The sequence below is a fragment of the Cricetulus griseus genome, chromosome 4, assembly GCF_003668045.3.
Source record: "Cricetulus griseus strain 17A/GY chromosome 4, alternate assembly CriGri-PICRH-1.0, whole genome shotgun sequence".
Taxonomy (NCBI): Eukaryota; Metazoa; Chordata; class Mammalia; order Rodentia; family Cricetidae; genus Cricetulus; species Cricetulus griseus.
In genome coordinates this window covers 4063914-4352271 of record NC_048597.1, presented here as the reverse complement: position 1 = coordinate 4352271, position 288358 = coordinate 4063914, and the positions used below count along the sequence as shown (strand labels likewise).

At 46.8% G+C, this 288358-nt stretch overlaps 8 protein-coding genes and 1 pseudogene across 19 annotated transcripts in view; 8 read left to right on the top strand and 1 right to left on the bottom strand.

The window, feature by feature from the left end:
- Nucleotides 1–132345: 132345 nt before the first annotated feature.
- Nucleotides 132346–269230, bottom strand: Setd4 (SET domain containing 4). Of its 7 annotated transcripts, XM_035444296.1 has the most exons (14): nt 268156–269230; nt 218685–218781; nt 209991–210087; nt 201486–201582; nt 175323–175419; nt 174592–174687; nt 156450–156487; nt 152371–152459; nt 149581–150010; nt 147151–147325; nt 145147–145228; nt 144071–144151; nt 140537–140660; nt 138185–139199 (listed from the first exon to the last, which is right to left on the bottom strand). In XM_035444296.1, the coding sequence occupies exons 5-14, from the start codon at nt 175387–175389 to the stop codon at nt 139065–139067; spliced, it is 1317 nt and encodes a 438-aa protein (XP_035300187.1). In that variant the 5' UTR covers nt 175390–175419; nt 201486–201582; nt 209991–210087; nt 218685–218781; nt 268156–269230; the 3' UTR covers nt 138185–139064. The 7 variants fall into 7 exon arrangements, 6 of the variants coding, with proteins under 6 accessions (XP_035300187.1, XP_035300188.1, XP_027271428.1 ...); XR_004769822.1 differs by lacking the exons at nt 201486–201582; nt 209991–210087; nt 218685–218781; nt 268156–269230 and adding exons at nt 132346–135336; nt 176899–177029 and having other exon boundaries at nt 138581–139199; XM_035444297.1 differs by lacking the exons at nt 218685–218781; nt 268156–269230 and having other exon boundaries at nt 209991–210286.
- On the top strand, nt 181823–185282 carry LOC100752869 (annotated as a pseudogene).
- Nucleotides 188544–197805, top strand: LOC113835641 (carbonyl reductase [NADPH] 1-like). The gene is made up of 3 exons (XM_027415629.2): nt 188544–188875; nt 189375–189482; nt 197130–197805. Exons 1-3 carry the CDS (start codon nt 188587–188589, stop codon nt 197564–197566), a joined length of 834 nt encoding a protein of 277 aa, XP_027271430.1. The 5' UTR covers nt 188544–188586; the 3' UTR covers nt 197567–197805.
- LOC100752270 (carbonyl reductase [NADPH] 1) lies at nt 201973–204684 on the top strand. The gene is made up of 3 exons (XM_027415630.2): nt 201973–202282; nt 202782–202889; nt 204248–204684. Exons 1-3 carry the CDS (start codon nt 201994–201996, stop codon nt 204682–204684), a joined length of 834 nt encoding a protein of 277 aa, XP_027271431.1. The 5' UTR covers nt 201973–201993.
- Nucleotides 210394–213401, top strand: Chcr2 (carbonyl reductase 2). Its single transcript, NM_001244006.1, is given in 3 exon segments — nt 210394–210778; nt 211278–211385; nt 212739–213401. Coding segments are annotated over 3 exon segments (834 nt in total). The 5' UTR covers nt 210394–210489; the 3' UTR covers nt 213176–213401.
- Chcr1 (carbonyl reductase 1) lies at nt 219095–221620 on the top strand. Its single transcript, NM_001244005.2, is given in 3 exon segments — nt 219095–219479; nt 219979–220086; nt 220967–221620. Coding segments are annotated over 3 exon segments (834 nt in total). The 5' UTR covers nt 219095–219190; the 3' UTR covers nt 221404–221620.
- Nucleotides 245805–250126, top strand: LOC100753466 (carbonyl reductase [NADPH] 1). Its single transcript, XM_027415631.2, has 3 exons — nt 245805–246315; nt 248042–248149; nt 249519–250126. The coding sequence occupies exons 1-3, from the start codon at nt 245970–245972 to the stop codon at nt 249953–249955; spliced, it is 891 nt and encodes a 296-aa protein (XP_027271432.1). The 5' UTR covers nt 245805–245969; the 3' UTR covers nt 249956–250126.
- Nucleotides 269231–269323: 93 nt separating the features above from the next.
- On the top strand, nt 269324–274498 carry Cbr3 (carbonyl reductase 3). The gene is given in 3 exon segments (NM_001244007.1): nt 269324–269729; nt 271027–271134; nt 273832–274498. Coding segments are annotated over 3 exon segments (834 nt in total). The 5' UTR covers nt 269324–269440; the 3' UTR covers nt 274269–274498.
- A 6020-nt stretch (nt 274499–280518) lies between these two features.
- The window catches only part of Dop1b (DOP1 leucine zipper like protein B), an 89537-nt gene continuing 81697 nt past the window's right edge, over nt 280519–288358 (top strand). For 5 of the 6 annotated variants that reach the window (XR_003485329.1, XM_027415635.2, XM_027415634.2 and 2 more), the window contains exons 1-2: nt 280519–280627; nt 283334–283498. Coding sequence is in view for 5 of the 6 variants with exons in the window: in XM_027415635.2 (XP_027271436.1) it covers nt 283361–283498 (138 nt within the window). In the remaining variant the exon portion in view is untranslated. The other variant, XM_027415633.2, reaches the window with a different exon arrangement.

The following is a 288358-nucleotide window of genomic DNA, read 5'->3' as shown; positions in this document are numbered from 1 at the left end:
AACGTGTTTGCAGTCTAAATTAAACATCTGCCTGTGTCTGTGAAGGACTGGACAATGTGAAAGACGGAGCCAAGGTTTGGAGGGAAAGCCGAGTGACTAAAATAAATGAGGAGTGAGAAGACATAAGGGTGCCCAGAGGCAACACCATGAATTCCTGAGGAGAAGCCCACCCTAGAGAAGCTCAACCAAAGCTTTGATATGGAGCAATTAGTGAAAACTTTAGAGGAATTCCATCACCAACAGATACGTGAAGGAGAAAGTCTATGCACCAGGGTCCAGACTTGAGTGGTGAGGGAAGCCCCCACTGAGCCTTGCTCTAAGAACTCCTCAAGACAAGAGGAATAGACAAGGTCTGCTCTCCCACCAGACAATGGAGCTGCAGCATTGGCTGTCCCTGAAGTCACACTGAAAACCAAGAGAAAGTTGTCCTCTGACCTCCAGGCATGGCACCCATGCACACACACATACACACACATACACACACACACACACACACACACACACACACACACACACACCACCACCACCACCACCACCACCTATAGGGGACACTGTAGCCATGCCTCCTAAGAACTGGCTATAGGTGTGCCCAACCACGCCCATCAGGGCGTGGTCAATGTGATGTCAGGGTGACTCGGGATAGGGTTTAAAGGGACAGACAAGGCAGATGGCGGCTCTCTCTCTGGCCTCCCTTGCCTTGCTGTCTCTGGGACGCTCTGGCTTGCTTTAACTGGCGTTTATCTATTAAAAAATATCCTAACCTCACAGATTACGTATCTTTCTTTAATAACCACCACTAAATAAAACAAGATTTTTTAAGAGATTAGCCTCTTCCATTGACACTTGAAATTCTTATAGCCATTAGGTAGAAAAAAAAGATATAGTAATAATAATAATAATAATAATAATAATAATAATAATAATAATAAAAGCTTTGTTATCCAAAGGGACAGGCTATAAACACCGAACAGTCTATAACAATAACATGAAACCCATTGTATGGGCTGGGGTTACCTCAGCAGCAGGGCACTTGCCAAGCAAACCCAAGGCCTCAGCCCAAAGAAAAAAATTGCAGGCCAAGAAAATCATCTAAAAAATACTGACCAAAATCTCCATTTTATGTTTTTAAATCTCAAAAGTGAGAGTAGGGAAGTAAAAATATATCTTACTTCTTTCTTGCTATAGAAAAGCTTGTTAAGATGACTTCATTCTTACTTTTGACTATATACAATGTAAGTTTTAGGATTTCTTTTTTTTTTTTTTTTTTTGGTTGTTTGAGACAGGGTTTCTCTGTGTAGCTTTGGAGCCTATCCTGGCACTTGCTCTGGAGACCAGGCTGGCCTCGGACTCACAGAGATCCACCTGCCTCTGCCTCCTGAGTGCTGGCACTAAAGGAGTGCGCCACCAATGCCCGGTGAGTTTTAGGATATTTACATTTATAAATGTAAAGAGCTACTGGATAGTCAAACTAGAATATGTGAACTTAACCAGCTAAGAACGTAGAAGCACAAAAAATAATTTAAAAAATTAGACAGAAGCAAAACCCTTAAAAAAAAAGACAAGTATCCTTTAAAACACAAACATTAAAGGAGATGGGATGAGTGTCTAAAAATTAAACAGTGTTGTATTTACAAGGTAATTGAAAATAAAAGATCAGGAAAATATTTTAGTAAGCAAATTAAAATTTTAATTTTTAATATTAATATTTTCTATTTTATTAAATGGAGACGTTTTAATTTTAAAAGTAGTTGGAAAGTGTAGCTGTATTTATTTCTAACCAATTTTAGTGCTGGATGGAATATTAAACAGGACAAAGATCAAAATTTTGCATCAAAATAAATGTAGAATCAAAAAGGAAGACACAATATTTCTAAGTGTCACCACATCAAATAAACAATGTTATTTCAAATGGTTAATATTTAGAGAATTAGAACCATTATACAGAAGTTGATATATTCTTCAATATATAGAGAGGATGGGGAGAAGTGATTCTGGGGACCTTCCTGGCACAGATGTGTGGGTGTCTCCTTGTCCTACTGGACACAATGTGTTATATTAATATAATATTTCATATCAAATGGACCCCTTATATAAAGCTAATTGTGGTGGCTAGTTCTCCCAAAATAATATGAAAAGCATTTTGTAGATTTTATGATCCTAAATAGCACCTGTAAAAAAAAAGCTAACAAATTTAATACATTTTTAATGTGCAAACTGTTAAAGCTGTTACTTTCAAATCTTTGGGATAGACCAAGATGGTTCTTGTTGGAATAATTACATTTTAGTTCCTTTAGGATAAAAAAGAATGAATAAAGTTGACTGAGCCCTCAATCTTAAAAGCAAGCAAATTTAAGAGAGGTTAAAAATAATACCTTAAGAAGTAAATGCTATTAAACTAGAGAGTGCATCTGAGCCCTGGAGAGAGCTCGGAGACCAAAACTCACATTCTAGTCACCTGAATTAAAGACATAAAAGCAGACTTGCACACACGCAGAAGCAGAAAAGCTGGGAACAAAAGGTTAAAGGGTGTGACTCTTTGATGTGACAGCTCCTGAAAAGTGAGTTTACACTGAGCTGGCCTGTGAACATGTCTAGGAAGGATTGTCTTAGTTAAGTCAGCTAAAATGGGAAGACCCAGCCCACTGTTGATGGCACCATTCCCTAGGCAGAGAGTCCTGCTCTGTTAAGAGCTGAGCTGAGTGCGAGCAAGACAGCAAGCACTCTTATCTCTCTGCTCTTGATTGTGCATGTGGATAGATATTCTAAATTCCAGACACACTGTTTTAAGTTGACTCCCACACACACAATGTTGGATTGTAACCTGTAACTATAAGCTAAGAATCATCTTTCTCCCTTGAAGCTGCTTTTTCTCGGGGTAACTCATTGCAGCAAGAGAAATGAAATGAGGAAAAAAGCTATAAAGGCATGTTATTTTTAATTTCTTCCAAAAAATGTTTGCTATCCAAGTAAACACAAGAGCATATCATAGGCATTAGCCAAAACCTATGGAGAAAGTTGACGAGTTACCAAAATCCACCTCCTAGAGGCAACAGACTTTAGTGGTCTTTAGATACACAGTTTTAAGTAAGGAATAGATTGTTTTTGCAAATGACATCAGAACACAGAATACATGAAAGCCTGCCAACCCTGTTTATGTAACCGATCTAATCTTGAAACCAAACCCAGACCAGAGAAAGGGAAGCCAAGAGAAGAAGGAAAATTGTCAATCTAGAGACCAATCCTGTAACTATGGAAAGCAACATTCTAAATAAACCCACAGAATGCTTTTCATATTATCTTAGAATCACCTACCATAGGAAGATTTATACTAAGGACCCATCAACCATTTAATATGAAGCACGGTATTAATATCAGCATATCACTCAACCATGTAGGAGAATCACTTCCTCGTGTCCTATCTAGATACTGAAGAGAAAAAAATAAATGCCCAGATATCTAGATAATTCTTTAAGACAAAAAAATAACTAATAAACTAAGATACTCATTAATTCAAAAATGATTAGCATCTGGGGGAGATGCTAATGTGTGCCACAAACCATTACCTCATCATCATGATCGACAGAAAATTCCTCCTCTACCCACAAATACCCCAAAGCCCCTGTCTGCACTCAGGGCACAGGCCATTGCCCCTCAGATAGGCCAGTCCCAAGTCACTGCCTCAGGAAGTCCCTGCAAGCACCCTTCTCTCTTCCCTGCCTAGAGACCCCACACACACTGCTCAGAACACCCACTTCTGATCATTTTCTTGCCTTTCTCCCCAAGACCACAAGCTCCTGCAGCCATGGTTTGTGTTACACAATTTCATTATCCTACCCTGTGACACCAAGAAAGTACTCAATTAGTGTTGATTCCTTATTTAATTAATCAATACACCAAAAGTTTGCAAGGATGTGTGTGTATTGATTTCTTCACAGGGAAGCAATTCTAAATTAATAACTCAGTCATCAAATCACTTGCTCCATCAGACCAGCCCAGGCTCTCACACCCTGGGGCACGTGTTTATGTAGAACATGCTTGGAGAGATTTCCAGATTTCCGTTTGTAAGTCTGGGTCTAAAGAGCAAAAGCTAAAATGCATCCCACGGCCATGTTTCTTCCTGGTGTGGTTTCTTCTATGGAGAGAAGATGCTAGCCCAGGTGTCACTTCAGTTACCCGTTGGTAAGGGACCCAAACCCAAAGAATTTACCTAACTCAGCTAATGGTCTCAAAGTCTCGTTTGACCAAACCTAAGTAAATTCCCTCCTCTTCTAAGACACAGCTTTCTCGTTCATCACATTTTCTGGGCCAAGTGCTATGAAAGGAGACCACACCAACAGGGCCCCCTTCCACCCACCAACTTTACTAGACTTAATGGTTATAAAAATACATCCAAGAATTCTAAATACATCACATATTAACTGAGGACAAGGACGGTGTTCTGCTTCGTTATCCCCACAGAAATTGTAGCATGGACAAAGCCCCTGGGATCCACCAAGCAACTGACTATTAAAAAAAAAAAAAAAAAAACACCTGACTCCAGGAAATGTGGACATAAAACAGCTGGGTTGGGGCATCACTGGGGGGGGGGGACCTTGGTGCATCTGGACATACCACCATTTGAAAGCCTTCCTTACTTGGTTCTCCAGTTGGTGTTTTGAGAGAGATTTGAGTTTTCTTCTTACAAATTCAGGAGCAGTCCTAAGAGTTTAGGTGAACAGAAGTGGACTTGGAGAAGAAGGGAATGTCTGGGGAAGCAAAGACAGACAAGATTAGCCTTAACAGCTACAGGACTCCTGCATAGAGAGAAAGCAGGGGAGACTGGCATCGCTCCAGGAAGCCTGAGCTACGAAGTCAGCAAATCCGAATTATTCAGTGCAAATCCCCACTTGCAAAGGATGAACCAGCTCCATAAGCACGTCCCCATCCCTGCCGCCTACATTCGCAGATGCTCGCCTAAATATTCAGACCCGAGACTAGAACATCACTGACTTAAAAAGCCATTTTTACCCATCGTTTTCTATCACGAAGCAATTATTGCTCGGTCACCACTTTAATTTGTCCTGACAACCCACTGTCAGATGCCACCAAAGAAAACAAATGAAAAATAAAAGCAATAGTTAGTCTCTGGATGATATATGTTTATGCCAAAAAAGATTACTTAAAAATCCATCTTCCTCCACCTGGGCTGAGAGTCTGTTTGAGGGAACTGTCAGTAAAATCATTACTAATGAAGTACCAGACTACGTGAAGCAAGGGTTAGGAAGGAAGTTGGAAAGATAAATGCAATTTCAGATGCCACACGGTTTTCATTAGGCAGGAAGCCGCTGGGAAACAGCGTGCTTTTGGAGCAGCCCGTGGGATTACAAGTAACAAATCGTCAGCTCTTATCCAGTCCCATGTATCCATCCAATTCTCAACCGTAAACTCCTCCTACCATGTCCTGGCACCAGCCCATTGCAATAAAGATGGGAAGGGCTTGGGCTGGGGAGATGGCTCTGTAGGTGAAGCACTGGTCACGCAAACATGAGGTCCTGAGTTCAGATCCCCAGAACCTACAAAAAGCACACATCTGTAATCCCAGTACTCTTATATTGAGTTTGGAGAGACGGTCAGAGATGGGGATGGTTTGAATAAGAATGCCCCCATAGCCTCCTATATTTGAATGCTCAGTCATCAGGAAATGGCACTATTTGAGAAGGATAGGAGGTGTGGCCATGTTGGAGTAAGTGTGTCACTGGGGATGGACTTTGGGGTTTCAAAAGTCCATGACAAACCCAGTGTCTCTCTCTTGGCCTGTAGGTGAGGATGTAACTCTCCGCCACTGCCCCAGTGCCCGTGTGCTGCCATGTTCCAAGCCAGGGTGATAATGGCCTAAAGGAACTGAAATGCTTTCTTTCTAAGAGTTGCCTTAATCACGGTGTCTCTTCGTAGCAATACAACAGTCACTAAAACAGCCTGCAAGCTCATGGGCCACCTAGCCTGGTACACACAGTAGCAGAAAAAGAGACCCTGCCTAAAGAAGGTGGAAGATAAGAACTGATAGCCAAGGCTGTCTTCTGAACTGCACATTCACAACATGGCATGCTCACACCTGCACTCACACACATGACCATCCATAAATATGTACACAAAAAATATTAAAAGACAATCATTGTGATCTCTATCCCCCACCAAAAGAGAAAAAAAATGGCTACAACTGTCTGAGGTATTAGTAGTAATCCAACCATTTGTGAATCACTCAAAGTCACCCTAGTTCACCTTCTTCCCTAAGGCACCCTGTATTCCACCATGGAATCCACAGAGGATGCTTGCTTGTGAGAGGGATGTGATGGGAATGTACTGTGTATGTTTATCTTATTGATTGTTAAATAAAATACTGTTTGGCCAATGAGACAGCAAGTAGACAGGATTAGGAGTCAAAGAGGATTCTGGGAAATGTAGTAGAGAAGTGCTGATCCAGGCAGGAAGTGACATAGCAAGGAGACTCATATTTAAGCGAAGGAGAAACAGGAAGGGCCCTCTTTACGCCCCCTTTCCCCATTGTTGTCCCTTAGGATAGTGTATATACCTAGTTAGCGATAGCTTCCTATTGTTTATGGTTGGGATTGGAAGGAGGTGTTCAGGCTTGGACACCTCTTTCAGTTGACTTTAGGGTTTAGTTAAAATAGATAGTTAGGATGTGACATAAGCAGATTGTTGTATTTTCTTATATTTTACCTTTATGATTGTTAATTTTGGATACTTTACACTGTTAAGTTTTAATCCTCTTTTAGACTAAATGGGGAATTGTAGGGGAACCTGTAGCCACGCCTGCTTAGGGGCTGGCTACAGGTCTGCCTGACCACGCCTGCAAGGGCGTGGTCAAGGTGATGTAGAGTGAGAGGCGGTCAGTGGCTGGTCAATTTCAGTTTCAGTTTCCCTTTCGGCTTGCGTACAGGCTGCTGCCACGCCAGGTGGCTAGGTTGCTCTGTAAGTAAGGCTTTTCCCTATTAAATACCCTTATATTTCCACTTGGCTCTGTATTGGTAATTTCCCACTATAGGGATGGTCTAAGGATATCCACCCAACTGAATCTCTGGCCACTGGGTTCTGGATTGGGCGCTGGGGGTCCGTGAACATTTAAAAAGGGCACACAAGAAAAGGAGTGAGATGGGAACCAGAGGGCAATGGTTTGTTTACTGTCCATGCATCCGCATCCCTACTGTGCCCCTCCTCTAGCAACTTAATCTTTTTCTTTAATATTTATTAGTTCTTTGATAATGTCCAGCATGTTTTGATCATATTCACCCCCAGCTGTTCCCAGATTGATCCCCACTTTCCTACCCACCCAACTTTGTGTCTTACTTTTTAAACCCAGAAACCAGAAGTTATGCTGCTCAAATATTTCTAGATATATGGTCTTCCAGTGGAGTGTGGTCAACTTACTAGAGACTACAATCTTAGAGAAAACTGTCTTTCCCTTTCTCAGCAGCTAACAAACGCCAACAGTCCCACCAGGGCAGCACTTCATACCTGGCTCCCAGCTGCAGCTGGGATATGGTCTGGCTTAGCTTGTGTTTTCTTCCAAAGAATGATGGAACAATCTCGGTGAGAAGAAAAGACTAAGAATTCACTTACCCTCACACTATTTCCAGAATTTTCAATCACCATTTCCTTTAACTTCTGCATCAACCTGAAGAGTGTCCCTCCCCTCCCCCCCCCACTTTCTCATCTCAGGAAGCTAAAGCATTGGAATCGTTGCCTTCTCTACACACTAGGCATGAATGAGGAGAGCAGCTATGTCACTCGTTAAGACTGACAAATGCATGAGAATTTGAAATTGGTTGTCTCCTTTTCCATCATTTATGCAAAATATCCTTTGGAGGGAGAAAAAATACACTCAACAAAGGTTACTGATGGAACTCCTGGTGAGAGACTGTACATCTACATAACCAGCAGAAGGCTTTTGAGCACAAAATGCCTAGAGTCAAAACCACCACAGCTGTGAGAATACATAGTAAGACCCCAAAGCCAGGCCGTCCTGAGAGAGTGGACGTCACCTCTAAATGCACAAGGAAAATATTCTTCTTGGATTGAGTGTAACTTTCCTTAGAAGTAATACTTGTCTTATTTCATTGTTGGGAAATTCGGATTTTTTTTCTTTGAGTAAAACGTTTAAAGCTGAATGGCCAGCTCACCTGTGTGGAGGGTGCAAGAACTCCGCCACATACAGAGAGCTGAGGACTGTTCGGAAAGTAAAAAGAAAACCACATCTCCTGACTTGGTACTGCTCCCAGAATCCAGCCAGTGACAGGATCCGAGAGTCAATGGGGACAGAAGGGTTCAAGACTCAAGGCCACAGTCCCTTTGGAAAAACTGGTATATAAACCAGGACCAAGGAAGGGTCACTGTTATAGCCCCACATTGAGGGGCATCTGCTGTTGCCCATGTTCACGCCTGAGAGGGAGAGTGTGGATTAAGAAATGGCAGGTCAAAAAATTATAGACACTAAAGAAAAGACAAAGGCATAGGACAAAGACATAGGATAGAATTGGGAGGGCACTTCAATGAATACTGAGAAAAAAAATTCCCGAGTTTATTATACACAGTCTTTATATACCCCAATCAAAAGTAGGGGAAGGCAAAGAGACTTCCTTACCAAGATACAAAGAACAAGCAAGCATAATTACCTTCTCAATACCCAAAACATCAAGTAACCACACCTTAAACCCAGTATCCTGTTGTCAAGGCAAGATTGACAGTAGCCACACCTTAGGCTAGATATCTCTGTTGTTAAAGTAAGACATCCATTAGTTACTTCTTAGTCCAAATACCCTGTTGTTTCACTTTGAGAGAGCAATAGTGGGTTTGAACTCTCTGACCTTTAGTCAAGATGAAGTGGAGCCATCTCTCTGGGCCCTGAGAAGTTGCCTCAATGAACTCCAGACTCACCCACAGTCTCAGGAGAGATGAGGATGAAATGATGTCGAAGACAAGTTGGGTAAGCTGGGCAGTGAGGCTCTACAGAGGAGGGACAGCAAGTCACTGGCCCCAGGACACTGTGAGGACAGGCTGAAGTGTTTTACTTAATTAACTCTTGGTGCCTTTTCTTTGGGGCTGGCATAGGAGTTATAAATGAACTGTAATGGCCACTCCATACTTCCTCTTGTGGATGCTATGAGGCTGAGTCTCAGAGCATGACTCTTTCCTAAGGAAATTGTTCTTACCCAGTGCTGTTCATGGGTAGACCCTACCTACATCCATGGCCTCTGTGCTGTGATATGGGTGTTTCACACGTCTGTGAGTCACACCCATTAAACAAAATCTCTTGTGTGTCTGTATCAGTAGACTGTGGAGCTAGGTTGCCTTCCCAGTGCATGTAAGCATAGTCTAATCTCTTGAGGACATGAATGAATCAAAAGGTACCTTGCTACCTCCCTGTCTGCTTGAGTAGGAAAATTCACCTCAACCATTTCCACTGTTGGCTGAGTTAACCCACTCTCCCTTTGGGCTCTCGGGCCTTTGAGCTTGGACTTAGCTACATCACCAGTTTCTCCAGGTTTTCGGCTTACAGACCTGTCATGGAGTTCTCTTTCTTTGTGCAAGAGGAACCCATTTCCTCAATATACATCTATATACATATGTGGACAGACTTGCCTTTCATGTATATAAAATCATATACCTGGGCACTGGAGAGATGGCTCGGTGGTTAAGAGCCCTTGCTGTTCTTCCAGAGGACCTGAGTTCAGTTCCAGCACCCACACCAAGTGACTCACCGATCTGTATGTAACTCCAGTTGTAGGTGTCTCACACCTCTGGCCTCCAAGGACACCTTCAGGCACATGCAGATGGCGCATACATTAACACATAAGCTAAACTCATAATGTGGAGCTTAGGTTCCAAAGTAAAAATTCCTATGTGATTCCACGAGTTTCACTGAAGTGCTAACAAGCTGGGGATGCCTGGGCCATCTACACAGTCCTCACAGGAAGTACACACTTGTAGTCTCAGTGGTGGAGAGAAGGGGTATGAAAGCAGGTAGACCCCGGAAGCCTGTTGATCAGCTCATCTAGACAATGCAGGCAAGTTCGAGGCCAATGAGAGTCTTCCTCTCAAACAAAAAGTGGAAGGCACCTAAAGAACAGCACCCTAGGCTGTCCTCTGCCCTATACACATGTGTACAGCCACAGGCACACACACACAAATGCATGAACAAGTACACACACACACACACACACACACACACACACACACACACACAGGAAATGAAATGAAATAAAACTTCTGATGGGGGATGTTTCTCTTATTTGTAGGCGAATAAAACACTGATTTCCAATAGCCAGGCAGGAAGTATAGGCAGGGCTACCAGACAAGGAGAATTCTGGGTAGAAAGGGAGGAGGGAAGGAGAGCGAGGCCTCCAGGAAGAGATGCCATGTAGAGACCTGGAAGATAGGATGCACCAGGCCTTCTCTGGTAAGATAAGGCCATGTAGAAATACATAGATTAGTAGTTGTGGGTTAATAATAAAGAGAGAGCTAGCAGGTAAGAAGCCCTAGACATTGGCCAACAGTTTTATAATTAATATAGCATCCATGTGTTTATTTGGGGCTGAAGGGTGGCAGGACCAGGTGGGACAAGAAACTCCAGCAACAAACTTCATTCCTTGAAATACTGATTTTCCTTGTCAACATTTCTTTAGTGCTTACCCTAGATAGTCTTACTATTTCCATCTACTTACCTGCCAGTCTGCCTCTAAAAAACCATTGCATACTACTCCCAGACCCCAGGGGGAAAAAAGAGTGGTGTTATGATTTAAGTGTAAAATGTGCCCCCTGTAGACTCTCGTGTTTGAACACTTGAGCCGTATACTGGGGAGGGATGTTTGAGGTAAGGCCTTGCTGGGTGAAGTGAGTCCCTGGGAACAAGTCCTATGAGTTTTAGCCTGGGTTCCCTCCCATCCCCCTTCTGCCTCAGGACCTGCACAGATGTAAGGAGAGCCAGCCACACCCTGCTGATGCCATGAACTCCACCCTGTCTCCTCCATCAAGATGGATCCTTTCCTTCCGATCCAGATGCCAAATATAAGCCCCCCCTTGAAGGCTTCCTGCTTCATGGAGAAGGGTGCCAGCCACACTGTGGCCTATGGGCTGAAGATGGATGCCCCAACGTTACAGAGGAACTTTGTCCAGGTAGCGAGATGTTCTGTCAATTCTAGAGTTTATATATTATCCTTCTGTGGTCTTTGATAGAGTTGAAGACAGATAGTTATGGTTATACTTTTCTTTGGTTATTATAAAAAATGTTATCCTTTTTATTTAGACAGAAAAGAGAAGATGATGGGGAAAGTACTTCTGTGTATGTTTATCTTATTGATTATTTAATAAAGTTCTGTTTGGCCAATGAGACAGCAAGTTAGACAGAACTAGGAGTCAAAGAGGATTCTGGGAAATGTAGTAGAGAAGTGCTGATCCAGGCAGGAAGTGACATAGCAAGGAGACTCATATTTAAGAAAGGAGAAAAATGAAGTGTCCCCTTTTCCCCTTCTCCTCCAGCGGCAAGATGTGAGCCACTGGCAAGAGAGGGTGCCAGCAGAAGGCATACTCTATAAAGATAAGTCTTATAACATATATAGATTTATGATAATTAAGACTGAGCTAGCAGATGAGAATCCTAGTCATTGGCCAAGCAGCTTTGAACCTAATACAAGTCTCTCTGTGCATTAATTGGGGCCCTAACTCGGGCGGGTGGCTGGCGTAAAGCACACACACGTGGTGGTGGGGCTCGGCAGCTTTTGGCGGAAAGATTTATCGTAACACTTTCTCCCCTAAGTTCCTTTTGCATGGTATTTAGTAGCAGGAGGTAACATGTGCAACTGAGTCGCTCTCTACTGAGCTTCTGCAGTGAAATTATTCGATGCCCCTGCCCAGGGATGGGAATGATATCTCAGTCTTGTGTTCTCTAACCATGCAGCTTTGGCTTTGGTCACATAAGATGCTGAGATGGTCATGGAGGCCAGATCTCATCCCCAGCCATCCTTTCCAAAACCGTAGCATCTCAGTCTATGGCTGAGAACCTTTCTGGAGGGGGGGGGGATCTGCCTCTGTCAGGGGCCAACACAACCTTGGAAACCAGAGCCCAGGGATCTCTGTGCAAAGCCAGCAGGTGCCCCTCCCCTGAGGAGCCAGGTTGTGTCATAAAACCTTGACTTCAGAAAGGTACAAACTGGAATTTATTTCTCATACCAATAACATTTTAATGTTTTCCCAATGGTTCCCAAAAATACCCCTACTGTTTCACTTTAAATGTCTCCAAGCTCTTTTGAAACTTGTAGTGATTGATACAGGTTTTTAAGTCAGTTTATGGCTCTCCGTGTCACGTTTTCTCCTGATTCTCAGTCTCGTCTGGCACCGTTGATCGGTAAGTCATTTGATTTTTGTCTTTTATTGAGGCCCTTTGAATTTATCAGAACGTTGAAATGATTCATCAATCAAAATAAAAGACTTCAAAGGGATCCAAGTTAGACTTCAGGATCCTGAAATGCATACCCAGGAGCCAGCTTCTTGCATTTCAACTGCAGGACAATGAGCCTAGTGGGGAATTTTGCTAAAAAGATCTAATGAGTATGTAAGTCACATTTGAAAATCATCTGCTGTCCATATGTTCTCATTGGTGTGTGTGTGTGTGTGTGTGTGTGTGTGCACACGAGCGCGTGTACTTGTGCATTTTACCCAACGGCCATTTATTATGTAGCCAGATATGTTTTAGGCCATTCATTTCCACCCAGATATTCCCTGAGTCTCAGAGGTCACTGTAAAAGAAACACAGTGAATTCCTTGGGAGGGGAGGGCGTGGGGGTGCCTGAACAAATCTTGAAAAACCAGTTGATTCCAGTTTTGTCTGTACCCGCTGCAGCAGAGGCACAGAACCTAAGTCCTTGTGGTCATTGTTGTGACATGAACATTTCAGAAACATGTTAAGCAAGGTGGTATGATTGTGTGTTTCCTAAGTAGCTGAATGTTAGCACTAATTTTTTAAAGAAGATTGTGCATTCAAAACGTTCATCCAGATTTTTTTTAAAGTAATAAGCAAGGAAGAAGGGGGTAGGGGAGAAAGACAACGATGACACAGTCCAAACAGAAGAGCCCACTTTACTGAAACATGTAAATGGAAAATTCATTTTCTACTGGTGACAGTGGATTACACATGCAGCCGCTGAACAAAAGCACTGAGAAACACACATATCAACACATCCCTAGAGATATTTTGAAGAAAAGGCTGTCTAAGTGTCTCCAAAGCTATGACAAACTGGCAAGCCTGGTGGATGGAGCATGGACACTGCACGTCAACGGCTACCTGTGGGGTCTGGAGACACTACTGTGAAGAACAAAAAGGATGTAAGATTTCAACAAAGTATGGACTCTGTCCAGAACAGCATGGCATGGGCATGAAATCTGGTGACTCGCTCTCAGGCAGCCAGCAGCCTGGGACAGCACGGAAGCTGAAATGGCAGTTTGGGATCAGACTGTTGAGGGCTCCAAATGCCACACTCAGAGGGGAGGACACACCTCTGCAGGAAATGAATCCATGGAAGGTTTTGCAAGACAATGAATCAGGTAAATGCATCTCATTGAGATCAGGTTATAGACTGTTCTAAGTTACTCCATATTGTGTACGTCAGCTTCAATCTTTCTCCACCTTATTTTTTGAGGCAGGGTCTCTCATTGAACCTGGAACATGCTGATAAGGCTAAGCCGGCTGGCCAGAGAATGTCAAGGACCCACCAGCCTCCATCTCCAAAGCCCCGAGATTAGAAGGGGTTCCAAGCACGAGGCCTGAGTTCTTAATGTGACTTTTGGGAATTTAACTCAGGAGTTCATGCTTGCTAAGCAAGCATTTCTCAGACCGAGCTGTCTCCCCAGTCAACTTAAAACCTTTACAAAAACAGGGAAATGGGACCAGACTAAGGTCTTGCTGGCAGGACTCCTCCACAGAGGCTGTGTGGGTCTGCTTAAGTGAGGCATGGGGTTCTCACTCAGAGACTTGCATAAATGGAGGCTGACACCATGCTTCATGGTGGAGCAATTCAGCTCGGTCTATCAGCACAGCTAGCCTGAAAGATCTGTCCCCACAAAGCTCCCTGTGGCAATGAATGTCCTCAGTCCCTAGACAGAGCAACTAACATATGGTACCCAAGTAACTCCCCGGGCTTGCTGGTCACTGTGGAAGCAGAAGCCCATGGTCCAGAGATGCACAGCCATGGGGACTCAGGATGGAGAGAGGAAGGCGAGATTAGCCCTTAATTGGCTTGTTCACAGCTTCCCACCTGAGTCTTCTCTCTCTCTTTCCCTCCCCCACCTGCCTCCCCCCTCCCCTCTCTGCCACTGGGCCCCCAGGGAGGTTGTGTCCTTCTTTCATTTCTTGTGTCAGATTTCAGGCTGACACGTGGTAATTGATTCCGCTGCTGGTTAGACGGCTGTTAAGTGCGAGAGATGAAGTTTCAATGAAAACAAATAGCACTTGGAGGGCCTGGCCTTTCAGAGAGGAGCTTCTGCTGTGGTTGAGGCCGGGGGTGTGCAGTTCAAACCTGTGTGAGCTGGTTGTGTCTATGTCTGCATGTCCCTCACTCACCTTCACCAGCTCCCAAAGCCCAATCACAGCTAGATTGTCTCAGGGTCCCTTCTGGCTCAATGACAGCCCTACAGCAGGTGGAGGCTCTGATTCAAACCTGAGAACTTGTGTCCGAGAGGGAGCGATGGTGATGTGTGCTCTAAGTTCCTAGGATAGAAAAAGACTTCCCTTCTGGAAAGAAAAAAGTGCTTCCAGGAGACAGGAGTGCCTCAGCACAACCCCTGCTGTGTGGCAGTGTTGACATTCTGTTCCACCATGGGCCAATAGGGGCATTAGCACTGACCTTGGTCCATATGAAGTTCAAAGCTCTCCTAGTAACTCTTTGGGTTATAGCCATGGCTACCTTCTGCATTCCCCAGACCCACCTTTAGTACTGAAGGATGCTAGGATATGGATGTCTGGGGATGACTCTCCTAAGGTAAGGCTGCCTGCAGGATCCACTTTGCCTGAGACCACAACTCTCCTGTGACAACTGACAGGGGCTGATTGGCAGGTCAGGTACTTGACAGCCTGGGTCTCAAGCTCCAGCTCATGGAGACAATGAAGCAATGAAGGTTACTCCGGTTTCCCGCCATATGGCAAAAGCACCTTCCGGCAACTTCTCTGTCCCTTTCTGCTGAATTCTTTTCTGAACCACAGAGATTTACGCTACGAACACCCAGGGATCTAAGTCACCGAAGAATCCACCTTCTGGGAACAGGAGTGGTATTTGAGAGTTAAATCACCAAAAATAGCTCAGGTACTGCAGGGACCCCATCACAAAGCCATCTCCCCAGAACAAGCTACGGTGGTCTCTCAGAGACAAAACTACACAGGCCTCTGCTCCACATCAGCTGTTTGATAAAAACATGTAGAAAAGAACGACAACATTGTTGGAATTGCCTGGGACTTGCTGCAGGCAACTCATATCTGGGAAGAGAAGCAAAGAAAGGTGAAGCCATCCGCCACTGATCTAACACTACATGTCAGATCCAGAGGCCCCCTGGTCACCGTAGGGAAGACTTTCATCCAGAGGCAGGAAGGGGCGAGGATGGGGCCCACTGCCGTGGTTTGAAGGCATCGCCTAGAGTTCCTGTTCTAGAGACTTAATCCTTCAGACAACAGCATCAGGAAGTTGACCAGCTGAAGGTATTTGTCCCAGGCCTCTGCCTTCATGTGTATGATAATGACACCCTCATAGGGGTGGGACCTTCATGAAGGAAGTAGGCTTGCAATGAAAGAGGGCTCAGCCATCTCTTCTCACTCAAGCTCACTCTCTTCCTCTTTAATCTTTCCCCATGAGATAATGAAGTACAAAGACCCCTCATCAGATGTAAGCCCCTGATCTTAGACACCTCAACCTCTGGGGATATGAAAATACCTCTATTCTTTATAAACCAAACAGTCTCAGGTTTTCTGTGATAGGAGCACAAAACAGACTAAGACACACCAGAAAAGAATGTTGGCAGGGTGACATCATCTGGGCTAACAGGCCATGTGTTGCCATAATGAAATAACAAACTAAGTAATTTAATCATCCCATGGTCCTGAAGGCTACAAGCCGAAGGTCAAGTGTGTTGACCAGGGTTCTCTACTAGGTAGAGTCTACATAGAGAGATGTGCACAAGCTTAGCTATGAAGACTAGCTACACAAGCCAGCTGCCTACAGACTTGAGACCCAGAAAAGCATATAGCATAATTCAAACCAAGGCTGAAGGGCTGAGAACCACGTGGTGGTGGACTGGAGTTGGCTGCTGCAATACAGTCTACAGTGCAAAGACTCAAGATACAGAAGATCCGATGTCTGAGAGAAGCAGTCGAAGGCAGATGTCCCTGTCACAGACATCTGGGATGAATTCACCATTTCTCCCACATTTCATCTGTCTGACCCTCAGTGGACTCGGTGGTGCCTGTGGGAATTGATGTGAGCTATTCTCTGCTGCCCTCCCACAGACATAGCTTGAAAGGTTTTACAAGCTACATGCTCATGCCTTAATCCAATTAAATGGGCACAAAATTAACCATCTCACAAGTTGTCAGTAGGGCTGGTTCCCCTTAAGACCTATTACAATCTCCTTGGTTTCCAGGTGTCATGGTTTCCCTGTCACATGTCCATCTCTGTGTGTCTGTGCTGTAGTCTCTTCTAAAGATAATGTTCATGTCACATAAGGGTCTACCCTAATGGCCTCACTTGAATGTAATTATCTTTTTAAAGACTCTATAAATAAGAGTCACATTTTGAAGGTCCTTAGTCCAATTTCTAGACCTAAATAAGTTTTCAGACTCAAAATGATTGGCACCAGCTCTAGAAACCTGACATATTGTCTTCAAACCATGCCAGCGCCTCCTTGGTCAACACTGGCATCCAAGACCAGGCCTGGCGCCTGCTCGGTTCACAGTTAAATACCCCACCTGCTTCCAATTGTCTGTTTGGTAGCAATATGCGTATTTGTTAGTGGCAAACACCCACACTGGGACCCATCAGTGAGATTTCAGAGAGTGCTCCTAGCCCATAACAATCTCCCAGCCTGGGCCAGGGGTGAGGGCAGTGACTGGGACTTAAAGCTTGGAATAATTCCTGGCATCAAGGCTGCAGACATGCAGTCCCTATGGAGTCACTTCCTGATTAAGCAAGGCACTCCCTGTAGAGAGCAGATGGGCGCTGGGGGATCCTAAACTGTCCACCCCAGACTGCCAGCTGCTGGGAGGCCTCCTGCCAGGTGCTGAATCATCACTAAATCACAGGCTCAGGTACCTGGTGTGCAGCCTTTGATCTGCAAAGTGAGTTCTTTTCATCTCTGCCAAAACACAAGGCTCAGGGACCAACCATGTTTGCCCAAAAGAGACAATAGTATTCCCTTACAGTGTTGACCCAGGGCCCTGCCAGCACTCCCCTCTCTGTCATAATACAGTCTGAGGAGACAAGGCCCAGCTGGACCACTGAAGGATGTCAGCCTGGTGACAACATCCTGTGAGTCAGGCCTGAGGAGTAAGAAGTGGAAAAATGCTAGGGGCCTCGGAAGTCGAACTCTTGCAATTTACAGAGTGGGAAGTAATGTCACCGGGGATTTGAGTCCAGCCTATCACTGGCAAAGGTCTAGATCTGGGGCATTCCAGGGCAACCTAGCCAAGGAAAAAAACAAATTCCTGTGTCTTATCCCTCCTAAACAGAGAACGTGCCACACCTAGTCAATTCCTTTGGGGTCTGAGAAATATTACTTCCCAGGAGGGAACACGTTTCATACCCTATAACCAGCAATACAAAGGATGCAGTTTGGGCGGGAGACAAAAAGTTAGATAGGTTCTACCAAAGTCCCAGGCTCCTGGGCCTTCTGACTCAGCAGCCCTCATGATCAGGAAAGAATCCCAGTGAAACCAAAGCAAGAACTGCGGAGTTTAGGAGTTTAGGATTCCACAACCAAGAAACGTGATTCTGGTGCAGCAGAGTGGGAGAGGAAAGGATGAGGGGCCCTGGTGCTACCCAGAGGACTGCAGGCGATTTCCCACACATGTATGTTCAAACAAACACAGACAGAGACAGTGCTTCCTTTCTTTCTAAAATCAATAGGCATGAGAGAAGCAAATGTGGGGAGTGGGTGGGCTGGTGGAAGATTATAGAAACTGCAAAGTTGTGTCAAACAACTATAGAGCATTAAAAAGAAAGGCCCCCAGCATGCTGGTGGGCCCTGGAAAACATGGAACACCTAGCCATAGCCACTGAGGAACCAGTTGTCTGCGCACCACTTTTCATCAAAGCCACAGGGTTCGGCAGCTCTGCCACCATCCACTGTCTGGTGGAGGATGAGGCAGCTCGCATTCGTCTGTGGCTACCACTAAATACCGGAAAGCAGTACTATGAAGAGCAGAGCCTGGGAAGTCTCCAGATCAACAATCAACCCACCCCTGCCCCGCCAGCATCCCGTCCCTGAGTGCACACCAAAAGGGCAGAAGCAGAAACTCTGTATCGAGAGCGCAAAGATCCTTGGGCAGCTTGGGTAATGCAGGTCCTTGAACTGGCATCTAGGAGATCTGGGAAGCCGTAACAAGTAACAAAACAGCGAACACATGACACTTTGTGTTTGAACACAGAGCTACTCACAGGACACTTTGTGTTTGAACACAGATACTCACTCTCACAGCCACCCTACTAGACTGGAGTACACTATTGATCTTGTGTTATGGCTGTGAAAACTGAAGCTAAGTGACTTACCCAAAGCCATGGAGCAGCCAATGAAGAAATAGTATTTGCACTTGACCTAACCCTAGAGCTTTTGCTTAGCCAGGAGGCCAAAGTCAAAAAAAAAAAAAAAAAAAAAAAAAAAAAAAAACAAACAACAAACAAAAACAGCACTTTAAAAAAAATAGTTAAAGAAAGAGAAGGGGGCTGAAATAATCTATATCCCAAGAGGCACATGCCGCTCACGGGACCAGTCTCTGAGCTTACACACAAGGAAGGCAATTTCGTTTGCCAAACACTTTTGCGCATTAGAGCCTCTTGCAGTAGCACATGAGCGCCACCTAGTGTCAACATAGAATTGCTGCCACAGTACTTCTGGGACGGCCTAGGAGCTGCTCAGTGTTCTAGTTCCTGGAGAAATTCCCTCACTTTCAAAAGATGGTCATAAAATACAGCATGGTAAAGAATGGAAATGATACAACCAGCAAAGCAATGGGAATGATAACCTTAGTAAATGAAGACAACTGTAAAAGGGAAAGCCATAGCAAACCATTGATGTGTGTGTGTGCTTATAGCAAATTTAGTGCAGCTATACACTAAAAGCATGTCCTGACTAACCACTCTTTTCCCACCTGAGTCTTTAGGATACCACTGCTCCCACTGTTACCCCAGGAGACCTCTGGACCCCTCACTGGTGGAAGGCGCTGGAGATTTAGAAACCCGTTTTTGTGAGATTCACTTCCTTCCAAGATCTACTGAGCTCAGATGAACACGAGAGGTGGAGGGAAACTTGCTTGGGTATGACTGACAGGTGGATGAGGCAATGCTAAGTGAAGGAAGAAGGATACAACTAGATTGTGGAGTGTTCCATTCATACAAAATACCCAGAACAGGTCGATTGGTTGAGTTTTAAATACACCTACTGTGTATATGGTATATACATACATATCATACAGTATACATTCTACTGCATAAATGCATATACTATGATATATATATACATATATATATATATGTATATATATATCCTCCTATGAAGAATCAAACAATTACACTTACTATCTTAGGCTTTCAGATGGGGTATTTTAAGCTGGGAATAGCGTTATGAAGGCCTAGATTATCAGCTTAGCTGGATCCAGGGAGTCTGACAATGATAAAGACTGAATTCATCTTCATTTTCCAGCAGTGCTAGGTCCTTGGGCTTACTAGGCAAAGAGCTCTACCACTGGTCTATAGCCCCGTCCTGGTTTTGTGGGCGGGCTCTGAGCCTGTGCTGAAGGAAGGCCCAGGTGACCTGTTGTCTGCTGGGAATCAGTGAGCTGCCCACAGTGTCTGTGGAGAGATGAAGCTCTCTCTGAGTCTGCAGACTGAGTTCATGTGGATAGACACCATCCAGTCACTTGGGTTCCAAATGGCAATAAAAGGTGGGGAAAGTGCAGTTCAGGCTGTGTTCTGCCCTGGGTCAGTTTCTGCAGACTTCGAACTCCAGGACTCACACCAGTGGCCCCAAGGATCAAGGGCTCACAGCGCCAGGCTGACAGTTACACCATCAACTCACATTGTGCCACACAAATGACTTCCCTGCTTCTCTACCTGTGTGTTATGGCATCTCCCGGCCTCCCTGAGTGAGTGAGCCAATTGTGCTAGGTGCCTTCTCATAATTCTCTCTCTCTCTCTCTCTCTCTCTCTCTCTCTCTCTCTCTCTCTCTCTCGTAAACATGGATGGATAATAGATACAGATAGATACATAGATAGATAGATGATAGGTGATAAGATAGAGGATGATAATAGACAGACTGACAGACAGATAGGTAGAGACAGAGAGACAGATGATACACACAGGTAACACAGACAAAAGGAGGCTCTGTGGAGAGGGTGAGAAACGTGTTTCCTAACACCTCCATCCCCTACGCAGACCTGGGCTGAGATGCCTACTGAAGGAGAATTATTCTCAGCATCATTTAGGAAGCCCAGGCTGCTCTGGCTTTCCCTTCAAACAGGGCTGATAGAGAGATGAGGGGAAAATGAACAACGCCTTTGCTGCTGAGAGCTGAGAGAGAACACGTCTTCAGCAGTGAATTGACTTAGAGAAGCAGTTAGAAAACAAACCATTCAGACTTGAAGTTGCTGTGAAGCGAAGCAGGCTTCCGGCCATGCGTGGAGAAGTTCTGACCCCTCTGGGATGCTTCCAGTCTCGGGATCCCTGGCACCAGAAACCCAGTCTGGGAGCATCCAGGGCCTCATCTATGGACCTTTCTCTCCACCATCAGAAGGATCCCGGCAGAAGGCCAACAAGCCCGCATTCCAGACACACACCCAGCTAATGAAAACCACACACAGGCGAGGAAGAGATGCACTTTACCTGTGCGACAATCTGGAGTGAGCAAGGCAGATGGAAAATCGCCTCAGGACATCATTCAAAATCTGCTACATCTAAGGGGGAATTGAGTTTCTCAAAAATAAAACCGCTCTGTTTACAAACATACTGTTTTTGCCAAAGAGAATTCTTTATTTTAGGTGCTTTGGGAAAACTGCAGAGTCCTCAAGTTTAGGGCCAAAGACGCCCAAATGTTGCAATCCTAAACCTTTGGCCGTGACAAAAACATGTTTGCAAGTGGAAACTTTTTGGTGTGGGACTTCTCGTGCTGTTTTGTTTGGGTGTGTGTTTGCTTACTTGATTGGTGCCAAAGGATTTCCTCCAAGGCTTCCCAGAACTGGGGAGCTGGGGTCAACATGTGTGTTGTGTTGGTGTGTTGGCCCAAGGCCACCTGTGCCCCTCCTCAGACACCCTGAACAATTTGGGAAGGGAAAAAAAAGTCAGCTTGGGGAACCATCATTCCCCTACCTTCAAATCATTTTTTGTTTGTTTTATCAAGACAGAGTTTCTCTGTGTGGCCCTAACTGCCCTGAAACTCCCTCTGTAGACCAGGCCGGCCTCCAACTCAGAAATCCACCTGCCTCTGGCTCCTAAGTGCTTGGATTAAAGGTGTGCACCATCACCACCACCCTAGCTCAAATCGTTTTTTAATGTGGTGTGTGTGTGTGTGTCTGTCTTTGGACATGTGTGTTTACATATATGTTTGTGTTTGCACATTTGTGGACATGTACGTAGAGGCCAGAGGTCATTTTGAGTGTTCTTCTTCAGGAACCGCCCAGCTTGTTTTTCAAGACAAGTTCTCTCATTTTACCTGGAACTGGTCAACATGGTGAGGCTGGCTGGCCAGATAGCTGCCCCCACCAGCACAGTGATTACATACACATAAAACCATGTGCAAATGTTTCTTGCCATGGGTTCTGGAGATCAAGATCCAGGTCCTCGTGGCTGCATAGCAAACTTCTTCCTGGTTGAGCCGTCACCCCACCCCTGCCTAGGACAGCAGGACTTTACAGGGCAAAACAGTTCTCCACAATTTAGTCTGAACCTAGGGCTGGTACACTCCTGTAGAGGGCCCTTCACTTCCCTCCTCCCTTGGCTACACTCTCTCCATGAGTAACTGTTCAATATATTTACAGTGGCCTCTGGCCTATCAAAAGCAGGCACCGTGGGAGGCCCAGCCCTGCCACACACACACACAGATTGATCTTTATGAGGCACAGGGACAACGGTGCCAGACACAGGTGCTGGAAGTCACTGTCACACTGTCATTGGGTCTAAATTTTTAGCTGTGTGAGAACAAAAGAGTCCAAACATTCCACCAACACTAGGCTAAGACAAACTGAAGCAGGGGACATCGCGGCTGGGGGTCTGGACCTGGTGGTCCCGAGAAGGAAAACACAGAGGTGGAGGCAGGAAGTGGGAGGGAAGAGAACTCCACCCAATTCAGTCATGAGAGCCAAGGGCCACCTCGGTTACCTGGATAGCGCAGGGTCACCCACCAACAATGGCTGCATTCTACCAGCCTCTGTCTTACCTCGAGTGACACCCAAACTCCCTGAGTTTAGAGAGGACCTCAGCCCCTCACTGAGCCCCTCACTGAGCCCCTCACTAAGCCAATGGCCATCACAGCTGACCTCTTCCACCCTGCAGCCCCAGGATGTCTTCCATCCTCATGGACTAGTTACAGTGAGCCCATCTTGAGAGTCAAAGAGGAGTTTGTTCCCTGCCTCCCTCCGATCTTCGTGATCTGTGCCATGGCCAGCTGAGTCGGGACACGCCCTACACCTCTGACAATTCTCAGACCCTCCGCAGAACATTCTGCTCTCACCATCTCTTATCTACTCAGTTTTAGACAGCCTGTGGGTCACCTCCTCCAGGAAGCCCCGTGATTTCAGTACCAGGCTGAAATAACAAGAAAATAAATGGGACCTCGAGGGTAAGGTGAAGGGCAGTGTCAGCAAGGAGCCTGCCTTGTTGCCTTTTTTCTGCCCCTTGTGACATCTTCATCCTCTGGATAGTAACAAGACGTCTTTTGCTGTTGTACACAATTTCTAGAGAAGACAGTTTTCCTTCCTGTCTCTCCTGTCAGGCATTCTCTGCTTTCACCAGAAATCCTCTTGCACTGTGTAAATGTTGGGTGGACGGGTGGAATACTCATGTGCAGACACCAGAGCAGGGCATGGGTGTCTTCCTCTGTCACTCTCAGGCCAGAAGCTACTGTTTGGAGCAGGCTGGCGTGCCTGCAAGCTCTCTGCGATGGCCCAACTCTGCCTCCAGTGCTGGGGTTGCAAGCACTGCAGCATTTTATGTAGATGCTAGGATCCAGGCTCAAGTTCTCCTGCCTGCAGAAAGAGGATCTCTCCCACTGAGCCTTCTCCTCGGGCCCTTCCCTTACAGTCTATTTGCCAAATTTGACAACACCCACATATCTGTCCCTCTGCCAAAGGGTGTGGCACAAGTGGCATTATCACTGGGCCACCCTGGGACTCGGCATGGGTGCTCTTTCTCTCTCTGAGGTGTTGGCTAAGAAGACTATGGTTCTCTGATTAAAATTTTCATCTGCATAGAATTAGAAGCCACAGGCAATTGACAGCATTCGTGGGTTCTATGATCCTGGGAGAATCTGTGGCACTTTAAGAGTCCTTGCCAGAAGCATCAACCCAACATGAAGGTGGAAACCCAGCCCCCTCCCCACTCCCCGTATGTGACTCCTCTCCTCTCCACTCTCTCTGCTTCCTGAAACTCCATCTCTCAGAGCCCAACACAGGGAGGCTTTTCTAAGCCCTTCAACCCTCACTGTGATGTATAGATAACATTCTAATGCCATCTCGAGTGCCCTTCCTGTCATGTTTGGACTGTATAGCTCTCTGAAAGCCCCAGAATGGTAAATGGGATATGTTTTACCCTGGAGGTCTGGCTGCCATCTGTCTCCATGCTTGGCACACCTGAGAGTGCTCTACAAACAATTGTGAGTGAGTAAGTAAACAGAAGCCTGAAGTCAATATCCATGACGGAACATCTCCCCCAAGGGCCACCGTGACCCTGCTGTGTGTGCCTGGACAAGTCCTGGGCCCCTCATAAATAAAATTAATACTCCTGGGTGTTTCCAAGAACCTCGCCAGGACTTCTTCTGAACAAATGACCACAAACTAGGTGATGTAACAAAGCTCTACTCTTCCACCATTCTGAAGTGTAGAAACCAAGGTCCTAGCAGGTTTTGCTCCTTTTGATGGCCCAATGGGGGAATCTGCCCCATGCTACTCCCCAAATTCTGGTGGCCACTGGCAACCAATGGCATTCCTCGGCTTTCGGCAATGTCGTTCCATTATCTGCCTACATCTTTACATTGGTGTCTTTCCTGCTCCTTCTCTTTACCCTTGAGGACACCAGTCAACAGACTGAAGCTCCATGCTAGATCTCACCCTTGGACCCTATTTCCAGATAGGATCACATTCTCAGTGCATCGGTCACCTTCCCACTGCAGTGACAAAACACTCAGTTAAGAAACTCAGCAGGGAAGATGCCTTTGGGCTCATGGTTTCAGGGAGTTCGGTCCATGGTCACTTGGCAGTGTTGTAGTTAGGACTAGGGTGGGTAGAGCGAAGCAATTTACCTCATAGCCACCAAGAAGCAAAGAGAATGAGAGAAAGGGCTGGGGATGAGCCATACCCACAGAGGACTCCTGAAGGACCTTCTCCTGGCAAGGGACCTCTTCCCAAAGTTTGTACCACCTTCAATTGCCTACCAAGCTGCTAAGCCATTGTGGATTAACCCATGGATGACATCTGAGGCCTCATTATCCAATCAGTCCCTAATGGCTTCGTCTAGAAATGCTCTGTAACAAGGAGCAAGCATCAGGGGGCATTTTGGACCTAAACCATTGTCTTCAGGTACAGAGAACCATAGACTTTGCAAGGTTTGATGGTATGGAAACACCCCTACACCTACTGTCACCTGCATGATCCTATTAGTTATGTAAGCCATGCTGTAGCCGTCATAGAAAACACTCAATGCAGGAATGCCCCTTCCTGGTTCTTACTTTCAGTGACCCTTGGCTCTGTACTGTGGATTATCCAAGGCTGGAAGGTTTTTAAGTTTATCTTTATTTTATTTCTTACTATGCCAGCAGTGAGTCAACCACCAGGATTCACACCCCATTCTCAAACCCACCTCAGCGCTACACAGGGGCATTTATTTTGGCTCCCACTACTGACTCACAGCCTACAAGCCCCCAAAAGTTCCATCTCAATGGCACATTCGTTCCAACGCTTCTGAGCCCTCTCAGAGGACACTGGCCACCAAGCCTGATAATCTGGGTTTGGACACCAGAGCCCAGGCGGTAGCAGGAAAGAACCAATTCCTGGAAGCTGGCCTCCGACCCCCATATGCACCCCCATACACACAGATGAAGTTCTCCCGTGAAGACCAAAGACCCTTGGAAGAAATCAGTGGGTGATTTCTGTGTTTACTAAGCCCTCCTTAAAGAGAACCATGTCAGTCTCACACTGGCCACAAGGAGACTAGACACACTGGCTGCGGTGGCGCACAGTAACATGTTATAAAGTGTCCCCCGTTGTAATGTGTCCCCCAGAAGGGAAACGTGTTCCTCAAAGTTCTCCACCATGTTGCATGGTGTGATGCCATTGATGGATGGGGTGGTGTGTTCATTTTTCTTTCTTGAGGAACGCGGGCCGCAGGCTCCCTGGCTGGCAAAGCAGCCCTCTGGAAGCCAAGCCCTCAGAGACACAGCTTCACCAGGAACCAAGTTCAAGCTGCGTGAGGCTCTTACGTTATGTCTATTTTAAAAGTTGACTTTGGCAGGGACAGTGACCACTCACACAATATATCTACTCCACAGAAAGATAAGGAGGAAGGGGGAAGTCAAATACACTGGGCTTTTCTTTAAATTCTCACTTGGAAGCAAATACCTTGGCTTCCAAGGAGGAATATGAAACCTGCCTCCCTGATGATGATCTCATTGGAACACAGTATAAAGAAAAGAGTGAAACTATAAATAATTTGTTTTTAAAGGTTCTGTGTGCACACATGCCTCCTGGCTGGTGAACTGTAAAGAGTTGGAGTCTCCGGGCCAGGTTCTATCTGCAGGGTTGTTTTCCAGAAGCACAGGAGTGTGCCTAAACAATGAAGTAAATTGAATAATCTCATAAGGAGTCACTGGGAAGAGTTGCTGGGGGCTGCACTTCAGACAGGGAAGCTGAAACAACTAAATCATCCAGAATGAGTCAGCTAGGCTGCCGGATGCCTAAATAATTAGGAACAGGCTGGGAAGATGGTTTCTGGTGGGGGGCTTGCCATCACAGGTGACCACCGAGTTCAGTTCCCATCCCCAGAATCTATGTGGTGGAAGGGAAGAACCAACGCTTGCAAGTTGTTCTCTGAGCTACACACACACACACACACACACACACACACACACACACACAGACCCCTTTCATCAAATCCCTTTGAACAAAACAACAAAAGCTTTACAAAAGTTTGTGAAACAAACCCTGATGTTGAGATTCAGCAGTACGTGCTTGTGAGTCTTAGCCTTTAATAGCAAACCGTCTTTCCAGTCCCCAGCTGGGCGTGGGGTAATTTTAAAAGGTGTAACATGAATTTGCCAGGATGAAAAGTCACATGTAATTGGGTCACCAAACAAAAGGTTAGAGTCATTTTTAGCAGAGGAAAAAAAAGTAGTAAAAGAAAAACCAGAGGGAGACGGTCGGAACTAAGCTTAAAGTGATACAAATTTGAAAGGAAATACTGTGTTTTCTCAGTCAGATGTTTGGAAATGCCCTGGATTTCTCTATTTCCCGCTGCTCAGAGCAAAAGGGGTTCAGATGCCATAATAAAACAAAGAACAAACTTCAGCCCTTTCTTGTACGTATTCTTAATTCCATCTGCTCCTTCCAGCTGCAATGGGAGGATCGACTATGAAGTAAGATGCTGGCTGGGCTGCAATAGGATGCCAGACTGTAAAGTAAGATGTTTGCTGCGCTGCCACTGGAATTATTTTTGCAAAAATTTCTGAGACCTTCAAAGGAGAGGGCTGGGATAAAGGAGGTGGGGATGGACTTAGCACATTTTCAGTTTGTTTTCTCACAGCCTAAGTGAGGACCCAGACACTCAGGAACTCCAGGAGGAATCTCCACATGGCATCACTCCAGGGAGCTTGGCGGTCGGGGCCAGGTCCACAAGCCTTCGGTAAGCTGGCCCCTGGAAGGAAGGCAGTGACAGCTATAGCTGGTTACATGGTGTGGACAACTTGAGGGCATGCTCTGGGGCCACCTGAGCATATCTCATGTGAGCTTTTCTTCAAGACTGACTTTGGAGACATCTGGTCAACCGTAGGTAAGGGTGAGCCTGTGAACCATCAACTGTGATGAGGACCAGACACCCAGAAGTATATGCAGAGTCAGCTGCTCAGCGTGACCATGAGGAACTGAGCTGGCTTGTCTCACACCACACCAGGAACAGCTACACAGGGCTGTTCGGCCATCCGGCTGGGGAGGGCACAAGTGTCCTCTGGAACTCCCTAGGTGACATGATTCAGAAGAGACGCAAATTGAGTGCAGGCTGAAGGGGCTGCTGCCAGCTCCTACCCTGGGTCACTGCTCTGGGTATCCATCTGTCTCTGTCCCTTCAGCACTAAGGTCACACTCACAGTCCTGTTCAGGTTCCACATGAGTGCTGGGCCCAAGCCAGGTCACGATGGCACGGGAAGTGTTTGACTCGCAAGCCTCTCCCCAGCCTGAAAGTGGTTTCCCTGTAACAGAATTAATTTTTTTTCTTTCTTTACATGAAGCTTTCTCAGATTCCGATGTTTCTGTGGAGGTTGTGTGACTGTAGGGAGACCCAGCCTCTAGAAACTCCACCTCCTGGTTCAGGATAAGCTTATACCCCACTCTCCACCTTTCCAGGACCACTCCTGATACTCACCTTAACTCAGAACAGCCAAAGTCCTTTCCTCACCCAGAACCCACACTGGCAAAGAGAAATAAAATAAAATACCAGGTTCTCCCTCCTACAGCCGCATGCAATTTCTACAGTTTCTTAGAAAGAAACATCTTGTTGAACACGGGAGGAAATTATAGCATGGCTGCAAAGACAAGACTTCTAAATGTCTAACGGTGAATCGTGAATTCTAGAGTATTCACCCAGATGGGATGCTACAGGCATCATAGGCGTGAAAGGCTCTAAAGACAGAAGTTTGGGAGACGGGACTTAAAGGGTTAAGGCAGTTTCCTTTTTTTAATGTCAAAATAAAATACAATAAGATGAGGCAAAAACTTTCATATCAAAGTTGGATGCGGCAATCCAACAGGAGAAAAAGAGTCCCAAGAGCAGGCACAGGAGTCAGAGACCCACTGGTTCTCAGAGTCAGCAGCCCCCTAAAAACACGAAGCTAAAAGTTGTGACATATGCACAGAGGACTGGGTGCAGACCCATGTAACCCTCCGCTTGCTGTTTCAGTCTCTATGAGATCATATGCTTCTTGCTTAGCTAATTCAGAGGGCCTTGTTCTCCTGGGGCCCTCCATCCCCTCTGGCTTTTACCATCTTTCTGCCTCTTTTCCTGCCAGATTCTCTGAGCTCTGAGGGGAGGGTTTTGCTGGAGACCTCCCATTTAGACTCTCTCTCCACTAACGTCTGGCTGTGGGTCTCTGCATCTGCTGCTGAAGGAAGCCTCTCTGATGATTGAGTGAACAAGGCAATGATAAGTATAGCAGAATATCATTAGGAATCATTTTATTCATTTTTTGTTTTGCTTTTTTTTTTTTCTATTTTGACCAGTTGTGTTTGGTTTTACCCTAAGTCTTCAGGCTATCTAGTCTCTGGTTCTTGGTTTCCCAAGCAGTGTCAGGTATGGGTTACAGCTCTGAGGACATATTTGGGAGACAGAGTTTAAGGGTTAAGCCAGTTTCTATAATGCCCTAACTCCTCAGTGTAAGCAAGTACCATGATCTCCACAAGATAGACAGGAAGCCGGGCATTGCGGCTCACACCTGTCATCCCAGAACTTGGGAGACTGAAGCAGGAGGAGTATCAGCATGGGTTACACTGTGCAATCATATCTCAAACATGCGCGCGCGCGCGCGCGCGCGCGCACACACACACACTTATGCAGAGGCATACACACATGTATACATATGCACACAAGTGTGCACACACACACGAGACATTCCATAGTGGTATAGTTTAAGAAATACATGTTTATGGGAACTGCTAGTGTAGGGGTTTGAAGGAGAAACCCTTTACATAAGTACTGGCCCCACAGCGGACTGATATTGTTGAAGCAGTCCTAAAAATAGTGTGATTTGTATGAGAGCTCAGATCACCCCTAACGAGCCCTGTCCTTGAGAAAGGGAAGAAAAGTGTGTTTGCCTGGGAAAGTGAACTCCAGCATAGGAAAGGATTTACAAGCTGTGTTTTGAAGAGCACCAGATGGCTGCTGGGAAGGTGTTCTGTGGATGGCCAGAAGACCTCTTAGGAGTGAGAGACGTGGGCAGGAAGGTGAAGGAGCGCCCGCCCTGTGGGATGCGTGAGAGCTGGGACGGCAATTTCTAGGCAAAGGTTCAGAAGCAAATACTTGAAGGACGTAACTAAGTCAGACTCTAATCATTAAAGGCATTGCCCCTGTCCACTTAGCATGAAGGGAAGGGCTTCAACAGGCAGGGCTGTGCCACCAGGCACATGACAGAACTTCTATAATGTTAGGAGACTCAGACTCCACACCCCACACCAACTTTGGGCATGCAATTCAAGCCCTCAGGGAGTCAATGTTCCCATCGGTAAAATAAGGTCTTCCCATAGTGCCACCCTAATTGGGCATTGGGGTGTGAGACTGAGAGTCCTGTTTCCATAAAGAGCCAGGCAAGGCTCAAGGGTGAAAAGTTTCACACTCTATTCACCCTCTGTGAGCTTAAACGGACAGTATGGTTGGCACTGTAAAGCCTGTCTCCAAAAGGAGAGCGGCTGTCTCAGCCTGCACAGCCAAGGAACCACATGCAAGCTCTTGCTAATGTGGGCAAGGAGTGGGGTCTCCTCTGCACCCCTGGGGCACAAATCTGAGTGAGCCACGGGAGCACTGAGGAGGGGAGCAGGAGGGCAGAGAGACCTTGGGGAGCTTGTCTTCCCTTTGGAGATTAAGCCAGAGAGTCACCATGTTGCCCTGCATCTTAAATCATGGACCCAATTCACGTCCTACTCCCTAGTTCCCCAGCCACATGCCAAACTGCCAAGAGTTAACTAGCTGTTCCTGAGTCTGTAAAAAAAATTTTAAACTATTCATAGCGTTCCAGAGTTGACTGAATGGCACAGGAAAGAGAGCATAGGAACCCTCGTGGTTGGACAGGGGGAACAAGTTGACCAACATTCTCCATGCTCGGCTACATCTGTGTTGCAGTCAAACCAAGTATCTCTCAGGATGCATCACTAATCTGTTGGTCCCTCCATCGGCATCCGCTGACTCGCACCTAACACACCTCCCTGCCTGTCTGTGGAGTTTAGCTAGAGCCATTCATGGCTTCCTTGACCCCAGTGACACAATCGACAAAAGAGGACCAAGAAGACAAAAGACACCCACTTGGGTATCTCGAATTTGATCACACTGACAGCTGACGCTAAGATTTCAGCTAACATGTTGGAGTTACTCACTTTCCTAGTATTAGCATAACTGCTTGCTGGGATGAAATACGATGTCCTTCACGTCCTTCAGTTTAAAGGGGAAAAAGCCTCTGACCTGTCATAAAAGATGAAGTAATGTACCCAATAACCATGGTGGTTTGTTGAATTGCCTTTCTATCTATCAGAGGGCAAGCTTCCAATGCTGATCCTTACCACAGAATCCACTCCACTTCCTGCTTCTGACTGACCCTTTAGTAAGAAAATTAATCAGGTAACACAAGTCAATTAATCAGAATACATAGCAGCTTTTATAAACTCGGCTGCCAATGCATTAATTTATGGTATGGGTTTCAAAAATTGGAAGAACAGCTAAAATCTTAGTATAGACTGTTTCTGTGATATATGATTTTTGTAAGTCAAGTACTGAATAATTCATTCAATTGGGGGGTGACAATTAAGTACCTACTAAGAGCCAGTCAGGTTTGTAAACACTAGAGGTCACAGACAAGGGCATGCCACCGCCTTGTTTTACGAAGCGTGCCTCATGTTTGTGAAGGACAGACTGGGCAATGCACAGGCCGGAGTCACAAGTCAGCCCAGGTATAGGGAGCCAAGGAAGCCCTTGGTGAGTGGGGTCCCGAGTGAATGTGCATTGTTGACGTGAGAACAAGCCATGACAAGAAGCAAGGTCTCAGACCCATGGGAAACCCGCACAGCCTTCCCTTGTGTGGGCCAAGCTTAGAACTGGGAAAGCCTTCTCCCTTCGTCCATTTGTGGATGACTGATCAGTACGAACAAACGCCTACTGCGCTTCCTCCTCCCTGATGTTCACAGCCTGAGACAGCTTGCCCACAGGGACCTTCCACCTACACCAGCCCAGCTGGCCCTCCCCCTGCTGTGCATGGTAAATACCCGGTTGCAGCTGTAGTGGTCATGGCTTGCACAGATCGCCTCACCCCAGCTTCCCTGTAGGTGTGTCTGTGTGTCTGTCCTTTCTTCATTCCCTCATTGACCCAGTGAGGGTCCCAGGACCAAGCCTCATGGAGCATGGCGCCCAGGTTTCAGTGGGAAGTACTGCTGCTAAAAGGAGTGAGCACTCCCGCCCCCATGAGAAACAAACGGAGGTATAATAAAGTCTGGACAGCAGACTGAGATCGTGGGAAATGCAGAATTTATGAGTTCCTGACATTGCAGAGCTAAGCAGGAGGCTTGCTATAGTCACGTGGTGAAATGATCACTGCATATGTTCATTTTTCCATTATGAAGGCAAAATGCCCAAAGCTAAGTACTACATAAAGAAAACAGGTTTACTTAGCTCACAGTCTCAAGGGCTATCAGTCCTAACAGCAGGTGCTCACTGGCTCTCATGGAGCCCTCTGGCGGCATTATATTTCTGGAGATGGCAGCATGGCTAGGGTACGCAAAACAGAAAGATACCAGGCAGGAAGCCAGAGAGAAGGGAGGGAGGGACCATATCCATCGCTATATAATGACCATCTTGCAAAAACCAATCACGATCCACACGAGCTGTATTAATCCCTTCAGAAAGCAGTATTCAGTGGCCCACTATCCACTAAGCACAACCTCATAAAAATGCCAAATAACTTCCCAATAATCTCATACTCCAGACCAGGATTCCAACACATGGAGCCTTGAGGGGAAAACTACATCCAGACCAAACCCATCACTCTTCAGAGTCTATCAATACCAGAAAGGCAGAAAGCCCAGTACCGGATGCCTACTAGGTTCAGTGGTCTGTGAAGCTAGAGGGCTCAGCAGTCCTGACACGCTGCTGAAAGCCCAGAAAGTCCCTTGAGAGTCATTGGCATTGAGTCTGCAATGAAGGCTGAAGATGCTGCAGTCTGGTTTCAGTGGACACACGAACACAGCCACGTGTTTTTCAGCCACGGACACACTCAGTGCTCTCACAAAGATGGGAAGGCAGGCCCAATCATGCTGCATTTCCTCTCTTATCTGGGCTCTCCATTGCAAGGTGCTGCCTGCCACCCATACTGAAAGTGGGCCTTCTTCACTCTCAGGTCAGTCTTTCCTGGAAACAGCCTGGTAGACACGCACAGAAGCCTATGTTCCGGGTGATTCTAAATTCAGTCAAGCTGATGCTCAAGATCAGGAGGGTCTGGGGTGAGGCAGCGACACCTGGGAAAGGAAACAAAAGCAGATGACGCGTCCCTTCAATGGCATGAGCCAGCAGGGGTTTTCTCATAAACAGAGCTGAAATTCCAAGAGCAGGATGGGAACCGAACCGCAGCTCAGAAAGGACAAGCCATCCAAATGCCAGGGAGTGACTGAGAGCCCTGTTCAAACAGGAAGACGTGAGGGTCCATGCTTCATCCAGAGTACCCAGAGTACGGGTTCTCCACAAACTCTTCCAAACCAGGTCCAGAACTCAGGAAATAAGGGTGAATTGGTGTCAGGCATTCGGAAGCCATTCCCACCATGATGGGAAACAAGACTAGCCATGCAGTTGAGTCCCCAGAAGAGCCAGGTAGAGGAGGAAGAGCTAGCAAGGAGATGAGGAACAGTTCAGGAGTGTCAGGGAGAGGCTAAGGCTGTTGAAGAGAAAGCAGTTTGTGCACTGAAATCACCAGAATAAAAAAATCTCAATAATGTGTAATCAGCACTAGTCGATGGAGCAGAGAGGAACGAGCTGGAATGAGCAGATGTTTGCTATTTTCAACTCCAATAAATTCAGCAAATGGCATGGAGTATCTATGTCTTAGTTCCCTGTTGCTATGACAAAATACCCTGACAAAAGCTGCCCAAGGGAGAAAGGACCCACGTGGCTCACAATTCTAGGTGACAGTCCATTGTTGTGGGGAATCCAAAGCTATCAGAACCTGAAGCAGATGGTGGCACTATATCCACAGCTAAAAGCAGAGCACAGTGAATTGATGCTTACACACTAATGCTCAGCTCGATTTTTCAGTCTTCATGCAGTCCAGGATCGCCTACACCACCCACAGTGGGCCGGTATTCTAAAGAGAAAAAAATAACCCCCCCAGACATGTGCACCAGCCCACCTAATCAAAGCCTCTCCCAAGTGACTCCACATTGTACTAAGTTGCCAATTAAAACAGATCTATAAGAATTAAAGAAGCACCAAATGATAAAATATAAAAGTCAGTGACTGTCAGACTCCCATGTGTATAAATTTCAAGTAGAAATTGGTGGCCCATTCTTGGAGCCTTGGAGAGAGCCCAGGATTTTGCATATTTAACCAGCATCAAATACCTTTAGGAGCACAGTCAGTCCAAAAATCTGCTCTTGGAAATTCTGTGAAAGAGTCTCACTTTAAGTCAAAATGGGGAACAACGTAAGAAACGTTATTTTCTTAAAAATTATTTTCTTAAAAGTTATTTTCCCACTACAAGTTTTCTCCCGCCCCCCCCAAAATCAAACCAAAAAAAAAAAAAAATCAAAAGGCTTCATTTACGACTGGATTACTCCCCATGAGATGTGAAATTCATGGCATCCAGGGTCCTCAAAATAAGATCAACGGTTCTTACAAGCATGAGACTAACCAGAGCACTTAAGAAAACATGTCTTTGACTCTCTGCTTCTACCCTTACTGCCTACTGAATTAGATTCCCGACACACTGAAAAAAAAGTGAAGTCCACAAAGTATCAGGACTCCTCGGCAGATTCGGTGCCTCATCCAGGTGTGGAAGCAACAGAAAAGCTTACCTATAATCCAACTTCAAGTCCTTAATAGCCCTGAATCCGACAAACATCTGCTGGAGGAATTGTGTTGGGGCTGCCAAAAAAAAGGCCCCATAAGCCTGCCCGCCAAAGAGGAAGTTTAAGATTCCTGGATGTCAGCGGAGCCTGAAGTAGAGACCTTGGTCCAACTGTGAGTTTTCAAAGTAAATATTATTACAATGATGTACAGTTGTAGCTGCCTGATTAACCAGGCAGCTGACGCACTTGGCTGGATCACAGGGCATCCTAATGTAAGCATGGAGATCTGTAATTGTCACTATCGACTCCAACAGCCTCCTCAAATCAGTCAGCAAGGATTTGCCACTGTTGTTACGGCAACAAGAGGAAGCCCAGGAAGAATTAGTCCTGAGCTCTGAAACTGAAAAATTCTGCAAGCCTGTATTTAAGGCTGATGGAGCTTATTAAGGGAAAGGACATGCTAAATGAACAACAGCAAGAGCTGGAAGTCATTGTCACACTCAAAAGCCTCGTAGCCTCAGAGGTAACGGTGACCAGGACTTGACAGTGAGCAAGGTTACACCCACTTCTAACCCTTTTTCCTCTTCTGCTGTGGCAGCTTCTGGCCCAGGTGAGCAATGGCTGGTATGCCAAGAGGAGGGTTGCTGAAATAAAATGACATGCATCTCTAGGGAGAACATGGCAAGGACTACAGAGTTTCCTTTCCTGGCTTTTCATTTTATTTCTTTTTATTCATTTATTTTTATAACCAAAGTAGTAATGGGTTTCATAACACCATTTCCATACATACTTCATACAATAGTTGGCATTCGTTTTTAGTTTAACAGAGCCTAGGATCACCTGGGTGTCGGGGCTTTAGGCATGGCTGTAGGAGGTGATCTTGATGACATTGGCTGAGGTGGGAAGACCCACCACTGTGGGTGGCACCACTCCCTTGGCTGAGATCCTAACTATGTAAGCAGAAAGGGGAGTCGTTGAGCAGCATGTGTTTGTTGCCTTCTGCTTCCTGGCTGCAAATGTGATGTTCCCACCTGCTTCAGCCCCCTGCTGCCTTGGTTGCCTTAGGGTGTGGACTCTACCTTGATGTTGTGTATAAACAATCATTTACAGTTTCGTGCCCATGCTTATTGCTACACTACTCACAAATATGAAAGAAGCAGAATCAGACTGGGTGCTGAGCAACAGATGAACAGACACTGGAAATGTGATACGTGTTCACAGGGGAGGAATATTCAGCCAAGGGGAAAATAAGATTGACAGGGAAACTGGAGAACGTATTCCATGAGATAACCTAGGCTCCCATGACACCACATGCTCTCCCTCATACGAGGATCCTAGCTCCTAACTTTCGGGTGTGTTTCAAGGATAAGAAACTAGAGAGGGGACCATTGTGGGGAGAGGCTTTGGGGGAGGGTTGGTGACGGAAATAAAACCAGTGTGTTCTGAAACTGGAGGGGGATCCTGGTGGTGGAAGCAGACAGTCAGAGAAATGAAGGAGTAGAATGGGTGATGAAAGCCGACCAATCCAAGCTAAGCGTAATGAAGACACCACTATGAAACCAGTTACTTTGGGTGCTGATTAAAAACCACCAAGTGTGATAGGAGAGTTTATCTAATTGTTCAAAACTCCAGCGGAGATTCTGAAAGACACCCTAAGAGGCACAGAGGCAGCTCTCGCTGGGGAACATGAATTCACACCAAGCTCCACAATGTAGCTCAACAGGACAGAAGCCTGGCGCCTCGCCTTCCTTTTGTCTGCCTCCTTGACTGCAGCTTGGACTCCTGCTTAGACTGCACAGCCACGAGAAGTGCTGAGGAGTTTCTGTCTATCTAACCCAGCTCATCCCAGCAAGGGGCTGGGATCTGTCACTGTCCTAAATCTGTAGACACTTTGGATTCCAATCAGAGGACAGACTGCCCCTAGATGATTATCCGTGAGGGCCAGGCTGTACCTGGGGCAGAAATGGTCAGTCTCGTAGGAACCAGATTAGTTCCCTTGAGCAATGTCATTGATACAGACTTCAGACTCCTGCAGAACCAGAACAGAGAAAATATGATCAACCACACCGTGTCTTGACCAAAACTGCTCGGTTACGCACACCTCTGGCCAGGCTCTCCCTCGACGTAAACCTAAAGCTGAAGGTGAGCTCACGGCCACTGCATCTCTTCATTTGTTCTTCCCAGGGGGCTGATCGCTCTCCCCTCTCGGCTCTTCATCGTTCATCTCCCTCATTGGCACATTGCAGTGGGAGCCTTAGAGGGCAGGGAGAGAATCTGATTGCATCTGAGGGGATTGAATAAAAGAATGAATGATGGGAACTGGGAAATGGTTCAGTGGTTAAGAGCACCAGCTGCTCTTCCGCAGCCATGCGGTGGCTCACAATTGCATCTAACTCCAGTTCCAGGGGATCGGACACCCTCTTCTGGCTTCCATGTGTACCAAGCACGTCCATATGCACAAGTGGATGGATGGAAAGACAAGTGGATGGATGGATGGATGGATGGATGGATGGATGGATGGATGGACGACTGATGGATAGAGAAATGAAGCTGATGGAGGAATAAAGACAAGAGAATGAAGGAGGAAAGAAGAGGTTTGTCTGGGAGGAAGATATATCTAAGCCTCCACGTGCTGATGTTAAAAGTGACTACTGAGTTCTAGGTACCTAGGAAGGCTGAGACAAAAAAACAACACTGACCCTGTTAAACACCACAAGGAACAAGTTAGATGCATAAATAGACACAAAATGGCATCAAATTCCGTAGAGTCCCACGGAGGTGCAGCTACCAGACAACATTGCAAAATCAACAGCCTAGAGAGATCAAACAGGAAGCTGAATCCCACATCACGAATGGGTCAAAGGGCAGCCGTCATGACAGAGGGCAGTCTGTGTAACGCAGGAAGACAGAAAGCATCTGAAGAATGCACTTTAAGTGTATGTTTTCCAGCAGTCAGGAGGGTGAGGCTGGAACTGAGCAGGGTGTACACACCAGCAGATGTCTAGACTGTGTGTGCATGAGGTCAGTGTAACACAGTGTACACACCAGCAGATGTCTACACTGTGTGTGTGAGGTCAGTGTAACACAGTGTAGACACCAGCAGATGTCTACACTGTGTGTGTGAGGTCAGTGTAACACAGTGTAGACACCAGCAGATGTCTACACTGTGTGTGTGAGGTCAGTGTAACACAGTGTTGACACCAGCAGATGTCTAGACTGTGTGCATGAGGTCAGTGTAACACAGTATAGACACCAGCAGATATCTAGATTATGTGCACGAGGTCAGTGAACCGTGACCCTGCTGAATCCCCGTTCTCTGGTGCTCTCCATGTCACTTGGGATTTATTTGCCCCAATCCTCCCTTGCTCCCCTTCAGCCAGGGATCCCAGACACCTCGCATCTTCCCTTTGTATTGCTCATCAAAATTAATTACACAGTTCTGTTATCTGGCAGTTCCAGTGACCTAGAGGATCCATCGGGACAGGCCTCATATTGTCTTGTTTGCCACCATCTGTCAAACACCTCACAATCCCCTGAGCTAGAGCAAGCCCTCCTCGGCCACTGTGAAGTGAAAACTGTATGCACCCCCTAACCAAATCTCTCATCATAGAAACTAGAACAGTAAGCAGGGTCGCCCCCAGCCTGCCTGCACGCCTTACCAAGCAGAGCTATCACACTAGATGCATTCTCACTCATAGGGCTGATGGGTTTCATATGGCAGCCCCAGAGTCACAGTCCCATGAGGGTCCTTGTTTGCTAAGAGAATGAAAGAAAAACTCAAAACTGCCCACTCACAGTACTGTGGTCCTACTGAATTTGTCCCAGGAAAAGTAGGCATCAAGTCCCTACAGGACTCCATCAGCTGCCAACATACAGTTTTGCTGTCTTCTCATCTTTCTATAGTATCTGCAGTAGACTGTGACTAACACAGAGACCCACAATTAGCCAAGCTACAGAGAGTACTGGACTGCAGGGTGCTCAGCCTAAAATGGAATCGATATACTAGGCCCTTCCTCCAAAGGCTCACAGATCACTGAGGAAGAGGAGATGGAAAGAGCGTAACAACCAGAGGCCATGATAGGTACAAGGAAAGAGTGTCTTCAGGCCACAGCATGGCGGGTGCAGGTGTGAACTTACAGTGGTTGCACCAGCATGCACAAGACCTGTGCAAGCCCAAGCCAGACCATGGAGACCGAAGCTGAGCATGGACCCTCGCCCCTGGCCATGGAGCTATAGGCAACTGTTTGTTACTTGGAGAAGGAGAGGTAGTTTTCTCTAAGAATGTAGTCCCTGGGGAGTCAACCACACTCCAGGAAAACCACTTGCTTGGTTAGGGTCACGATTGCTGCAATGGGACACCATGACCAAAAAGCCTGGAGGGGTTTCACTTACTTACACTTCCACACTATAGCCCGTCACTGAAGGAAATCAGAGCTGGAACTCAAGAAGGGCAGGAACCAGGAGGCAGGAGCTGATGCAGAGGCCATGGAGGGGAGCTGCTTACTGGCTTGTTCTTCATGGCTTGCTCAACCTGCTCTCTTATAGAACCCAGGACCACCAGCCCAGGGATAGACCCACCCACAATGGGTTGGGCCCTCCCCATCAATCACTAATTAAGAAAATGCCATATTTCTGGATCTTATAGAGACATTTTCTCAATTGACGTTCCCTCCTTGACTCTAGCTTGTGTCAAGTTAGCATAAGACTAGCCAGGACAAGCACACACCTAAGACTATCTGCACAGCACAAACTAGTCATATTGGGTTTTTTAAAAGACACGATGTAGCATGGGTAGGGAAGTGGGGTGAATCTGAGAAGATCTGGGAGGTGAACACAACACAAACAGGTTGTACAAAACTCTCGAATGACTAATAAAAATTAAAGAATACACAGTCTGAGAGTAAAGGAGAGACTAGCCCTTCCTGGACAAGTAAGCTTGCCCTCGGTGATTCTCCAGGATATGGCGAGAGAGCCTGAAATTGCATACTTCCAGGTTTCAAATACCCGGCAAGATCCACTATTCCTAAAGCCAAGCCCTTGAGAATGGCTGGAGGTGCCTCCCATGGCAAGGAGCCAAGCGTCTATTCAAAGCCCGGCAGCTTCAGGAGGCTGGAGGGAGAGGAAAGCCACGATTAGAGTGATTTCATCTATGTGTTTCCAAAGATTCATTACACTTATTGCTTCTGACACCAGACAGGAGGAGCAAACATCTTCTGTGAGCCTCACAACACAAGTTGAAAAGCATGACTCCTAATGGCTCGTTTTGTTTTATTATATCTGACTAGAAGCCAGAGGGAGACAGCACTTAGGGCTGTCTGTAGACGTTAATGTTTGAAAGGGCACCTGCTCATGCTCCCCACCCCACCCCCTCCATTTACATGTGAGTCCAGGGGGACCAGGGGAGCCCAGCACCTCCGGAGTTCCTGATGCAGCTGACACATCTGAGACATGCTACTGGTATTTCAGGGTCCTCTCAGCCCCCCAGGGATGCACGAAGATGAATGAGAGTCTGCCAGACATTGTCCCTAAAGTTGGCCTTGTGTGCCATGGGACACATAAGACCATCATGGAACGAGACTACACCCATCAGGAAGAAAACTGTGAGCTCTAGCTGAGGTGTCGTACAAGGCGGGGCATGTGAGGTGGACAGCATGTATCTCTTAGGCAAGTGTGAATGGGAATTAGATTCTGGCTGCCAATACTAGGAAGCAAAAAAAAAAAAAAAAAAAGGAAGGTGTGGAAGGGTGAGGAATATTTGTTCCCACAAGCTTCGGACAGCACGTGTCGCTGTGGGAAGATGCCGAGATATGACTCATGCACTGAAGACCTTGGATGCGACCGGAAGCTCAGACACATATCTAGTTCACAGTCAGTAAGAGGCATCCATGACCTTGGACACAGGAGTGAGGTAATCAGGTCTACACTGAGTAGGGATGAATATAGAGGTGGCATCAGGTATCGTGGCCATTAGAGCCTTTGGAATTGTCTTTCGTGAGCCAGTAATGAAGGGGATAGAGCCAACTATGGTGCAGAGCTCAGAAATCGTGTTTCAGAGCTACAGAAATTGCCTTTCCAGCCTTGGTATGTCTAACTTGGCTGGCCTGGGAACCTAACAATCATGGTACCATACGAAAGTGCAATTCTTCATTTCAAGCAGGTGTCTTAGACACGCCCTAGGTCGCTAACCTACTGGTGATAAATGATTTCCCTCCAGATGAGGACTCGCTTTGTATTTGCAAAGGCTCTGCTACTTTAAGGGAAACTGGTGATCTTATGGAGAGTTGAAGGATCCAGGATCTCAAATCATGGAGACATTTATAGTTGTTCCCATAGCATCGAACAAAAGCAGAGCCCACCAGGAGGTCCTCACTAGCTACAGACTGGACTGTCTGTATGCTCCCTAAAGACACACACACACACACACACACAGAGAAAATACCACACACACACATCACTCAACATACAGAATACACAACATATACACATACCACATATACACACACTATATACACATATGCCATATATACACACCATACACACACACACTCACACAAAACAAATACTCAACATACAGCACACACAACATATACACAGACACTACATGCAAATCACTCATACATCATACTACAAACACACATACAGCATACAACATACACATATATACACAAGCTATACAATACATACACATCATGTATACACAAACAATACACACAATAATAAAGCAAACATACCATAACACACATGCACATATACACACATCACTCAACATACAGCATACACAACATACATATGCACCACATATTCACACACCATACACACACACACCACATACACACATACTCACACACCACAAATGCCCAACATACAGCATACACACATACCACATGTAAATCACACACACGATACTACAAACACACATACAGCACACACATATACACCCAAAGCTGTACTACACATATACATCATGCATACACAAACAATACACACAACACATAAAGCAAATACACCATGCTACACACACACACACACACACACACACACACCATGAGGAGTATATCTTTAAAATCTATAAAAATCCTCACAGAGTTAATTTTACTGGAAAATTGTTCTCAGTTCGCCCAATGTAAGTCCCTGAGGACAGAGAAAAAGGAGGGAAATCTTTTTGTGAAGTTGCCTAAGGAAATGGTTATACCCTGAGGTCCACTGCACTGTTGAAATTCCAAACACACCTGTCTCTTTTGCTTCACTGTGAAAGCACCACTCGAATGCCACTTGAAAAATCTCATGAAAGTAACAATGATTTCATGGTTTTTGTTTGGTTTTATAGGACAGGAAAGGTGGGGGAAGGGGCCAAGGTTCCTGTCAATTATGCAGATCAATCTCATGGCAGATGTGCACATGGGCAGGAGTGAGTCCACATCTCCTGATCTCCGTGATTTCAGAGTGTGCTTTCTGTTCCTCGCACAAGACATTGTGTCTTCTTCCTCCTGCATGTTTTCAGGGTCCTACTCAGCATCCCATACTTCATGGTGCCAAGTCTAAACCTTTAACTATCAAAAAGGTTCCTACTGCTTATTTGAAAAAAAATACAACTCAAAATATGTAATAAAAGTATGCCGTAAAACTACAGATGTTGCCATAAATATGCCCAGTGAGAACATTAATAGCTATGCAAATATTTTAACAGTTTATTTGAATAGAATTTTACACCTTGAAATGAAAAGAATTCAGAATTCCTTTCCACCTCCCATTTCCCAAACATTACCATTTATCATGTACAGAAGTTGGAGACTAAACACTCCCAAAGAATTCTCTTGTAGAACCACACACAGTTTCATCATCAAAGTAGGACAATCAACAATGCTGCTGTTCCTCCTCACACAGGCTTCCTTCAAGCTTCACCAATTGTCCAGTGCTCAATTAAAGAAAGAAAGAAATCCCAGATCACCATGAGACCCATTTCAACTGGGAGCTCACACCACACCCCACACCCGGACTCAGCTTCCCAGGTGCTAGGATTGCAGGCAGACACCATCATGCCCAGCACTGTTGTTGACCCGCTGAGGCTTATATTGGTACTTCATCTCTTGTGTGGCTAGATGGCCTTTTATCATGTGTGTGCATGCGTGTGTATGTTTGTACATGCATGTGTGTGTACAATCATGTGTGTGCATGTATGTGTGCATTCGTGTATGTGTGTGTGCGTGCGTGTGTGTGTGTGTGTGTGTGTGTGTGTGTGTGTGTGTGTGTGTGTGTGATATACATGTGTATACATACACCGATGGATGTTTGGAAAGCATGCTACCCTGAATGTATCTTTGAATACTTACCTCCAATCACTACTTTCAAATGCCTAGGAATCAACTGTCTGGGTCATGTGGTAACTCTAAATTTCTCTTTCTGAGGAGCCACCAAACAACCACTATATACTTAGTAGTGCCTGATAAGTCCCAGCACTCTTTCACATGGGAGAGCATAAGTATCATGACGTGGTAGCCTTGCACAATCAGCTCACTGACTGTGAGAACCATTTCCCAAAATGTAAGGCACAGTTATATTTTCTATAGGTATTTGGCTTTACTGATACTGAGTACTGGAACAAGTTATAATGGATCTCCAAATTTCAAAAAGCCTTTTCCCTCTAAGTATTCATAACTTAAATGCCTATCGATGAATAAACATATTTTCTCAATTAATGCTGCTAACTTCCAATTAAGTCAAACCTCACTGTCTCAGCACCAAATGAATAAAGTGCATTTCTAGATCATATGCATTTTCTGTGCAGTCATGCAAAGGGCAGAAAGCCTGTGCTCGGCGAAATCACTGCGATGGATGCAGAACTAAGTGAAGCCAGGTTAGAGAAACAAAGACGAGCAGGCTGAAAGCAGCGCGACTAGCTGAGTTCATGGGTGGAAAGAAAACAGAATCAGCTTTGAAGCATGAGGCCAGAGCACAGCCCAGGAGATCAGAACAGAGCAGACTCGAGGAGAGACTTGCCAGTTACGGGAGGAGATGGTTAGGACAGGGAGGCACGTGAGGCTCCTGCCTTGCAAATGTCTTCCATGGTTAATTACACGCTGACAGCCAGTAAATTCCTCTAATAGTTTGCAGTGGAGAAACTATTCTACCCACCCTTACAAATATGAAGCAGTGTGACTGGTTTAGACTAGCTTCTAGAATCACCCAAGTGGCCCTGATTATCAATTGTGGGTGTAAACTAGGAGAAAGGCAAGAATGTCCCGTTCTGAGCCTTCTGGGACATCACCATGTATGGTAAATGCCACATTCCAAACCTCAAATGTCCCTACTTATCAAGTAAAACAAATGTCTAAAGTCACTGTCTCTCCCTCTCTCTAGCGCTCTTTCTCTCCTTCTTTCCTCTCTCCCTGTCCCTCTCACCATTTCTCTCTCTCTCTCTCTCTCTCTCTCTCTCTCTCTCTCTCTCTCTCTCGTGCTTTCTCTTCTCTTTCTCACTCTTTCTGCCTCCTCTCCCTCCTTTCTCTCTTTGCTCCCTCTCTACACCCCTCACTGGCTCTGTCTCCTCTCTATGTGTTCTCTCTCTCTCTCTCTCTCTCTCTCACTCACTCACTCTCACTCTCTCCTCCCTCTCCCCCTCTTGCTCTCTCCTCTCTCTCTCTCTCTCTCTCTCTCTCTCTCTCTCTCACTCACTCTCACTCTCTCCTCCCTCTCCCCCTCTTGCTCTCTCCTCTCTCTCTCTCTCTCTCTCTCTCTCTCTCTCTCTCACTCACTCTCACTCTCTCCTCCCTCTCCCTATCCCTCTCTCGGTGGCTCTGTCTCCTCTCTATGTGTTCTCTCTCTCTCTCTCTCTCTCTCTCTCTCACTCACTCTCTCTCCTCTTTCTTCTTTCTCTCTCCTCTCCCTCTCTCTCTTCTTTCTCTCTCCTCTCCCTCTCTCTCCTCTCTCTCTCCTCTCTCTCTTCTCTCTCTTTCCTCTCTCCTCTCCCTCTCTCTCTCTCTCTCTCTTTCTCTCTCTCTCCTCTCTCTTCACTCTCTCTCCTCTCTCTCTCTCCTCTCTCTCATCTCCCTATCCCTCTCTCGGAGGCTCTGTCTCCTCTATGTATGTATATCTCACTCTCTTGCTCACTCTCCATCTCTCTGTCTCTCTCTTTGTCTCTGTCTCTCTCTTTTCTCTTTCTCTCTCTCTCGCTCTTTTTCTTACTCTTGTTCACATTCTTTCTCTCTCTGTTCAGATGAAGCAAAAACTATCCCAAGGATCAAGCTCTAAAACATGACTCAACTTTGAGAAGAAACAAAGACCCATCAAGTCCCTGAAATCTGGATGACTTTGGAGTCAGGCACATGCCACTTCAGGTCTTAACCAGTCACCCCTCACTCTGTGTCCTCTGAAAATATCCATATGGGGGAAGGTGTTAAATGGTAGAGACAATACCACCTACCTAATAGGTCTAAGGAAGCTCACTTTTAGCCTAATGATCAGCAATGGTAGGAACACTAACTTGGCCTATCAATGACCCAATTTAGAGTTTAATGCAATAGGACTAAATATTTTCCATGTGTCAAATAGTTTTGAAATCCTTGAAAATATTTTTTAAATAATATTTCACATTCTATAGCAACTTCGGGGTTAATTTTATGGTGGTTTTTAAATACCCTGCACTTGACGGTAGAGTGTTGTTGATGTTGTGTCAGAAAGAACACCAGGCCTCTCTAGCTGGATTATGTCTTCCTGTGGACAAAGGCTTCGGGGCTCTTTCTTGAACTTCCCACCACCATCCACCTCTTCTTTTATTGCGCACTTGAAGGTTGTGTCCTTTATGGATAGAATTTCTCCAAATATCAAAAGACACTAAAAAATGCTAAGGAGACTTGATTTGGGGCTAAAAGTAGTTTCATGGCTTTGTGTGTGAAGACCATTGGAGCTTATAGTTGGTCTCTCACCAGCAGTAGACAGTGATGAATTGTCCCCTTATAGACTTAGGACAAAATCCCTGCAATCAATCAAACTGTGCCTTCCCACCAAAAAAAAAAAAAGTTTAAGGCCTAACTGGATAGTAATTGTTTACTTCAAAACCTGTATTCCCAGCCCATATCTTGACTGAAGTTTCCACACTATAAATTTCACATGAGCAAATATAGAAGGCTCTCCTCTGGGCATGACATGGCAGTCGCCCTCTTGAACTATGATAACCCTCGGGGTTCCCATGGAAGACTGGGCTCACTGGTGCTCTGTTGGGGACCAAGGAAGGTCACATCTGGCCATGTACTGCCTAGGGGTACCCTTGGGGAGAGACCAGCCCCTCCCCAACGATATCAAGCACTTAACAGCTTCCAGAAGCATGGAGACTTTTGTTTAGTGGTATAACTGTCTTCAAGTTGCCTCACTCATATAAGAAACTATAACCAAAAATAAACGTACTAGCACACCAACCTAGACATAGGTGGAACATAGATGTGACTTAGGCTTGTCCCCTATCTGAGGTGAATAGGTGTCTAGTCACATCTCACCAAGAAAAGTTCACAGGACAGTATCTCAGATTTTATATTCAAATCGTATTGTGAGTTTTTTCAGAATTACCCTTTCCTACTGCCTCTGGATCTCAGTGTCACTCCTCCCTCAGGTTAGCTGGTGTCCTCCCAAGTCACATGGTCCCTGTCACATCTCAAAAGCTGTTGGCCATTTCCCCCAGCTTTGCCTTGAGATATCCAAGGAAGTGAACCTGGGGTGTGTGACATGTTCCAGAAGTCATGTGATGTTTCAGAAGGAAAACTGAGTAGCCATGGGATCCCCCTGCTCCCCTCACTCCCCCCTACCCCGTCCCCGGCAGCTTAGCATCACTCCACTGGGCAATGTGTCCAGATATGTTTGTTCCAGGACCTACTTCCTGCCTGAGACAGCGGAAGTACCTCTGCCAGGATCAAAGGAACGGCAGCACATCTGCCGGGTTCTGGAAGGACCCCACTGGAGGGCCTTTTCCGTTTGGATAATTACTTCTTCACTGACAATGAAAACAAAAGGCACGAAGATGAACCTTTCTCCCACACAAATGCCCGTGTTTAAAATAAATCTCTCAGGAGGCATCTTGACAGAGTCAAAACTCAACCATGTGAGAGGATCATCGGCAGAGAGTTTGGCCCTCTCCCAAAAAGCTATCATCTAGTTCCTGCCCGCACTGAGGGAACGTTTATCTTCAAAGTTCTGCTTTCAGCAGTGTGTACAACAGCCCAACACGACACTTCAAGTCGACCTCCGGCAGTCTAAACTACAGGCCCACATAAAAGTGAAAATCGCTTGTGTGTGACCCCTCTCACCCAGCTCACCAGACTGAGAATGAGTTCAAAACCCAAATCCCATGAAACCTACATGGCAGTGCCATGCAGCCAAAGTTCCCCCACCCTTTAGGAACGGCTGGAATGGCTCGCCTGTATTCCTCCCGAGACACATGAACCAGCCACCTCCACGCTGGCACAGAGCCCTGGTATTCCTGGTGTCCTAAAACTGTAACCTTTAATCCTCTGATGCTTTCCAACCCAAAGGCTTCCAGGGTGGCTAATACACAGTAGGTGTCGACCTAAGGGTTAAGAATTCACACTCCCAGATGATAACCATCAGTATATTGTTCTGGAAAATTAAATACAACTGGGCCAAGTTCCTTAAGGCTGTACTTTTTGGAGACAATTCAAATTTAAAAAAAAAAAAAAAAGTAAAAGGAGAAACAGTCCAAGAATGTGAACTTTATTTCTCACATATATTTTCCTAGACACCTTTCTTTCTTTTTCTTTCTCTTTCTTTCTTTCTTTCTAGCATTTCACTATATATTTTGGGTTTTCTCTACTTTTTGACCATCCCTGTCCTCTTTGACACACGGACAGTCTTCCTGCATGCTACACCCTTCTTCTTGCTTCTTAGAAGGGCATCACATGACAATGTAAGATGTCTTAGATGTACTACATTATCAGTCTTGAACGAATCTGGCTGCCCAGAGTTCCAGAGGCAAGAATGAACAGCACATGGCAAACACAGAAGGTGGGCACATCCATTTGAAAATGGTCATTTCACTCTCACTCTGTGCTGGACACAGTGTTCCCATCAGGGCTCTAAGAAACTAATCAGAACAATCTTATTGAAGAGGATTTTGCATCCCTTGGGAATTGAGGGCTAGAATAGAAATGGACACGGGTGCTGCCGATAGAATGGGCATATGTTTAACAAGGAAAACCAGATGGCAAAGGACATGTCAGACCCTTCATGAGGAGATGTGCAGAGGCCAAAAAACATGCAAACAGAAAAAGCCACAGAGCCATGGAGCACACAGGTCTCAAGGAGGCCACACTGAGCCATGAAGACAAGGAGCAAAAATGAAGTACAGACACATCTACTCAGAGTCAGTTGTAAATGTTTGGCATGCTCTGCCAACATGGCTGTGTTTGTGATACCTTAGAAGGAGGACAAAGCACACTGTGTTCTCTCTATGCCTAAAGAGGCTCAATGAGGAGCAATGTATGTATGTATATATATATATATATATATATATATATATATATATATATATTTGCTGTGGCTAAAGAGGCATGGAGAGGGTGCGTGAATCATTTTCAATTGAAGCTAACTAGTAGGACACTTCCAGAAGTGAACCATGGGGGTTATGGGAAAGGATGTCCTTGGCCAGAGCACAGGTTCCAGTCAGAGAGCACGAGTGTCACATTCTAGGAGACACGTAAGATCTGATGTTGTTGACCCAAAGTGACTGGAGACATACAGCTTGATTTGGTCTAGTACAAGGCTATAGCATCAAAATCAGAATGAAACTGTGATAAAATTAAATGGATCAATGGGACAGAGCACAGAACCTGGACGTGAACCCTGACTTCTACAGCCAACTGAGCACCACACACAGCTAAGACCATTCACTAGAGAAGGGAAAACTAGATAGGACAGGCAGAAAGAATGGTAGATCCCTAACGTTCAGCACACACAAAAGTCAAGTCAAAATGGCTAAAGACTAAAATGTTAGACCAGAAGCTATCAAACTTAAACAAGGAAATAGACAACATATTTCAAGATGATGGGATAGGCAAGGAGTCTGTATATGACCCCCAAAACATGGAAAGAAAAGCAAAGATAGGTATGGAATTTAGCTGTAATGGAAGGTTTCTAGATAGAGGTGTAACACTCCATAGTATAGAATAAAAACCTACCGAATGAGAGAAAATGTTTGAAAAGTACATGACTAACAAGGGGCTAATTCCCATAGTAGACAAGGACCTCAATTCAACAGCAAGAGAAGAATAATCTGATTGGAATGGACAACAGACATTTCCCAAAAGATGGCATGAAAAATGCCACCAGACATGAAAAAAGCAACATCACTAAACGTCAGAGAAAGGTCTACAAAAAGCACAAAAATGCATCATCTCACTCCAGTTAGGATGACTATGAAAAACATCAAAAGCAGGTGAGTGCTGGCAAGGGTGTGGAGAGAATGGAGACCGTACATGCATGCTGACCCAGGTCAGTCTTCATGGCCATATTGGAAACCGGGGTGGCAAGTCTGTGACAGAGGAGCTTTATGGTCAAGCAGCCTACCACAGGATCCACAGCCAACAGAAATGGAATAGCTACACTAAACGACCTCTGCAGTCTCATTTTCTTCATGGCACTATTCACAACAGCCAAAATCTGGAAATGACTGTCAACTGGCCAGTGAGTGAATAAAGAAAACGTGGTACATGTACAAAATTAAATATTATTCAGCCAGGAAAGATGACTGGTCCTCATCATTTATGACAACATAGATGGAACAGGAAGACTTTATCCTAAAAAAAATAATAATCCAGGCAAACAAAGACAAATACCATTGATCTCTTCATATGTGGAACCCAGAAAAGCTGATTTCATAGGAATGTGAGCAGTGGTGACCAGAGGCTGGAGAGAGTAGGTTAGGGGGCAGTAGAGAGAAGTCGGTAAGGTTACACTGAGATAGTGAAGTTCTCGTGATGGACCACAGGGAAGGGTGATTTGGAGGATCATACCTTCACCTCCGGGAAATGATTGACGCTTGGGAACGTACACACGTGTGCCCTGACTTGAACATGATGCAGTGCATATGAACACATGTCAAAGTATCACTCGGCATTCCAGAAATATGTACGCATTTCTTTGTAAATAAAAGTTCAAGAAGAGCCAGGCAGTGGTGGCACACGCCTTTAATGCCAGCACTCAGGAGGCAGAGGCAGGTGGATCTCTGTGAGTTTGAGGCCAGCCTGGTCTATAAGAACGAGTTCCAGGACAGCCTCCAAAGCTACAGAGAAACCCTGTCTTGAAAGACCCAAAAACAAAACAAAATAAAAAAAAGCTCTGGGCTTTATAGCAAGACCCTTCCTCTCTTGGGATCTCTCACTCCCTTGTATAAAATGATTACTCTGCCTTGTAATGTGCCCTAAGAAGCAAATGGGACAATGTGTTCATGGCTACCAGACTCTCCCGTGACACTCAGTGCCTATATGACAACTCTAAGTCATTATATATAAAAATATAGCCTGCTCAGTCCTCATAATGGTATCTGTATGTATGCTTTCAGGCTGGCCATTTGGTATTGGGTAGCCAGTTGGTAGGCTCTTCCCTGGGGAGTGACTATCTCTCCTGTTCTCAGCATTCCTTGGTTGCCTGTAGTCCTTTTTTATTTCCAAGACAGGGTTTCTCTGTGTAGCTTTGGAGCCTGTCCTAGAACTTGCTCTGCAGACCAGGCTGGCCTTGAATTCACAGAGATCCACCTGCCTCTGCCTCCTGAGTGCTGGGATTAAAGGCGTGTGCCACCACCGCCCTGCTGCCTGTAGTTCTTTATCTAGCGCTGAGGCCTTAAGAGCTCTTCCATTCCCCGAGCACATGTACTGGCATCACCCTTGCTCACATCAAGCTTAAGCAGTTATATGGGTATAGCTGCTCTGATATTTCTAGGAGACAAATCTCACAGAAAGCTCCCTGGTCCTCTGGCTCTTATACTCTTTCTTCCCCTTCTCCCTCAGTGACCCCAGAGCCATAGGTGCTGGAGCTGTGCTGTGGATATGTCAGCTGGGGTTGGAGCCACACCTCTGCATTTTGATTGGTTTGGTTGGTTGTGGTTCTCTGTGATGGTCTCTGTCTGTTGCACAGAGACGTTTCCTTGACAAGGGACATTCACAGTAATCAAGAAAGTGAAGCATGGCAGGAAATTAGTGCCAGTTAAGAAAGAAAACCTCTCTGGGCTTTTATGACATTTCTCATCTCTCAAAGCATGTCACTTCCACTGAAGGACTTGGGACACTGTCTGTCGATAGGTTCAGGGGCCTAGAGAGTGCTGACACAGAGCTAATCACCCTCTTAGAAAGGTCCTCACTGCCCCTGTCACTAGCCTTCCTCTGCACCATCTTCACAAGCCTGAGGACACATGTGATAGAGACAGGGCAAAGGTGGGCTCTTAGTCACGTGACTATGTGACCTGCTCCTCCGAGGAATGCCCTGCTTGGGGGAAGGAGTCTCCCAGGAGGCAGCAGACACGATCCTAATGCCTCTTCTATTCACAGGAACAAGGACTAAGGGAAGTGTCAACCCTGCTGAGTATTACAATACCCAAAGGCCAACAACCATGGCTAGAAAGCCTCCAGGGAAGCTCAGACTCTACAAGTCTCTTTGGCGGAGAGAAAAGTCCAACTAAAGAACCCAGGAGGTTGAGTTCAATGCATTCAATCAAGGGTTAAAAAATCAGAGCGTGGTAGACTTGAGGAGAAAGTTGGTGGGAGGGTATTTGAGGCTTCCAAGAAGCCCAGTCTGTGGTCTTTGGGGCTAAGAGCAAAGTAGCTGCTTGGGTTTGAACCCCACCTGTGTCCCTTTGTGACTGGGACACCTGAACACAGTAACTTGCCTGCCTGAGCCCCAGCTCCCCCCTTGTAAAATGGGGGTAAATACCATAGCTGGTAGGACTAAAGGGGTTCATCTCAGTTAAGGATCTTAGACATGATCCACGTTTACCAGTACTGGTCTTTACTTTTTATCACTTTTCATTTGGGCATGACAGTGCCTGTGAACATGGCTGTATGCAAGTATGCAGGAGGTGTGTGTGCGCACATGTGTGAAGGCTGGGGGTCCACATCACATCTCATTCCTCAGGAGCTATCTGCCACGGACCACCCCAGGCAGGGGATCTACCGTGGCTTTTGAAACAGAGCTTCTTGCTGGGACTCAGGGCTTGCCAATTATACCGGGCTCTCTGAGCATCAAGCCTCAGGGTCACAAGTGCAGAACACCACACTCAGCTTACTCACAGGGCTTCTGGGAATCAAACACAGGTCCTCATGCTTCCGAGGGCGGCACTTTACCCACGGAGTCGTCTCCCCAGCCCACTAACTCCAACACTTCACCTTTCCCTGCTTACCATCACACAATTAGATGCCACAGTAGATGACATGGACAGCGATGACACCACAAAAGACATCCTTCCAAGTCCAGGCTGGAGCAAGATAAGGTTCCTATGACTAGTTCCTTCCTGTGACTCACTGCTTTTCTTTCTCCCCCTGACTCCCAAAAAAGGAAGAAAGACCCAAGAATGCAGAAACACAGATTTTTAAATTGATAGCCTTAGCTTAGAGGAGCCAGTTGACTCCATTCGTGCCAAGTGTTATTGTTTTGTTTAAAAAGAAGAAAAGAGAAATTGCTGAGACAGACATATTGACTATAAGTTTATTATAAGGGCCGGCAGAATGGGGAGACTAAGAAGAGGAACAGGGTAATGGCTGACCGCCATGGCCGGTCGCCATAGAGAGACAGAGCGGGGAAACTGAGAGACGGGAGAGCACACACGAGAGAGAGAGAGAGAGAGAGAGAGAGAGAGAGAGAGAGAGAGAGAGAGAGAGAGAGACAGAGAGAGAGACAGGGGGAGAGAGAGAGAGTGTGTAAAGGTGCAGAGAGAGCGTAAAGGTGCAGGGGCCTATCTTTTAAAGGGGTCCTCTGCACCTGCGTGCAGACTTCTTTCCCATGGAACCTTGGGCTGACCAGGGTATTGCCTGAGTGGATTCCACCAGGTAACAGGGGCAGGCCAGCATAATGCCTGAACCTTTCACCAAGCACAGAAGGGCAAGGACCTCCTGTGTACCCATCTTATTAGGACTCGAGTGTGTTTCCACGCTGGGCAGTGTGCAAGGCACTCCAGCTAGAGCAAGCTGGACCTGTGGGCAGGAGCCCTTTGTACGTCTCCGCCCTGGTGTTGCATTTTTTTTTCCTACGGGAGTTTGTCGTGACTTTCCCTGTCCCTCCTTCCACTCCCTGCAAATTTATACAGAGGACACCTTTGTGAAGCCAGGCCTGGGACAGGGGCAGAGCACAGAGAGGTCTTGTCGAGTAGAGCAAGTTGATTCCTGCACAAAAATCCCCAGATGGCAGTGACAGATTGAACTGGAAAAATGCAGCTGCCTCTGGCTGACAACCCTCCTGTAACACCTCACCTAGAACCCTGCTTTGCACATATGGAGGTCCAGGTTGCACGCTGGTCCACACACACGGGCATGCTGCTCAGCGGTTCACGGATGGCGCATGGCTTCAAGGTGCCTGTGGCTATCCATGTCTGGTGGGTTCCCATCCATTTGCAGCGCGAGAGCTTCCCGGCCCTGTGATGTGCCCACAAAGCTTAATACGTTTCACACAGCCGCGCGCTGGGCCTTCCGACAGAGGCAAGTTCACTAGCTTGTCGACTGGTCCTCACCAGCCAGATAAACAGATCACAGTGAGCAGCAGAGACTTATTACAGTTAGACATGTTAGGAGGAGGAGAGACCCAGTAACCCCTCCTCCAAGTCCATCTTCCGGGTCCTGACAGGATGCTTAGGTGTAAATAAAGGGCAGGAGGGTGCATAGCTAAGCAGACTTGGCCCCGCCCACCACTGGCCCTTCACTGCCTGGGCTCCAGTCTCTCCCACAGGTGATCAGAGCAGTGTGAAGCCTCCATCTGGGAGCCTAGTCCCTTCTCCTGCAGCAAGGCCCCAGTCTCTCACTTCTCCCAGCACAGACTCCTGAAAACATTCTCATTTCCTGAGGGTCATCGTCTCAATCTTCTGATAGCCAAAGGTGTGAGTGTCTCTCCTCAGGGTGGCTTCATTCCTGTCAGGAAGGTTACAGAGCTTGGTCACCAGGAATCTGCAAAAATGGCCAGGGAAGCATGTTCTCAAAGATGGTCCAGTATGCTTGCCCAAACACGGAGATAGACGAGTCTCTGAACACTGCTGTGGCTGCCTGACTGGCTGTGCACAAGTGAGGCACAGTACAGCAGCTACCTTGCAGGAAACCAGGACCAGACAAAAAGAGGGCATCTCCACAGAAGACCACATGCTGTGGCCTCTCAGGGGTTCCGTGGAGAAGACAGAAGGAGGCCTCTGGAAGCTCTGAGGTGAGACATCCTCTCCTCCAAGAGACTAGATGATGATGCAGGGGTCCATTCCGGCCACTTCTTGGGCACCAGAGAGTAAAATGGCCCCCACAAATGGTGACTAAGCCCATTGGTAAGGAGAATGGATCTGAAGGCAGTCTCCCAAATGAGAAGAGTGGAGACTTCTTAAATCTCCACATTGTGAACCCTTTTTACCCAAAGAAATTTATATACAACCCCAAGTATTAATCACTTATAAAACAGGTACACAAATGTAACATGTAATGATAATAAATTATGAAGTAATTTTTTTTCTTACTAGAATGAAATTCAACTAATAGGAGCTGGGTAGCCTAACAATGGCTTTCTGCATACTACAGAGGCTAAGAACCTGGGAGTTGTTCAGACCTTGACACTTGGCAGTCCCAACTTGGTGCTAACAGCCTGGAGGAGTCCTTGAGAGTTGCTGATCCTTGGTCCATGCTGGAATCCAGAGAAGCTGGAGTTCAACATCAGCGGAGGGTGCAGCAGCAGAAACTACAAGACAGACGTGCTCCTCAGCAGAGGGTGGACGCGCTCCTCAGCAGAGGGTGGACGCGCTCCTCAGCAGGGGGGGGACGCGCTCCTCAGCAGAGGGTGGACGCGCTCCTCAGCAGGGGGTGGACGCGCTCCTCAGCAGAGGGTGGACGCGCTCCTCAGCAGAGGGTGGACGCGCTCCTCAGCAGGGGGTGGACGTGCTCCTCAGCAGGGGGTGGACGCGCTCCTCAGCAGGGGGTGGACGCGCTCCTCAGCAGAGGGTGGACGGCTCCTCAGCAGGGTGGACGCTCCTCAGCAGGGGGTGGACGCGCTCCTCAGCAGAGGGTGGACGCGCTCCTCAGCAGGGGGTGGACGCGCTCCTCAGCAGAGGGTGGACGCGCTCCTCAGCAGAGGGTGGACGCGCTCCTCAGCAGGGGGTGGACGTGCTCCTCAGCAGGGGGTGGACGCGCTCCTCAGCAGGGGGTGGACAGAGGGTGGACGCTCCTCAGCAGGGGGTGGACGCGCTCCTCAGCAGAGGGTGGACGCGCTCCTCAGCAGGGGGTGGACGCGCTCCTCAGCAGAGGGTGGACGCGCTCCTCAGCAGAGGGTGGACGCGCTCCTCAGCAGGGGGTGGACGTGCTCCTCAGCAGGGGGTGGACGCGCTCCTCAGCAGGGGGTGGACGCGCTCCTCAGCAGAGGGTGGACGCGCTCCTCAGCAGAGGGTGGACGCGCTCCTCAGCAGGGGGTGGACGCGCTCCTCAGCAGGGGGTGGACGCGCTCCTCAGCAGGGGGTGGACGCGCTCCTCAGCAGAGGGTGGACGTGCTCCTCAGCAGGGGGTGGACACGCTCCTCAGCAGGGGTGGACGCGCTCCTCAGCAGCAGGGGTGGAGCGCGCTCCTCAGCTCCTCAGGGGGTGGACGCGCTCCTCAGCAGAGGGTGGACGCGCTCCTCAGCAGGGGGTGGACGCGCTCCTCAGCAGGGGTGGACGCGCTCCTCAGCAGGGGGTGGACGCGCTCCTCAGCAGAGGGTGGACGCGCTCCTCAGCAGGGTGGACGCGCTCCTCAGCAGAGGGTGGACGCGCTCCTCAGCAGGGGGTGGACGCGCTCCTCAGCAGGGAGTGGACGCGCTCCTCAGCAGGGGGTGGACGCGCTCCTCAGCAGAGGGTGGACGCGCTCCTCAGCAGGGGGTGGACGCGCTCCTCAGCAGAGGGTGGACGCGCTCCTCAGCAGAGGGTGGACGCGCTCCTCAGCAGGGGGTGGACGCGCTCCTCAGCAGGGGGTGGACGCGCTCCTCAGCAGGGGGTGGACGCGCTCCTCAGCAGAGGGTGGACGTGCTCCTCAGCAGGGGGTGGACACGCTCCTCAGCAGGGGTGGACGCGCTCCTCAGCAGAGGGTGGCTCCTCAGCGCGCTCCTCAGCAGGGGGTGGACGCGCTCCTCAGCAGGGGTGGACGCGCTCCTCAGCAGGGGGTGGACGCGCTCCTCAGCAGAGGGTGGACGTGCTCCTCAGCAGAGAGTGGACGTGCTCCTCAGCAGAGAGTGGATGTGCTCCTCAGCAGGGAGTGGACGCGCTCCTCAGCAGAGGGTGGACGCGCTCCTCAGCAGAGAGTGGATGTGCTCCTCAGCAGAGAGTGGATGTGCTCCTCAGCAGGGAAGGGCCCTCCCTAGAAATGCCCTCAGAGAGTTTTCAGAGTCTTGTTTCTTGGTTGAATCCAGATCCAATTAACCTGACACCCCAGATTAACCAGTGACAGAACACACTGTGGAGTGTGCGCTGTTTGCCCTTGGGAATGGAGGCCTGCTGGGAGCCGCGGTTCATGGCCACTGCCCAGCGTCACCATCAGGTCCCAGACTCCGCACCACTGGTGTGGGAAAGAGCCAGCCTGAAAGCCATTTCTACTCCACGTGCACACTGTTAATGCAACACTGTAAAGTAAAAGCAGTGACTCCAAGCTGAACCACCGTAAGTGGCAGCCATGGGTTCCAGCACTACTTCTCGTAGAGAGCCGCCACCACTTAGTCACTTTGCTATCCAATGGCACCAAGGGCCCCAAGCTGATGCGCTAGCAACAGTTCAATAAGCAGTTCTCATAAAGAAGATATGATGTCATGTAACCATTACTCTTTCCGCCAGCTGCCTGGGTTCCGCCACCACTTTAGGGTCCTCAAATAACACACAGAGTCTTATATTAGTTACAATGCTGCTGGCCAATGACTAGGATTTATTTTGCTAGCTCAGTCTTCATTATCAACCATAACTACTAATCTATATGTTTTTGTAAGGACTTATCTTACCGAGGACGCCAGCCGCATGTGTCCTCTCTTCCTGGGATCACATGGCGACTCTGCTTTACTACATTTCCCAGAATCCTCCTTCTCTCCTAGTCCCGCCTAACTTGCTTCCCTATTGGCCAACAGTGCTCTATTTATCAGCCAATAAGACAAACATATACACAGAAGGACCTCCCCATCGATGCCATACCTACCAATTTCCCTAGTGCAAATATTGCCATCGCAGTCAATCTCAAGCTATACCAGTGTGTTGTCAAGAGCATGGATGTCACAGAAGATGAAGATCATTGGAGCATCTCAGGTAGGGACCTAGTTACATAACAGAGCACAGATAGTGTGCTGAGAGAACGGTCTCAGTGGGCATGGAAAGGCCAAGGTGCCTGCTTAGATTTCTACTACCCCAAGAGTGACCCGCCCAGCTCTCAAACCACTGTGGACTGAGCGCCCAAGCACACCAAACGTGATTATCATGGGCAATATATTATGACCATCTCTGACAACTCCAATTAGCAGCAAATGTGAGTGGTGACGGCACATGAGCTGAAACGTGCATAGAGAAAAACGCTGTATTTTGATAAATAGCCAAGACCTGTCAACACTCAAAGGCACAGCCAGAAATAACTCAGGGCTGCATTATTGCCACATCTTCCTCTCTTTTCACCCAGCGCTCATAAAAAAAAAAAAAGCACAATTGACAAATAAAGTCTTGTAATTATTCCATTTTTTTCCACCCTAAATTTACATAGGAAGAAAGTTAAATACTAAAATAATTCCTTTTACAAACTATATAGTGTTAAATTTTGTGTTGCTGAGATGGGGGAAGTACTTCTGTGTATGTTTATCTTATTGATTGTTAAATAAAATACTGTTTAGCCAATGGCAAGCAAGGACTAGGAGTCAAAGAGGATTCTGGGAAATGTAGTAGAGAAGTGATGATCCAGGCAGGAAGTGACATGACAAGGAGACTCATATCTAAGTGAGGAAACAGGAAGTGGGTCTCTTTTCCCCTCGGCTCCTGCTCCAGCCGCACGATGTGATCCACAGCAAGGAGGGACGCCAATAAGGTGTCTGATAAGATAAGTCTTATAAAATATATAGGTTTATGATAGTTAAGACTGAGCTAACAGATGAGAATCCTAGTCATTGGCCAAGCAGCATTGTACCTAATACAAGTTTCTGTGTATTCATTTGGGCCTAACTCAGGCGGGCAGCTGGCGTAAAGCTCACATGTGGCAGTGGGGCTCAGGCAGCTTTTGGCGGAAAGATTTATTGTAACATTGCTGTGCCAGGCCTGGTGACATATTCTGGCTATTCTAACATTCAGAAGATGGAGGCAGGGGGATTGTGAGTTTGAAATGGTCTTTTTACTTTCCCTGTTGCCCTGGTGAAAACTACCAGGTTTCTCTTTAATGGCACTTATCTCTTTAATAATTAAAGCTGCTCTGTCATATGCACTCACCTCATATGAAATGTCAAACAAGCTCATCATATTCACAAAAGTTCCTATTTTTTATGTTCTACTTTTTGCTCTTTCTTGGTGTATCCCTGGATAAAAGTGATGAGCAATAGCCATGGCACAGCCTGAATGCTATGCTGACTTGACGTTTCCTCTTCCAAAGACATCAGTCCCTTACTCTCTATTGCTGGTCACTCGTGTGCTGTGGTATGCATACAGAGGTTAGATGACAATGTGAAGGCTATCTGCTACTATTTGGCTCAATCTCATACAAGTTGTCAGGACATACACAGAATGCTGGCAAGTTCCTTGACAAAATGCATCAATAATGTTCTCTAGCCCCATTCTCAACACAATCCTTGCTCTCCTCTGAAATTCTTGAGCCAGGCCTATACTGGTCACATTTCTCTGTGCCCTTTGTCTCCTAACCCCCCACTAGAACATCCCATTAAGCTCTACTTAGAGTAATCAAGGGCTTTTCTAACCCAAAGTTCCAGACTCTTCCACATTTCACCTGTAAACTAGTTCCAAAGCCCAAAACCATGTGATTGTCAACAGGAGCAACAACCGCACTCCTGGTACCAATTTTGACTTTGTTGCTTTCCCTGTTGCTATTGTATAATGGCTTGGTAAAGCCAGCTTAAGGGAAGATACGGTCAGTCTGTCATTATGACAAGGAAGCCATGATGCCTGGAGCTAAGGAAGATGGTCACTGTCTTGAGGAAGATGTGTCTGCTGTCGGACAGCAGGGAGTGATGAATATTGGAGGTCAGCCTCCTTTGCCCTTTTTACTCAGTCCAGGACCTCAGCCCGTGGAATGGCGCCACCCCAATTAAATCTGATACTTCCACCTCCACTGACCTAATCTAGATAATCTCAAGGGCATGTCAGAGGTTTGTCTCATTGATGATTCTAGATCCTGTCAAGCCTGACAATCACATAAATATAAACTACCACAGAGACAGTGGCTCCCAAAAACAGCCATGCTGATGGAGATAAGTAACACGAGAAAATGACTGCAGACAAGTGAAATTTCCTTTAATAATGTACTGGGAACTGATAGAAGCATCTGTAATAGAAAATACATCTACGTGAGTAGGGATTGCACACATCAATTGTATTTAATGTCAGAACTAGCTGGATATGTTTTCACGTTTTTCTTTTTTTATACTTACATTTTTGTCATGGTGTCAACAGTATAATTTTATAGGAAAACGTTTATTAACATTGTACAGTTAAGTAGGATAAGTGGCAAATTGTCACAGTAGGAAAGCATTGGTATGGGAATGAGAATTCCTGAGGACAGGTAGCAGATCTGTTGCTAATGAGCAAGGTCATGTCCTTTCATTTCCAAAACTAACAGTCTGCAAAAGCGAAGAATAAGAAATGCCAACTCGGCCAGGCATTGGTGGCGCACACCTTTAATCCCAGCACTCGGGAGGCAGAGGCAGGAGTTCGAGGCCAGCCTGGTCTCCAAAGCTAGTGCCAGGATGGGCTCCAAAGCCACACAGAGAAACTCTATCTCGAAAAACCAAAAAAAAAAAAAAAAAAAAAAGAAAAAAAAGAAAAGAAAAGAAAAGAAAAAAGAAAAAAAAAAGAAATGACAACACTGGGGCTGGAATGATGGCTCAGAGGTTGAGGTTAAGAGCACTGGCTGCTCTTCCAGAGAACCTGAGTTCAATTCCCAGCACCCACATGGTTGCTCACAACCATCTGGTGTGCAAGGATACATGCAGGCAGAACACTGTAAACATAATAAATAAATACATTTTTTTAAAAAAAAGAAATCCCAGCAACCATACAGGAATATGATCAAATGTGATGCTGACATACAGGCCATGTTAACATTCTTCTTGACACTGGCTTCTCCGTTAACAGTGATTTAGATGAAAATCTATGTAAATGACCAATGTGAGACAAATCCTCAGGTAAATATTCCAAATAGATAATCTATTCTCACTCAGCCACAGATAAACAACTCAACTAAAACTAGACAATGAGCTTGAACAGGATCTTCTTTGGAATAGTCTACAGATTACAAATAGTCAATAGATAGACGAGAAGAAGATGCCAAACACCCTCAATCACCTAGGAGAGGACATCAAAACTACAAGGAGATGCTTCCTCTCACCTGTCAGGGAGCTGTTATCAAGAAGACAAATGGTAACAAATATGCGAAAAGCTGTGGGGGACAGGAGCCCTGTCCACTGTTGACAAGGATGTACAGTGATTATGACAGATGAGAAGAACCTCAATGGGGGGCCTCCAAACTATTGAAACAGATGCTATCTCCATCTCTCAAGTGATACAGCAATTATAAAGGTATGTTAATTATAGCAGGAAAGTCAAAATACTAGAACAACCCAAAGGTCCATTGACAGAAAAACAAGATACAATATGTACATACAGTAAGTATTATTTTGCATTTATCTGCATAAGATAAACACAAGGGCATTCTACAATGTAAAATACTCTAGTCATAGAAAGCTGAATGCTATGTGGTCCTGTGACTATGAGGTGTGAACAGTAGAAGGTGACTGGAGAGTGAGGCTGAAGCTATGGCAATGATTTCCAGCTCCTGGGAGATGGGGAGCTTTTGTTTGATGGTATAAAGTTATGCTAAATAAATAAGTTATAAAGATCTGTACCATGATATGCCTCTAATTAGCAACACTATGTTACTTACATATTTCAACACAGGTTAAGAGGGTAAATCACCTGTTAGACTTCCTCACCACAAAAACAAGCAAGCAAAGAGATGCCAGGAGCTGTAGGATTTGGTGGATGTGTCTAGTATGGTGAAATTTGCATATTCCCAACTCATCAAGTTGTCCACATCAAATATGTATGGTTCCTCGTGTATCAGTTATCCTAAAATGAAGCTGGCAGAAAACCAGGAGGTGGATCTTAGAGTTTCTGAGTTGCTTCCACTGTCAAAACCAAACTGACCAAAGAATTCCAAAGCACTCAGCATTTTTGTTGGCTTTGGTAAATTGGAGTCTGATCATTTCCCTTTTTTTTTTAATTAAATATTTTCTTGATGATTTCTCTGTCACTTGTGTTTCAGGCACACCCTCACTAGGTCTGTGTCTTACTTTGTGTGAGAAAACACTGTGGCTAAAAACACAGAAGGAGGAAGAGGCTTTCTTTCAGCTTTCAGTCCCACAGCACGGTTGTGGTGGCTTGAATGAAAATGGCTCCTATATCCCCATGAAGAGTGGAACAATTAGGAGGGGTGCCCTGTCGGAGTGGTTGCAGTGTTGTTGGAGGAAGCATGTCATTGAGGGCGGGCTCTGAGGTCTCAGAAGCTCAAGCCAAGCCTAGAGGTTCACTGTCTGTTCCTGCTGCCTGCAGATGCAGACATAGGACTCTCAGCTACCTCTCCAGCACCATGTCTGCCACCATAACAATAATGGATTAACCCTCTAACCTGTAAGCCAGCCCCAATTAAATGTTTTCCTCAGCCAAGGCAGTGGTGGTGCACGCCTTTAATCCCAGCACTCAGGAACCAGAGGCAGGTGGATCTCTGAGTTCAAGGGCAGCCTGGTCTACACAATGTGTTCCAGGACAGCCAAGGCTACACACCCTGTCTCAAAAAGTCGGAAAAAAAAAAAAACTTTTCCTTTATAAGAGTTGCCTTGGCTCATCACTGGAGCAAGTCAAGCAGGGCAGGAACCTGGAGGCAGGAGCTGATGCAGAGCCACACAGGAACACTGCTTACTGGGTTTCCCCCCATGCCTTTTCAGCCTGCTTTCTTTCAGCATCCAGCACCACCAGCCCAGGGGTGGCACTGTCCGGTTAGCTGGGCCCCTCCTACATCAATCACCAATTAAGAAAATGTACAGAAGGTACTCTGTAGGCTACTAAAAGAAACATGGACACCAACCCAGTCACAAAACCTTTGACCTACAATCTGTCCCACCTGAAAAATAGGGCAATGGTGCCACAGAACTTGTGGGAGTGGCCAAGCAGCATCTGATTTGATTAAAAGCCCACTCCACAAAAAGGAATGCATACCCAACACTGCTTGGGTAACAAGAACCAGAGACTAGATAGTTCAGAGACCTAGGGGAAAAACAAAACACTACTGGCAAGGGAGAAAAGGAGGGAGGGAAGCAGAGAGGGGAGAGAGAGAGAGAGAGAGAGAGAGAGAGAGAGAGAAGCTTCCTCTGGCAGAAGATGGGAAGAGATGCAGAGACCCATAGTAGAGAAAGAGGCTAAATTGGAGGTCTCCATCAAATCCCTCCCCTCAGAGCTCACAGGGTCCCTTGGAAGGAGAGGCTGGAGGACACCTGGAGAACAAGGCCCTCTGAATCAGCTAAGCAAAGTACATATGAGCTCACAGAGACTGAGGCAGCAGTCACAGGGCCGACAGGGGTCTGCACCAGGTCCTCTGCATCTGTACCACAGCTGTCAGCTTACTGTTTTTATGGGACTCCTAACTGTGAGAACGAGTGATGTCTGACTCCTGTGCCTGCTCTGGGGACTCTTCCTCCTACTGGGCTGCCATGTCGGACTGCAGTATCTCATGTTTTACTTCATTGTATTATTTTGCTTTGCCATGTTTGGTTGCTAATCTCTTAGAAGCCTGTTCTTTTCTACCGAGAGACAGAAGGCGAGTGGATCCAGAGGAAAGAGGAAGTGGGGAGGAAGTCGGAGGAGAAGAGGTAGGGCCAACTGCAATCAAGGGATGTTGTATGAGAAAAGAATATATTTTCAATAAAAATATAGAAAAAGACAATGTTCTATACAGACTTGGCCACATGCCAGTCTCAAGGAGGCATTTTCTCAGTTGAGTCCCCCTTCCCAAATGGCTCTAGCTTGTGTCAAGGTGACATAAAACTAGCCAGCACAGTTTGGCACGTTTGTCTTTGCCGATATATCATGGCCACCATCATATGCTAGCCTTCCGTAGTAGACTAGAACATAGGATCCATGGAAATAGACCAAAATGGAGAAAAATCCAACAATTGGGGCTCATCTCTTTCTTCCATTTGTTGCACGTGTACACACACACACACACACACACACACACACACACACACTTCTGCCAACTTACCTCAAGAAAACTGGATCATTCACAGCTGGGCAGACTGAACATCTTTCTCCGGGTCAGTTTTCTTCATTTTCCTAGGAAGAAAGAATAGAGGGGTTGAAAAGCTGGTTGGGCTCTGGGATGTGCCCACAGGACACTGTTATTTTACCTTGGAAGAAGAAAAGGGGATCAAATAAAAGCATCCAAGCCTCACTTTGGGGGAGAGCCGAACAAGAGGGAAGTGATGGTAGAAAGAAAAGCATGGGCTCAAGGAAGCCCTCACAGCCCTCGACTGTTCTACAAATCACAACTACAACATCACAGTGGCACTGAGACGGGGGGATGGCTTTGCCAGTTGCATGCTTAGAGCCACCTCATCAACAGTGTTAAGGACAAAATCCTAGAGCCCTCGGGTGTGGAAAGAGAGAAAACTCAGACAGAAAAACAGCAATGACAAATACCAAGGAGGAGATGAGGAACTCAAGACCCCTGCAAAGGTAAGATTGTGTGGTAAGATAGCGCGGACAGCCAGATGTGCCAAGTGTTGAAAAGAGAAGAAGGAAAAGATGGCTGAGATATGCCCAAGAGTTTTGTCAATATGTGGCCACCGGTACCACCTGTAATTCTGTGTTTGCCTCTGAAGCACATTCCTGAAAGGAAACACGGGTGAAGAGACATATTAGCAAAACTAAGACAGAGAAATCTCTTGCTGGGTAGAAGAGTTGAATCTGAAAAGTGTGAGCCATGAAGACAACTAAACAATGTCCAGATCACTGCAACAGGATGGAGAGATGTGGAGGACACTAGCCTCAAACTTGGCGCAGAGACAAGACAGAGCCAGCCTTGGAATTCAATTCTGTAAGCTGGGCCTGCTGTTGAGGAGGGCAGATGGCAAGAGGAGGACTGGCCAAGGAGGACAAATGCTGTCACAATGGGCCATGAAGTCTTCACCAAGTAGAGAGAGCGTGAAAGAGAACATGGCCAATTCTAGGAAATGAGTCAAGGGCATCCAAACAGCATCGGAGAATTGGAGATCACTGGGATCCTGCCAGTGGAGTGTGGCTCACGGACAAGACTCCAGTCCTCAGGCCCCTTCTTTTCTTACTCCTGTATCCTCTCTTCCCAGATTTCTCCTCCTATATATTCTCTCTGCCTTCCAGCCCGTTCTCTCTCCTGCTTAGCTATTGGCCATTCAGCTCTTTATTAGACCAATCAGATGTTTTAGACAGGTAAAGTAAATGCAACCTCACGGAGTTAAGCCTCACGGAGTTAAGCAAATGCAACCTTAACAAATATAACCCATCTTTGCATCATTAAACAATACTCCACAGAACAAGCAAATGTAACACATCTTCAGCTAATATTCCACACAAGGTAGGTGCCAGGTAATGACACATGTCTTTAAATCCTCTTTATTCTGTCAGCACCACATACAATGACATACTTTACTAAGTTCTCATTCAAACATACACATGCATGTAATGATAAGTGTTTCTGCCAAGCTGCTCAGGCCCTGCTTCCATATGGGCGCTTTCCGCCAGGCCGCTCAAGTTCTACCCGACACCACGTTAAGGTCCCAAATAACACAGAGAGACTTCTATTAGGTACAAATGCTGTTTGGCCAATGACTAGGATTTCTCACCTGCTAGCTCAGTCTTAATTATCATAAATATATATTTTATAAGACTTATACAGGACGCCTTCCGGTGGTTCCCTCTCTTGCCGGCAGATCACATGGCAACTCCAGAGCAGAGACCAGGAGGAAGAGAGAAGGGGACAACTTCCTTCTTACCCTTGCTTATATATGAGTCTCTCTGTTATGTCACTTCCTGCCTGGATCACCACTTTTTTACTACATTTCCCAGAATCCTCCTTGACTCCTAGTCCCACCTAACTTGCTGCCTCATTGGCCAAATAGTACTTTATATATCATCCAATAAGACAATCATATACACAGAAGGACCTCCCCCATCACATGCACACACACAGAGTGAGCAGAAATAAAATCATCCCTGTCCATAGCAGGTCAGGAATCGGTCTCCTCTTTCTTCTCCATGCATCACAAGGGCAGAGGATGAAAGCTTGGGACATTCATCAATGAGCACACTGGTTCTCCTTCATAACATGGCAGAAGACATCACACAGTGTCATGTGGTGACAGGGTGGCTTCTGTTCTCTAATCTATCATAACTTTTCCCACTGTGATTGTCCTGTTCCCTCAATTACCTTAATCTATCAGAAGGGCAGACTTGTGGTGACCTTAAACACTTCCTAAAGGCTCTGTCTCCAGTCTCACCACAGTAACAAATTTCAGAGGGCTCCTCTGTGTCAGTCTCTCAGTACGTGGGGGCCACAATGATAACAAGGGAGAGGACATCTAATGAACATCGAGGACTAAATATAAGGTGTGTTCTGTGGTGATATTTTGTTTGTGATCTAACAAATAAAGCTTGAAGATTAGAGTGCAGAGCTAGCCACACTAGTTAGCCATAGAGGCCAGGCAGTGGTGGTACACACCTTTAATCCCAGCACTCAGGAGACAGAGGCAAGCGGATCTCTGTGAGTTCAAGGCCACCCTGGACTACACGAAATTGATCCAGTCAAAAAGAGAAACAGCCAAGTGGTGGTGGCTCACACATTTAATCCCAGTACTTGGGAGTCACATGTGTTTAATCCCAACACAAGGGAGGTGGAGGCAGGAGAAATGTGGCTGGGTAAAGAGAAGAATATAAGGTGGGATAGTTCCTATCAAAACACAGCAATGCAAAGATGCTCAGTAGAAGACAACCTTGGGAAGTTGGAGCTTTAGGAGAATTTAGTATTCCCTTGTAATATTCATACCTGATGTACTCTCTACCAGACACCGCCCCCCTCTCCCCAGGTCCCTGTAACCTCTCTCTCTCTCTCTCTCTCTCTCTCTCTCTCTCTCTCTCTCTCTCTCTCTGTGTGTGTGTGTGTGTGTGTGTGTGTGTGTGTGTGTGTGTGTGTGAGCATGTGCACCAAGGCACATGTATGGAGGTCAGAGGACAACCTTGTGTGTCATCCCTCACCTTCTACCTTGGTTGAGATGGGAACTCTTGTTTGTTACTGGGCACAGCAGCCTAAGCAGCTCACAGACTTCTGGAGATTTTTCCATTGTGCCTTCGTCTTACTGCAGGATGCTGGCACTACAGCGGCTGTGGCTGGCTTTACTTGAGCTTAGAGGCTCCAGACTCAGGTCCTCATGCTTGCACAAGTGCTTCACTCACTAAACCACTTTTCTAGTTCTCTCCTGATTTCGTTCATCACTCTTATACACACATATACACACACACACACATATACACATACACGCACAGCCTCACACAAACATACACATATATACACACACATATTCACACACATGCACACACACATATATAAACACAAGCATGCACACACCCACTTGCATAAACACATGCATAATCACATGAGCATACACACACAGGCACACACACACACACACACACACATATATATATATATATACACACACACATGAGCACACACACACACATATACACACACATGTGAGCACATACACACATATATAAACACACATGCACACATCCACTTGCATAAACACATGCATAATCACATGAGCACACAAGCGTGTACACACACACACACACACACACACACACACACACACACGAGCTATACCCAAGCCTTCTACCTCTTAAGACTCTTGGCCTTGTGAATTAAAACTAGCCGAGGCACTCAGCATTTCCCTGATGAAATGGACTGGCCTCTAAGCTCCCCTTTCCCAACGTCTGTCATCTGTGCCACTTCCTCTCCCACACTCTGCTTCTTACGACCGAGCCGCCAAAAAGTATATTGCGTCTACAGGCATGAAGGAGAAGCCAGAGGCCTCACACACTCCTTGGGGATTTATTTGGTTTCATTGATGCATGAAACTGTGCACAGTGGGGAATTTAGCAAACACAAGAAAAAGGTTTCTTTGATCCTAAACCTGGGAGTAAAATGTATTTATGTAAAGCAATAGATGCCAGAAATGGCAAATGAGAAACCATAGTTTGACTCTCAAAACTAAACATCATTATCAATTTTTTGTGTACCCCTGCTGGCCCCTAAGTTGGGTAAGTTCCTAGAATTAGGGAGTTGTCGGTCTGGGAGAGATCTTCCTCACCACCCCCTCTCCCAGCGGCACTAACACATGTAGGCCCCACACTCCCCACACCCCCCCACACCTCAGCCCATCACTTAGCATCTTGGCAGTCATTGCAATCCCCTCGCCAAAGTTCTGGGCTCTTTCTGCCAGTGGACACAGCCCACATCATCTCACTAATCACTATTTCGCCTGTAGTCAGCCCTGAAACATCTGTTTGATCTGCCTGACATGTTACACGCTTGTGCTTCCAAATACAGCCCCTCCTGAGGCCAGCATGGAAAGGGCAAACCTGGTAGACAGCACACAGGCAACCACGGGTTTCCTTCAGAGATTAGCAAGGGAACTCTACCGGGAAACCGACAGCCATGGGCAGAGAACTTGTTTCCGTTCCTCCCCTGAGGACTGACTGGCTGACTGATGGATTGATTGATTGATTGATTACTAATTGTTTGATTGATTGCCTATCAGTATATGTGAAAGGTCAAATTAACAGTAGCTGTCATAGATGCCTTACGTCTTCTCCAATCAGAGGAACCATGACTTATTTGGTTCAAGACCGAGATTCTAAAGACGGAATACTCTGATAAGCTAAATTGGGTTTCTTAACTGAGGTCTGTGTGTGAGCTTCCTGGCAGCTTCCATTAATTTCAAGAAGATGTTGAGGTATCCATGGACCCCGGGCAGTCAGAATGACTGGCATGATGACATGTTAGAATTGTGGGTGGGATAAGGGGCCGAGTATAGACCCCATCATCTACATCCACCTAGTGTGATCCCTGGACGACTCTCTGGAAACGCAGCCCTGGCCTGGCACGACTTCACACCTGCACAGCCAGAGCATCTTCAGGGACTTCCCACTCTAATGCATATCTCCCTTCAGGCTGATATATTTCTAGGGATATCTGAAGACAAACACATACTGTATCTAACCAAAATGGTTGGACTTTGACCATCCACCCAAATCTCAAAAAAGGAAACAGCAATTCTACCCTCAAGCTGGCCCTCAAACATGCAATCATACGTGAACGAGATTGACCTGACTAAAAAATTCAATCACAAGTGATGGGCCTCATTTGCCTCATTAAGCATTCAAAGTATTTCTATTTCAGTGGGGGAGGGAAATGAACCCTTGTTACTGCACCACTTCAGATGCAGGTCAAATAAAATTCTCCAGGACTCGCTGGCTAAGCACCTGCCCATGCTTGTCAGTGGTGTTCAGCCTACTGGGGGGGGGGGGGGACTAAAAACCCTTCATCAGCCCTGCTGAAGTTGAAGCTGCTATCTGGAAAGATCAAAGGGGCCATTCCCCAGCAGACTTGGTGTCTACAGTCCCCTGGCCTGCCCGTGTGGTCTCAGCCACTCCCACTTGTGTCCCCGCTCAGCAATGGGGGTATATAATGACAGTAATTGTCAGCTTGTTAAGTCACCTTCAACAAGGGAGGGAAATGCCCTACAGGCAGCATGCTTCTCAGACTCCTGTGAAAACATAGCAAGGAATTCATAAGAGAAAACTCCCAGGGCCTGTTTTGTGAAGGCCCAGGGGCTCTTTCTTTATACTGATAGCATTCCACGGCTGTGCCACCAAGAGGAGCAAAGGACTTGTGGCTGCTTCTGTGACTTGCTTCAGTCACCGGAGCCTCTCCAGGAGACTTGAGAGTTGGCATGAATCCATCTCTCCCCACAGCTGGGGGTTCTTGGGCAGCTACACTGCCTTAGGACTCCACCTGTGGAGGGTTAGATCTTTCCTGGAATGGGAGACTCATAAACTTTAAGACGAATGTTAAATCCCATCCCCTCAAGATACCTTTTCTGCTCAAGTTTATTCTACTCAAAATTAGAGTGACCGTGTGGGATGATGAATAGGTAGTATTCAGATGGCTTTGGTCCTGATTTACCAAGAAAGTCATTTGAATAATTAGAGTAAGCACTACCGTGAACATTTTTTAATTTATACCACTAGCATAATGTTTTCTGTTAGATTTTAATTTTAAATGGTTTCTCAGAGATAAAGAGCTGATTATCCAGCAAAAGATTCATCCATCTGTTCAGTCAGGCAGCAAGTATAACCTCTAAGTTTCTTTAATGTATATTTTTTAGAAGGACTGGAAGGCTGAGTTTCTCAGTTATCAGTTTCACCTTCTCCATTTTGTAATCTTTCTGACCCAGGGGCAAAATGTCTAAGAACTACATTCCCCAGAAGTCTTTGCAATCACCCTTATTCTACCGTCCACTATGGGTGGTGCTAGCAGCAGACTGAAAGGCAGAGGTTATCAATGGTTTGCTTTTCTACTCTGCAAATGGTGGCTTCGGGACTTGTGTTTGCTCAGCAGCCCAGATTTACCAGCATCCTTAGTGGTTCAACGGGACCCACCACGTTCTCACTAATTTCTTCAACCTAAGGGGGTAGTGTTTTATCAGTTACTCAGCTCAAGCAAACATGCCTTCCCTTCCATCCTGTACTTCAGATCCCTCTTAGAAATTCCTTCTTAGAAATGCATGGTGGTTGGGTATCATGGTTTGCTTCAGACAGGGAGGCTGATGTGGGGGGATCAAGAGTTCAAAGCAAGCCTAGACTATATGGCGAGTTCCAGGGTAGCCTGAGATAATAGTGAAATTATGTCTCAGTAAATAAATGGAGACTGGTGATTGTCAACAAAACCAATTGAGACACTGGCTGAGACTCGTCACACAAGTAACACAGCATGAGGAACTGCAGAAGCAATGAGGCAAATTTTATCATATTGTTTAAAGAAGCTGTTGCAGTCATTTCCTGCAGCCTGAAAATTTACAGTACAACTAGGAGAGTGATTTTAGTTATATAGAGTCTGCTCCTAAGACTCTATACAGTGGTCATATGAGTGGCCCAGTCCCTCTCCATACAGCTTAGGTTTCAAAGTCATATTCACTCTTTGGGGCATCGTTCAAGTGGCAGTTTGGTTACGTGCAGGATGTTAAATGCCATCGTCAGACTTGCAGGACTGAGCTCATGGGGCAGGTATTGGATGCCTGTGCTGTGATCCATGCCCATCACAGGATATAGACAGAGGAGATTCCCAGATCAACTGCTGAGCCCCAAGGGGAAGACTCCATGATACATTCATCAAAGTCAAATGGCAGAGCACATTGAACTGCTTCATTAATTATGAAAATTCTCTCCCACAGTGACATCTTGTTAGCTGCGTGGAGGCTCAGCACATTCTCATGTGGTCCTTTCTGTCGACTTAGTGCCATGTTTAGTACAGAATTGAAGGCTTGTTTGTTTTTTCTTTTTCCTCCTTTATAAGAAAAAGCTACTTTGTGCCTAACCCACACCTAAATATATACTTGTATGTTTATGTGTGCTCACCATGTGGATAGAGGTAGCCTTGTCCTTGGAAGGAAGTGGACCACACCAGGGTTTGTTTTACAAAGATACATAGATGGAGCTAAGAAAATAAAGCTTGGTTCTTCTGAGAAGGTTGAGTTCATGCTAGGAGCTTACACACCCCGAGTGCTCTGCGCAGATCTAGCTGCTAGGTGGAAACTTGGCCTTACTCTCCTCGTCTGTTAAGGAGGGGAAGTGATAAGAATGTGTGCCTCTCTCCACCCTCTTTGAAAACAATTTTGGCTTTTGGGGTCTTTTATTTCCCAACACCTGGGGATGAAAGCTTAAGAAACTCACAGAGTGTTCCGTTTCTACAGTCAGGCCCATTACACAAGCTGAGAGGTCATTTTGTGCTGATTGGCTTAAAGACAAGCTGGTGAGGCCCCGCCCACCCAGTGTACCAGCCATACTTGATCACTGGATCCTTCCCAGATGAAGAGGCCACTGTTTGAGTAGCTGTGACTTTATGGTTCTGGGCTGGTTTCTTTGGCATTTCATCATATATACACATAGGCTGTTATGATACTCAGGTTCCAAGGGTTTTTGTTTCCTGCCATCCAGACCACATGGCTACCATATTGAGAGCCATGGACATAAGCATAGAGGCCAAATACCAGCTTTGTACATGGCCCTCAGGACCCCATCCCACTGGCCAGATCTTAGACACATGACTCTCTTCAAGTAGGTTGGGGACAATTGTTGCTCAGTGTCAAGAGCTGGTACAATCAGCAAAGGAAGGATCAGTGTCCAGGCACCCATGACACACTCCCCTTTGTGGTAAGACACAGCATCCCCTAAATACTGACACAGAGAAGGCATCAAGCAGACACTTGTTAAATGAACAGCTAAAGAGACGAGTGGCTCAAACCCTTAAGGGGATGCTAGATACTCTAAAAACAGATGCAGAGGCAGATGGTGAGACTGCCCCATTTGTTTGTTTTCATCAATTTCTCAGAAGTGAAGTTTACTTTTAATTAGACAAACGTCAGTTTAAGGAAACATGTTGTTGGTCAAAATCCAGGCTGTGAATATCTCACTACTGACTCCACCATATGCTTTGGAGGCTGTCCTGGAATTCTCTGTGGAGACCAGGCTGGCTTCAAACTCACAGAGACCTGCCTGCCTCTGCCTCCCGAGTGTTGGGGTTAAAGGCGTGCACCACCACTGCCCGGCTAATGGGACCCTTTTGTCTTTTGTCAGAAAACACCTATAACTTAGGGACATTCGTGGAAGATGTTTTTCTTCCTAAAATATTGGAACTTAAGACCAGGACTTAGAGTCAATGTAAATACTGGTGACACATAGTTCTGATGAATTAATAGCAGGCTGGGAAGGTGATTCAGCCATAAGTGTTTGCTGTATAAACATGAGGGCCTGAGTTCAGGTCCTGACACCCACATACAAATCCCCAGATGGCAGCATGTACCCATAATCCCAGTGCTAGGATAGAGACAGGCAGATCCCTGGACCTTGTAACTACCCTGTCTAGCCAAATCAGTGAGGGCTAGGTTTGATGAGAGAGCTCGTCTCAAAAAGTAAGGTAGAAAAGCAATTTAGGAAACACTGACATCAATCTCTGGCCTCCACACACACATGCATACACACCCAAGCATACACTCTCACACGTACACACACACACACACACACACACACACACACACACACACACACAAATAATGGATGGATGGATGAACAGACATGAAAATGAAATGATGAAGTCTTCTCAGAGTATGTCAATACAGCTCTGCTGTATGTTCCCATGACTGTGAAGAGCTCACATGTTGAGTGGTCCCTTTCCGTGGAAGCCTCATTTCCTTTAGTCATTTCCCAGAAATCATGGAAGACTAGAAATGGCAGATGCCTTACAGTGTCATCAAAGACATCCATCTGCCTTCTGATCCTGATGTCACCTCGTGACTGAAGGAAAGCATCAGGACGAAACCTCATGACATGATTTCATTTCTACCCGGGGTCTGGACAGCATCACTTCCTCTTTAAGTAAACACTAAAATGGAAGACTATCCAGACAGAAGATCTTAGATGATGGGGCTGTAACCACCCTCCCCTGGAAATCTGGCATTTGTTCTGAAAACAGGTCTGGATTTTGAAAGAACTCTGACTAACAGAGTCATTCAACGTCCTGAGGTCCCTGGGGAAATAACTCATAAAGACAACGTAATGCCGATATCATGGTGGACGCTGCATTCATTCATCCCTCAGCCCTCAGCCCTTGAAGCATGAGTAAGGACAGGTCCCGTCTCTCATCAACAGGTGGCTGTGACCACTTGAAAACTAAGTACATGATACATGGGCCTTGAGATCCTACTATTTTGTAGTGGTTTTTCCTTTATCTGTTAGAGGTACAATAGGGAGGGTGGAGAATGTACTTTCTCTATAGTAACTGGTCATTATAAACTCTATAGTTACAGAGATATGGCATTGTCTGTTTTATTTTTAAAGAAATGAAATGCCACAAAACATTGGTGGATGGCTCAGTGTTGGAGACCATATGTAAGTGGCTTGGTCTGAAGAGAGAGAGTTGAGGAGAAAGTCAATCAGAAATAGCACTGAGGGCTAGGGTTGGAGCTCAGGGGAACGGCACTGGAATAGCATATGAGACGCTCTATATTCCACCCCACCATTCAGAATAGACAGACAGGTCGATCGCTGACTGACTGAAAGGTGCCCCTGTCAAATAATCTATCAGCTAACTATCTACTGTTTCACTATCACAGCTTTCATTCATCTCTGAATATGCACTGGGTCTCCGGGATATAAACCTCTACACAGGAATCCAATACCATGCAGTCAGATTTAGAGCCATTTGGAAGCTGGCTACTGAAAAATAGTTTGGCTAATTCGAAAAAGAAAGAAAAAGCATGGGCAATTTAATAGCAGTAAATATTCATGAACAGTTGATGTTTATTGACGTGGTCACTGACAGGATGGAGATCTTTCCCAATCTGACTCGCTGTCCTTCAAAGAGGAAAGGGATGGACAGCCAAAGGGTGTAACACTCATGAGCTCACACCGTGAGGAAGAGGTTGCCCTCCCCACATCAAGGCTGGTCCAGCTCGCTCCAGTCTGGCTCCTGGGAAGACAACCCCTGGAGCACAAGCACACCCTCACATGTAACACTCACACACTAAGCACAGCACCAAACCCTAGAGGACCAAGAAAGACAGATGTTTCTCTAGAAGGAAGCAGGACAGGTGTGACTTTTCCTTGGGAGTCTATTTCTACTCACCCCAGAGAAAGGACAACAACAGACATGTTTCCATGCAAGTCCTGTTTGGTGAACCAATTATTATGGCTGCTGATATATATACGGTGACCATCACTGATAGGCACAAGGGCAGCTTCACAGCTACACCACCAAAAACCCCCTCCTCCCTTGAATCGTTTGCTGGTATAAGTCTTCAGAGAGGGGGTGGGTTTCTTAAGCTTCGATAGTCCTGCTCCTTCCATGAAGGACATTAATGGTTCCCCATTGTGTGAGGGTCTTGCAGGAGTGATCATGGCTGGTTTGACTCGGCGACCACATCCAATCTGGAAAGAAAAACCACACAGCACTCCACCCCTTTTAAGCCAAGACGCCACCATCACCTCTTAGCGCTTTACTGCCTGTGAGTCTTACAATGACTTCCACTCGTTGTAAAGAGACATTCCCTTCCACTCGGGTCAACAGCAAAAACAATCCATGGCACCAATATGAGTGTTTAAAAGACAATTTGACAGGCACAACATAGCTATTTAACAGAACAATGGTGACTTCCCCACGAGACCTTATGAGCACCCAGCCACAAAGTTTTATCCTTGTTTTCAACATCAAACATAGGTGTCCTTCTGCTGTGTGGACCTTAAATTCAACTGTAAAGTATCTGTTTTCACCCATAGCAGCCATACACCTGCATGGTACGCCAATGGCATTAGCATTCAGGCTCCATAACCAAGCAGGATCATTGGCAACCATACTCTCCCAGGAGCTCGCATAGCACCTTCCGGTCTTATGAATGCTAGCATTCATGGAGGGAACTTCCAGCCTGGCCCAACTTGGTTTCTCCATGTCCTGAAACCAAAGTCTCTCGTCAGTGTAACCTTATGGTACAGTGCCAGCATGTAACCAACAGCAGTGACAGCAGCCGGTAGTGTGTGCCCTGGGACACTGCTACTGTCTTCAGTAACCTTAGGACTTCTGGACATGTCTCTGCCTCCATGCAGACACTTCCGAATTAAGGCTGTTGTGTGATTTTTCTGTTACCTTGTCGTGTATCATCTGCACTGAACCAGAAAGCTCCCGAACATTTAACAGCTGTACCTCATCCTTGCACCTTGTGAGGGGTGGTTTCCCACCCTTGCCCCCTTAGGTCTCCGTGCACACCCTTCTGGAACACAACTTAGGACTGTGTAACAGAACCTTTTATAGTAATTCGGGTAGGGCTGAGAACCCAACACTGTCTGTTCTAAGCAAAATGCGGGTTGACCTCAGAATTCAGCAGCCAAAAGATGAAAGAAGATAGGTAAGATACCATACAGCATCCAATGATCCCATTGTTTTTATTAAATCATTTCCTCACAAGAGAAATGTTTGGTTCTGTGGCGTGATGGGAAGCACTGAGCCCTCGATAATCCACATTCATTCTGCATGAGCCACGCTGCCTCCTCTTTCTGTGTCATCTCCTAGCTGGGCGGGGCTAGTTCATGCTCCCTGTTGCTCAACCCAGTCTAGAGCTAAGGGGTCGCAAGCGTGTGTCCTCACCTGCTGCACCCTCCAGTCAAGCTGACTCTCTAGTGACAGGCCTCTCCATCCCTGATGGGCCATGCCTGACTCCTAGAAGGGTCCTGAGCCAGGTGAACAATCCCTATGACCACAATATACTTTTTTTGCAAGGGAGAAATGTACAACAAATACTAGGGCGTGTGGATAACTGCCCACCACTGGGACAAGCTTAATTTTTCACCCATGCAACTATTATTTCTCCCTTCCAACCATGTGGGGAACCACTTGTCAGGACATAATGCCTTCCAGAGACTAACAGGGAATGAGTGTGGTTTCTTGTCAGTTTTCTCCCTGGGAGTCCAATTTGGCACAGATACCCCACATTTGCTCTTAAACCTAAACAAATACTTTGTCTGTTTTTTTTTCTCCTCTTGAACATGATGAAATATAAAGGGAGATTGGGAATAGGATGTAGAACTCAGAGGGGAAGGACCTGAAGAAATTCTGCAGCAAACATCCATAGCTGAGAGCAGACGACTGGAGAGCAACATCAGCCAGAAACGACTGCACAGACCTTCCGACCAGCTCTGTGTGTGTGCCTGAGGCCCAGGGCTGGTGAGGTGCCAGGCCAGGAGCACTAGGCAGCTCGCATGGAGGCAGTTAGACACACCAATGGACTTAGAAAAACTGTTGGAGTTGACATTGTGGGCACAGACCAGATTGACAGGAAAAGAATATCACCAGAACCTTCGTGCTCCACCTTGTCCTGTGTCTCAGCTGTGACTTCCATACATGGGGAATGGCGAGGCAGCACCAAAACATTAAAAGGCTGCTGAGTACACAGGCCCAGAATGGCTCTCAGCAAACATCCAAAGCAGAGCAGCCTGTGGGGTTCCCGCTACCTGAAAGCATCAGGGGCAGTTCTCAAGTTAAATTGGTTCCCTTTTCTTTCAATGTCAACCATCTAAAGACAAGTTTTGAGAATTTCACAGGTGAGTAACGAATTTATATTGTTATAAATTATATTCCCCCTTCCCTTCCACTCTCCAATTCCTTTCATGTTGTCCCCATCCCCATTCAAACCCATGGCATTTTTCTTTCATTATTATTGTTACATACATTCATGCATACATACATACATACATACATACATACTTACATACATATCTGTGTATATGTGCATATATACTTGCCGACTTGGATAGCCAATCATGGGGCCCATCCCTGGGGAGCACGGATTGTTCCTCTCTCAGCAGCTGTTAAACGCCCCTAGCTCTTCATCTAGGGATAGAGCCTAGTCAGGTTTCTCCCACCCACACTGGCTGATTGCTAACTTAGACTGATCAGCAGGAGGGAGTTCATGCCTAGCACTGTAAACCTAGCCAACCACCTGTGACTTGTGAGGCCAGGAACCTACAAGAGAACCTAGTACTGTCTCTTCCCCCAAATAATATAATCTCCACATAACTCTAAATACTCATCCACGCAAACAGTTCAAGGCCTTCTCTGGATGGTGGGGGCAGTGACACAAAATACAACCATCAAAATATGGCATTGCCACTGCAACTGCGCACACACAGCAGCTAAGGACACCTGCACAAAGTTGGGCCCTCCGATGTTACGATAACTCTTTCCGTCATAAGCAGCCGAGCCCCACCGCCACGTGTGAGCTTTACACCAGCCGCCCGCCTGAGTTAGGCCCAAATGAATGCACAGAAACTTGTATTAGGTACAATGCTGCTTGGCCAATGACTAGGATTCTCATCTGTTAGCTCAGTCTTAACTATCATAAATCTATATATTTTATAAGACTTACCTTATCGGACGCCTTATTGGCGTCCCTCCTTGCTGTGGATCACATTGTGCCGCTGGAGCAGGAGCAGAGGGGAAAAGAGGGCCCTTCCTGTTTTCCCTTCGCTTAAATAAGAGTCTCCTTGCTATGTCACTTCCTGCCTGGATCAGCACTTCTCTACTACATTTCCCAGAATCCTCTTTGACTCCTAGTCCCGTCTACTTGCTGTCTCATCGGCCAAACAGTATTTTATTTAACAATCAATAAGATAAACAAACACAGTGCATTCCCCATCACTCCGACATTCCATTGTGGATAGAGGAAGGAGGCTCCCACCAGCCCCACTCCTTTCTGAGGAGATGATAGCTGTGAATGTTTGCTGGGGTCGTGATGTCTATTTCTCTAGTGATATAGTCACTGTGGGGTGAAGAAGAACAAAGAGGGGCTGACTGGCAATGAGTGTGACACTTTATAAATGTATAGAACTGTCAAATGTAAAGAAAAATAAGAAAAGCAAATTGCCATCCATAAATAAAAAGTGTGAGTGCACACACACACACACACACACACACACACACACACACTGCTGCACATTTGTGGAATCGTGATGATGGCTTTACACAGTCACTTCTCTCCTTCTACCTTTACTAGAGCTCCAGAAATTGAACTTGGGTTGCCAGACTCACAGTCAATTTTGCCAGCCCTCAATGTAGTTTTTTATTGTTGTTGTTTTGAGACAGGGTCTCTCTATGTACCCCTGGCTGTCCTAGAACTCAGTATGCAAGACAGGCTGACCTAGAACTCAGAGATCCACCTGCCTCTACCTTGAGAGTGCTGGGATAAAGGCATTTGATTTGCCATTTTTGTCTATTTATTGGATATTTATCTCCCTTGCAAAGTGTCTATTCGGCATGTTTTGTTCATTGTTGTTGTGTTAATTGGCTTGTTAGTGCTTTGGGGCTTGAGGGATTTCAATACTCTGGATATTAATGTCCAGTGAGACGGAGAGCTGGAGATTTTCTTCTCCCACTCTTCAGGCTGTGTCTTCTTCTGTCCATCGTTTCCTTTGTGATGCAGAAGCTATAGGCTTTAATGAACTTCTATTAGATTCCTGCTGTGACCCCCTGAACTGTTAGACTCAGAACCACCGCCTGTGCCTGTAGCTTTCAGTGTTTCCTTACTGCAGAGTCTGCTCTCACATGAAGGCTGTGGATCCAGGCTGAGCTGCCTTTGGTGGTTAGGAGTAAGGGATCTGCTCTCATCCTACATGTGAGTGTTCAGTCCCAGCAGCACTTGTTGAGGAGACTACAGAGCTTAGGCTTCTTGGTTACATGGATGGGCCATGTTTGTTCCCAAGCTGTACTGGCATGGTGGGCTCTGTCTACTCGACATGATCACATGCACACAGCAGGCAAACAGCCGTCAGTTCAACAACCCTTAGAAAGTCCCAGGACTCTATATGATGGACATCAGTGCAAATCACTGAGGTCTACACCAGCTAATATAAATTCTTCCAGAATGTAAGTTCTCCCTAGGATTTCCACACAGAGAGGAATGCCTGTCTAACTCCAAATAAAGGAGATGAGCCCTCTGTTTCTTCTGCCTGTGAAATCACCAGCTTTGCCTAGACCTCTGGGTAGACCAGTAATCCAGACTACTTAAAATTGATGCCAAGTGCAAAGGGAAGCATCTATGGCCTGAAGGATTCCACCAGAGAGCTGTAAGCACTGTGTTAGCAAAGGATAGCATGGATTTGGAGAGACACCTAGTGATCAGCCGAGTAAAACACACAGCAGCTTGGACAAAGTGGCAAAACACCAGACACTAAAGTGTGGGATTGTTTGTATTAAGTAAATTTAAGAAGCCACACATTTAAAATAGAATATGCATCAAAAGAAAATTAAATTATTTCCTTTCCAATTTAAGATGATAACCTTCCAAAACTTCTAGAACAAGAATAGTGTTGTGTGTCAGTAACTGTAAGTTTGCAGCACTTGTAATAGGTTGTTTCCTTTCTTGGTTTTTCACAATCACCAATGGGCTGGGTGACAAAAACAGTGTTTTAATTTTTCTGGATTATTATTATTAATCAGAATGATTATTTCCATTCACCCACTCACCTGTGAATTTCATAATTTTGTTTTTCTTAACAGGTTAATAATCTATTGTTTACATGTACCATTTTTATTTTATATTTTTAATTAAAATAGAATTACTACATCACTTTACCTCTTTCAACCTCTTTACCTCTTTCAACCTCTCCCAGGTCTCTTCCCACTAACCCCTTCATCCCCCGTCATCTCAAATTGATAGCCTTTTTCTGTGATTATTACTGTTAAGTACATATGTGTGTATGGATATGTATGCACAGATAGGTAACTCCAATCCGCCGAGTGCATGGTTTTAGGGCTGACCACTCGTGAGATAGCCAGTACTGGGGCTCCTCTCGGGGAGAGGCTAATTCGCCTGTAAATGTCTAGGAGTGGGGCCCTGTGAATTTCTCCTTTCCTTCATTAGCATATCATTGATACTGCCATTGTTCTGGTTCTGCTTACGCAGCCATTTCTAGGAGAGACTTTCACAGAGGACTTCCTGGTATTCTGGCTCTTACAGTCTTTCCTCCCCCTCTTCTTTGATGCTCCCTAAGCCAGGAGATGTGCTGTAGAAATGTCCGTTGAGGCTGGATTCCCCACAGACCATTGGTCTCCCTATTGTGCCCAGTGGTGTAACTAAAATAAACACTTCTGAAACTTTTAGAAACTGATGTAACTCTCCCTGTTAATCAGCTTGAACAATAGACTCACCAGCTAAACAATGTTACAATGTTGAATATAAAGCCACACATTCGGAAGCAAGACTTTGAAATACCATCAAGCAGCTTGAAGCTTGGCAACCTTTTCTCTATCAACAATGGAAAGAAATCTGTGTGTGTGTGTGTGTGTGTGTGTGTGTGTGTGTGTGTGTGTGTGTGTGTGTGTGTGTGTGTGTGTGATCAGAAGTACCAGGATGTAAAGCTGTTGGGGCATATTTTATTTTGATCTGCATCCTAATTCATTGCATATGTAAAGCTATAATAACCAGATGACACCAGCATATCTCCCTTCTCAATTATAAGGAAAGAAAAGCAGTACTAATTTTTTAATTATTCTTTTTGTCCTTTTGACAATTTTATTTGTATATATTACATCTGGCTACTGTCACCCTCAGTCTCTCTTATTTGCCTCTAACCTCTCTCTCTCTCTCTCTCTCTCTCTCTCTCTCTCTCTCTCTCTCTCTCTCTCTCACACACACACACACACACACACACACACACACACACACACTCAAGTGTTTCTGTTTGGCTTTGTGAGCCACTGGACCATCTGTGTGTCTGCAGGTTTGCACAGGAGCATGGTGAGCATGTCAGGGGGTACGACACTGATACAATGTCTGCTCCTCCCCCAGAACCGATCCCTGCTCACAGTTCAGCAAGTAAAGCACATGGTTCCTGCCTGGTCTGTGATTGATTGTTGACAGTTCTCCCCACGCTAGCAGCCACCGCTGTGGTGAGCTCATGGCACCGGCTGTGCCATGCCCACAAGAGAACAAACCACAGCTCTCCTCCCTCTCTCAGCTCCTATGCTTTTCCTGAGCCTTCCATAAATGTTCATTAGGGCTGAACATGCCACCATGCCTGCTTGAGGAAACTCGTTCATATTGCCAGACAGAAGCCTTGGAGAAGCCTGTGAGCCGCCACCCAGAGGGAGCCCCCTGCCCTCCAGGAGGGGCTGTTGACAGTTCAGTCACTGGATCCACCATCTTTGATAATAATAATCATCTAAGACAAACAACTGATGATTGTGTCCCCCAAACCAAGACTGTTCATCCCTGAACTAGGAGGTGTCAGCTGCCCAAAGAGGAGGCCAGGTTGGCACTGCTCTGCCACAGGAAAAGCCTTAATGTTTCAAAACAAAAACACTCTGATAAACTTCAAAGAGAGTAATGTGGCTAGCCAGTTTGATGATTTTTTATTTTAATTCAGTAAAATTTAAAAACTAACTTCCCTGAATGCTGCTCATTACAATACCTTCTGACATGATAAAAAACAAACAAACAAACAAAAAAAAAACATGGAAAAATGAATGCAACAGTGTAAGACCTGAAGCAACATCATTTTTTTTTTCAAAATGAATAAGCTTCAGAGGAACCTTAAGCTTTCATCTTCAAAAGGGACCAAAAACTGGACTGGAGAGATGGTTGGACCCTTGAGAGAGCTCAATGCTCTTTGAGGAGACCTGGTTCAATTCTCAGCATCCACATGGGGCTCACAACCACTTCCAACTCCAGTTCCAGGGGATCTGATGCCTCTTCTGGCCTCTGAGGACACTGCACGCACGTGGTACACAGACATGAAGATAAAACACTCATAGAAATTTTAAACATACATAAGACAAACTTTCTTGTGGTGATATATAGTATTAGTATAGTATATATTATATTATATTATAATATAGTTGTTATATATTGGTTTTTTCGAACAGGGTATCTCTGTGTACTTTGGAGCCTTCCTTCAACTGCTCTAAGAAGACCATGGTTCTCTATTCCGCCTCGCCTCGCCCTCTCGAGTGCTGGATTACAAGTGCTGCGGCCACCAACGCCAGTTTGGTGATATATTTTTTAACATTTCTTTATTAATTTATTTTTTACATTCCAATTCCAGTTCCCCTGCCCTCCCACTCCCCCCCCCTAATTTCCCCAACCCCAATCTCCCATCTGCTCCTTGGAAAGGGTGAGGCCTCCCCTAGGAGGAGTCTGTCCCATCATCTCATTCAGGCAGAACAAAGGCACCTTTCCACCCTCACACCCCTGTGTTCAGGCTGAGCAAGGTATCTTGCAGAGATATATCCTGTTCTAAACCATAACTTACTGAAGCATGATAGACTCCTTAGCTCATGAGAAAGAGCAAGGGTGAATAGGGTTGCATACATCTGTGAACTGACCTTTCCCCTAATAAATACTGCTCAGAAGACCAGCTCCAGGCTCTGCAGCATTGGCCTTATCTGAAAAGAGGGTCTTTGCAAGTGATCAAGTTAAAAGGCAAGAGTTGGCTCTGATCCAATACCACCGGTGTCCTCGGCAGAAAGACAGTGAGACAAGCTACAAAGTAGATGCACCTAGAAATACTAGCTAAGCCAAGTCATGCAGGCGGGGCAAAGCCATGTGAGTGAGACACACATGGAATTAGAATAGGCTGGGGGGGGTAGGGAGGGGCTGCCACGGGGGGTGGGGGGGGCAGCCTCCCACGTGTGAAGTTTACAGTGAGGAAAAAAGTTTGAAGCTGACTGCAGGATGGTTCTGAATGATGCGAACACATTTCCTGTCGCTCAACTGCGCACTTAAAATTAGTTAAATTGGCAAACTGTATTTATGGATTTTATTGCAAGAAAAGTGCAAAAGGGAGCAGTTGAGGGCACGGGATGCTCCTCCAAAGGACCTGGGCTCAGTCCCAGCACCCACACAGTTCCAAGGGATCCATCCAATTCCCTCTTCTGACTTACTGCACACACAGTATACATACATACATACACGAAGGTAAGATACCCACACACATAAAATTTACAAAATGAGTGTTCCAAAATGCAAATGCATAACCTTCTAAAAAAGATAAGCAGGGAAATTTGAACCTAGACAGAGACCGATAGAAATTACATGAAGAGACCAAGATGGCTGTACACAGCCGAGTACAGGCCTGGAACAGACCCTCCCCAGGGGGTCCTCCTACCTAGACCTGTATCCTCAGTCTTCTGGCATCTAGAACCATGAGAAAAATAGTTTCTTGATGCTCAAGCCACCCTCCTGTGGTTCTTTGTTACAGTATCCCTAGATAGTTAATGTAGATTTTGGTACCAAGAGATCCTAATTGCTTTCAATGTCTCTCACCCTGTAGCTAAAACACAAATGTTTTTATCTGTAATAAACAATGAGAAAATGTTCCTTTAGGAAACGTTTGTCTGGAAGCATCAAATATGTAGCCAGACCAAGGTCTAGAATTAGCCAGATAAGGTCTTAACCGCTGTATGTTGGGGAAGGGGGGAAGCTCTCGTGTGAAGGGTGGGAGGGTGGTACATGTATGTACAAGGAGAAACCAGCCTTTGATGCCAAGTGTCTCCTGCAATGGCTCTCCACCTCGTATACCAAAGCAGAGTCTCTCATTTCAAGCCAGAGCTTACAGCTCCTTCGAGTACACTGGGCCAGAATTACAGGAAGGTCGCTATAATCGTTGCCTTTTACCAGAGTGCTGGGATCTGAACTCTGCTCCTCGACATGCACAGCCAGGTCTTCACCCAGCAAGCATCTCCCCTGCCCAGGCATTTCTACTGAGGTGGAAGAAAATTCAGTAGCTCAAGGTAAGATGTGTCCAGCAATGCTCAGGAAAGGAAGCAGTGGGGATCAGAATTATACATTACACAGTGTGTAATCATCTCTCTCAGCACACCTTTAATCCCAGCACTCGGGAGGCAGAGGCAGGCAGATCTCTGTGAGTTCAAGGCCAGCCTGGTCTACAGAACGAGTTCCAGGACAGGCTCCAAAGCTACACAGAGAATCCTGTCTCAAAAAAAATATATATCTAATTATTTATGTATATAAAGCTGCTAGCCCATCTGATAAAAATTTATGATCAGACTCAAAAGTCACTGTAAATTCTACAGTGGAACCCACAAAGGCTTGGGATAACCCCCTGCAAACAAAACTAAACATAATACATAGGCTGTTATCTATAACTTGAGCAAGGATAGCTTTTGGCACCCAGTTCTGTTTCCATTTGCCACTAGAAATATAACCTCTCCGTTCGTGTTCTCCATTGCTTTTCGCCGGGTGGATAAAATGACAACGTATATGGAAATCAAGCTGAGGTCAGATTACCCATACTGTGTGAGCGGCTAGAGGTCACACTTACCTTCACAGAAAACCCCAGAGCCCAGGATGCATTTCCACACATTCAGCACTCAGCATTCTCCTCCCCAATTTCTACTAACAAAGGAAAAAGCACGAAGCTGAAGCTGAGACTTAAGCCTGTGTTTCAGTGACAGGGCAAGCAGGCACGGGCAGTCACAACCAGCCACTTAGGGTGGCGAGCTCACTGCATTTTGTGAATGTCCCAAAAAAAAAAAAAAAAAAAAAAAAATGGGCTTGATCAAACTTGAGTACTTCCAGTTACATGACACTGGACAGAAAATCCAATTCCATACTAAAGGTGGGAAAAAGTCCTCAGTGTGCTGTGTGGGCTCCCAGCATTCATTACTTTTAATTTAGTGACCATGCAGGTCCCTGGAAGAGTGAGTCCACTTCTCTCTATTTGCTGGCTGTGTTTTCCTGCTGGGTGTGGCCTATCCCATTCTTGTCCATTCCTCTTGCTCCTACTCCTAGCTGCCTCTTGGTGGTTTCCTCTGGTTTGTCCAAGGCAGTGGAACCCCGTTCTCGATGAGACCCTGGCAGCCTGCCTGTTCTCACTCCTCACTGCTTTTTTCTCATTTCTACTTCACATTATGTTTGAGTTATAGGTGAGGAAAATGTGGCCGATGACACACGCCTGTAAATCCAGCAATCAGGCAGCTGAGACAGAAAGACAACAACTGTGTTTAAAGCAAGACTTTATGTTAGCAATCAATTTGCTCTCAAGCACAGTTGAGCACTTACAGTGCCGGTTTCAAGATGGTTTGTTCCAGCAAAACTCCAACATCACAGCATTGAGAAGAGATACATGGCTCCTACCAATGGGCATATATGGGCTGCACTGATTGCACAGTGATAGATAGATAGATAAATAGATAGATGATAGATAGATAGATAGATAGATAGATAGATAGATAGATAGATATGGTGATGATAGTGATGATAGATAGATAGATAGATATGGTGATAATAGATAGATAGATAGATAGATAGATAGATAGATAGATAGATATAGATGGTGATGATAGTGATGATAGATAGATAGATAGATAGATATAGATGGTGATGATAGTGATGATAGATAGATGATAGATAGACAGATAGATGATAGATAGGGTTGATGGATGGATGGATGGATGGATGGACGGATGGACAGATAGATGATAGTGATGATAGATGGGTGATGGATAGATATGTACATACATACGTACGCATATACATACATAGATAACATACATAGTGATGATAGATAGATAGATAGATAGATAGATAGATAGATAACATGAAGCTGAGAAAGACATACAGTGGGGAAGCTGGAGGGAAGGCAAGGCAGTTAGAATCAAGATACACTGTATGCAGCATGAAATTTTCAAAGACTAGGAAAAATATGCAGGTCATGAAAAGCCCTCGGGAAAAGAGCAATGCTGCTGCCTTGGGACTGGGTGACTTCTTGCCTGGTTGGATTCTCACTCTTACAGAACTGGGTCAGTAACTGTGACAAGAGTGTGTGGCACCCTACGCCCCTGGCACATACCTGCCCACCCTTCCCTTTGCCACCGAGTTAGGACGCAGCATGAGATCTTCCTCAGAACCTCCCTTCTAGAGAATGATGAGTGGAACCAGTCAAGGTGGCAGAAGTGACTGACATGACTGTAGCAGATATCCTTACTCCCATTGCAGTGTCCCGGTGAACAATGGCCACCGTCTAAAGACAAGCATAATCTATGGCCTCCAGTGTGGAAGTGGTTTCAGTTAAGATGAAGGGTTCTGGACACTCTCATCTGTGAGTTTCCCACAAGCCTGTGTGTCAGGCAACTGTAGGCATTCTCAGAATGGAGAGGCACTCATTGTCAGAATGACAGACTGAAGAGAGGGAAGAAAGATCCCGTGTGAGCGGACAGAAGAGGAGACAAGTTTGTGGAGCCAGAGCTGGTGACTGGGAACTTCCTTTTCCTTTTGTTTTCCAAATAAAAAACTTACTAGAATATAATAATTGCATAAAACAATTGATTTTGTTGTGACATTTTTATAATCGTGATGCATTTTTCTTTACGTATGATATATGTGGTCCTGTATGGAATGTCTTAGCTGGCTTCTTTTTGTGTTTAGTCTAAGTGTTGAGTCTACCAAGTGCCTCATTAATTTTGATCCTTAAGGTGGAAATGCACAAGCTAGGAGTTCCAACATGTTCCAGTTCAGTTTCTTCCCAGACCTCCCTCCCATCAAAATCAACAAAGAGTTGCCCTGAGTCAGTCATAATCTCTGGAGGAAGAAATGACTTAGCCTGGGAAGAGCCCAGGGACAGAGCTCTGCACATGTGTTAAGTTTCCTTTCCACAACCACCAACTCCCAACCCAGCAAAGAGTGCAATATTCCGAGGACCATGAGCAAGGACACCCTTACCTACATGCTCCTGGGGAGAGCGATCCACAGACTGGGAGTAGAGTGTCACCTCAGGAAACACCAGTGGGTGCCATGGGCAGCCTGCCTTGTGAAGAAGGAGTAGAGGGAAGAGATCCTGTCTGGCTCAAACCAGAATCAGGTAAGTCTTCTTCCTTCTCCAAAGACTCCAAACATCCATCCACCATGAAAAGGGACCTTGCTGACGGAGATGGCTGTAGTTGTCAACATTCTTAAGTCAAAGTGACCCCTCCAAATGCCACCTAGGATTTTAGGATGCATCACATAAGCCAATGACTTCCATGGTAGGGAATTTTGTTAGACTGAAGGAGTTTCCAACCTAAGGTGAGGATTATAAAAGACCTTAGCAGATAATTTCCTAAAACCTTGTAACTTGTCTTTACATGGGAATTTTTTTTCTTTCTCAAAGGTACAATAGGTTGTTTTCAACAATAAAAGCAAAACCCTGAGTAGAATTACCTACGTGTTGTTCTTGGAACTCGGCTCAGATCACAAGAGAAGTGTCAACTGTCTTTAATTCCATTTTCCAGGAAAGCTCAGTCCATGTTCAACCAGAGCTCGTTAATTACAAGACAGCCAATCAGTAGAGGGGCCACTGTCACCAGGAAATATGTAATGCCATCTGGGTCAACAACATGAAGAAATTCATTATCAACGTGTAAACACAAGGAGTCCCAGGAAACAGACCTTAGCATTCCTGCCTTTTGTTTGGTTGGAGCCAGGACATGGAGCTCACACATCTAAACAGGTCAAGCCCATTCTGACCCTTGCTTCTAACAAGTGCCCTGATGTGTCAGGAAGTCACCCGACTGAAACCAAAGACTCTGCTGGCAACCCCTAAAGGTGCCTGTGGCAGTGGCCTAGGCACAGATAGAAATATAACATCTTAGGAACAAACCTGGAAAACAGTAATTCTATATTCACTGGGACAGCGTCCTACTGGGGATTATCCTGGTGTCAGAACCCTGAAGCTTCCTAGCCTTCCACAATCACCACCCTCTCCAACATTAACCGGAGGCGCCATTCTTCATCCCAGCACAGTTGCATCCTGGTCCTTTGAAACTCATCAAGTCCTTTATATCATCAACACTTCCTCCCAGCAGGGCCTGGAGGCTAGCCACCCCCATGAGAGCCTGTCAAACGTCCCTGTGTCTCCTCTGAGTCTCAGCTGTGCCCTGACCTTGGGGAGGAAGGACAGCATGAAGGAGGCTGTCTGATTAACTTTCCACTTATAAGCCAATTACTCTACTATTGGCACCTTCGTTCTGCAATCATCTGACATAAAATCTTTTACAAAACAAAATGTAATAAATGAGAAATCGATTGGAGTTTTTAAAAGTTTGCTTTGAAGGCAGCTGTGACTATGAGGTGCCCTCTCAGAAGAACTTTCTGTCTGTAGAAAGTGCCGGATCTCAGAACAAAGCTATGAGGCATGAGGAAACAAGGCCGCACCCAGGCAGCTGTAGAACCATTTCTCGGTTGTATTGTACGGACCCATGAATACTATTTTTCTATCTCCTGGGAGGGAAAAGACATTCTCATGTACCTGATAAAATGATGCTGAAAACTCCTGTAAGGTCAATGAAGTTTTCTGTATTGTGACACATGCTCTCAAGATCAGCACAGCCGTCTAGTTCATCTTCTTCAGCTAGTCACTCGAATGTCACTATCTAGTGAAACCTTCTCCAGTGGATCACTGCAGCCACCAGCTGCCCAGCCTCCTCTCCTCATGTTCTGCCCAGTACTCCTGTGGTCCATCTTCCCCGGCTCTTAAATGCCTTGTCAAATGCCTCCCCCACAAGAGTGCCAGTTATGTGAGGACACGAGGCTTTTGGGAGCACCTATAAGACAGGCCAGCAAAGAGCAGGCACTCGGTAGGTGACGCCACGACTTAAGGTGTTTAGATCAGAAAATCCAAATGATGTCACACACTAATCACCTTTCTCTCCACAATGACAGACAGTGGTAAAGTCGCTTTCCGGGGAAGCCAAGGGCAACAATGCAGGGAGCAGAACTGACTGACTCACTGTGTATACTAGTCACAAAGGCAGAAGCAGGACTCGGATACCATGATCTGTCAACACACACCGAAACTCCAGAGATGGGTGGGAAAACACCCTTACCAGCTGCTATGGCTCATCAGTGAGTCAGATGACACGATCTGTTTATTTACAGGGGACCCTGCATTCAGAAGGGCCCAAACCTCATCTCATATCCCACTGCTCTTTTCTGGAAATTTTTAATAATTTTGACTTTGAATTTGTGTTTTTGGGAAGTCCGATGAGACAATGGTGCATGCATACATGCGGAAGAGACAGCTAACTATTGTAGTCTACTATCCTTAGAAGCCTGCTTTCATGTTTGTTTGTTTAAGACGAAGTCTCATGTAGCCCAGGCTGGACTCAGTCTCACTATGTAGCCGAGGATGAATGTCTAGTCCTCCTGCCTCTACCTCCTGGGTGCTGGGATTACACGACTGCTTTGGGGAGTGCTAGGGAGTAGCCAGGGCTTCCAGCATGCTTTGGAAGACCACAGCACATGCTTTTTCATTATAGATCTTTAAGTTAGCAGACCAAGTCTCAACACAGCATCTCACACTGTGTTCTGGCTCCTCCTCCCTGTGGTGCCTTTACAGCGAACAGTCTAAAAAGTGTCCGTGTCCTTTCAAAAGGCTGATGAGGACTGAGCGAGGTGGAGAAGAGTCCATTCTGTCTTATAGGTCTCTTGACCCAACATATCCGTTGGGATATGGCTGGCTTCTTAGCCAGCAGCAAAAACCCAGCAACACCCTGACTCAATTAAATCTGAAATTAAAGTGAGTGATGGAAGCGGCAAGTTGCTTCAGAGGAAAGAAATTAGTTTATAAAAATAATTACCAGAAGCAGTAATAAGAGAAACTGGGAAACCATTTTGTTATTCAGAAACAATTTCAGCTTTCTGCCTGGGCCCTGGTTAGTGCTGGGCCCTTCATTCTCCTGCCAGCACTCTTTCCTCAGCCACTGTGCTCTCTATACAGCTATGTGATGCTATGGACCCCTGCAGCACACAGTAGGTCAGTTTGAAAATGGACCTGGTCCTGCTAGAGGCAGAAACATTTCCCAAATAGCCTGTCCTCATCCATCTGAAGTCAATCTCCAGAGTGGCTACAAAGTTGGGATGCCACACTCCAGGTGTTTGTGTCCCCACAAGGGCAGCCTTTGGCTGAATTTGATTCTGTAGCCGGATGAGTTCAGTAGGAACAGAAATTATTTTTAAACTAATCAGTTGCATGAACTTCAGCAACACAAAGGAATCTCCTACCCTGTCCCTCTATAGAGAAATGTGTCCTTTTAGGAAGCAACTAACAATACACTCCATAGCTTGCGGAAATGTCACTTTGACAGGCAGGAGGACTGAATGTTCACATCTATAAGCCCAGAACATTTTGAGCACCTGGACAGTGGCTGTGTGGCAGTGCAGCCAAGCTGGAATGACCACACCGATTCTCCCGGGGACTCTCGAGTTACAGAGCTCATTCTGTGGAGGGCGGAAAGTAAATAAAGCAGGATTCCTGTAAATACAGAACCGAAGAGAGAGCAACAGAAGGGCAGCATCTCAGAAGCACAAGCGAAGTGTGAAACCAGAGGCAGATCAACAGCCAAGCCTTTGCAGGGGGCCGGTGGAGGAAGACAACTACCAGGAAGCCCCAGATGCCTCGGAGCGCGTCCCCACCGAGCACCCCACCCTAGTGTTTTCCTGCAGGAAGTGCCAGCCCTATGTAGTCAACCATTCTTGACAGCTTGTCCCCATGGTCTCTAGTCAAGCCATCATCTATCTAGTCTTCTCATTTAGTTTCCTCTTGGAGCATCCCTGTCTCTTAAATGCAGCTTCTAAACAAATGAAAAGTCAGGTTCTGCTTGCTCTGTACAACATCCACCCACTGGGTACCCTTTATTCAACTCTTGACACCATCCTCCAGTACTCTCCGAAAGTGAGTTCGACTCTCACACCTGTACAAACGTAACAGACTTTGCACAATGTCCGACCATGTCTGCTGTTGATGCTGTTGGCAACATTATACCCTAGAGATCTTCAGAATCGCCTCCCAACTGAGAGACGGCCTCCTGGTTTCTACAGCTACAAGACCATCGACCGGGTGTCCACACCGCCGTTTATATAACCCTTCCTCTCTGTCTCCTGCTGTTTCAAATGAGGCACCAATGAGTGGCATTGCCCATGTCCCCAGTCTGACTATAACATCAATTCCTATAAAATTAGGATAATGGGGTCTTGCTCAGTGGATAAAAGCGCTTGTGTCACAAGTCTGAAAACCTGAGTTCTATTCCCACAACCCATGGTAGAAGACTGGCTTCCATATGCACACTGTAACATATACACTCCTGCACATGTGTGCGTACATGCGCGCACGCGCGCGCGCGCGCACACACACACACACACACACACACACACACGTGCATACATGCACAATAATCATGAAGATAAGAGAAAAAATTGAGATGACTAAGTCAAAGTGCAAAGGCATTGATAATTTTGATAAATCGCCATTCGCAGACATTGTAACGTAAAAATCTCATTTTGAAAATCTAAAATCTAAAATATGTTTGGAGATGGTGGGTCAAGCCTGAGAAGCAGAAATAACTGGGTTCTGTCTGTTTTCAGGCACATGGATGAAAGGCCTTTCCCCCTTGTGTAAACACAGTATTTTATTAATTCTTTTGAAAAAATCATACATGCATATATTTTCATCATATTCATTCACCACCCATCCCCCTAACTCCTCCCAGATCCATGACCCCTGGTTCCCTCTAATGACACTTTTTTTTTTTTCTAAATAACCCACCAAATCCAGTTTGCGATGCCAACGCATGGGTGTGGAGCCATCCACAGGCCTACAGTCAACCTTAAAGAAAGCTGACTCTCAGCAGCCCCTTTCTACCCATAGCCCCTCAGCTAGTGCGGGACATGGTCCGTGAGTCCCTCCCCCATCCAACACGAGGCTCTTTGAGCCCCATTTTCTTCATACGGAAGTACTGCTTGTGGCCCAAGCAGATCTGAGGAAAATAAAATAGTTATACATACAGCATTTGACTTCTTTGCTTGACAACTTCACTAATGCAATTCCTGTCATTGGGGGGCCCCGGGGCTCCATCCTCAGCTGACTCTGCTGTCTTCTGGATGGCTGTAACCCCACACCTTTAATATCTGGTATGATATTTATAAACTTGTCCCGCATTCTGCTCCTGAATTCTGCAGACCTTCAGACCTGGGGCCCTGTGTATCCCCTCTCTCTGCTCCCGTTCAGTTACTGGGAGGTGTCCCCCAGATCCTCCCAAACCTGTGTCCACTTTTACTCTCTTTCTATTCTATCCCAGGGGAGAATCCCATCTCTTCTCAAATGTCCATCTCAGAAAGATGGCAAACTAGTTTACCTGACCCAGTAGCCCTCATCCTTCAGAGCCACCTCCCTAACCAGCCAGCCCTCCTGTGATCTTCTAGAACACAAACCCAGCCTTGTTTCTCTCATGGTGAAAGCGGCTTGTTTGCCCTCCACCTTCTGTGGCTGAGTGTCTAAATGAATAGCATATAACCATACAAACCACAGCCTTCTCGAAGACACACCTCCGGCCCTCTCCTGGCCTCTGCTTTCCCCTGGGGGCCTGGCTCTCCAGAGGCCTTCGCTTGGCACCAGGAACTTAGCTATATGCTTCTCATTTGTTACTTACTCAGCGAGTTCTTACTATGTACAATTTATTATTTAACCAGAAGGGATATTCTGGATATCCCAAACCTTAGACACCCTCAGAAATTCCCTTGATGTGAACCTCACAGGATTAATCCCCACCTCTGGCACACAGTTCTTGGGGACAGTGTTTCTTTTTTCTTTTTTTAAGTTTTTATTGATTCTTTGTAAACTCCACATCATGCATCCCCATCTCACTCATCTCCCCTGCCCCCTCCTTTCCATCCCCATTTTACCAAGATCCCCCCTTAAAAAAATTAAGAGTAAAAACAAAAGAACAACAACAACAAAAATAAGTAAACGAAATCTCCTCGTGGAAGCTGCAGTGTGGCCATCAAATCACACAGTATGGGCCCTGCAGTCCATACCGCTTTACTTGTAAGTGTTCACCGCAATGAGTCATTGGTCTAGTCCAGGCTTCTGGCTTCTGTCACACTGTCAATACTGGGACCTCACCGGAACTCTTCTTGGATATCCTGCTGTTGCCCCATGTCATGGAGATCCTGTAGTTTTGGATCTGCAGGTCTGGTTCCTTTACATGCTCTAGCACATTTACAATGAGGTAGGTGTTGGGGTGGGCAACCTTCTAGTCCTGCTTCTAGGCCTGGATGGTAGTGGGGTTGTTCAGCCTGACAGCTTTCTCTCATCATCAATACCTGGGCAAGCTCTCCAGCACAGGGCGGTGTTTTTTAACCTTGACAATAGTCACACTTTGAGTAGTTTATCATTAGGGTGGAGAGCCATTCTTTGGCCTCCAGGATGTATGGTAGCACCTCAGGATTTTACTACCCCTCATGCCAGTTACATACAGTCCCACAATAGTGTCAGCCCCCTGCCTCAAAGTCTTCAAATATTCTCACATGTCCTCTGGGTTTAAGTTATTCCAGGTTGAGAATCATTGTATCAGGGCATCAGTTATTCTCATCCCTCCGTGATCAACATAATGTCACTACTAGACTAGACAGCACCACTCTGCAGACCATCAAGATGGCCTGGATTGCTGCAGACCTGCAGAGAGTGGGTGTGCATGGCGGCCCTTGCCATGTAAAGACCAGTAGCCAATGCCCCAACCCGTACTGATGAAGAAAACATTTGCCAGTTCATTAGCCACACAGGGTCTGAGCATGTGTGTTGATCTCCACCCATAAATACAACACATCCATCACCACAGCGTCATAGGGAACTCTTGCAAAATCAGTTCATAGTGTCCTAGTGGCTGCCACAACCATCTGGTTTCTACAGGGACCGTAGATCTACAGATAGAATGGAGACACCAGCACTGACACTGTGAAGCTTTTATGCCCTTAAAGGTGGCAAGAATGCCTGAAATTACTCAAATTACATTTCTTCTGATTTATCTTCTTTGATGATAGTGGTTGAGATGTTTCAGCTGTTGTTTGTCCTTCTTACCGTGATGTCCCTTATTCTACACACCAAGAACCCTGCTGGGAGCCTCCCACCCACTCGATTATATGAACTAGGACCTGGGATATAATTACAGGGGGTGTTTGGCGGGCTTAGAGGACTCAGGGGGCATGGGGTAAAACTTCATTTATAACCTGGCACCCTAACACTGGCTACACACTGAGAGAGATTTGTGAGTTCATATCCCGGGTGTCAGGAACAGCTCCCATCTTAACGCCGCGCCTTCAGAACCATTGGCTAGTCTCCATTCTCTATCATTAGTTGCTTCATAAAATGGCTGTAATTCCAAACAAAAGTTTAGAAGAATAAAGGGATGTGGAAACAGAAGGATTCTTCTCCCCCAGACTAGAACTCCCTTCTAGGCCATTGACCACTTGCCCTTGAAAACTAGCTTAAGTCAGGAGTTTCCTTTCCAGTGACTGGAGCGAACTTTCTATCCTTCAGCTCTCCGCTTCTCTTCTCATTGTTAAATGACCTTGATGACCCCTTGAGCAGCTGTGCAGCTGTCCCCTTTCTGGGAGCACAGTGAGCCACAGTCAGTGCTGTAATCCTTGGAGGACTGAAGTACCAGGCTGAGGTGCTTCTGGTGAGGGCCGCTTGAAGGCTTTTCCTTCAGGGGGTCAAGGGCTGACACCCAGCTTGTAATGCTGGACTCTCTTCTTCTCCTTTGACATAAAAGTCCATGGTGATGTTGTGCCATCATTGACCCTGAAGACAAGAAAAGGTCCCTAATCCCACTTTGATGATGTCATGAAGAAGGGGTCTTCCAATCAATAAACACAGGCAGTAAATTATCAGTTATTTTGACTTTCCCAGCCTCTTGAACTTTAATCTCTCCTTCTAAACTATACCACATACCCTCCATCACCTCCCCCTATCAATTGCAGACCACTGCCCTATCTAAATGTCAAAGAGACATCCTTTAAAAATCACTAAGATGGGCTCTAGGTGACTGTGACATCTGCCACCCTCAGTGTCCACTCTACATGCTGCCTGCTAATACGCATTTCCCAGTCCTCTGTCACAAGTGGATTTCCTCTTGAAGCAGGAATTTGATTTCCTTCTGGAAGCTGTGCTCAAACCGGATTCCAGTTATTACCTGGAAAACATGGAGGAAAGCACCTCACAAAGCCTAGATACCAGCATCACTTTGGATATAAGTAAGACCACCATGCAGGATGTCAATAAGGTTGTTTTGGTCCAGTCAAAAGAAAGATGAAACCTGAAAACCCATGTGCAATCCTTCCTCGGCCTTTTCAAATCCACATCCTTAGACATGTGTAATAAGAAAGTTACATGGTAGCTATAATGTTTACAAACCCTTATTAGAGTAATTGGACCTGAGATTAACCATAGGCTCTCCGGGAATTACGTGTACTCAGCCAATAAAATTAATACAGAAAACCCAGTTGAGTCAAATGATTAAGTCTATCCATGTGGGCACATTCCTACAGCTCACGACGGCTATTCTGTCCTCTGGAGTTTTGCTCTAATTAGCCAGCAGATTGCATACATTCTGCACTTTTATTTTTTGCCAAAAGAGCCAAGGCTCCTTTTTCAGTTTCCTTTAACCTCCCACTGTTTGACTGATAGACACCTGTAATGATAAGTCTTTCTGCCAAGCCGCCCGAGTTCTGCCCACCATGTTAGGGCCCCAAATAATACACAGAGACTTATATTAGGTACAATGCTGTTGGCCAATGACTAGGATTTCTCATCTGCTAGCTCAGTCTTAATTATCAACCATAATCATAAGATTTATTTTATGGAGGACACCAACGGAATGTGTCCTGTCTTCCTGGGATCACATGGCAGCTCCAGAGCAGAGAACAGGAGGAAGAGGAAGAGCAAGAGAGCAATTTCCTGCTTATATTCTGAGTCTGCCTACTATGTCACTTCCTGCCTGGATTACAAGACTTATCTTTACTACATTTCCCAGAATCCTCCTTGACTCCTTGTCCAGACTAACTTGCTTCTTCATTGGCCAACAGTACTTTATTCAACAACCAATAAGATAAACATATACACAGAAGGACCTCCCCCATCAGACTGTCTAAAACTACAACTTAATACAAATACAAACAGAAACAGAAAGGGCAGGGAAAGAGTGAGAGAGCCCTATCCATAAGAGAACTCAATATGAGCCATATTGGAGAGACTTGGGGTTAATTTATTTGTGAAACATAACAGATCTAATTGTGTAAAATTACATCCGAGGCTGGAGAGATGGCTCAGTGGTTAGGACCATTTGCTGCTCTTGTAGAGGACGCAGGTTCAGTTCTCAGCATCCACATGTGACAACCACCTGTAACTCCAGTTCCAGGGGACATAATACCTTCTTCTGACCTCCACTTCTACACAAATGAGGTGCACATAAACTCACACAGGTACACATTAAATTGAGAAGTATTATCTTTAAAATCACATTTTATGAGAACTAAGCAAAGTTCTTTAAAGAAACTGCAATGAATTTTCCATACTAAGTGTAATTTTGTGTTATTAACAATAAGTTAGGCTGGAAACACAGCTCATTAGCAAAGTGTTTGTTTAACAAGCCTATAGACCTAGGTTCAATCCTCAGCACTATATAAACAGACTACAGTGGTATAGACCTGTAATCTCAGGAGGCAGAGACAGGAGAATCAGATCTTCAAGGCCTTCCTTGGCTTTATAGTAAGTTGCAGATGAGCATGGGCTACAGAAGACCCTGTCTGGATGAGATCAACAGTTATAAGACATGTGTTACAGGTGCCCAATGGTGTCTGAGAAGATCTTTCAAAAGAGGACCCCTCCACCTCACATATCTGGATTTAGATCCACATCTCCAACGCTCTGTGCGTAGGTACATCCCAAGTTCTCTGGGGCCTGCTTTCCTTTTCTGAAAGCTGAGCCTATGACGGTTATTGAGCACCTTACATAGAGTAGTGCAGATAGCATCTGTGAAGTTCCTAGCTCAGGGCCTGGCACAACCAGGCCTGAATGCCAGGCTCGGTCTGCTCAAGGCAAGGACACATGCACCGGCCACTGGTCCAGGAGAATGCCTGAGGTCCTGCTCATGTATTTCAAAGGTCACACTTGACCTCACATTCAATGCTAGGCATATGCCCAATACAACTTTACCAAGGCAGATCTTCACGCCAGCATCAAGAACACAAAAGGCATTCCTAGAACACACCAGGAGCCCCCTAAGAACTTGAGTCATGTCTTTGTCACTGTGGCAAAATCCTTGAGATACACAGTTTATGGGGAGGGGCATTTCTGTTCACATTTTTAGAGGGCTCAGCCCAGTTGCTTGGCCATGTGACAACAGAGGACTCTGCAGCAGGAGTCTGTGGTAGAGGAAGCCTACTCACCTCAAGACAGTCAGGAGACAAGAAAAGGACAGAGTAAGGAGTGACCAGGATCCCAACAGCCTCCTCAAGGTGACACCTGCAATCATTTAACTTCTTCCACTGGGTTCCGGATCCTAAATTCCCACTACCCCATTCCACAGCACCACAAGTTCAAGACTTCTTGGGATTTTTGTGGGGAAACCTTACCAGAACTACAGCATCCAGGATCGGTCAGCACTAGCAAGGTGTCCTTTGCTTCTGTGTCAGGTGTCCTACACTTCTGTGGCAGATGTCCTACACTTCAGTGGCAGATGTCCTATACTTCAGTGGCAGGTACCCTACACTTCTGTGGCAGGTGCCCTACACTTCTGTGGCAGGTGTCCTCCACTTCTGTGGCAGGTGTCCTCCACTTCTGTGGCAGGTGTCCTCCACTTCTGTGGCAGATGTCCTCCACTTCTGTGGCAGGTGTCCTCCACTTCTGTGGCAGGTGCCCTCCACTTCTGTGGCAGGTGTCCTCCACTTCTGTGGCAGGTGTCCTCCACTTCTGTGGCAGGTGCCCTACACTTCTGTGGCAGGTGTCCTACTTCTGTGGCAGGTGTCCTCCACTTCTGTGGCAGGTGTCCTCCACTTCTGTGGCAGGTGCCCTCCACTTCTGTGGCAGGTGTCCTCACTTCTGTGGCAGGTGTCCTCCACTTCTGTGGCAGGTGCCCTACACTTCTGTGGCAGGTGCCCTAACTTCTGTGGCAGGTGTCCTCCACTTCTGTGGCAGGTGTCCTCCACTTCTGTGGCAGGTGTCCTCCACTTCTGTGGCAGGTGCCCTACACTTCTGTGGCAGGTGTCCTCCACTTCTGTGGCAGGTGTCCTCCACTTCTGTGGCAGGTGCCCTACACTTCTGTGGCAGGTGTCCCACACTTCTGTGGCAGATGTCCTACACTTTTGTGGCAAGTGTTCTACACTTCTGTGTCAGGTGTCCTTTGCTTCTGTGGCAGGTGTCCTACACTTCTGTGTCAGGTGTCCTTTGCTTCTGTGCCAGGTGTCCTACACTTCTGTGTCAGGTGTCCTTTGCTTCTGTGGCAGGTGTCCTACGCTTCTGTGGCAGGTGTCCTACATTTCTGTGGCAGGTGCCCGCCACTTCTGTGGCAGGTGTCCTCCACTTCTGTGGCAAGTGTAATTGCTTGTTAGGATGACAGTTCTGCGGCCAAATAGCACATGTGTCTACAGTTCTGCCAGACATTGTCAAAGGTCAACAGTGCTCCAGCCACCACTACAATGTCGAATGTGGCTTTCAGTGAGATCTTCTCACATGGAACCTGAAGACTCTGTCCAAGATTCTGATATCAAAAAATGCTGCAGAGGCCTTGACTAAAGTGACTGAGTTAGTAGTGACTCTCTAATCCCTTGGGTACCCAGGAATTTAGGAGGACAGTGTCTCATTGCTCATTGGATTCCAAGGTAAGCAGAAGTCAAGAGTTGACACACAGGTCTTAAGATGGATTAATAGAGATGATGTCAAGGCAATAGAGATAAGCATCCAAAGTTCTCTATGTATGGACAATATAGCAACCCAGACCTGGGACAGCCCTACAGGGAAACTCTGCCTTAGCTTAGACGACAGGGAGACAGTAAGATACCCCAAATACTGGGGCCATTATCCAGTATGGACATTCAGTGTTCAAGGCACAGCCCTAGGCCAGTAAGAGAAGCCTTCCAGTATGCAAAGCAGCTCATAAGCTGCCCAGTCTGGTGAGGCCAGGGGCTCCTGCTTCCCTGCTGCCAAGCTTTCTGTAGTGTTCTCACTACATGGACATTTACAAATGTCAGATTCTCTAGGCTTTCAGGGGCTGGAAGCTGGTTCATCTGGTACAGTGTCAGGGTGGCAGAGAATGGGGTGGGGGAAGGACACACAGGTGGGCCTAGGTTCAGTGAGTGTCTCAAATATAAGGTAGAGAAAAAATATGAGGAAGACACTCGGACACCTCTGACTTTCACATGCACGTGAACACACACGAACACACACACACACACACACACACACACACATACACACTCACTCACACACAAACATACACACACACAAACACAATACCCACACACACACACATACACACATATACACACATACACACACACACACACAAACACACATACACACACACACACACACACACACACATACACACACACTCATACGATTCTTTGGGCACCAAGTTTCATAAAAACTTTCATCCACAGACAGAGAAGGTAGGTTAGAGGCCTTCAGCTGACAGCTGACACAAAGCCTGAGCTTCTGACAGCTTCCTCTACTACAAAAGGCAAGAATGTCTCCAGTCAGATTTCCAGGCACCTTAATCACATCCAGAATGTTTCTCTTCTTTTCCTGACTGACTTCCACTGTGCTGTGACTTTCTCTCCTTTGGGATGTTCACCCTGAACTGCTTTTGAACTGCTCTCAGTCCCTTTCATGCATGTTCTTTTACACATAGTCCTCATGGGGTTTGTTCTGAAGTGACACTTGTGGGGTTGGATCACAAGCATTCTGACGTCATCAATGAAGGACTCCAATGGTGCACTCACGTTTGATGGGCTCTTAGTAAGTGATGGGAACTCAGATGGTGGGACCTCATTAAAAGGAGGAAATCCTTGTAGTATTCTATCTATCTATCATCTATCTATCATCTATATCTATCTAACTATCATCTATCTATCTATCATCTATCTATCTATCATCTATCTATCTATCTATCATCTATCTATCTATCTCTATCTCTATCTCTGCTAGCCATGACCTGTCTGTGAGCTTCAAAATATTAGAAACAAGTTGCCAGGAAAAGCTGTTTCTCAGTTTGGATCCATCAAAGAGAAGGTTCTGGAAGCATCGTGACAGTGAACATTTGATACCAGCTCTCCAAAACATGTTTCCCTTTACATGTCCATGAAAACTCCTAAGCTTTTTCCTGATTTGTTAAGGGAAAATAGATAAATGCAATGTTTAGTCCTAAAGGGGATCTAACACACCACACCACACACACATATTCACACACACACACACACACACACACACACACACACCACACTCTCACACATACACACACACTCTCACACATACACACACACATATTCACACACACACTCATACACACACACACACACCACACACTCTCACACATACACATATTCACACACACATACACATATTCACACACATACACACTCTCATACACACACACACACCAACACTCTCACAACACCACACACACATATTCACACACACACACACACACACACACACACACACACACATACACTCACCACACACATATATTGGTGTTTGCAAAGTGGAGTCAGAGATGGGTTGATAACTGGTAGTTTATTGGGAAAAAGTACTCATGAAAGGAACCAGTGACCAGGTTTGCACCTGAGCAGGATGGACCCTGAAATGTATCCGGGTCAGCCCAGCCAGGCGAAAAAGAGCCACATGAACACCTCCCTCCTTCTTAAACCCTTGTTACATAACTCTGACCACACCATTTGGGCGTGGTCAGCGGTACCTCTTAATCAGGGTTTCTCCTTACACACACACACACACACACACACACACACACACACACACACACACGCTCTAAAGCTCAGAGAACATTGTAGAAGAGGCAGCAGAAAGAATGTAAGGGGGGATGTCCTGGAGCATCGTCTAGTTGGACAGAGGGAGGGAATAAGCAGGGATGAGAGACGGGCAAGAGAGGGCATGGGATGAATATGATCAAATTATGTTCTATGGTTGAACAAAGTGTCATAATAAAAACCATTATTACATGCAATGAATATATTTTAATAAAAGCTGGAGAGATGTCTCAGCAGTTAATAGCTCTTGCTGGTCTTGCAGAGGACCTAAGTTGGGTTCACACTACCCATGTTGAGGCTCACAACCGCCTGCCACCCCAGCTCTGGGGGATCTGACACCTTCTGGCCTTGGAGGACTGCTGTAGAATAATCATTCTGTATACTGTGAAGATGTATTGTTCTCATTATTAGTAAAAGCTGATTGACCAATGGCTAGGCATGATTTTCAGGGCAGAGAGAATGCTGGAAAGAAAGGGAAGAGTCTGAGGAGACACCATGAGAAGCAGAGGGAACGGGATAGGAAGTATGTACATGAGGTAAGTGAGCCTCAGGGTAGCATGTAGATTAATAGAAATGGGTTAATTTAAGTTATAAGAGCTAGCTAAAAACAAGGCTAAGCTATCAACCAAGCATCTACAGTTAATATTAAGTCTCCATGTGGTTATTTGGGGAGTGGCTAGCAGGACAGAGCTGATCAGTGGTCTAGATGGAAAAGTCTGACTACAGAGGGCACTACATTCATGTGAGCATACACACAGACACACACATAAATAAAAATAAATGTTTTCTAAATTGTAATCAAATGCCTTTGCAATATAGCAGTGACCACTCTGCTGAATGAGAACCACGGTCCTGTCTGTCTGCATGGGTCAGTCTTAGAACCACGGCCCTGTCTGTGTGCATGGGTCATTCTCAGATACAACAGTGCATGTTTCTCCTGAACACCACATTGTGGTTTATGCTTTCACACCGGTTGCACATTAGGTTCTTGCTCCTAGAGATATCTTTCCACCCTATCCATCCTCTGAGTCAGGTTGATGTGTTCCACCTCTGAGAAGAACAGCCACCTCCCCCAGTCTCACTCAACTGACTACCATGGACTCAGCCCATACCAAGGACTGGGTAGGAGCAGGGAAGGGCAGGCAAAGAGTACCATAAACGATAATCTATTGATTTAGAGAGAGATGAAATACTGCACTCACTTTTCAACCAAGGACAGTGTGTGATGAGTAAGTACGCATTGCTATTGACAGTGAACTTGCTCCTGTGAGTGCCAGAGATTCCAGGCAGGAGCCACAGCTTCACTGCCTCATCCATGCCCAAGCCATCCTGTGAGGTGGGTATCTTCACTCTCCAGCAGCAATCTGAGGTAGTGGGTGTGTCATGTGCTCACTTAAGTGGCATGGCCTGTGAACACAGGGCAGTTGGTCTCTGACACTCTAAAACTTTGCTGTTAACTCACTGTGATAATCTCATTAAGAATGGGGTGGAGTGAATTAGAAAAAGAAGGGAAAGTTGGGATGTAGGAAAGTGAAGTTCATTTTAAAGGGAAAAGTCAAATATATATGTCAATATTAAGCCCTTTAGAGGTCTGGGGAGAAGGCTTGGCTGGTAAAATGCTTGCCACACAAGAGTCCAACATGGTGGATTGTATCTGCAATCCCAGAACTAGGGAGACAGAGACAGGGCCCTGGGGACTTGCTGCCTGGCCAGTTCAACAGAATCAGTGAGCTCCAGGTTCAGTGAGAGTGCCTGTCTCAAAAATAAGAAAGAAGGCTGGTCAGGTGACTGGGCAGGTAAGGGTCAGGTGACTGGGCAGGTAAGGATGCTTGCCACCAAGTCTGATGACTTGAGTTGAACCTATAAATAATAAGGTTAAAAACATAAGGTTGAGAACAATCAAGGAAGACACCCAACATGAACCTCTGATCTCCTCATCCAAAAGCACCTAACACACACACACACACACACACACACACACACACACACACACACACACACAACACACACATACATACACATACACACACATACACACACACACCTACACACACCTACACACACACACACATACACACACATACACACACACACACACACACAAACACACATACATACACATACACATACATACACATACACACACATACACACACACACACACACACACACACACACACACACACACACACTCCCTTTAGGAGTTTTAACGCCACACAGAGTAATAGAAACTGTAACCAGACTGCTAACATGTACATACCATGTGAAAAGCAAGCCCTGTGGCGTTCCTCTTCTACACCCAGGGGAAGGGGAAGGTGGCCATTCTGCCCAGAGCACTTCCACACAGGCAGAGCCCTTCCTTCCACACAGGCAGAGCCCTTCCATACATGCAGAGCCCTTCCTTCCACACAGGCAGAGCCCTTCCTTCCACACAGGCAGCCCAGAACTTCGATGGAGCATCTTCACCATCTAGTGGTGAATTGGAGAATTGTCCCAAAATGCAAACCCATTGGGTACATAAAGTATTAGACCTCCAAACAGACTCTCAGCTGGAGCCAGATTTTTGTAATCATAAAGGAAGGAAAGATAGTATATCATTTAAATGCTGAGTAATTTCTTTAAAAGATTTTTTCATCTTTAAATTTTTCCCAGACAAGTTAATAGCACTAAGTCTCAGAAATATTTTAAGTTCATTATAGTGTTTTGTCTCAGAGATGGAACACAACAGGAAAATGGAAGTTGGGAGGACAAAGAAGGAGCAAAAGTCACTGTCACATCTTACGGGGAGTCAGAAAGCTTGTGTGTGCGTGTGTGTGTGTGTGTGTGTGTGTGTGTGTGTGTGTGTGTGTGTAATACATACTAATCAATACTGATTAAAATGAACACAATGTTTTTCTTCGGATACCTTGAAAAATATTATCTTAGATGAAATGTTAAATTGACCTAAAGATAGAGGCAGCAAATTCAGATATAACTGGATACATGTGTCAGTAAAATCTTCCTTTAGTATCTGCAGAGGTTGCCCTGAGTTTAAAAGTACTTGCCATTCTTGCACAGAAGCCAAGCTTGAGTCTCTGCCCCACAAGGTGATTACAATCCAACACCCTCTTCTGGACACTGCAGTCACTCCAAGCACACACACACACACACACACACACACACACACACACACACACACGTGAAAGACACTTGTACATATAAAATAAAAATACATCTTTTAAAAGGCTTTCTTCAGTAACAGTCTTTGTATCTTTTTTGAGACAGTCTCTGTGTATCCTGGCTGGGTTAGAACTCTCTATGCAGACCAGGCTGGCTCAAACTCTCAGAGCTCTGCCTGCCTCTGCCTTCTGAGTGCTGGGACTAAAAGCATGCTACACAAGGCCTTACCTTTTTCCATAATTTTACTTTTCCAATGTAATTGTTTCATGTCTTTATTTCTCAAGTACTTGAGCCATTCACTTTCTCTTTGCACTATATCCTGGGGAAATGCCTAGTACATTTCTATGAATTAATCTGACAGATGTTTGCTGAGCTGGTCCTGTGTGCCAGGCATGGAAATTTAGCAGGATCTGAAAAGTGCCCTGTCCTCATGGGACATTCTGTAACTGGGGGTGACAGGTGGTCCAGAGCAAACATGTCCTGCGTACCACACAGGGGGCAGAGCAGCATTTCACCTGTCTATTTCCCAACCCCCACTATTCAGTGAATCTCACTCCATCTCACAGACGATGAGGCAGCTCAGCCTAAGAACCCAGATGGGAGTCAAAGTCAAGTCCTGTAAATGGAGGTCTTAATTGGTCTAGATAATAAAAAGCCGGAGTAAGATATAGAGGGAAATGCTGAGAGATCAGAGAGAAGGAGCAGCCACAGCACACCTTACCTCCCTAGTGTCTCAGCAGACAAGAGAGCCATTTCCTGTTTCCCCCTGGTTATATCCTGTTTCTGCCAGCTAACTCACTTCCTGCCTGTCTGTGCAGACCTCCAGACCTCCATGGTTAGCTAGTGGCTAGCCCCATTCTCTGACCCCCAGACAGGCTTCATTTGTACAAGCAAGATGCCACCATAAGATCTGGCTTCTCCAGGTCCACCCCAACTACACTTTCCACTCAAGCTTTCTACAGGAAATGTCACCAGTGTGTACTTGTGCTCCGATATGGGACAGGGTATAACGCCAGGCCTGGAGGTACAGGTGTCAGTCAGGTCTTACCTCCAACAGAGAATGCGGCCTGCTCTCATTGGATTGTGCCTTCCAGTGCCCAAGAGCACACACATGTACTCACAGAGATTAGAAAGCACATTCTCCCAAATCCAGCATTAACACTCTGGAAAAACATTAATTATAATTTAAACTTGGGAGGATGCAGAATTAGCACTTATTGCTCTTCCAGAGGACCCAAGTTTGGTTCCCAGCACCCACAAGACAGCTCACAATCGTCTGTAACTCCAGTTACAGGGGATCCGATGCTTCTAGCCTCTGGACTTCCTGCACACATGTAATATGCATACATGCACTCAAGCACAGACATACACATAAGACAATTTTTTTACTTTTATAGGTGCTTAATTTGTTAAAAAAAGTTACCTATTGATTCTGTGGTTTGCTTGTACAAAAGGAAAACTAAGCTTAGGTCAATTTGGATTCTGTGGGGTTTTTCTTCCCCGTTTCATGTAGAGACAGTTGCTGGGATTTGGGGTCATCAAACAGCAACCGAGGTGGAGCTTCTGCCTCTGCAAAAAGGCTCAGCGGCTCAGAGCGCCACATAAGCAATGAAAGATGGCAAAGACATCGAACTTCAACAAACCCTGCAAGCTTCCAGACAGTTCATGCTCCTAATCCAAGACTGCCTCTCATAAACACCAATGACCATGGGTAACCACGCTGCGCAGTCACCAAAACCGATGGCCATGGGTAACCAGGCTGCGCAGTCACCAAAACTGATGACCATGGGTAACCATGCTGTGCAGTCACCAAAACCGAGCCATGGGTAACCAGGCTGCGCAGTCACCAAAACTGATGACCATGGGTAACCATGCTGTGCAGTCACCAGTAAAGACAACCACTTCCAGGCAGCTCCTGCAAAGCTTCCACTTCTGGCCTGAAATGCATTGTTTGCTTGGCGAAATCCAGAGACATGAGAACTTCCTACGGTAAATGTTGATACAAGAAACATGTCCTAAGTGACCAGCCATATTTATCAAGGTATTATATCCACCACCTGCACGACGTTTACCAAGTAGGCGGGGTGGGGTCGCTATCTTGTGTGTGTTCAGCTTGAGTTGCCTGGATACTACATAAATCCAGTTGTGCCTCTCCATTTCAGCCACAGGGATTCCAGATTAGATCATATCTGTGGGTCACATGAGCAAGCTCTATGCATTCTAACTCTCTGTGTAGCTTGCCCAAGTTGCCCTCTGCAACCAAAGGCAGGAAGCTTCCAATTAAAAAGATATCTTAGCATCTCATCAAACATGGCCAGCTTTCAAGACTCCCTCCCTTCCCAGGCCTCGATTTGGGGCTAGTCACTTCTAATTGCTGGTGATATTAGGAGCAGATTGCTGATTCCCTTTCTGCAGCTAAATTGCTGGTGTGCATTAATGACATGCTCAGAGAGTGCCATTTGTGGTCAGTCACCAATGCCCATTAACTCTGGGATATGTTTGCTTCCATAAACCAAAGCAGAGAGGAAATTTGGAAGAAGGATCAGCCTAGAAAAGGGCATGGTAAATACATTTCGTAGTAGAGATCAACTTTAAAGCTATCACTACTGAAAAATCTTAAAATACAGTTATGAAAAGCCATGAAGAAAGAGTGTGAGTGTGTGTGTGTGTGTGTGTGTGTGTGTGTGTGTGTGTGTGTGCACATATGTGAGTGTGTGTGTACAGGTGAGCATGTGTGTGCATGTGCACCTGTGTGTGCATTCATTTGGATCCCCTTTCTTGCCTGTTTACAATCTTTATGGGCAGAGTGGGCTAAGAGGGTAAGAGAAGAAGCAGAGACGGCAGCAGTGTGTTAGCAAGCTCAGCAGCAGACAGCATCTGGAGCAGCAACCACATGAGCAGAGCCTGCCGCCACAGAAAAGGCTGGCAAGGAAGTTGAGACAATGCAGACAGCAAGAATGCAGAAGGCAGAAATCTGGGGAGACTCAAGGGCAAGAGACAGCTGTCTCTGGCCGTTGGAAGAGTTCTGCACTGCCCAGTCCCAAAGCTGGAGGTCCAAATGCTAGACAGCCATAATGCCAGTTGCTGCTATGAGCTGAGGGTCCCAACACCCAGAGATTGAGAGCTATGACACCATCTACTGAACACTGTGGGAGCCATCCATGAGGGTGGGACCCCTGCCAGGCCCCAAGCACGGAACTTTTCCACCTAAGCGCCCAGAACCCCTAAAACTGGGGGGCTCTCTGCCCCCATCCTCAGAGCCCTAAGCCTCTGTGTCTGCTAGTCCAGCCCCACGTGTGGGACATGGAGACTCAGAAACTGCCACCCCTGCTTATAATTTTATAATTTTATAATTTTAATCCGTTAAGAGCAAAGGAACCCAGGCAGCCCATTGATGGCAAAAGGAAAAAGTTCATTCACCCCTGTAATCTTTTTGTAATTTCTTATGAATCTATGATTATTTCCAAACAAAAGGTTGAAGACAAAAAAAAAGCATGAGCTGCCTGGAGCCAGCTTCGTGGCTCACTGAGATGGTGGCGACGATTTGCACTTCCAACCTTTCATACCCATGTATGAAAGGAAAACTAAGCTTGGGTCAATTGGGATTCTGATCTCTCTACTGTCCACCCAGAGCCACCTCAGGGATCTAATTACAACTAGATGAAGCTCTGTGCTTCCTTCTAGCCTGCCGCAAACCAGATCTACCTCCTCTCCACAGCTGGTCAAAATGCCAAGTATGGTGGCAGTTTTCAAGTTTTTCCGTCTCCCACACGCAGAGCCCCCTGCCCCAAGCTGGAACACTGGCCAAGGAGAAATGCTGTGTTGACAGCCAGCTATCCCCTCAGACCTCCGGTCGGCAGCAAAGCCCAGGGCATGTGCACCCAAGTTCACTGGCAAAGGACCACATGCCAGAGTTTTCTTTCTGTGACACAAAGAGCCAGGCCGCCACTACACTGCCAGAAAGTGCACTAAATCAACAGAGAGGCTTCCTGTAATAACCCTGGGATCGTGTTCACACTGTCTCCACCCCCTGAGAAACTCTGACAGGGCTAATTTGAGTCAAACAACCAGATTCAGATTTTGCAAACAAACCACTGAGAAACTCCCTACCCCACTGGGAAAGCAAATCTTAAAGGAGAAAAAAAAAAAAAAAAAAAAAAAAGAGCCCTCAGTTTCCCACAATTCCATACTTAGCACACTCAAGAGGAGCAGCCTGGGGCACAGCATCTCCAAATGCCTGTAAGGGCCGGGAAGAGAGAAGTGGAAACCAGTTTTCATTGCCTCCTAGACAGGACTGGAAGACAGGGGACGGAGGAGGGGAGATTCTTGTCACATGTCTTAAATGTGACACGATCAGACCCTCTATTGTCACTGGGCAGCCATGAGAGGGGGGGAGAAAGGAAAGAAGGAAGGGGGAGAGTGGGGGCCACCCCACCCTAGCTCCATGTTTTGTTTGCTTTGCTTCGGTTCGGTTTGGTTTATTAGCAGGGACATCGGCGTGTTGGCAGAGCAGTTTCAAATCGATACAGTCCTTTCACGAGCAGAAATTCAAGCAGATGCTCAGGTAAGTGAGTCCTGAGTTACTAGAGCCAATTTACGAGTAGGGGCACTGAGACTCCTACACTCCAGGCTAGTGACTGGGTAACGGTGAGATGGTCAGGTCTGCGGTAGGATGGAGACGCAGGTGAGAGACTTTGTTCTTTTGGAAAAAGAAATCAAAGTCCCCTGGCTGGCCGGATGGGAGGACACACCTCCATCTTTGATGCAGACCCAGGACAACAGAAACAGGACTTCAGACAACTACATTTATCCTGACAATTCAAAGAGAATGGATGCTAAGCTGATAAATTCTCATTTCAAAGGTGACTCATAGAACATGGTCTCCAAAAATAAATTCACTGAGAAACGTGAGCCAATCATAAACAGAGGGCCCAGCTGGCACTTGAATGGGTCGGTGCCTCAAATGGGATGTAGGCTTTAGTCAAAACATCAAAGGACTTTAAAGCAAGCAGCTCACCTTGAAGTGGCTGTGGCTATGACCTGAGTCCCAGATGGAGAGGGCGGGCCTCTGAGACAGTGGGAGGGCAGGTCCACCATGAAAGCTCAGCACCCTCTCTTCACTCCCTCAAACTTCAGCCAGGAAGAAAGGAGAGTGAGGGTTACCTCCTCACTGAATTCAAGGTCCCTTGTCCTCAGGATTCTGAAAACACGCACTAGACACGCGTATGCGCGCGCACACACTCAAACACACACGCACATGTAGACACACACACAGAGACACACACAGGCACACAGGAACACATGAAGACACACACACACACACACACACACACACACACACACACACACACACACACACACACAGAATTTCCAAAACACAAATGTTAGCCTTGGGGCACAAAGTAGGAAGATGAGCACAGTAAACCAGGGCCATGGGGGCCATGCAAGGTGCTGCCCCTGCTGGTCCCATCTTTCCACACCATTGGGAATAAAAGCAGGAGGCCTCATGGCCTCAGGGAACCACTGTGCAAAGCCAGCTTTCACCATGACTCTTGGAATGCAGAAAGGAAGTAAACTGAGTCCATGGCCTGAGGAAGAAGTTTGTCGTCTAACTCAGCCTGCCTGTGGTTTCTTTTTCTTGTTTTTTCTTTGTTTGTTTTTGATTTCTCAAGACAGGGTTTCTCTGTATTGCTTTGGAGGTTGTCCTGGAACTCTGTAGACCAGGCTGGCCTCAAACTCACAGAGATCCACCTGTCTCTGTCTCCCGAGTGCTGGGATTAAAGGCGTGTGCCACCACCATCTGGCTTTTTCTTGTTTTAAGAGATCATCTGGCTTATGCAGCCCCAGCTGGCCGTGAACTCTCAATCCTCCTCTTCATCCTCTTGAGAGATGAGATTCCAAGCATGGACCTTAGGCTGGAGAGACCTTAGGCTCTGCATTTAGGAGCCCTGGTTGCTCTTCCCAGCACCACCATCAAGTGGCTCACAACCATCTGTAGCACCAACTCCAGTGATTCCACGTCTCTGGTCATGGGCACCGGCCCTCACACCACCGGCAGACACACACCTCCAGATAACTAAAAACACTTAAGTGAACCTTCATGCCAAGCTAGCAGAGCACTTCTCAGTGTGCCCTTCAGTAGTATTGGGTACATGCCATTATTGTGGGACCATTGGCACACGCCATACCCACGGCTCTTCTGTTTTTGCAAAACTGAAATTGTGATCCATCAAACATCCCCCTGTCCCTCAGACAAGGACAGCTGCCACTCTCTCCACCCCTATGAATCCGGATGCTCTTAAGACCCTCGTATGTGTGGACCACGCAGTGTTTGTCCTTCTGTGTCTCCCTGAGCTGAGCATAATGTCTCAAGGTTCATCAGCACCACAGAACCTGTCAGAATTCTCAGCCTTTTAACAGACTATGACGTCACTGTACAGATGGACTGCACAGTGAACATAGGAGCAACACATCCATTAGATTCTGGGTAGAGAGGGATGGACTGTTTCTGTGCACCCCAGAAGACTAGTGTTGCACTGCTTTAGCAGTACTGCCCAGGTCGGCCTGCAAATAAGAGGGGATGGGTCTTTCTAATACAAGTCTCCTCAGATGCCTCTTCCTGTTCAACACCACACACACACACACACACACACACACACACACACACACACCACTCTGATCCCACCATAACACCCTAACATGCATACACAGAATACACTAAAATGCACACATGCCCCAACATTCACAACACAACACCCCAATTCATGTGGTCTCCACAACTCTTGTTAGACCCCCGAAAACTCAAGTATCCGGGGTCCCAGGCCATGTTCGTGGTCACCCCAATCACCAGGCGGATTCGAGAGCTTGCTGCAAACTGCACGAGGCTTTATTGTAATTTAACGAGCTAACCCCATGTTAGCTCGGGTCTTTCACCCACCCGCCATGGCGGACAGCTAGAAAAGACGGCTCCTAGGGCTCCCAAAAGATCTTATAGGGCAGCGTAAGGGGAGTGTCTAGGGGTACGCACAGGCTCACGATTGGTGTGCTTCCAGGCTTGGAGGGCTTGCCCTGTGTTGATTGGTCAACTGGTTGTTATGGCCCATAGGCCCTCCCAGGGTGGTTGCTATGCTCTCTACATCATTGCTGTGCTTGTCCGTAAAGCACACCCAGGGTCGTAAAGCATAGCGCCACCAGCTAACTTCCGATTGGTTCCTTGTCACGAGACAGGCATCTGACCTCTAAGTGACCAAGGCAGGTTTATGGCAAGCACGTGTTCGGCTGTTATGGCTGCCGAAAGGGAAGCTGGTTCCTTCACTCTCAAGTCCTCAATGTTCACACAACCCAACTCTCACATCGCAACATGCTCACACACATGACATCATATGTGCCTGGTGCCCCAATTCCCACACTACCCCAGCTCCCAAACATTCCAGTGCCCATGGACCAACTGCCACATGTCCCAGCCCATACATGCCTCATGAGTCTCTAGCAGTCAGAGCTTATACCATGTCTGAGGACTCCTCATAGAGCAGCTTCCCAGCCTCACACCAGAACTCCCAGCCCCTTCCAGTCTCCAGGCATGACCTGTGGGGCTCCAGCATCCCCTGTTCCTGCCCCTCTGTGCTCTTGAAAACAGAGGGCTTCCTGACTCTGCCGTGCAGGCAAGGGAAGCTCCAGGCCGTCTGAATGCTGTTCCTCCCTTAGACATGGAAAATGGGGGTGGAAAAGGTGACTCAAAAGCTAGCCGGTACCATAAGATGTGTTGTTTACTCTAAATCCTGCTATTTATTTATTTATTTATTGGTCCCATTTTTACTACAATCATGTTCACTGTGTTCAAAATGGGGAATCAGTTCAAAACATGTTTAAGCATCCTTGTCAAGTCACCCTGTGACAAAAGTTCTTGGAGAATAAGAATTATCAAGAGAGTAGGACGGGAAGAAAGTGTGTCTACGGATGCCCTGCAGTTTGGAAGAGAATACGACGGGATGAAAGTGTGTCTACAGATGTCCTGCAGTTTGGAGAAAGCCCTTTGTCTGGACTAGCCAAATCAGTGAAGTCTGTGCCTATAAGAGACCCTGTCAAAAAATAATATGTACAGCACCTGACAAACAACACTTAAGGCTGATTATCTGGCCTCTACAAGCACGTTTACACACACACACACACACACACACACACACACACACACACCACGCATCCATGCATACACACAACTATAGAAATACCAACAAGCACCAAGCACACTGCTCCCCACTTCAAGCCATCTCTCCACAGCAACCAAGACCAGGAAAGTCTATTATTAAGGTCCACAAAGAAAAGTGTGTCAACACTGAGGGTTTTGTGGTAAGCCAGGACGAGGTCTCCCTGGAGTCGGTGCTGTCCTGCTGAGCTATTCAGTCTCAATGTGGCTGTGGTTTGGTCCTCAAACAAGTTAAAGATAAGCAAATCCTCTGCCTCCCAGGGTTCGCTTGCCTAACCACCCTCAGCACTGAGCCTGTGGATGCAGCAGTGGAACAGAGAGCCTCGGGGTACCAACCTCAACCACAGAGCCCCCACTACCAGAAGCCAGAGTTGGGGCATAGTTTCCCAGCCAAAAGAACAAAGGGGGACTTGGTTAAAAGAGAGACAGCCAGACCCAACCACTGGTCTTTTTGAAACGGGAAAGGTGATGGGTAACTCAAACCATTCTAAAACCGCCACACATCATTAATGGCATCTTAACAATGTCAGCATCAAAAGTTACAGAGTGTTTTATAGTCTGGTTCTGACTGTCCGGTTGAGTAGTCAGCAACCGCATGTAGCCACTGACATTTAAATCTAAGTCATCAAAGGGGCACAGAGTTTAAAATTCAGCTCTTCAATCACACAAAGCATACATTCCAGGAGGTACCTTGTCACACGTGGGCAGTAAGTGCCCTGGTGGGAGCAGAAGTCCTAGAAACGCTCTGTCCTCACAGACAGTTCCATTCTGCAAGGCAAGATAGACGACTCCCAGGTGTTCGTTCCTGGTCCTGGCCTTTGGCTACCCAGTGTGTAGTATGGCTATTGACTTGCCTGGATTAAGAAATGCCTGAGAGTGGTGAAGCATCTAAGCACGGATGTTTCCACGGAAACTAGCCTGTGGGGTGGTGATGAGGAAGGGAAAGAACCACCTCAGATGTGAGCAGCATTATCCAGTGGACTGGTCTCAGGAAGGAAGTCATCATGCAGTGCACAGTGATATTAACCAAGGGGGTGGAGGGAATGTAGGTTTAAGAAATAAAAGGTCACCCAGCATCTAATCCAAATTACAGTTCTGAGTGCCTGTAAAATTAAAACACACCTGATATTAATTTCTAGATTGACAATGTCCCCCAGATGGATATACTTGTCTGCCTGTTTCCAACCTTCGTGGGCACCTGTACTTGGCATGCTCATCCTAAAAGCTGAGCCTCACACTACACTCATAAGTGTTTCTGAAGAAGAAAGTTCTAGCAGCCGAGTTTCTCCCAGTGTCCAAGAGAAGCTGGGGTCAATCTTACACCTACATTCCAAAATATGTATTATTTCTTTAAAATGAAATTAAACTATTTGAGGGAAACCATGGTTCTCTTTCACATTTCCAAGTTCGGGTTTCTGTAACTACCTTTATTTTAAAATTTCTCCAGGGAATGAATCCAGCTGGGGCTTCAAGCATGCTAGGCAAGCACTCTACCATTAACACATCAGGCCCATAGCTATTCAGTCAAGATGATTTTGTTATAAAGTGTTTCTCTGTTTTATCTTTCAAATATTAAATATTGACATTCTTTGAAGGAGTTGGAAACAAAATAATGAAAGCAAAATTATCATCTTTATATTCTTCCCACCCCACATGAAAACACTGTGCACAGTTTATAACACACAGTGTGTGCACAGTTTGTAACACATAGTGTGTGTACAGTTTATAACACATAGACAGTGTGTGCACAGTTTATAACACACGAACACTGTGTGCACAGTTTATAACACACAGACAGTGTGTGCACCATTTATAACACACAGTGTGTGCACAGTTTATAATGCACAAACAGTTTGCACACAGTTTATAACACACAGACACTGTGTGCACAGTTTATAACACATGGACAGTATATGCACCATTTATAACACACGGACACTGTGTGCACCATTTCTGATAAGCAGAAACACATAGTGACATCCTTGGGCGCTTACCCAGGCAGAGGTGAAGAAGGGCCCACTCCAGAGACAGGGGCTTGGAAAGAACCAAGGGACCTAAGACTCCAGCACAGATGGGGACCAGACAGCAGCAGACAGTGCCCTCATTCCATTCCCAAGCCCCAGCCCTAGAGAAGACAACAAGAATTACAACCTGCAAGGCCTGGTGTTTCTGGAGCCGCGTCAGGCTCTGGCTTTATACATCTAGCATGGGAAACTATAGAAAACCACTAATTGGCTTTGCTTTTGATGTGTGACAGCTTCTTTGGGACAATCTGCCTGCCAAAAAGGATATGGCACCAAATCAATCCACCTGAGTTGTGTCCATTAGGCTCACCCAGCCCTGAATGCCAAAACAAGATACCCACCACAGACACTCAGCCCGAGAAAGGTCAAGAACAAAAGGCTTCGATGTGCCGGTTCCATTTTAAAGAGGAGTATCTGAAAATAAAAATGGCAAGGTTACCCAAGGAGATGCTGAGGAGAAAGATAAGGAGCAAACAGGACAGAGACAGAAACCAAAGGTAAAGAAAAAGGAAGGACCGTGCTGGAGAGGCTCCTCGCTGTGCGCCTGTGACTCACTGTCTCCCTGCCACCAGCAGCAGCACTGTCTGATAGACTGTCACCCCAGCCAGACACAAAGGTCAAATACTTCACCCAAGGTCAGCCAGCTGCTTTAATGGCAGAATTGAAATCCAAACTAGGTGCAACTCGCCTCCGTCTCCCCCATGCTCTACACTGTCAAAGAAAATTAGGAATGTATAGCTTGCCAACATTTGAGGGGGCGTATGGCTGTGAGCATGAGTGTAAACACAGGTGTGTCACGGCATCAATTAGGACACCAAAGGACAACCTTGGATGTCAGTTCTCGCCTGCTGTCTTGGCTGAAATAGCACCGGCTGCTTGCTGCTGGCCATCCTGGACCATGAACTCTATCTCTGCCCTGCTTCTCGCTGTGTTTTACCCCGTTCTGGGGATCCAGACTCAGATCCTCACACGTGCACCCCAAGTACACTACCCACTGAGATGCGTGCTCAGCCCGGCTGGGGAAACGATAACAGTGAACTGGAAGAAAACACTTCAGGTTAAGTGGGATGGAGACAGAGCTGCAAACCAGGAAGCTGGGAGCCAAGGCTCCTCAGGCCCATGCCTCTCTGGGTGCTAGTTAAAACTGCACCTTCTACGACCTACTCTCCAGAGTGCAAGTCTCACAGCTCCGACCGCACCAGTTGTGAGGCAGGTGCTCAGAAACCGTGGTGGCAAAGCCGGGCACAAACAATAAGAAGATGTGGAAGGGGCAGGGGAGAAGTTTGTGTCATAATGCCTCCGGAGCTCAAATGAAGAAAAATAAACATGTCCCGGCCAAATGCTCGACTCACTTCTCTGCTTTTGAAGCGTCTTTGTCTCAGGAAGGGGAATATTCTGGAAGAGCTGGGCAAAGGAGGAGAGAAGGAGGAGAGGTCTCAAGCACCGCTAAGTGCCAAACCTAAGCCAAGGCTTAAAGTAATTATTAATACTTGATCTAAGGTTATGGACGGATAAGGAATGAAAATAAGAGGAAAGAGTGCACAAAGTCAATGTTATTGATTTACACTCTGAGAGAAATGCCAGAACTATTATTTAGATGTCAAAATAACTCCAAGAAGAGTACGAGGCTGTTTTGATAATTTGAAACCGAATACCTGCCTGGTCTGAGACGGGGCTTTCAGACACCCAGCCTCCGTAAATCCTGCTGTGACACTCTGAGCAGGTCACCTTTCCTCTTCAAAGGTTATACCGTGTTAAATTATATGCAATTTCAAAAAGAGCAAACCCTTGTCCCAAGTTGAGTCCCCTTCTCTTAAAAGCATGTTTGGGATCAAATTAATTTATAGCCCAAGGGGATTTGGGGAGAAGAGAAAGCTTGAAATTCCAAGGGAAAATAGCCCAGAATCCAGTTGCTTCTTAAATGTCAAGAGCTGTTGTTTGGGGGCTTTGCAGAGTTACAGGTAAGTGGACCAACCGTGGTGCTGTCGGGGTCTAGCAGATACTGCAAGGGGAAAAGGTCCAGCTGGATGTCAGAGAGCATGAAGTAGGAGCCCAGCAACCAGCAAAATGCTAAGCAGCACCCGGGCCTGAAACAGGAGAAACGAGGGCAGGGGAGCCGTGTGAGGCTAGTGGGCACCTGTTCCTGAAGCCCTCCCTGGAGAGGTCAGCGGGTGGCTCAGGCTTTCGCTGCGGGCCTGCCACTGTCTATTCAGAGAAAAACCTGACTGCCTACTGCCTCCCTCCCCACACCCACTCTCCTTCTGCTTCAGATGCAGTTTAATTGGAGAGCCTGTGGTTAAAGTCTCAATAGTAAGTTCACAATAATCTTCTCAGTGAGTAACTTCCTTGCCCCTGAGTCTTAGTTTTCTGTGTTTCCACCACAGAAAAGCAAATGCAGCTATTCCCACTCTTCAAAAAAAAAAAAAAAAAAAGAACCACCCAGTCCTAGGAGCTGAGGTCGCCTGTATACTACTGGGTTTTTTCCCCCATTTTTTATTTAAATCAGAAACAATTTTGTTTTTCATGTCAATCCTAGTTTCCCCTCCCTCCCCTCCTCCCCTGCCCCCCACAAACACCCTACCTATCCCACCCCCTTTCTGCTCCCCCAGGAGGGTGAGGCCTTCCTTCCATGAGGGTCTTCAGAGTCTGTCATTTCCTTTGGGATAGGGCCTAGGCCCTCCCCCCAATGTGTCTTATACTGTTTTGAAGCAACCCCTCTTGTTCTTTGTTGGTAAGTTTACAAAGGTCCTTTGAAATATAAGATAGTTAAGGGTCCCCAAAGGGAGGGTCTGGAGCAATCTCGTGAGGAGTAACAAAACGCATTCATCAATGTGTGCTGTGTGCGATTACCGAGCCTTGTGCGACCTCAGAGTTGGGGAGAGAGGCAGATTAAAGTCTGCTCTCTAGCATAAAAAGCAATAACTATGAGCTTCCATTACAATCACGACCAGGACAATGGAGCCCTGAGGCAGCAAAGGTTCTGGCACAGCCCTGACTTCAAGCCTCATGTATGTGGCATGTTAGGTTTCATTAGCCCTTGCTGGTAGGTTTTTCTAAACTCCCAGCTTTTCTCAGGCAATCACAGTACCCCTTCACCTGCCCCACGGCTGACACTCTCCTAATGAGTGTGCCAGTGCCCTCCTAACTTAACCAGTCCCTTTAGTTTGGTGTCCCCACATATCTTTCCAGTCTTTGTTATTCTCTCCTTGTTTCTAATACTGGGCTCTGTCCCTTGAATCTATATTTCCACACACTAGACATTTGATGTGTACCTCCATCCAGTGGAAGTTTTCTCTTTAAAATGCCCTTACCTTCTGGTCACAAAGACCTGCAGGCAATTATAAGGCAAAGAGGACAATGAGGGAAGGACACAGCTGTGGTGGAAATATGAAAGGAATAGCCTGTAGGTAAGACTTCCTTAAGGAAAGTGCTCCTGCACTTGTGGTGTGTTTCATGATGTCATCTGATTCAAGGCAACTATGTCAGACAACGCCTCTGTTCTGAGAAAGCGCTCACTGCTAACACTGTTGGCAGGTGGGGCCCAGTCAAGGTCTTCCTGTCACCAATGCCAAGACCCCAGGGAACTGCAAGAACCTTGGCCTCCTCTTTCCTGGCGACTAATCGGCATGGCCAATGAACAAAACAAAATGAACATTCTTACCCCATTACTAGTTCAAGGGTACTTTACTTCACTGCAGAGTGAATATTATAAAACACTGTATTCTCACTGCATTCCCAAGGAAATCATCTGACCCTTGCCTTATAGTTCCCCCAGCTTGACTCAAAACCATCATATGCCTAACTGTGGCCCCAATCTTTGTTTCTTACAATATTTTCTCTAGAAAAATCTATCAGAGTTCATTCTTTCTCAGGAACTTCAAAGTATATAAAGATGTGCCTGGTGCGTTGGTATAGACCTGTAATCAAGCACTTGGGAGGCAGAGCAGGAGGATCATGAGTTTGAGGCCAGCCTGGGATACATAATAAAGTGTACTTCAATAATGGAGCAAAAGGGTTACATGACATGTGACCTTCTTTTAAGGCTCTTTCCAGTTGGACAGCTCACAAATGTCTTTCTGAAGGACCAGGGATCCATCCCTTTGAAATGAAATCCCTAAGATAGCCCCTTCTCTCTCAGTCTGACGGAGAGTAGCAGCCTACTTTGATAGGGGTCAACAGTGCCCAGTTCCATGCTCAGGGCATCAACCCTTGACCTCTGATCTTTCTTCTTCACCACAGTGCCCTGAATAACAGCTCCCCTACATGTTTAGCTTTGTTCAGTATGGTTTTTGCTTTGACAAGAGTTCATCTTCCTATAATATTGTGCTCTGTGGAGAATAGGGAAAGCTTTCTCTTGCTGCTTCGGGGGTTACCTAACAGTGAGCATAGGATTCTTAAGCTCTCCATGGCAAAGTGTCATGTCGGTTGTGAACTACCAAGAAGCTGTCTGGGAAATACAGTCAAGTGTCATTTCGTGATGTTGGAGATGAGAACGATGACATCAGACAACTCCATTGTTGCATGAACATGACAGAGGAGACTTAGAGAGACTGAAGACTACAGTGTCACCAGGGGATGTGACCTTGTGAAGAGAAGCGAGGAGATGTATCCCATGTGACCACTGTGGGAAGAACGAGTAAGAGGTCTCATGACCTCCAAGTTCATCATGGGGCACTGACGTGAGGTTCAGGTTTACAGAGGGCAAGAAGCATTATGTCTAAGTGGTCTTGGTCACAGTGTGGACCTGCCCAGCACTGACTCCCTTTCTCAGCTCTGGCTGGTCCTGCAAGATGGTCCAGTGAGTTACCAGAATGGTGCAAAATCTCTTCCTGGGGAGTAAGTTCTCTGTGGCTGGCACCAGGCCTCAGCCTGTTTCTTATTTCTCCAGGAATTCTTAGGTGAATTCCAATTTCCTGGGAACCTCGTTTCTTGTCTCAAGAGCTTGACAGCCAAATGGACAGGTACAAGTGTCTCTCTTCAGAACAAGAAAGACTTCAGGACAGTTACATGACTGTAATGTTCATTTATAGGTAACTATTCATCAGTATTGTGCTTCTTTGAAACAAAATGGCCCCCAAAAGGAGTGGCACTATTAAGAGGTGTAGCCTTTAAACTGAAAGTGACAGGAGTCACATGTCAGCCAGTAACCCGGGAGACCAAAATAAAGGAATTACATCTTCTCTATAGTGTGAGTTCAGTTGATGGTTCCACACAGCTATCGGCCCAGGTCCTGCCATTCCTACTGCAGGGCTCCAGCATCAGCGCTTGGAGGGTCACCGTTTACACATGAGAAAGGGACACGGGACAGATACAGACTTGCAACAGAACTAGTGTCCAGGCACTCAGAGTCAGGCCCAGAGGCGCCATCAGGGCTTATAATCAAACCTCACTCATCTTGAACAGAGCTCAGCTAAGACTAGAAATGCTCAAGCCACTGAGCCCCCAGTTCACCAAACGAAGACGCCCTATGGAGTATAAGGAAGACACCCTATGGAATATTTGTAGGAAGACACCCTATGGAGTGTTTATAGGAAGACACCCTATGGAGTGTTTATAGGAAGACACCCTATGGAGTGTTTATAGAAAGATGACACCCTATGGAGTGTTTATAGGAAGACACCCTATGGAGTGTTTATAGGAAGACACCCTATGGAGTGTTTATAGGAAGACACCCTATGGAGTGTTTATAGGAAGACACCCTATGGAGTGTTTATAGGAAGACACCCTATGGAGTGTTTATAGGAAGACAGACACCCTATGGAGTGTTTATAGGAAGACAGACACCCTATGGAGTGTTTATAGGAAGACACCCTATGGAGTGTTTATAGGAAGACACCCTATGGAGTGTTTATAGGAAGACACCCTATGGAGTGTTTATAGGAAGACACCCTATGGAGTGTTTATAGGAAGACACCCTATGGAGTGTTTATAGGAAGACAGACACCCTATGGAGTGTTTATAGGAAGACACCCTATGGAGTGTTTATAGGAAGACACCCTATGGAGTGTTTATAGAAAGATGACACCCTATGGAGTGTTTATAGGAAGACACCCTATGGAGTGTTTATAGGAAGACAGACACCCTATGGAGTGTTTATAGGAAGACAGACACCCTATGGAGTGTTTATAGGAAGACACCCTATGGAGTGTTTATAGGAAGACAGACACCCTATGGAGTGTTTATAGGAAGACAGACACCCTATGGAGTGTTTATAGGAAGACACCCTATGGAGTGTTTATAGGAAGACACCCTATGGAGTGTTTATAGGAAGACACCCTATGGAGTGTTTATAGGAAGACACCCTATGGAGTGTTTATAGGAAGACAGACACCCTATGGAGTGTTTATAGGAAGACACCCTATGGAGTGTTTATAGGAAGACACCCTATGGAGTGTTTATAGGAAGACACCCTATGGAGTGTTTATAGGAAGACACCCTATGGAGTGTTTATAGGAAGACAGACACCCTATGGAGTGTTTATAGGAAGACACCCTATGGAGTGTTTATAGGAAGACACCCTATGGAGTGTTTATAGGAAGACACCCTATGGAGTGTTTATAGGAAGACACCCTATGGAGTGTTAGGAAGACACCCTATGGAGTGTTTATAGGAAGACAGACACCCTATGGAGTGTTTATAGGAAGACACCCTATGGAGTGTTAGGAAGACACCCTATGGAGTGTTCAGACACCAAGCAGAAGTCTCCCACTGGTAAATAAGATACATGATTTCTACATACCATGGACCCATTGACACAATCTGACCTCACAACAAAACAAAACAAAAAGTGTAAGGCAGTAATTAAAGATGGGATGAAGGAAGAGAAAGGAAAAGTCGGATGAGGTCCCCTGTGAGAGGAGTATGTGACAGAAAGAAAAATGAGAACTATTTTTTCTAATGACTGTATCCATCTTTGAAGTTTGATTAAAGAAATATCCTGGACTGCAGCAGGGAGCACTCAAAGATGGCGTCCGGTAATTACGCCCTCTCTGGTGAGTGGTTTAGACTTCATTCTTAAACTGAATTCAGGAGAGACCTACATGCATTATGTTAAGATGATTAACATTTGAAGTTTGACCTTGAAATAATCTTTATATTGTAAATTCTTAATGATTAAAACTGCGTTCTCAGTGATTAAAACATATTAGCAATTAATTATTAAAGAAGAGTAATTACAAATACATATTCTTAAAATCTTGAGGCTTTTAAGCCATTTGTAGAAGTGACAACACATTTTCCCAAATTTTCAGGGAAAAAAAACAAACAACTTCCATCTGATTCTCATGGTCACTGACAATGCATCAACATCTAAAGATGGTATCTCTCTACCTCTTAGTTTTCATTGTCTCACAAGCTGGAAATGAGCAGCAACTGATCCCATCGAAGCCAAAGAAAGAAAATGGTTCTACAGAAACCCATGACATTAAAAAGTAATCCTGGATTGAGAAAAAAAAACAAGGAAAAATGTCATATACGTTTGAAAATGCCATAATGAAACGTGCTACTTTATATACTAACTTAATAAAAATAAATAAACAAATTCAAACAGTGGCTGGGAGATGGCTCAGTCAGTAAAGCAAGTGCAAGGATCTTAGTTCAGTTCCCAGCACCGAAATACAAAGGAAGGTGCAGCAACCAGCACCTGCTGGAGAGGCAGAGACAGGATTCCTGGGGCAGCCAGCTGTGTGAGCTGCAGGCTCAGTGAGAAACCCATCACAAAGATAAGGTGGTGAGTAACTGAGGAAGGCATGTGACATCATCCTCTGGCCTCCACATGTCTCTTCACAAATGTACACTCACACCAAACATACCTGCGCGCATGTGCCCAGGTACACACATGAACTATATGCATAAAAAACAATAAAATAAAAAGTAGCCCTCTCCCCAACTTACAAAGTACAGTAACTAAAAGGCCAGCAGTCTTGACCATATTTTCTTTAAAAAATATATATATATTGTGAAAAGTTTAGTAACAGATGGGCAGAATGTGGTCTTGGTACTGCAACTCTTCAGACAACACAAACATGACTGTACTAATGAGCATTCCCACCAATGTATCAAGTGTGATTTTTCTCCATCACTTTGTCAATCCTCGGTATCTCCTGATGTTGACAATGGCTACTGAGCCAGTGTGACTTGATCTCTCATTATGGTTTTGCTATGCATTTCCCTTGTGGTGACACTGAGGACTTTTTAATATGTCTATTGGCCATTGGTAAGACATATCTACTCAGTCCTTTGCCCATTTTCAACCAGATTATTTCTTGTTTTGGTTCTGCTCTGGTCTCACATCTGTTGCTGGAAACAAATAGACTGACAAAAAAGCAACCTGGGGAATAAAGGGCCCATTTCATCTGGCAATTTCCAGTCAGAGTACAACACTGTATAGAGAGAGATCAAGCAGGAACTTCAAACACCTCGTCACATCACCTCCACAGTCAAGAGCAGAGAGAGATGGATGCATTCTTGCTCACTGGCTTGCTGATGCTCAGCTAGTTTATCTTTTTACAGCATTAGAAGCCCCGCCTAGTGTGATTTTTTACACACTAGCCTGGGTCTTCCCACATCAGCATCATTTAAGGTACTCAAGACAGCCCCCACCCACAGACATGACCAAAGGCCAGCCTCACTGAGTAACAAATCCCTCACTCAGGCTCTCTTCCCAAGTAATCCCCAGTTACGTCAAATTGACCATCAGAACTAACCATCATGGGCTCCTTGTGTGTTCTGGATATAAACTCCATCCAGATGTATGTTTGCTTGGAAATGCTTTCTCCTGATCCATAGCCCACACCCCCCATATACACACACATTTTTGGTGTGTGGATATGTGTGTGGTGCTCCAGATCAAACCCCAGGCTTCATCGACACTACACACGCAGTGACCCTGAGGTATACCTTCTCGGCCTTCAGCCACCCACAGACTGTCTCTTCCCTCTGCTGTCTCCTCTGCAGAAAAGCACAGTCTTTCTTATTTGATGCCATCCTGTGCATCCCTTTTGTCTCGTTGTTACCTAAGTTACTGGGATCAAACAGAAAAATATCTCCCAGACCAATGGCATGGAGTTGGACTCTGGTTTCACACCATATTCAAATAGGTGAAGGTCCTCAATGCAGGAGCTAAAGCCGTGACATGCTTAGAAGAAATTAAACTCTAGTGACCTTTGATTCGGTTTCTTGAATATGTCAGTAAAAGTACAAGCAACTGAAGACAAAAGAGATGAACTGAACTTCATCGCAATTAAACCTCTCATGCTTCAAAGAACACTGCCAACAAAATGCAAAGAAAGTTCACCACAAAATGGGAGAAGGCATTTGCAAATACAGTACACACGTGTGCTAAATGCCTACCTAGCACAGCAGACTCTCACAGCTCAAAACAAAATGCAAAGAACCCGTTTATAACATATAACTAACTTCAATGTGTATTTCTCTAGAAAAGACACAATACACAAATGAAAATATTCCCAATATCGTTATTCATTGAGGAAATGAAGGTCAAGCCCACAGTGAGATGCTATTCACACCTAGATGACTACAGTCAAGCTGGCAGGCAAAAAGCAAGCGCGGACGAGCATGCAGAGTAACCAGAACACCTGTACATCACTAAAGAGAATGTGTGACGGTGCCAGGTGCAGCCACTTTCAATACACGTGTTGGTCCCTCAACACAACACCCCTGGTTATGTAACCAAGAGAACTGAAAACAGGTGGGCACAAAAAGCTTGTGCAGAAGTGTTCAGCATCGTTCATAAAGGCTAAGCAGAAACAACACAAAGGACCATCAGTTCATGGGCTGAATATATGGTGTGTGTGTATGAAGGAATATTGTACCATATAAAAATTAACAAAGTTCTGAAATAGACTAAAACATAGTAAACTTGGAAACACCACACCAAGTCCAAGAGTCAGTCAGGAAAGACACACAGTACTCCTTCTGTTCATGTGAACCATCAAGCAGAAAAGGCCATGGGGACAAGCTGGCCACCACCGGGCCTGAGGGGATGGCACAATGGGTTGTGATTCCTAATGGTAAGAGTGGGGGTAGTCTAGTTTCATTTCGACTTCCACGGTAAATACCCTGACAAAAAACAACATATGGGAAGCCGGAGACAAGGCTCACTGGCTGCTCATGACAGAACCTGGGTTTGGTTCCCAGCACCCACGTGGTGGCCGCTCACAATCATCTATGACTCCAGTTGCAAGAAATCAGATGCCCTCTTGTGACCTCTGTAGGCTCCAGGCACACACACGGTACACACGCGCACACACAAAATAAAAACAAATGAATACTTTTAAACAACAGAAAGGGAGCAGGGAGAGCTTCCTTGGCTTACAAGGCCAAGGCCACAGTCCATCATTGGGGCAAGGCGAGGCAGCCAGTCATACCACAGCCACAGTCAAGAGCAGAGAAACACACACAGCCACGCTGTCTGTGTGCTCACCCTGGACCAGCTGTCTTCACTGGGTTTAGGATAACAGGACCGCCCCCATTCAGCAGGGTAACAATACCGCCCCCATTCAGCAGGGTAACAGTACCGCCCCCATTCAGGGTGGGACTTCCCACCCTCCATTACGGATCAGTGTCCCAAAGATGTGCACTCAGGCCTAACCGATGTAGATAATTCCTCGGCAAGACTCTACCCATGTGATTCTAGGTCGTGTCAAGTAGACAGCCGGAACTCACCAGCATGGGGAGTGATGAAAATATTTGGGAAGAGATAGTTGTACGGCCTCCTAAATGTACTGGAAATGGAGTTATCTACTTTAAACGGTAATGCCTATGAGATGTGGGTTGTCCCTCAACATCTGAACACCTCGGAGAAGCTGGGCTTCCCAGGACTATTCTCAAACAGATATGGAGGAGAACCAACTGGGAGTGACATGTATGAAGCACAGACCCTGGGCTGCGGCAGTGAACGAGAGTCGGTGTCACAAAGACCAAGAGGACTCGAAGCCAGAGCTATATAAGGGGCAGCTTCAAGGTACATGTAGCAATACCCTCAGCTGGGAGCCTTTAGCCATCGGGTTTCAGGAGAAGAAAGCATGGTCTCCTGGTGCTGTACATGTTAGAGTGACACTAAGAGTCTAGTGTCTATTGACAGTATGAAAAAAATCTTTCTAATGTGTATTTGTGTGGTGATGTGTGTATACGTCCACGTCAGGGGTACATGAGCACATGGAGGTCGGAGGTCGATGTCAGTGTCTTCTTCAATCACCCCACCTTATTTTTTGTGACACGATGTCTCGCTGAACCTGGAGCTCATTGACTTTGCTACGGTGGGTATCCAGAGAGCCCAGAGCTCCCCCTGTCTCTGCTTCCACAGACACCACAGCCCTTCAGGGCCATTTACGTGGGTACTGGTTATCTAAAAGTTGGGTCTTCGTGCCTGTGCAGAAAGTGCTTTGCTGACTGAACCATCTCCCCTGCCCAGAAATGTGAAAGAAGAAAGAAAGAAAGAAAGAAAGAAAGGAAGAAAAGAAAGAAAGAAGGAAGGAAGGAAGGAAGGAAGACAGACAGACAGAAGACAGAAAGACAGAAAGACAGAAAGACAGAAAGACAGAAAGACTTAGTGACGCGGGCTCATCTCACCCCATGAGCAGGCCAGGGGACCGACTCTTACGTCTGCCTCACCACTACCTACGTGAGTCTTACCTTCCTTCCAACTCTGTAGTTGTTGTGAAGACTGAGAATAGGGAGGTGGGGTGTGTGGGAAAACTCAAGGAAAAGATGGAGCTAAGAATCAGCAGGGAAGGGAGGCCTCCAGGAACAGAGGGAGAGGAAACCTGAAATAGGAAACCTGGGTGAGGGAGAAGGCACATTTAGGACAGAGCTCTTTGGGGGCAAAAGTACAGGGAAAACATTTGTATCAGTTGTCTAACACCACACACACACACACACACTACACACACACATACACAACACACACACACACAACACACACACACTCACAGACATACACACACACACACATACACACACACACACACACACACACACACACACACACACACATACACACACACACACATACACACACACACACACATACACACACACATACACACACACACACACACACACACACACACACACACACACACACACATACACACACACATACACACACACACAACACACACACATACACACACACACACATACATACACACACACACATACACACACACACACACACACACACACACACACATACACACACACACATACACACACACACATACACACACACACACACATACACACACACACACACACACACACACACACACACCACACACACATACATACACACACATACATACATACACACATACACATGAGGGCACAGGGCTGTGGCTCAGTGATAAGGCACTTGCTCAGCATGCAAAAGGCCCTGGGTTCCAAACACATTACCTTGAGATGGGGGTAGGGGACAAGTGAAAGGAATTCCTAACAAGCCTGGATGAAAATGAATCAATGTCCTAAATGCAATTTGTTTAGATCTACTATTTCTTTAATATTGCTCAGTAAATGGAATGGAGAGAGGGCTCGATGGTTAGAGAGCATCCATCGTCTTGTGGAGAAGTGCAAGTCAGTTTCCAGCATCCACATCAACCTGCAACCCCAGCTCTAGGAAACCTGGCACCCTCTTCTTGCTGTGTAGGAACCTGAAAATGTGTTCAAAGACACACAGAAAGACAGAGAGACAGAGAGAGACAAAGAGACAGAGGAAGACAGGGAGAGAGACAGAGAGATGGAGACAGAAAGACAGAGACAGGGAGACAGAGAGAGACAGGGAGAGAGACAGAGGGATAGAGACAGAAAGACAGAGACAGAGAGAGGGAGAGAGACAGAGGGATGGAGACAGAAAGACAGGGGATAGAGACAGAGAGAATGAGAGAGACAGAGAGATAGAGACAGAGGGAGAGAGGCAGAGAGAGGGAGAGAGACACAGGAAGAGAGACAGAGAGGGGAGGGAGAAATACATAAAGAAATCTTGTTTGTAGTTACTGAGTAAAGTATTGGCTATGACTCCTGGGTGTTTAAAAAAATTCAGAGCCCTTCCTGTTCAACACTGTTTTACAGATGATCTTGAACTTTTTTGCCTGTGGTCAAAATATGAGTCTTTATTGTTAAAATGTGAGTGTGGAAAGGCAGGGGCATTATTTTGTAATCATGGAATCTGTGATGAGAATTCACAAGATTTGTGTGCAGGAGCCTTTCATAATTGATGAATGACTTCATTATTATGTGTCACTGATTGCTTTTCAAAAACATTGCAACTGTGGGAAACATCAATTAGTCAGTATTTACCAACATTTTAGGGACAGATTAAAGTGTACCAGTGTTTGGGGAGCAAAGAGAAATACGGGATATGATCTCAAACATTAGAACATCAATAGATTCCTGGGAAAGAGTGCAGTAAGCAAAAGCTGTGGACCATCAAGTTACTTTGGGAAGTCAGCGTTTACTTTGGGCAGGTTGACCAGTTAGCTTTCATTGTCACCTAGAAATATCTTTAAAATTTTTTTAAGTGGTAAAGCAGTGGTGGGGAACTCAAATACAATCTAATGTCACACAAGATCATGTTTACACTGTGTTGATGACATCATTTAGATTGCATCCATAGTTCACAGTTTACTTTTCGCCTCCATCTCTCTTTGTAAGGGCACTGAGACCTGAACCCAGGGCCATATCGTACTGGGCAAGTGCTCTGTCATAAGCTATATCCCCATCACGCTTTGTAGTTCTTATATTTGAAACAGGATCTCATTAAGTTTCCCAGGCTGTCCTGGAACACAGTCTACCCCAGACAAGACTTGAACTGTGATCCTTCTGCCTCAGTGTTCCAAATAGCTGAGATTACAAGCTTGTAACACCAAGCCAGGCTTCATCTGGGTTTCTGGGTTTCTTTTGAGAGGGGGGATAATTCTTTTTTTATTTCTTTCATTCAAAATGTGTTTTGTAAAAATATCCACTCAGGGTGTGTGGCAGTCCAGACTGTCTGTGTATCAGACACTCCTAGCTACCTTTGTGAAAACAAGCCAACAATGTACAAATGTGCTCCCATCTAACTCTGTTCACAAGGGGAGCCTAGACCCAACCCATGAGCACAGCTCATCTTGCTTATACAAAATGAATACAGTGCGGCTCACATTTTACACCTGTAAGCCTTTTGCCATACATGGGTTTTGTATTTGCCTGATATGCATTGAGGCAAATCATCTCTTGTCTTTGTACACTGGCAACTTGTACAGTGGGAGCATTACCAATTTGGCATGTTTCAATGAGACACAAATCGACATCCATCCCCAAGAATCTCTGGGGCTGAGCTTCACAAAAATGAATAGACTGGAAGTCAGCAAAGAAAGAACACTGAGGTGGAAACAATAAAATAAACAATAAAGGTCTCTGCTCCATATGGTCCTTCCTTCCCATGTGGATTGTGATTTTTTTTTTTTGTAAGATAATGTCTGAGGCTTTGAAACGTGATGTGCTTGAGATTGGGGCTGTATTAGTTTCCTTTCTTGTTGTGTAAGCAGCCACCTGACAAGAAGCAACTGAGGGAAGGGATCGTTCATCCTGGCTTACTGTTCAACCGTGTGTGAGCACTGATCACTCTGGACCTGAATCAAGAAGCAGGGAGCATACAGGAAGTCAGGGCACACCAAACCCACCCCTGTGACCTAACTTCTCCCAGGAAGCTCTGCCTCCTAAAGGTTCCATAACCTTCCAAAACAGTGCCACTGGCTGGGGGACCAAGTGTTCAAACACATAGTCTCCTATGGGAGACTATGCTTAATAGTTTTATGTCAACTTGACACAAGCTGAAGACATCTGAGAGGAGAGAGCCTCAACTAGGACAATGCCTTCATAATGTCAGGATGCAGGCAGGCCTGCTGGGCATTTTCTTAATTAGTGATTTATGGGGCAGGGCCCAGTCTATTCTGGGTGCCATACCTGGGCTGATGGTCCTGGGTTCTATAAGAAAGCAGGTTGAACAAGCCGTAAAGAACAAGCCAGTAAGCAGCTCCCCTCCATGGCTTCTGCATCAGCTCCTGCCACCAGGATCCTGCCCTGTTTGAGTTCCTGTCCTGACTTCCTTAGATGATGGACTATGATCTAGAAGTATGAGCCAAATAAACCCTTTCATCCCCAACCTTTTTTTTTAGCCATGGTGTTTCATCATAGCAAGAGAAACCCTAAGACAGAGGCATTTCACAACAGATGCCAAGACAGGTAATAGGTCATGGGCCACTCCTTGCCCGAGGACACCCTTGTCATGGTCCCACTCCTCTCTCAGCCTCCATTTATCAATCAACTACTCCAGAAAGCCCAGCTCAAAGTACCGGGTGATGTCAGCTCCCTTGCCTTGCTCTGGGCACCTCCTCCACAGCTCAAAAAAATCCCAGAACTGATACCAGATCTGTGACCTGCCACAGGGGAAAGACTCCGTCTCCTTTATCTTCTTCCCAGATCCCTTCCCATGAAACAGCTGCGGCTCCTACTTCCTCTGCTGTGGGTCACCACCATGCAGCTGAAGCTCGTCTGCTACTCTGAAACCAACCACATCACCCCAAGCAGGCAAACAAACAAACTGGGGAGTGAAAACAGTGTTTGCTCTGGGTTTTAAGAGAGCTGATGGATGTCAACTCTCTCTAGGGACAAGAGTTTGCCAGTGGCTGGAGCATTCTCCAGTAGGATCATCTGGTAGGTACTGAATGCCAGGTAACAAAAAAACAAGGCCTGGCTCAAACCCAGGAACCAAAAGAAGAAATCTTCAATGAAGCCGTGCAAGAGAGTCCATAGCGTCCTAACTCTAGCAGACACCAGCGATCTTGCCCTGTGAAGATCCAGAGGAAAATACTCAGGTTTTGCGAGCCACCCTATCTCTCTGCCACAACTACTCAACTGTATGCAAGATGAAAGCAACAGCTGGCAAGCCAACAGGCATGCACCGCCTTTCATGGTCTGTCCTGGGCATGCACCGCCTTTCATGATCCTGGGCATGGGACAATTTACAAGGACCCCCACACCAGCATTGCTATGTTTGTGGCAGTGTTGTCACAGCAGCCAAGGGGAGAAGCCACCCCGCTGTCTGTCAGCCTGTGACCAAACACTGTGTGTGCCCATACGCTTGGCTATTACTCAGCTTCCCTGAAGTTCTGCCGTGGAGGTGAGCCTTACCGTCATCTGCTAAAGCCATAGCATCCAGAAAGGAGTCCATACAAAGGGACAAAGTATGTAACAGGCATGGAAATGAGTGTGCCCGAAAGACGCGTTTGTGTTCCTCAGACTGACTGCCAGAGTACTGAAACAATCGACCCCAAGAAAATGGAATCCTTCGCTGTAACTTGGAAGGGAAGGGCTGAAGCTGGCTGCCAGCTTGGGGGGGGGGGGGGACTCCGGTGTGCTGGCGAAAGGCCTGGCCATTTTGCCAGAGACATTGGAATCCAGACAGTGATGGGCCCAAAAATGGACACAACTGCTCCTTGGCCAGAAACCCTTAGAAGTGCCTCCTATTTAAACTTTATTCCCACCTCAGGACCCCCAAAGATAGACTGGAGGAAGCCATTGGATCTCTTTGCTTCTCCTCCAGAAGTGGCCACAGTGAGAGAATCTCCTGTCTCTGCTTTTTACTATTAGTTTGGCTTTCAGCTGGCTTCTCAATCATAGCGTTTGAACCTGGCTTCTTGGGGTGCAGACTCTGACCCAAACCTCAGTAACAACTGCATAGTTGGTATAAACTGTGGTTTATAGATGGTATAATGGAGGGCACCAGCGGCTGTGGGAACAGGGGCTGTGGAGTTAGAGGTGAGTGGTGCGGAGCTTCTGCTTGGAGACTGCAAACCGTTTGGAAGCAGACAGATGGTGGCCCAACATTGTGAAAGCACTCATTGCACCAACTGTACAGCTTCAAACGGTTCAGAAAGTGGATCTGATACTATGCATACTCTGTCATAATAAAATATCTTTGCATTAGGGTGGTTTTATTTAAAAAAAGAAACAAACAAAAAGCAAGGAGTAGCCATAGTTTGACAAATCCCTGAACTAGACTTTCCATAATATCAAACAATAGGAAACACAAAGAGACAAGGGCTGGCCTCTATTATACTCAGTCATTGGACTGTGTTTCAACTTTAGGCAAACATACACACACACACACACACACCTGGAGTGTGGAGGATGACACATTTACACTGGCTTGTGTGAGCTTACGCCTCCAGATTTGTGAACTAACCATACTCCGGTCCTGAGCAGAGGAAATACACTACCCAGTGAATCATGGTGACCTCGGAGTCAGAGGCCCGGTACCCTCCCACCCTGTGGTCTCAGTCACTGACTGAGTCTGCTTTCAATCACTGTGATAGAAACGGGGACCACAGGCAACTTGTGGAGGAAAGGGTTTATTTCATCTTACAGCTCACAGTCCATCATGGAGGGAAGTCAGGGCATGAACTCAACCAGGAACTGAAGCGGAAGCCATGGAGGTACGCTAATTATTGGCCTACTCCCCCTGGCTTGATGGGCTACCTTTCTTATACAACCAAAGACCACCTGTTGGGGGGGGGGGGACGCCCACAGTGAATCAAGAAAATGCTCCACAAACTTGCCTATAGGCCAATCTGATGGATCCAACTCTTCGATGTAGATTCTTTCTTCCAAAATGACTCTGCCTTGTTTCAAGTTGACAAAAACAAAAAAATCCCAGCCCTAAGCAGCACCATCCCTCTTTGCTCAGTTGCATCAGGTGAGTCACCCTGGCTCCCTGTATTACGCCCTGAGCAGACATGTGCATAGCCTACGTGGTAGACCATATGTAGGCATTATGCCATCTCATGAATGGCGGCCACCATCCTTAGGCCCAGCCGCATCCAGGAGAACAGACGTCCTTGGAGAGACGTGTAAAGTGTGAGCCCATGGCCCAACATCTAACGGGTTCATTAGCTAGCTAATAAAAATAACCCTGGGTCGTGTTCCAGATGGCTTTTCACTGCCGTGGTTTCTGCCGAACATATTGTAAAATCAACTGTGAAGTGCTGTTTCCGGAGGCCCCACCACCACCCCAGGTAGAAAGGGATTAGAAGGCTAAAGGATGCAGACACACATAGTGTCTGCAGAAGTCATTTTCAGGAGAGATCGAATGTAATGTTTTCTTTCAACATGGACAACTGCTTTGAACTGTTCCATCCAAGCAACCTTGAACACAGCCTCTGGGGCTGGCCGAGTGCCCTTGACAAGTACCATTCGGGCTTGAGTGACGTCGTAAATGAAGTCAAATCGTGGGAGGAGGGAGCAGAACATGATGAAAGGGGTTTGGGGATTTTTTTTTTTTTTTTTTTTGTCAGCTGAGAACTTACTGTATGTTACACATTCATAAGTAGGCCCTGCTTCCTGCTGGGGACAGGCCCCCATGTGCTCTGCAGTTCTGAGCTGACTTTTGTTTGACAGTTTTCATGTCTCTTAAAAGGGAGTCTGCTCTTTCTTCCCCTCTCACAAAGCAAAAGAGTGGACATGAGCAAAGGAAGGGCCACTGAGCCCTACTCACTGAGCTAATAAGTGAAAACAGTGCCATGGAGCTGGCCAGCCAGCAAGTCTGCAGCCGCCAGCAGCTCCCTTACCACCGTGTGTGAGCCACAGGCATGTCAGAACCCGCAGAAGTAACCAAAGCCCAGAGAAAGAAGAGGTCCAGCAGTGTTCAAGGTGAGCTTCTCTGGTTCCTCAGGGTGCTCAGGCCCTCCCTCTCATCCTGCCTCCTTCCCTCCCTCCCACAAGTCAAGGTGCCTAAGACAGAACAAAGACAAAGCCAGCCCACCCCGGATATTGTCACCATCTCTCTGCCCCTCACACATAAATACTCTGGTAAAACTTGACCACAAGCATGAGAGCATCTGAGGGCAGCCATGGAAAACACGGGATGAGCGTGAAGAAGCATGTGTATCTCCTTCCAGCCAGTGGCCTTGGGAAAGACAGGCCTTCCCTGTGGGGTGGTGGAAGGGAAACTCCAAATGCTGTGTTAGGCCTTCTGGGGATCCACAGCCTGACTTCCCAGAGACCCTGAGCACAGGGTCCGGGATGGTCCAGAGGCCTCACCCCAAACCCCGGTAGTGTTTTGGATCAGTCATGCCCCCAAGCAAGGTTATCCCCTCCCCCATTTAGAGTGTGATCCCTGCTGGTCCCTTGTGTTGAGAGCAGGTGTCCCCACAGAGTGAATGGTCACATGGAACCACCCAGAAGACCCGTATAGCTATTCTTCAGCATTCACAGGATAGCTTTGCAAATGCCAAGCCCCTCCCACAAAATGGCATACATGCTATGTGTGCTTCAAATCGCCCTTACTGTTTAAAGCTATATCCAGTATAAGCACTGGTACATGGTTGACCTAGTTCATGTTCACTGTAGACACAGCTTCCAGTCATTCTGAGAGGAAAACAACTGATTGAGGTGCTGCCCAGAGCAGACTGACTTGAGAGCATGTGTGTGCGGACAGATTATTAATCGGTGTAGGAAGGCCCGGGCCACCCGGGGCTATACCATCCCCAGACAGATAGCTGTGAGTTATACAGTTCAGCCGAGAGGCAGCCATCAAGCAGCACACCCCCCTGGCTTCTGCGGGACTCCCTCTGCTGAGTGAGTCCCCTGTTTGGAGGTGATACTTTATGGAACAGCAAACCCTGACATGATGTCCCTGATGTCCCTGATGTCCTCGGTGACAGGCTATGACCTGAAAGTATGACATGAAGTAAACCCTTGCCTTCCATAAGTTGCTTTTGGTCAGTGTCTTTTTACCACAGCAACAGAAAGCAAACCAGGACCAATTTCAATGCCAGGATGATTGACTCTGAGACACAGAACCCATAGCTACAGAAGGGCACTGCATACAACACACTAGCAAACAGACTCGTCCCTGGAGCCAGCCACACCCCTGAAGCACAGACATTTTAGCCTTCCTTCGAGTGGTAGATTGTTTAGATGCAGATTTTGTCTTAGTGGGTCAAGGAGGGCCAGCATCCTGCGTCTCCGACAGGCTGCTGCGGTTCCTGTCTGCAGGAAGCCGTTTGGAGAATGGGGCTAGAAAGCAAATGGCCCCAATTAAAGGCATTGCCTTCACTTCCCAGGAACACTTTTTGGGTTTTATTTGGTTTTTTGTTTGTTTTGTTTTGCTTTGTTTTTGGTTTGGTTTGGTTTTGGTTTGTTTTTTGAGACAGGGTTTCTGAATGTAGCATTGGAGCATTTTTGACAACAGGGTTGGTCGGCCTTCCTTGGTACACTCGACTAGAGCAATCAAACTCAGCTGTTTCACCATCCTGAATGCCGTTGAAGCAACAACTCAGTCCCAAATGCAACCAGCTGCTCCCATCAGGTAAGAGGTAATATATGCCTCTCTAGTTGGATTTTCTGTTTTGTTTTGTTTTGTTTTTTTAAGTAAAATTCCAATGTTGTGATAAGGGCCTGGTCCAGATAAATGGGCTGAAACAAACCACACCCAAGGACCAAAATCATTAAGAGTCAGGGAGGGGAGAGGACAGAGGGAAATGCCTTGACAGTAGCTCTCTGGTCTGCAGACTAAGCCCTGCAGGCTAAAGGTTTTCTTTCCATGGCCACCGGCGTGAAGTGGTGTGTGCTGGGACTAAGTCGGCCTGCACGGTGGTCTGCAGTCTGTCAGCTGCCTATACACAGAGGAGCCAAGAGCGCCTTGAAGCTCTGCCCTCAGATCTGGCAGCACCCCTAACTAAGGCTGGGCCATCTGTCCGCAGAAACAGATGCTTTCCAGCCCTCCACAAAACGGACCTTTCTAGAAACATCCCTGGCCCGGAGGACTTTGTGTGGGTGGTCCTTCCCGCTCCTTACAGGCGGCTCTGGTCTTTGCCTCTCCATCAGGGAGCAGCTAAGTTCTGCCTGGACGGAAGTTAGCATCTGCTGCCTGGTCCTCCTCTGCGGTGCTGCTGAAGACATCACCGCTCATCTGTAGAGATGGCCCCTCCTCCACCCTGAACTCAGCCACCCCGGCCCCCTCACCCTCACCATTGATGACCTTGAATTCACGTGCACCTGCTCACTGCTCCCACCTCGCATAGATACTGCTTCCCAAAAGGACTGTCGTTTTTGCCTTACAGGGATCCGCTCATGAGGAGCGACACCTTTGATTGCTCAATTTGATGGAGCCCTAAGGCCCAAATCAGCATCCTCGGCGCAACAGTCCTCTGGCGCCACCTAGTGTAGGAAGGTGGAAATGGCGCAAGACTGCAAAGTCCCTGGAACATTCAGAGGTCCAAGCTGCAAGGCTTCCGGCATCAGCCTGTTTTAAGGGAGCCTGGTGAGAAAACATAAAGCATGTTACTTATCAGGCACTGGGCGCTTATATCTAACTGTGTTCTTTAGACCAAACAATAAAGCCTTGGATGCCTCTTTACACCAAACGCTACCACTTCAAAGATTATTTATATAGCAATAACCTCTCTTCTCCGTACCAAACTATCATAACTGAAGGTCTTTGAAACCAGAATGTTCCAGTTGGGAACAGTTACAGCAGGTTTCTCCTGTATCCCACAGGTTACTACAGACAGCTGTGCCTGGGGAGCCTAAAGGACCCCATTGGCCTGACACACTCCAGAGTGATTAAGTCGGCCTCGCCACAGGGCCAATCTGCACCTGCCTTCAGATTTGCTTAAAGTCACTTAACAAGAGTTAAAGGGCCAGGCGGTGGCTCACGCCTTTAATCCAGCACTCTTGGAGGCAGAGGCAGGTGGATCTCTATGAGTTGGAAGCCAGCCTGGTCTCCAGAGGGAGTTCCAGGGCAGGCTCCAAAGCTACACACAGAGAAACCCTGTGTGGAAACACACACACACAAGAAAAAAAAAAAAAAAAACAGGGTTCCTGCAGAATTATACATAGCTGGTCTTCAGGAACCCCCAGGGGCTTCTTTGAACTGTGCATTCCTGAGCCAACACTGACTCGGGTGCCAGGGTCTGCGGAGGACATGACCAGAGTAGACCCCAGCAGCCTTCCGGGAGCCTCCACACCAGCCCTGCTGCTCTCCGCTTAAATGCGGTCCCTGGCTGTGTGTCCTCACTCTGAGCTGTGTCCTCTGCAATGCCGCTGACTAGGCAGGCAGCAGATGCCATGGGTGTGGAAGGAGGCCTGGGGATGATGATGGCAGGCCGTGTAGGCTGCACCGTGCCATGTGAGAACACTGCAGTGCCGAATGTGTTAGGAGGGCTGCAGTAAGGCCCCATGCAGCTGCCATGCGTGTGGTGCATGCCTGCCGTGCATGCACTCCAGAGGGTGAGGCAGAAGGATCGGCAGTTCAAGGCCACCTGGACACATAGCCAGGCCTTGTCACAAAAGGAAAGCAGAGGCAGCTAAGTGGCGAAAGTCTTGCCAGGGTGTGATGACCAGAGTGTGGGTCCCCCAGAATCTACAGGAGTGCCAGGTGGGCACAGCAGCCTGCCTATGACTCCAGTGTTTGAGCAGAGACGGGAACCTGGAGCAAGGTGGTTACCCAGGCCAGCTCTGGAGTTACGTGAGAGGCCTTCCCTCAGCACAAGGGGGAGAGTAACCAAGACTCCCAGCATCAACCGTGAGTCTCGGCATGCATACCCTCACACAGGCACACACAGGTACCCATGAGGAAACAGACACACATGTACCCTCACACATGCAAACACACACTCGTGCGGGCACACACACACACACATGCAAGGAAACACACACACACACGTGCTCACTGGGCCACCTCTTCCCTCCCACAGTTCATGTTCCCTTCCGCCCTCACGAGACTTTCTGGCTCTGTAAAAGCATGTTTATTCCCGAGTGACCCAACTCGCAGCATTCCTGACAAAGGTCCCAGGTGCAGCTGCCAGCCAAGAAATCAGTGTGTTTGTTCTACTTTCCCTCTCGGGACACAGTGATCAAACATTAACCCTCCACGTAAGACAGGGGGCTAAAAGAAACTCAAGATCTTCTCACCCCACAGCTTGAGGTCCGCATCTGCTTCCTTGGCTTCCATGAGGTCAGAGGTCACTTTCTGACTCAGAACCACAGCTTCTAAAAGGTCACTGCTAGCTTCAACCCTGGAGCAAAAGCACTTACAGCCCAATGTAAACGCCCAACCCTGAAGGGTGATAGATGTTACATCACTTAACTCCTGGGTGTCTATCCCCTGAGGCCAAGGCCACAGTGGGAGGCTTACCACCCACAAACTCAGTAACCAGATGGGGGGGAGGGGGAATAGAAACCTCAGGTGAGTTGAAGCCACCAGCTGAGAAAAGCAGAAGGTGGGGCTATGTGTGAGTGAGGCGCGGAGCACAGTGGTATGGGTGCTGGGTATGCAAAACGATGAAGGAACCCGTACTTGGGCTGGGCCTTCCTGAGGTTGAGGTGGGGAGAGACAGGTCTGAGGCTATGACTGTTGGCTGTTTAAGAACACATCATGATGGGGGTGGCCTAGAAACAATGGTCTTACCTGGAGGCCACAGACTGCCCCTACCTGGACCCAGACTTTCTGCCAGGGTCCATGGTTTCTCAGTCATTCATTGTCGTGACCTGGCATGTCTCGGCCTGAAGCCATGAGGTTCGGCCTGAGTGTGTGTGTGGGGGGGGTGGACCTGGAAACTCTTAGCAACCCAACGGCGATAAAGACCAAACACAGGCATCTTGTCATCTTTGGAGAGCTCTCAGTTCCATGTTGTAAAACTAGAGTCTCTTCTTTATTTACCATCTTTTCGGCTGTTTCTTAACCATGCTTCCATGGCCATGAGGAGGCCATTTCTGTCTTTCTGTTCTCCTCTCTGCTAGATGGCTCCTCACTCTCCAGTCCTCACTTTACTTACACTCCTCTTACCTATAACTCAGGTGCAGGCCTATTCAGATGCTTAGGCCCATAGAGATGCAAACTAGGAGGCCTTCTATACTGAGGCTATGGTAAACCTAGCCTTAGCAATACAATAGTGGGCCAGAGCTTTCAGGTGCTCCTGTTTAGTGAAACCAGAGGCTGGACATTCCATAACGGAATTATTTTGGTCCCCTACAATTCGTACAGGTATTTTTGCTAACATCTGCAAACCAGTCCTATACAACCATCTATCAAACTCAGATCCATTGTGGCTATAAAATACCACGGATGTCTATGGAACTGTGGTGGATGGCTGTGTTACTGTGTCTTTTTTTTTTTTTTTCCTCTAATCACTGGACAAATAAAACAATGATAACCATGTCTGTGAAAGTTTCAATTTTCGAGGGGATTTTTGTTTTTAATAGTATAAAGGAATTATCACCGCCTATCCTTGTAAACAAAGTTTAACTGAAACAAAGGTACTCTACAGAGGGGAGGTCTGAGCAGTCCAGTGTGGTCCAACACTGCCAACCCTCTGCCACAACGCCACCAGAGCCACCCGGCCCCAACTTCTCCCTCAAGCCAAGAATACCTCAGAGTCTTAGAAGTTCACTTCTTGACCATTAACAGCCAGTGAGGGAACTAAAATGGAAGACACTGGGGAAACAGATCACAGTGGCTGCCTGACCCACACAGCTTCCCACTCTGTGGCTCATCACCTCACCTTCCATGCTGTGCTTACTTCTGTAGATGGCAAGTGTAACTCGGCCATATGTCTGTCCATGACAAGTGTAACTCGGCCGTATGTCTGTCCATGACAAGTGTAACTCGGCAGTATGTCTGTCCATGACAAGGGTAACTCGGCCGTATGTCTGTCCATGACAAGGGTAACTCAGCCGTATGTCTGTCCATGACAAGGGTAACTCGGCCGTATGTCTGTCCTCAGCTACCCAATGCCTAGCACCCTCCACTGCTCCCTGTGGACATCCTTCCCGGTGCTGGGAGCAGGCGCCGCGCCATCCCGTGGAGCAGCTCTTCAAGTCCACTATTTATAGAGGAGCAGAGGGAGGAATATTCACACATTACTCTTTAACAGAAACCATCCAAAGACTTCAAATAACTTCATATAAAAGTCTGTTTATTCCCAGCTTGGTGAAAATGCCGGAAGTCCACCCTCCACAGGAGGGAGTCACAGGCCTCCGGTGATGTCAGGGACAGCGGGCGCGGGAACTGCTCACAATCTCAGCGGAAGCCTGGAGGATTCTCAGCTCTTCCATCCGAAGTGCCTCCACCAGACTGAGCTGATGTGTCGGCAACGTCTTCCCCTCCTTCAAGTCAGAAACCTGCAAGTTATTTTCAACTTTTGATTACAATGGAGGGGCATCATCAAATTTACCGTTCTAACTGCTAGAGGCAGTCAGTCAGTGGCCTTAGGTCCTCACATCGCTTCCTCCCCTAAGGATGACTGAGTGAGCCGGCTCCTTCCACCAGCCCTGGGAATCTCCCGACCTGGGGTCCCCTGTAAGTGGACCATACTTGTCCTTTTGTGGTTTTCTTTTCATTTAACATAAAATCTTCAAAATGCACTAAAAATTTTCAATTTTCATATAGTCAAGTTTCTTATGAACTGGTTTCTCATTAAAACAAAAAAATTATGAAATTAAGACACGTATAGGAAAAAATATTTGAGACACTATCACCAAGAAATCAGGCAATGATAAAACATGAGGCAAAAATTAAGACTCAACCTAAGTGCCCCACGATGAATGAACAAAGATAATATTAATATCCTTACACAATGGTATAGTCTTAAACAAAAATGAGAGCAGTGGCAGGGCTCGGGTTTAGAGTGTGTGCCTAGCAGGACCTGGGTCCCATTCCCAATGTCACAAAAAAGGGAGGAGAATAGGAGCCCCTATTTGTGATACCAGGAGTGAGCCTCCGGGACATGAGTTAGATGAAGTAAGTCAGGCATAAAAGCCACAGCCTTCCTCTTCTCACTTAACATCTGTAGAAAGAACAGTGGCCGCCAGGGAAATGCCAGCGAGACTGTGATGATGACAGTCAACAAACACAGAGATTATCTAGAGACAAGGAACAGATCCTAGAGTTCCCCATATAACGCATGACCTCAGTTAGGAACAAGACTCAGTGCATGTCGAGAAACAGACTGTAAGAGCTCTAGCGTGGATGACACTGTCACACAGTCTGACTAAGCAATCCCACAAGGTGAGCATGCATCACACACTGTGTAAACCCTCCAGACTGCCCCATGCTTGCACATGTACAGGCCCGAGGCTGATACTGAGTGCCAGTTTCTATTGCTGTCCACCTGTGGTTTGCTTGAGTCGACGTCTCTCAATCTGGGCTAGGCTGGCTGGCCAGTGAGCCTTCATGATTCTCCCGTTTCCACTGAAATCAACCTAACCCCCTAAACCCAGCACTGAGTGACAGGCACACCTGACACCTGTGTGATGCGGATCTGAACCCAGGTCCTCACAGCAAGCACTTCCCCCGTTGGGCCATCTCCCCACACCATAGTCATAACTTTAAAGTGTAACTCTGTCAACACAGTCGGATACATACATGACAAGACATTTGCTCACTGGATATTCTCAAGGTTTTCCTAACAGCACGCACGACAAGGAGCCTCGTGTCCAAGCAGCCTCAGGAAACATACCTTGCGAAGCACAGCCTGAGTCTCCTCGATGAAGTCAGAGCATATCCTCTGGGCCATGCCCAAGCTTGTCTTCTCATTTGTATCTGAGATTACTTCACCAAGGAGTACTTTTTTCCAGGACATACTAGAACCAGAATGGCCAATAAGATCATTTCAGCAGGTCCCCAGTTACTGGAGACGGCGTTCACACAATCCCTGTCCCTGCTGTTCCTGAGCACAGTGAGGCTGGTCCCCAAACCTGTAATGTCACTGCAGTTCCTGTGGTGTTTTGAATGCAACTGGCCCCCATAAGCTCACAGAGAGTGGCACTATGAGGAGGCGTGGCCTTGTTAGAGGAAGTGTGTCACTGTGAGGGTGGACTTTGAAGTCTCTTTTGCTCAAGCTTCACTCTGTGTGACAGACAGTCCACTTTCTGTTGCTTTCTGATCAAGATGTAATCAGCACCAAGTCTGCCCCCATGCTGCCATGCTCCCCGCCATGACAATAAAGGACTGAACCTCTGAACTGTAAGCCACCACCCATTAATAAAAAATTAAATGTTTTCCTTTGTAAGAGTTGCTGTGGTCATGGCGTCTCTTCACAGCAATAGAAACGCTAAGACACACAGAAACAGAGGAAGAAAGAGTAGCCAAGAGTAAACCAAAAAGGAGCCAGCTAGTTTGATGCTCTTCGCCAGCTGCGACTGAATTGTATTTTCATGTCAATCCTGTGTCTGGCATACAAGTAACCGGAGCCACACCCACCAGCTACAGGGGTACTGCATGCCCCTTGGCTGTACTCAGGGAAGTGGCTTAGAAGAAGGAGGTGAGATGGTGGCTGAACATGCAGATCAGAGTGCATACTGCAGACAGATACTCCCAGCCACTGACAAGACGGTCCAGCTAACAGATGAACCTCGGCTTCGATGACCGACGGCTCAAAGGTCAGGAGGCGACTTATTATACAAGGTGGCCAAGAATTACCGGGTGCCTGAGTGTTTCCTCTGCGATTATCTAGCTTAATCTTCATAATTCCCTAGAAACAAAACATACCATCCCACTTAAAGTCAAAGAAACAAAACTGGGAAAGGTGGGGCTCTACCTCACAAGGCAAAGCAGAGAGGCAGAAATGGCGCAAACACCCATCAGCCAGAACCCCAGCCACGCCGCTCATGTAAGTGACCCAAAGGAAGAAGATGAATCTGGGATGACCTCTGCAAACAGCTGTTGCTTTCGCCTTAAAAGGATGTGCATGCACGCGTGCACACACACACACATATATGCACACGCGCACACACATGCACACACACGCACACACCTTGCTCCCATGGGGTGCACACGAGCTCAAATGAAATGATGAGTGAATGAACAGGGAGCACAAGTGAGAGGAGACAAGACAGGACAGGAGAGCAGTGGTGAGCCACGCCCTGCCTGGGCTCATGCTGTGCGCTGGGCGGACCTGACACCTGCCTGGTTCTCTACAGTACAAGGGAGGAGCCCCACCAGGCCATATGGCTGCACACAGACAAACACGGTGCTGGAGAAAGAGCTAGAAGTTCTACAGCTTGATCCTCAGGCAGCAGAAGGAGACTGTGGGCCACACTGGGCGTAGCTTGAGCACAGGAGACCTCAAAACCCACCCTGCAGTGACACACATCCTCCAACAAGGCCAGACCTCCTGAAAGTGCCACTCCCAATGGACCAAGTGTTCAAACACATGAGTCTATAGGGCCTGTTCTTATTCAAACCGCCATGCCTCTAAAACTCTAAGCAAGTCCCAAGCAAATGCTTTCTTTTATAAGAGTTCCTGTGGTCATGGTGTCTCTTCACAGCAATAGAACACTAAGGCACACGCCATCTACAGTCTATAAAGCTATGCATTATCATTTTTTAAAATTTTAACGTTTTATGATACATTTGCCTACATACAATAGTACATGATAAAACAGACAACTTATGTGTGCATATTTTTCTACTTTTCTTTTTCTACAACTAACTTTTTCTTAAATTTTTCAATATTTCTTTGTGCAATTATTTTAAAACAATATAATCCCCATGTAAGTGAATCTGCCAGGGGCAAACCTGTGCTGTTCATGAGTCAACTACATTTCTGCTAATTAAGACCAGAAAGAAACTTTACTTCTAAGTCCCCACAGGAAAGAATAGAATGTCATAAGGACAAGAGAGCTATCTGGGGCTGTTCCTACACTGTACTAGGAAGCAGCAGGGCAGCTGCTGTCAAATCAGTCCTGGGCCTGGAGGAGCCCCTGTGATGACCTGGAAGAGTCCCTGTGATGACCTGGAGGACTCCCTGTGATGACCTGGAGGAGCCCCTGTGATGACCTGGAAGAGTCCCTGTGATGACCTGGAGGACTCCCTGTGAGGATCTGGAGGACTCCCTGTGAGGATCTGGAGGACTCCCTGTGATGACCTGGAGGACTCCCTGTGATGACCTGAGCACAGCTATGAAGATTGGCAGGAAGCTCTGGGATGTGACTGACGGTCCCTTACAAATATTAAGGAGCCAATCACAATGCATGTCACACCGGGTCTCCTCTACCTGCATCCTCTCATGGAGATCAACCCCAGAGTAGAACTGGGGGCGGGGGAGGCTGTAAGAGCCCACAAGTGACTCAGTTTCCATCTGGAGTCTATTCTGACTTATAAGACATTAATTACACTTCTAGCTTGCTTGTTTCAGTCTCCTTGAGAGCCGTGAGAAAGTTCTGATGAAAACCATGGCGAAGAGCATATGATCTGACTAGCAAGCTTCTGATGCCAGGCAAAAGGCACATAGAGATAGGGAATGAAGCTGCTTGCTGCTAGCAGGACTCACATGATAGACAGTGAACCTGGCTGCCCCTCACGATTCAAGGACAGTGCAGGGAGCTGTTTAATTGACTGTGCTGCTCTTTGTTCTGCTTTGCCTCTAGCCTGTGTATAAGCAGGGTCTAAATTAAACTCGGGGCTGTCTGCATGAACCTGGCAGTCCTCCCGAATCTATCCTGTGTTTCTGTCTCTGTTTCATTATCTGCCATTTCTCAATCCTCACACTCCTACTCTGGTAACCCAGCTGACTCGTTGGAGCAGGCTCCAACAGGGAAACATGGGACCAGACAGGGCATAGCTAGGAGCTTGCTTGTCACAGGAAAGCCCACCTACTCAGAGATGTGCGTCTGAGGTGTTAGTGCTGACAGCACACAGTCACTAATCAGACTGTAAGTACCAGGTGACCAGGGGGACTACCTCAATGGAGAATGCAAAGTTCTCAGAGCCACACACTCTGAGAGGCTGGGTGGGCCACTCAAAGAGCAGCTTTGGGGCAGAGTCTCCTCCTTTTCCCCCTAAACGCAAGCCTCCCAAACAAACCCCTTCAACTTTTACCAAGAAGCAGGCAGGAGCCTGGTGGTGGTGGCACACGCCTTTAATCCCAGCACTTGGAAGTCAGAGCAGACGGATCTCTGTGAGTTCCAGGCCAGCCAGGGCTACACAGAGAAACCCTGTCTCAAAAAACAAGCAGGGGGAGGGGAATGGGGGGGATGCAGGTGAAACTTACAATTTCTCAGCTTCCAGACACAGCAACTTCAGAGCTGTGAACAACCTCCAAGATGGCCCATCCCATCCAAATGTCAAATTTCTACAGGAGAAAAGCAGACAGCACCAAATCTGTCACTTAAGAATGACACCATGGCAAACACCCAAGGAACCTAGCAGCGGCTCTGAACAGGCACATATGTTGTTAGGTCAAAGGAATTTGTGTTCTGACTGTTCTGGGTTGTGCTGGATAGTTTTGTCAACTTGACACAAGCTAGAGTCACTGGAGAGGAGGGAGCTTGGATTGAGAAAATTCCTTAAAGATCAAGCTACACGCAGGCCTATAGGGCTCTTAATTAGTGATTGGTGGAGGAGGGTCCAGCCCACTGTGGGTGCTGCCATCCCTGGGCTGGTGTCCTGGGTTCTATAAGGAAGCAGGCAGAGCAAGCCAGTAAGCAGCATCTCTCCATGGCTCTTGCATCAGCTCCTGCCTCCAGGTTCCTGCCCTGACTTCCTTCAGTAATAAGACTATGATGTAGAAGTGTAAGCCAAATAAACCCTTTCCTCTACAACTTGGTTTTGGTCATGGTGTTTTATTACAGCAATAGTAACCCTAAGACAAGGGTGAGAAGCCACTTTCCAATCAATTTCAGTAAGACATTAAATTTGGTATAGTACCACAGCGAGAGGCCACGTAACCACACCACACAGTTTACACTGAGATGAACGGGGAAGGGTAGCCTCACACTGTTGCTACACACAGAAAACCTGATTTATACAGAAAAGATGTCCAAGTGTGAGTTTGGGATCTTGCCTCTCACTGCCCTGATCTGTACCGATGCTGGCAGACAGGTTCTGCTAGGGGTCAGCCTGGCTTGTGACCACTCCAGACCATCCCACCTGAACCTGACCCAACTAACAACGTTCACAGAACTGTTTCGAGCTTGACTCACGCATCCCCCGGCGACTGCCTCCCACTCCTTGAGTGTCTCCAACACCATAAACACCCAGCTGTCGGCTAACAGAGGCAGGAGGGGTCACGGCTACAGAAGGCAGAACCCTAAGTATTTTCATGGAAATGAGCAGAAGAGCACTCACTCTGTAAAGCCTCGGTCCTTCAGAATGGACATCTTCTTGTGCGCCTGTTTGTCTGCTGCTGGGAGGTACTTAACCAGCGTCTCTACGTCAGAGAGGAGATCCGCGTCACCGTATAACAGAACTCAGGTGAAGTACACCCATGCCCTTCTCCAGCTCACTTTCCCCCACTCCCCACCCCCATCACCGCCCTGTATAACCAAGAGTGTTTCCTAATTCATACTGTCCTCTTCAGAGCAACCCACTGAGATGGCCTGAAAAGCTGTGAGGTCTCCTAGGCTGATAGAATACTGAGAAGCGAGACTCAAGCCCCCACTAAACACATCTGCAGGATAACAAGAGAAGATGCTAGAGCCACTGCTGGAAGACAGAGCCAAGAGGAGAGTGCTGAGGAACTCAGGGAAGAAGGAGGGCAATACTGTCTACAAGCCAGGTGCAAACGCCGTCCGCGGATCAGGGACTGCAGCTACAAAGTGAAAGTGTGAGAACTGACAAATGCTCCTGAAGGAGAGAGAAAGCAAAGGGTTCCTGAAGGAGAGAGAAAGCAAAGGGCTGAAGGAGAGAGAAAGCAAAGGGTTTCTGAAGGAGAGAGAAAGCAAAGGGTTCCTGAAGGAGAGAGAAAGCAAAGGGTTCCTGAAGGAGAGAGAAAGCAAAGGGCAAAGGGTTTCTGAAGGAGAGAGAAAGCAAAGGGCAAAGAGTGAAGGAGAGAGAAAGCAAAGAGTTCTGAAGGAGAGAGAAAGCAAAGGGTTTCTGAAGGAGAGAGAAAGCAAAGGGTTCCTGAAGGAGAGAGAAAGCAAAGGGTTCCTGAAGGAGAGAGAAAGCAAAGGGTTTCTATTTTGTTGTGAGGTGGTGAAAGGCTTCGGTTCTGCATTTTATATACAAAAAAGAAAAAAAAAGCAGGGATTTGGGGGTGTATAATTCTGACAAAAACAAGCCTTCCCTTTCCTTCAGTGAGGGCCTTGCACATGCCAGGCAATTGTCCTGCCACTGAGCCAATCCTTGGTGCCCTACTCCGTTTTTAAGTGAGCAAATGGACAAATAAGTAAATGTAGTTGTTGTTCAATGGGTTTACCTGGCACTGTGACAGTTAGAGTCATCGTCTGGCAACTGCAGGACTCTGAATGAGGCAACCTCAAAGCTGGCTTGTTAGCTTGCTTGCTTGCTTGCTTGCTTGCTTTTGGTTGTTTTTCAAAACAAGGTTTCTCTGTAGCTTTGGAGCCTGTCCTGGCACTCACTCTGTAGACCAGGCTGGCCTTGAACTCACAGAGATCCACCTGTCTCTGCCTCCCAGTGCTGGGATTAGAGGCGTGCACCACCACTGCCTGGCCAAAGCTGGCTTTCTAACTCACTGTACAAGTCCTCGCTCTCAGTCTTCTTTTTAAAAACTCATTACACAGATTTATTCTATGTGCTGTGTATGTACACACACACACACACACACACACACACACACACACACACACACACGAAGGTCGGAGGACAATTTGCAGGAGTCAGTTCTCCTTCCACCCTATGGGTCCTGAGGATTGAACTCAGGTCGTCAGGCTTGGTGTGCAGCCCCTCTTCTCACTGAGCCATCTCACTGGCCCACCTCTGTCTCTTCTATCTTAAACCTAAGAAATGTAATTGTTGTTCTGCCTACAGGGTAGGCAGCATCTCCCTGAGCGGTTCTATGTTCACCTGACCTGCACACACATGCCTGGAATATACGCTGGGAAATCTCCAGCCACTTACTTGTGGCTTAGGAACTGCTTCAGCGTAAGCTGCTTGCTAAGTTTCTGCTCAGTACAAAGATCTGCCCCCTCCCAGTCGTGACTGTCACATGTTTCCTAAGCAGCTTTCCTCCCTCGCCACCTCATCAGTTCATCAATCAGTTTTGCTGGTTTTACTGCAACAGAGATTCCAATTGGTGAAGGCAAGGCTAGCTCTGCCTGAGGCCAGTGAACACTGCATTCCTACTGCAATGGCCGATAACCCTGCCTCTGGGAGAATGGCACCAACACCAACCTCCTGGGACAGGAACGCAGGCGTGAGGATTGCAGACAGAGACAAAGCCGTACTCCAGGAGCAGCCGCTGGTTATCATAGGGGCCGTAGCAGATGAACACTTGCTCGTGCTTCCTACAGCGTGAGGCTGTCCTGATCTCGTAGCAGCCGGTTTTCTCGTTGAACGCTGCCTTTACCTGCAGAGGAAAGGTGTAAGATTTCTCTTTCTCTTTTTAGCCTAATCAAAAAGTTATCATATTAGTTGTGGTATGATGCAGTTTGCAATGTCGCCGCCTGTGGCGGGGACTGGTACCCCTACACTTGAGCCTGTTTCCTCCTTCATCTCACCTTCACCTGTTGGTGAGGGAGGAGGTCCAACCACAGACTCTGAAAGTGACCATACACATGACATCTGACTCTGGTCTGGAGTGTCTGTCACAACAGCCCGAGGGACGACAACATGGCGACGCTAAGACCCACTAGTAGTGAGAATCTGCAAAGGCTTTCCCCAGTTGGTGGTCTCGGCCACGAGTTTTATTTGTTTATCATCCTTGGAGCCATAAAGGCCTTCTGTAGTTCAGCCCTCAGGCTCCCATCATCCAGATATGACTGTGCTCTTCTAAGTACATCAGTCTATAAAATCACTCAAGTACAAACCTCCAATAAAACCACAGAGAGGCTGCTAGGGTCTGAGTCCCTGTGTCCAGTATAGCTCTGCCTTAATAACTGTTTTGTTATATATAATCTGACTATGTTAAAGTTAAAACCTTTCTTTTTATTTAGACAGAAAAGAGGAGACGATAGGAGATGTTATTCTGTGTATGTTTCTCTTATCGGTTGATGAATAAAACACTGATTGGTCAGGCAGGAAGATAGGTGGGGCTAGGAGACGAGAGTTCTGGGAAGTATAGGCAGAGAGGAGTCCACCTTGTGAGCCCAGGGAAGAGAGAATGGGAGTCGGGTGTTCTCCAATTAGATGAGACCATGTAGAAATGCATAACGAGTAGTTATTGGTTAGTAATTAAGACAGAGCTAGCCAATAAGAAACCCAAGCCACAGGCCAACAGCTTTATAACTAATACAGCGTCTGTGTGTTTATTCTGGGACTCAAGGGCTGTTGGGAGCCAAATCTCAGGGCTTGGCATGAGATCCTGGGCCATGCTTGGCTGGCCACATAGTTAACCTTTAACATAGCAGCTCCTTAGAACCTCAGCTCAAGAAAAGAAACAACTTAAACCCAGTCCTCCCCCCACAAGCTCAGTCTCCTAGGCAACCCTTCTAGGACCTCTTACTCATGAACTGTTTACCCTGCCAAACACCGTCTTTGTGGCTTCCTAATATCCTGCCTATACTAACACCTGGTGCACAAACAACCCATTCTACCCCTCCCTATATCCTGCTCTACTGACTATATAAGCTAGCCTGAGAAAAGTAAAGTTTGCCACTTGATCAGAATCCTGTCTTGTGGTCATTCTTTCTGTGTCTCTTGTCCCCATTCTCTATCCCTCCCTTGCCCCAGGTTGACGTCCTGCAGGTCAGGACAAAGGGCCACAGGACCTACAGGCCAGAAAACTCACATTTACAAAGCCAGCATCCTTTGACCTAACAGGGACTCACGGGCTGGAGACTGGATAATGCCCAGGCTGGGATCATCCCAGGGCCAAAAGCACAAGCAGGACCTCCCTGAGTCCTCCTACTGCTATGTGAGGTGACAAGGTGACACAGGTGATCTCTTCCTGGTAGCATATGTCTCTTAGGGGACAGCAAAGGCGCAGGTCCCAACCCAGTGTCCCCTAAACAGGTTTCAGGTGAGCTGACAGGTCACTTCCTCTTTGCCCTCCAAACCTGGTCTTTCTGTCCTGGTCTTTCTCCCAGCATGCCATGCAAACACATATATCTGCAGTGTGTGCCAGTGGGGAAAGGGCTGAGGGAGAGGGCATTGTGACTGTCATTAGTGGGGTTCTTCAGTGACCCCCAGACTCCTCGTCACACAGCTTCTCATCTGTTCCATAATCAACCTTGCCCTGAGCACTGGGGCTTCAAAGAGGAACAACAGAAAACCTGAAAAAAGCCTCGAGTCCATGGAGGAGGTGCAGATGATCCCCAATCAGGACACAGGCATGGGTGTGGACAGCCACACCGCTGGGTGTAAAGGGATGGGCCAGGAAGGACGCTAGACCACACCCCAGCCTTGGAGGGCAGCGAGGAAATACTCTCTCTGGCTTGGGCCCCAGGGGCTCAGCGCAGGGCCCTGCAGGCCTGGAGAGCAGCTCAGTACAAAAGCAAAGAAGACTTTTGCTAGAATGATATCAGGGCCAGGAACAAAGAGCAGCTGAAAGGAGGTTGGCCCAACACATTTACCCGACACAGGTTACACCCGCACTGTTTCATTCTTGACTCTACCTGTTGGAATTCTGTAACAACAGGACCCGTGTCCATGCCTGTGTCTCACCTGGACATGTGGGCTGTGATTCAGCAGATCCAGGTACGGCGCAAGTGCACATGTGTCTGGCTCTGCAGAAAGGCATTCCTGCCTCGTGGACCTCAGGTACACAGCTCTGGTGTTCACAGTGCACCAGGCCCACAAGAAGGCGCTGTAGCTGAAAATGCCGTCCACGGGCTCCACAAACAGAGGCTGCAGGGTGGAGAAGAAGGCTCTGGAGGAGGCAAAGAAGTCCTGCACATCGGCTCTCTGTTCTTCTGCCTTCGCCTTCAAAGGTTGGGGCAGAAGATCCACCACGTCCGGCTCCAAGCAGACCGGGCAGGTGTACGACTTGGGTAAAATGTCCAGGTAAGATTTCCAGAGGGACTGACCGCCTGCGTGCCTTTCTGAGATTAAAAAGGTGCACAGGGCCAGCAGAGGAGATGGGGGAGGCTTCCACCTTGCAAAATGAAAAGTCAAATTGAAGGAATTAAAGTGTGAACTCTGCCAAACAGTTTGGTTTGCTTCAGAGGGAATATGCTCATGCTGTCGACACTCCATCCAAGACAGAGGCATCTTTCCTACGACTGCGTCTCCCCAGAACACACCCAACACGGTCTATTTTCTCTTTCCCACCAATGCCATTTCCGTGGCTAGTAGGTAAGACCTGCTTCACAAAATAATAATAATAATAATAATAATAATAATAATAATAATATCATCATCATCATCATCATCTTGTTTCCAGCCTGGTTCTCCTGTTGAAAGATTTTCTCTTCCTTCCTCCCTTCCTTCCTTTCTCCCGAGCTCCCCCTTTGTTTTCTGAGACAGGATATAATCACACCGGCTGTCCTGGAACTCACTCTATAGACCAGACTGACTCAAACTCACAGAGATCCTCTCACCTCTGCCTCCCCAGTGCTGGGAATAAAGGCATGCACCACCACCGCCCAGGTGAAAGCTTTTTCTATACGCTCCTGGGTTTCACCTTGTAAAGATACATACAACGGGGAGTCCAGAGGGGTAAAAGATTGAGAAATGCAATATCCAACCCAGTGAATGCTGGCTCGAGGAACTACTTGCAAAGGGACCAGCTCCCCATTTCGGCAGCCATAACAGTAACACGTGCTTGCCACGACCTTGCCTTGGTCACTAGGAGGTTAGGCGCCTGCCTTGTGACAAGGAACCAATCAGAAGTTAGCTGGTGGTGCTATGCTTTACAGCTCTGGGTGTACTTTACGGACAAGTGCACAGCAATGATGCCCAGAGCATAGCAACCACCCTGGGAGGGCCTATGGGCCATAACAACCAGCTGACCAATCAACACAGGGCAAGCCCTCCAAGCCTGGAGGCACACTAATCCTGAGCCTGTGCGTACCCCTAGACACTCCCCTTATGCTGCCCTACAAGATCTCTATGCAGACGCTTCAAGCTGTCTTTTCTAGCCATCCGCCATGGTGGATGGATAGAAGGCCTGAGCTAACATGGGGTTAGCTCGTTAAACAACTATAATAAATCCTTGTGCAGTTTGCATCAAGCTTTCGATTCCACCTGGTGATTGGGGTGACCGAAGTCCTGGGCTGGGATCCTGAGGCCTGAGTCTCTGGGGGTCTTACACTTGGATTTAAATTATTTATAGTTAAGGAGTGCTTAAGAGTTATTCTTTAGTAAAACAGGCCATGTTCCAGTTAACTCAACATGCATTTGTGAGTCGTATCTTGGATAATACAAAACAAAGCATCTCCACCGTTGCTGCAAGTTCTACTGGACAGTGCCGACCCAGACAGACTGTGTCTGTTCGTTACTACACACTTTGAGCTTTTGTTCCTGAACTTGGGAGTTCTAATACAAGTTATGTAGTTGTGTTCTGAATAGCTACTCACAAATCAGCCCCTATGGCATAAACGGTCTTAGCAATGTTATCATTACCTTTTAAAGTCCGGATTCCCACATCACTCTGCTTGTGACCAAGGCATCGTCAAGTCTACACAGGCCCATAAAGAATGTGAGCGGGGAGGGTATGTGTAGGGAAGACACCGTAACCACGCCTGCGAGGGCATGGTCCAGATGCCGTGGGGAAGGTTTAAGAGTGAGGGGTGCTCACATGGAAGCCCTTTCTCCCTTTTCATCCTCGGCTTGCTGTACTTACTCCTGCCCTCCAGCTGGCTAGGTTGCTCTGTAAGTAAGGCACCTCCCTAATAAATACCCTTATATGTTTACCTGACTCTGTAATGGTAATTCTCTCATTAGGTATGAAACAGTGCTGTCTTTCATTGAACCCTCAAAATGTAGAGATCACTTCTGCTGAGGCTATCTCTGTCCTCAGGAGGCTCCAAAACCAAAGCTCATTACCATGTGCCCAGAACAAGGCTCTTAACCTACACTGCCTGCTCTCCTTCATCCCTAACAAAATCCAACTCCTCCCTAATGCCAAATCCTACACTGCCTGCTCTCCTTCATCCCTAACAAAATCCAACTCCTCCCTAATGCCAAATCCGTTCTTAGCGGAAGAAGCCAAGCAGATACAATAGGGTGAACCAGTAGCATGCAGGACTTTTTCACCCTGTGCACCATCGCATTTCATGCTCGCTTCCTAGCAAACAGGAAGCAGGGTTCACACTCATATCCCAGGCAGCCGACTGAAAACCTCAGAGACACGGTTCCCAGGGAACTGAGAGGACATGGTTCAAATCACACCAGGCATTTCTTGGATAGACAAGAGCTGGGTCCTCATGCCATGTCAGTCATGACACATCTGCCAATGGCAGAGACTTTCAAGGAACAGCACTGGCACCAGGTGTGCAAGGTGTGGTGACTTACTTCTTCATGTAGGGCCCTAAGGAGCTTCGAATCACAGTGTTCGTGGTGAGCAGACAGCTCTCAGGCAACGAGATAATCATCTGTCCCTCCTTGCCAAAGAGAAAGCAGAGTTTAGGACACCTGGGTTTTGCAAATACTGAACCCTACCATTACATATCAAACATACATGTCCAGAGCGCAGACAATGCAGGCCTGGCTTGCAAAGAGAGAAGCACAGATTGTGTTAGGGCCAGTCATAGGACAGGTTTTAAAAATTAAGGACCAATGGAAGTAAAACCTTTGCTTTACCAGGACAATCAATGATAATTAGATTGGCTTAAAAAATTAGCTGTTATAACAAGAGACCAGCGTCACTGAGATAAAATCTGGGGAGTATGTCTGCAGCCCCAATACATAGAAGCTGTGGTCCAGTAGGAGACCAAGGCTGAACAAAGGGAAACAATGTAAGTCTTTCACATGGCACTGGTTTGAAGGCATGAAGGGATCATGAGGAGCTGAGCTCGGCACTGTAAGATCCATGGGAGACCACCAGTGAAGGTACAGCCTCTGTTGCAATGGAAACCCCAGGACTGAAGAGGCCACAAAGAGAAGCTCAGGTTTGGCAATGTCAGAAGTCAGCAGAAGCCACTGGTGAAGGTATGGCCTAACTTCAGTGGAGCCTTCAGTATCCTGGAGATGCCAGGGCCATGAAGAGACTGCCAAGGACAGCAGCCAGTGTAGCGTGGAGCTGGCCTCAGCCAGGGCCATGAAGAGACTGCCAAGGACAGCAGCCAGTGTAGCGTGGAGCTGGCCTCAGCCTACCAGACAAGCTGTGATGGAAGGCAGAGCCCAGAAGGTCATGAGTGAGCCCCAGATGCCAGACAACGCACTACACCATCAGGCGTGCACTGCTGGGCTTTGATTGAGCCTGGCTGTTTCTATGCCTTGGTTCTTCCCTTTTGGACTAAGAAATTATGTATCTTTTTTTTTCTAATTCCCAAGAATTTTGTTTATTGTAACAAATATTTTCATGAAATTCAATAGAACTCAGAATTTCTTTGAAACGGATTCAAATCTGTAAACTAAATCAGCCAGAATAAAGCATTTTAAAAAGAAAAGAATCCAAACCACCAAAAGGAACACTTTATATAGTAACAAACACAATATAAAAACAGAAGACAAGTAGGTAACAGATTAAAGGTGTGTGCCACGGCTGCCTGGCCTCTATGGCTGACTAGTGTGGCTAGCTTTGCACTCTGATCTTCAGACAAGCTTTATTTGTTAGATCATAGATCATCTCTATGTGGCTGGCCCTGACTGGCCTGAAACTCACTAAGTTGACCAGGCTGACCTTGAATCCAGAGATTCGCCTGCCTTTGCCTCCATAAATGTGTGAGCCACCATGCCTGGCCTTGAAGCTTCCTGAATTTGCCATTACAAACACTATCATCCCCACAGAAAAGCAATGCTGAACTAAGAAAGAAGATGGCTGGGGAAGCCTTTGCTTCTGCTCAGCTGCTGTGCCCAAAGGCTGCGAGGGATGGGCTGGTGACTGACGGGGTATCCGTAGCTTCTTTTCCAAGACTGTGTCACGGCATTTAAGTATCCTGGTACCTCTGCAGTGTCTGTGTCAAAACAGCACACCAGGGAGATTGGACACTTTATCTGTCAGGTCTAATAAACATTCAAAGAGCTGCCTGAGTTAAATCTCATTTAAATTGCCCACTGCACATGGAAAGCAGTTGCAGCTAATGAAATTCTCTGCCTTACAGAACTCATTGTCAAAAAGGCCTGAACCTGATAAAGGGCTGAGGCATTTTCACCCACATCAGGTAAGATCGTCAACAATGGCCAAAGAACCTCGCTTGTTTGTCATTAATTCTTGAAGGGTCACACTCCCTATTGTGACATTGTCGGATGACAGCAGCCCCAAGAGGAGGTTGAGCTACAATGCAGAGATGCTTTGAGGTGGGGGTCATGACTCCCCCAGCTGAAGAGGTCTGGGAGGAGGGTGGCCAGGACTAGTGCCAGCAGTCACACGGTCTTGCTGTCCTTCTCCAGTTGTCTGTCTATCCATCCAGTCCTCTTACAGAAGCGAATACTCATCCAGCTTGGTGCCCAGCCCCCTCCCACCTCTGTGGTTGCCTCAGTTTGCAGACCTCCTCACTGTGGGGTGACAGAGTGCCACAGTGGATGAGGACGGCCATCAACTCCTGGTCCAGCCAAGATTCCTCAGGGTAAGAGCCACCAGAGTCTAAAGATGACATCTTTGTAGAGTCTTCATGCCCAGAATGGAGGCCAAACACCTGGGCCAGAGACTATTCACTTAAGGAGAAACAGTCCATGGAGGAGGAGAGCAGCCAAGGCCCAGAGGCAGCTGGGGGAGGAGGGAAAGCCGTGTGCCCGGCGGCGGTATTTTTGCCAGACCTTGAACTCTTCAAAGTGTTTGACTTTTGTTCAAGGCTGTGAGACTCTGGATGTTACTCAACAGTTTATGCTGTGATGGTAACATGAGATCTTGGAGAAAAGCAAGGGAGTTATGGCTTAACAGTGACATATTTTTATGTCAGGTTGACAAAGGGTTCAACTATACTGGTTAATTTTTGTCAACTTGAAAAAAAAAAAAAAAAAAACTAGAATTACTTGGGACAGGAGACCTGAGCAGAGAGATTGCCTGCTGTAGGCTAGTCAATGGGCCTATCTGTGGGGCATTTTATTTAATGACTGATGTTTGAGGGCACATCCTACTGTGGGCAATGCTACTCCTGAGCAGGTGGTCCTGTACTGTGCAAGAAAGCAGGCCAAGCAAGCCACCAAAAGCAAGCCGGGAAGCAGCGTTCCTCCGTGGTCTCTGTTTCAGTCCCTGCCTTCAGGTTCCAGCCAAGAGTTCCTACCCTGGCTTCCCTCTGGGATGTTCTATTAACTCATTCTTCTTCAAGTGACTTTTGGTCAGTGTTTTACCACAACAGAAAAAAATAGATAAAGTACACTGAAGATCTGTACATCTTACTCATATAACATACATCTCTATTTTCAAAAAGTTTCATATAAACACGCATTTCAAACACCTGCATGTAGCCAGGTGTCATGGCACACAGCCCTAACTCCAGCACTGCAAAGGTGGGAGCAGAAAGACGGATTGTCTGAGGCTAGCCTGGGTTACATACTGAACTCCCAACAGAAGCTGCAGGACTAGAGCCATGCTGTGGGATGGGTCCAAGGCCTACTCCCAGTGTGCCCCTGCTCTGTCACAGCACACACTCTGGACAAGAGCAGCCACCACTGCCACCACAGGCACCGTCTAATGAGCCGTGGTAGACTCCGTGCCCTCCCCGGGCTGTCTCCTTCCTCCTAAGTGTTGCACTCAGAGGGCACAGAGTCAGGGAAAAGACAGCACACCATTATGCCTTGGCAGCCCCGGGGGCTGGATCAGCCTTAAAAGGAGGGGCAGGAAGCTGCACCCCTATCTTGTTCCCTCCTATAAGTCAAACTTAGAGAGGCTTACGGAGTGACAAGGAGCTAGAAGGACTTGGGTCCTCTGAGGACAAATCATCTGTCCCCTCTATGCTTGTTTAAATGACAACAAAGCAATCTCATGGCTGTATCAGCAGAAGGACTTCGATGTCTGTGTTTACACAGCAAACTCAAGCTTCCTTGGGATAATCCTAACCATATATATCCATTTGGTAAGAAAAATGGCTATACAGGTGAAGCACACTTGATTCACTTGATGTGAGCAAAACATGCATGCACACACACACTCACACACACTCACACTCACACACACTCACACACACACACACACACTCACACACACACACTCACACACTCTCACACACACATACACACTCACACACACTCTCACACACTCACACACACACTCACACACACACTCACACACACTCACACACACACTCACACACAAACACACACTCACACACACTCTCACACTCACACACACACTCTCTCACACACACACTCACACACAAACACACACACTCACACACTCACACACACACTCTCTCTCTCTCTCTCTCTCTCACACACACACACACAGCAGGAGCTATCTTGAGCCTCAAGAATAAAACAGACGTTCTCACCTGCAGTGCTGTTTTGCTCATCAACCCTCTTCCTGTTCCTGGAAGAACCAAAACATGGAGGGGTGAATTCTACTGTATGTTGGAGATCTTGGGCGCCCCCTTTAAGGGCTAAAAGATGCCACAGCAATGCAATACTGCAGGTGGGTCTCTTGTCTTCCCCTCTCAGGGAGGACGGGATGGGGAACCTGTTCTGGACCTCTCTGCAGCTTTATATTTCTTCAACAGCAAAGCTGGGTTCTGGATCAAGATCTAAGGACCTGGACACGGGGTCAAGGCTGACAACAGACCTTGACAGAACACCGTCCTGTGAATGTTGTCACAAACAAAATGGTGGCACTTGGGTCAAACTCTGACATATGAAGCCAAGGACAGAAGGGGAGACGCTTCATACTTCATTGTCTTACGATAGGAGCTAGCACAAAGCATTCTGCTAAAGCACAGCTTTACATAGCAGTCATGTAAATGTCCTACACCACACTCACCCTGACCTTGGGATTCTGCGGCTGCGGCTAACTGTTTCAAAGCCACTGTGTAACCCTTCCATTTTACCTTTAACCTTTTTGCCTCCCTGGATGCACCCACAGCTCACTATTACAAAACATTCAGCTCTCTAACCTGCACAAATTAACCTCTGTGTTGATTTTTGGACTCCGGAGTCACCATATGAAACTGACCCACAGGGAGTACCCTCATGTGTGTCTCTCTCAGTTGGACCTATGTGGAAAAGCATTGACCTGCGAGATGTAAGTTTATTTATCCCCAGCAGGCTAAGTAGCAGCCGGAGGACAAGCCCAATACTTACGCTTTAGGGCTGGGATCACATGCAGCAGGCCCCGTGGCATCTGGAGCATGCCCTGCAGTGAAGAACTCGGGGTCCTAATGGCAAAGCTGTCTCTGCCACACCAGACCCAAGTCCTTCTGAAGAGCATATAGGTCTGCTCTGGAGTTGCCTTCTACCCACACCCATAGGACACTGCCCAACTTCTGAGAAACGGATTCCAGACCCATGTCAATCTAGCTCCACAAGGAGCTATCAAATTCCAGAGGAGAATGTTAACCTGCCACAGTCCAGATGACTGTGGAAGCCTGCAGAGCAGCGCCTCCAACATGAGAGAAACGGATCCAAACTGCCAAAGGGACAGTATTTGCTGAGGTCCCCAACAGGGGTTCCTTTCCTGGAGCCACACGGTAATATAGAACAAGTACCTCAAGTGGCTAGCTGGAACCTGCCTCACCCTCAGAAAACTACTCACTTACTAGGCCTGAGACAGTCCCTTAGCGCGCATGGTCCCCCAATCCCAGCTAACCTCAAGGGACACAGTTGCGCTCTCCTGCGCTCAGTACACAAGTGCCATCCATGCCTTTGAAGACTCAGCCCAGGTCTTTCCTTCAGGTGAGGATCCAGGGACAACCAAATTTGTAACTTGACAGCAATAGCTTTTTTCACTTCAAGGCTGACCACTTTGCGCTGGCTAACCAGCAAGGGAGCCATCCCAGGAGACGCAAATTCTCCTCCCATCAGTCATTAGTTATTTGTCTAGGACTGGGACCCACAAAACATTCCCCCTTCCAAACTACCATGTCCACTGATACTGGCATGGTTCTGGCTTTGTGTATGAAGTCATTTCCAAGAGAGACTGCTTCACAGCGGACTTCCTGGTTTTCTAGCTCTTACACTCCTGCTGCTTCAGAGATGTTGCCTGATCACAGATGCAGACATTGCTGTGACAGAGATGTGTCTGCTGGGGCTGGGCTCCCCTCATCTGCTGACCTCTGCCCTGTGTCCAGTTGTGGTTCTCTGTGACAGTCTGTCAGAAGCCAGCCTTGGCGACCCCATGCCTAGTTTGACGCCAGAAAGTCTGGCATATCACAAGAGATTCCGGATATCTGCCTGAGAAGCAACTAACACCTATCCCCTCCCCCATTTCCTTAGCTAGTGCCTGACATAAACACAGGAGATTCAGGACACCTGCCTGAGAACAATTAACTCATCCCTCCCCCCACCTCCTTTTTCTCTGCTCCTCCCTTCTCTTTAAAAAGCTCCTTGGTTTCAATAAAGTCGGCCTTGACAATGGAATCTGCTTGGTCCGGCTCTTTCTTTCTCGCCCATTATTTGCAGGCGTGATCTACCTCGGACTCACGAATTACCGGAGCCCCGAGGACCGGGGCAGGTGGTGCCCAAACGTGCGGCTCGAGGTACAGATTCTTCGCCGAGTGGAGACCCCCGCCCCAAGGAAACCTCGGTAGTGCACACCGACAAGGAAGCCTGCTCTCCGGATTGCGACGGACGCTGGTCTGGGAAAAGTTCTCACCGCTCATGAGTGACTGATTCCCTGGTAAGTTCCCCCTCATTCCGTTCGATAATATGGGCCAAATTGTCTAAGGAAGTCAAACACTTCCTTTCGGGAAAGAGGAGTTTGAGTAAAATGTAAGGACTTGATTCAGTTTTTTGCCTTTTGTCAAAAAAAAAAAAAAAATGTCCATGGGTCATTTTAGAAAGCCCAGACATTCATCCCCTAACTTGGAAAAAGGTCGGAGAAGGACCTTAACAGATTGCTCATAGAAAAGGGAGCTGAGGCAGTTCCCTCACAGACTTTTAGTTACGGGCCTTGAGCCTCATTCTCTTAAAAACCTTAAAAATTACCCTGTCAAAAATTAGTTCAAACTCCAAACCAGAAACAGATGATAAAAGCTTAGATTACTTAAGTACAGGAGATTTCAGAGTTCAAAAGTTTTAAAAGGATCCTTCCCGCTTACAAAAGCCACTGCCATGATGCAGCATTTTAAGTTGTGCAGGGGCTTGGGAAGACATAGGTGCGGCCTTGCATACACGCAGGCCCTCAGGAGATATCTAGGAATGTAATGGGGAACAGAAAAATCCGAGCCTACTTAGAGGTGGCTAGATAGTAAAGAATATACAGGACAAATGATTGGGATGAGCAGAGAGAGAGAGTTAATAAGTACCAAAATGGAGAGTCTTCACCTCCTTCCTTCATTTTAAGCTGGAAATACAGAAAGGCAAATACTCAATGGTAAAATTCAACAAAAGCTAAGAGACTTAAAAACTGTAACAAAATTGCTTACAGGCGATAAAAAATTTACAGGTTTCTTGGATCAGAGAGAATGGCTCAGGGGAACATAGCAGGATACATGTGCCAATACCATTCGAACAGCTCTAGGAACTAATAATGGCTTATGTCCAGTATGGACCAACAGAGGCTGATAGGAAATATTGCTATAGAAGCCTCACCCCTAGGAAATTAAAAGCGGATAACCAAGGCCTGCCTGTCAGGGGGAGGATATTTGTTATAGAGACCAGGCAGGGACCTAGGGAGTTAATTGAGAATTGATTTCTAGGCCTATATGAAATTTTACAAAAATGTTAGAGACACAGATGTTGGGAACTTTGATTATAAAATAGCTAGCCTATGATAATGTTGGTAATGCATGCTGAAAGACCCCCACCCCCGGGCTGTAGCCTTTCTACTCTGGTCGGCAGCTGGCGGGGCGCGCGAATACATCCTTCCCTCCTTAGCACTTCCCTCCTTAGCACTTCCCTCCTTAGCACCCTCCCCGACCTTTTGATCTCTGCAGCTGCTGGCCCTCACTCCCCGCCCCACGCAAGGCCAACCCCCGCCGGATCGCTCGGTCCCAAGGCCAGCCATCTGGACCGGCAGGAGATAAGGCCATTTCGCCTGGCTATTAAACCTTGAGAAAATGCTGATTTGATGCTTTTCGCTTCTGTACTATGCCTGTTTTCCCTTATAAAAGGACCCTCCTTCCGGGGCTCGGGGCTTGGCAAAACAGAAGCTAAGCCCCGGATATCCGTGTTATTAATAAATCCTCTTGTTCTTACATCCAAAGTTCGTGGTTTCGCTGATTCCTGGGTGTGGGTCTTCTTCCACGAAAGAACCTCTCCGGGGGTCTTTCATTTGGGGGCTCGGTCCGGGATCGAGACCCCCGCCCAGGGACCACCGACCCACATTTGGGAGGTAAGTGTTATGTGGATCCACTGTCTTGTCTCGTCTGGTCCTGTCTTTCTGTCTGAAACCATTTCATGAACTGCGCGCCCGCGTTGGTAGTACACAGCTGCGTACATTTGTATTTGACGGGTTCGGACTCCCGACCCTGGCTCCAGGAGACGTCCTGGTAGCGATTGAAGCATTAGTGGGCTCACCTTTGTACTTTTGTTTTTGAGCTGAGATCTATGACTGGACAGCTTCCCAACCTCTTTGGAGAGGGTCCTCGGCTTGAAGGATTTGCAATCCTTACCGGGGACGAAGAAGGCTGGCCCCCTTCTTCAACGCCCTCTCAAATCTTACTATCGACTCTGTGTCGAAACCGCGCAGCGAAAGCCTGTTCTGTTTTGCTTAGTCTTTGTATCATAACCATTATCTGTGTTCTACTAAGTCTAGAAACTATGGGACAAACTATCACCACTCCCTTGTCCCTAACACTCTCACACTGGAGAGATGTGCAGGATTATGCTCATAACCAATCTGTTGATGTGCGTAAACGCAAATGGATTACTCTTTGTTCCTCAGAATGGCCAGCCTTTGACGTTGGCTGGCCGCGAGATGGTACCTTTAACCTCCAAACTATATTTCAGGTGAAAGAGAAGACTATGGATCCTGGACCACAGGGGCATCCCGACCAGGTGGCATACATAGTCACTTGGGAGGCCTTGGTTCAGGACCCCCCCCTGGATACGTCCTTTCCTACACCCCAAGGGCTCCCCCTCCCTTCCTCCCTCTAACCGCCCCAACCGGCCCATTCCCTCAACCCCTACCCTTTCCAATCCCCAGCTCCCTCCCCACTCCAGCCTTTACCCTACAGCGGTAAAGGACGCTAAAGCTGAAGAAAAGAAGACGCCTGAGGTGCTTCCCCCGGGAGAAAACCTGTTGGCTGACCTATTGATTGAGGAGCCCCGCCATACCCGGCGCTGCCGCCCCCGCCAGAGGCAGAAGCGGCCCCCGCCGTCTCGGCAGAGACGGCTTCAGCTCCCCCACCTGACCCTTCCCCAATGGCTCACCGACTAAGAGGTCGCAGGGAGCAGCCCGCTCCAGATTCAACCGCTTTGCCCCTCCGAACTGGACCGAATGGCCAACCTCAATATTGGCCATTCTCAGCATCGGACCTCTATAACTGGAAAAATAATAATCCTTCCTTCTCTGCAGACCCTGTGAGGCTGACATCTCTCATAGAGTCGGTACTCACAACTCACCAACCTACCTGGGATGATTGTGAGCAGATTTTGCAGGTTCTTTTAACCTCGGAGGAGAAACAGCGTGTTCTACTAGAGGCACGAAAGAATGTCCCAGGAGCCAACGGGCAGCCCACCCAGCTGCCCAATGAAATCGATGCGGCTTGCCCTCTTGAAAGACCTGAATGGGATTTTACTACTGAAGCAGGTAGGACCCATCTGCGTCTCTATCGCCAGTTGCTGGTAGCGGGTCTCCGGGGGGCAGGACGCCGACCTACCAATTTGGCCCAGGTAAAGCAGGTAATACAGGGGGCGGAGGAATCGCCCGCCACTTTTCTAGAGAGACTAAAAGGAGCATATAGAATGTATACTCCCTATGATCCGGAAGATCCAGGGCAGGCCACCAGCGTTTCTATGTCCTTTATTTGGCAGTCAGCCCCGGACATAAGAAACAAGCTCCAAAGGCTAGAAAATTTACAAGGATATACGCTCCAAGACTTGTTAAAGGAAGCAGAACGTATTTTTAATAAGAGAGAGACACAGACAGAAAGAGAAGAACGTTGGAGAAAGGAAGCCCAGGAGAGAGAGGAAAGACTGAGAAAAGAAGCAGAGGAGAAAGAGGCTGCAAGAGACCGTAAGCGGAATAGAGAGATGAGCAGGCTATTGGCCACAGTAGTGACAGGTCAGAGACAGAATAGGCAGAGGGATGGCAGAAGGGGGCCCCACCTGGACAGGGATCAATGCGCTTACTGCAAAGAAAAAGGACATTGGGCAAAAGAATGCCCTAAGAACCCCCGGGCCAAGCCTCCACGGCCAAGAACCTCTGACCTTCTAAACCTAGAAGATTAGAGAAGTCAGGGCCAGGAGCCCCCCCCTGAGCCCAGGATAACACTGCAAGTCGGGGGGCATCCGGTCACCTTCCTAGTAGATACAGGGGCACAACATTCCGTTCTGAATCGGTCACCCGGACCCCTGAGTCACCGGACTGCATGGGTACAGGGAGCTACAGGCGGAAAGCAGTACCATTGGACTACAAATCGGCAGCTCCAGCTCGCGACCGGTAAGGTTATGCATTCTTTCCTCCATGTGCCAGATTGCCCCTACCCCTTACTAGGACGGGACCTATTGACCAAATTAAAAGCTCAAATACACTTTGAGAGGTCAGAAGTCAAAGTCACAGGGCCAGAGGGAATTCCCCTTACCATCTTGACAATGTCCATAGAAGATGAATACAGACTCCATGAAAAGAGGACTAATTCGAACAATCAGGAAACCCTTGATCACTGGCTTGCGGAATTTCCCCAAGCCTGGGCTGAAACAGGAGGAATGGGCCTTGCCATCAACCAGGCCCCAATTATAGTAACCTTAAAAGCTGCCATCCTTCCTGCATCCGTCAGACAGTATCCAATGCCTAAAGAAGCCCGCGAAGGAATTCGGCCACATATTAAAAGGTTACTTGAACAAGGGATTCTGGTGCCCTGTAAATCTCCTTGGAATACACCTTTGTTGCCCGTCAGGAAGCCAGGAACCAATGACTATAGGCCAGTACAGGATCTGAGGGAGGTCAATAAAAGGATAGAGGACATACACCCTACTGTCCCCAACCCTTATAATTTGCTGAGCGGATTGCCACCCAACTATACCTGGTATACAGTCTTAGATCTTAAAGATGCCTTCTTCTGCCTCCGCCTGCATCCCACCAGCCAACCTATATTTGCCTTTGAATGGCAGGATGCCGACCTTGGAATCTCTGGGCAGCTAACTTGGACTAGGTTACCTCAAGGGTTTAAGAACAGCCCCACCCTTTTTGATGAAGCTTTACATCAGGATCTGGCAGGATTCCGGGTCCGGTACCCCGCGCTAATCCTCTTACAGTATGTAGATGACATCCTCCTGGCAGCCAAAACCAAGGAAGAATGCAAGGAAGGCACTCGAGCCCTCCTCCAGACTCTTGGGAGCCTAGGATACCGGGCATCCGCCAAGAAGGCCCAGATATGTCAGAAACAGGTGACCTATTTAGGATACAAGATAAAGGATGGACGGCGATGGCTAACGGAAGCCCGTATGCGAGCCATCTTAGACATTCCCACCCCACAAAATCCCCGCCAACTGAGAGAGTTCTTGGGAACGGCAGGCTTCTGCCGCCTATGGATCCCCGGGTTTGCCGAAATGGCGGCTCCCCTCTACCCCCTCACTCGGCCAGGGGTTGCTTTTAAATGGGAAGAGCCCCAAAAGAAAGCCTTCACCAACATCAAAAAGGCTCTCCTTGAATCACCAGCCCTGGGTCTACCGGACTTAGCTAAGCCATTTGAACTCTTTATAGATGAGAAAGGAGGCTATGCCAAGGGAGTCCTCACCCAAAAACTGGGGCCTTGGAGAAGGCCCACTGCATACCTCTCCAAGAAATTGGATCCTGTAGCATCGGGATGGCCACCCTGTCTCCGAATGATTGCCGCCATAGCCCTGCTAGTAAAAGATTCTTACAAGCTAACCTTGGGGCAGCCTTTGACCATACATGCCCCTCATGCGGTTGAGGCAGTCATCAGACAGCCTCCAGACAGATGGCTCACTAATGCCCGAATGACTCATTACCAGACTATGCTGTTGGACAAAGACCGGGTCCACTTTGGGCCTCTGGTGACTCTGAATCCAGCCACCTTGCTCCCTCTCCCAGGGGAGCCAGAGGCTCATAATTGCTTACAGGTACTGGCTGAGGCCCATGGGGCGAGACCCGACCTGACTGACCAGCCTCTACCCAGCCCGGACCACATCTGGTTCACGGATGGAAGCAGCTTTTTGCATCAAGGAAAACGAAGGGCGGGCGCAGCAGTCACCACAGAGAATCAGGTCGTCTGGGCTCAGGCACTCCCTCCCGGAACCTCTGCGCAGAGGGCAGAGCTCATTGCCCTCACGCAGGCTCTAAAATTGGCAGAAGGTAAGAGGCTCACCGTGTACACAGACAGTCGTTATGCCTTTGCCACTGCCCATATACATGGAGAAATTTACAGACGGAGGGGGCTGCTTACCTCCGAAGGGAAAGACATTAAGAATAAGGAGGAAATCCTCGCTCTCCTAAGAGCTCTTCATCTGCCCTCCGCCTTAAGTATCATACATTGCCCCGGACATCAAAAAGGGGATTCTCTTGAAGCCAGGGGCAATCGGAGGGCAGACTTGGCTGCCCGAGAGGCGGCCCTGACCACAGACACCACTAGCCTCCTGGCTCTGGAGCCCACCAACGACCGTCCCTCCCCCTCATGGGACTATGAACAAAGAGACATCCAAACCCTAGAGAAATTGGGAGCCACAAAGGAACCAAACGGGGATTGGACTTATGAAGGAAAGACTGTCATCCCCTACCGGGTAACCAAGTACCTAGTGACATTTTTACATAAGATGACACATCTGAGCTCCAAGAAGATGCGGGAGCTCCTCGAACGAGAAGAGGAATTCAATTTCCTTTTGGGGAAGAATGATATTCTAAAACAGGTAACTGAACAATGTGATGCGTGCGCCCGAGTCAACGCATCCAGACTGAAGCTTCCTCCTGGGAACCGGGTCAGAGGCTACCGGCCCGGAACACATTGGGAGATAGATTTCACTGAGATTAAACCAGGTAAATATGGATACAAGTATCTATTAGTTTTTGTAGACACCTTTTCAGGATGGGTTGAAGCCTTCCCTACTAAACATGAAACAGCCAAGATCGTTACTAAGAAATTGCTTGAAGAAATCTTTCCACGTTATGGGATGCCTCAGGTACTGGGAACAGATAATGGGCCCGCCTTCACCTCCCAGATAAGTCAGTCAGTGGCCACCTTGTTGGGGATTGATTGGAAATTACATTGTGCTTACAGACCCCAAAGTTCAGGACAGGTAGAAAGGATGAATAGAACAATCAAGGAGACTTTAACAAAATTGTCGCTTGCAACTGGCAGTAGAGACTGGGTCCTCCTACTCCCCCTAGCCCTCTATCGTGCTCGCAACACCCCTGGGCCACATGGGCTCACACCTTTTGAAATCCTGCATGGAGTACCTACTCCTATCATTAACTTTCTTGATCAAGATGTCTCAGATTTTGCTAACTCCCCTTCTCTCCAAGCTCATTTACAGGCACTACAATTAGTACAACGGGAGATTTGGAAACCCCTTGCTCAAGCTTATAAAGACCAGAGGGACCATCCCACCATCCCCCATTCCTACCAGATCGGGGACACCGTTTGGGTCCGGCGTCACCAGGCCAAGAACCTTGAACCCCACTGGAAGGGACCCTACATCGTTTTGCTTACCACTCCCACCGCACTCAAAGTAGACGGCATTGCCGCTTGGATACATGCTTCACATGTAAAGCCAGCCCGACCCACCGATTCAGCCACTACATCAGAATGGACCGCACACCGCACTCAAAATCCTTTAAAGATAAGACTCTCTCGTACACCCTCCTGTTGATTGGTTGTCTGTTTACCCCCCATGTAGCAACTAACCCCCACAGGGTTTATAATATCACCTGGAAAATAGCCAATCTAGGGACCGGGGAAATAGCCAACCTCAGCACTTATATAGGGACTCTACATGATGGGTTCCCTCCTCTCTATGTCGACCTATGTGACTTAGTAGGGTCTGATTGGGATCCCTCTGACCAGGAACCATTCCCAGGGTACGGATGCCACCACCCTGGGGGAAGGATAGGGACAAGAAGCAAGGATTTTTATGTTTGTCCTGGCCATAGACCAACTCATGACTGCGGGGGGCCACAGGAAGGGTACTGTGCAAGCTGGGGATGTGAAACCACAGGGGAGGCTTACTGGAAACCCTCTTCCTCTTGGGATTTCATCACTCTCAAACGGAGGGAGATCCCAGGGTACGCAGGGAAAGGACCATGGAGATGTGGGCAAAGAGCCTGCGGACCCTGTTATGATAGTGCCGGAGGGGGAGGTTTTCAAGGCGCCACCCCCGGAGGAAAATGCAACCCTCTCATCCTAAGGTTCACAGATGCTGGAAAAAGGACTACTTGGGATAGTCCTAAAGTCTGGGGACTCCGGCTGCACCGAGCAGGGAAAGATCCGGTGACCTTATTCTCCCTGTACAGACAAATTACTCCCCTAAGCCAACAATCAGTCGGGCCAAACACAGTAATAGCGGACCAGAGAGCCCCAACCCAATTCCAAGTCCCTGAACCCCCTACCGTTCCTAAAGCTATCACTCCTACCCCAGATGCTGTCATCTTCTCCCCCACCCCAGACGCCCTAAACATCGAGTTAACCAGAGACCCTCCAGGTACCGGAGATAGATTATTACAATTAATCCAAGGAGTTTACCAAGCCTTAAATTTTTCAGACCCCAACAAGACTCAGGAATGCTGGTTATGCCTAGTTTCCCGGCCCCCATATTATGAAGGCGTGGCAATACTGGGCAACTACTCCAACCAGACCTCAGCACCTACCAGTTGTGGAGCTGCTATGCAGCACAAGCTCACAATATCTGAGGTCTCAGGAAAGGGGCTATGCATAGGCAGGATCCCTCCCTCACATCAAGAATTATGTAACCAAGTAGAGCCATTATCTCAGGACAGCCGATACCTTGTTGCCCCTTATGGAACTTATTGGGCTTGCAGTACTGGGTTGACTCCCTGTGTCTCTACCACTGTTCTCAACACCACCATTGATTTTTGTATATTGATAGAACTTTGGCCCAAAGTCACATACCACCAACCTGAATATGTTTACAGCGTACTAGGGAAATCAACCCGATATAAGAGGGAGCCAATATCCCTTACCGTGGCCCTATTATTAGGAGGAATAACAGTGGGGGGCATAGCAGCCGGCATAGGGACCGGAACCGTTGCCCTACAGGGAATTAATCATTTTAAGCTTCTACAACAAGCCATGCACACGGATATCCAGGTCCTGGAAGAGTCAGTCAGTGCACTCGAGAAATCCTTAACATCACTCTCTGAGGTGGTCCTGCAGAACAGACGAGGATTAGATTTATTATTTTTACAGGAAGGGGGGCTATGTGCTGCCCTCAAGGAAGAATGCTGCTTTTATGCAGATCATACAGGAATAGTAAGGGACAGCATGGCCAAACTTAGGGAAAGGCTAAAACAGAGGCAACAGCTATTTGAGTCTCAACAAGGATGGTTCGAAGGATGGTTCGCTAAGTCCCCCTGGATCACTACTCTGGTATCTACTCTCATGGGACCTCTGATTATTCTATTATTAATCCTTATACTTGGTCCCTGCATTCTGAACAAGATAACTCAATTCATTAGAGAACGATTATCTGCCATACAAACCTTAGTTTTAACTCAACAATACCACCAGCTAAAGCAGATAGATCCAGAATATCCAGAGACCTCTGAATGAAAGATTCCATTCAGTAACAAGAGAAATGGGGGATGAAAGACCCCCACCCCCGGGCTGTAGCCTTTCTACTCTGGTCGGCAGCTGGCGGGGCGCGCGAATACATCCTTCCCTCCTTAGCACTTCCCTCCTTAGCACTTCCCTCCTTAGCACCCTCCCCGACCTTTTGATCTCTGCAGCTGCTGGCCCTCACTCCCCGCCCCACGCAAGGCCAACCCCCGCCGGATCGCTCGGTCCCAAGGCCAGCCATCTGGACCGGCAGGAGATAAGGCCATTTCGCCTGGCTATTAAACCTTGAGAAAATGCTGATTTGATGCTTTTCGCTTCTGTACTATGCCTGTTTTCCCTTATAAAAGGACCCTCCTTCCGGGGCTCGGGGCTTGGCAAAACAGAAGCTAAGCCCCGGATATCCGTGTTATTAATAAATCCTCTTGTTCTTACATCCAAAGTTCGTGGTTTCGCTGATTCCTGGGTGTGGGTCTTCTTCCACGAAAGAACCTCTCCGGGGGTCTTTCAATGCCAGACCACGCTAAGGCCTCACAGGAGGAGGACTGATATGGTGAGTTCATTAAGAATTTTTCAGATATGGACCTAGCTTGCACTCAGGGATTATCGATGATGGCTGCCTTACAGAAAATTCAGTTAAAAATAAGTTATTCCGACACAGAAAGCAAGGCACAGGGAGAAAGAAATGCACAGAGCCTTCTAGAGGTTGCTTTGGGCATTTTCAGAAAGAGCTCCAGGTCAGACAGAGTCCCAACAAAAGAAAGAATTAGGGATCAGGCTTATGCCCCAAATACAGCCGCAGATTCTTCAGCGGATAGTCGAGCTAAGGCCAAGGTCAGCCGTGGCAGCGGCCGCGGTCTGCCGGCCCTCAGCCAGCGGCTTGGTACCACCTCATGCAGGCGTCTGCGCAGGCTAGACAAAATGGCTGCCGGGGCGGCGGACAGCCTGCCTCCTCAGGATAACTTACAGCTTTGGGAGGTGCCGCCATGGTTGATGGCATATATATATATATATATATATATATAATATATATATATATTGATATATTGATACAGACAGACAGAAAGTGTTTTTGAGACTTATAGAAAAAGAAAAGGCAACATATTTAAGCTCAGAATTGTTCAAATTTTGGATGCTCATATTCCAATGATTAACTATAGCTACTATGTTAAAAATTTCAATTAGGGATTTTTCCTTTCAACAAACTGATCATAACCTAGGCAAAAGGAGAAATGTGAGACGTATGCAAGTTATGAATGAACGGTGTGGCCACACCTGGATGCATGATGTGATTGTGAATTTATGAATGAAAATGCCTAAATTGCCTTGGATATGATTAGGGAGATATTTACATTGCCTCAGATATTGTTTAAAAAATATCAAAATCACTTTAACATTGCCAAAAGGAGCATCCAGTCAGTCAGTCAATGTCTTAGCAGAAAAATTTTGATTTCAGCCCTAGGAGAGAGTCAATTAAAAAGTTAACAAAAGCCTATAAGCGATAGCTTAGAGGCATGAGGAATCTATGGATAATTCTGTAAAATTTGACAGATGAGAGGATACAGGTCTTACTGAATTTTTATGGTTAGAAAAGGAAATCCAGAAAATTAAAGTTGATACATGATTTTTTAAAATAGGGGATTTATAAAAAGCCTCAGGAAAAAGCCAACCTGTTAGATTCACAGCTTGAATGTGTCTTTCATATGCAAATTTAAGCCAGGTCAGCCAAGATGCAAATGAGGTCTTATCAGCTTGTCAGCTTCGAAGGTTAGATTAGAAAAGAATACTCAGAAACTTTAAATAAACCTGGAAAATTATTAAAAGTCATATGTTATATTCTAAAGAAATTAAGGCTTAATAGATAACAATTGGAAAAGATAGTTTAAAATCTTTAAATAAAATTTTTAGAAATTGTTATAAAATATTCATTGGTTAAGTACCTTTTTTGGGACATCTAATGATGATTTAAATCCTTTAAGTAAAATTCTATAAGGAGATAATGATCCAGATATACCCAAACAACTAACTAAGAAGGTAGACAAGTTCTATAATTTGAGGAGGCGATTCAGCATCAGATATATTGACTATACAAAACCATGGGAAACTTATGTACTCCCTACAAAGCATAGTCCGACTTCTGGTTTATGGCAGAAGGAACCATTACTATGGTTATGCCTACCCGTTTTACCAGCCTAAATATTTTAAGCCCTTATTTTAAAGCATTAGCCTACATTGTACAGAAATGCCATATAGATTTTAAAAAGTATTTTAGGAGAAAACCAAGTATGATACCTGTCTCCTACTCTAAGCAACAGTTTAATTGGTGGTTCCAGAACAATTGAGTCATAGGCGATTGCCTTTGCTCAATTTTCAGGAAGAACTGATAATCAGTTTCTAGCTCATGGACTGTTACAATTTGCACTATACATCCTTTTGTATTTCCAAAATTATAAAATACAGTACTATAAAAATATGTTATGTTAATTTTACCAATAGTCTATTGGGAGAGTTACTCACATAGGTTTTTAATAGAAAGAAATAGATAAAACTGACAGCTCTGGCTTCAGCTTAAATAATCAAACTACAAGATGTTACAATGGTCTTTTAAATTCTGGTAAATAATTCATTTAATTTGTATACTGACAGCCACTATGTATTTAAGGCTTATAAAGTAACAAAAACAGTCCCATACACAGGATATGGTAATAGCCAAATCAAAATGTTATTTGAGCAAATTCAAAATGATATTCACCTAAGAATTATGTTTATGGGTCACACGGGAAACCTATTAAATAGGTCTTTCCCTGGTTACTGGCCAAATGGAATGAATTATCTGATTAACAAAATCAGTTGATTTGCCTTAAATAAAAAAAGCTCGACAGACTTATAACTTTTCTTCATCATAATAGCAAGTCTAAGTAAGAAATTAGGCTTAACCAGAGAGACTGCTGGTCAAATCATCAAACAATATGGAAAATGTCCACAATATGGCTATGGCTAATTTAAGGATAAATCTCAAGGCCTGCTCCCCAACCATTTATGACGAATGGATATGCCTCACATTACAGTGTTTGGCAAGTTAAAAATGTGCCACTCCACAAACAGGAGAAGCCACCAGGCATGTTATAAGTCACTGTTTAAGATGTTTTGCTTACATGGGAATGCCAAAAGTTATAAAAACAGATAATGAGTCTGGATATACTAGCAAAGCTTTCCAGCAATTTTGTGCTTAATTCCCGAGACCGCTGTTACCGGAACAGCCCATATGGCCTAGTCCCGCCCAATGCGCGTGGACCTGCCTGCCGAACCCGGGCTAGTGGCAGGGACGGCTGGGCCTTTGGACCTTTGGGGAACGCAGCATGCTGCTGACTTGGGGAAGTAAAGCGCCTGCCTCCATGCTTTTATAGCGCCGATGAGACATGAGGCGAGCCCGCAGCTCGGGCAGCGGCGGCTCCTGAGCCGGCGGGACGCACAGGCCAGGCATTGGTGGTGCAGGCCTTTAATCCCAGCACTCAGGAGGCTGAGACAGGAGTTCTAGGCTGTAATGCGCTATGTCCGCACTAAGTTCAGCATCAATATGGTGACCTCCAGAGAGCAGGCGACCACCAGGTTGCCTAAGGAGGAGGAGTTCTATACCATGCATTGTCTGTGCTAAATTTCCTCATGTGTGATGCTACAGAAAAATCAGCCTCAGATCGCCTCTGACATCCATGAACGGCTCAAAATTATGCTCAAGCTTTATGGAAAGATCCCCTAACTCACAAATGGCACGGACCAGATCCGGTCCTCATTTGGGGAAAACGACATGCATATATTTTTGATACTCAGGCCAAATATGCTAGATGGTTGCCTAAATGCCTTCTTAATCCACCCAGGGAAAGCACCTGAGGAGCCTTCTAATTCTGCTTAATTTTAGATAAAAGATGCTGTCTTTCTGGCTACTTGCAAGTTTATCACCTTCAATTGCCATTGCTGCTGGAAGCCCTTATCAGATCTACAGCTACACCTGGATGATCGTCAACCGAGCCAACTGATGCTGCCAACGCCTTCACAACTATTGCAACCACCCCTTCCTATTTCCCCCTGATAGTTGACTTATGTGCTTTAGCCTTAGGGGCCTCTCCAGACTAGGGAACCCCTGACCATTTTTCCCCCAGGACCTCCCTCTTCCACTGACCTTATTTTATCCTTAATTAACCCTACTGTTCAGGCCCCTCATCAAGCCAGCCACTCCCTTATAGAGGACTCTTGGTCTGCTATTCTTCCACCCCTCCCTTTTCTGACGGAATTGCAGGCATTTAATTCCTACCTTGCCTGTTCTACTAGATTGATTACTTAAACTGTCACCTTTACCTTTTCAAAAACTAACCAGATTCATTCTCAGATTCATCCTCAAAAACCGGTTTTGGTCCATTACCATCGCCTAGCGGCATTAGATTCTGAGCTGCCTGACAATAACCCTCCCCCCAGTCCTAAAGGACTGGATTTTTCAGGCCTTGAACATCAAACCTCCCGATTTCATTGGCCTTGGAGCCGTCCATGACGGGAAATATCGTGGTGCCACAAGCCAGATGCCGACCCTTCCCAACGGCTGTAGCGTCCTCCATGACGGGTTTAGCGTGAGACTGACCCCCAGATGCCCACTCCAAAGCACTCCCGAGCTGCTAGCCTTATGAAGGGTCATCGGAGTGCTGGGGACAGGTGCATCTCACGTAGCCTAAGACAGAGGCACTACCCCTCACTGTCATATAAATGACAATATCATAAAACATAGGGTCCTGGATGCGGGTGCCCATCACGTAGCCTAAGCCAGACGCTCCATTTTATTATACTTAGTAGGGGGAGATGTCAGAAGCCAGCCTTGGCGACCCCATACCTAGTTAGACGCCAGAAAGTCTGGCATATCACAGGAGATTCCGGATATCTGCCTGAGAAGCAACTAACACCTATCCCCTCCCCCATTTCCTTAGTGAGTGCCTGAGATAAACACAGGAGATTCAGGACACCTGCCTGAGAACAATTAACTCATCCCTCCCCCCACCTCCTTTTTCTCTGCTCCTCCCTTCTCTTTAAAAAGCTCCTTGGTTTCAATAAAGTTGGCCTTGACAATGGAATCTGCTTGGTCCCTCTCCTTCTTTCTGGCCCATTATTTGTAGGCGTGATCCACCTCGAACTCACGAATTACCGGAGCCCCGCGGGCCGGGGCAACAGTCTGCTGTAAAGAGAGGCTTCCTCCATGACAGGTGGTGGCTACCCTTAGATCTAAGGATTTGGAGGCAGCAACCACAGATGAGAAGAACACTCACTGTTTATCTTTCTGGGCCTGGGTTACCGCATTCAATAAGATCTTTGCTAGGTCCATCCATTTACCTGAAATTTTGTGACTTCATTTTTCTGCACAACTGAAAATAGAATCCCCTTGAGCACACAAACCACATTTTCACCACCCATCTGTCTGTTGAAGAACATTTAGGTTGTTTCCGTTTCCTGGCTCTGGTGAAAAGAGCAGCAATGAACACGGCCGATTGTGTCTATTGAGTCCTTTGGACATATGCCAAGCTCAGTCATATGGTAGATTCGGGTTTTAGGTTTTTGAAGATTCTCCACACTGATGTCCAGAGTAAACGATCAACTTGCCTTCCTACCAGCAGTGAATGAGAGAATCTGTTTCTACACAGCCTCACCCGTACTTGTTGCCAGGGGATCTGTTGACGTTAGTCATTCTGACTGGGGTGAGATGAAATCTCACAGCTCTTTAGTTTGGTTTTCCCCGAGTGCTAAGGAAGACGTGTTTGCAGGCCCCTCGGGTTTAGGTCACTAGTCCTGTCAGTTGCATGAGCTCTTTAAAGACTAGTCAAATGCTGCTCTCCAGGCGTGCATTAAACAGCTAAGGCTTGCCTGGAACTCACCAGGTAGCCGAGGCCTGCCTCAAACTCAAAGAGAGGGGCCTGCTCCTGCCTCATGGGGGCTGGGTTGAAAGGCTTCCGCCACCATGCCTGGCCTCATGTCTTCATCTTACTTTTTTTATTATTATTATTATTTATTATGTAAACAACATTCTGCTTCCATGTTATCCCTGCACACCAGAAGAGGGCACAAGATCTCATTACGGATGATTGTGAGCCATGTGGTTCCTGGAAATTGAACTCAGGACCTCTGGAAGAACAGCTGGTGCTCTTAACCACTGAGCCATCTCTCCAGCCCCTCTCTCCAGCCCCATCTTAGTTTTATTATTCTCCTTCTTCAAATGTAATTGTTTTTCCTCATCTGCCATTCCTTTCCATAGAAAGGTAAGGTAAAGCACAAACAGTGAAGCCCAAACACAGATGTGTTTTCAGAAATGACACAGTCACTGCAGAACCATCCCCGGACCTCACCCCACCCATGCCTTCCACAGGCCCTCACCCCACCCATTCCTTCCACAGAACCTCACCTCACCCATGCCTTCCACAGGACCTCACCCCACCCATGCCTTCCACAGGCCCTCACCCCACCCATGCCTTCCACAGGCCCTCACCCCACCCGTGCCTTCCACAGGACCTCACCCCACCCATGCCTTCCACAGGACTCTCACCTGGAAAGCAGGCAGGCACTAAGCCTGTGTCGTCAAACTTTCTACCTTTCAGCCATCTTCTCAGTTCTATGAATTCGGGTCGGTGGCTCTCATTCACTGTCAGGAGAGGCAGGGACACACCAGGGTTAACATCACTGTGTCAGTGGGCCAGCACTGCAAAGGCATAGATCTGATGAAGTACATCACACAGACAGATGGCAAAGGGAGTAAATCTCACTAAAGATGAAAATGGCACATGCTGGGCGGGAAAGCCATTGCCATGTGATTATTTCAATGCATGCACAAAATCATCGGATAAAATCTAACATCAGTCTGGTGAAGACAGAGAGAAACGTCCATACCCAGATAAATAACATAGTAACAAAAACCCCTGGGGGACAGGGGACAGTGTCTGCCCCACATTGGCAGTCCTACGTTCCATTCCCGGCATGGTAGATAAGGCAGCATCCACCAGGCTGGCTAAGGACCACACCAAAGTACATCACACCACCAATTGAAGACGCTTTATATTCAGAGAGAGAACAGAGCAAAATGACAGACAAACAGGAGCAGAAACCCAGGGAAGAGCCAGAGGGGAGAAAGTAGAAACAATGAGTAAAATCCATTCGTCCTCTCACTGGTGTAAGGACACCATTAAAACGTCTTCTTTATGAACGACTCTCTGAGCAATGTTCTGAGGAACACTATGTGAGCGGGCCTTCTCCACACAGGGCCTCTTTCCAGTCCCGTACCTCCTCTTGAGTCAGAACTTCGTCTTCGCCATCTGACTCTCCCTGTCCTTCCTCTTCGCTGCTGCATTTTAAAACCAGAGCCTGGGTCGTGCTCAACCTAAAACAAGGAGAGCGGAAGCTTTACTCTCTGGTGGATGAGAATTAAAGACCTTGGTAGCTTTGAAGATACAGATACATATTTTGGTGAATGTTTTCATTTTTAAGAAATACCTTTCTTAAAAGTTTTGTACACCAAACTTTTTACTAAGTGCTAAATCAGGGATCCCTGCAGTAACAAATACCCATAATGGGCCCTTCAGAGCAGTGGTTCTTTGGGCCACGACCCCCACAGAGGTCCTATATCATATGTCCTGTACATCAGATACTTACAGTACAATTCATAAGATTAGCAAAATTACAGTCATGATGTAGCAGTGAAATAACTTTATGGTTGGGGGGGGTCACCACAGCATGAGGAGCAAGGGCAGCAGCATTAGGAAGGCTGAGAACCACTGCTCTAAAAAGAGGAAACAAAACCATTTGGAGGCCTAACTGACTGAATTCTCCCAGCTGATTTCCTAGACATAGCCTTTGGTGACTTTGACAGTTCAGTGCTAGTCAACATTTACTACAGTGCCACTTGACAGTTCTTAAGAACACACAGGGACTGGAGATATCATTCAGTGCATAAGTGCACAGTACACACACACGATGCACAGGCCAAGCATCCATACACATAAAATAATAATAAATACAAAAAGAATACACAGTTATGAGGTGCCCATCGGAGGCCGTCTTAGAAAAAATAAACCCCCAGCAGTGGGAACTGGATTTTTAGACTCTAGGATCTAGAAATAAATATAATTAAATTACAGAGGAAATGAAAACCAACACAGAGCACAAGCCAGAGATGACCAGATGAGCAAATATGACTACTGTATTTCTGCATTAGTCCCTGAAGAGCCAAAAGGGAAAACTCCAGGGAACACAGACCACAGGGTGGGGACCAGCTGTAGGAATTAACAGAAATAAATGCATGCATTTTTGGAAAATGTATCCGCTAAGATGAGAAACCGTGCAAGAAATCGTGAGTAAAAAAAAATAAAGTTGAAAATCTTTTTAAATTAGAAGATCCCTGGGGTGGGGGGCAGCTGGAGAGATGGCTCGGTGGTTAAGAGCCCTTGCTGCTCCTGCAGAAAAGCAGGGTTCAGTCCCAGGGGTTCTGATGTGCTGGCCTCCCTAAGCAAGGCACGCACGTGGTGCTCAGATGTGTGGGTAAAACACCTCTACACATAAGATAAAATACACCCGTTTGGGGGCCTGCCTCTGAGCAAAAAGAATGCTCTGACCCTACAACAAAACGAGCTGAAAGCATTCTCAAAAAGTGAGCTTTTTCTGCCCTGCACCGTCCAGCTGAATACGAAAGTGGCATGACTTCAGCGAGTCTCACATGTCTGACATGTACCTTACCAATGTAAATGATTTTAAAATCAACCTCTTAAAAAGAAGAAAAGAAACGCCAGGGCACAAGCGGGCCTGCAGCAAAGCCGCGCAGGCAGCTTTAGTCATCTACGCGGGCGGGGACACTTGCTCTTACCAGTCTGGAGGCAGCCGGTGCGCAGATGCCGGTGCACACGGAAGTGCAGTCCCACCGCAGCCCCGTTCCCCCGCGCCCCGCTTCCCACCAGCACGCTTGGCGCCCGGCGCCTACGCAGTGTTCCAGCCGGAGAGTCCGGCTGCGGGCAGGCGCGGGGAATGGGGGAGGCGGAGAACTCGGGGAGGCCAACCGGACCCCGGACCCCGCTGCCGTTTCCCTGCCAGCCCCGGAGCCCTGTGAGCCGCGCTCACGGACCACACGCCAAGATGGGAAGGAAGCGGCTGCGCCTGCGTCCCGGCCGCGCGCATGCGCGGTTCCCCGGGGTTCCACCACCCTCCTCGCTCGCAGGCTCGCACGCTCACACACGTGCGGACAGGGCTCCCAGCCCGCACTCCAGAGCCAGCGGGGGAGTCTTCCTCACCTTGCCCTTTCTCCCTCCGACCTCCTGCCCCCTCCACCAGGCTGGCGTACCTGCCAGGACCCAGCGTACCACCGTGCCCAGCACCCTATCCCCACCTGTCCCAAGAAGGTTACTGGAGTCGTGATGCTGTGCCCAGATTCCGGGACCCCAAAAGAACCCGCCAACAAGGAGACGACTCGCCGAAAGGTTTCTTTATTGACTCGAGGATACCAGCTGCAGCAAGGACCCCATTCGTTCCGGAACAAATGGAGTCCCCCAGTTTCGACTGAAGTGTTTTTTTAAGGGAAAATTGTAGGGCTGGAAGCCCCAAGATTATAAAACTTCCGTGGTTACACAGGACAGGGCAATGGTTGTATGCTTCAGACAAGGTGCAATTAAGCAGGATGCTGCAGATGAAATGAGTTTGTTAATTGTCTCCTGGGCTGGAGACTTCTACATCTGATAACCATCTGATCCTCTTTGGACCACAGGAATGTGGACACCATTTTAGGGTGTGATATCTGGTCTAAGGGCTTGAGTCCTGTGGACCTTTTTTTAACCTTGTCTGCTGGGCTGCCTTTTGGGAACTCAAGAGTTTTCTTTCTGGGCTTTGGAGTCTGGGTTTTAGACTGTTATTAATTTTCTCCTTTCAGTTACAGTCAACGTATAAGGAATTAAAGTAAGAATTAAGCATACAGGGAGACATAAAGATGAGAATTTAGCTGTCCTCACACAGCAAGCAGCAAGCTTTATTCAATCCCAGAGAAATAGTGTTTCTACTTCTCATCAGGGCACAGGACTTGGTCAGTCAAGGAGCAGAGGTCCAGAGGAGACACATCACATGCTTTAGGCTGCGATTTTTGTGGCTAAGGATGCAGAAGCTGTTAGACCCTGGAAAACTCAGGCCTCCGGGGTCTCAGCCCAGGACCTCGGTCACCCCAATCACCAGGCAGATTCGAAAGCTTGATGCAAACAGCATGAGGCTTTATTGTTGTTTAACGAGCTAACCCCATGTTAGCTCAGGTCTTTCACTCACCTGCCATGGCAGATGGCTAGAAAAGACAGCTCGAAGGGGCTGCATAGAGATCTTGTAGGGCAGCATAAGGGGAGTGTCTAGGGGTAAGCACAGGCTCACGATTGGTGTGCCTCCAGGCTTGGAAGGCTTGCCCTGTGTTGATTAGCCAATTGGTTGTTATGGCCCATAGGCCCTCCCAGGGTGGTTGCTATGCTCTGCGCATCATTGCTGTGCACTTGTCCGTATAGCACACCCAGAGCCGTAAAGCATAGCGCCACCAGCTAACTTCTGATTGGTTCCTTGCCACGAGGCAGGCACCTAACCTCTAGTGACCAAGACAAGGTCAGAAAAGCATGAGTTACTGTCATGGCTGCCGGAAGGGGCAGGCGTCTGACCTTAGTGACTAAGACAAGGTCAGACAAATACATGTTCGGCTGTTATGGCTGCCGAAATGGGGAGCTGGTCCCTTCAAAGGGAGGAAAGGAGCTTGCTAAGGGCACAATGAGGGAGTTAGCCATTTTGACTTTACAGGGTCTGTTGTCTCTTTTTTTCAACCTCTGGATGACTGGAGTATCAGTATCAGCTGCTTCTTGATTTGTTCGATCTCCAAATAGCTGTTTGCGTCCAATTTCAGTGTCTGGGCATTTTGGGGGGCAGGGGGGATTCCAGACCCTTTTTATATATGAAGGATGGGGCACGGGACTTCTGTTTGTCTACTTCTTGTTGACGGGGGCATCGTTTTACAGGTTTCTCAGTTCGGTATAACTGTAAAAGAAATACTGTTTTTTACTTTGAATTCCGTGATGGACTAATGATCCAAAATAAATTTGTTTGTTTGTTTTGTTTTGTTTTTAAGTTTAAAAGACAAGGCAAAAACATAAGGACATGGTGGAACAGTGCAGGAGGAGCAGGGTGACAGGGGCCAGGAGCCCACCCAGAGATGAGGCTGTGGTTGGGTTGATAGTATCTGCTCCCTAAGCTGCTGAGTCCCATAATGAACCATCTCTGAATTGTTGGCATGAAAACGGCATTGTTCTGGAGGAGAATGTAGATCCCTCTGTAGGATGCAATAAGGAGTTCCACCACAACCATGATGGCCATCTTGAATGGCATTGATCTGACTTCAAATATCTTCAATGCATTCAGGCAGTTTTTAATACAACGTTCAAATAATAAACCTAACATGATAGGGAACATCCTGCCACGGTTCCCAGAAGGGGAGAGTAGAAAGGAGAATTCCTCTACGGTGGACCTGAATCATTGATGATGCTATTCTGCAGCAGGACAGCCTTGAAGGTTCCTTATACGCCATGAGCAATCACAGTGTAGCCCTTGTAACCAACTAATCCAGTGTACATCCTTCTAAAACTGGCTCGCTCTGACACAAGAAAGTATCCAGAGGTGTTGAAATTGCAGAGCAACTATTCACTGTGGTAAGAGACAGCCACAAACTTCTAACTTATCCTGAGTGAGAAAACAGTGGCCAAAGATCTTGCACTGTGTGACTTCACCTATGTAACATTGCTGATCAGTGAGGAGCAATGCTAAAGTGTTTCCTCAAGGGACAGCAACAAGGAGGAACCACTAAGGTGGGGTGTCTTGACTATAATAGATACACATCTAAAATTCCAATGAGACCATGTAGATGAAAGGACGTCACTATGAACACAGAAGAAAAATCTGAATAGGAAGGAAGATTGTCTTATTGTCGATATAGGGTATTTTACTATGATTTTCTAAATGTATATAATTTCTGACTTATTTCTTAAAATTCCAAGAGATTCTCCAGTTATTGCCACAAAATTTTGAAGGGACAGGTGCTGGACACATGGTTGGGCATTAAAGAGCACTGGGTACTCTATGCCCAGTACCAGCATGGTGGCTAAAAACATGTACCTCTGCAGGTCTTTGGATCTGATGACTAGTGACCTCTTCTGGCCTCCAATGGCACCAGACATTTACATGATAAACGGGCATACATGGAGGCAGAATACACACACACACAAACACACGAGAGTGACTTCTCTGTTCAAGTGTCTGTGTGTGAGTGTGTGAGTGTGTGTGTGTGTGTGTGCGCGCACAAGCACCCACCTCTCCAAACACCACTGCAAACCTTCAGAGGGATCACAACAACTTGTTGGTCTGACTTCCTTCATCCCAATTTTACGTGGACTCCAAGAATTGAACTTAGGTTGCTGAGTGCTCCAGGCACTGTCCTCACCTACTGAGTCATCCTATCCTTGCCTGTGCTTTTCATGATTAGTAAGACTTCCTAAACAACTCACTAGAAGCCTGCCTTGAAATGGCAGTTTACATGCAATCCTTATGAGACAACAGACGCTTTTGTCGTGGGAATGTCTCATATCTGTCTCCTTATTTCACTGTATTTCCAATCATACCGCCCCACATGCAGATTGTGGTCAGTGCAACTCAAATGTCTTACTTTAATTTAAATGACCACCTGTGGCAATTACCAACCTACCAAAAACTAACAGAATAAAACTTTATCTTCAGATCCCGATTTCCAGGGAGTTAGGAAGCACTGAGGATTTGTTCCCCTCCTGAACCAACTATTAACTTTGTGAGCTCAGAGCATCATGTAAATGTGAAAGGGAACTAAGGTGTGACTCCAAGTGCTATTTTGAGTACAAAGGAGCAGGTTCCCTGAAGGCCCTGGCCTCTGTGCTCACCTCAGTGCTCACATCCAGGTAAGGTAAAGCACTAGGAAATTTGTAAACAGACAACCCATGTGGTTAGTAAGGATTGCTTCCTGCCCAAGGATTAACCAACACCTTTGCTTTAGCATCCTAAGTGGGAAACCCCAAATGAATTCCCATCCCTAATCCTTCTCACCAGTTTATCCTACAACTCTAGATCCTTTGACTTAATGGGCCAGGAGTTATTTTTCTAGACACCAAAAAGACTAAGGACAAAGATCCAATCTCCAAGTTGGGGAGGGAAAACAGTGCAACATTGATAAAAGCACAGAGGAAGATTCACTCACACGGGCAAGGTCAATGTCTGATTTCCGGGTGCACAGCTGCAGCAGCCTCTCTGCAGACTTCTCCTGCAGTCTCGCCTGGCTGTGGCTTCCAAAACTCCTTGAGGAAAAAAGCCAGAGATGCCCATGAGCCGACCCAGCCATTTTTCTAGCTGGATTTTAACTTTCAACACGCTTTGCTTGTTCTGAGACTGCAAAGGAACTGGCCTGTTTCTTTTATTGAAAAGATTTATGCAACTAAGACATATACTGTGAAGATGAGCCATCACCCGATATTATACACCATTAAGACAAGAGGACAGTTACAGAGAGTAAAGCATGCAAAAACCAGTCCCCAACTTGCCACGCCCTCCTGGAAGCCCAGTCAGTTGATGCTCATGGCACTGGGGGGATGCCCGCATACTAAACCCTGGTGTCCTTAGAAAAACCCTGTTAGGAGTGGCTCTCCTCCTGCGCCAGGAACCTCAGGATTCGTGCTCTGTAACCGCCTCCCTGTGAACACCCAGCCATGCCGTCCTGCAGCCGCGTGGCGCTGGTGACTGGGGCTAACAAGGGCATCAGCTTCGCCATCACGCGTGAGCTGTGTCGCAAGTTCTCGGGGGACGTGGTGCTCACCGCGCGGGACGAGGCGCGGGGCAAGGCGGCTGTGCAGCAGCTGCAGGCAGAGGGCCTGAGTCCCCGCTTCCACCAGCTGGACATCGACGACCTGCAGAGCATCCGCGCCCTGCGCGACTTTCTGCTCAAGGAGTATGGGGGGCTCGACGTGCTGATCAACAATGCGGGCATCGCCTTCAAGAGTAAGACTTGGGGTGCAGAGAGGGGAGGCGACTTCCCCAGAGCCTGGTGCCAGGCTGGGCTGCCCCTCCCTGGGGAGCACCACTAGGGCAGGGCTCTCTGCCTTGGGAGTCTAGAACAGGTCCCCTGGGAGAAGCAGGACAGGGTGGGGGCTGCAGGCAAAGCAGAGCCCGCCTGGTCCTTGTGAATCCACATAGGACGAGTTGCCACCATTTCCTGGCTTCCCTCCCCAGCTGTGGAGTCACTGGTCTTGGGGATACTTGAGTAGAACCCTCAAATCATAGTGACATAAACAAGAAATTGTGTGGAGAGAAAGGGCAGAGCAGGAAAGAGGCGGTAAACGTTCAGATCCTGATGCACAGGGCCTCTGTCAGCCTCCCCCAGTGGTTCTGTCTTTCAAAGTCAATCCAACGTTATCAGACTGGCCTTGGGGCAGTGCTCTCACTAGACTCCTGGCAGTGGGTTTCTAACAAGTCAATCCTTCTCTTTCTGCCCTGCAAGATGCTGACCCAACTCCCTTCCACATTCAAGCAGAAGTGACAATGAAAACAAACTTTTTTGGTACCCAAGATGTCTGCACCGAGCTACTCCCTCTAATAAAACCCCAAGGTGAGTCTGGTGGGTGGCTTCCAGGCCGCTCCTCTTCCTCTGTGCCAGGACTGGCACCTGTGTCTCTCACATTAGGGGCTGTGGTTCTGCACTTTGGGTGTCAATTCTTCTGTGGCCCCTGATTCTCTCTTTGCACTGCTAACTCCTCACTCACCATCCTCTCAGCTTCCAAGGTCTGGTTGTTCCACACCCTCACACTTGAGGGGATTTCAGATTCCATTCCTATCTAAAACATAGCGCACACCTGCTGCCACCATCTTGTCACAATGCCTGTCCCCACAAGGCCTCAGGTTATGTCCACTGAGTGCTTCCCTCAGCTCGGCTGCACAGCAGGTCTCAGCTGTCCAACTGCACAGAGCACACCCACCAGGAGACCTTCTTTCTTAAGCGTTCTCTTTTACTCCATTTCTGTCTCACAACTCTTCCCTCCCAAAGATCCTTCAGGTGACAGCACGAGCCTTTAGCATGGTTCAGAAGACTGTAATGTCACCTGTCTTCCCTCCAGGCTCATGTTAGCTCTCCTTCAACATGTTCTTGTACTGAAAAACAAACTGTGACTTTACTTTTATCATGAATTGCTAACACCAGATGTTAAGATAAGGTGTGTTGTTATTGTTTGGGGGGGTATTTTTTGTTTTTTGTTTTTTATTTTTGGAGAGAGGGTTCTCTGTGACTTTGGAAGCTGTCCTGGAATTAGCTCTTGTAGACCAGGCTGGTCTCGAACTCACAGAGATCCACCTGCCTCTGCCTCCTGAGTGCTGGGATTAAAGGCGTGCACCACCAACACCGGGCAGAAGATAAAGTGTGTTGATGGAGTTTCTGTTGCACCTGTTTTGCAGCAGTTTAGACCCAAAGAAACAACCAGGTTTATATTAACTGTAAACTGTTTGGATGTTGGCTCAGGCTCCCTCTTGGCTAGCTCTCTCAATTATTAACTCATTTCTGTTAATCTGTGTATCTCCATGTGGTTTTGGCTTACTAGAAAATGCTTAATATCCTGTCTTCCTGGTAGCTACAGAGTGTCTCCCATGTGGCTGTCTTCTCTCTGCCTTAATTTTCCCAGCATTGTCCTTGTCTGGCGCCCCACATATACTGCCTGCCTGGCCAATATGTCTTTTAATGAGCCAATAAGAGAAACATATATTCACAGCATATAGGCAGTGCATCCCCCATCAAGCGTGTGAACTGGCTCTTATTCAATACACACCTGCAATGACAAGCCAGCCACATTAGGAATGTGAGGTTCTGGTTTAGAGTTGAGTAAGTATAGCTCCTCTGATCTCTTGTCCTTCTCTCCTGTCTAATCCTCTGAATCTCTAGAAACTCTAAGGGTAGCTGTTTCCATGTCACCTCGCTTCTCTCCTCACCCAAACCTTAAAGGAAAGAACACAGTTTCTTAGGCTGCCTCAGTAGTCCTGTTTTGTGCATCCCTCTCTCAGATGTGAAATCTCAACACCCTTCTCCATATGCCTCTCTACAATGCCATTTGTGGTATGTTTTAGGCAGAGTGGTGAATGTATCAAGCATGGAGAGTCGCAGGGCGCTGAAGCCTGCAGCCCGGAGCTACAGCAGAAGTTTCGAAGTGACACCATCACAGAGGAGGAACTGGCGGAACTCATGAACAAGTTTGTGGAAGACACAAAGAAAGGGATGCATGAGAAGGAAGGATGGCCTAATAGTGCTTATGGGGTGACCAAGATTGGGGTGACAGTCCTGTCCAGAATCCATGCCCGGGAACTCAGCCAGCAGAGGAGAGCAGATAAGATCCTCCTCAATGCCTGTAGCCCAGGGTGGGTGAGAACAGACATGACAGGACCAAATGCCCCCAAGAGCCCAGAAGAAGGAGCAGAGACACCCGTATTAGGGTTAGGGTTAGGGTTATGGTTATGGTTAGGGTTAGGGTTAGGGCCCTTTTGCCCCCAGATGCAGAGGGGCTTCATGGGCAGTTTGTTCAGGAGAAAAAAGTAGAACAATGGTGAACTCAACTCTTCCCCTCTCCCCACAGCACCCTCTCCCTAGCTGTAACCTGTCTTGGTGAGGACTGTGGACATTTATAATCTGCTGACACAATATACTAATTTAACTCTCATTAATTAGGTGAGTCATTGACCCTTGTGATTCTATGAAATACTTTATGATTCTGTCTGTGATACAGGATAAGAAACAGTAAATTCTCTAAATAAATAAATAAATAACTGGTTCTTTAAGCCAGGTGTTTTTCTATAAATTTGGGGGGTTACCTTAAGTGTTGAGTGTGTTGGCGAGGGTGATGGAAGTGTACTACATGCTTTTAGTGCTTGTGAAGACCAGAAGACGGCATCTGTCCCTGGACCTGGAGTGAAGATGCTGTGAGGTCTCTACCAGAGCAGCAAGGGCTCCTCACTGCTGACCCATCAGTCCAGTCTCATTTGCAGATTCTTATCCACGCAAAATTGGCTTCATCGCTGCAGGTTAATGAGGGCAAAAGTGGGGTGAAGGGAAAGCACAGTGTAACTCCAGTCAGCGAAGAACCAAATAGCCAGGTCAGTGCAGGTGACTCTGTGGCACCTGCAGGCTGTATGTAGCAGATGTGTCCTTGGGTGACAGGCAGGACACACTGGAAAGCCTGAGTCAAGGACAGCTCTACCATTCAACACACAGCTCTCAGGTTCTCCAAAGGAATAAAGGATCATTTGTTCTGCAACCATTGAGTGACCATGACCTGGTCACACAGACTTAGGGACCCCTAGTTCCAACAGAAAAGCAGTTTCATAAAGCTTCTATATCTTTCTCTGTTCTATGAAGTTTTACAGAACAAAGTAAGTTTTAAATCAAGACAACTTCAAAATGCATTGGTAGGAAGATCAGAGAAATGGGTACAATGAGATGGGGAGCCATGTTATAGCCCAAGATGCTGTCTGATGACATCCATAGCTCTTGGATTAGGGGAAGTTAGTGTTCTACTGAATTAAATCAATGTCTTCCTATCTCCATCATCAGCATCATGAGGTGTTTCTTCAGAGTGGGGTAAGGAATGCCCATTGCAGACCCTAAACCTAGCCCAGGATAAAGCACTCAGCCTCTGAACCTGCTCAATCCAGAGTCTCCACACTACTGAAATTCCTCTCAGTCCTCCAGTCTCTGCAAACACAGACTCCTCCCTGGAGTTCTGATCCCAGCAGGCACAGCTTCTCTCCAGGAACTTTCTTCACAGTTCCCCCATTGGCCAAGCATCACATTTTGTGCATCAGGGGCCACGTGTTGAATGTTCTGAGGTCCTGCCCTCATGCCTGTGAACCAGGATTAGCATGTGATGTATGTGAGGCTTGAGCAGTGGACAGGAGAGAGCATCTTTAGGAGACAGGAACACTGGTAAACCCAGGAAGCATCACGGGCATCATATCGAAACAACTAGCCACTATGATCTTCAGCTGAATTGTTATCTTTTACACCTCTGTATCTGTCTTTACATTTATATGGGACATAGATTACCAAATTAAATGGTTAGAATACAATTTGGCCTAATGAATTGAAAATTACAGATGAAACCAATGTCTAAAATAACTAAACTTTACATGATTGGCTACATAGCTCCTTGTATATTTACAGTTATTTGTATATGTTGAATTTTACTTTGTTTTAAAGGCTTAGAAATGGAACTATCAATGCAATTACCATGATATTGTCTGTCTTCTTTCTTTCTAAAATATTGTTTAATTATTTTGAAATCCCAGTTCATTGTACTATAGAACATTTTAGATACTAATTTCATCAAGAAACATTAGTATTTAAAGTGTAAATATTCAAAAATGTTGTTATCGGACGATACTGTCATTTGTATAATTGGGATGAGAATAATTAACCCAAATCTTTGGGTATCTCTAGCCAGAGTAAATGAGGTATATTGTGGTTCTCTAAAGTAACACAAATTATAGAATGAATACCTTTTTCTACATATATGGGGAGGGCAGTGATGTGTGTGTGTGTGTGTGTGTGTGTGTGTGTGTGTTATAGTATGTGTGGTGTGTGTGTATGGGGTGTAGTTTCTATGTTTGTGTGTTTCATGTAGCGATTGTGCGGTTTGTGTGTGTGTGTGGTCTGGCATGTGATGTGTTGTGTATTTGATGTGAGTGTTTAATATAGACGTGGTGTATGTGTTGTATGTGTGTACACTATGTGTGTGGTGTGTATATGGCATAGCAGGAGGTTGTGGTGTGTGTGTGTGTGGTGTCTGAGTGTGTGTGTTGATGTGATGAGAGGGTGGGGTGTGTATCGTGTGTATGGTAGGATACAAGTGTGGTATGAATAGTATGGTTTGTTTGTGTTGGATGTGAAGCCTGTGAGGTATATATGTGTGGTGTACTGATTCACCTGTGTGTTATGTGTTGTGTGTCGTGTAGTGTGGTGTGTGTTTCTGTGTGTGTGTGACTGGTGAATGGCAGTGTGCTGTAGTATGAAAGTGTGTGTGTGTGTGTGTGTGTGTGTGTGTGTGTGTGTGTGTGTGTGTGTTTGCAGGAGTGTGTTTGCCTGACCAAACACCACTGCACACCACATGAGAGGTCACAATGACTTCTTGGAATGACTTCCTTCCTCCCACCTTAAATGGACCCCAAAGCCTGAACTCAGGTTGCTGGGTGCTCCCTGCACCTGTCCTCACCTGCTGAGTCATCCCAGCCATGCCAGTCCTTTTCCTGATTGGTAAACTGCTCACTAGAAGCCTGCCTTGAAATGGCAGTTTACATGGAATCCATATGAGACAACAGGCTCTTTTGTAGTGGGAATGTCTCATATCTGTCCCCTTATTTCACTGTGATCCCAATCATACCGCCCTCACCCATATTGTGGACAGTGCAACTCAAATGTCTTACTTTAATTTAAATGGCCACTTGACCTTCAGATCCTGATTTCCAAGGTGTTAGGAAGCACTGAGGTTTTCTTCCCGTCCTGAAACAACTATAAACTTTGTGAACATAGAAAATCTTGTGAACTTGAAAGGGAACTAAGGTGTGACTCCAAGTGCTATTTTGAGTACAAAGGAGCAGGTTCCCTGAAGGCCCTGGCCTCTGTACACCTCAGTGCTCACATCCAGGTAAGGTAAAGCACTTAGAAGTTTGTAAACACACAACCCAGGGGATTAGTTTGGATTGCTTCCTGCCAAGGATTAACCAACACTTTGCTTTAGCATCCTAAGTGGGAAACTCAGCAGGAATTTCCATTCCTCATCCTTCTCACCAGTTCATCCTACAACTCTACTTCCTATGATAAAGGGGCCTTGCGTTATTTTTCTAGACACCAGAAAGACTATGGACAAAGATCCAATCTCCAAGTTGGGGAAGGAAAACAGTGCAACATTGATAAAAGCACAGAGGAAGATTCACTCACATGGGCAAGGTCAATGTCTCATTTCCGGGTGCACAGCTGCAGCAGCCTCTCTGCAGACTTCTCCTGCAGTCTCCCCTGGCTGGGGCTTCCAAAACTCCTTGAGGAAAAAAGCCAGAGATGCCCATGAGCCGACCCAGCCATTTTTCTGTCTGGATTTTAACTGTGCAACACGCTTCTGCTTGCTCTGAGCCTGCAAAGGAACTGGCCTGTTTCTTTTATTGAAAAGATTTATACAACTAAGACGGATACAGTGAAGATGAGCCATCACCTGTAATTGTACACCATTAAGACAAGAAGACAGTTACAGAGAGTAAAGCATGCAAAAACCAGTCCCCAACTTGCCACGCCCTCCTGGAAGCCCAGTCAGTTGATGCGCTTGGCATTGGGGGCATGCCCGCATACTCAACTCTAGTGTCCTTAGAAAAACCCTGTTAGGAGTGGCTCTCCTGCTGCACGGGGAACCTCAGGATCCGTGCTCTGTAACCGCCTCCCTCTGAACACCCAGCCATGCCGTCCTGCAGCCGCGTGGCGCTGGTAACCGGGGCTAACAAGGGCATCGGCTTCGCCATCACGCGTGAGCTGTGTCGCAAGTTCTCGGGGGACGTGGTGCTCACCGCGCGGGACGAGGCGCGGGGCAAGGCGGCTGTGCAGCAGCTGCAGGCAGAGGGCCTGAGTCCCCGCTTCCACCAGCTGGACATCGACGACCTGCAGAGCATCCGCGCCCTGCGCGACTTTCTGCTCAAGGAGTATGGGGGGCTCGACGTGCTGATCAACAATGCGGGCATCGCCTTCAAGAGTAAGACTTGGGGTGCAGAGAGGGGAGGCGACTTCCCCAGAGCCTGGTGCCAGGCTGGGCTGCCCCTCCCTGGGGAGCACCACTAGGGCAGGGCTCTCTGCCTTGGGAGTCTAGAACAGGTCCCCTGGGAGAAGCAGGACAGGGTGGGGGCTGCAGGCAAAGCAGAGCCCGCCTGGTCCTTGTGAATCCACATAGGACGAGTTGCCACCATTTCCTGGCTTCCCTCCCCAGCTGTGGAGTCACTGGTCTTGGGGATACTTGAGTAGAACCCTCAAATCATAGTGACATAAACAAGAAATTGTGTGGAGAGAAAGGGCAGAGCAGGAAAGAGGCGGTAAACGTTCAGATCCTGATGCACAGGGCCTCTGTCAGCCTCCCCCAGTGGTTCTGTCTTTCAAAGTCAATCCAACGTTATCACACTGGCCTTGGGGCAGTGCTCTCACTAGACTCCTGGCAGTGGGTTTCTAACAAGTCAATCCTTCTCTTTCTGCCCTGCAAGATGCTGACCCAACTCCCTTCCACATTCAAGCAGAAGTGACAATGAAAACAAACTTTTTTGGTACCCAAGATGTCTGCACCGAGCTACTCCCTCTAATAAAACCCCAAGGTGAGTCTGGTGGGTGGCTTCCAGGCCGCTCCTCTTCCTCTGTGCCAGGACTGGCACCTGTGTCTCTCACATTAGGGGCTGTGGTTCTGCACTTTGGGTGTCAATTCTTCTGTGGCCCCTGATTCTCTCTTTGCACTGCTAACTCCTCACTCACCATCCTCTCAGCTTCCAAGGTCTGGTTGTTCCACACCCTCACACTTGAGGGGATTTCAGATTCCATTCCTATCTAAAACATAGCGCACACCTGCTGCCACCATCTTGTCACAATGCCTGTCCCCACAAGGCCTCAGGTTATGTCCACTGAGTGCTTCCCTCAGCTCGGCTGCACAGCAGGTCTCAGCTGTCCAACTGCACAGAGCACACCCACCAGGAGACCTTCTTTCTTAAGCGTTCTCTTTTACTCCATTTCTGTCTCACAACTCTTCCCTCCCAAAGATCCTTCAGGAGACAGCACGAGCCTTTAGCATGGTTCAGAAGACTGTAATGTCACCTGTCTTCCCTCCAGGCTCATGTTAGCTCTCCTTCAACATGTTCTTGTACTGAAAAACAAACTGTGACTTTACTTTTATCATGAATTGCTAACACCAGATGTTAAGATAAGGTGTGTTGTTATTGTTTGGGGGGGTATTTTTTGTTTTTTTTTGTTTGTTTGTTTTTGTTTTTTTGTTTTTGTTTTTTGTTTTTTATTTTTGGAGAGAGGGTTCTCTGTGACTTTGGAAGCTGTCCTGGAATTAGCTCTTGTAGACCAGGCTGGTCTCGAACTCACAGAGATCCACCTGCCTCTGCCTCCTGAGTGCTGGGATTAAAGGCGTGCACCACCAACACCGGGCAGAAGATAAAGTGTGTTGATGGAGTTTCTGTTGCACCTGTTTTGCAGCAGTTTAGACCCAAAGAAACAACCAGGTTTATATTAACTGTAAACTGTTTGGATGTTGGCTCAGGCTCCCTCTTGGCTAGCTCTCTCAATTATTAACTCATTTCTGTTAATCTGTGTATCTCCATGTGGTTTTGGCTTACTAGAAAATGCTTAGTATCCTGTCTTCCTGGTAGCTACAGAGTGTCTCCCATGTGGCTGTCTTCTCTCTCTGCCTTAATTTTCCCAGCATTGTCCTTGTCTGGCGCCCCACATATACTGCCTGCCTGGCCAATATGTCTTTTAATGAGCCAATAAGAGAAACATATATTCACAGCATATAGGCAGGGCATCCCCCATCAAGTGTGTGAACTGGCTCTTAATCAATACACACCTGCAATGACAAGCCAGCCACATTAGGAATGTGAGGTTCTGGTTTAGAGTTGAGTAAGAAATGCTCATCTGATCTCATGCCCTTCTCTCCTGTCTGGTCTGGATGTCTAGAATATCTAAGGACAACTGTTGCCTTGGTCACCTGGTTTCTCTCCCCACCCATACATGTATATAAGGAAAAAAAGAATATAGTTTTTTATTAATTTACTTTTTATATTCCAATTCCACTTCCTCTTCCCCGCACTTTGTGGTCCCCTACCTCCTCCCCCAACTCCCGTCTGCCCCTTTGTGAGGTAAGGCATCCCCAAGGAAATCTACTAGGTCTGTTCCATCATCTGGATGAGTTAGGACCAAGGCATCTCTCTACCCCCCATTCCTCTGTGTCTAGGCTGGGCAAGGTATCTCTCCATATAGAACTGGCTCTACGATGTCTGCTTGTTAGAGTTAGATCTTGGACCCACTGCCAGTGGCCTCATTTATTGTCCCAGTCACACCATTGTCAGCTATTTTAAGGGAGTCTCGTTTGGTCTTACGCCGGTTCCCCATTTGTCACGCCTGAGTCAGTGATCTCTCACTAGCCCGGGTCAGCTGGTTCTATGGGTTTCCCCATCAAGGTCTTGACTCCTTTGTTCATATTATTGCTCCTCCTCCACTTTGATTGTACTCCAGGCGCTTGGCCCCTTGGCTAGTTGTGGATTTCTGCATCTGCTTCCATCTGTTTCTCGAGGAGGATTCTACCTTCTCTGGGGTTGTGTTTTGTAGGCTGCGTATCTTTTGCTTTATGTCTGGTATCCACTTATGAGTGAGTACATACTATGTATGTCTTTATGGTTTTGGGTTACCTCACTCAGGATGGTTTTATCTAGTGCTGTCCATTTGCCTGCGAATTTTAGGATGCCATTGTTTCTTACTGCTGAGTAGTGCCCCATTGTGTAACTGTATCACATTTTCCTTATCCATTCTTCAGTCCAAGATCTAGCTATTACAAATAATGTTGCTATGAGCAGAGTTGAGCAAATGTCCTTGTGGTTTGAATATACCCAACAGTGGTATGGCATGGTCTTGAGATAGGTTGATGCCTAACTTTCTGAGAAATCGCCATACTTGTTTGCACAGTGGCTGCACAAGTTGGCACTCCCACCAGCAGTGGAAAAGTGTTCCCCTTTCTCCACATCCTCTCCAGCATAAGCTGTCATTGGTGCTTTTAATCTTAGCCATTCTGACAGGAGTAAGGTGGAATCTCAGAGTTGTTTTGATTTGCATTTCCCTGATGGCTAAGGATATGAACATTTCCTTAAGTGTTCTTTCACTATTTGAGATTGTTCTGTTGAGAATTCTCTGGTTAGATCTGTACCCCATTTTTAAATTGGATTGTTTGGTCGTTTGATTTCTAGTTTCTTGAGTTCTTTGTATCTTTTGGAGATCAGCCCTCTGTCACATGGGGGTTTGGTGAAGAACTTTTCCCATTCGGTAGGGAGCCATTTTGTCTTGTTGACCGTGTTCTTTGCTTTACATACAGAAACTTGTCAGTTTCATCAGGTCCCATTTATTAATTGTTGCTCTCAACGTCTGTGATACCAGTGTTATATTTAGGAAGTGGTCTCCTGTGCCTATTCATTCAAGGGTATTTCCCACTCTCTCTTCTATGAGGTTCAGTGTGGCTGAATTTATGTTGAGGTCTTTGATCCATTTGGTCTTGAGTTTTGTGCCTGGTGATAGACACAGATCTATTTGCATTATTCTACATGTTGACAGCCAGTTATATCAGCACCATGTGTTGAATAAGTTTTTGTTTTCCATTTTATACTTTTAGCTTCTTTGTCAAAAATTAGGTGTTCATAGATATGTGGATTGATATTAGGGTCTTTGGTTCCATTCCATTGGTCTACCTGTCTGTTTTTGTGCCAATACAAAGCTCTTTTCATTACTATAGTTCTATAGTAGAGCTTGAAGTCAGGGATGGTGATGCCCCCAGACAATCCTTTATTGTACAGGATTTTTTGGATATCCTGGGCTTTTTGTTTTTCCATATAAAGTTGAGTATTGTTCTTTCAAGGTCTGTGAAGAATTGTTCTGGGATTTTGATGGGGATTGTATTGAATCTGTAGATTATTTTTGGTAGGATTGCCATGTTTACCATGTGATCCTACCTATCCAAGAGTATGGGAGATCTTTCCATTTTCTGATATCTTCCTTAATTTCTTTCTTTAAAGACTTGAAGTTCTTATCATGCAGGTCTTTCACTTGTTGGGTTAGAGTTGCCCTAAGTATTTTATATTATTTATGGCTATTGTAAAAGTTGATGTTCCCCTGATTTCCTTCTCAGCCCACTTGTCATCTGTATATAGGAGGGCTACTGATTTATTTTTTTAGTTAATCTTGTATCCTGTTACATTACTGTTTATCAGTTGTAGGAGTTCTCTGGTAGAATTTTTGGGGTCACTTATGTATACTACCATATCATCAGCAAATAGCGAGAGTATAACTTCTTTTCCAATTTGTATCCCTTTGATCCCCTTTTGTTGTATGTATACTACCATATCATCAGCAAATAGCGAGAGTATAACTTCTTTTCCAATTTGTATCCCTTTGATCCCCTTTTGTTGTCTTAATGCTCTAGCTAGAACTTCAAGTACTGTGTTGAATACATATGGGGAGAGTGGACAACCTTGCCTTGTTCCTGATTTCAATGGGATAGCTTTGAGTTTCTCTGCATTTAGTTTGATGTTGGCAGCTGGGTTACTGTATGTTGCCATTATTGTTTAGGGGTGTTCCTTGTGCCCCTGATCTCTCCAAGACATTTATTTATCATGAAGGGATGTTGAATTTTGTCCAAGGGTTTTTCAACGTCTAATGAGATGATCATGTGATTTTTTTCTTTCAGTTTGTTTATATGGTGGATCACATTGATGTATTTTCATATGTAAAACCATCCCTGTATCTGTGGGATCAATCTTACTTGGTCACGGTAGATGATTTTTCTGATGTGCTCTTGAATTCAGTTTGCCAGTATTTTATTGAGTATTTCTGCATCAATGTTCATGAGGTATATTGGTCTGTAGTTCTCTTCCTTAGCTGTGTCTTTGTGTGGTTTGGCTATCAGGGTAACTGTAGCCTCATAAGAAGAGTTTGGCGATATTCCTTCTATTTCTATTGTGTGGAATACTTGAGGAGATTGGTTCTTTGAACATCTGGTAGAATTCTGTACTGAATCCATTTGGACCTGGGCTTTTTTTTGGTTGGGAGACTTATTGATAACTATTTCTATTTCCCTAGGAGTTAGAGGTGTATTTATGTTGTTTATCTGTTCTTGATTTAATTTGGTATGTGGTACTTATCTAGAAAATTGTCCATCTCCTTAAAGTTTTCCGATTTGTGGAGTACACGATTTAGAAGTATGACCTGATGATTCTCTGGATTTCCTCAGAGTCTGTTATTACTGTGTCCCCCTTCTCATTTCTGATTTTGTTAATTTAGATATTCTCTCTGTATCTTTTGGTTCGTTTGGATAAAGGGTTGTCTATTTTGTAGAATTTCTCAAAGAAACAACTCTTTGTCCCATTGATTCTTTGCATTGTTTCCTGTGTTTCTATTTTATGGATTCCAGTCCTCAATTTGACTATTTCTTGCCCGTCTACTCCTTCTGGGTGAGTTTGCTTCTTTTTGTTCTAGCACTTTCAGTTGTTCTGTTAATTCACTAGGGTGGGATTTTTCCAGCTTCTTTGGGTAGGCACTTAGTGCTATGAACTTTCCTCTCAGCACTGCTTTCATTGTGTCCCATAAGTTTGAGTATGTTGTAAGTAATTTCCATTAAATTTTAGGAAGTCTTTTCTTTCTTTCTTTATTTCTTCCTTGACCCAGTGGGGGGTTCAGTTGATCATCTTTCAATTTCCATGTGTTTGTGGGGTTTCTGAAATTAATGTTTCTGTTGAATTCTAACTTTAAGCTGTGGTGATCCGATAGGGTACAGGGGTTTACGTAAATTTTTTTGTATCTGTTGAGGTTTGCTTTCTTTCCTAGTCTATGATCTATTTTTGAAAAGATTCCATGAGTTGCTGAAAAGAAACTATATTCTTTTGTGCTGGGGTGGAATGTTCTATAGATGTCTGTCAAGTCCATTTGAGTCATAAAATCTGTTAGTTCCCTTATTTCTCTGAAAAAGAATTTGTCTGGAAGATCTGTCCAGTGGTGTGAGTGGAGTGTTGAAGTTTCCCACTACTACTTTAAGCTTTAGTAATGTTTCCTTTCCAAATTAAGGAGCCCTTGTGTTTGGGGCATAGACATTCAGAATTAAGATTTCCTCTTGATGGATTGTTTTCCTGTAATGAAAATGAAATGGTCTTTTTACCTTTTTGATTGATTTTAGTTTGAAGTCTATTTTGTTAGATAATAGGATAGCTACACCAGTTTGTTTCTTAGGTCCAATTGATTGGAAAATTTTCCCCAACCCTTTACTCTGAGATAATGTCTATCTGTGAGGTTAAAGTGTGTTTCTTGTATGCAGCAGAAGGATGGGTTCTGTTTTCATATCCAATCTGTCAGTCTGTGTCTTTTTATAGATGAATTGAGACCATTTATATTAATAGATATTAATGACCAGTGATTCGTACTTCCTATTATTTTTGTTATTGTTTTTGGTGATGACATTGTGTGTTGGATTCCCTTCTTTGGGGTTTGCTGCTGTAAGCTTATCTATTTTCTATGTTCTTGTGGACATAGGTGATTCCTTGGGTTGTCATTCTCCTTCTAGTACTTTCTATAGGGCTGGATTTGTGGAAAGGTTTTGTTTAAATTTGGTTTTATCATGGAATATCTTGTTTTCTCCATCCATGGTTATTGAAAGTATTGCTGGGTAAAGTAGTCTGGGCTGGCATCCGTGGTCCCTTAGTGTCTGCATTACACCTGACCAGGATTTTCTGGCTTTCATTGTTTCCATTGAGAAGTCAGATGTAATTCTGATAGGTCTGCCTTTATATGTTACCTGGCCTTTCTCCATTGTAGCTCTTAATATTCTTTCTTTATTCTGTATGTTTATTGTTTTGATTATTATGTGGAGAGGGGACTTTTTTTGGTCCAGTCTATGTGAAATTCTAAATCCATCTTGTATTTTCATTGGCATGTCCTTCTTTAGGTTGGGGAAGTTTTCTTCTATGATTATGTTGAATATATTTTCTGTGCCTTTGAGTTGGACTTCTTCTCCTTCTACTATGCCTCTTATTCTTAGCTTCAGTCTTTTCATGGTGTCCTAGATTTCCTGCATGTTTTGTGTTAAGGATTTGTTGGATTTAAAATTTTCTTTGACCCACGAATCTATTTCTTCCAAATTGTCGTCAATGCCTGAAATTCTCTCTTCCATCTCTTGTATTCTGTTGTTTATGCTTGTATTTGTGGTTCCTGATTGCTTACCCAGATTACCCTCAGTTTGTGTTTTCTTTATTGCCTCTATTTCAGATTTCATGTCTTCAATCGTTTCCTTCCCCTGTTTGATTGCTTTTTCTTGGTTTTCTTTAAGTGATTTGTTGATATCTTCCAATTGTCTGTTTCTCTTTTCCTCCATTTCCTTAAGGGGATTTTTCATCTCCTCTCTAAGGCCCTCAGTCATTTTTAGGTCTTTTTCTTCCACTTCATCGGTGCTGGAATGCTCAGGTCTTCCTGTTGTAGCACCCTAGTTTCCAGTGGTGCCGTATGCTCTTTGAATTGTTGAGTGTATTCTTGCCTTGTTGTTAACACATCTCTTCCTCTAACAGTATGGGTGGAGCGTGGGCTTGAGGGGTTCTCTCTTTCTGCAGTTGGTAGAGTTGGGGCCTGAGTATCCCTTGAAGGCTTCTTCAGGCAAAAGTAGGGCAGAGGTTCTGGTGATTGCTCCTCCTGGTGGGGGTGGGCCCAATACTCAGATGGTCACTCCTTGAAGTGCAGGTGGGACTACAGCTCTGGTGGATACTCCTCCCATTGGAGGGGTAGGTCTGGGTAAGGGTCCAGGGGTCAATGTAGTATCATGGTATCTCCAAAGGAGAAATGTCAGTGAATTCTGGCTGGGACAAAGGTGCTCTTTCCCAAAGAAACTTCTTGCTGTAGTTTCTGGAAGCTATTGCTTGAAACCACTGCTATTGCTTCACCCAGTGATCAATGCTTGCTCCTTGGCCTGAGGCTGAGAATTTGCTCTCACACTACTCCCAGCTCTGGGGCTTGAGGGTTGTTTGATACTGCTCTGGGCCTGAAGCAAGTCCCTCCTCTGATGCTGCTTCCAGGCTCTGACACAGCTCCCAGGTCAGAATACAGTTTCTAAGGCTAACTTAGGAGTCCTTTTCTGTGCATTCCTCTCTCAGACGTAAAATCTCAACAAATGTAAAACACCCTTCTTTAAAAAGCCTCTCTACAAAGCCATTTGTGGTGTGTTTTAGGCAGAGTGGTGAATATATCAAGTATGCTCAGCCTCAGGGCCCTGCAAAGCTGCAGCCCGGAGCTGCAGCAGAAGTTTCGAAGTGACACCATCACAGAGGAGGAGCTGGCGGAACTCATGAACAAGTTTGTGGAAGACACAAAGAAAGGGATGCATGAGAAGGAAGGATGGCCTAATAGTGCTTATGGGGTGACCAAGATTGGGGTGACAGTCCTGTCCAGAATCCATGCCCGGGAACTCAGCCAGCAGAGGAGAGCAGATAAGATCCTCCTCAATGCCTGTAGCCCAGGGTGGGTGAGAACAGACATGACAGGACCAAAAGCCACCAAGAGCCCAGAAGAAGGAGCAGAGACCCCCGTGTACTTGGCCCTTTTGCCCCCAGATGCAGAGGGGCCTCATGGGCAGTTTGTTCAGGAGAAAAAAGTAGAACAATGGTGAACTCAACTCTTCCCCTCTCCCCACAGCACCCTCTCCCTAGCTGTAACCTGTCTTGGTGAGGACTGTGGACATTTATAATCTGCTGACACAATATACTAATTTAACTCTCATTAATTACATGAGTCATTGACCCTTGTGATTCTATGAAATACTTTATGATTCTGTCTGTGATACAGGAAAGAGAAAAAGTAAATTCTCTAAATAAATAAATAAATAAATAAATAAATAAATAAATAAATGGTTCTTTAAGCCTGGTGTTTTTCTATAAATTTGGGGGGTTACCTTAAGTGTTGAGTGTGTTGGTGAGGGTGATGGAAGTGTACTACATGCTTTTAGTGCTTGTGAAGACCAGAAGACGGCATCTGTCCCTGGACCTGGAGTGAAGATGCTGTGAGGTCTCCACCAGAGCAGCAAGGGCTCCTCACTGCTGACCCATCAGTCCAGTCTCATTTGCAGATTCTTATCCACGCAAAATTGGCTTCATCGCTGCAGGTTAATGAGGGCAAAAGTGGGGTGAAGGGAAAGCACAGTGTAACTCCAGTCAGCGAAGAACCAAATAGCCAGTCTGAGCAGGTGACTGCTCTGTAGCAGGTATGTCCTTGGGTGACAGACAGGACACACTGGAAAGCCTGAGTCAAGGACAGCTCTGCCATTCAACACACAACTCTCAGGTTCTCCAAAGGAATAGAGGATCATTTGTTCTGCAACCATTGGGTGACCATGACCTGGTCACACAGACTTAGGGACCCCTAGTTCCAACAGAAAAGCAGTTTCATAAAGCTTCTATATCTTTCTCTGTTCTATGAAGTTTTACAGAACAAAGTAAGTTTTAAATCAAGACAACTTCAAAATGCATTGGTAGGAAGATCAGAGAAATGGGTACAATGAGATGGGGAGCCATGTTATAGCCCAAGATGCTGTCTGATGACATCCATAGCTCTTGGATTAGGGGAAGTTAGTGTTCTACTGAATTAAATCAATGTCTTCCTATCTCCATCATCAGCATCATGAGGTGTTTCTTCAGAGTGGGGTAAGGAATGCCCATTGCAGACCCTAAACCTAGCCCAGGATAAAGCACTCAGCCTCTGAACCTGCTCAATCCAGAGTCTCCACACTACTGAAATTCCTCTCAGTCCTCCAGTCTCTGCAAACACAGACTCCTCCCTGGAGTTCTGATCCCAGCAGGCACAGCTTCTCTCCAGGAACTTTCTTCACAGTTCCCCCATTGGCCAAGCATCACATTTTGTGCATCAGGGGCCACGTGTTGAATGTTCTGAGGTCCTGCCCTCATGCCTGTGAACCAGGATTAGCATGTGATGTATGTGAGGCTTGAGCAGTGGACAGGAGAGAGCATCTTTAGAAGACAGGAACACTGGTAAATCCAGGAAGCATCACTGGCACCATATCGAAACAACTAGCCACTATGATCTTCAGCTGAATTGTTATCTTTTACACCTCTGTATCTGTCTTTACATTTATATGGGACATAGATTACCAAATTAAATGGTTAGAATACAATTTGGCCTAATGAATTGAAAATTACAGATGAAACCAATGTCTAAAATAACTAAACTTTACATGATTGGCTACATAGCTCCTTGTATATTTACAGTTATTTGTATATGTTGAATTTTACTTTGTTTTAAAGGCTTAGAAATGGAACTATCAATGCAATTACCATGATATTGTCTGTCTTCTGTCTTACTAAAAACATTGTTTAATTATTTTGTAATTCCCAGCTCACTGTACTATAGAACATTTTAGATACTAATTACAGCAAGAAGCATTAGAATTTAGCAGAAATATTCAAAAATGTTGTTATCAGATATTAATGCCACTTTTATAATTTGGATAAGAACAATTAATCCAAATCATTGGGTGTTTATGGCCAGAGTAAATGTGTATTAGGGTTCTCTTGAATAACAGAACTTATAGAACGAATACCTCTGTCTACATACATTTGGAGGGCAGACTATGTCATATCTGTGGTATGGTGTATGTGTGTGTGCTGTTGTGTGTGATATGTGTGGTGAGGCATGTGTGTGTGTGGTGTGGTGTTTACAGCATGGTGTACATGGACAGTATGTGTGAGAGTTTACTGTGTTGCAGCAGGAGTTGTTTCTCTGTGGTGGTGTGGGGTGTTGTGTATGATTGGTATGTGGTGTGCTGTATGTGTCTATGTGTGGATGTATTGTGTGGTATAGAATTGTGGTGTGTCAGTATATGGAGTGTAGTGCATATATATATGTTTGTGGCATGACTGTTTAGTGTCTATGTCTGTGGTGTGAGTATGGTATTGTTGGGGTTGTGGTATGTGTGTGGGGTGTCCCGGTGTGTGGTGTAGATGTGATGTGAGGATGGCGTGTCTGCTCTGAAGTAAGTGTGTGGGGTGTGTATGGTATGAGAGAAGTGTGGTATCTATGGTGTAGTGTGTTTGTGCAGTATGTGAGATGTGGGCTGTATTCATCTCTGTGTGGTATGTGAGGGATAACGGATGTGTGAATATGGGGTATGGTGAGTGTGAAAATCTGTGTGTTCAGTTGTGTAGATATGGGTGTGTACATGTGTGTTTGCAACCATGTGCATGCCTGACCAAACTGGGGGAGCCCACCAGTGACTCAGTTTCCTTCTGGAGTCTATCCTGACTTACAAGTTCAGCTTGCTTGCTCCAGTTCCTTGAGAGCCCTGAGAGAGCTCTGATTAAACTCATAGGAAAGAACACCATATCCAGTATAGATAGATGCAGGCTGCTGATGCAGCCAGAGGTACAGTGTGACAGAAAATGAAGCTCCAAGCTGCCAGCCCGAGGATGTGAAGAGATGGAGAGACAGTGGGTTCCTTGACTCAAGGACAGGATGAGGAGGTGGTCAAATGACGATGTTGTGATTTGTTCTGAATAAACTCCTGGCTGTTGCTTGTGCTGAGAGGCATCAACGGACGGTCTTCCTGACCCTGTCTGGGTGTCTTTGTCTTCTCTGTCAACCCCCTGTTTCAGGTGACCCAGCTGACTGTTAGGAGCAGGCTCCCACACTAAACACCATTGTAATCAGCAGAGGGATCACACCAACTTCTTGGAATGACTTCCTTCCTCCCACCTTACATGGACCCCAAAGCCTGAACTCAGGTTGCTGGGTGCTCCCTGCACCTGTCCTCACCTGCTGAGTCATCCCAGCCATGCCAGTCCTTTTCCTGATTGGTAAACTGCTCACTAGAAGCCTGCCTTGAAATGGCAGTTTACATGCAATCCATATGAGACAACAGGCTCTTTTGTAGTGGGAATGTCTCATATCTGTCTCCTTATTTCACTGTGATCCCAATCATACCGCCCTCACCCGTATTGTGGACAGTGCAACTCAAATGTCTTATTTTAATTTAAATGGCCACCAGTGGCTATTACCAATCTACCAAACACAAACAGAATGAAACTTGACCTTCAGATCCTGATTTCCAGGGTGTTAGGAAACAGGATTTCTTCCCGTTCGTGGACCCACTATCACCTTTGTGAGCACAGAGCATCCTGTGAACTTGAAAGGGAACTAAGGTGTGACTCCAAGTGCTATTTTGAGTACAAAGGAGCAGGTTCCCTGAAGGCCCTGGCCTCTGTACACCTCAGTGCTCACATCCAGGTAAGGTAAAGCACTTAGAAGTTTGTAAACACACAACCCATGGGATTAGTTTGGATTGCTTCCTGCCAAGGATTAACCAACACTTTGCTTTAGCATCCTAAGTGGGAAACTCAGCAGGAATTTCCATTTCTCATCCTTCTCACCAGTTCATCCTACAACTCTACTTCCTACGATAAAGGGGCCTTGCGTTATTTTTCTAGACACCAGAAAGACTATGGACAAAGATCCAATCTCCAAGTTGGGGAAGGAAAACAGTGCAACATTGATAAAAGCACAGAGGAAGATTCACTCACATGGGCAAGGTCAATGTCTCATTTCCGGGTGGACAGCTGCAGCAGCCTCTCTGCAGACTTCTCCTGCAGTCTCGCCTGGCTGGGGCATCCAAAACCCCTTGAGGAAAAAAGCCACAGATGCCCATGAGCCGACCCAGCCATTTTTCTGTCTGGATTTTAACTGTGCAACACGCTTTGCTTGCTCGAAGCCTGCAAAGGAACTGGCCTGTTTCTTTCGTTGAAAAGATTTAAACAACTAAGCCCGATACAGTGAAGATGAGCCATCACCTGTAATTATACACCATTAAGACAAGAGGACAGTTACAGAGAGTGAAGCATGCAAAAACCAGTCCCCAACGTGCCACGCCCTCCTGGAGGTCCAGTCAGTTGAGGCGCGTGCGCACTGCCACCATGACAGCCTAACCAAACCTGTTGTCAGAAAAACCCTAGGAGTTAGGATTGGCTCTCCTGCTGCGCGGGGAACCTCAGGATCCTTGCTCTGTAACCGCCTCCCTCTGAACACACAGCCATGTCGTCCAGTAGGCGCGTGGCGCTGGTGACCGGGGCTAACAAGGACATCGGCTTCGCCATCACGCGTGAGCTGTGTCGCAAGTTCTCGGGGGACGTGGTGCTCACCGCGCGGGACGAGGACCGGGGCAAGGAGGCTGTGCAGCAGCTGCAGGAAGAGGGCCTGAGTCCCCGCTTCCACCAGCTGGACATCGACGACCTGCAGAGCATCCGTGCCCTGCGCGACTTTCTGCTCCAGGAATATGGGGGGCTCGACGTGCTGATCAATAATGCATACATCGCCTTCAAGAGTAAGACTTGGGGTGCAGAGAGGGGAGGCGACTTCCCCAGAGCCTGGTGCCAGGCTGGGCTGCCCCTCCCTGGGGAGCACCACTAGGGCAGGGCTCTCTGCCTTGGGAGTCTAGAACAGGTCCCCTGGGAGAAGCAGGACAGGGTGGGGGCTGCAGGCAAAGCAGAGCCCGCCTGGTCCTTGTGAATCCACATAGGACGAGTTGCCACCATTTCCTGGCTTCCCTCCCCAGCTGTGGAGTCACTGGTCTTGGGGATACTTGAGTAGAACCCTCAAATCATAGTGACATAAACAAGAAATTGTGTGGAGAGAAAGGGCAGAGCAGGAAAGAGGCGTTAAACGTTCAGATCCTGATGCACAGGGCCTCTGTCAGCCTCCCCCAGTGGTTCTGTCTTTCAAAGTCAATCCAACGTTATCACACTGGCCTTGGGGCAGTGCTCTCACTAGACTCCTGGCAGTGGGTTTCTAACAAGTCAATCCTTCTCTTTCTGCCCTGCAAGATGCTGACCCAACTCCCTTCCACATTCAAGCAGAAGTGACAATGAAAACAAACTTTTTTGGTACCCAAGATGTCTGCACCGAGCTACTCCCTCTAATAAAACCCCAAGGTGAGTCTGGTGGGTGGCTTCCAGGCCGCTCCTCTTCCTCTGTGCCAGGACTGGCACCTGTGTCTCTCACATTAGGGGCTGTGGTTCTGCACTCTGGGTGCCAATTCTTCTGTGGCCCCTGATTATCTCTTTGCACTGCTAACTCATCACTCAACATCCTCTCAGCTTCCAAGGTCTGGTTGTTCCACACGCTCACACTTGAGGGGATTTCAGGATCCATTCCTATCCAAAACATAGCGCACACCTGCTGCCACCATCTTGTCACAATGTCCTGTCCCCACAAGGTCTCAGGTTATGTCCACTGAGTGCTTCCCTCAGCTCGGCTGCACAGCAGGTCTCAGCTGTCCAACTGCACAGAGCACACCCACCAGGAGACCTTCTTTCTTAAGCGTTCACTTTTACTCCATTTCTGTCTCACAACTCTTCCCTCCCAAAGATCCTTCAGGAGACAGCACAAGCCTTTAGCATGGTTCAGAAGACTGTAATGTCACCTGTCTTCCCTCCAGGCTCATGTTAGCCCTGCTTCAACATGTTCTTGTACTAAAAACAAACTGTGACATTACCTTGATCATGAACTGCTAACACCACATGTCATTTGGATAGCATGTGAACCACCTCTTACTCAATACACACCAGCAATGAAAAGTGAGCCACTTTAAGAATGTGAGGTTCTATTGGGGAACTCTTGCTCCCCAGACTGATGACTGGGATACCAGTATGGAACTGATCCAGACCCCAGGAACAAAGGTTTCAGTGAGGAAACCTCAAAACTCTATGGGACCTGCTGTAGGAGTTCAGTACTTATCCCTAGCATAGGTGTGGACTTTGGGAGCCCAATTCACATAGAGGAACACTCCTAGAGTCAATACACTCTGGGTGGGCCTAGGCCCTATCCCAAAGGATTCCTTAGATTCTGATGACCCCCCTATGGAAGATCTCACCATCCAGGGGTAGAGAAAGGATATGTGATAGGTAGGGTTTTAGTTCTGGGGAGGGGGTGGTTGAGCAGGAGGGGAGGGAGAAGGGAACTGGGATTGTTATATAAAACAATCTTGTTTCTAATTCAAATAAAAAAACTGGGGAAAAAAAGAATGTGAGGTTCTGGTTTAGAGTTGAGTAAGTATAACTCCTCTATCTCATGTCCTTCTCGCCTGTCTAGTCCTCTGGATCTCTAGAACCTCTAAGCACAGCTGTTTCCATGGTCACCTCACTTCTCTACCCACCCAAACCTTAAAGGAAAGAACACAGTTTCTTAGGCTACCTCAGTAGTTCTGGTCTGTGCATCCCTCTCTCAGATGTAAAATCTCATTTGCCTTCTCCATATGCCTCTCTACAAAGACATTTGTGGTCTGTTTTAGGCAGAGTGGTGAATATATCAAGTATGGTCAGCCTCAGGGCCCTGGAAAACTGCAGCCCAGAGCTGCAGCAGAAGTTTCGAAGTGACACCATCACAGAGGAGGAGCTGGCGGAACTCATGAACAAGTTTGTGGAAGCCACAAAGAGAGGGATGCATGAGATGGAAGGCTGGCCTAATAGTGCTTATGCAGTGTCCAAGATTGGGGTGACAGTCCTGTCCAGAATCCATGCCCGGGAACTCAGCCAGCAGAGGAGAGATGACAAGATCCTCCTCAATGCCTGTTGCCCAGGGTGGGTGAGAACAGACTTGACAGGACCAAAAGCCCCCAAGAGCCTAGAAGAAGGAGCAGAGACCCCCGTGTACTTGGCCCTTTTGCCCCCAGATGCAGAGGGGCCTCATGGGCAGTTTGTTCAGCAGAAAAAAGTAGAAGAATGGTGAACTCAACTCTCCCCCCTCCCCACAGCACCCTCTCCCTAGCTGTAACCTGTGTTGGTGAGGACTGTGGACATTTATAATCTGCTGACACAATATACTAATTTAACTCTCATTAATAACTTGAGTCATTGACCTTGTGATTCTATGAAATACTTTATGATTCCATCTGCAATACAGAGTAACAAAAATTAATTCTGGAGATAAATAAATAAATGGTTCATTAAGCATAAGGATTTCTCTAAATTTGGGGGGGTCGCATTAAGTGTTGAGTGTGTTGGCGAGGGTGATGGAAGTGTACTACATGCTTTTAGTGCTTGTGAAGACCAGAAGACGGCATCTGTCCCTGGACCTGGAGTGAAGATGCTGTGAGGTCTCCACCAGAGCAGCAAGGGCTCCTCACTGCTGACCCATCAGTCCAGTCTCATTTGCAGATTCTTATCCACGCAAAATTGGCTTCATCGCTGCAGGTTAATGAGGGCAAAAGTGGGGTGAAGGGAAAGCACAGTGTAACTCCAGTCAGCGAAGAACCAAATAGCCAGGTCAGTGCAGGTGACTCTGTGGCACCTGCAGGCTGTATGTAGCAGATGTGTCCTTGGGTGACAGGCAGGACACACTGGAAAGCCTGAGTCAAGGACAGCTCTACCATTCAACACACAGCTCTCAGGTTCTCCAAAGGAATAAAGGATCATTTGTTCTGCAACCATTGAGTGACCATGACCTGGTCACACAGACTTAGGGACCCCTAGTTCCAACAGAAAAGCAGTTTCATAAAGCTTCTATATCTTTCTCTGTTCTATGAAGTTTTACAGAACAAAGTAAGTTTTAAATCAAGACAACTTCAAAATGCATTGGTAGGAAGATCAGAGAAATGGGTACAATGAGATGGGGAGCCATGTTATGGCCCAAGATGCTGTCTGATGACATCCATAGCTCTTGGATTAGGGGAAGTTAGTGTTCTACTGAATTAAATCAATGTCTTCCTATCTCCATCATCAGCATCATGAGGTGTTTCTTCAGAGTGGGGTAAGGAATGCCCATTGCAGACCCTAAACCTAGCCCAGGATAAAGCACTCAGCCTCTGAACCTGCTCAATCCAGAGTCTCCACACTACTGAAATTCCTCTCAGTCCTCCAGTCTCTGCAAACACAGACTCCTCCCTGGAGTTCTGATCCCAGCAGGCACAGCTTCTCTCCAGGAACTTTCTTCACAGTTCCCCCATTGGCCAAGCATCACATTTTGTGCATCAGGGGCCACGTGTTGAATGTTCTGAGGTCCTGCCCTCATGCCTGTGAACCAGGATTAGCATGTGATGTATGTGAGGCTTGAGCAGTGGACAGGAGAGAGCATCTTTAGGAGACAGGAACACTGGTAAACCCAGGAAGCATCACTGGCACCATATCGAAACAACTAGGCACTGTGATCTGTAGTGATAAATTATTTATGATTTATTAAATCTTGACTAAGGTTTCTGAAAAGCAAAGACACCCTCAAAGTATAGAGATCAGGCTGTAGGGATACACACCTTCAATCCCAGCAGTCAGAAATTAGGAAGAGGAGGTGCACACCTTCATCTTAGGACTCAGGATTGTGAGGTAGATGAATCTCTGTGAGTCCAATGCTACCCAGAGCTACACAAGATTGAATCAATCTAAAAGAGAATTATAGCTCACACCTTTAATCCCACCTCTAGAAGGGTATAAAAGACAGGGGCAAGGACTAAGTATGGCATTAATTCTCCAGCCACATGAGGAGAGGCAGCAGTTTCAGTCTTGGTGAAGGGCTTGTGCATGGGTCAGCACTCTCAGCCTGAGGTACTGGTAAGAGCTAGTGGCCGGCTGCTTTGCTTACTGATATTCAGCTTGATGCTTCAACCCAAACATCTGACTTTGAGTCTTTTATTCATTCGTATTTCAATGATCTGCAACTGAATTAATATCTTTTACACACTCTGTATCGGGCTTTACATTTATATGTGACACGTATTACCAAAATTAAATAATCAAGAACAGAGTTCAGCCTAATGGAGTCAAAATTACAGATGCAACCAATGCCTAAAATAACTAAACTTTACATGATCAGCTACATAGTACCTTGTGTATTTACAGTTATTTGTATTTGATGAATTTTACTTTGTTTTAAAGGCTTAGAATTGGAACTTTCAATGCAGTGACTCTGATATTGTCTGTCTTCTCTCTTTCTAAAATATTGTTTAATTATATTGTAAGCCCAGCTCATAGTACTATAGAATATTTCAGATACCAATTAAATCAAGAAGCATTAGTAAAATATAAAACATCAAAAATATTGTTATTACATTGATGTGATTTTTATAATTGGATAAGAATACCCCAAATTTTTGGATGTCTCAAGCCAGAGTAAATGAAATGTACTAGGATTATCTTGATTAACAGAACTTATAGAATGAATAACTCTCTCCATATATAGGTGGTGTGGTGTTTGATGTGTGTGTGGTATGGCATGCATATGTGTGGTATGGTGTCTGCTGTGTTTGGTATGGTATGAGTGTGTGGTTGGGGTTTTGTTGTTTGTTGTGTGTGGGTAGTATTGTGAGATTGTACTGTGTGGAGCAAGTGTTATATCCGTGGTATTTCTTGTTATGTGTATATGATTGGTATACGTATGCTGTGGGTTTGTGTGTGTTGTAGTATGTGTGGTGTGTGGGTATGTATATATTCAGTGTAGTGAATATGTATGTGTATTTTGTGATGTTTCTATGGTTTGTGTGTCCTCTGTGGATGTGTACTGCGGTCTGTGATATGGTTTATATGTGATGTGTGTGTATGATGTGCCTGTGGTGTGTGTGTGGTTTATGTGATAGTGTGTATGTGTATGGTGTGTGCATTGTATTGAAGGAGGTTGTGGTGTGTGTGTGTGTGTGTGTGTGTGTGTGTGTGTGTGTGTGTAGATGTGATGTAGGTAACATGAGGGTGCCATGTGTGGAGTGGTATGTGTGTGGTGTGTGTATGGTGTAATATAAGCGTGATATCTTGGTGTAGTATGTGTGTGGTGTGTGTGATGTTGCGTAGTATGTGTGTGCTGTACTGTATTCATCTGTGTGGTATGTGTGGTGTGGTGTGTGTGGGTTTGGTGTTGTGTGAAAATCTGTGTGTTCAGTTGTGTAGATATGGGTGTGTACATGTGTGTTTGCAACCATGTGCATGCCTGACCAAACTGGGGGAGCCCACCAGTGACTCAGTTTCCTTCTGGAGTCTATCCTGACTTACAAGTTCAGCTTGCTTGCTCCAGTTCCTTGAGAGCCCTGAGAGAGCTCTGATTAAACTCATAGGAAAGAACACCATATCCAGTATAGATAGATGCAGGCTGCTGATGCAGCCAGAGGTACAGTGTGACAGAAAATGAAGCTCCAAGCTGCCAGCCCGAGGATGTGAAGAGATGGAGAGACAGTGGGTTCCTTGACTCAAGGACAGGATGAGGAGGTGGTCAAATGACGATGTTGTGATTTGTTCTGAATAAACTCCTGGCTGTTGCTTGTGCTGAGAGGCATCAACGGACGGTCTTCCTGACCCTGTCTGGGAGTCTTTGTCTTCTCTGTCAACCCCCTGTTTCAGGTGACCCAGCTGACTGTTAGGAGCAGGCTTCCACACTAAACACCATTGTAAACAGCAGAGGGATCACACCAACTTCTTGGAATGACTTCCTTCCTCCCACCTTACATGGACCCCAAAGCGTGAACTCAGGTTGCTGGGTGCTCCCTGCACCTGTCCTCACCTGCTGAGTCATCCCAGCCATGCCAGTCCTTTTCCTGATTGGTAAACTACTCAATAGAAGCCTGCATTGAAATTTACATGCAATCCTTATGAAACATGGGGATGTGACAGGAGCATTCAAGTCCTGGCCTAGATGCTCTCTCAGGGCCCAGGCTAGGGGCTTTTCCAGGGTAGTGGTTTCTAGGAGGATTCTGAGGTTGAGAGGGAAATAAACCAGCTCACAAATGTGTTCCTCTCATGGCTCTTTATTCTACAAAGATGGAGGCCTCACAAAAAGTTGTCTCTGAAAAGCTCTCTTTAAGATTTCTCTCTAAAAGTTCTAAAAGTTGTCCCTGAAAAGCTCTCTTTAAGATTTCTCTCCAAAAGTTCTAAAACATTCTCTACAATTCTTTCATAAAACTCTCCAAATGTCCTTCTCCTAAAGGTTCTTCTGAGGTCTCTTTTAACCCACAAGGCTTCTACTTTTTCCCCCACAGGCACATTTAACAGCTCTCTGAGAACAGAGCATGATTGTCTCTCATGCCCAGGAAGACCACTAAGATATGAAGCAAAACGGGTACCTGGCTTCCCTCCAATGGACATGACTTGCAAAACCTCCGCCAAACTTAAATCTTGGGAGGGGGGACATAACTTGCAACACATTGTTAATTGATTAAAGGGGCTTCTCAGTGCTATGGCAAACGGATAAACTAAGGCTCTGTGGTGTGAGACTGGAGGCTGCCAGTCGCTCTTCCTGCTGATGCCCAGTAGAAGGAATTCCTTTCTCTTGGGACTATTTGAGACTACCAAGCACCCAGTATATATTCTACAGGCAGTCACATTCTTAGTAACAACTATATTGGAGTTGCTTTCTAGAATATTAATATCTACTTCTGTAATAAATGATAAATGCTTCTGACATGATGTCTCATTTCAGTTTCCCGTATTTCCCTGTATGCACAATGCAACCACTCTCACGCAGATTGTGGTCAGTGCAACTCAAATGTCTTACTTTAATTTAAATGGCCACCTGTGGCTATTAGCAACCTATCAAACACAAACAGCATGAAACTTGACCTTCAGATCCCCATTTCCAGGGAGTTACAGGGCAGTGAGGATTTCTTCCCCTTCATGGACACATTTGTGAGCATGTGTGAGCTTTGTGAGCACAGAGCATCCTGTAACCTTGAAAGGGGAACTATGGTGTGACTCCAAGTGCTATTTTGAGTACAGAGGAGCAGGTTCCCTGAAGGCCCTGGCCTCTGTACACCTCAGTGCTCACATCCAGGTAAGGTAAAGCACTTAGAAGTTTGTAAACACACAACCCATGGGATTAGTTTGGATTGCTTCCTGCCAAGGATTAACCAACACTTTGCTTTAGCATCCTAAGTGGGAAACTCAGCAGGAATTTCCATTCCTCATCCTTCTCACCAGTTCATCCTACAACTCTACTTCCTACGATAAAGGGGCCTTGCGTTATTTTTCTAGACACCAGAAAGACTATGGACAAAGATCCAATCTCCAAGTTGGGGAAGGAAAACAGTGCAACATTGATAAAAGCACAGAGGAAGATTCACTCACATGGGCAAGGTCAATGTCTCATTTCCGGGTGGACAGCTGCAGCAGCCTCTCTGCAGACTTCTCCTGCAGTCTCCCCTGGCTGGGGCTTCCAAAACTCCTTGAGGAAAAAAGACAGAGATGCCCATGAGCCGACCCAGCCCTTTTTCTGGCTGGATTTTAATTGTACAACACGCTTTGCTTGCTCTGAGCCTGCAAAGGAACTGGCCTGTTTCTTTATTGAACAGATTTATACACCTAAGCCCGATATCAGAAGGTGATCCATCACCGCGTAAATATACACCATTAAGACAAGAGGACAGTTACAGGGAGTGTAAAGCTCACAAGAACTTGTCCCCGATTTACCACGCCCTCCTGGAGGCGGGGTCAGATGATGCGCATGCGCCTTGAGCCCATGCCGGCCTGTCCTTAGAAAAACCCTAGGAGTTAGGATTGGCTCTCCTGCTGCGCGGGGAACCTCAGGATCCGTGCCCTGTAACCGCCTCTCTGTGAACACCCAGCCATGTCGTCCTGCAGCCGCGTGGCGCTGGTGACCGGGGCTAACAAGGGCATCGGCTTCGCCATCACGCGTGACCTGTGTAGCAAGTTCTCGGGGGACGTGGTGCTCACCGCGCGGGACGAGGCGCGGGGCAAGGCGGCTGTGCAGCAGCTGCAGGCAGAGGGCCTGAGTCCCCGCTTCCACCAGCTGGACATCGACGACCTGCAGAGCATCCGCGCCCTGCGCGACTTTCTGCTCAAGGAGTATGGGGGGCTCGACGTGCTGATCAACAATGCGGGCATCGCCTTCAAGAGTAAGACTTGGGGTGCAGAGAGGGGAGGCGACTTCCCCAGAGCCTGGTGCCAGGCTGGGCTGCCCCTCCCTGGGGAGCACCACTAGGGCAGGGCTCTCTGCCTTGGGAGTCTAGAACAGGTCCCCTGGGAGAAGCAGGACAGGGTGGGGGCTGCAGGCAAAGCAGAGCCTGTCTGGTCCTTGTGAATCCACATAGGACGAGTTGCCACCATTTCCTGGCTTCCCTCCCCAGCTGTGGAGTCACTGGTCTTGGGGATACTTGAGTAGAACCCTCAAATCATAGTGACATAAACAAGAAATTGTGTGGAGAGAAAGGGCAGAGCAGGAAAGAGGCGGTAAACGTTCAGATCCTGATGCACAGGGCCTCTGTCAGCCTCCCCCAGTGGTTCTGTCTTTCAAAGTCAATCCAACGTTATCAGACTGGCCTTGGGGCAGTGCTCTCACTAGACTCCTGGCAGTGGGTTTCTAACAAGTCAATCCTTCTCTTTCTGCCCTGCAAGATGCTGACCCAACTCCCTTCCACATTCAAGCAGAAGTGACAATGAAAACAAACTTTTTTGGTACCCAAGATGTCTGCACCGAGCTACTCCCTCTAATAAAACCCCAAGGTGAGTCTGGTGGGTGGCTTCCAGGCCGCTCCTCTTCCTCTGTGCCAAGACTGGCACCTGTGTCTCTCACATTAGGGGCTGTGGTTCTGCACTCTGGGTGCCAATTCTTCTGTGGCCCCTGATTCTCTCTTTGCACTGCTAACTCAGTCACCATCCTCTCAGCTTCCAAGGTCTGGTTGTTCCACACCCTCACACTTGAGGGGATTTCAGGATCCATTCCTATCTAAAACATAGCGCACACCTGCTGCCACCATCTTGTCACAATGTCCTGTCCCCACAAGGCCTCAGGTTATGTCCACTGAGTGTTTCCCTCAGCCCGGCTGCACAGCAGGTCTCAGCTGTCCAACTGCACAGAGCACACCCACCAGGAGACCTTCTTTCTTAAGCGTTCTCTTTTACTCCATTTCTGTCTCACAACTCTTCCCTCCCAAAGATCCTTCAGGAGACAGCACGAGCCTTTAGCATGGTTCAGAAGACTGTAATGTCACCTGTCTTCCCTCCAGGCTCATGTTAGCTCTCCTTCAACATGTTTATGTACTGAAAAACAAACTCTGACATTACCTTGATCATGAACTGGTAACACCACATGTCATTTGGATAGCATGTGAACCACCTCTTACTCAATACACACCAGCAATGAAAAGTGAGACACTTTAAGAATGTGAGGTTCTATTGGGGAACTCTTGCTCCCCAGACTGATGACTGGGATACCAGTATGGAACTGATCCAGACCCCAGGAACAAAGGTTTCAGTGAGGAAACCTCAAAACTCTATGGGACCTGCTGTAGGAGGTCAGTACTTATCCCTAGCACAGGTGTGGATTTTGGGAGCCAAAACCACATAAAGGAACACTCCCTGAGCCAAGACACACTGGGTAGGCCTAGGCCCTATCCCAAAGGATATTATAGACTTGGATGACACCATGTGGAAAGTCTCACCATCCAGGGGGAGCAGAAAGGATATGTGATAGGTAGGGTTTTAATGGGAGGGGTGCTAGAGGAGGAGGGGAGGGAGAAGGGAACTGGGATTGTTATATAAAACAATCTTGTTTCTAATTCAAATTAAAAAAACAGGGGAATAAAAGAATGTGAGGTTCTGGTTTAGAGTTGAGTAAGTATAACTCCTCTGATCTCATGTCCTTCTCGCCTGTCTAGTCCTCTGGATCTCTAGAACCTCTAAGCACAGCTGTTTCCATGGTCACCTCACTTCTCTCCCCACCCAAACCTTAAAGGAAAGAACACAGTTTCTTAGGCTGCCTCAGTAGTTCTGGTCTGTGCATCCCTCTCTCAGATGTAAAATCTCATTTGCCTTCTCCATATGCATCTCTACAAAGCCATTTGTGGTCTGTTTTAGGCAGAGTGGTGAATGTATCAAGTATGCTCAGCCTCAGGGCCCTGAAAAACTGCAGTCCGGAGCTGCAGCAGAAATTTCGAAGTGACACCATCACAGAGGAGGAGCTGGTGGGGCTCATGAACAAGTTTGTGGAAGACACAAAGAGAGGGATGCATGAGAAGGAAGGCTGGCCTAATAGTGCTTATGGGGTGACCAAGATTGGGGTGACAGTCCTGTCCAGAATCCATGCCCGGGAACTCAGCCAGCAGAGGAGAGCAGACAAGATCCTCCTCAATGCCTGTTGCCCAGGGTGGGTGAGAACAGACATGGCAGGACCAAAAGCCACCAAGAGTCCAGAAGAAGGAGCAGAGACCCCCGTGTACTTGGCCCTTTTGCCCCCAGATGCAGAGGGGCCTCATGGGCAGTTTGTTCAGGAGAAAAAAGTAGAACAATGGTGAACTCAACTCTCCCCCCTCCCCACAGCACCCTCTCTCTTTGTATCCTGTCTTGGTGAGGACTGTGGACATTTATGATCTGCTGACACAATATACTAATTTAACTCTCATTAATTACTTGAGTCATTGACCCTTGTGATTCTATGAAATATTTTATGATTCTGTCTGTGTTACAGGAAAGAGAAAAAGTAAATTCTCTAAATAAATAAATAAATAACTGGTTCTTTAAGCCAAGTGTTTTTCTATAAATTTGGGGGGTTTCCTTAAGTGTTGAGTGTGTTGGCGAGGGGGATGGAAGTGTACTACATGCTTTTAGTGCTTGTGAAGACCAGAAGACGGCATCTGTCCCTGGACCTGGAGTGAAGATGCTGTGAGGTCTCCACCAGAGCAGCAAGGGCTCCTCACTGCTGACCCATCAGTCCAGTCTCATTTGCAGATTCTTATCCACGCAAAATTGGCTTCATCGCTGCAGGTTAATGAGGGCAAAAGTGGGGTGAAGGGAAAGCACAGTGTAACTCCAGTCAGCGAAGAACCAAATAGCCAGTCTGAGCAGGGGACTGCTCTGTAGCAGGTGTGTCCTTGGGTGACAGACAGGACACACAGTTCTGCCATTCAACACACAGCTCTCAGGTTCTCCAAAGCAATAGAGGATCATTTGTTCTGCAACCATTGAGTGACCATGACCTGGTCACACAGACTTAGGGACCCCTAGTTCCAACAGAAAAGCAGTTTCATAAAGCTTCTATATCTTTCTCTGTTCTATGAAGTTTTACAGAACAAAGTAAGTTTTAAATCAAGACAACTTCAAAATGCATTGGTAGGAAGATCAGAGAAATGGGTACAATGAGATGGGGAGCCATGTTATAGCCCAAGATGCTGTCTGATGACATCCATAGCTCTTGGATTAGGGGAAGTTAGTGTTCTACTGAATTAAATCAATGTCTTCCTATCTCCATCATCAGCATCATGAGGTGTTTCTTCAGAGTGGGGTAAGGAATGCCCATTGCAGACCCTAAACCTAGCCCAGGATAAAGCACTCAGCCTCTGAACCTGCTCAATCCAGAGTCTCCACACTACTGAAATTCCTCTCAGTCCTCCAGTCTCTGCAAACACAGACTCCTCCCTGGAGTTCTGATCCCAGCAGGCACAGCTTCTCTCCAGGAACTTTCTTCACAGTTCCCCCATTGGCCAAGCATCACATTTTGTGCATCAGGGGCCACGTGTTGAATGTTCTGAGGTCCTGCCCTCATGCCTGTGAACCAGGATTAGCATGTGATGTATGTGAGGCTTGAGCAGTGGACAGGAGAGAGCATCTTTAGGAGACAGGAACACTGGTAAACCCAGGAAGCATCACTGGCACCATATCGAAACAACTAGGCACTGTGATCTGTAGTGATAAATTATTTATGATTTATTAAATCTTGACTAAGGTTTCTGAAAAGCAAAGACACCCTCAAAGTATAGAGATCAGGCTGTAGGGATACACACCTTCAATCCCAGCAGTCAGAAATTAGGAAGAGGAGGTGCACACCTTCATCTTAGGACTCAGGATTGTGAGGTAGATGAATCTCTGTGAGTCCAATGCTACCCAGAGCTACACAAGATTGAATCAATCTAAAAGAGAATTATAGCTCACACCTTTAATCCCACCTCTAGAAGGGTATAAAAGACAGGGGCAAGGACTAAGTATGGCATTAATTCTCCAGCCACATGAGGAGAGGCAGCAGTTTCAGTCTTGGTGAAGGGCTTGTGCATGGGTCAGCACTCTCAGCCTGAGGTACTGGTAAGAGCTAGTGGCCGGCTGCTTTGCTTACTGATATTCAGCTTGATGCTTCAACCCAAACATCTGACTTTGAGTCTTTTATTCATTCGTATTTCAATGATCTGCAACTGAATTAATATCTTTTACACACTCTGTATCGGGCTTTACATTTATATGTGACACGTATTACCAAAATTAAATAATCAAGAACAGAGTTCAGCCTAATGGAGTCAAAATTACAGATGCAACCAATGCCTAAAATAACTAAACTTTACATGATCAGCTACATAGTACCTTGTGTATTTACAGTTATTTGTATTTGATGAATTTTACTTTGTTTTAAAGGCTTAGAATTGGAACTTTCAATGCAGTGACTCTGATATTGTCTGTCTTCTCTCTTTCTAAAATATTGTTTAATTATTTTGTAAGCCCAGCTCATAGTACTATAGAATATTTCAGATACTAATTAAATCAAGAAGCATTAGTATTTAGAGTATAAAACATCAAAAATATTGTTATTACTTTGATGTGTTTTGTATAATTTGGGTAAGAATACCCCAAATTTTTGGATGTCTCAAGCCAGAGTAAATGAAATGTATTAGGATTATCTTGATTAACAGAACTTATAGAATGAATAACTCTCTCCACATATATGGTGGTGTGGTGTTTGATGTGTGTGTGGTGTGGCATGCATATGTGTGGTATGGTGTCTGCTGTGTTTGGTATGGTATGAGTGTGTGGTTGGGGTTTTGTTGTTTGTTGTGTGTGGGTAGTATTGTGAGATTGTACTGTGTGGAGCAAGTGTTATATCCGTGGTATTTCTTGTTGTGTGTATATGATTGGTATATGGTATGCTGTGGGTTTGTGTGTGTTGTAGTATTGTGGTGTGTGGGTGTGTATATATTTGGTGTAGTGAATATGTATGTGTGTATTTTGTGATGTTTCTATGGTTTGTGTGTCCTCTGTGGATGTTTAATGTGGTCTGTAATATGGTTTATATGTGATATGTGTGTATGATGTGCCTGCGGTGTGTGTGTGGTTTATGTGAGTAGTGTGTATACGTACGGTGTGTGCATTGTATTGAAGTAGGTTGTGGTGTGTGTATGGTGTGTGTGTGTGTGCGTGTGTGTATGGTGTGTGTGTGTGTGTGTGTGTGTATGGTGTGTGTGTGTGTGTGTGTGTGTGTATGTGTGTGTGTGTGTATGTGTGTGTGTGTGTGTGTGTGTGTGTGTGTGTGTATGTGTGTGTGTGTGTGTGTAGTGTGTGTGTGTGTGTGTGTGTGTGTGTGTGTGTGTGTGTGTGTGTGTGTGTGTGGTGTGTGTGTGTGTGTGTGTGTGTGTGTGTATGGTGTGTGTGTGTGTGTGGTGTGTGTGTGTGTGTGTGTGTGTGTGTGTGTGTGTGTGTGTGTGTGTAGATGTGATGTAGGTAACATGAGGGTGCCATGTGTGGAGTGGCATGTGTGTGGTGTGTGTATGGTGTAATATAAGTGTGGTATCTGTGGTGTAGTATGTTTGTGGTGTGTGTGATGTTGCGTAGTATGTGTGTGCTGTACTGTATTCATCTGTGTGGTATGTGTGGTGTGGTGTGTGTGTGTGTGGTGTGGAGTGTGTGGGTTTGGTGTTGTGTGAAAATCTGTGTGTTCAGTTGTGTAGATATGGGTGTGTACATGTGTGTTTGCAACCATGTGCATGCCTGACCAAACTGGGGGAGCCCACCAGTGACTCAGTTTCCTTCTGGAGTCTATCCTGACTTACAAGTTCAGCTTGCTTGCTCCAGTTCCTTGAGAGCCCTGAGAGAGCTCTGATTAAACTCATAGGAAAGAACACCATATCCAGTATAGATAGATGCAGGCTGCTGATGCAGCCAGAGGTACAGTGTGACAGAAAATGAAGCTCCAAGCTGCCAGCCCGAGGATGTGAAGAGATGGAGAGACAGTGGGTTCCTTGACTCAAGGACAGGATGAGGAGGTGGTCAAATGACGATGTTGTGATTTGTTCTGAATAAACTCCTGGCTGTTGCTTGTGCTGAGAGGCATCAACGGACGGTCTTCCTGACCCTGTCTGGGAGTCTTTGTCTTCTCTGTCAACCCCCTGTTTCAGGTGACCCAGCTGACTGTTAGGAGCAGGCTTCCACACTAAACACCATTGTAAACAGCAGAGGGATCACACCAACTTCTTGGAATGACTTCCTTCCTCCCACCTTACATGGACCCCAAAGCGTGAACTCAGGTTGCTGGGTGCTCCCTGCACCTGTCCTCACCTGCTGAGTCATCCCAGCCATGCCAGTCCTTTTCCTGATTGGTAAACTACTCAATAGAAGCCTGCATTGAAATTTACATGCAATCCTTATGAAACATGGGGATGTGACAGGAGCATTCAAGTCCTGGCCTAGATGCTCTCTCAGGGCCCAGGCTAGGGGCTTTTCCAGGGTAGTGGTTTCTAGGAGGATTCTGAGGTTGAGAGGGAAATAAACCAGCTCACAAATGTGTTCCTCTCATGGCTCTTTATTCTACAAAGATGGAGGCCTCACAAAAAGTTGTCTCTGAAAAGCTCTCTTTAAGATTTCTCTCTAAAAGTTCTAAAACATTCTCTAAATTCATAAAACTCTCCAAATGTCCTTCTCCTATAGTTTCTCCTGAGGTCTCCTTTAACCCACAAGGCTTCTACTTTTTCCCCCACAGGCACATTTAACAGCTCTCTGAGAACAGAGCATGATTGTCTCTCATGCCCAGGAAGGCCACTAAGATATGAAGCAAAACGGGTACCTGGCTTCCCTCCAATGGACATGACTTGCAAAACCTCCACCAAACTTAAATCTTGGGAGGGGGGACATAACTTGCAACACATTATTAATTGATTAAAGGGGGCTTCTCAGTGCTATGGCAAAGGGATAAAATAAGGCTATGTGGTGTGAGACTGGAGGCTGCCAGTCGCTCTTCCTGCTGATGCCCAGTAGAAGGAATTCCTTTCTCTTGGGACTATTTGAGACTACCAAGCACCCAGTATATATTCTACAGGCAGTCACATTCTTAGTAACAACTATATTGGAGTTGCTTTCTAGAATATTAATATCTACTTCTGTAATAAATGATAAATGCTTCTGACATGATGTCTCATTTCAGTTTCCCGTATTTCCCTGTATGCACAATGCAACCACTCTCACTCAAATTGTGGTCAGTGCAACTCAAATGTCTTACTTTAATTTAAATGGCCACCTGTGGCTATTAGCAACCTACCAAACACAAACAGAATGAAACTTGACCTTCAGATCCCCATTTCCAGGGAGTTACAGGGCAGTGAGGATTTCTTCCCCTCTCCTGGACCCACTATCACCTTTGTGAGCACAGAGCTTTAACCTTGAAAGGGAACTAAGGTGTGACTCCAAGTGCTATTTTGAGTACAAAGGAGCAGGTTCCCTGAAGGCCCTGGCCTCTGTACACCTCAGTGCTCACATCCAGGTAAGGTAAAGCACTTAGGAGTTTGTAAACACACAACCCATGGGATTAGTTTGGATTGCTTCCTGCCAAGGATTAACCAACACTTTGCTTTAGCATCCTAAGTGGGAAACTCAGCAGGAATTTCCATTCCTCATCCTTCTCACCAGTTCATCCTACAACTCTACTTCCTACGATAAAGGGGCCGTGCGTTATTTTTCTAGACACCAGAAAGACTATGGACAAAGATCCAATCTCCAAGTTGGGGAAGGAAAACAGTGCAACATTGATAAAAGCACAGAGGAAGATTCACTCACACGGGCAAGGTCAATGTCTGATTTCCGGGTGGACAGCTGCAGCAGCCTCTCTGCAGACTTCTCCTGCAGTCTCCCCTGGCTGGGGCTTCCAAAACCCCTTGAGGAAAAAAGACAGAGATGCCCATGAGCCGACCTAGCCATTTTTCTGGCTTAACTGTTCAACACGCTTTGCTTGCTCTGAGCCTGCAAAGGAACTGGCCTGTTTCTTTATTGAACAGATTTATACACCTAAGCCCGATATCAGAAGGTGAGCCATCACCGCGTAAATATACACCATTAAGACAAGAGGACAGTTACAGGGAGTGTAAAGCTCACAAGAACCTGTCCCCGAATTACCACGCCCTCCTGGAGGCGGGGTCAGATGATGCGCATGCGCCTTGAGCCCATGCCGGCTTAACCAAACAAGCTGTCCCTAGAAAAACCCTAGGAGTTAGGATTGGCTCTCCTGCTGCGCGGGGAACCTCAGAGTCCGTGCTCTGTAACCGCCTCCCTCTGAACACCCAGCCATGCCGTCCTGCAGCCGCGTGGCGCTGGTGACCGGGGCTAACAAGGGCATCGGCTTCGCCATCACGCGTGAGCTGTGTCGCAAGTTCTCGGGGGACGTGGTGCTCACCGCGCGGGACGAGGCGCGGGGCAAGGCGGCTGTGCAGCAACTGCAGGCAGAGGGCCTGAGTCCCCGCTTCCACCAGCTGGACATCGACGACCTGCAGAGCATCCGCGCCCTGCGCGACTTTCTGCTCAAGGAGTATGGGGGGCTCGACGTGCTGATCAACAATGCGGGCATCGCCTTCAAGAGTAAGACTTGGGGTGCAGAGAGGGGAGGCGACTTCCCCAGAGCCTGGTGCCAGGCTGGGCTGCCCCTCCCTGGGGAGCACCACTAGGGCAGGGCTCTCTGCCTTGGGAGTCTAGAACAGGTCCCCTGGGAGAAGCAGGACAGGGTGGGGGCTGCAGGCAAAGCAGAGCCCGCCTGGTCCTTGTGAATCCACATAGGACGAGTTGCCACCATTTCCTGGCTTCCCTCCCCAGCTGTGGAGTCACTGGTCTTGGGGATACTTGAGTAGAACTCTCAAATCATAGTGACATAAACAAGAAATTGTGTGGAGAGAAAGGGCAGAGCAGGAAAGAGGCGTTAAACGTTCAGATCCTGATGCACAGGGCCTCTGTCAGCCTCCCCCAGTGGTTCTGTCTTTCAAAATCAATCCAACGTTATCAGACTGGCCTTGGGGCAGTGCTCTCACTAGACTCCTGGCAGTGGGTTTCTAACAAGTCAATCCTTCTCTTTCTGCCCTGCAAGATGCTGACCCAACTCCCTTCCACATTCAAGCAGAAGTGACAATGAAAACAAACTTTTTTGGTACCCAAGATGTCTGCACGGAGCTACTCCCTCTAATAAAACCCCAAGGTGAGTCTGGTGGGTGTTTTCCAGGCCGCTCCTGGCACCTCTGTCTTGCCACTTGGAATGTGGTTCTTCCCTCAGGTTATGTCCACTGAGTGCTTTCCTCAGCAGATCTCAGCTGTCAAATGGCACAGAACACTCCCACCAGGAGACCTCCTTTCTTGAGTGTGCTCCTTTGCTGAGTCTCTGCCTACGTAATTCTCTCGTCCCAAAGATCCTTCAGAGAGCCCAAGTCTTTAGCATGGTTCAGAACACTAGTCTTTCCTCCAGGCTCATGTTAGCCCTACTTTAACTTGTTCATGTACTGCAAAAGAAACTGTGACATTACCTTGATCATGAACTGCTAACACCACTTGTCATTTGGATAGCATGTGAACCACCCCTTACTCAATACACACCAGCAATGAAAAGTGAGCCACTTTAAGAATATGAGATTTGGGGCTGGAGAGATAGCTCAGTGATTAAGAGCACTGATTGCTCTTCCAGAGGTCCTGAGTTCAATCCCTGGCAACCACATGTTGGCTCACTACCACCTTGAATGAGATCTGGTGCCCTCTGCTGGCATGTAGGCAGAAAACTGTATATATAATAAATAAATAAACTCTTTAAAAAAACAAAAGAATGTGAGGTTCTGGTTTAGAGTTGAGTAAGTATAGCTCCTCTGATCTCATGTCCTCTGCTGTCTGGTCCTCTAGATCTCTAGAACCTCTAAGCACAGGTGTTTCCATGGTCACCTCACTTCTCTACCCACCCAAACCTTAAAGGAAAGAACACAGTTTCTTAGGCTGCCTCAGTAGTTCTGGTCTGTGCATCCCTCTCTCAGGTGTAAAATCTCATATACCTTCTCCATATGCCTCTCTACAAAGACATTTGTGGTCTGTTTTAGGCAGAGTGGTGAATGTATCAAGCATGGAGAGTCTCAGGGCCCTGAAAAACTGCAGTCTGGAGCTGCAGCAGAAGTTTCGAAGTGACACCATCACAGAGGAGGAGCTGGTGGGGCTCATGAACAAGTTTGTGGAAGACACAAAGAAAGGAATGCATGAGAAGGAAGGCTGGCCTAATAGTGCTTATGGGGTGACCAAGATTGGGGTGACAGTCCTGTCCAGAATCCATGCCCGGAAACTCAGCCAGCAGAGGAGAGATGACAAGATCCTCCTCAATGCCTGTTGCCCAGGGTGGGTGAGAACAGACATGGCAGGACCAAAAGCCCCCAAGAGCCCAGAAGAAGGAGCAGAGACCCCCGTGTACTTGGCCCTTTTGCCCCCAGGTGCAGAGGGGCCTCATGGGCAGTTTGTTCAGGAGAAAAAAGTAGAACAATGGTGAACTCAACTCTTCCCCTCTCCCCACAGCACCCTCTCCCTAGCTGTAACCTGTCTTGGTGAGGACTGTGGACATTTATAATCTGCTGACACAATATACTAATTTAACTCTCATTAATTACATGAGTCATTGACCCTTGTAATTCTGTGAATTACTTTATGATTCTGTCTGTGATACAGGAAAGAGAAAAAGTAAATTCTCTAAATAAATAAATAAATAAATAAATAAATAAATGGTTCTTTAAGCCTGGTGTTTTTCTATAAATTTGGGGGGTTACCTTAAGTGTTGAGTGTGTTGGTGAGGGGGATGGAAGTGTACTACATGCTTTTAGTGCTTGTGAAGACCAGAAGACGGCATCTGTCCCTGGACCTGGAGTGAAGATGCTGTGAGGTCTCCACCAGAGCAGCAAGGGCTCCTCACTGCTGACCCATCAGTCCAGTCTCATTTGCAGATTCTTATCCACGCAAAATTGGCTTCATCGCTGCAGGTTAATGAGGGCAAAAGTGGAGTGAAGGGAAAGCACAGTGTAACTCCAGTCAGCGAAGAACCAAATAGCCAGGTCAGTGCAGGTGACTCTGTGGCACCTGCAGGCTGTATGTAGCAGATGTGTCCTTGGGTGACAGGCAGGACACACTGGAAAGCCTGAGTCAAGGACACTGTTGATGTAAAAAGCACAACTCTCCTAAGGAGACATTTTGAGTGACATGGCCCTGGAACACAGGTTTAGTTTGTCCCCCAATTCCATGTTCCAACTGGGAAGCAGTTTCATGAAGGTTTTATAGTTTTACAGAACACAGAAACTCATAAATCAAGACAGCTTTAAAATACATCGGCGGATATACCAAAGAAGTGGGTACCAAGAGGTAAGAAGCAACACTATAGGCCCAGGTCCTGTGTGATGACATTCTTAGCTCTTGGATTGGTGGAAGCTAGTGTCCTGCTGAGTTAATAGCTCCTTAGAGGATTTAATTATTGTCATCATGAGCTATTAGTTCAAACATGGAGTTGTGCAAGGCATAGCCCTTCCAGAAGCTAAAACTAGCCCAAGAGAATTAATTAGCCTCTGACCCTGCAAACTTCCAGTATATCCACGGTATATTTGTAAAGACAATGAAAAAAAGAACTTAAATCTTTAAAACATTTGTTTAAAAGCAAACAGTCACAACAAAAAGGCACAACCAATGGAAAGACATTATGTTTTCATTCATAACTTTGTTAAAGCCAAGACTAGTGTTACTTTTAGTATTTAGAAATACACCAGATGGAATTTAAAATATGATTTCAAAAAATGTTTAAGAAACTGTAATGTGTATAGTTAAAAAAAAATGCCTTTAGACATGTAAAAACAGCTGTTTCAGGAACCCCACTCTACCCAATGCTGCACCTGATAAGAACTCCATGAATTCACTCACTCAAGGTAACCAGATAGTCCTAGACACTATGACATCCACTGTGTGGTTTATAAGCAGAGACCAAGAGCAATGCTCAACTCTTTCATCTGGAGAGACACCGTCTTGATTCTCCCTGGGGCTGGAGTCTACCTCAGGATCCAGAGTCCGTGGGCCCTGCATGCGTGTGTGTGTGTGTGTGTGTGTGTGTGTGTGTGTGTGTGTGTGTGTGTGTACAGAAGAAAGGAAATGAAGGTCAGAAAAGAACCCAACACAAGTACAAGACAAAAGAGAGAAAATGCGTATGAAACCAAGATCCTATCCCTTCATAAAATAATAGGCGACATGCAGCCAATGCATCAGGGAAAATATAGGAAAGGAAGAAATTCCCAGTATCAGGAATGCAGAATCAGCAGCTCTGCAACTGGGGGAAGAGGAGTGCATGCAGAAACACAACTTCCTGTCACAGAACCAGCAACTAAGGAAACATTCACAAGTTTGAAAAACACTCAAGAAAAGTTAGAAAACACAAATACCTCTCCTCTAAAATGAAACTCCATCAACTTGCACTGTACCAAGGTGACTAAAGAGATCCTCAGTTGATTAAATTGCAAAGAATCAGCTGTCATGTGGCACCGGCCCCAACAGATAAATCTACAGTGCAAACCCTACAGCTAAGGATCAAGAGAAAGGTTGTTAAAGCCCAGGGCACCTGTTGAAGGATGGTGTCTTCTAGACATGTTAGGGATACCAAATCCATGAAATCTCAACAATATAGTTGCCTAAATAAGACATGATTAATGTAAATGCCAGTTGACATGTTTGCATGGATGGAGAAATTTCCCAAGGTCCCACCCCTAGAGGAAGAGCTACAGGCAATCAATGAGGAGACAGAGAATCGGTCTTCTCCAGGGACATGTTACAGATAGGCAATCCAATCTGAAGTGGTCAGCCCTAAACATGTGTACACATGAACAATACTAATGAGCTCAATAAGATGTGTGTGCATGCATGCGCGTATGTGTGTGTGTGTGTGTGTGTGTGTGTTTGTGTGAGTGTGTGTGTGTGTGTCTGTGTGTGAGTGTGTGAGTGTGTGTGTGTGAGTGTGTCTGTGTGTTAGTGTGTGAGAGAGAGTGTGTGGGGGAGTGCGTTAGTGAATGTGTGTGTGTGTATGAGTGTGTGTGAGTGCATATGTGTGAGAGAGTGTGTGTGAGAGTGTGTGTCTGTGTGTGTAAAACAATAATAATTATAGAAGGAGAGATGATGGACTTGAGGGAAAATGAGGGGATACAGGAGGTGAAAGGTTCAGGCATTATGCTGGCCTGCCCCTGTTACCTAGCAGAACAGGCAGTACCCTGGTCAGGGTTCCATGGGAACTGAGTCTGCATGCAGGTGCAGAGGACCCCTTTAAAAGACCCCAGCCCATTTACTCTCTCTCTCTCTCTCTCTCTCTCTCTCTCTCTCTCTCTCTCTCTCTCTCTCTCCCCTCTTCTCCCACCTACTCTCTCTTCGCCTCCTTACTCTGTCAGGCCTATAATAAACTGATTAATATGTCTAGTATGTCTCATCCTGTGTCTCATCTTGAGCCTTCCTCCTCTTTTTCTTTATCTTTAATTTAAACAAAAATCTAACAGGACGGATTGGAGAGGGAGAGAGGGTGAAAATGGTACAAACCCAGTATCACAGTGAAATTCTCAAAAACAAAAATAAAATTTTAAAATGAAGCTTCAAAGAATCTCTAAGGGGAAAAAAAAAAACAGGAATATTTGCTGTGACATGCGATCCCCGTGATTGTATAGGACGACAGGAGCACAAGCAGATGAGCAAAGTCCGCTTGCAAAAGCCTGAGTCACGATGAGATGCAAGTTGTTAGAAAACCCAAAGTCATCGGCAAACACGTGGCTTCTATCACCAAGAGTGGGTAGAGTCTGACGGCACATGAACTCCTGGACACTTCTTTGCGAGTTCATTCCCTGTGGAGACTTGACTGGAGCACATGCAATGCATGGGAGGACCCCATATATAACTTATTAAGTGGCCTTAGGCAAGCATAAATGTTGGCAACTTTGACCACAGTCCAGCAAATGCCCTAAGACAGATAAAACCCTTGAGAAATACACTGTCCCCCCACAAGAGCATGCTGGGAATCACTCCAAAAAATGTGTCCTGCCCACAAATTGTACGTTTAATTTTTAGGAAGACTATTTGATTCTGCAGACTGTGTGGAGGTTCCTCCCACACTCTGGGTGCTCTTGGGTGACCCCAGCCATCTGAACCCTGAGCTACCCAAGGGGCAAAGATCTGCAGGGCGGGGTTGTCTCAGAGGGTGGAACATCCTGCCCACACTACGCAGCTAAGTGTGGCCTGCAGTGTGCTCTGGGACAGGAAGAAAGAAAACTACCTCGGAGAAGCCAGCACTAGTTGACAGCAGACATTTCCCTGTTAGGAATCCGACAGCAGTGCCCCTGGCCCGCCCTCCACTGTGCAGAAACTGCTCAACACATTGTGTTTTACCCTTAAGATTACTTTGCTTTATCTTGAAGTCAGCCACACTGGACCCACAATCCTGGTCAACAGACTCAGGGCTTCTGCACAGGGCCCTGACTGATAGTGAACACTGAGGACTGTGGGGACTCTGAGGAGAGTCACTAATTCATAAGCCTGGATGGCTGATTCATGGTTTTTAAATTCAACAACAACTATTATTATTTAAAGAGAGAGTTTTCACATCTGCCATTCAAGGCTTATTTATATGTGGGCAGTACACACATACATGTAAATACATATATATGTACACATATATATATATATATATATATATATATATATTTGGTGTGGGGGTGCACCTGAAATATATATATTTGGTGGTGTGGGGGTGCACCTGAAATTTCTGCCACTCTCTCCAAGGGAGGGACCTACCTGGCTATGTATTTAGTGGAGAGGGTCCTGACCCTGTGTTACGTGGACGGTCATTTGCAGTCCCACCTTCCCACTGGCACTGGCTACAGAAATAAGCAGGATGGACTTGGCCTAGGCAAGATCTCCTGATCTATTCTAACCCCTTTCTGTTACCTCAGGGATGCTGACACAGCTTCCCCTCCTGCTGGAGGCTGCTCAATGGGGAATGCCATGCTCCTGGGGCTTTAAGGGCTGGTGCCAGGCAGCACTTATTTGTCATTGGGTTTATTGCTACTCTCCCATTCCATCGTGTGTTTAAGAGAGAATAAGGAAGCAAACAGTCAGGCAGGGATAAGGCCTGTACTGCCCAATGGCCTTTAGCTCACCCTCCTGTTGACACTGGTGCAGGGCGCTGGTGGCAAGTTCCTATAGTACTTGTTTCACTAGCGGAGACAACAGGAAATTGGCAGGCTGGCAGGCCTCGGCAGGGAGCTTGTGTGGTATAGAACTAGCCTGTGTCCTTTGCGGTTTCCAGAGTCTCATAGCAAGGCACATGCCTTGGAATGGCACCTTCCCACTTGCGTCTAGACTCCATCCTGTACCTGTGGGGTTTAGACCCCCAATGCCGTGTTGGCTGTAGGAAGCCCCCACTTTCAAGGTCTGGGATGTCCTAGAACCTGAAGACTGGGATCTGCCAGAGTTCTAGTCTGGTCTTGGGAGTTAACACTCACCTCCACATTACCGCTTTCCACTCACAGGGCTGAAAGTGAAATAAGCTGATTTGGGGTAGGGTAGCATCCCTGGACCTGGTGGGAACACTAACTGAAGGACCCCAGCAGCAAGTATGCACAGTGATTGTATCTGAAGGAGTCTCTGTGGCAAGAGGCAGAGAAAGCAGTGGGACACTGCTTGTCTTTTGGGTTGGGGAGCTAGGGGGCATGCTTGCCTGATGTTCCCCTACCAGCATGGGGAGCTAGCCTGGTGTTTGAAGCAGGTCACTATGGGTCACTTCCTAGGGCAGCCTCCTAACACAGGTCACACCTGGCTACCTCGTCTCAGCTTCCAGGGCCAGAACAACTTTTTCAGTTGCTCTTTATCTTGAGGGCAAGGGCCACCCACAGAGTGACAGTCCCCCAGGGTGTCTTAGGCCAGTGGACCACCTACTATGCTCCTATCTGGGGTGGCCTTGTTAGTGAACATGGAGCTGGAGGGTGGGGCTACCTGGGGCAGCTCTGATAACATAATTTGTCCATCTGTCTGCCCTTTTCAAACCATGAGCACCAAGGTCTTACATTGGATTTTTTTGTAAAAAAAAAAAAAAAAAAGAAAGAAATAGAGACTTTAACAAAAAAAAAAAAAGATTCCTTTTCCTTCCTATTTAATTTTACTTTATTTTGTTCTTAGCAGCATTTTTTAACTTTAGCATATTCTTTATATTTTTACTTGTCTTTCCTCTAATTTTGTGTGTGGGGAGTTCTGTTAGGATCTTTTTTCATTTTCTTTCTTAAAAAAAAAAATTCTTAGGTGACATTTACTGCATTTTGTCTGTGCATGTGCACATGACCACGTTTGCAGGTCAGAGGTCAGCTTGCAGGAGTGGGTTTCCCCTCCCACCTTGTGGGGCTCAGCTCGGGCTTGGCCACAAGCTCTTCTGCCTACTGAGCCACCTTGCCAGTCTTCTTTGTCTATTTTACTTCCTTTATTTCCTTCTACTCCTCTACATTTAAAACTATTTTGGCTTTTCCTTATTGGTTTAAAAAAAATGCTTGCATGTTTCTAGTTCTTGTTTCCTATGCAACATTGTTAGACTTTTGTTCTTGAGCTGTTTCCTTACTGGAAGCCATTCCCCTGTCTTCTTTTCTTCATCCTTCCTAACCTCCAGCTCTTTTCTCCACGGCACTCTTGTCTCCTTCTCGTCCCTGTTCCTTGCGTCTTTTATTTATCTAACTCATTTATTATCTTCATACTTGCCTGACGTAATGTTAAGATTGTATCTTTACTCACGTGTGTGTGTGTGTGCATCACGTGTGTGTGTGTGAGGGCCAGAAGAGAGCACTGGATCCTCTGGATCTGGAGTTTCGGGTGGTTGTGATCCTTCTAACATGAAAAAGAAGGAAGCGATTAACTGCAGAGCCACCCCTCCAGGCCCATTGATCTTTAATTCACAGCATAATCCGCATCAGTTTTCCCACTCTCGCTTTTGTGGCCCTGGGTGGTGTGTTAGTTGGCTACAGTGGGTTTCAAGTGTTGCTCTTGTCCACTGATGCCACTGTAGCAATTGATCTCTCCTTGGTAAACAGCATGGGACTGAGCTTTCAAGAGAGGCGTTCTAGGTACGTTTCTGCTGCTGTCATAAAATACCCTGACCAAAAGGAACTTGAGGAAGGAAAGGGCTCATCTGGCTTCCAATTCCAGGTGCAGACCATCATCTAGGGGAAGTCAAGGCAGGAGCTGAGAGAGCTGGTCACATCACATCCACAGTCGAGAGCAGAAAGAAATGTATGCACCCACTCTGCCTGCCCTCACCTGGCTCTCTACTGGCCTGCCTCATCCAGGACCCCTTGCCCAGGTAACAGGTAACTGCCTACAACAAGTCCAATGGACATCACCAAGCAGAAGAAAGAATGCTGAGGTGGAAGAAATTTTGATGTTAGAAAAGTATTATAGTCAAACATCAATAAGGGATGATAATAAAGAGTGAGCATGACCTCACGTCCAAGAACTCTGGAATACAAGCAAAAAAATCCGTAAGACAAAAGGAGCTGAGGTAAATACTAAAAGCATAGTGAATCTGTTCAGTGAAATGATGACATAAGATTCCCACATTTATAGAGATTTCTAAACAGAAGAGACACTGAGAACCCCAAGCAGACATGATCAAAAAAACAAACAAAAAAAAAACCCTCTATGCCATATTATACAAACTATAGCAGGTTCATGGCCGTTGGCCGGTGCCATATGGAAGGAGCTGAAAGGAGCCGTCCATAATTAGTAAACATCACTCAATATTAGTCTTTAATCTACATTGTTTCAACTCATCCATAAAGGATGCAGACTGAGGGATAGGTTAAACAAGTCTTAACTATTCATTAACTGATTGATAAGTAAACAAGGTGTAATTGGAGGTTTCTCATCCTGCCCACCAGTTTCCAAATAACCATTCAAAGGCTTAATACTAATTACAATTGTTTGGCCAACAGCTCAGCGATATTACTGACTAGCTCTCACAATTAAATTAACTAATATTTATCAATCTGTGTATCACCACGTGGCCGTGGCTTACTGGTAATGTTCTGGCATCTTACCCCTTCAGCAGCTACATGGTGTCTCCCGACTTCACCTTCTTTCTCTCCATAACTCTGGTTGAATTTCCCACCTAGCTCTATTCTGCCTGGTCATCTGTCAAAACAGCTTTACTTATCAACCAATAAAAGCAATACATATTCTGTTGCTGGTGGTTTCTTTTTGTCCCACCAGGTGCCACTGCCCTTCTTACCCCCAAATAAACACATGGGTGCTATATTAATTATTAAATTGTTGGCCGATGGTAGAGCTTTTTTTGTTTTGTTTTGTTTTGTTTTTTGGTTTTTTGAGACAGGGTTTCTCTGTGGCTTTGGAGGTTTTCCTGGAACTAGCTCTTGTAGACCAGGCTGGTCTCGAACTCACAGAGATCCACCAGCCTCTGCCTCCTGAGTGCTGGGATTAAAGGCGTGCACCACCAGTGCCCGGCTGGTAGAGGTTCTTATTGGGCAGCCCTGTCTTAATTATTAACCCATTTCTATTAATCTGTGTATTTCCACATGGTCTTGGCTTACTGGAGATTGTCCAAACCTACCCCTTTGTCAACCACATGGCGACTCCTTTAGGTAGGCTCTCTCTCCTACCTTTCCCAGAATTATTCTCGTGCTAGTCCCACCTATCTTCCTGACTTATTGGTCGAACAGCATTTAATTCATCAACCAATAAGAGAAACATATACACACAGAAGGGTTGCAGGCAGGATTGCAGATGGGATTGCAGACAGGATTGCAGGCAGGATTGCAGATGGGATTATGGGCAGGATTGCAGACTGTAAATGGGATTGTGAGTCAACAAGACTTATCTGTTCCTTGACTGACTTGGAGAAACACATGTCACTGGTAAAGACACTGGTCAAGAGTCAGAGAGTGAGGGACAACTATCAAGTGAGTGGAAACAAGATGGCACAGCTTTCTCTCTGCCTGATAAACCAGACTTCATTCAGTCAGAAGAGATAAAGAAGGCCACTACATTATTAATCAAGGAAGCTATTCCTTCTCCTGAGGCTGGAGAGATGACTCGGTGAGTAAAATGTTTGCTGTGCAAGTATAAGGCCCTCAGCACCAGCTGGAAGAGGTGGCACACTTCTGCAATGCCGCCCACAATCCAGTCCCATCTGCAGTCTGCAATCCTGCCAGTAATCCCATCTGCAACCCTGCCTGCAACCCCACTCACAATCCCGTCTGCAACCCTGCCCGCAATCCTGTCTGCAATCCTGCCTGCAACCCTGCCCGCAATCCTGCCGTCTGCAATCCCTGTGCTCCTTGAGGCAGATGGAAAACCAGACAGAAGAACCCAGGAAGCCATGGGACCCGCTAGACTGGCACAGACAGAAGGAAAATGAGTCTTTTCCTCAAAAGCACAGTGCAGGGCTGGAGAGATGGTTCAGCAGTTAAGAACACTGCCCACTCTTCTAGAGGACCAGGGGTCAATTCCCAGCACCCACAGAATGCCTATCTGTAGAATCTCTTCTGGCCTCTGAGGGCGCTTCACACATATGGTATCACATGGTACACATACAAGCAAAACATCCATACACGAAAGACAGATCTCACAAATAAAAACAAGGTTGCTGGCGCGTGTGTGCATGCACACACATACATCATACATATGCACAAGTCATATACACACTTTTTAAAAGGAATTTTTCTTTTTCATCTTAAATTATAAAACAACTGAAATATAATTTGTTTTCAAATTTATTTGACAACTTACATTTACATACCCATTAATATTAAAGTTAATGAGATTCTGAAACTGACGACAATTTCAAACCTAATATATGCATATTCTTTTTCAGACAGGGTCTCAATCTGAAGCCAAGGTGGCCTTCAACTCACTATATGGTCCAAGCTGCCCTTAAACCTGAGCTGCCCCTGGAGAGAGCACTGGCCTTCTAGGCACTTTGCCTGGCTCAAAGTTACTTTTTCAGGAGGTTCTAGAAGACTCTATTTTGCTTTTCAGTTTTGCATGAGGAAATTCTAAAGGCTGGAGTTGTGTCTCTCAGAACCAAGTCCATTTAAACTTACACATCAAAAGCTCCAGTTACTCTGGGGAATCTTAGACCATTTCTTTGCGGAGTAGAAACCACTTTTCCATATAGTAATTTTATTTGATGTGTCTTGTTGTGTTTAAGCTCTGAGTTCAGGCCCCAGGATTAGATGCCCATGAGCTGTGTTTTAGACTGTTCCTGCAGCATCTATAACACCAATGCTTTGACTCCGGGATGCACACGCATACCACTAGTCGTGAGGCCAGTGGAGACTGACTGCACCCTATTCCCGCTATTGCTCTACACAACCCTGGAATCACCCCAGGTTCAACCACAGACACGCTCATCTGACCATGAGCTCCTAGGATTGGGGGGAAAAAAATCAAATCTTTTTATAAGAGTAACATGTGCTGTGCAGCGGTAGCCCACGAATCCCGACAGAGGCAAGAGGATCTCTGTGAGTCTGAGGCCAGCCTGGTCTACAGAGCAAGTTCCAGGACATCCGGGGCTACACAGAGAAACCCTGTCTAGGGAGATTTAAAAAAAAAAAAAAAGTAACAGATGAACAGGCCAGGGATGCCCTCAGTCACAGAAGTGACTGCCCTGGGCTCTCTGCTCAGCACCATGAGGGCTAACAAGGCAGCATCGATATTCTCATGGCGCCACATCAATCAATGCTGTTGTGGCAGCACAGGCCCCGTCTAAGTGTGTCCCCAGCAGGTGACCCTCAGTGCATCACAAGTGAGGTGACAGATAAGTCCTCTGCCCTCCAAACCAGCCCTCTCCCCAGTATGAGCCACCAGAAGAAAGGTTGGAAGAGAGGGCACCCTGACTGTCAACCCAGGTGGGACTCTCTTTCACAAACACTCAATAATATTTCTACCATGAAGCATGTAACAAATACAAATTGTGTGTCAGATCCTGAGCTGACACGGGTATTACAAAGAGGAACGAAACAGAACTCAAGAGATTTCAGAGCTTTGTGGAGGAAGGGGCAAAGCAATCCCAGATCAGAGCAAAGGCAAGCACTGTCACCTGCTGGACAAGACTGGGATAGAAAAGCCAGGGGAGCCTGCTCCAGAGCCAGGGAGCAGGCCCGCCGTAGGAGGAATCTGAACTCAGCTGCAAAAGCTGCATAGAGGCTAGGGCTCAGGGCTTTCTGGTCCTGGACAGGAGAGGAGAAAACCAGAAGAGCAAATGAAAAGAAAGCATGCCGAGAGAGGGGACAGGAGAGAGGGAGTGGGGGGAACTGGTGGATCTTACACAAAGATCTTTAACGCAGTGAGTATACTTATTCTGTTTTAGAAATAGCATCTTGCACAGAGCTGCGGTGGCACACGCCTTTGATCCCAGCACTGGAGAGGCAGACGCAGGCAGAGTTCTCTGAGTTCGAGGCCAGCCTGGTCTCCAGAGTGAGATCCAGAACAGCTAGGACTAGATAGAGAAACCTTGTCTTGAAAACCAAACAAAAAGGCATACTTTGACTTACACAGGCACAGGCTGGTTGGCAAAGGCAAAAGGTGAAGGCGCTCATCATCCTATTTGTGCAGAATCACACAAAAGCAGCATTTTGCCAAGATTAGTTATATAACAGATTACAACATTGCTTACTTTCTGGTGTCCCAGATATCAGGGGTCAGCATCATTTGCTAACTCGGCGTCATCCACGCTTTACCTGACTCATACTGGTCACTCATACATGCCCCATGTTGACTAAACAAACTAGTCCTTATGGCCTTCTGTTCCCTGCTCTCTCTCTCTCTCTCTCTCTCTCTCTCCTCTCTCTCTCTCTCTCTCTCTCTCTCTCTCTCTCTCTCTGTCTGTGTGTGTGTGTGTGTGTGTGTGTGTGTGTGTGTAGAATAGTGGTGGCTGTATATTAAATGCCCATTGGGAACAGCTGTCAAGGGACTACTTCTCTCCCACCACGTGGATTCCAGGGTTCAGTCTTGTCAAGCAAGTGCCCTTCCATACACACACACACACACACAGAGAGAGAGAGAGAGAGAGAGAGAGAGAGAGAGAGAGAGAGAGACAGAGACAGAGACAGAGACAGAGACAGAGAGACAGAGAAAGAGAGAACACTGAGCCAAACACTATGGAAACACTCAGCATATTCCTTTACCTAAAAAGCTGAGTGACAAATCTTTACAGTGTACAAGGAGATTATTCCACAGCATTTCGCCCTTTTTGTCTAGTTAAAAAGGAAGTTTCTGTGATGATATCTTGTTTGTACAAATAAAGCCTGTCTGAAGGTCAGAAAATGGAGCTCTCTACTAGCTAAACACAGAGGTCTGGAGGTCTGTACAGACAGGAAGTGAGCTGGCCAGGCGCAGAGAGGATATATTTGGGTAGAAGCAGGAACTTGCTCTCTTGTCTGCCGAGAGGATGATGAGGTAAGGTGTGTCTGTGGCTTGCTCCTTCTCTCTGATCTTGCAGCAATTTCCTCTATATCTAACTCCAGATTTTTATTAATTAGACCAAGTAAGAACTCTGTTTACAAGGTTTTAACTTTAACACAGTAAGATTATATACAACAAAACAGTTATCAAGTAAGAATTACAGCTACAATATCCAGTATATTTGTATTTGGCAAAACTAGAACAAATACTCTATATTCTATCTTATCTTTGTGAGTCCAAAGTTTTGTACCTAATTTATCTTTTATCATAACTAAAGAAAACTATATCTAGTCTTCAACTTCATCAAAGACCCCAGAAGGGTGAAATGTGACCTAATGACGGACATCTTGCTGCCTGGAAAGTCACCCAAAGTTTCTCTGTAATGTGGGAGCATTCTACTCTGGCCTACAGGCCTAACATATCTTGACAGACTTTCCTGTGAAGAGGGAAATTTTTAAGGACCACCCTACATTGTCTTGGCAAAGCTCAGGGGTTGCCTTTCTTGTACCCTGCAGTCCAGTTTGGATAATATCTGTCAGCAATTAAGTCAAGGGCAATTTCCTTGCCATACAGCTAGCTTTTTCCACAAAGAAAAGAAACTCCATAGAAAGTTTCTTCAATGCCCATCAGTTTCTTCGAAGAAATTGGTGCTGCCAGGAGCAGACATGTCTCATGGTCAAGAAAAGTCTAACTTCTTAAAACATTTTAAATGCCATACTCTATAGGTCTTTGAAGTATTTGAAGATTGCCTATCTATCTGAAATATATCTCTGTATGACCATGAAAATATACTTAGCATGACTAATAAGTTTGCTATTATAAATGACTATTAATCTGTATTTCTTCTTTTTGATTTTTTTTTATTAGTTCAAATTAGGAACAAGCTTGTTTCACATGTCAATCCCTTCTCCCTCTCCCTCCCCTCACCCCCAACCCCTGAACTAACCCCTACTCCATCCACCCTCCACTCCCCAGGCAGGGTAAGGCCCTCGACAGGGGCTCCCCAAAGTCCACTACATCATCCTGGGCGGGGCCTAGGCCCTCCCTCATGTGTCCATGCTAAGAGTGCATCCCTTCACGTGGGATGGGCTCTCAAAGTCCCTTCTTACACCAGGGGAAAATACTAATCCACTACCAGGGGCCCCCTAGAGTGCAAAGGCCTCCTCATTGACATCCATGTTCAGGGGTCTGATTCAGTCCTGTGGTCCATGTGCTCCCCCTTGTTCAGGCCAGCTGATTCTGTGGGTTTCACCAGCCTGATATCGACCCCTTTGATCTTCATTCCTCCCTCTCTGCAACTAAGTTCCAGAGTTCAGTTCAGTGTATATCTGTGGATGTCTGCCTCTGCTTCCATCAGCCACTGGATGAAGGCTCTAGGATGGCATAAAAAATAGTCATCAGTCTCATTATAGGGGAAGGGCGTTTAGCACCACATTTGTAAAAGAAACATTACTAAATCTCAAACCACACATAAAACCGCACACATTTAGAGTAGGAGACTTCAACACCCCTCTTTCACCACTAGACAGGACCACCAGACAGAAACTTAACAAAGAAACAAAGGATCTAACAGAAGTTATGACCCAACTGGGTTTAATAGATATCTATATAACATTCCATCCAAACACAAAAGAATATACCTTCTTTTCAGTGCCACATGGCACCTTCTCTAAAATTGACCACATAGTTGGCAACAAATCAAACCTCCACAGATACAAAAGAATTGAAAAAAACCCCTGTATCTTACCAGATCACCATGCTTTAAAGCTAGAATTCAACAGCAATACAAATTGCAGAAAACCTACAAACTCGTGGAAATTGAATAATACCCAATTGCACCATTCCTGAGTTAAGGAAGAAATAAAAAAAAATTAAAGACTTCCTAGAATTTAATGAGAATGTAGACACAACATACCCAAACTTATGGGACACTCTGAAAGCAGTGCTAAGAGGGAAGATCATAACACTAAGTGCCCACATGAAGAAACTGGAGAATAGTCACACTAGAGAATTGACAGAACAACTGAAAGCTTTAAAACAAAAAGAAGCAAACTAACCACAGAGGAGTAGATGCCAGGAAATATTAAAACTGAGGGCTAAATCAATAAAATAGAAACTAGGAAAACATTACAAAGAATCAATGAAACAAAGAGTTGGTTCTTTGAGAAGATCAACAAGATAGACAAACCTCTATCCAAACCATCCAAGGATGGTTCAACATACGAAAATCCATCAATGTAATCCACCATATAAACAAAGTGAAAAAGAAAAACCACATGATCATCTCACTAGATGCTGAAAAAGCCTTTGACAAAATCTAACATCCATTCATGATAAAGATCTTGGAGAGAACAGGAATAACAGGAACATACCTAAACATGATAAAAGCAATATATACCAAACCAACAGCCAACATCAAACTAAATGGAGAGAAACTCAAAGCGATTCCTCTAAAATCAGTAATAAGACAAGGCTGTCCACTCTCTCCATATCTCTTCAATATTGTAGTTGAAGTTCTAGCTAGAGCAATAAGACAACAAAAGGGGATCAAAGGGATACAAATTGGAAAGGATGAAGTCAAACTTTCACTATTTGCAGATGATATGATAGTCTACATAAGTGACCCGAAAAACTCTACCAGGGAACTCCTACAGATGATAAACACCTTCAGCAAAGTAGCAGGATACAAAATTAACTGAAAAAAAATTGGTAGCCCTACTATATACAGATGATAAATCCAATGAGAAATAAATCAGAGAAACATCACCCTTCAAAATATCCACAAGCAACATAAAATATCTTGGGGTAATGCTAACCAAAAAAGTGAAAGACCTGTACAGTAAGAACTTTGAGTCTTTAAAGAAAGAACTTAAAGAAGATACCAGAAAATGGAAAGATCTCCCATGCTCTTGGATAGGTAGAATCAACATAATAAAAATGGCAATCTTGCCAAAACTAATCTACAGATTCAACGCAATCCCCATCAAAATCCCAACGCAGTTCTTTACAGATCTTGAAGGAAAAATACTCAACTTTATATGGAAAAACAAAAAACCCAGGATAGCCAAAACAACTTTTTACAATAAAGGATCTTCTGGAGGCATCACCATCCCTGACTTCAAGCTCTATTATAGAGCCATTGTTCTGAAAACAGTTTGTATTGGCACAAAAATAGACAGATAGACAAATGGAATCGAATTGAAAACCCTGATATGAACCCACACACCTATGAACACCTTATTTTTGACAAAGATGCTAAATCTATACAATGGAAGAAAGATAGCATCTTCAACATATGGTGCTGGCACAACTGGACTCGTACGTAAAGAAGATTGCAGATAGATCCATATCTGTCACCATGCACAAAACTTAAGTGCAAATGGATCAAAGATCTCAACATAAATCCATCCACACTGAATCTTCTAGAAGAGAAAGTGGGAGATACCCTTAAACGAATTGGCACAGGAGACCACTTCCTGAACATTACACCAGTAGCATAGACACTGAGATCTGCAATTAATAAATGGGACCTCCTGAAACTGAGAAGCTTCTGTAAGGCAAAGGACACAGTCAGCAAGACAAAACAACAGCCCACAGACTGGGAAAAGATATTCACCAACCCCACATCTGACAGAGGGCTGATCTCCAAAATATACAAAGAACTCAAGAAGCTAGTCTCAAAACACCAAACAATCCAATTAAAAAGTGGGGTATAGAACTAAATAGACAATTCTCAACAGAGGAATCTAAAATGGCTGAAAGTCACTTAAGAAAGTGCTCAAAATCCTTGTATTTCTTAACTATATATTACATTTTTAACGACCTGCATAAACATAATACCCTAGAGTGGAAATATACATACAGTATATCAAAATTAACCTTAATTCTATATCAATAAACTAAAATACATACCAATGTAAAATATTTTGAGATTAACAGTCATTTTTTAATTAAAGTGAATTCAATAATCTATCCTTTTTATCATTTCTATATCCTATCCCCCTCTCTTCTTTATAAAGAGATTGACTATGACCAATAACTATTTACAACCAACCCCCACTAAATGAAAACAAACATTCACAAACAATATTTTAGGAATTTGGTCATAGTTCTCTAGACAGCTTCCTGCTGTTTGGGGGCACTGGTAATCTTTGGGGGACCAAGATTAAATTTAGGATTATAGTCAAGTCCTGACTGGAGTATTCTGTGAGTCTGGATCATCTCAGCCAGCAACCTTGAAGTTGTTCTGGATGCTGAACTCAGAGGAAACTGCAGCAGAGGTGCTCTGAAACACTGGATCATTTGGGCCATTTATTCCCATTAGAGATTTTTTTCAGGCGGTCTTCCTGGATCAAACCTGATTTTTCTGAACCTACAATGAATCCACAGCTTCTCATTTCCCATGGAAATAAAAGCAAAACCTCTCCCCCAAAGTAACATACCCTACTTAAATTTTGAAGTCAAGACATTTTTAAAATATGTAGGTTGGATTAATCCAGCAGCATTTATAATCAAATGTCTTTTAGCAGCTGTTGCTCCTTCCTCAGCAGTCAAACAACTCAAAGACAACACAACAACATACAGTATCCAGGCTCTCTGTGTATTTCCTATCTTTATGTGGCTTTTTAAAAATATTACTTCACTCCATTTTGAAGGACTCTATTATTTTAAAAGTATGTATTTCTTTTTCATGACTGTCTAACCCCCCCCCATACACACACAAACCTATGTGCATTTTAAACACACTGTAAGCCATTTAGAGATTGTGGTTTTTTGTCTGAATCTGTCTTTACTGCATATCTCTATCTTTTTCTGAGCACATGAGTCTTCAAACTGCTAAGCTGAGTGACTAGGACCAAAGCACCTGGCTCTGCCCAGCTCCTTGGTCTGTAGAGTTTAGCTCCACATTGGAGATGCTGGCTGGAGCCATGTTTACCACTCCAACTCTGGGAAGTTTCTGAGTCCATGCTGCCAACCAGTAGTATGCCACCCCACTGCTCACAAACCCCAATCATGTATTTGGTGACAGGGCCTCTTAAACCAGCCACTCTGTTTTTGCTGCTAACACTGAGTCAGGAATTCTCCCTTAAAGGAGACACATCTCTGCTTGCCTCTAGTCAACAGAACCTATCAAAGAAAAAGCAGTTACCAAGAAGCGAGTTTGACACTGTTTGTGTGTGTGTGTGTGTTTTGAGTGCTTTTTTAAAGCCTTTTCAGGCTTTATGTGGAAATTCTTGCCAAACATTTGTGTGCCACGTGTACTCAGAAGTTTCCTGTGTCAGAGCTGCTCAGTCCCTGATACCCAGAAGACACTTCCCAAATTACCACACAGAGGCTTATATTAATTATAAATCCTCCACCAAAAGTTCAGGCTTATTACTAACTAGCTCTTACACCTTAAATTAACCTATATTCCTTATTTAGGCCTTACCACCTGGCAGTACCTTTATGGCATGTTCATCTCCTGCTCCTACTGCCTCTGGCTGGAGAATCCTGACTCCACCCTTCTCCTTCCCATCATCCTTAGTTTGGTAGCCCCACCTATACTTTCTGGCTCCTGACCAATCAGCATTTTATTATACCAATTTGAGTAACAAATCTTTACAGTGTACAAGAGGATTATTCCACAGCACGTGTCTGCCACAAGCTGGATTTGTGCCAAGTATGGTCAAAAGTTGAGCTTTAGTGGGGACTTGGGCTGCTGGCAACTTCAGGGGAGCAGCCACAGCAACCACCAAGAATTCAGAACTGGGCTTTTTGGTACCTTTTCTGTTGGGACCCAGCATTATGCTGACATTGCCTCCTGACAATGGGTGGGACACACATATCTGCATTCAGGCAGATACTTAGGCAGCTCAAAGGGCCCTGTGTTGTGTGGCCACATCATGGCTAGGTCATGCATTACCTCTCTCTCTCTCTCTCTCTCTCTCTCTCTCTCTCTCTCTCTCCCTCTCCTCTCTCTTGCTCTCCCTTCTCTGCCACTCTTCTCCACTTCTCTCTTTCTGCTCCTGGTGAAGGGACCAGCTTCCCTTTTGGCAGCCATAACGGCAGAACGCATGCTTCTATGACCTTGTCCTAGACACTAGAAAGTCAGATGCCTGTCTCGTGACAAGGAACCAATCGGAAGTTAGTTAGTCACTAGAAAGTCAGATGCCTGCCTCGTGACAAGGAACCAATCAGAAGTTAGCTAGTGGCGCTATGCTTTACGACCCTGGGTGTGCTTTACGGACAAGCGCACAGCAAGCGCACAGCAATGACGTAGAGAGCATAGCAACCACCCTGGGAGGGCCTATGGGCCATAACAACCAGTTGACCAATCAACAAAGGGCAAGCCCTCCAAGCCTGGAGGCACACCAATCCTGAGTCTGTGCGTATCCCTAGACACTCCCCTTACGCTGTCCTATAAGATCTCTTGGGAGTCCCTAGGAGCCGTTTTTTGCGAGCCATCCGCCATGGCGGATGGGTGAAATACCCGAGCTAACATGGAGTTAGCTCGTTAAATTACAATAAAGCCTCGTGCAGTTTGCAGCAAGCTCTCGAATCCGCCTGGTGATTGGGGTGACTGCGAACGTGACCTGGGACCCCGGATACTTGAGTTTTCGGGGGGGTCTAACACTGGTTGGCCAACATCCCCTTTCTCTTCTTCCCTTTCCCTTCAATAAACTCCACATGACTCATGGTTCGTGTCTCATTGCAGCAAAAAACATTTTCTTTCTTGGAGATTCTCTGAGAGGATAGGGTTTGGAGAGAGAGAAATGAGACTTTCAGGAGTTAGCTGGAGGTTCCATCCAAACGGAGGTCTCTGGGGTCGAGGATTATTTTAAAGTGTGTGACTTGTTTATGCTGTATTTGTTTAACTCTGTGAAGCTGTGCTACTATACCCGACTAAAACACCTAGTGGTCCTAATAAAGAGCTCAATAGCCAATAACGAGGCAGGAGCAAGGATAGGCAAGGCTGGCAGGCAGCTAGGATAAATAGAAGGAGAAATGGAGAAGAGAGCAAGAGAACAAGGAGAGGTGGACATCAGGGGTCAACCAGTCATGGAATAAGGGTGAAAGTAAGATATAAAGAAATAGAGAAAGATAAAAGCCCAGTGGCAAAAGATGGAGGGGTTAATTTAAGAAAACCTGGCTATTTAAAGCCAATTTAAGGCCAGGTGTTCATAACTAAGAATAAGCCTCCATGGGTGAGTTATTTGGGAACTGGGCGGTGGGACCCCCAAAAAGGCCAAAAGAGTAAGAACAAAACCCTCACAGCAATAGGCCTCCTCAGATGAGTGCTTGCTGATTTCTTCTTTCTGTCTGGGCTGTTCACCTCAGTAGTCAGAAGAAATGAGAGCATATCCCTGGGCTTTGGAACTTCTTCAAGGTGTGTATCCCAAGGGGAAGTGGCTCTTTGGTCCTCAAGGACTGGAGGAAAGGGTCCCCCAGATGGGGTTGAGGATGTAATCTCAATGAAGCCTCTGAGCTGCTGAGCAAAGATGAAGGCTACTACCCACATTAAGGCCAATTCAGCAAGCATTATTTACTATGTGTAGGAATGACCCTCCACAGCAGGACTGGAGAGAGCAGTGTGGGCTGACTTTTCCCTTCTTTTATAGGGAAAAGGTACAAACTGGGGGTTGTCAAAGGAATGTGGCGACGAACTAAGGTCTTATAAGCAAGAAATTTACAGAAGCAGATAGCTGATAAGATTATTTAACAGATCATCTTGGCAGAACATCTCAAGATATCTCAAGATTTCCTTGGTAGAACACCTTATCTTATCAGGGGAGAGCTCAGGACACATTCAAAGTGTGAATCAAACTCCACAGGGAAGCATGTCAAATTTGAGAAATATATTAAAGCATGATCAAACTTAAGTTTTGCAGTAAACAGAAACAAACTTATTCTGACCTTGTAACACAATGGCTTCCAACCCTAACATGGAGTCAGACTGGCCCATCATTGGCTTCATCCCAAAGCGGCACAAAGAGTTCAATGTTTGCAAATCAATAAGTGTAATATAACCACGTGATTATCTCAATATACCCAGTAAAGGCCTTTGATAAAATCTAACATTGCTTCATGATTAAAAACTCAGAAGATACTAAGAAAGAAGGGAACACTTCTCAACAAAATGATACAAGACAAACCTGTAGATTGCACCATGCTAAGTGAAGAAAGACTTGTATTTACACTAAGTCTGTACAGATCAAAGATCTTAATATAAGACCTGAGGCATGGTGGCACATGCCTTTAATCCCAGAACTGGAGGCAGAAGCAGATGGATATCTGTGTGTTCAAGGCCAGCCTGGTCTACAAAGTGAGTTCTTGGACAACCAGGCTGTTACACAGAGAAACCCTATCTTGAAAAGAAAAAAAGGAGAGAGAAGGAAGGGAGGGAGGGAGGAAGGGAAACTTGAGACTCTGAAACTGTGAAAGGGGAAAGTAGAACAAATAATTTAAGACATAGGCACAGGTTGGGACTTTCTACATAGGACTCTGGTCACTCGGGAAGTAAGGTCAACGAATAACTGGTACCTCTCAGAATTAAAGTGCTTTTGCACAGTAAAGGAAACAGTGGTGGAGTGAAGAGACGGCACACAGAATATGAGAAGGTCTTTGCTTGGTGTGTATCTGGCCAAAGATTAATATCTAGAATATATAAAGAACTCAAAAACCTAAACAACATGAAATCCAACAACCCAATCAATGCGTTGGGTAACAACATGGACCTAAAATTCTCAAAAGATGAAATACAAATGGCCAACAAACATGATGTTTACCTCCACCTACACTGAGACTCCATCTCACCCCAGTCACAGTGATGGTCACTAAGGAAATGAACAGAGGCTGCAGGGATGGGTCAGCAGTTAGAAGCATTGGCCACTGTTACAAGTTCAGTTCCCAGTGCCTACATGGAGACTGGAGACTGGCAACTGTCTCTAATTCCAGTTCCAGGGACTCTGGCGCCCTCTTCTGGCTTCCACAGGCACCAGGCATGCACATGGTGCACATACATGCATGCATGCAGGCAAAACACACACTTCCTTGGAAAACAAGTAAGAGCAGAAAGAATCCATAGCCAGGGCTGGTGGGGTTATGAACTACTCCAGTCACTACTGACACCTATATGGAATGTGGTGGTTTGACTGAAAATGGCCCCCATAGGCTCATAGGGGGTCACTGGGAGTGGGTTTTGAAGTGTCAAGTGCTGAAGCCAGGCCAGGGACAGTCTCTACCTGCAGTCTGACAATCCCTATGTAAAACTCTCGGCTCCTCCCCAGCACCATGTCTGCTGGCAGGTCGCCATATCCCACCATGATGATAATGGACTACACCTCTGAACTGTAAGCCTGCCCCAATTAAATGTTTCCCTTTATAGGAGCTGTGGCTGTGTCTCTTTACTGCAATAAAACCCTAACTATGACAGAAGGTTTCTCAAAAAGTGAAAAATCAGTCTATCCTATTACTCTGCTATTGCAGTCAGTCCTGGCAGTGTACCCACAGAACTGAAAATGACTGTAGAGACACTTGCACACCAGAGCTGACCCAGAGCTGACTCAGGCACCGTTCACGGCACTAAGTCATGAGACATCCAAAGATGGAGGGATGGTCACACACACATACAATGGAATTTTCCAACTATAAAGAAAAGCAGGGTTTTGTTGTTTACAGGAAAATGGGTGCAACTGGAGGTAATCCTATTAAACAGCAAATTAAGCTTGAGAAAGACAAACACCACATGAATTCTCCCATTTATGGATCCAAGATTTAATAGAGATAAATGTAAGCATGTGCAACATGGGAGCAGAAAGAAGGGGAGCGAGAGGAAGAGAGAGAACTATCGGTGGGGCTAGAGAAGGCATTGGGGCTGTAACAGGGAAAGTGTTCAACATGCGGTAGATATTAATACAATTCTTTTATTAAAATGTAAACAAAGCAGTGCATGCTGATGTCCTCTAAAGTACTTTACAGGGGCTGCCCTGGGTCCTGGAAGCTGCCATTCTGACCTGCTGCAACAATGATGACTTTCGAGTACCTGATGTGTGAGCCTGCAATGACTTAAAAATGTTTCCTGCCATTTATGGAAAAACCTAGCCAAGAACTGGTCAGCAGTTTTTCTTTCATACAGGCAAAGAGCGGCCATCGGCCCCCCTCCCCGACTCATTCCTTACTGCTCATTCCCCACTAGCTGTAAAGACTTACTTCATTTGCAGAGAAATGTTGTAAACTCCAGGATGAAAAGAACAATGGTCAGGGCAGATCCCATTTCTGGAAGCAGGATGGAATTCCTGGGAAAGTTAAGAGAAGAAAGGCAGGTGTGAAACGAAAGATCAGACCTAATCACGTGACCAGCTGGACAGTTCTTAGCGGCCAGGTAAGCAGCTGCCAGGAGCCTCAAGAGCTGTTTGGCCAAGTCCCAGCTTCCCTTCTCCAGCATTTAGGTTTGTGCAACCATGACCTTTTAAATGCCCTGCAAGAGAAAGTGCTAGGCTTAGAAGTGTCCCTGGGGTCTCTATAATCTGGTTTCGCCCTTCTCCCTTGTTTTAACTGTCTACCAACACGTTCCCCATTATGACTGTTACAAATTACCCAATTTCTCAAACAATTATCAACTTTATATGGAGAAACAAAAGACCCAGGATAGCCAAAACAACCCTGTACAATAAAGGAACTTCTGGAGGCATCACCATGCCTGACTTCAAGCTCTATTACAGAGCTATAGTCCTGAAAACAGCTTGGTATTGGCACAAAAATAGACAGGTAGACCAATGGAATAAAGTTGAAAACCCTGATATTATCCCACACACCTACGAACACCTGATTTTTTGACAAACAATCCAAATTTATATGCTGGAACAAAGAGAACATCTCCAACAAATGGTGCTGGCATAACTAGATTCGGACATGTAGAAGACTACAGATAGACCCAAGCCTATCGCCATGCACAAAACTTAAATCAAAATTGATAAAAAAAAACCTCAACATAAACCCAGCCACACTAACCCTATTAGAAGACAAAGTGGGAAATACCCTTGAATTAATTGGTACAGGAGACCGCTTCCTGAACATTACACCAGTAGCACAGACACTGAGATCAACAATTAATAAATGGGACCTCCTGAAACTGAGAAGCTTCTGTAAGGCAAAGGACACAGTCAGAAAGGCAAAACAGCATCCCACAGACTGGGAAAAGATATTCACCAACCCCACATCTGACAGAGGGCTGATCTCCAAAATATACAAAGAACTCAAGAAGCTATTCTCCAAAACACCAAACAATCCAATTAAAAAGTGGGGTATAGAACTAAATAGACAATTCTCAACAGAGGAATCTAAAATGGCTGAAAGACACATCAGAAAGTGTTCAACATCCTTAGCCATCAGGGAAATGCAAATCAAAACAACTCTGAGATACCATCTTACTCCTGTCAGAATGGCTAAAATCAAAAATACCAATGACAGTTTATGCTGGAGAGGATGTGGAGAAAGGGGAACACTCCTCCACTGCTGGTGGGAGTGCCAACTTGTGCAGCCACTTTGGAAATCAGTATGGAAACTCCTCAAGAAAATGAAAATCAGTCTACCAGCAATTCCACTCTTAGGCATATACCCAAAAGTAGCACATTCATATAACAAGGACATCTGTTCAACCATGTTCATAGCAGCACTATTTGTAATAGCCAGAAACTGGAAGCAGCCTAGATGCCCCTCAACTGAAGAATGGATAGAGAAAATGTGGTACATTTATACAATGGAGTACTGCTCGGCGGGAAAAAAAAAAAATGGAATCTTGAAATTTGCAGGAAAATGGATGGAACTAGAAGAAACCATTCTGAGCGAGATAACCCAATCGCAAAAAGACAAACATGGTATGTACTCACTCATATGTGGATTTTAGATATAGAGTAAAGGATTACCATCCTACAATCGACACTGCCAGAGAAACTAGAAAACAAGGAGGACCCTAAGAGAGACATACATGGTCCCCTGGAGAAGGGGAAAGGGTCGAGATCCCCTGAGCAAATTGAGAGCATGGGAAGAGGGGGGAGGGAGCTGCGAGGATGAGAAGGGGAGAAGAGAGGGATGCAGAGGTCATGAGGGAGCAGAAAGGTTGAGTCAGGGGAAGAATAGAAGAAAGGATTGTGATAGGTAGGGTTTTAGTTGGGGGCAGTGTTAGGGGAGTACCAGAGGGAGAAGGGAACTGGGATTGTCATGTAAAACAATCTTGTTTCTAATTCAAATAAAAAAATGATAAAAATTACCCAATTTCTCTTGTGGTACACGATCATAAAACCGAATCTATGTGCAGTGCCAACGCATGGATCATCACTGATTACACTCACCACTTGGAGGCTAAGATGTCTTGCTGTGAGATGGACACTTCACCCAACACTGACTCAGACTGGCTCATCTTGTTTGCCCTGAAGCTCCACTGAGTTGTGCCAAGAGAGTGCCCAAGACTCCTTAAGAGTCTGGGCTCTGGGCCGAAGGTCCCCAGGCATACAACACTCCGGATGTTCACACAGACTCTGAATCCAACATCTTAGTAGCCCGGAGTCGGCTGAGTTAGTTCTTCTGGCAGGTGCTCTCACGGTACACTCAGCTATGTCATCTAGCAACCAAGTAGTAGCTCTGGTGACAGGGGCTAACAAGGGCATCGGCTTCGCTATTGCGCGTGACCTGTGTCGGAAGTTCTCCGGGGACGTGGTGCTCACTGCCAGGAACCAGGCCCGGGGCCGGGCAGCGGTGCAGCAGCTGCAGGCAGAGGGCCTGAGTCCCCGCTTCCATCAGCTGGACATCGACGACCTGCAGAGCATCCGCGCCCTGCGCGACTTTCTGCTCAAGGAGTATGGGGGTCTGGATGTGCTGATCAACAATGCCGGCATTGGCACCTGGCCCAAGAATAAGCCACCAAGTAGAAAAAGAGACTTCTTCAAGAGCGCCCAGCCAGGTCTGTCTGCTCTTGGCCTGACAGTGAAGGGGGATGGGGTGGGGCCCCTTGGTTTGTGGAGGTCTCCATAGGTTCCTCCAGAGGAGCAAGATATGTTGGGAGCTTAAGAACAAAATGAATATTTCAGTGTTATAGGGTGCCTGAAGAGAAAAATTGCTGAGAGGTCTGAGCAAGTTGAATGAAGTCTTTATTAAATGCTAGCAAGACTGTCCCAAGAAGATTAGTGTGAAGTAAACCCAAAGGCCAGTTGGCTTGCATTTTTCAAGGGTAAACAATGCATAAAGAAAGGCAGCTCTGGACATCACAGCAAACAAGCATTGCTTACAAAAGCATAGAGAAAACAGTTAGACAGTTCCTTAAACAGTACAATACAGGGTAACACTGGATAGCAATTTAGGGCTGGTCCAGGGACCAATTTTACCTGAGATAATTTTGGCACTTAAAGTATTCTTAGGAATATCTTCATGATATGGCATACCTATAATTCAGTAGCCTGCTATACCAGAGCCTAGAAGTTTTCACTCTAAGAGTCTTAACCAGTTATCTGGCTTGACTCTGGGATCCTTTGCAAGTTTATGTCAAGTCAACGTCTGTGATTGGATCTTAAGGCCAGCTGGGTTTAGTTCTAACTGATTTGGAAATAAGCAAGAAATGGGGTGGGGGAGAGGTCTTTTGCACTGAGACTCCTTGTAGGATGCCTTCCTCTCAGTACCGGGATTGGTGTCATGTGATAAAATACAGGATCATCAAACAGAGGCACAATGATTCCTTATTGGTAGGTGTCTTAGTGACTGTCCTATTATGAAGAGATGGAATGACCAAGGCAACTTATAAAAGGAAGCATTTAACTGAGAGCTTGCTTGGGATTTTAGAGGGCTGGCCCATGATCACCATGGAGGGAAGCAGGCAGGTGTGGCGCTGGAGGAGGAACTGAGAGCTTTACATGCTGATCTGCAGACAGCAGGGAGAGAGAGGGACTGGACCTGCTGTGTGTTGTGGAATAATCTTTTTTTTTTTTTTTTTTTTTTTTTGGTTTTTTTCAAGACAGGGTTTCTCTGTGGCTTTGGAGGCTGTCCTGGAACTAGCTCTTGTAGACCAGGCTGGTCTCGAACTCACGGAGATCCGCCTGCCTCTGCCTCCCGAGTGCTGGGATTAAAGGCGTGTGCCACCAACGCCCGGCTGTGGAATAATCTCTTTGTACACTGTGAAGATGAGTCACTCTGTTTGGTCTAGTAAAAAGCTAAATGGCCAATAGCTCAGCAGTATTTTCAGGGCAGAGAAGACGCTGGGAAGAAGAAGGCAGAGATGCCAAGAGACGCAGAGCAAGCAGGATAGGCAATGGAGTTGAGGTAACAAAGCCAAGGGGCCGAAAGTAAATAGAAATGAGTTAATTTAGGTCTTAAGAACCAGGTAGAAAGAAGCCTAAGCTGTCAGCCAAGCATTCATAATTAATGATAAGTCTCCATGTCACTATGGGAGGCCGATAGCCCCAACAAAGAAGTCCCTACTACAGATGTGAGCTTTTGAAACCTCAAAGCCCACCCCCAAGGACACACCTATTCCAACAAGGCCACACCTCATAGTCCTTCCCAAATGGACCCAATTCCTGTGGGACCCTCCCCATTCGAACGGCCACGGTAGGACTTACCTAGCCTGAAAGTCTGCCATTGCCTCAAGTTCTGACTATTGACTCCTCTGCATTTCTGTTCTCTTTCTCCCCTACAAGGCACTGACCCTACCCAATTCCACATTCAAGCAGAAGCAGCAATGAAAACAAACTTTTTGGGTACCCGAGCTGTCTGCATGGAGCTACTCCCTCTAATAAAACCCCAAGGTGAGCCTGGTGGGTGATCTGCTCTGCCCTCCTGGGGTCTTTCTGCCTGGGGTCTGCCCTCCTGGGGTCTGCCCTCCTGGGGTCTGCCTGCCTGGGGCTGGCATCTCTTTCCAGGCTCAGCCTCTCTCACTCCAGCTGCAGCAGCACAGACATGCTTGGTGAGCCTCCATCCTACCATTGTTTCTCCAGCCCCCACTGACACTCACTGTGATGTCAGGATTTCTATACCTGCTTTGTTTTCCTCCCTCAAGTCTTGGTTCAAAAGTCCACTTGCCTCATGTATGCCCAAGGCCCACTGGCAGAGCTTTCACCAACATCTACCCACTGGACACAACACCCAGAAAATTCTCCCACCTTCCTTGAGCACTCCCAAAATTCCCTTCTCCTGACACCCATCCATCCCTTGCCTGTCTGCCTCCTGATCACACACTCCCTCCATAAATCATCTTGGCAACCAACCAGTTTGGGAGAATCACCATGCTCATCCCTCAGAGTGTCCTCACCTCAGAGTCGAAACCCAGTGTCACACCTGAGTCTCCTGCACCATTGTCAGCCAGCTCAGGTCTACATAAAACTCTCTACTGCCAATTGACACAGTTGCAAACCTTCCTGACCCTTTTCCTTTCCTTCTGTGTTGTCTGTCTGGCTATTTCCCACCCAGCCTTCAGTGGATAGCCCCAGCCCTGAGCATGGTTTATGTGGCTTACTATTATCCAACTCTATTTTCCTCCAGGCTCATTTTAGCTTCCTAACGACCTGCACGTGACAAACTAGCACCTATTTCTCATCATAAATTCTTCTAATGCGGCATATAATTTGCCCAGTGGGCTAGCCTCTCTATGGTGGCTTTGTTTGTGGGCTTCCATCACGCTGCAGCTAGTCCCCTCCTCTTTTCACAGGGGCATTTAGTTATAGAGAGTAAATAAAATGGGTAGAAGTAACTAGTGTGAACTCTTTTCCACAGTAGACCTGGGAAGTCCCATCTCGGTCGCCAACAAAAGGGTCAGTGAAGGCATCAATGACATGTGCTGTCAACTGTGGGTGACTTGTCTCTGTGTCATGGGACACCAATAAAGACAAATGGCCACTTTAAAAGCATATGTGTACAATTTAAACTCCCATCCTCTGTCCCAGCCTACCCTCCTAGAAGATTCCAGTACTTCTCCAAGCTGTGCTCACAGACCTCACAGGGCAGCCCCTTCCAATGCCACTTGCCTGCTCAATCTGCCTCAGCCTTGCCTTCTGCCACCATGGTACTGGCTGTGTGTGCTCTGCTTCGATGGCACACCGTTGGTGTTCTCTCAAGTGGGAATCTTCTATGCTAAACCCCTTGCTACTTGCAATTCATCATTTCTGTTGTGCGTCTCAGGCAGAGTGGTGAATGTGTCAAGCACCATGAGCCTTGATGCCCTGAAAAACTGCAGCCCGGAGCTGCAGCAGAAGTTTCGAAGTGACACCATCACAGAGGAGGAGCTGGTGGGGCTCATGAACAAGTTTGTGGAAGACACAAAGAAAGGAATGCATGAGAAGGAAGGCTGGCCTAATAGTGCTTATGGGGTGTCCAAGATTGGGGTGACAGTCCTGTCCAGAATCCATGCCCGGAAACTCAGCCAGCAGAGGAGAGATGACAAGATCCTCCTCAATGCCTGTTGCCCAGGGTGGGTGAGAACAGACATGGCAGGACCAAAAGCCACCAAGAGTCCAGAAGAAGGGGCAGAGACCCCCGTGTACTTGGCCCTTTTGCCCCCAGATGCAGAGGGGCCTCATGGGCAGTTTGTTCAGGAGAAAAAAGTAGAACAATGGTGAATTCAACTCTTCCCCTCTCCCCACAGTCCCTGGTTTCATACCCTGTCCAAAAGCGACACAGAGCTGTAGTTCTAATTCTACGAAGTTTTGTGGTTTCCTAGAGGAGATGAAATGAAATTGTTGGAAATAAAGAATGAAAATCAAGATGCATTAAACGATTCTTTAGCTGTGCTCATTTATCGTGCATGTGTGTGGAGTGTTATGTTAGACATGTGTCCATGCACTATACATATGCACAGACATGCATAGCTTTGCATAGACATTAGAAGAAAACCTTAAGTGTAGGTGTTTTGGTAACCTCCTTTTCTGTTTTTAACTTGTTGAGCTAACATGATAGCTCAAACTAAATAAGAATTTTTTATAAATTCTTTGGGAATTTCTTACACTCTTGCAATGTGTTTGATCAAAATCGCGCCCTGATCTTCCCTCTTACTCCCTCCAGATGTCACCCCCATTTCCCAACCCCTTCCAACTTCATGTCATCTGCTGCTGCTGCAAACTCGCTTGGCCTACCTGGGGCACATCCTTAAAGAGAAATGACTCTCCTCCCCAGAAGCCGTCCCCCGTCAACAGCTTCTCAGTTAAAGGTGGGGGCTGGTGGCTCCCCTCCCCACCTCTGTGCTGGAACACGGGCTGTCTGTGTGCAGGCAGACGCAGAGGATGTCGTGAGCTCATGGCTGCAGTCGTCCTGGCATGCTGAGGAGACATTGATTTGCTCTGCTTCCCCCAACCTGTGGCTCTAAAGATCTTCTTTCTGCCTCCTCGACCTTACTGGCCCCTGAGTCTTGGTGGGGAGGGTGACACAGGTATCCTATTTGTCAGCGAGCTTTCCACAGACACCTATTATCTGCACTTGGACCAATTATGAGTTCCTTCATTAGCCACAAAGAAGCGTCTGGTGAAATTGGGAGCTAAGCTAACCTACAGGTAGAGAGGTGTAGGAAGACACCGTAACCACGCCTCCTAAAATATTCTTCAAATATTAAACCTAAAGCATGTCACTGGTATACCACACAATCCCACAAGATAAGCAGTCGTTGAAAGATCTAACAGGACGCTTAAGGAGATGCTCCATAGACAAGCTGGTAAGTTAAAACCCCCCAAACATAGGTTGCATAATGCTTTATTGACACTAAACTTTCTTAATGCCAATGACAAAGGACAAACAGCTGCAGAAAGACACTGGACTATGGAAAAAACTGCTGAACTGAATTTAATCAGTGATTAATCAGTGAATTTAAATCAGTGATTCCCAACCTGTGGGTCATGACCTCTGCAGCGGTCCCACATCAGACATCCTGCTTACGTTACGATTCGTAACAGTAGCAAAATTACAGTTATGAAGTAGGAGTGAAATAATGCTGTGCAGGGGGGGGTATCCCCACAACATGAGCAACTGTCATTAAAGGTCACCTAACACCATTGATTTTTGGCCCTATATCCTCTTGGCTTTTTCCTGTTCTCAGTTCACAAGATTCCTTCCAGCACCCTCTGGAAGGCTAAGTCAGTGGTCATATATTCTTTTAGCCAGTTGCTATCGTGGAAAAATTTTGTTTGTCCTTCTATTTAGGTAGACGGGTTTCCTTGGCATCATGGTCTGGCTGGTACCTGTGATCCTCAGAACTTAAAATACACCCTTCGAAGCCCTTCTGGATTTCAGAGTTTCCACTGAAAACTCAGCTGTAATTCTCAAGTCATCTTTGCTTGTGACTGGACCACTCTCTCCTGTGACTACCACCAGTACAGATTCTTTGGGTCAAATCAAAGCCACGTGGCACACGCCTTTAATCTCAACACTCCAGAGACTTAGGCAGGCAAATCTCTGTGAGCCCAAGGCCAGCCTTGGCTTCATAATGAGTCACAGGCCAGTCAGGCCTATGAAGTAAGACCCTGTCTCAAAAAGAAAAGGGAAGAAAAAAAGAAAGAAGAGAAAAAGTGGAGGAAAGCTAAATAAAAACAGACCTCATAGCCATTTCATCAAAATGCAGTGATTGGAAAGAAAGGGCCCCATGTATAGATCTTATAGCCTCATTTATGACAAATGCCATTTTACAGACATGGTGCCTGTTCAGCCCAGGCTGGACCTCGCCCCCAAGGGAATCCTGCATTAGCTGATCGCACCTGCTCATGACTCTTGGACAACACTAAGTGAGTTGTTTTTTGTTTGTTTGTTTTTTTAATAACAAAGTCAGCCAAGCAAAAACTTGCTCAGGGGTGAAACACTGTTTTCTAACCTATCACCAAGGTTCACTGAACCTGCCAGGAAGGTAAACCATAACGAGGAAAAACACTGTCACAATCAATTCTAGGGAAACAAGGAGCCCCATGCCGCAAGCTGGGTGACATTTTCCTCCAAAGCTTCCCCTCTACCAGCCATGGAACTGTGCTCTCTAAAACAGGCAGTGGCTTAAACCAGCAGATAGTGAAGATGTGGATTTACTGCACAAGTCAGTAGTGGGATGAACTCATCTCCCTGTAGTGATGGTCTCAAAACACTGACTCTGTGGATACCGAAAAGCAGAGAAAGAATATTTATTCAATATGGTACACTGGGGGAAAAAAAGGCTCCATCGACCCCAAAGTCCATCTTCACAGTCCTAACATGAGCTTTAGGTTTAAACAGAAGGCCTGAGAAATGCATACCTAAGCAGTCCCAGTCAAGGTGTCATCATATCCGCCTCGCCACTGCCTCAGGTTGACTCTGTCACAGGAACCTCAGCTAGAAAACTCGGAACTGTCCCAGGAAGAGCCTCAGGTTAGATTGGTCTCCACTGCTGACACAGCCCACCTAAATTTTCACCTGTCTGTCTGCCTATTTACACATCTGGTCCTGCCATCCGTTTGTCCATCTGAACCCTGACTAGCCCTTCTCCTGTAAGTGTCTATGGTCCTGACCCTTGCTTCTGCTGTTCAAGTTAACTACGATGTTCAGTTCAGCTCTGACCCTGAGACTTGACTCTGAATATATGCAGAGTGTAGCTATTCTGGCAGGAATGAAGATCTGGTAAAGAGACACTTGTGGCCATCCGATTATTAAAATAATGGTCACCAGCTGGGTGGTGGTGGTGCACACCTTTAATCCCAGCAGTTGGGAGACAGAGGCAGATGGATCTCTGTGAGTTGAAGGTCAACCTGGTCTACAGAGTGAATTCCAGGACAGCCAGGGCTACACAGAGAAACCCGGTCTTGAAAAACCAAAATAATAATAACTATAATGGTCACCAAAAAATTAGAACTTTCCCCCAAGAAGTTCATGCTGAGAAAACCGACAGTGTGAAGCCTGTGGCCAGGTAGAGGAACTTGCTCCTCAGGAAGAGGTTTCACAAGTCTGAGAATTAGGTTAACTACCCTTCTCCACTTACCATACCTGCAGCTTAAGCTGAGAAAATACTTCCCTGGGTGGTCCTGATAAGATGGGAGCCCCTACAGCGGCACACTGTGCTCAGACATGAGTCTTTCAGGACATCTTCTTGAAAATCTTTTAAATTATTATAACCTTTTGTGTGTGTGTGTGTGTGTGTGTGTGTGTGTGTGTGTGTGTATGTGTGTGTGTGTGTGTGTGTGTGTGCTTTCAAGCCCTTGTCAGGTCAGAGGACAGTGTCTTCTTTCCTTCCACTATGTGTGCCCAGGGTATGGAACTCAAGTGCCTTCACCAGCCGAGACATCTCTCCTGCCTGGACTGAGCTTTTACATGAAAAGTTTTCAAATGAGTCTTCATGTTTAAACCTGTGCTTGTATTCTCTTTAGTGTCCCTGTTACAGGGAGCCCACCAGAGATGGTCACTCAGGCATAGTTTATCACCAACTAAAAGTCCCCATTCCAATTGGCTGGGACTACACTCAGGTACCTGGGACCCAAATATATCCCCAAGCATTTAAACCAGGGGGCTTTCAAAGGTAAAATCCACATCCTGTTCTCTTGCTCAGCAGCTGGAGGGGAGGAGGCTTCCCACCAGCTAAGTTGTTGGGAGCAGTGCTCTTGTGCAAGCAGTTAAGCGGCGGGTAAGATAAGCTGTCAGCTGCTGCCAGGCGAGGCTTTGTGCCAACCATTTAGCAGAAGGTAAGTTAGCTGGGGCATCTTGGTTCCTAGAATAGAGTTTGGTAATTTCCCATGGAATTCCTCATCATGGAAGTCAAATTCCACTTAAGCCTGAAATGGCAAGAGTTCAGGATGGAGAAACTCTACATGGTATTGCCCTGTCGCGCCACCAATCTTTTTTAGAACTGTAACCCCTTGCCCACACCCACATCCAGACGCACACTTCCCTATCTTTCCGTCATACTTTTGCTCTGAATTCTTACTAAACACCTGGCTAAACACAGTGAGCAATACCCACACTACAGCCCAAATGGTGTGGTGTCAGGAAATGCCCTCCACCAAAGCATTAGCCCATTAATGTTGAATTCAGCCACATTCAAAGTTTCAGGACACAAACAGAATTCTTTGCCTGGATGTAACATGAATGTTACAATTCCCAATAGTGTCCCTGTCCCCTCTAGGAACACTATGTCTCTATCAGTACCCTGGCCTTCCACACGCCCACCACAAGGGCCAGCTGGTCTCTGCTTCCAGCATGCTAGGTTTCCTTTAGCCCATAGCTCCATTCTTCCATCCTCACAAACGGCTTCCAAAAGCCTGGCTCCACACGAGTCAGGTTTACCACGGTAACAATCCACTCCTGACACCAAGTTTCAGTATCTGTTGCTTTGTTCTTCACTGTAACCAAATACTTCACAGAAGGGGGGGGGGGGACACGACCGTTTGAGCTCCTGGTTCAAGAGGAACCAGGTTCACCATGGTAAGAAAGGCATCGTGGCTGGAGCCAGTGAGTCTACAGCAGGGGATCTGACCGATGCGGCTACTCAAATGGCACTAACCAGGAGGACCAGGACTTGTCTGTTGTCCTTAAAGTCTGGCCCCCAGTGACCCACCTCAGACAGCCATACCTCCTGTGCCAAAGACCCCATGACTGTGTCTTTGGATCCCAGCCTGGCCACAATGTTCAGTCTGGGTTTTATTTTTATTTTATTACTTTTTGGGATTTTTATTTAGTTAAACCAACTGACATCTCACAAGCCCTAAAGTCTGCCACTTTCCCTCAGCTTCATCACACAGTGTAACTGTTATTTTTGCATTTCAAAGAGGAGTCTTCTAATGTAGTCATCTAATGTAGTCTGAGCCAGGCGGGCGGGGAGTTGGTACACACCTTTAATCCCAGCACTCAGGAGGCAAAGGCAGAAGGCAGGCAGGTCTCTGAGTTCAAGGCTAGTCTGGTCAGTACAGCCAGAGAGAACAACAGAGAAACAACACAGAGAAACAACAAAGTCATACTAGATTGGAGAAGGCCCTAAATTCAACAACCAGTATCCACATAAGAAGCAGAAAGGTGTTGAAGAAGGGACGTTGGAGTTTAAAGCGCCAGGGCCTGAGGACTACTGCAAGCAACAGAAAGAAATTAAGAATGCTCTGAGCCGGGTATGTGCAACAATGTAACATTAGAATCCAGTCCAGGCAGCCCTTCCGCTCTCACAGACTCTGACAGCCAGCCACCCTGCTGAGAGAGAGCATTGCCTATGAGCCTATAGCCAAGACTTGTAGGTGCCATTATCTTTCACCTGGAAAAGCGAGTTTACATCATAGAGGGTGATAGTGGCCACACATCTGGCCTGCCACCCTCTTCTCTGCCTCCTGCCAGTATATCAGACGGCTTTGCATGTGGCTTAAAGCTCACCTTTTCCAAGAAAGGACCCAAACTCGGCCACATGGGTCTGACTCCCCTTTGGAGCTTCTGTCATTCTGTTTCTGGCACTGAACTCTCCTCAGTGCATCTGCCATGCTGTTGTCCGTATGTCTATCCATGGAGTTAATCATTCTTCTACTAAATGTGTTCATTCCCAGTGTAACAACCAGCGTTACAACTCCTTACAGGTTCAGGAGAGGGAACCTGAGGAGTAAATAAAGACAAGACAGCCGGTCACTCTTGCAAGGAGAATGCCTGTTTATTTATTTCAGCGGGGAGTTGACTTAAATACCACAGCAGTGCCCCTGGAAGTTACTCAGATCAAAGTCCATGCTCTCAACGCCGCCCCCACCCCCCCACCCCATGGGCGGATAGTTTACATATTTGCATACAGGCCTTGTCCAGAGGAGGGAGCCAGGAAATAGCACCTAGTCTCCAGACTGGGGTCATCCTTAGATAAGAGGAGAATGGCAGACCCCCAGGGGGATCCCCAACACCCTAGCAATCCACTCAGTGTCCCTCTGGAACCCATATCTGAGAGACCTTTCAGTGTGGTAGTGCATGCCTCTAATCCCAAAAATCAGGAAGCTGAGCAGTGTAGATCACTGCAGGTCAAGGCCAGCCTGGGCTACACAGTGAGTTCCAGGTCAGGGAGAGGATCACTGCAGGCCAGCCTGGGCTACACAGTGAGTTCCAGGCCAGGGAGAGGATCACTGCAGGCCAGCCTGGGCTACACAGTGAGTTCCAGGCCAGGGAGAGGATCACTGAAGGCCAGCCTGGGCTACACAGTGAGTTCCAGGCCAGACAACTCTATCCTGTCTCAAAAACAAAACAAAAACAAAAGGCAAAAGAGCAGGGTCTGGGGTACAGCTCATTTGGTAGACCACTTAACATTCTTGAAGCCCTGGGTTCCATTCTTGACACCACACAAAATAGGGTACAGTAGCCCATGTCTGTCATCCCAGCACTCAGGAGGTGGACATAGGAGGGTCAAAACTACAAGGTCACCCTTTGCTACATAGTAAATTTGAGGCCTGTATAAGAAAATTATTTTTTAAAGGAAAGGAAGGGAAGAGAGGGATGGAAATGTAAATGGGATATTCACCGGAGATCACTGAGAGTGCAGGGCTGTCAGAGACTAATCTTGGGCTTCTGTTAGAACTATAAGAGGATAAAATTCTATCATTTAGGGCTGGAGAGATGGCTCAGAGGTTAAGAGCACTGGCTGCTCTTCCAGAGGATCCAGGTTCAATTCCCAGCATCCACAAGGTGGGTAACAACCACCTGTAATGAGGTATGGTGCCCTCTTCTGGCATGCAGGCTGACATGCAGGCAGAACACTGTATACATAATAAATCTTTTTTTAAAAAAAATTCTATCATTTAAAGCTAACCACAGAGCTGGGGTGTAGCTCAGTGAGAAAGCACTTGCCTGATTCCCAAGATGCAGAAGGAAGGGAAGGGGAGGAAGGAGGAGTCTGGCACCCCAGTCAGTCAGTTCCTTCTTAAGACAGTTGACAGTTGACATTGGCGTGAAGGGCAGTGACAAGGCCACTAGAGGGCGCTGTCTGGCCATGAGTAGGGTTTTGTTTTTATTTTTGGAGTTTTGTTTTGGTTTTGGTTTTGGTATTTGGATTTTTCAAGACAGATTTCTCTGTGTAACCCTGGATGTCCTAGAACTCATTTTGTAGACCAGGCTTGCCTTGAACTCACAGAGATCCTCTTGCCTCTGCCTCCCAGGCAATTAATTAAAGGCATGCCTCATCACCACCAGGCCAGTGTTTTGTTTTTAATCATGCTAAACTTATAATTTATCCAGCCTAGTGAACTGATTCTCCTGGACATCACACATAAACAACCCCACTCACCTTTTGCCTGTGAAGCAGCTGCCTCCAAGCCAAGCCAGTAACACAACCAGCAGTAACCTTTCCCTTTAGTCACTCTGAGTCTAAAGGCCATATACAGGTTCCAGGGTACCAAAGGGACAGTCGTTATGGTAACCTTAAGGAGAGCCAGATACCAATTTGTCCCATCTGCTCAGGTCCCATCCTTTCCACTGGGGCACAGAGGACACAGGATTGAAAGGCAGGGCACAGGGCACACGCCTCCGCCTCCGCTAGGACTTACCTTTGTCACCTCCACAGCACTCATGGAGCACCACTGCTCTGACCCTAGCTCACCTTACAGTCCACCCCTGAGAAGGAGAGACAGAAAGGCCTGGTGGATGGTGAAGAGGGAGCCACCACCCTGTCAGTTGACTCAGGAACCCAACCTTCTCCTTGCTTCCAGAAGGGTAATGAGTCTCATTCCTGCCCCAGCCTGTCTCCAAGCTACAACACAGGAGTGTGGTGGTGCATCCTTGGGGTGAGGCTGCAGACACTCTCTCCTCTTCCTCCCTCCTGTGGCTGGCAAATTAGTACTGACTGAGTCACTGTTTTTCTCGTTCCTGTCTGGGAGGGTGTTGATAAATGACACATTGTTTGGGGTGATGTCCCTCCTTCTTTGCAGAATAAGACAACATGGGATTTATGGTGTTGTCATCATCAGGTTCCAAACTCCAGTTCACCATATTCCAAAAGGCAGTCAAATACCCAGAAATGGGCTCAACCCAGACTATGGGAGGATTTCTGGCAGTTAAATAAAAGCCAGCATTCCTCGGGAACTTGCGAAACTGGTTCCCCTCTACCAAAAAGAGTTGCTCCCCTTACCTCTGGCAGAAGGGACCTATTGGCTATCAGCATCTCAGATCTCATGCTGGCCTCCAGTCTCCCTCAGCATCAGAGGTATCCAACACACATTTCAAAGTCCATGCTGGTACCCTAGCCCTTCTCACTCACTTCCTCCTCTACCCTACTGCCTCCAGCTCAGGCTTCCCTCCCTGCAATACTCTGCTGTTCTTGTTCTCTCTCTCTCTCTCTCTCTCTCTCTCTCTCTCTCTCTCTCTCTCTCTCTCTCTCCCTCCCTCCCTTCCTCCGCCTCTGCCCTCCCTCCTCCCCCTCCCCTGTTTCTCTCATTATGCTTTCCTTACTTTGGATCCCCTGCTGTTCTCTCTTCTCTCACAGATAACCCTGGCCACGTCCAGTCCACAGGCCATGCTCAGGCTACTTCTTTCTCTGCTCTGGACTCTTGCAGATGCCTCTGGGTGTTCTCTGTCTCACATACTTAAAATAAAAACCTTTCCCTTAACCGTACCATGAAGGAGTCATGTCACCTGTTTATATACCCATGTGACCACACTGCCCTAAGCATATTTTTTGTACTTAGTTTTCACTCAGAGCTATGAACCGAGTTCTGCAATGCAGCTGGACTTAAAGCAGAAGGGGGAATAGGATCGGTGGTCACTGCAGTGGGTGAAGAGCCAGGTGCCTCCATCTTGGACTTAGTAGCAAAGGCAAACTAAGTTCACTCCTGTTTATGGTTAAACCTCTGTGTCTCAAAGATTGGGCTATGCCCCAACTGGAACCTTAACTACAAATGGTTCTGTTCCAGGAAATGGTAACCATGTCTTTGTTTTAAAAAGGTTATAACCATCTTGAAGCCCTACCTTTGTTTCAAAAAATTGTTATGACTTTCTTGTTTTGACCACCTTGCAATCATGTCTGTTGTTGGGTTTGTTTGTTTGTTTTGCTTTGCTTTGCTTTGCTTTACTCTTTTGGCTCTTTTGGGGGCCCACCACCCAGTTCCCAAATAATAACTCATGAAGATTTAATTCTTAATTGTAAATGCCCGACCTTAGCTTGGCTTGTTTCTAGCCAGGTTTTCTTAAATTATCCTGCCTACCTTTTGCCTCTGTGCTTTACCTTTCTCTATTTCTGTAATCTTTTCTTTCCTTCTTTTGTGGCTGGCTGGGTGGCTGGGTGGCTGGGCAGCTGGGTGTCTTGTTTCAGGAGGTCTTTGTGACTATGTCCTCCTCCAAAATTCCCCATTTGGAAACCCCTACTACAGAATTGTAAAAACTTTGTCTTCCTCAATGTTGACCTTTCAAACCCCATCTTAGGGGGAGGCAGCCTGTGTGCATGGATTTAAAAAAAAAAAAAAGCTTACTTTAATGAGTTTGGACATGGGATGATTTGGGTCAGTGATCTTTCTCCTTGAGTCTTTGAGATTAACACAGAGCAAAGGTTGCAAGATATTGGCAGCAGATGGGAGGGAGGGCACTCTCCTGAGCTACAGGAGAGGTCTGGTGGTTAAGATGAACTCAAGTCAAAAGTTACCACATCCAGTGCAACTGAGTGGGGGCATCGGGGGAATGAAGAAAGGACAGTCTCGTGTGGTACCAAGCACACCCACTACTCAACAGCCAGAAACTCCTTGATGTATTGCCACAGCTCAGGGAGGCGTTAGTGTAGGCCAGCAGTCTCGGCAGACTCAGGCTGTAAACACCCCAGAGGAGGAAGCTGTCTTTCATTGATAGTTTTTGCACATACCACCAGCATTCATGCCAAGACCAGAGGAAGGGTTTTGTCATTCTCTGATCTGGCTTGGAGGGCTTTGGTCTGAGGCTTTGGTTCTTGACATGGCCATACCCATATTAAACACCACATATCCCCTCAGGGCCTGAGAAGTGCTGCCATTGGCCACCGCTGGCAATGGTGACCTTCTTTCTGGTTTTGACATTCCTGGACACAAAGCGACCCACAGCCTGCAGGGTGCTCATGCCATCTTTCGTCTTCCCAAACACCGAATGTCTGCCAGGTCTGGGAAGCTTAAGTGAAAAGCTGAGAAGCATTTGTTTGGTCAGTGTTTACCATAGACAAGATCTCAGTACTGTATGCTTCAGGGTGCAGTCCTTGAGCTCAGGTGTCTCCCTCTAGATGTACTTGCCTCCTGCGCCAAGGATGATGTCTGACGTTGCCAACTGTGCTGGAGAGTTTCATGTCAACTTGATACAAGCTAGATTCGCTGGAGAGGAGAGCTCCTCAATTAAGAAGCCCTCTCCTTAAGACTGAGCTGTAGGGCATTTTTTAAATTAGTGATTGGTGGTGGAGGACCCAACCCATTCTGGATGGGGCCGCCTTCTGAGCAGGTGGTCCAGGGTTCTATAAGAAAGCAGATTTTGCTGAGCACTGTTGGGACCTGGCTTTAATCCTAGTACTCTAAAGGCAGAGGCAGGTGGATTTCTGTGAGTTTGAGGGCAGCCTGGTCTACAGAGTGAGTTCCAGGACACAAAGCTACAGAGAGAAACCCTATTTCAAAAAAAAAGAAAAGAAAAGAAAGAAAGAAAGAAAGAAAGAAAGAAAGAGGAAAAAAGAAAGAAAAGGGAGGGAGGGAGGGAGGGAAGAAGGAAGGAAGGAAGGAAGGAAGGAAGGAAGGAAGGAAGGAAGGAAAGAAGGAAGACTGAGCAAGCCATGAGGAACAAGCCAGTAAGCGGTGTCCCCCCATGTCCTCTGCATCAGCTCCTGCCTCCAGGTTCCTCCCCTGACTTAACTTCGATGATGAAGTGATGTGGAAGTGTAAGCCAAATAAACTCTTCCTACCCAAGTTGCTTTGGTCTTGGTGTTTGATCACAGCAATAGTGATCCTAACTAGGACACCAACTGGGCACATGAATTCTGGGATAATTCTGTGAAAGGAGGAACCTTCTAACCAAACCTTCTGTTGCCCATTCTTGGATCATGGAAGTTGTCTGATGTCACTAGAATTTTGTCCACAAACACCTTAAAGGAAACATGACCCAAGAATTCAGCATCTACCTTTAATTTAATTTTTGAAATGTACTCTGTGTATATATGTGTTTTGCCTGCATGTATGTCTGTGCCCCAGGTACATGACTGGTGCCCACATAGGCCAGAAGAGGGCACTGGAGCCCATGGAATGAAGTTACAAATGCCTGAGCTCTGTGTGGACGCAGGGAATCAAAAACAGGTCCCCCTGGAGAACAACCAGTGCTCTTCCGGCTGAGACACCCCTACACCACCCCAGCATTTTCACAGTGGGAACTTGACAGCTGTCATTCAACCCAGCACCACAATCATTACAGGTGGCAGAACTGAGGTACCGAGAGATTGGGAATCTTGCCCAGAGTCACACAGGAAATAGCAGAGATGGGAGCAGCCCCAGGGAGCAGGCAGGGAGCTTCACTCCTGAACATGCCCTGTACCTAACCTCAACTGGATGGTGCACAGAAGGTCTACCAGTGGGCATCCAGCCCACAGATCGCAGGAGTCTCAAAGGGAGCCTCAAGATAGCAGGTTGTTGGTTAGGACTCAGTGCTTACTCTGTGGTTAAGCAACACAGCAGGTCTAGTGATGACAAGAAGACATTGTCAATCAACCAGTCCCCACAAGGGAATCAGGACATGTCCTGAAATTCTGAATGAAAAAAATAATAAATAGATAGATAAATAAATAAATAAAAAGAAAGAAAGAAACACAGCATGTCTCTAAGTATGGCTGAGTGTATGTGTGTGATTCCTGAATTCACGAGGTCTAAGCATGCTACATGACGCCTTGTAGAAAGCAGGGACAGAGGCTTGTGGGGGTGGGGTTCGGGGGCTGGAATCATAGACAAGTTAAGAAGTTCGTCCTATTAATTAAAAACCCTCCAGAGAGGCTGCAGGGATGGCTCAGTGGTTAAGAGCCCTGCCTGCTCTTCCAGAGGTCCTGAGTTCAATCCCCAGCAACCACATGGTGGCTCACAACCCTCTATAATGAGATCTGGTGCCCTCTTCTGTCCTGAAGGTGTATATGTAGGCAGAACACTGTATACATAATAAAGAATTAAATTTAAAAAACAAAACCCTCCAGAGAATAGAAAGTTTCTCCAAATACACTAAATACAGAATTCTCACATGACCCAGCTATACTGCGCCTGGGACTGTTTCTGAAGAAATATAAGTCAGCAAACCACAGAGATTCTTAGACATCCATGTGGACTGAGCCCTCCTTACTTACAAGAGCCAAGACAGGGAACCAGCCTGGATCGCCACCCACAGGCAAATGGAGACAGGAAATGTGGCCTGTGCGCACAGCAGAGTTTTATTCAGCCGTGAAAAGTGCAAGGAAATGAGTGGGACTGGAGAAGGAGCAGCGTGTTAGGTGAAGTAAGTCACGAACAAGACAAGCCAACACCACCCGTTTCTCTACTCTAGAACCAGATAGATTGACACGCGTGTGACGCGAGCAGAGTGGGGACTGCACAGCGGACTGACACGCTCGTGACGTGAGCAGAGTGGGGACTGCACAGCGGACTGACACGCTCGTGAGGCGAGCAGAGTGGGGACTGCACAGCGGACTGACACGCTCGTGAGGCGAGCAGAGTGGGGACCGCACAGCGGACTGACATGCTCGTGACGCGAGCAGAGTGGGGACCGCACAGCGGACTGACACGCTCGTGACGCGAGCAGAGTGGGGACCGCACAGCGGACTGACACGCGCGTGACGTGAAGCAGAGTGGGGACTGCACAGCGGATTGACACGCGCGTGACGTGAAGCAGAGTGGGGACCGCACAGCGGATTGACACGCGCGTGACGCGAGCAGAGTGGGGACCGCACAGCGGATTGACACGCGCGTGACGCGAGCAGAGTGGGGACCGCACAGCGGATTGACACGCGCGTGACGTGAAGCAGAGTGGGGACCGCACAGCGGGGAGCAGAGTGGGGACTGCACAGCGGATTGACACGCGCGTGACGCGAGCAGAGTGGGGACTGCACAGCGGATTGACACGCGCGTGACGCGAGCAGAGTGGGGACTGCACAGCGGATTGACACGCGCGTGACGCGAGCAGAGTGGGGACGCACAGCGGATTGACACGCGCGTGACGCGAGCAGAGTGGGGACTGCACAGCGGACTGACACGCGCGTGACGCGAGCAGAGTGGGGACCGCACAGCGGACTGACACGCGCGTGACGCGAGCAGAGTGGGGACCGCACAGCGGACTGACACGCGCGTGACGCGAGCAGAGTGGGGACCGCACAGCGGACTGACACGCGCGTGACGCGAGCAGAGTGGGGACCGCACAGCGGACTGACACGCGCGTGACGCGAGCAGAGTGGGGACCGCACAGCGGACTGACACGCGCGTGACGCGAGCAGAGTGGGGACCGCACAGCGGACTGACACGCGCGTGACGCGAGCAGAGTGGGGACCGCACAGCGGATTGACACGCGCGTGACGTGAAGCAGAGTGGGGACCGCACAGCGGATTGACACGCGCGTGACGTGAAGCAGAGTGGGGACCGCACAGCGGATTGACACGCGCGTGACGTGAAGCAGAGTGGGGACCGCACAGCGGATTGACACGCGCGTGACGCGAGCAGAGTGGGGACCGCACAGCGGATTGACACGCGCGTGACGCGAGCAGAGTGGGGACCGCACAGCGGATTGACACGCGCGTGACGCGTGCAGAGTGGGGACTGCACAGCGGATTGACACGCGCGTGACGCGAGCAGAGTGGGGACTGCACAGCGGATTGACACGCGCGTGACGCGAGCAGAGTGGGGACCGCACAGCGGATTGACACGCGCGTGACGCGAGCAGAGTGGGGACCGCACAGCGGATTGACACGCGCGTGACGCGTGCAGAGTGGGGACCGCACAGCGGATTGACACGCGCGTGACGCGAGCAGAGTGGGGACCGCACAGCGGATTGACACGCGCGTGACGCGAGCAGAGTGGGGACCGCACAGCGGATTGACACGCGCGTGACGCGAGCAGAGTGGGGACCGCACAGCGGATTGACACGCGCGTGACGCGAGCAGAGTGGGGACCGCACAGCGGATTGACACGCGCGTGACGCGAGCAGAGTGGGGACCGCACAGCGGATTGACACGCGCGTGACGCGAGCAGAGTGGGGACCGCACAGCGGATTGACACGACGCAGAGTGACGCGATTGCAGAGTGGGGACCGCACAGCGGATTGACACGCGAGGGACGCGAGCAGAGTGGGGACCGCACAGCGGATTGACACGCGAGGGACGCGAGCAGAGTGGGGACCGCACAGCGGATTGACACGCGCGTGACGCGAGCAGAGTGGGGACTGCACAGCGGATTGACACGCGCGTGACGCGTGCAGAGTGGGGACTGCACAGCGGATTGACACGCGCGTGACGCGAGCAGAGTGGGGACTGCACAGCGGATTGACACGCGCGTGACGCGAGCAGAGTGGGGACTGCACAGCGGATTGACACGCGCGTGACGCGAGCAGAGTGGGGACTGCACAGCGGATTGACACGCGCGTGACGCGAGCAGAGTGGGGACTACGCATGTAGGGGAATAGGGGTGCTGGAGGAAGTGAGGACGAGAGAGTATTGCGGGTGAAAATGAGCAGAGTGACACACATGTATGAAAATATCTTAACGAAACTCATTGTTTTGTATGATAACAAAGTGATAAATTTCATTAAACCACGAGAACCCATCACTACTGGGAAACACACACGTGACCGTGTCCGTGGTGGGACCTGAGGTAGGCCTGTGTGTCTGCCACATTGCTGCCTCTCCCTTACCCAGTAGCAGCGGCCCAGCCAGCTGTGGTTTCCATGGTTCACCTGGAACCAGGCACCTTCGTCTTCCCGCACACTTTGTTCTCCAATTATTCTGTCTCCACTAATTTTTACGTCTCTCTGAAATAGCTGTTATTACATGAAACTCTCTTTAGTATTCCTCAGCGTTTGAAAGGTTTTTTTTTTTTTTTAAGAGACATGTTTTTCCAGGCATGATGACACAGACTTGTAAGCTCAGAACTTGGGAGACTAAGGCAGGAGGATGACAAATTCCAGAGCATACTGGAGTGCATATCAAGGGCTGGGGGTGGGGGGAGAGAAAATATTGCTTTATTGAATTGCCCATGCTCGTCTAAGTCAGCCGGAACCCAGCCTGCCTCAACCTCCTCCCTTGACAATCTACAGGGTGTGCACTCTTCTTTAAAGAAAGATGCCATTGGAGTTTATTGTCTGTTTTCAGCGGAATTGCTAGAGATCCACAGCCAGACAGCCAGAGAACCCTACCAAATAGTTGGAATTAAAAGAAGTTTTCTCTAAATAACATTGGTCAAAAAAGGTATCAGAAGCCAAACTGGAAGGGGCTGACGTTATAGATCAGCATCAGAGAGCTTACCTGGCCTCTGGCTCTAGATCCAACACCCAAACCCAAAAACAAAGCGATATTTAAGAATGCCACCGAACGAGGAAGCATCTCAAAACAGCAACATGGCTTCCGCTTCAAGAGACTAATAAGCAAATAAAACCCACAGTGAGCAGAAAGCAGGAAATGGAAATCAAAAAAGAAATTAAAATAATCAGGTGAAATGGAGAAACAAGGATTAAGGGATGCAAAAGTGGCTTCCTTGGGAAATTTTCTTTTGAAGATGTTAAATCTTGGCCAGATATGTTAGGGAGACAGAGGGGAGAGAGCCAGACAGTGGCATGTGTCTGTGGAACCAGCACCTCCGCTGGAGACCGAGACCAGAGGAGTGCTGGAACCAGGAGTTCAAGACAAACCCGGGCAACACAGTGAGATCCTGTATCTGAAATAAAGCAAAGCAGACCCTATACATGAAATAAAGCAAACACCAGTGCTGTGTCAGAAAAATTACACTCGAAAGAAACAAGAGGGTGCATGTCTGTGATTCCAGCAGGAAGTGAGAGAGGTCCGAGGTCATCCTAAACTCAAGGCCAGCCTGGACGGCAACAAGAGATCTTATCTACGGAGAGAAGGAGAGGGGGAGGGAGGGTAAAATTAAATAGAACTATGTTCCTTTAAAAATTTTTTATTGCATTTGTTTTGTGTGTGTGTGTGTGTGCTCTCATGTGTGTGCGTGCCCTTAAATAAGAACCACTTGCCAGAGTCAATTCTTTCCCTTCATGTTGGCCCCAGGGATCAAACTCGAGTCAACAGGCTTGGTGACAAGTGCCTTTCCCCTTTGTTTAATAATCTTAGGATGAGTGGACAGTGGTAGTGTACCCCTTTAGTCACTCTGGAGACATAGGCAGGCAGATCTCTGAGTTCGAGGCCAGCCTAATCTACAGAGTGAGTTCCAGGTCTTAGAGTGAGAACCGAACCCTAACCGACAACTTCCCATGTTGGGAGTCGTCCTTTGACCCCTGCAGCCATGGAACTGGATGTTCACAGCTCAGCATGTTACCAGCCCTAGAGTATGCACATAACATAGTTTCCTTTTTACTTCCCCAGTACCAGGTGTTAACATAAAAACCACAGTTCTCATCCTAAAAGGAATAAGAGACAGTGTAGCAGGCTTCTTTGGACTGCCAACCCCAAAATCATACACACAGACTTACTAATTATGAAAGTGTGGCCTATAGCTTAGGCTTATCCCACTAATTCTTATGCCTTAAATTAACGAATTTCTGTTCATCTACTTGTTGCCACGTGAGTCATGGCTTTTACCTCTCCTCCTGTGTGTCTTGCTCCCTTTGCATCGGGCTGGCAATTGTGCCTTTCTTATTCCCAGAGACCTCTCTGTCCCCAGAGGTCCCAGCTAACCTTTCTCTGTCTAGCTATTGACTGCTTAGCTCTTCATTAGACCAATTAGGTTCCCTAGGCAGGCAAGGTGAAACAAATGTAACACATCTTTAATAATTAAACACACATTCTTATATCTCTAAACAAATGCAGCATAAACAATTGTAACATATCTTTACATAGTTAAAATAATTCCCATAACAAGACAGTCTATTCTGGGGCCATTGAGTGACCATGTCTGGAGGAACACAGAGTTAGGTTATCCCCAGCTCCATGTTCCGACACAGAAACAGTTTCATGGAGGTTTTTGTAGTTTTAAAGATCACAGAAACTCATAAATCAAGACAACTTTAAAATACATTGGCGGATACACCAGAGTCGGGTACCAAGAGATGAGGAGCTGCGCTATAGGCCCAGGTGCTGTCTGATGGCATTCTTAGCTCTTGGATTGGTGGAAGCTAATGTCCTGCTGAGTTAATAACTCCTAAGAGGATTTAATTATTGTCATCATGAGCTGTTAGTTCAGACACAGAGTTGGGCAAGGCCCGTCCAGAAGCTAAAACTAGCCTAAGATAAAGTAATTAGCCTCTGAACCTGCAAACTTCCGATGCCTCCACAATACTAAAATTCCAGTCCGCCCATCAGTCTCTGCAGACACAGACTGCTCCCTGGAGTTCTGTTCACAGCAGACACAGCTTCTCTTCAGGAACTTTCACACACAAGAGAATGCTAGGCAAGTGAACTATCACAGAACAACACTCCAAATTCCCCACGGGTCTTTAGGAGAGAAAGCAGAGGAATGCTCGCACTCAGGAGGCAGAGGCAGGCAGATCTCTGTGAGTTCGAGGCCATCCTGGTCTACAGAGGGAGTTCCTGGACAGCCAGGGTTGTTACACAGGGAAACCCTGCCCCACCCAAAAAAGAAAAGAGAGGAAGGAAGGAAGGAAGGAAGGAAGGAAGGAAGGAAAGGTTTATTTTGGCTGCACACTAGTGCTTAGCTCACGTTGTTTCTTTTTGCATGTGTATGTGTGTGGGGTGTGGTACCTTTGAGTGCAGAGGTCAGAGGTTCACATCAAATGACCTTCATCCTCTATCCATCTCGTCCGACTTTTTGAGGCAGACTCTGTCAGCTTGCTCCGGGAATCCTGTTTCTGGCTCCTATGGGCTGGGATTACAGCCACCCTGCCCCTGGTTATGTGGACCTTCGGGATTTGTACTCTAGTCCTCATGACCTTTACTGCTGAACCAGCTCCACGGCCTCAGCCCAGCATCCCATCCTGCCAGTTTAGGGATGGACCTTCCCACCGGTCAGCCTAGTAGAGAAACTCCCTCACAGACACGCCCAGAGGTCTGTCTCCAGGGTGCTTCTAGGTCCTCTCAAGTTAACCATCACAGGCACACTAGGCCCCCACGGAGCTCATCTTTCTGACCTCCGGGATCTTTTGAAAGAGAAGGTGGAGTCGGGAGCAAGAGGCTAGGGAAGTTTGACAGGATCGGCTTGGGAAAAGCTGAGTCACCGTGAGGGCTTAGTTGCCCTTAGCCAATCCCTGGGATCCAGACAGACTGGGACTCCTCTGAAGATGGGAGGAAGTCTGATGGATGTCATACCCACACTTAGAGCGCCTGGAATTTGTTCCCGAATTCAGAGTCTCCTTGGGAGAGGGTTCGCGTCGATGTAGAGCCCTTCCGACCTATGTACATACTCGGGTACACTTGGGCAAAACCAGACGCTGTCGCTGGGGGCTCCTGTAGGTGTCCGGGATACATAAAACGGTCCTGTAAACTGGAACCTGCTCTCCCACGTGGGGGCGCACCGAGACCTCCAGACGCGCAGAGCTCGCCCACACCTGTTAAGTCTGCTCCCGGGCTCTGTTCCCTAAAGCAGGCCGCGGGGAATCCGCTCTACAGCGGCTCTGTGTTAAAGTAATCTCAGTTCCGCAGAAGCAAATTTTACATTCTGCAGAAATCGACGGGCTCCAGCGCAAGAAAATTACGTAGCACTTGTTTTCTTCCTTCTGAGATTCCCCCAAAATAGTTGCTTCAATCCGACTGCCACGAGTCCTGCTGACGCCTTGAGATTCTTTTGGGAGCAGGTCCCTGACCCACGTTCATCTCCGAGCCGGATCACTACTCCGCAAGCCTGAGGGAGGAGGCGGACCTTCGCGAACAGAGGGCCCCTCCTCGGAGGGGAGGGACCGACGCCCAGGGCCTTGTTCTCCAGCAGTTGCAGCGCCGGGTCCCAGGACTTAGTCCTGCGCCACGGTTCTGACCACGGGTGGCCCGCTGCCCAGCCGGCTCTGCAAGCCGGTGGTCCGCGTGTCCCTCCGATATGTCGTCCTGCAGCCGCGTGGCGCTGGTGACCGGGGCTAACAAGGGCATCGGCTTTGCCATCACGCGTGAGCTGTGTCGCAAGTTCTCGGGGGACGTGGTGCTCACCGCGCGGGACGAGGAGCGGGGCAAGGCGGCTGTGCAGCAGCTGCAGGCAGAGGGCCTGAGCCCCCGCTTCCACCAGCTGGACATCGACGACCTGCAGAGCATCCGCGCCCTGCGCGACTTTCTGCGCAAGGAGTATGGGGGACTTAACGTGCTTGTCAACAACGCGGGCATCGCCTTTAGAAGTAGGTGTGGGGCTCCAGGGGGAGGTGACGGGGTTCTCCGAGGGTGCTGGGCAGCGAGCGCTGGCGATCCGGGAGGGCTGCACCATCCCCTCTGGGCGTGCCCGGCTCACACCCTGCGAGGCGGGTTCCCGCGTGCGGTGACTCGGGTGCGGGCCTGCCCGGGCGCCCCACTCCACGCCCTGCCTGCCCAGCGGGTTGGCGGCCTGTGCTAGCCTGTGCGCTGCCTGAGGCTCTCCTTGGAACTTTCAGCTGCACCCGTTTGCAGGAAAACCGGCCTCCTGGGAGTGGGCCACGCCTTGCCAAGCTCATCAGCTTTCTGTTCCACGCACGAAGGCTTTTCTCACAGGAGGGCCTTCCAAAAACGGTTGGAGCTTTCGCTTTGCGTGAAACAAGGGCGCATTCATAGATGCCAGGAGACATCTTCTGAGGACAGGAAATGGGTCGCTCAGACACAATTAGCGCGCGCTGGCACGATAGTGGGTTTCCTAGAGCTTTAATGGAGAGTTTTGAGAGGCTCTAGCAAAAAGGAAGCGAGCCTCGCTTCTCTCCTCTTGGGAGCTAAGGTTTGTTATCAAACTTGCAAGTGTGGTTTTGAAAGCATCTCCCTTAAGAGGGAAAAAAATCAAGATCACTTACTCTAACAAATGCTCAATTAGCAAAACTATTCAGTTGTCACGTGGTGGGAACAAAAACAAACAGGCCAGCTTCACTTGGGAGATGCTAGCAGAAAACTGACAAGGGACAGAGACAGTCGTGGAGCAGAAAGAAACCTGTCCTGTTGTTCCTGGGCAGCCCCAGGTGCCTTGCATAAGACCCAAGGGGACCTCCCACCCACATGCACTTACAAACTCAGCCCAAAGACTTCCCCACCCCAACCACTGATGGAGGGACTGTGGAAACCCCTGCTCCTGGAAGTGTGAGCGTGTGCACGTGAGAACCCGAGCCCCGGATATCCACACCCCTGCCGCATCAGAGCCTGTGTGTATTCCAGCTTGAGATGGGAAAGCCAAACTGGGTGTTCTTGAGGCATGACATGAACGCTGCTGGTGAGAAACTCAGGGTGTGGGCCAGAGAGTTCTTTCCTTGTGCTCATAAGAGCTTTACAACTCTGAACGTCTAGTTTAGAGGGTGTGTGTGTGTGTGTGTGTGTGTGTGTGTGTGTGTGTGTGTAGATGTGTGCATCACCACGCTTAGCAAGACTGTTCTAAATTTAGCTTGCTTCTCCTTTAGTTGTTATGTGATGGGATCCACCTTCTCATAAGAGTTTCCTCTTTTTCCCCCCTTATGCTTTTCAAAGTGGATGATCCAACACCCTTTGACATTCAAGCTGAGATGACACTGAAGACGAACTTTTTTGCCACTAGAAATGTCTGCAATGAGTTACTACCCATAATGAAACCACATGGTAAGTCCAGCATGCCCCTCTGGAAGCAGCCTCAGGTCCCCCAAACAGTGCCACCTACAGGAGCCACCCATGTGTTCATGAGTTGGAGGGTAGAACCACCTGGTTTTCTCAGTGTCTGGCTTCTCGCTTGACCTTTTTAGCTGTGACTGTCAGAACTCGGTGGGACAGATCCGTGTTCTTAGGATCTGTGTCATGAACACAGGATGTAGCAAGTCCCCAAAGGTCTGTGGTGCCTCAGAGAACTCCCCTGATGGGCCCACCCCTGTCTTGTCTGGCATTATGAAATTTTTTCTTGTGTAAAATTAAAAAAAAACTTATGTAAAACTTTTTATTCTAAATGTTGTAAACTGACTGAGAGAAAAAAAAAAAGATATTTTTTGATGGGAAACACCTTACTTACCTCCAGCCTATGAGAGGTCAATAGGTTATCAGTTTTCCCTCTAATGTTCCTGTAATGTTTTATGCCAGCACTGGTGAGGTACACTCCAGGACCACCTCATCCACAGAGTCTGTGCAGAGTTGGGATACAGAGAATAGCAAAGAATCAAAGGTGGGAAATGGCTGACTGTGCTGGGAAAGCGGCAGAGCACAGCTTCTCTGAGGATTTTCATTTGCCAAGATTAGCTGTTATACTGAGGGAAACCCCCGTGGCTGGTGTTCTTTAAATGTAATTTTCAGAGCTAGAGAAATGGCTCAGCAATGATGAGCACTTGTTCTTGCAGAAGTCGTGGGTTCTCTTCCCATGGCTCCCAGCACCCACACAGCTCACAGCCATGGGTAACTCTAGTTCCAGAGGACCCAACACCCTCTTCTAACTTCCTTGGGCACAAGGCATGCATTTGGTGCATATACTACATACAAAACACTCACACATACACATAAAATAAATCTTAAAAATGTAATTTCCTCAATATTTTGAATGAGAATTAACTCAAGATACAAGAATTCATCTTCCTCTGTTTTTGTTGGTTTGTTTGGTTGGTTTGGTTTAGTTTGGTTGTTGTTGTTGTATTGAAACAGGGTTTAACTCTATAGTGTTGTCTGGCCTTGAATTAGCTGTGTAAACCGGGCTGGCCTTGAACTCTTGATACCCCCTCCTACCTTTGCCTCCTGAATGCTGGGATTCCAGGAGTGCACCACCATACCAGTTTAGCTGTAAGAAAATGTCAATCTGAAAAGTGTGGCAAGAGATGAACTTGAGTTTCTGCTCATCCACCCATTCACTGCCAAATGGCAAGGTCACACCTCCGTCATTTCCTTAGCGGGATGGGATCATAGGAAGTCTGTGGGGCTCCATACCTGCAGTCCCCACACTCAGCTGCCTGAGATTCTGGAGGTCAGTTCGACCTACACCACCCCATCAAATATAGTTTATTCTATTGCAATAAGAAGGATAGCATCAGCCGGGCGGTGGTGGCCAACATCTTTAGCCCCAGCACTCAGGAGGCAGAGACAGGTGAGCTTGAGGCCAGCCTGATCTACAGAGTGAGTTCCAGGAGAACCAAGGCTACAAAGAAACTTTGTCTTTAAAAACAAACAAACAAACAAACAAACCCCACAGAATTAAAGCATCAAATGGGAACCAAGCTGTTTGGAAGGGAAAGAAAAGCCCAGTGTGGGGAGTGTGAGCGTGTTGTATGGAGTTAACCCAGGTTGTAGGAATAAGAGGAGCCATGTCTCTAATCAACCCTGCAATTTCCTTTCCAAAGGGCAATCTGATCTATAGTATGGCTAGACTATCTGACTTTGCCAAAGGGATGTTCACTGAGGGACCATCATGGCCTTTTACTTTCTATTTAGCTTTTAGCACATTGCTTTTAAGGAACATTGGTGTTAGTACTTGCTCAAGACAAAAATAGCTTAAGCAACTATTAAGCCACTAGGGGGAGCTACTTGCGGGTTCTCGCTAAAAAGGGGAGGAGGTGTTTCTGGATGCATGGAGTCACACACACACACACACAGAGAGAGAGAGAGAGAGAGAGAGAGAGAGAGAGAGAGAGAGAGAGAGAGAGAGAGAGAGAGAGAGAGAGAGAGAGAGAGAGAGAGAGAGAGAGAGAGAGAGAGAGAGAGAGAGAGATTGTGAGACTGACCTTTGATCACCCCAGCATCTTCCACACATGTGCCCTCAGATCAAAGAGGACACAAGACAACACCCCACAATAAGGATTAGAATTCCCTAGAAGGCATCCAGCAGCTCCTACAATTAGTGTTTGCTTTCTTCATTGCCTCCTCTCCCCTCCCTCCCTCCCTTCTATGTAGACTTTGCAGACCTGAAACTGTTTAGCCCAGGCTGGCCTGGAACTCATAGCAGTCCTCCTGCCTCAGCCTCCTAAGTGCTGGAATTCTATTATGAACCCAAATGCCTCTTTAGTTGCTGTGAATTTTTGTCAGTGTGAATATTAATCCATATTAACGAACTGGTTAATTAGCATGCTATTGTTACCTTAGATTACTGAAATCAGAACCAGGGTGGAGAATGGGCTGCCCTCCTGTGTACATGTGGACATCACTAAGTTAGTCACCCCCAGGAGTGGCCTGACTCCGGGTTAATCACTTGGAGCTCAGGGATGGAGGTGGCTGTCCACAGCCTTAGCGATCTGTGCAAATGAAGGGACTCAAGAACTTTAATCCTGAAGGAGAAAGGCACTGTTCCTTGGGATGCATGGAGCCTAGTAGGCCCTTTGTTGTCTGTTGCAGGGAGAGTGGTGAATGTCAGCAGTCTGCAGGGCTCAAAGGCTCTTGAAAACTGCAGTGAAGATCTTCAGGAAAGGTTCCGATGTAACACACTTACAGAGGGGGACCTGGTCGACCTCATGAAAAAGTTTGTGGAGGACACAAAAAATGAAGTCCACGAGAGGGAAGGTTGGCCAGACTCAGCTTACGGGGTGTCCAAGCTGGGGGTGACAGTCCTTTCCAGAATCCTGGCCCAGCAGCTGGGTGAGAAGCGTAAAGCAGACAGGATTCTGCTCAATGCCTGCTGCCCTGGGTGGGTGAAGACCGACATGGCGAGGGACCAGGGCTCCAGGACTGTGGAGGAAGGGGCGGAAACCCCAGTTTACTTGGCCCTCCTGCCTCCAGATGCCACTGAGCCTCAGGGCCAGCTAGTCTGTGACAAAGTCGTGCAAACATGGTGAACATCTGCTTTGGGACTTAATGGTTTAGTAACTGTTGGAGAGGGAGACAAATGGAGGCTGCTGTAGTTTGATTCTCTTTGCACATTGAGAAGGAAGGTCCGTCATACCTGTGAGGTTCTACAATCTGAATCTGAATGATGTGCAATGTCCAAACTCTCTATGGCCCTTGGTTTTTCATCCAGTTCATTGTGCCTGCTTGTTTTTCAAATAAAAAAATAGTTTTTATTTTATGTATATGTGTGTGTGTGTGTGTGTGTGTGTGTGTGTGTGTGTGTGTGTACCATGTGCATGTCTGGTGCCCATTCATAGACGCCTGAAGAGAGTGTTGGATCCCCTGAACTGGAGTTATAGGTACTTGTGAAGAACCCTACAAGAGCAACAAGCGCTAACAACCAAGTCATCTCTCCAGCCCCTCAGCCTCCTTTCATTGACTAACTCCAACATCCACCCAGCCAGGCTGTAGCTCCTACAATGCTAATGTCTCAGCAAGCTCCTGAGTGGCTTCCACAGCCACGTGTCCCCCTGTAGCCAGCCTCCTTCGTCCAGCTGCTGGTGGGGACACAGCAAGAAAGTACTCAGCATTGCAGGCTCTGCTTAAACACAGGAAGTGGGGAAGTCACCTAACCGCCTAGTCTTATTTCTACTTCCTCTCCAGCCAATCCCAGCTTCGAGGGTGGAGCCATGAAGTTCAGGAGACCCTTGTCAACTTTGATACACATTGGATGTGCTGCCCCTCCTCTGAATCCTCAGGGTTGAGTGACAAGTGTAGGTGATTTGGTCTCGCTCTAATAAAAGCATGACTGGTTGAACAGGATTAGGGCTAGAGCTGTGAATGGCCACACCCCAACCATGTGGCCAGAGGGACAGACCCAGGCAGGCTATAGAAAGAGGGAAAAAAAATTAATAAGTCAGCTCTCAAGAGTAGTATTTACAAAGTGGTCTGGGGGTCTAGCCCCCTTCCCAAGATATCTCCTCCCTTGCCTCAGATAGTTCCTGAGAGTGTGGGCTTGGAGGAGATGCTTCAAGATAATCTCACATGCCTAAAATCCCTCTTTTCCTTATCTAGGTTGAATTGAACTGCTGCTGGCAGCCAAAAGGAACTTGAGTGATAGAAATGCATTCAAATGTTTCATGATATGCTGTAGAGAAATTGATAATCAGGTGTAGTAGCAACCAAAGGAAAGCATAGTCATGAACTAAAGACCCACCACTTATTAGGCTGTGTGTCATGCTGGCATTTCCCAGCATGTCTCTATGTGACCAGCGTGGTAATACGTGATCTATCACTCATAACACTATTGTTTTCCTTTTTGTCTCTTCAGTTTGGGTTTTCTTTGGGGGGGAGGAGGGGAGTGTAGCATACAAAAAAAGTAAGTTGCATGGTGACATTGCTGCATCTGTATACTATTCTATTTTGTTCTTTTTTAATTGTATGATTTATTATTGTAGGTGTGTGTGTGTGTAAATGCCATGTTATTTTAGAGTAAGCCATGATATCCACATGCTGCAGTGTGTGTGTGTGTGTGTGTGTGTGTGTGTGTGTGTGTGTGTGTGGAGGTCAGAGGACAGCTTTCAGGAACTGCTTCTCTCCACTGTGCTTGCCAAGGGCCTGATGTCTTCAGGTTTGTATGACAAGTGCTCTTACCTTCTGAGTCATCTTGCTAACCCAATTTTGGAAGTGTTTGTTTGTTCAGATGGGGACTCGCTCTGTAGTTCAGGCCCGGGACTACGTAGCCCAAGATTGTGTCAGTGTCCTGCTCCAGTCCCTTAAGTGTGATGATTCTGTACAGGCCACAGCGACCGTACCCTGCAGTCATTCTGTTTCCAAATGAAGGCATAAAATCTCAGAGACTTAATTCACGTGTCCTGGATCACACAGCTGTGGAGAGCAAGGCATATCCAGGACTGTCTGAATAAAATGTCCCTTGGAACCTGACACTAGGGACATCTGGTTTCTGGTACAGTTCTAGAAGCCATGGTGTAGTGGTTTGAAAGAAATTGGCCCCCATAGGGAGTGGCACTATTAGGAGGTGTGGCTTTGTTGAAGTGGGTGTGGCCTTGTTGGAGGAAGTGTGTCACTGTGGGCGTGGGCTTTGAGGTCTCATCTATGCTCAAGCCACACCCAGTGAGACAGACCACTTTCTGTTGCCTTCAGTCATGATGTAGGACTCTCAGCTCCCTCTCTGGCACGACGTCATCTGCCTGCATGCTGCCATGTCCCACCATGATGATAATGGACTGAACTCTGAAACTGTAAGCTGACACCTCAATTAAATGTTTTCCTTATAAGAGTTGCCGTGGTCATGGTGTCTCTTCACAGCAATAGAAACCCTAACAGAGACACATGGGTAACCCTGCTGATAAAAAATGTAAGGGAGATTTTGGGGTGTCTGTGACCTTCACCATCTGTACAGAGACAAGCCACAGGAATTCACCTCAGCACTCAGTAGCCAGTATTAGCTTGAATCCGAATGGTTTATTTTTGGCATATTTAAACCCAGCACAGTTTGGTAAAAATTATTCTGGTGATAATTAATTCAATCCCATGGGCACATCAAGTCATACATAAATCTTGAACAAAGTTAGCTAAATACCGATCAGATGTGATACATCGAAACTCTTTGTAAAGCCCATAAAGATAGGTTCTATAGCTTGACAGAGAAAAAAAAAATATCGTAAGGGTCTGCGGGACTGTCCAGAGCTGGAGAAGTCTCTGTCCACCCAGGTATATCGAGCAAAATCAAGAAAGCATGTCTGCTTTAGCTTTCTGGGCAGGTGACAGATATTAGGGTCCTTCTCTTGAAGGGGCAACTCTGAGTGCCTATCACTCCACATTCCCATAGTGCTCATCTGTGAACATGAAGGCCTCTGGGCCTCCTCCAGGAGAGGGTATAGTGCACCTAAATAATCTGCAAGGTATGTGGTCATCACATCCTCAGATTGGATACATCCTTCCACAGAGAAAAGGATCATTTATTATTATTATTATTATTATTATTATTATTATTATTATTTTGGTTTTTTTTTTTTTTTGAGACCGGGTTTCACTGTGTAGCCCTGACTGTCCTGGAACTCACTCTGTAAACCAGGTTAACGTTGAACTCAGAGAGATCCACCTGCCTCTGTTTCTTGAGTGCTGGGACTAAAGGTGTGAACCACTACTGCCCAGGGTGATTTAAACACAGCAAATTTTAAATGAATCACACCTTTTAATATATATATTTCTGTGAGGCACATGGAGCCCGAAGTCCCTTCTGTTTCGACCTGGCCTTTTGACTTTTCCTCCTGCAGACTTGCATCGAGGATTGTGATAGACTGAAAATCTGAATAGTGGTCATATGTAGAGATTCAATAAGTGGTGATGAGCAGGACAGAGACTATTGTAAGAAACTCGGGGATGGAGCATGGGTACAGCATCTGCAAAGAGCTGTGTCTGGCTTCTCTGGGAAGAACATGTCAGGAGGAAGCAGTGGACTCTGCCAGGCAGAGACACAGAGAGCCTAAGGGGGCCCTTGGTTCTTACTATCCAGGTGTGGGGAGTAGTAGACTCTTACAGAATCAACATCTGTATATCCAAACTCAGTGTGTCCAACTGGCTAGTGTCTGATGGTTGAGTTAGCCTGAGCTACAAAATGCAGTAGGTTCTGTTGCCTGATGCTTTCTCTTTTCTGAGACAGGGTCTCTCTATGTAGCCCTGGATGGCCTACAACTCTTTGTAGACCAGGCTGGCCTCAAACACACAGAGATCTGCCTGTCTCTGCCTCCTGTGTGCTAGGTTCTAATGCTCTCTTAAATGTCAACAGGAGGGCAGTACAGTTCAGCTTTACTCTGTCTCACAATGAAGAGTATGTTGGAGTTCTGAAGTTCAGATGAATGTTAAATTTGAAATTCTCTAGTTTGACTTACCTTGCAAGGAACCTTCGGTCTTTACATACGGCTAAGTAGACTATGAAGCGTGAATCCATAGAAGGCTGCACATAGTAGGGAAGTAGTCCACCACTGAGTGCCATCCTCTGACTCGATTTTCTTGTTTGTTAATTTTTAAGACACTATCCTCTTTTGCTGCTTGTGGTTGTGACAAACACTAACCAAAAACAACTAGGAGGAAGAAAGGGTTAATTTGGTTTACAGATTAAGGCCCATCACTGACAAACTATGGTGGTTTGAATGACTACTGTCCCATTGTATAGGCTCATTTATTTGAATACTTGGTCCCCAGTTGGTGGAACTGTTTGGGAAAGATCAGCAGTGCACTGAGGTTTCAAACGCCCATACCATTCCACACCCCACCCCCCAACCCTTGTGCTCTGTGGATCAGATGTAAACTAGTCATCTATCTGCTCCAGAGCTCATCTACTGCCCGCCAGTTGCCGTGCGTTTGGACATGACGGACTCTAACCCTCTCAAACTGTGAGCCCCCCAGTTAAACACTTTCTTATATAAGTTGCCTTGGTCACAGTAATTAAGACAGGAGTTTAGGCAGGAAATCAATCAGGACAGAAACCTGCAGGCAGGAACTGAAGAAAACACGTTGAAGGATCACCGCTTGTCCCCCTCAGGGGTGGCTCCACCCAGAGTGAACTCGGCCCATCTCCACCAGTCACTAACACCTTACTAAATGGATTTGGATGGTGTCTTAGTTACTATTGCTGTGATGAAACACCACGACCAAAAAGCAACTTGGGGAGGAAAGGGTTTGTTTAGCTTGCACTTCCACCACACTGTTCATCAATAAAGGAAGTCCGGGCAAGAACTCCTCATGGCTTGCTCAGCTGTTGTTTTTATAAAACCCCGGGCCATCAGCCCAGAGGTGGCCCCACCGACAATAGGCTGGATTTTCTTAATTGAGGTTTCCTTCTTTGGGTTGACTCGCGCTTGTGTCAAGTTGACATAAAACCAGCCTGGCTCCTTCTAAACTTTCAGGGACTGCCTAGCCCCAGAGCTGCTCTAAAACCGAGGGGCTCTGACGGGTTAAACGCGGGAGAGGCCACCACTGACACGACAATCTTAGACAGTAGGCGGCGCTGGGAGCTGCAGCTGGAGTGATCAAGGCAGGGTCAGCGTCAGGGTGAGCCCTGCGAGCAACGGACCCCACCACGGACCCACCACTCTTCCGGATCAGGTTGGGTGGGCTCGAGGATGCAGAAGCGCGGTGTAGGCTGTGGGTGTGGTCCTGACGCAGCGCAGGGCCGAAGAAGCCGGGGTGGACGACGCCGGGCAGGCCCTGACTGACGTCCTGTGCTTCGGTGGTGTCCGGAAAGCCCAGGGTCACAGGCCCATCCCTGAGAGGCTTTCCCGGACCGCATCGCGAGGCCACGCCCACCACGGGCAGACCAGGGCAGCTCGGACACTCAATCCAGACCTCGCTCACACAAGCCTCGGACTCCAAGGCCCCGCCCCCGGGGCCCCACCCACCACCCGTCAAGCGGGGTCTCCAGGCACCTCCCTCCCCAGAGCCAAGCCTCCTCCTTCGGCCCCGCCCCATCCCGCATAGGCCCCGCCCACCCGCCACCCAGGCCCCGCCCACGAGGACAGAGGCACAATCTACCGTCAAAGCCCGCCCCCTCCACGCGCCGAGGTCATGGCCCTGCCCACTAGGGCCCCGCCCAGCCGCCCGAGGCCCCGCCCCTCGCCGAGGGCCTGCCTCCAGATCCCGCCCCGTCCCGCAGCCACGCCTTCCGGCCCCGCCCCCAGCCGCCTGTGCCCGGGAGAGGCGGCGGCTGGTCTGGGTGCTGCGCTTCTCCGCTCGCCCGCGGCTCGTTCGCTCGCTGCCGTAACGCTGCGCCGCTGTCCCCCGCCGCCCGCAGGCTCGCCGCCCGCCCGCCGCCGCCCGGCTGGCCGCCGCCGCCGAGGCCACGCCGCCAGGTCGAGGTGGAGCGCAGGGCTCGGCGGCGGCGGCGCGTCTGCTGCACTGCGGGTACGGCCGCGCGTGGGTGTGGGCTTCAGCCCCGGCCTTCTGCGCCCGGCGGGTCCCTGCGAGCGGGGCTCGGGCCGCAGGTGGAGGTCGGACGGCCACCCCTCTCCGCCTAGCCGGCCCGGGGCGGTTCTGGATGCTCAGCCTTGGTCGGGCAGGGCTCCCCGGCTCCCCTGTGGGTGCACCAGCCGGCCCGGCCCTGCGCCTGCGGACTAGCCGCCGAGGAGGCTCTCACCCGGCTGACAGCGGTCTCCCTCCCGGGAAACCTGTCTGGGGTTGTTTGTTGAGGACTCCCCACCTTTAAAAGCGATTCCTGTGAGATATCAGGTGTCTTTTTTTTTTTTTTCTTTCCTAGTGCCATTTGATCTCACAGACGGAATTCAAAACTGGGCCAGTTGGTGAAGAGGGTTGATGTGCTGTAGACGCAGGAACATATTATCTACAGGTAAATTGGAAGGCTGCTGGTTGTCGGTTTGCTGTGTTCATCTGAGTCCTTCCTTGTAAGCATATTTACAATCGACTTCCGGATCTGGCAGGCGGTATGGGGCTTTCCATTCGAGCTAAGAAACTCGGAATGGGTAAGGTGAGCGAGCTCCTAGTATGTTTTAAGGGTAATAAGTCAGTTCCACGTGTGCATACCCCTGTTCCTTTGTGTGTAATTGTTTGCAGCCTACATAGCACTCAGTTTACTGAACTGCTGTATCTCACAAAGGTGTCCAGAGTAGCTTGCAAGAAGAACATTAGTACGCTGGTCACTCTTGCAGCAGAGATTCCGCTGAACTAGTTCCTAAAATTCTCATCTTTCGGCAGGAATGTCTCTCTTGGGACTCCAGTGTGCTTCATTAGTGAAAGATGAATTGAACCAACACACAAGCCATGTAGTTTTGTAATTCCCCACTCCCTGCATTTTGAAGGTGTTTAAACAGCCTGAATGAATAATTTCTAAACTTCTTAGCCATGTTGTTATACCAGCCCCCACTTTCTTCCAGCATTGGACCATAGCAGAGAACTGTACCTGCTGCCTTCACCCCTGGCTGGTAGCCTCCTTGCCAGGGCCAGCCAGAGACTGTATCCTGAACACCGATCTTATCAGTGGTAGTTCTCTTCCTGGTAACACAACAGTCCACACCTGCGGACTCTGAGGGCATTTCCGCTGATAGTTGGGCTTCCTTTTTCTTCTTGTCCCAGTCAGTCTGTGTGTGTGTGTGTGTGTGTGTGTGTGTGTGTGTGTGCTCACGAGTGCGTGCGAGTGTGCACTGGGGGGCAAGCTTTGAGTTTCATTTCTCAGGAAGGCCATCCATTTGATTTGGAGGCAAAGTCTCTCCTTGAGCCTGGAGCTCAGATTAGGCTAGGTTTATGGACAGAGAGCCCCAGTGCTAGGATTACAAGTGTGTGCCTGCCCCACCACATCTGACCTTTTTATATGGGTTCTGGGGATGGAATTCAGCTCTGAGCTATCTCCTCAGACTAGACTGCATACTCCAGTGTACCCTCTGTTACCATGAGCCAAATTCAGCTGCAGTGGTTTAAGCAGCTCCTCTCTTAGTCCTGCTCAAGTTTCCCTGGTTCTGGGACACTTAATAAACAAACTGTACATAGGATATTTCAGGACTGTAGTTATGCTAGACTTCAGACTGAAAATTTCTTAGAGAAAAAAAGAAGTGCTCAGCTTTAGGTTTCAAGGCTATAGGAACTTTGTTGACTTGATGTGGCAAAATAAAACCACTGTCCCAGATCATCACCTTTTCCTTCTGTTTTCACAAAGCATGAGGCCTGTTATTTCAGAGAAAGCTTGCATGTGCTCCTGAGAATGAATTTTGTAGGTTCATTTGCATAGTGCAGCTCAGAGGCTGTGTGGTTGGAGGAGCCTGCCTTGGAATGTGCCCTGTGAGTGAAGGGGGCAAGGAGCGGAGCCAGGTAGACTGTTATTAGTGTAGGGAGAGTTCACTTACATTAGAGGAGGGTTCTGGGAGTGCTGTGTGTGAGAGCATGGGAGGGGGGAAGAACAAGAGTGGAGACTCTGGACACCTACAGGTGACAGAGGCTTGCACTGAAGGACAGAGGGACAAGGCAGAACCCGCAGGACTTGGGTTGAGTGTAGCCGGCAGGCCAGGGGAATGAAGAGTCTAGAGCAACATGTCTGGCCAACTGAGGGGCCACTTTCTGAACTGGGAAAATGAGGGAAGAGTGTGCTGAGTGGATGGAATTCAGAGTTTAGGTTTTTTGTTTTTTTTGTTTTTTGTTTTTTAAGAAAAGTGTTAATTTGGGTATAATTTGCAGACTGCAGAATTCACCAGGTGTATAATTCAGTGATTTTCAGTAGATTCACAGAGTTGAGCAGTGATTGCCATAACCACATTTTGGTGACCTTATCTGTTTCTGGTCTACCTCAGGCAACCACTGACCTGCTTACCGTCATGAGAGACTTGCACACCTCAGGTGTTTCGAGCAAATGAAGTCATATAAGCTGTGATCTTGCTTGGCTGGTTATTTGCACTAGGCTTCTGTTTCCTTCCTCTCCCCTGCACCCTGCAGCACCTCAGGCTCTCCTTCCCCCAGTCTACCTATGTCTGTCTGTCATGAGCCTCAAGATCTCACACATCTTAGGTCTGTCTGTCACGCACAGCAAATCTGAGGTTAATCTTGAACCCCTAATTCACCTACCTCACTGCCAGGTGCTGTGATTATAGGCACAGAGTCAGGTCGATAGGCTCATAAGTACTTTTCCCTCCCGAGCCATCTAGCTGGCCCTCTTACTTGGTTTTTGTGGAGATTTCCAGTCCTCTAGTCTAGTAGAGGATTGAATTGCTAAGTGGACCTTTCAGGTTTGTGATGGGAGGGACCTTCTGCATTCAGAATTACCAGCCAGCAGTAGGATGTAATTTTGCTAGTTTCTCTACTAAAATTGATTCTATCCATCAGGCAGGTCCTAGTATCCTTGCTTTTTTCTGCCCAGTGCACTTGTGTCCCTCAGAATCTATGAGGACGGGAGCTCATTATCTTTATTTACCTCTAGGCCTAGCCTAGGGGCCTTGGTAAATATTTGAATTGGATTGCCTAGTGAGCTTGTGGACACAGATCTCTCAAGCTGAGTTGGGAAGGATTTCCGCCTGGAGCGGCTCCCTCATGTAATTTCTGATTTTGCATTTAGATCCCTCCATCGGTGTGAGAGGGTAAGATGGACCCAGAAGAGCAGGAGCTGCTAAACGATTACAGATACAGAAGTTACTCCTCGGTCATCGAAAAGGCTTTAAGAAACTTCGAGTCCTCCAGTGAATGGGCAGATCTTATATCTTCACTTGGCAAGCTCAACAAGGTACAGGGCATTTCCTGTTTGGAAGGTGTGCGGTGGGGCTGTGGGGGCGGGGCCATCTTTTTATTGTGGTAAGGAATTTGTGAAGGTTAGCACAACTAGAAAAACAGAAAAGAAAGGACATCCAGTGGTTGTGTAGCTCACACTTACCATGCTTAGACCATGTCACGCATGCAACAGTTCCAGCACCTGCCCGGCACAGAATCTATTGTGTTGGTTTTTTTATAGCGTTGACACAGGTGGAGTGGCCTCTTCTATTTTTCTTTTCTTTGTTTTTTTTTTTTTGACACACGGTTTCTCTGTGTAGCCCTGGCTGTCCTGAAATTCACTCTGTAGAACAAGCTGGCCTCGAACTCAGAGAGCCACCTGCCCCTGCCTTCAAGTGCTGGGATTACAGGTGTGTCCCCCACTTGTGAGTGGCCTTTTCTTCACGAGTCTGTGTACTGATAATTTAAAATTGTCAGCCCAGTTATTCAAAGGTTACTCTGTCTGCTCCTGCTGGGCATTTTGCGTTTCTTTTGTGCTCTAATTTTTGGGCCCTTTCTTTGCTGAATGGTAACTTCTAGAAGAATAGCAAGCAAACTAATTGTGTGAGTGTGTGTGAGTGTGTGTATGTGAGTATGAGAGTGTGAGTGTGAGTGTGTGTATGTGAGTGTGAGTGTGTGTGTATGTGTGTGTGAGTGTGTGTGTGTGAGTGTGTGTATGGGAGTGTGAGTGTGAGTGTGTATGTGTGTGAGTGTGTGTATGGGAGTGTGAGTGTGTGTGTGAGTGTGTGTATGTGAGTGTGTGTGTGTGAGAGAGTGTGTGTGTGAGTGTGTGTGTGTGAGTGTGAGAGTGTGAGTGTGTGTGTGTGAGTGTGTGTGTGTGAGTGTGAGTGTGTGTGTTTTGGTGTGGAGAAAAGGTTGTGGTCTGGGAAGATGCAAGAGGATCAGATGGCACTTCAGCTGTCTCTGTGACTTTCCTGTTCCGCCCAAAGGGAAGACACTGTAGGGATTCTTAGTCACCCAGTGGCCATTGTGGTCACAGTAGAGAACCCTCTCTTGCTGTTTGGGCAGCACTTGGGTTTGTAGTATAAGTATCAGATGGGAATTCGAGGATCTCATTTCTACAGGACAAGGAACCCCAGAAAACCCCACTGAGCAGAGAGTGCCTCCTTGTGTCTTTCCCAGGAACAGGGCAGGGCAGGGGTGGAGGGTGGGGGGTGTGGCAAGACTGAGACTGGAACCCTGGATACGCAGCTGAGTCTCCCTTCCCACATACCCACCTCAGCACCCTCACTCTGAGACCAGAAAGCAGCTCCCAAAGCGCTTGTCTGGCATGTCTAGGGCCCTGGGCTCAGTTCCCAGCATAGGATGGGGGTGGGGCAAACAGTTCAGCCTGGCAGATGGCTGTCGGGCTTGGTGAGATAGGAGGTTGCAGCTGATTGGCCAGGAAATGCCTGGTTTCCTGCAAGGCACATTCACTTGGAAATGTCACAATCAGGTAGGTGCTCAATAGGAAAGACACATTTACACTGAGGGTTTTAGGATACTGGAGCCTGAGGTTCCTTGGTTGGACAGCCCCAGCCAAGGAACCCTTGGGGAAGAAGGAAGGTAGCACTTAGGGACTCCTGAGGCCTGCTAATGAGGGGAAGGGAGGAGGAGCAGGAGATGAGGGGTGCTGTGCTGCTCAGCACCTGACTCTCCTGGTGTCTGCACACCCACCGCACCGGGGTCAGCACAGGGACACACAAGACCAGGAGCCCAGCTCAAGCACAGGGTGAATCAAGGCCCGCCGGGGCCATTGCGGGCGGGCGTCTCAAAAACAGACAAAAGGGAAGACAGTAAGAACATTGTGGGGAGAGAGAGAGAGAGAGAGAGAGAGAGAGAGTGCGCGTGAGTGTGCGTGCATGTGCGTGTGCACATGCGTATACACGTATTGGTCCATGTGTGTGCTACAGTTTATATAGAGATCGCAGGACAAATTGAAGGAGTCGGTTCTTTCCTTTTACCACATGAGTCCTGAGGTCACCGGGTTTGGAGCTGAGCATCTTTACTGAGCTGTCTCTCGAGTCCTCGCAGTATGTGTGTCTCTGTGTGTGAGTGTTCTGCCAGCATAAACATGTGGACACCATGTACGTGTCGAGACGCCGTGCCAGCTGGAGTGGCTGGTCACATTGCATCTGCATTTTAGAAGCAGAGAGAGCTGAACACTGGTTTTCAGTTCCTTTTCTCCTTATTTAGTCCAGGACTTCAGAGTAGGGAATGGAAACCGCCCACGTTTAGTGCGGCTCTTCCCTCAGTTATCTTATTCTAGAAGCTCACACAGATGTGACCAGAGGTCTGACTGTCAGTTGACAGTATTAACCATCACATCTTGTAGAGCTAATGCTTGCATAGCAGTCTGAAAGAAATGTGTTTCTTTCATTTATTTATTTGTTTGTTTGTTAGTTGTTTTAAGACAAGGTTTCTCTGTGTAGCTTTGTAGACCAGGCTGGCCTTGAACTCAGAGATCCGCCTGCCTCTGTCTCCCGAGTGCTGGGATTAAAGGCGTGCGCCACCACTGCCCGGCTCAGAATGTGTTTTATTAACTGACTCTATGACAGGAAAGCCACAGTGACACTCTTGGGTGCATTTCAGGTGAGAGAACTGAAGCCTGGAGAGCTAATCTATTGCTGCGGGTACAGCTAAGGCCCCCTGCGCTTTGTCTTCCTGCTATATTCCTGGTATCCAGGGCTGTCCTGGGTGCTGGGGGGACAGTCTTGGATGCTTTGAAGGGTTTGATTCCTCAGGAAAACCTGTAGCCAACATTACTTTTGTTGCTTGTCCTGGTGTTGTGGGAAACAGAATGACTCCAGTAAGAGTGAGCAAATTCTGAGACAGAGTGAAAGGGCTCCACTGTAAACAAGCCTGGCCCAGGTTTGCAGCACTGTGTGAGACGGGCAGATTCCAGTACTCTACAGGACTGGTACAAACTGAGTCATTCATCCCTTCTGGATGAAGCTCCTACACCTGTTCCTTAGGGTTATTCCCTGGTGTGATGTGGTGCTGCCCTGGGTAAAGGTTTTATTTAAAAGGTCACTGATTGCTAAGAGTTTACCCAAGAAATCCCACCTGTCATTTGGGCAGTATAGCTTGATGCTGCTGCCGCCTCCTCCTCCTCCTCCTCCTCCTCCTCCTCCATCACCTCCTTCTCCTCCTCCTCCTCCTCCATCACCTCCTCCTCCTCCCTCCATCACCTCCTCCTCCTCCTCCTCCGTCACCTCCTCCTCCTCACCTCCTCCTCCTCCTCCTCCATCACCTCCTCCTCCTCCTTCTCCTCCTCCTCCTCCATCACCTCCTTCTCCTCCTCCTCCTCCTCCATCACCTCCTCGCCAGCACCGCCTACTCTCCCCCCCTGGCCCCTGTGGAAAACAAGGTCTCACGTTCCACGGTTGGTGTGGCACTTGCCTCTCTGCGACCCCGACCCTCCACCCCGTGATGGTGCATCGTGTGTGTGGTGATAGGATTGAACCCAGGGCTGTATGCGTATGAGACCATGAAGCTGCAGCCCTATGTTTCTTGTTCTCTCCTGCTGTGACTAGGCAGTGGGTCAGAGCAGACTAAAGGGTTTGCAAGACTTCAATGGGACACGGGTGCCAGGTCAGACTCCATCCTGAACTTTGCCTTCAATAACTGACATTCACTGAGAACTTACTGTGTGTTAAGACCCACTGTGCTATGTTGTTTAGTGTCTGCAACATGCCCCAGGCCTGGTGGTGTTGGATGCCCTTCTAGCTACTGGGAGGCTAAGAAAGGACTGCAGCAAATACAAGGCCTGTCTGGGCTACAGAGTGAGTTCAAGGCCAGCGTGGGCAAGTTAGCAAGACCCTGTCTCAAAATAAAACATAAAAAGAGAGTTTAAGATACAACTCTGAGTTGAAACTCTTGCCTAACATGTGAGGCTGTAGGTTCAATCCCCAGTACTGTAGCATAAAATAAATAGAATAGAATAGAAAGATACTTGTCAAATAGCTTGACACCCAGCTCTGACCATGCTTCTCCACAGGCTCAGCTGGTGTGACTGACCCTAGAGCTATGCTGTTGTTAGGCTCTCCCACGTTTTCCTGCCAGTGTCTATGCAGTTCATGTATGGAGAATAGGCTGTGCCTATACCCTATTGCCCAAATGAGGCCAGTGCGATTTTGTTGCCACGGGCTGTTAACTAGCTTGTTCAGACCAAGTAACCTACATCCTGCAGATGTGTATGCGGGTCCCAGAGTGTCCAGTGTCTTCCCAACCCTGAGCAGCCAAGCCAGCACTCTTCTCTCCTGCTGCCTGGGCCTGGAGAAGGGAGGTAATGAGATGCCCCTCCCAGCCATAGGATTTGGGGACTGTCTCTTCACCTCTAACTCTCCATTGCTAGCACGTGGCACCTCTGCTGGAGCTGTGGTTTTAGCCTCTTGCTCACAACCATCTAATGTTCTTCACCAGTAGTGATCAGCTCAAACCCCTCGTTCCAGTGTGTGGCAGCAGCTGCTGAATTCTGGTGTGTTGTGTTCATTCAGGGGTTCAGATGACATCATGGCCGTGATCCCAGATTACTGGGGCCTTGCTGAGACTCTGAGGACATCGGTGACTCAGCTCCCAGTGTGAGCTTCTCAAACACAACAAGGTTGAGGGTTTTTTTGTTTTGTTTTGAGAAGAGCTTTCCATCTGCCTAAGAGTTGGTTACACTTTCCAATAATTTGTGACCGGGATAGCCAATTTATTTTGTGTTTGAGTGAAAGAATTTGTTTGTAGTTTATCCTTTATAGTCTGCTGGAGGGATGGCAGTCAGCCAGGTTCACACAGGCAGTTAACCTTCCAGGGACCAATAACTAAATGACAGCAGTGTGTCATCCAG

What these genes read in the sequence shown, in the direction of transcription:
- Setd4 (XM_035444296.1), bottom strand. Translation starts at nt 175,389, where the DNA reads ATGCAGCAGCGAAGAGGAAGGACAGGGAGAGTCAGATGGCGAAGACGA. An exon ending in AAGTTCTGACTCAAGAGGAG is followed by an intron (nt 174,688 to 175,322) that starts GTACGGGACTGG and finishes CTCTCCTGACAG; the next exon opens with TGAATGAGAGCCACCGACCC. An exon ending in CTCAGGCTGTGCTTCGCAAG is followed by an intron (nt 139,200 to 140,536) that starts GTATGTTTCCTG and finishes AATAACTTGCAG; the next exon opens with GTTTCTGACTTGAAGGAGGG.
- LOC113835641 (XM_027415629.2), top strand. Translation starts at nt 188,587, where the DNA reads ATGCCGTCCTGCAGCCGCGTGGCGCTGGTAACCGGGGCTAACAAGGGC. An exon ending in TGCGGGCATCGCCTTCAAGA is followed by an intron (nt 188,876 to 189,374) that starts GTAAGACTTGGG and finishes CTGCCCTGCAAG; the next exon opens with ATGCTGACCCAACTCCCTTC. An exon ending in CCCTCTAATAAAACCCCAAG is followed by an intron (nt 189,483 to 197,129) that starts GTGAGTCTGGTG and finishes GGTGTGTTTTAG; the next exon opens with GCAGAGTGGTGAATATATCA.
- LOC100752270 (XM_027415630.2), top strand. Translation starts at nt 201,994, where the DNA reads ATGTCGTCCAGTAGGCGCGTGGCGCTGGTGACCGGGGCTAACAAGGAC. An exon ending in TGCATACATCGCCTTCAAGA is followed by an intron (nt 202,283 to 202,781) that starts GTAAGACTTGGG and finishes CTGCCCTGCAAG; the next exon opens with ATGCTGACCCAACTCCCTTC. An exon ending in CCCTCTAATAAAACCCCAAG is followed by an intron (nt 202,890 to 204,247) that starts GTGAGTCTGGTG and finishes GGTCTGTTTTAG; the next exon opens with GCAGAGTGGTGAATATATCA.
- LOC100753466 (XM_027415631.2), top strand. Translation starts at nt 245,970, where the DNA reads ATGTCATCTAGCAACCAAGTAGTAGCTCTGGTGACAGGGGCTAACAAG. An exon ending in CTTCAAGAGCGCCCAGCCAG is followed by an intron (nt 246,316 to 248,041) that starts GTCTGTCTGCTC and finishes CTCCCCTACAAG; the next exon opens with GCACTGACCCTACCCAATTC. An exon ending in CCCTCTAATAAAACCCCAAG is followed by an intron (nt 248,150 to 249,518) that starts GTGAGCCTGGTG and finishes TGTGCGTCTCAG; the next exon opens with GCAGAGTGGTGAATGTGTCA.